Below are 230,256 nucleotides of genomic sequence, written 5' to 3'. Positions count from 1 at the left end.
GCAGCTTTTTGACATGCCCCAAGATAAACTGCCGCCCGCTAGGAAGAATTTAAAGCAACGTCCGCCCAAGCCAATTGTACAATATGCCAAAGAAATTGACGTTGGAGATACTTAATAGCATTTTGTTCCTTTCAAGAGTAGCTTCCGTGCGTTTCATATAGCTTGCGCACCAAATGGTGGAGGAAATGCAATTAAAACGGCTTCCGTCAATGTGCGCCAAATTTTATTTACACATTAACATGAAAACGGATTCGAGTGGGTGAGGGCGGGCGTTGGCCCACTTTCAACGAAGAGCTGTCGCTCAAACCGTTTACGAAAATTAAAAATAATAAAATCAAACGAGAATGTAAACAACCCCGCCGGCTGGTGCTGGACTGACCACTGCTGGACTGTGCTGTGGCGTTAAGCGAAAATATCAGATTTCTTAATAATGACCAGCCAGCCAGCCAGCCAGTCAGCCAGTCAGCCAGCTGCCTAATGTTCAATGCCGAGGAGGACAAACACAGTAGGCATTAGTCCGAAAGGGAAGTGTGCCAAAATATTTGTGTCTGCAGTACGTGTGGGGCAGGGACCCTTAGCAACCCCCGGCACGTGCAAAATTACAACAACCCCCATGACAGGATTGGCGATGGCCCCACCAACCCAAATAGCTGACTGTGTCATTCTACAGATTTGCATCAGTCACAGGCCACAAATAGACATTATCTGGCTACATCCAAGGCGGCCGGACCCTCATGGCTTGGCAAGCAGCTAACGCTGCTTTTGGCATTTGCGGAGGCCAGCCCGCCGGCCGCTTGTTGACGCCCTTGTTCGCCGGCCTTTGTTTCGAGCCCAAAGTTCAATAAACGGGGCTACGACGATACGATACGAGTACATAAGTAGCCCGGCATATTCATTTTTGCAATGCCATTTTGTGATGAACATAAAGTAAGGCCAAAGCAATGCAAGCAGCATTGTAGAACTGTTGCCAAATGAGTCAATGAGTCATCCAGCTGGCCCTTCTTCCGGCTGCTCTCTCCGCCATTCACCATTCGCGATTCGCCATTTCCGTCGACGTCATAATCCCTCGTACTCTTTTGCTTTTGCCTACTTTTTTGCGTACATTGCCAGCCGGAAGTTGTAAACTGTGAGCGCGAATTCGATTTACTTCGCTGCTCGGTCAGGCCATGGTTAGTACTTAGTGTGGAGCAGACAATCAAGTTTTAGATTCCACTGTCGACACTTTCTCCGTCGCCCCCAACTCCAGCCTAATCAAGAGATCACGTTGACCTAATCCAAGCCAGCGGCTGACCCTGCCACTTCAATCTGCACTTCAACGATCTGCAGCAGCCACAACAACAATAACTTACAATAATACATCGGTATTTCTGCCTCAAGTATCGTCCAACACACATTTACACTGAGAAAAAAGCTTGACACCTTCAACAATAATTGTGTTTAGAAAATGCAGCTTATTTTTTCAATACAAACAGAAGGCGAATATTTTATAAGCCTCTTAATATTCAGCATGTTCAGATATGCAAATTATTTGCAAACAAATTGTCGGTAGCTGGCACCACCACTAAACATTAAATTGAGGACATCCATCGCCTGCTGTCGTCTGTTTTATTTCTTTGTTAGAGACAAAATTGTTGCTTAATTCTTAACCAGTGTACGCGAATACCCTACATTTGAAACTTGCTGGTAATAGAATTCTTCTATACATTACATGTGAGAGCACGGATGTACTTGTAGTTTGTTCGATAAAGGCATCTTAAGCTTGGTGTTATGTCGATGTCAAATTTGAATTAAGTACTTAGTTAGTTTTTGTGCCAGTGTATGCATGCAGGCATTTCTATTTGTGGACATCTGGACGTAGCATTTATTGTGAGCGCCCTATTGAGTACTTTCCAGTTAAGCAAACAACACACATCTCTTGAATGTTTCTTCGACCGTCCGTCCATCTGTCCGTCTGTCTGTCTGTCTGTCTGTCTGTCTGTCCGTCCGGTTGCCTGCCATATCATGAACATGTTGAGCGCCATTTGTGTGCGTACTTTGTCTTCATATCTGGTAGATGGTATAAATTGAATAATGTGTTTTTAAGTGACGCTTAGACGCATTCTTCAGTAAATTGTGCAATTGTTGTGCTCGACAAGGCAGGGCTATGGGCTATGGACTATGGGCTATGGACTATGGGATATGGGAATGCGGGATCGGCGACGTCAGACAAATTCTGCTGGGCCGCTCGCAGTTGCACTCGCAGCCGAATGCAGCCCAAATTAGAAAACAACTTGAGGCATTCGAGAGAGTGCTCGTAAGCCCCGCCACGACACACAATCACAGGCACAGTCACACGCACAGTGAGACAAGATCTTGAGGCGTAGATTAGACCCGTCAAGCATTACAGGCAGCCGGCAGTGTCCATATGGATGGATCTGTAAGCTGGTTGCGTGAGTTCAACAATCTCTAAGTTGCGCGGCAGTGAGTGGGAAACCGGGAGACAGGGGCTGCCTGTAAGCAAGTTGGTGTAAATTATTCCCTCGACTTGTTTCAATTGAGTCTGCACTGGAATTGCAGTTTTATTTATGGTCCGCTGTGCAAACACAATATTTTATTAACAAGTGCAATTGAAAGTTTCCTCAACGAACAGCATTGTGTGTCTATTCAAATGGAAGGTGCAGTCGGCCCGCTCCGATTTTCGTCTGCGGAAAACAAGTATTGAGGTTCTACAACCTAGTACGTATGCACATACTCTATGAACTATTTGTGGGTGCACTTTAATTTTGAACAATTATACCAAGGTTTTTTTAGGTTGAAAGAGCACGTCACGAGGGGAGCAAATTGTGTTTCTGTGATGGTTCAATGGGTCCAGCAGCATATCTCTCCCATCGCTTACTCAAGGCTTTCCATACTGCCTTACCTTAAAAAGTAAGGTGGGCGCACATCTTTAATCAAATGCCAAATGCTTCCAAAAATCGAATATTATAAGCATAGTTTCTATAGCTTAACTACTATATATTGCTATAAATACTTGTATCTGCATTTAAAACTCTAACATACTATATTCCTCTATGTATACATTATTGTTTTAGTAGAGAAATCAATTTGTATTTCCCAACACGTTCAATATGCTTATTATTATCGGGTTTTTTTCTTTAAATTTTTCACACGTTTGGGGGGATGTTTTTTGAAGTGTTTCGACCCCCGTGATGAGTCCACGTCCCCTCTCCACACCCCAGCTTGAAGCTCAAACGCCAGGCTGTTGGATCTGCATTTGGGAAAAGGAATCGTCGCCTTTGTGGCTGGCCTGCCACTCGAAAACAATTTTGGATTCTGGGGAAAGAAGCGCTGCACCCACGCTCTCATTTCGGGGAAATAGCGGCAAATAAACAACGGCAGGGAGGCGGACGACAAATCGTGAAGTGTGGGTTATGGATTTTCAATAATAACAGTTGTCGACCTTTTTTTTTGTATGCTGCCTCATCGATTTGCAACGCGGCGCAGGATGCGGCCAAACACAAACAAAAGGCAGAGCTTAGTCAGGGCCCAGGACTCGTTGCCATGGGCGAACGAGCGGAAAAAATGAAAACTGGATTATGGCGCACATTCTGTGGCTGATATGCGATAGAATATGACTGGAAACGGCTTCGGCATTTGCATGAGACGGTAACTGCCGCTAAGAAAGCATTCGGAATGTGTAATTCGATGCCTCATGGCGGCTGATAAAGTTTACGAGTATCACGAAAAATTGAATGTGACTTTTTGTCTTTGGCAGGCATTTGGAGGGTTGTAGAGGAAATCTCCCTTTGATTGAAGCGCGATTTAAGCTAATGAAGTGGAGAAGGGTGCACAGACGCAGGGGCTGAGCGAATGAAGCCAATATTTCAATATAACAAACAATTGTGCTAGCATTTCCATTTATAATTTGGTGCTGAAGAATACTTGATTTTGGCAAAGAATTATAGCAACATTTAGAAGCTATTGGAAACTGCATTTGTTGTGACACAACATTTAGAAAGTTACATGACTCTGCAGCGACTCATTAGCCAATGAGATCAGAAAATGTTTAATTTAGAAATTCCACCTATTTCAAAGGAGATTTTCCTGCACTAAACCTATATACACAGCTGTTCTTTTCAACCGATTTGTACACTTTTTGTGCTTTTGAAGCGAAGGCGAGTAATTATTTTTCCTGTTGGTTTTCAGCTCATTCTTCATTAATAGGTAGTTAATAGAGATATATCTCTTGAATTTAACTGTTGCCGTTTCAAGAAATAGTTTCTATATAAAAGTTTTTCTCTTTCTCTAACTGCTCTTTTGACAGCTCCAATTGGAGTTATTTCAATCAAGGTTCTGTACAAAGTTATCTGTGAGCCTCAGCACAGACGATTGGAGACATTTTTAGACATTTCATAGGAAACATGATTACACACTCTAATTGATGGCCTGTAAATTCCTTTTTATTGCAAATCTACAAACACAGACGACGACCACAACTGGTGGTTGCTTGCCTGTGTCATTGTGTATTCTTTCAGATGTGCTGCCCCTAAGTTCTCCAGAGTGGCAAACACTTAACGCCAGCTTTGGAAATAAGTGGCTCCATGACAATTGGCTCGTTTCAAGAAGTCTTCGTCCAGTGTTTGAAAAACTTACGAACGCCATAGTCATAAATCAAGACTAAGTGTCAAGGCACTTCACTTTCCGCGGCCCATCAAGCATACAACAATTTTCCACGCTCCACGCTCAGCCTTAGCGGCAACAGATCCGAAACTTGGCTCATAGTTGCGGCCAAAGCAATCAAGCGAGGCATTCAGCGCAGCGTAGAGCCGAAATTTAATCAAATCAATGATGGGTCAACCACCAGAATTGTCCCCCAGCCCCGAGCCCCGAGCCCAAAAAAGAAGACGTATCAGGAGCAGGCAGACGCAGACAATCGGGCAACTGGACAGCTTACAGCTGGACGTCGGGACAGTCGGCAAGTCAGGCGTACAGGCGCCGACTGCAACACAAATGACAGCAAATTGAGTTTTAGTTTGGGTTTGTTCGTCAATGCGGAGGTAGAAGCGGTTCGGGGGTAGGGGAACTACAAAAGAAATTAATGCTTTATTGTGTTTTTATAACCTTCATTTGCGCTGCGGGCGTGGTAAATATTTTTGGTACATTCCATGGTCAGACCACTCGACTACTGGGCATGAAAAATGCGATAACTGAAATGCTCAATTGGACCAGTTTTATTAAAGGAACTGCGGATTGAAGGGACTGCAGGGAAGCTGTGTGTGCTACCGACTGTCCATTTCCTACTCAGTATCCGTGGCACGCTTCTATACAATCTAAGCTCGCTTTAAGACTTTATATTGAGTTCGTGCCGCGGAAAGGCAGTTCGACAATTATGAAGCCTCTTTAAGCAGTTTTTCCTCATGCTATCATTCATCTGTCTTGTACATCGTCTGTCAGATAATAATTGCTTAAATAACTAATTTAGTTAATACAAGTAAAATACCTATATTACTTTGCAATATTATTTTTCGAAATATCAGACCTAAAAGGTCTGATAGATAGGTAGACGAATCATATAATGTGATCTCCAAAAAGCTGGAAAGAGCGAAGAATAAAGTGCTGGACTTAACAGCTAAATTAATGAATAACCTGAGGAACTAAGAATGCTGTCTATTGCAGGAGAGTAGAAAGATTTTACAAATTTCTGGCACCTATAAAACATAGTGCTTAACGACCTACTAATTTAGCAGATTCTTGGTGTGGATATCTCTATAGATATTTCGCAACTCAACTCATTACACTTCAGCAAACTCTGCCGTTGACTGTGGAAAAATAATATTATGGTGCTACTTCTAAAAAATAGAAACTAGTCGTTTTTCGAAATTTTGGCAAACTTGCCACATACGAGTATGGCTTCTGCCACGGCCCTTACTCATTTAGATACATTTGACAATATAAATTTGATTACTAATGAGGCCACAGTTTCATGAAAATATCGCATCCACCACCAGCAACTTGCCTTTCAATTAATACAGTCTAAGGTTTTGGCCTCAGCACATCTGAGCAGTTTTGAAAGGAACATACACATTACCCCACTTTTCGTTCTCTTGGCCCCTCGATTGCCACAAATGGAAGGAGTGGGATGCGTGGAGGACATAAGCGATTCAGCCATGTCCCAACCGCCCACATATCGGGTAGAGAGCGCACAGCATTGGACAGCAAGTACTCTGCGAATTGCCGTGGCAGCTGGAAACCAAAAGCGAATGATACGAATGCCATCGCATCCATTATTTGCACTCTAATTAGCCTGGCAGAAAAATTTCCGCATGCATTTTTCGAAGAGGCAACATAAAAATTGCAAACATGCACCCGCCCAGAAGAGGGCGGGCGCAAGGGGGCAGGGTTTGTGGCAACTTGCACAGCTGTCCAGCAAATGCCAAAGGGCTATAAAATGCAAGTGCGGGCTGCCACTGCAGCGTCAGCATTCGCCGGATGTGCGCATAGAATGCCAGATAGATAGATAGATAGATACGGAGATGCTCAGATAGATACATACTCCACACACACACACACACATATATATATATATATATACAGATGGATAGATGTGATGCGATTCGATGTGGAGCAGGAGCGCATGGATGGGAATGCCTGCCCCAAGTGGCGATGAAATACATTTTGTGATATACACATGTTTGTATATACATTCTATATAGAGATGGAGCTCTTTCCGATGTGGGGGTGGGGGTGGGGGAGGGAGAGAGGTGGGGGTTTGCCATCAGAGCAGAATTTCACACATTCCAAGCACTCGGCGGCATACAAATGAATTTTGATGGTAAACATTTGAAGGAGCGTGCGCCCGTGAATGAATAAAAAGCGCATCCATGAGACACTCTGGTGCTCTGACTCGTCACTGACAGTTCGGCGAGGCGAGCTTCAGGCGCTTCAAGGCGTCCACTTTTCACTGCCATTTAAATTGCCTTCAAAATAAATCAAAATGCATTTTATCGATGCATCTGCCATATTTCACATAACAGCGCTGCGACTTAAATGAATAATGAATGAGTGCAGCAGGCGCCAAAAGTCTTCTGACAGCTCTATGTCTCTCTTGCTGACATCTTATTTGGCAGACAGTTCGAGCTGGAGTGAGCCAGACAGATAAATAAATGATTACTAACTAATTCGTCAACGAAAAATCGAACTAAAATATGGTTTACCGAAGGAAGAAAGTGTCTCCTAATGTGGCATTGTTAATGCTTTCTCAAAAGTTCTGAATTAGCGGCAAACATTTTGCATGTCTGACCGAGTTTAAAAATTTCCTTCTGAACGTATCACCTCAACTAACTTGTGAAAAAGTTGCGCATTTCAGGCGCTCTCCAAGTGTAATATGGATGTGGATAGAAAAATTTGCTTCTGAAATTCAACAAATTTGCTCATTTTCTTCTGATTTTTTAAGCTGGACTGAAAACTTTGCGACAAATTTTGTTTTAAAACTCAAAGGTTTTAAATATATGATTCGGAGTTTTGGAAGAAATATAAATAAGCCTTGACTTTGCCTTACGTAGCTAATGTAATTTTCGTAATAAAATTAGTCTTACAAATCCCATTCCATTCCCAATAAAGTAATTTCTTTTTATAACCTAGCACTTCATTAAGTCTATTGAGTATTGGTGATGAACTTAATAGAAAATTAAAAATAATTCAAATTACAAAAAGTTATGTGATCTATAGGACCAAAATAAATATAATCGGGCTTTTGAAAAACATTTTATACGAGTATAGTAAATGTGTTTAATAAAATAGTAATTGAAATTTGCATAATACTTGTAGAGTCTGTCACAATACTTATGTCGTTTGGTGTAAGTGTGTAAAACAATAATTTCCATTGTTTGCGCAAATCGTAATTGGTCTGCTTGTTGGCCCAAGCATCCAAGCATCCAGACCGGCATATTTGCCTAATTAATTAATTAATGTCTGGCACATGGGCTCGTCAGCATCTTAATCATCATCATTATTGTGATCAAAGTGCTATATAAACAAATTCCTAGGCCTACTTTCTATGGACGCATGTAATTTGGCAGAGGCCTTGCGTCTTCTTTGACTGACTGACGGACTGACTGACTGACTGACATTCCAATGCCCTCGGTAGAACTCACTTCATGCTTAATTTCTTGGCAATAACAATATAGATACAGATACATACTCTGTACATGCGTCAGTTTGTTTGTTTGTTTTGATTTTGCAACACTTGAGGCATTTGAATTTGCTTAGAGAGATACTTGAGCCTGCATACCACTTACCACATAGTCGTACGAGTACACATAACACATGCCTGAGGTCATCATTATTATCATCTGGTTTTTGGGTTGGAGGTCTGTGCCATTTCAGTGGCATGTGGAAGTGAGTGGAATTGAGAACTGCCCAGACCGAGTGTTTGTTACTTACTTAACGCCCAATTCAGTGGAAACACACATCGAAATCAATTAGTTACGAGTACGGAGCCCACATAATTAACAGAAATGCCGACCGTCAGACCATCGGGCCTTCAGGGGGAATAAAAATAGCCAGACCCCTCGTGACAAATCCCTTGGCGTTACGCTCGATTCACGATGCTCGTGCTATTTTTATGCCACTCTTAGTTCAACTCCACCCACCCAACTTCGCGGAGAGTCGTCATCAAAGGCCAGCAACAAGAATGTGCTGCACTCTTAGTGCACATCCCAAAAGACAGCCCCAAAGCAGAGGAGTGGCGACAATTCTTGGAAGTGGAGACGGCGACTACGAAGACCCCCAATGTGCAGCATGCCCCAGATAGGCATCAAAGACAGCTCTGCAGTGCAACACAAGTGCACAGGAAGAGGAGCTCGAACCCCCATGTCAGCAGACGACTCTACATCCACATAGATGGCTACCATATGCGCGAGCAGTCTATTTTTAAAACTACTAGGGGGGAATTGGCTCCCATTCGAACATCGGTTCCATCAGTTCCAGACCCATCCCATGTATGAGTAATGCGCTTTGAATGCGACAGTTGCCTGCACTCCTCTCCTCTCCTCCCCATCCCACCCAACCATCCACTGCACTCCACTCTCTGCCCATCTGTTTAGCGTGTGATGCGCTTCTTTTGTGTTCCAATTTGAAACATTTGTTTATGTTTATGGCATGGCTTCGCCCGCGATTTATGTGGATGGCTTCGGGCCCGGCATACTCCACATGTATTTCACACATATCTCAGGATATTTTTATCAAAACACTTTTCGAAATCGCTTTTCACGCTGCGAGTTGTGGGAATTGCAGTTGGCCCCACGAGCTTTTTCCCGCTTGTTATTGGAACAATATTTTGAGTGTCTCGAAGTGTCGGCCTATTAATGGGCCTTATGGATGTTAAAGGTGCATTCCGCCCCAGAGTGCCGTGTGTGCCGCGTTTACCTGCTGCGAGAATGATCTTGTTGGGCAATCGTTGGAAATCTATGAGCACCATTCCCGCAGATTGAAAAAGCGCTTTGGCCCATTTGAATAATTTGTTGAAATTAATTTGGTCGCATTGAAACATACTTAAGTAAATTGGAGGTGCTATTAGCTCTCAACACTCCAAATAATATTAGCATTTAAAACTCATGTACAGATGACATTTATAGGTGTTTTTTGTGTGAACGATTACCAAGATGCTTTCGCCTGTCGCTCTAAAATTCAGGTCCCCATAATACGGGGTGGACTAAAAAGATCCCGTTCTAATCTACTGTAAGCACCTCAACCATCCACTTCGTACAAAACAATTAATTTTTTCCATACAATTTTTGACGATCAGTTTCTGATCAAGCCTTGTCCGCCTTTACCCAAGCTTTCCCCGCTACAGCCAAGCAACTGAAATGATCTGTGTTGTACCAATCCGTACTATCCTTTTCATAATCCACTATGTCATATGCACCGATGCGCGCTGAGGGAGGTTCGCCAAACTAATCTCAAATACTATCTGACGAGCGACATGAATTTTCTCATTACTTGTATACTTGCACATCCTAACTCCTATATGATACAATCTTTTTGAAAAATGTCCCTTCATTCCATTAAAGGGCGCAGTGGAAACGAATTCGGAGATCTCAGTGGCGGTTGTGAACAAAGTACGAAGGACTAAGCTGTTTCAGAGCATTGGCAGCCTTCGTAGACAGAGCAAACAGACGACTAAGGGCTTCTCGATTGAGGGGTTGGTGCTGCACATATGCAGTAATATCGTATATACTTCATATATACTATATATACAATTTTTTGTTTGCGCACTCAACGGACGCGTGGCACAAGCAACACAGAGGAGGGAACTGGTAACAGACCTCCGTTGCATTCCCCATAAGTCACGCAGTCTGTCAATCTCCCTCCTCTACTCCAGCAAGTACAGTCATGGCCAGAGCCCGCATATAGTCCGGTATACGCACACAATTGCCGGGGGTAGCTTTGTGCGCAACAGTAAGTTGATTGATATTGTGGATTTTAAATTATAATTATTGCCATTACCCTCGGCCCGAACGAAATGACTTTGACACCAACCTCCAATGAGTGGCAACAGAGAAGCTGTTGTTGTTGCTGCTGCTGCTGCTGCTGCATTGTGGGACACACCACGGCATATGTGAGGTGGACAATTGCAACGGAGAATGATGGATCATCCAGTAGTCGGGCTGTCGAACATCGTCGGCGTACTCGTATTTTGAAAAACACGCAAAGGGTCGTATGCATCTCGATGGAACAGCGGGTGTGTGCACATACATACATACATATTCGTATGTGTGGGTGTGTGTGTGTGCGGGCGTGTGCGTGTGGAAGGTTGACTGGCACAGGATATGCGTGTCATCGGGCTAAGCGTAAGCGTTACTTAGCTACTTGAACGTCGGGGCGCAGAGCGCTCGTAAATAAACAAGAGGCTTGTGGAGTTTCTCTTTGCTGCTCTGTGACAGCCACCGGGGTGTGGTGTGCGGGTGTGGTGTCCGTGTGCCGTCGGTGTGAGCAGCTCCCCGAACATTCCTGTGACACGCACAGACCGCGCAGGCCACGCACATTGTTCCTTTGCTTATTTAGGTCATGTTCTTCCGTTCCGTTCAATTCAATTTCTGTCTCGTCATTCGCTCTTTTACCCTCGCATTAATGGCAAATCTCATTTAAATAAAGGTTGCTCTGCCGTACGAAAGGACATCATCAAATTGTGTTTGCCAATGTCTGTCGTTGTCTGTTTGTACTCTGTTTTGTATCTAAAATGAATTTATAATTGGCAGCAAAGCTGCTTGAAATGCCGCGATTATGGTATTAATTACTCACTGCATACACCGAGAGGGACCGGCAGTTAGTTAACAGTTAATGGAGTTTCAGAAATAAGGTTTTGACTCCCTCCCCGCCACGTTCCTGTCACTCAGCGTTTTCGGCTCGTAAATTCTTTAGCATGTCATGCGCCGGCGCACGTGCAGACTCGAGTCCCACCCATTTACACTCTCTAACACCTCCCCCACTCCCCTCCACACACACACACACACTCATGTGCCACAGCTTGTAAATAAAGAAGAACGCACATGCCACGCCCCTGTATTATCGCGCAGTCTCTCAGTTGAAAACCAAAGGCGCGTTAATTGTTTAGCCTGACAGACAAAGGATCCAGAGGGAGCAGCTCAAGTGAACAACACATGGAAAATTGATTTCCTTGTCTGCGGGAACGCTGGAAAAGTTCTTAAACACATCACCATTGCCATCCTCAACCATCTGACAAAAGAGAATATTTTAGAACGGCTGGATCAATGCAATTACAAATTGTTTGGGTGAGGCGCAGGACAAACTAATTTCATTTATTGTCAGTCTGTCAGCCTGATGAAACAATGATCTAAGATCTATAATTACCTAGTCTGGGGTTTTTTGTTGTTCTTTTAAAATATACGGTCCTGTTCTGAGCTTCATTCAAATTTCGAAAGCAAGTTTCAAAAAGTTAGCTTCAGCTAAAGCTATTTTCCAATCACTGTTTTTCGCAACAAAAGTTAAAACGACCATAGTTCGTTATTTACTAGCAATAGGTCCTTTTGTACATATATTTTCCGACTTGATAACGATTTTTTAAAATCTTTATTCTTTATTTAAGATCTTTCCTAGGTTGGACCAATTATTAAACGAAGGAACGAGCTCACTTTATTGGACTCCTGGTAGCTCGTTGAGCTATGCCAAGACCCCATTAAAGATTGAAAACATTTTGTGGAAGTCGAATCTAATAATTTTGCACATTCCAATTCGAATGAGAAACAGGGCCGGTAAGTAAGAGTTTGGACATTTACTTTTATGCGTGTTTTGAAATACATTTAGAACTATCTTTCGATTTGAGATATCAAGTATGTATATTGTTTTATTTAATTCGAAGAGTACTAATATGTTTGCAATTGTGCAATAGAATGTTCTCTAACACATTTTTTTAACAAAGCAAATATAAGAAGCCTTTTAGTTTACTTCAATTTGTTGAGAATCAAAACAGGAAAATGCAGTTCTATTCTTCACCACGTCTCACGCCGAAACGTATTTATTTCGACAGCATATTATGCCCTAGATTTTCATATTTTCTACGACATGAATCAACAAGCCACTTCACATTCCTTCGCTCAAACTATCCAACGAAAGAATCGCATAAATATTTTCTAATTACAACATTAATTATGTAGTTAAGCTATCCGAGCTGGCGAGCAGAAAGCAGCCAGACTGGACACGCACATCTTTACAAAAATGGGAGCGCGTTCCCAACAACTTTGTTAATGTTGTGGGCAGCGCCGACTGGGCCCCACAGCACCGACTATGAAGGCACACATGCGTTCGTCTGGTAATGTCCCGTAATGAAGATAAATTTGCGTGCCTTGTACGCAACATAAGCACCGCCCGCCTCACACTACTCGGCAACAATACGGACAGGAAACAGGTAGAGATTTGGTCTGTTGCTCGGACAAAGTTAATTAAATAAATGCACAGCACGACAGGCCTGAAAGAGGACAGGACGGTTGTCGCAAACAAGGACATGGCCGGCCAGCAAGTCTTTTGTTCTGCAGCACAACTGAGGGAAAGGACAAACCGCTGCGCTGCTTACGAAGAGTGTCAAGAATTGTGCGTCGTGCCTGTGCCAGTTTGCGCGGCCGTGCGACTTGTTGACGTGGCCAGAGCCGCACGCAGGAATTACTACACATTTAGTCTCTGAGCGCGTACGCAGTAATCGCCGTAATAGCTGCGAGCACCTAATTGTATATGGTCATGTCCAGTCGCCTGCACGATATCAGTGCGACATAAGCTGCCACTTCCCATTGTCCTTTTCGAGGTAATGACACGCATGGCGGGGAATGTCTTTGAAAAAATGAAATTGCAAGTGTAATGAAAAACGTGCGCATGCCCTTAAAGGCGACGGCAACGGCAACGGTGACAAAAACGGACCAAACTTCACGGTCTTGTGACCGCTGATATGCAACATGAATTGTTGGAGAAATTTCCACACAAAGTGGGATGGTTTGTAGGCTCTTTAATTTCGCATTTTAAATTCAAAATTGATTGTAGTATCTATGGCAAAAAACACATTTAAAAAAGTAAGAACTTGCCTTTATTTTGCCTTAATTGTCTATCACTTGCGTTTCTTGATCCCACCACGACCTGGGGCACCCTTCCCCCTGCCTTTGCCAGCAGCTTGTGGCTTTGGCCTTTGATTTTTTCGCGTGCTGCGCTTACGGTTTTCAGCTTTGCGCGTTGTATTTTCTTCCTGCTTTCTCTTGATGTGCTCCAAACGCATGCGTGCCTTTACAATCTGCTCGGGCCGACGCATTTCCTTGTCGTTGCCGCTCATGCGTTTTTTCAGCTCAACTTTGGCGTTGTGGCGAGCGTGTCGTCCCACTGGGTAGCGCTGAGAATGGGACAGTGGCTTAAAGTTGTCATCGTCGCTATCCGCATTCTCCCGCTGCAGCTGCTCCTCAATCTTCGATTTCTCCTTCCATTCGTTGTAGCGACCTGTCTTAAAGGAAGCGGGTATCCAGGCGCCTGATTCGGTGCGTATTTTGTTGGAACGCGGATCCTGCACTGACACCATTTTCTTTTTGATGCGATCCCATTTCTTCAGACCTGGCTTGTGTTTCATTTCCGTATTATTGCGATCTACCACTGAGAATTCAGCGTTTTGCGCCTGACGCTCAAATGAATTGATAGCCAGTCCGTCTTCCGTGTGTTTGTCAGCTGATTGATAGGGTATATAGTGCTCGTCATCCTTTGTGTTGACCTTACGCTTCTTCTTTTTCGGTTTTTCCTTATAGAGTGCGTCCATGTTTTGGCGTTTTTTCGGCGCCACGACCTTGTTAAAGGTGCTAGTAATAGTTTCTTCGTCGGCGGTTGGCATACTGGACGATTGTTTAGCGTCGACAGCTTTCTGTGCCGCGTCGACGTCCTCTTCGTCGCGTTGCTGTCGGAACTTTTCGATAACCTCTGCATGTTCTGAGCGCTTCTGCTTCATGACAACAAAAGGCACGGATTTCTGTGTACAGTTCAGCTCGAAAATGGTCTGAAAATAGCAAAATTTGTACACGTGCACTCAATGGTATGATTACAGGCTGATAATTACCCCACCAGGTCGGAAATTGCGCATTTTCACCAAAATATCATGTTTTTCCTCCTGAAGTTTACGTTCGGCGGCTGCTATATCTTCTTTAGAGCCGCCATCCTGGCCATTGACTTCAGCAGCTTGCGCTAGCACCGGCGCAGCATTAAAGAAGTCCTCCAGCGGCTTCAAAGAAAAGAACTTAATTTTCTTGACGCGTGCATTAGCATCCGTGGAAGCTACAGGTCTAGAGCTCAAGTATTTCTTGTATGCATTCTCGCTTGTGCGAAGAACGCCAGCCTATGGAAAGAAGCATTTTATGAGAAACGATTTTTGCGAAAGTACTTGGGTTGCCTTACGATGTGGTGGCTCTTTTTGATGTCGGTTACTGTCAAGTGCTCCTCCTCCAGCAGATCCTGTGGTATGGTTCCCATTACAGAGTTGTCATCAATGTTGAAGGGACGGTTGAGAAACAAGTGTAAGTCCAACAAATGCGCGGTGTCGTCGGTGGAGAATATAGAGTAGGCAGTGCCGGTGCGCCCCGCACGAGCACAACGACCAACCCGATGCACGAATAGCTTCGGCTTTCCCGGGAAATGTAGATTGACTACATAATCCAAGCTAGGTATATCTATGCCGCGCGCTGCCACATCGGTGACTATAAGCACCGATACCTTCTTGTTTACAAATTTTGCTGTGTTTATTTTTCGGGCGGAAGGATCCAAGCTGGAGTATACAGAGGTATTCGATATACCGGCTTCCGTCAGTATCTGTAATGAAATAAGGCGATTAACACGTATCCACGAATAGAAAAAAATCTTACTACTTACAAAAGAAATAAGTTCGACATGGTGCTGGGTTCCCGCAAATACCACAGTTTGTGCGGTTTGAGGTATCACATACTTGAGCAGTACCACAAGCGCCGTGTAACGATCGTCTGGTCGGCAGTACAGAAACTTTAGGGCCAGAGCATCCGGCAGCTTCGACTCCACATCCAAACGTATCAGCACGGGATCACTGAGGCCAGCACGTGCGAAATCCACGAGGAGCTTTGGCAAAGTAGCCGAAAACATAACCATTTGACGGGACGAAGGCAGACGGTGCAAAGTCTCGTTCAATTGCTCACCAAAGCCCATTTCAAACAACCGATCGGCTTCATCGAATACTACATAATCTGTGGAGAGATCGCTTAACATCAGCTAACATACTTTATAACTAATGAGACAGTTACCTATGGAATTTAGTTTCAAATCCATTTCTACACACAGATGCAGAAATCGTCCCGGCGTCGCGACAATAACATCCGGACATGTATGAATGGCTGAGAACTGTGAGTCCATGGAATCGCCGCCCAGCACCAAAATCGTTTTCAGCTCCATGAAACGGCCTAGCTCCTTGATGAATTTATAGGTTTGCACTGCCAATTCGCGCGTCGGCGACAAAATCAAGGCACGTGCTCCTTTTGTGGGCTCACGACGCTGCAACTTCTCGAAAAGAGGTATGAGGAAACATGCGGTTTTGCCCGAGCCGGTCTTGGCCATGGCCACAACATCGCGTCCTTCTAAGATCAACGGTATAGTCTTCCGCTGAATAGGCGTGGGCACCTTATAGCCACGTTTCGTTATGCCTTTTATGAGCTCGAAGCTCAGACCCATGGATTGAAAGCCACCGCTTTTCTTTGACTTGTTTTTGCTCTTGAGAATATCATCATTGCCACCACCTGTTGCCCCGGACTGTTCCAAAGAGGGGAAGCCGGGTATTTCATCACTTTGCTTTTTACGCTGTAAACAATATAGCTAGATTAAAGAAAGCGACAACAAATTAGATTTTACTTACCATCTTGTGCTTTCTAGACGGCGAAACACACGTGCGCGTCCCAGCTGATTCTGTGAAACGATGTGGCATCTCTATGATGTGAGTTTCATGCATACGAGCTATTGCGAGTACTCGTGAGGCGTCCTTTACACATTAATTAATAAATCCAGTTCTTATGTTGAAAAAGATTTTTAATTTAATTTTAAAAACATCTTTAATGGTAAAATATTCTAAAATTACTTCTATGAATTTGTTTAGCGTTTAACAAATGCGTGTCTTATGATAATCAATACATATTTATATAGAATATATAAACTTGAACATACGTTAAATTCATTTTCTCTGCTAACATTTGCGTTTAATTGTACATCACTTAATTACATTTAGCCTAATTGTTAATTTATCGATGTGTTTAAATGAAATTACTAGTTTCAAAACGGAGGCCAAAATATGGGGAAGCAGTCGAAAAGTGTTTAAATTCTAATTAATAGAGAAAATTGATATTTCGTACGTACTATGTTCCATATATACAGTCCGGCTAAGTCAAAACATGTACTAAACTACAAATTCCACATCCGGCTCGGAGTCGCGGACAATTATCAGCTGCTCTAGTTGTTCAATTCGATGCAGCATTTCCTCCTTCTCCCTCTCCACCAGATCAAAGCGACGACGCAGCTCTTCGTTTTGACGCCGCAGTTCATGCAGTTGCCGGCAGATCTCGGATGATGACAGTAGTGGCATGACATTGGGCGCCTTCATTGTGCTCGATTCGCTGCGCATATTGGTACGAAACGTTGTAGGTGTTGTTGTTTTAGTGGTAGTACCATTATTGGTAACAACGGAAACACCTGTTGAGGATAATGGCCGCAACTGCAACGTTTGCACAGTGCCCACCTGGCCGCGGGTACTCGTCGTAGCTGGACTGTTTGTGGCTGGGGTAATGGCATCATTTGACATCTGTTGCTGATCTTCAATGGCTCCGCCTTCCCCTTTCTTATGTACTGTGGGCAGTTTAAGCTGAAAGCATATGATATTATCGGGTTTCTTGTTAGATTCGGATGAATAGCAAGAAGCAATATAATTAAGATACCAAGTGACTAAAATCAAGCTAAACTTAAAGTTAAAAGCAGTTGAAACAACGCCACCACAAACCTGGCGAGACTGCACTTGCCGCATGTTGACCAGTTTCGTGCCATCGGAGAGCTGACGTATTACGCCGGAGCTACATTGGGGGTAGGGGTGGAGATATTAAGATGTAAGTGCAAAGAAATTTCTATTCGTTGTCTTACCTCGCGAGCGTTGCAGGTATTTTTTGAATGCATTTTGTTTGACTATCCCTGCGGCAAAGCTTTTTAAAATCGCTCAACGATATTATACGTATGTTCTACATTAGAAAAACAGATCATTATTTGTACTGGTATTAATTTAACATGAGGCAAACCTTATTCTTTGTCACCCCTGTCGTTGCGGTTGTTGATGCTTCGCTTCTTTTGATAACATTCATGCGTATTTTTTGAGGCGACTGATTTGAGATGGGCCGAGAGGGAACGGCTTTGCCCAAGTTGTTGTTATTTTTATTTTGGCTATTGCTGATGATGCCATTTGTACCTGGCTTCGTTTTCGTTTCGTGCAGCAGCATTCGGCCTCCCTCAGAGAGCACCAGTTGTCTTCCGTTTTGCAGCGCTGTGTTAAGCATTTCCTTTGAGGCATCATCGTCGTTGTCCTGCATCATGTCGGCAATGCCATGTGTCTTAAGCATATTCAATGCCGAATCTCCCAGCATATTTGTATCTGTGGATCATAATATATATAAATATTTACAGAGGAAATGCTGAGAGATGGTTGATGATGACTCACGTCTGCGCAAGTTTTCGAGAACATCCATCCTATCTTCTACAGACATGTCTCCTTCTTCCACGCTCTTGGCGGGCTCCGGTTCCTCCATAATCGAATTGACTGCCTCACTGGTTTCCTTCTGAAAATTGATGACCCCTTTAGTACAATAGAACTGAAATATGTTGGTTTCTATTGGATTTTTAAATTTTGTTACAACCAAAGGGCTTGAGGTTAGGCTTTTGTATCACAAATAAGTTGTTAAATTATTGATGTACATACTTTGCTCTCAAATTTCTTTCGCTGTCGATGGCGTCACGGTTGGAGCAGCAAGAAATCGTATAAGTATAAAAGATTAAATTGGAAGTAAGCGTACAATTTAAATATCTAAGTTAGTAGTGAATTCGTGCCTAATATCTAGCTCAAAATATTGTTAATTGCCGCAGAATCCAGAAACGAACTCACCTCGGTCTCCTCGTTGAGCACACGGTTCGCCTGAGCCCGGCGCGCTGCTTCCAACTCGGCCAGGATGTCTGCCTGCTCTGTGAGCACAGCGAGTCCAATTGGCGTTTTACCAAACTTTGATGCTAAAGTAACATCCGCATTAAATAACAGTAGCAACCGGACAATTTCTTTGTGCCTCTTTTCCACGGCCCAGTGCAACGGAGTCATCCGTAGCTATGTTGAAGAAGAATCAGTAAGCCAGTTAGACGAATTAGTGAGCCCGTTAGTCAGTCGCTTACCATATCACGTGTGTTCACTGCACACTTTTTGGACAAAAGCAGGACCACAATTTGTACGTTGCCATAGTAACAGGCCAAGTGCAGTGGTGTTCGATCGACCTTCGTTTTAGCATCTATGTTAATGCCACCTTTTAGCAGGATTTCGCAGATTTCCACTTGATTGTTCATGGCCGCAAAGTGAAGCGCCGACATGCCCAACTACAAGAAAACATTAATATTCCACGCCCAAGGACTCGCTCAACAAATAAAGACTCACCCAGTCCGAGGCAAAGGGCGCACCGTGACCCAATGCCGCTTTCACGCCCGCTACATCGCTGTCTCGCGCACACTGCAGCAACTGTTTTCCCAAGTCGACGACTGTGGTGGCATTAATTATGTTGCCCTTGTTCAATAGGAGTTCATTCTCGGTGCGCTAAAAACACAAGAAAAGTTTAAGCTCAGCTTCCCGTTCGCAATCTTAAAACCACCACTTGTTACTCACAATCTCGTAGCCCGTCAAATTGGAGAGCTGAGCGAACGGCGCTTGCGCTTCCGTTGGATACACATTTCCATCAGCGCGGAGCGTCGCTACAACTTTGCTGGTGCCCATGCCTAGGCCGCTGCTGCCGGTGTGCATCTTAGCCAGCCCTCAGATTTAGCAGCAGTGAATTCGGCTTAAACAAACATACCAGCACGGGATTCTCCAACAAATACTTAAAATGTTTATGTTTTCTGCACGCACACAAAACTCACAGCGATCTCACTAATATGCGGGCATGTGTGAGTGAGTACAACGACACGATCACCTGCAGCGCGCGCCGAGGGTGAGAGTAGTATGGCAACATGGGCAGTGTTGTTAAGCGTCGAATTGTAAACTTGAAAATCGGAGGTAAATTATGCAGCCGCTAACATTTTGTCACAAACGCGCATTCTAGTTCTAATTCAAAAACAAAATGTAACGCAATTTTTTGTAGCTAACACAACTTAAAGCGCTCCACTAATGATGTAGAGCTGCCAGACCAGTTAAATAATGTACATGAAACAGCTGTTTTACCTGCTCTTACTTTGCATCACTAAATGAGTTCCACACAATTTATATATTTTTTTGTGATTTCATCGTCGGACTAAATGAATTTGCCTAAAATAGGCCACACATCGTTTTATTTGTATTTAATTGAAGTCTTAAAACAATTCTCGCACTTTAAGCTACCACTTTATTACCGAAACACGCTTGCCCGTAATATGTACCACCTTAGAGCGCGAAGTGGTTATATTCCTAAATTAAAATTTTAGCGTATTTCCAATAAGCGCACAACACAATCGAGTCTCTTAAAGTTACAAACAATTCAATTAGAATGAATCCGCGTACATCTTAACAGCTGCAAATCCGTAAAAAAAGAGACACGCGAAACGTCTTGTATACTTTTGGCCAAGAAACAAGTTACTGCTGCCATATCGATGAAAATTGCTTACTTCCTGTTTTTAATAAAAGCTGGCAGCACTGTTCTAAAAAAAAATATAGCGCGTGGGCGCGAAACAAAATGACAGTTACAGCCATATTGATAAGAATTAACGGGCGAGATGGTTAATGATTTGGATAAATATATTTATTTATTTTGTATTTGGCATACAGGGCATATATTTATTGATGTTTATGTATACTAGTGTTCGAGTGTATGTTTAAATTTACATAATATGCATGTTTTGTGTTATTTTTATTGAGTAAATTGTTATTATGTATCGATCAGTTTTTACTGGTTTTTTGTTTTCAAAGCGTGCATGCTTCGCTACAAAGAATAAATTGCTCACAATCAGTCATAACTATAAACCACATTAAACGCCTTCGATGCTACGATGCTAGATGCGTACATTTTGTATACGCCGTTATTATTATCATACTTTTTTTGTTTCAAACTTGACATTTTGCGTGCTATTTAATAGTTTCACGGCTTTGTATCATTTTCAAATGCTTTTATTATCTCTTGCTTTTGTTGCCAACAAAAAATTAAAATTTCAGATGGTAGCCCCTAATTAACACTTAATCAAATCAACAAAATTATAGGTATTTCTCAACTTTACCACAAAATCTATTAAATAGTAAATTGCTTAAATAATTTTTCCATCCATACATATTATTTAATAATTTCAATTTGTTTTTCCCCACGGTTTGTATTTTTTTTTTTTTTTTAACTTATGTTGGCCAACTGCAAATGTTTAATTTTATAGTTTAGTTACTAAAGAGAAAATACACAAGTTTCTTTAGAAAAAATTAAATTCGTTCATTTGTTTTGTTGCAATTTGTTTAACGTTAACATTATACATACATACTCGTGGGTATATATTTATAGCTCCTATTTTCCCATGACCAAATTGACAAGGAACCAACTTGAATATATTTATGTTTTGCTTATTTTAGAAACACATTGAGAACTACGATTGGGATTTAAACATTGTCTACATCAAATCGTAATTGCATAACAAAGTGTTACACATATAGTTTGTATTGTGTATAGTATACGTACGATATATATGTATGTCGGAATTTGCTTTTCACTACATTTTGTGATTTTATAGTGGTCGTTTGGATCGATTTTCTATGGCTACCGGAAATGAGTGTCGTTTAGTGTGATCTTGAATTTTTTTTTTAGCGTATACGAGTACTTATGGATTTCTATTATGCTTCAATAAATTCAACAACAATAACATTAACAAATGCCATTGCACAATCTGCTAACGGCTCGGCGCTCTCGAGTTCTGCCTTTTGATGCCCCCCATGCTTATATGCTGGTTAGTGTTCAGTTTGCAAAAACTCTTCATAAAATATTAGTCATAGTTAGAAGTAATTACTTGTATATATGTAGGCAGTGGCTTAGGCGCCTATTTGAAATAAGAGTGGTTTTAGTTTAGTTTCATTCAATATACCGGCAGCAGCCACACACACACTGGCTCATATATGAGCTATATAGAGTGTACATTATATAAATATTGATAGCATACGCACATAGTACTTGTACATAGCGTACAGGCTCATTTGTGTATGTATGCATATATTTATTTGTATATATAGAGTCTACATTTTAAAATGGCTGCTATATAAAGTAAACGTTGCTATACGTATATAAAATTTTGCTTCTTTGGGTTGTTTGCTATTTAACTTGAGTGCAGTGCGAACCGTAAAAGAGCGAAAACATAATAGAAATTAATAACAAAAATACGGGTGGAGCTATAAATTAATAAAAACAAACACGTTTATTAGGGTAATTCAATAAACTTATGACGAGCATCAAACTATATTTACACACATACGAATAGGTATGCACATTTGCCGCAAATTTTTGGCTTTAAAACGCATTTAAAATATTTTGCAAACATATTAAACAGCAATGAGAAGAGTATATTTAAATAAAACTTAGACAAAACTAAAAGGAAAACAGTAAACGGAAACAAATTGAAATACGAGTACATACGTGTACACAGATTCAGCGGCTCCTAATCGTAAATGCACTTTTTACATTATTCCAACAAGTGTATAAAATAATTCATATCATGTACTGTGTATGTATTTTCTTCTATGTGCCATTCTGCATACATTTATGTACTGCAATTTTTAGTAGTTATCTTCAGTGAGGATTATCTTAAACCAGAGAGAGCTTAGGCCGAGTTCGTCTCCGTCTGCTGCTGCGCTGCCGCAGCCTCTGCCAATTCAAGGGTGGCTACACGTGCCGCCGTCAATGTGACGTCCGCATCGAAGCCCGGCTTGTGGGTGGGCGACTGACTGGGGGTGCAGTTCGTGCTCTTGGGCTTACGAAACCAGTTGCCCAGACGGCGACGTCCTAGGGAACCGGTCGATGTGGTGGACAGCGGCTGAGACTGGCTGTTGTCTGCGCTCGCAATGCCATCACGCGACTGTGACTTCTTGGGCAGCGTTTCGCTGTAACGGTACGAAGACTTGGCCGGTGACTCAGGCACTGAACTATCGCCACTGGCCGAGGTACCGCCGCCCAGGGCATGTTCGCAGTCTGGTAACTCGTAGTCCGACTGATCTGAATAGTCGCCGGCGCGCTCCTCATAGTTGTACTCAAAGCCCGTCATCTCGGATACGTAAAGAGCCTTTCCGCCAAACTGCCGCTCCAGGGCGAGCGTGTTGAGGAAGCGATGCTTGCGATTGGCCGACCGAAAACTGAAGTCGTACCATTTATCTCGGGACTCGCAATAGATTCTTAGCGAGTTCTTTATAGTGTGCCCGAACATCTTGCCATCACGCACATTCACGACACGGCAGCGATCCAGAAATATGCGACCCTTGTATATAAAGTGGCTGCGCTTGATAATATCGCGCTTGCAGTAGACCAGCTGGTTGTCGAATAAGAAGAGTGTGTAACTGCTGTTCCAAAGATTTTGCTTCTGCCGCGTGGCATCGATTTGGAGAAAGAAGCGTGTGCTGTGCAGATGCAGCGGCGGACCCTTGAAGTTCTGGAAGCTGGCCTGATGACGCGCAATCGTCTCACTGTGGCGCTTGCCCTCATTGACAGCCTCGGTGATGCCGCGCATGGCCTCCAGCGCCAGGTTGACGGTGTTGTGGGTGTCGGGTATATCCAGCTGACTCACGTCGAGCTGCTCATAGTGGGCAGGATCGGGTTTGTTCACCTCCGACCCGTCCGCCTCGTCTGTGCCGTTTGGAACATTGCCCATGGCCGTCTTGATGATCTCATTTAAATGTAAGGGATATCGGCAAATGCGCTGCACGGGCGCCAACAGATGAGCAGAAAGCGGTAGCTCGGCAAGATTTTCAGATTCGCGACAGCTGCATTAAAAGAAAGGGATTTATTCGTAACTAATTATGGGATTTAAAAATGCTGAGCTTACTTTTCCAAAATGGTGCGTGCATCCTTTACACGATCATAGGATTCGAGCTCGATCAGTGCACGTGGGTATGAGTTGCAGTAGGTGGAGTAGCAGAGGAAGCCTTTGTGCTGAAAAGGAAGGAAGAACCAATATTAACCATTTATTAACCATTTATTTAAAACAACCCCGTGTGGTCATAGAAGTAGGTAAGAACTATTTTCAGAACAATTAAGCTTGATTTTTGAATATCAACGATGATTGGAGCAAATAATGATCACCCAACCGTTCTTATAACAATACTCACCATTTTGAGGAAAACCTTGGCCACCTGGTTCTGTTCGATGCCCTTGCGCAGAGCCTCAAGAAACTTGCGCTGAAACTTATAGATCGCCGCAATGTTTGAGAATATGAGACGAATGCTGTTCGGCGAGAAGATGTCAATGCGCTTACTCATCGCAGGCAGGTAGCTGGGGGTGGGAAGAGAGATAGAATATAATTTGTGTTCAATTATTTCCCCAACACGCAACTTACCCGTCACAAATGGCGGCGAGCAGCTTCACATAATTAACTTCCGTTTCGAGCAGCTCTCGGACAGCACTTCGGCGCAGCACGTCTGCGCTATCCAGTTGAGCATTGAGGCGCGTCAAGGGGAGCAGCGGCATGGCTGGGGGCGACAGGCTGGGGGGCGACTCAATCACTATAGTCGTGATATTGCTCTGATCTACAGTCATTGTGGCATCGGCATCCTCCAGACTGTTGTTGAGCTCAGCTACTGGCACGGGCACATCCTGGCTTGGGACTGGTTGCCCCTGAGTCGCCTTGTGTGCGCTGTAAAATGCATCTTGGTCCGGACAAGGTATGATGCGAACGAACTCTTTGGGGAACCAGCCGAGCTCTGGATCGAGTATTTCTTCCACTATGCTGGCGTCCTCTTTCTTAATGCGTCCGAACCACCAGGGTCCCACCTCTTTCCGCAAGATCTCAATTAGCGCGCCACGCTCCAGTCCCAGTTCCTGCGGTCCCGCCGCCGTGAATTTGTACAGCACTTCCGCATAGATGGGGTAGTAGCTGCTGCCTGTAAGGGGAGGAAAAGAGTTGCTGTTGTAGTTGCTCTGTTGGCTTGTCTGGCCGCTCAATTGAAGCCAATTGAAGCGATTGTGCGTCTCTGCTGTGCAATGAACTTGTCGTCGTCCCCTACACAGTCATCGACTCCACTTACCTTCTTCGTGTGACGCAACGCTGTCACTGTCGCTGTCGTCCAGCTCTGTGCGCCCCATGCCATAAGTCTCCAGGCCATTGGGCTGACTCAGTGAGCGCGTGGGCAGCGATTCGGGCGCCTCGCGCTCGATATTGTTGCCGCTGCCCAGCTGCAATTGCTTGTAGATCTTCGATTTGGCACTACTACCCCCCAAGTCTGCGGATTGGTCCAAAATACTGCCGGCCTTGGCCGAGTTCGTCCGCCGGATTACCCGCGCCTTCGCCTCGGCCGTATTGGGAGTGCTGCTGGCATGGGGGGGTGTTTCATTTTGGACAGACTGTTGTCCACTCGCCGACAACACACGCGCATACTGCTCGTCCTGCTCCAGCTCGATCTGGATGCCCGAGTCACCGGAGTTGCATTTGTCGCGTCGATTGAATTTCGTTTTGCGACGCTCCTTCGAGGAGCGCCAAATGAGTGGCCCGAAGCGATATTTGCCCGAATTTGCATCTCCGATGTCCGCCTCGCTGGCTGCAGCTGCAGCTGATGCTGCTGTTGTGGGATTCGCGGCTGTTATGCAGACAGTTGGTGTGTTGTTGGGCGATGACTTGGGCTTTGTTGTGGCCGCTGCAGTTGCAACATCCCCGGCGCTAGTTGCTGTGGGCGGCAGCTGCGTAATTTGCAATTGATTTTTATTGTTGAAGTTGGTGAGTGTGCGTTTGAATTTCTGCAAAACGCCTAAGCCTCCACTCCCGCCTCCACCGCCTCCACCGCCACAACTGCCACCGCCACTGCTACCGTTGGTTGCGGCAGCGTCAAAGGAGAAGGTGGTTGTTGCTGCTGCTGCTGCTCCTGCTGTTGGTTCATCCTGCTGCTTTGGCTGTGCAGCCAAATGTTGCGTGTTGCTGTCCGTCAGTGTGGGACTTGAAACGGCCCGCATTTGCTGCGACTGCAAGGAAGAGAGAAGGGGACAGTGTAACAATTGCATAAGGCCAGTATAGATAAGCTTTTGCTATTTTAGTTGGTGTTTGTTGCTGTTTGTTGTCTGCTTGCTGCCGATGCTCGCTTACAAAATGAGTTGCTTGGAACCCCAGGCGATTCCTTCTCATGCGCAACCACAAATATCTTATCATTTTCGCGTCGGTTTCGCTTTTTTATTAACAACAATAATGAAGAGTCAACTATTGATTAGGGTGTGTGTGTAAAGGTGTGTGTGTGTGTGAGCGTGTATGTGACACCACAAGAATTTAACGAATGCGAACAACAAGTGGGCTGCTAATACAAGTATAGGCAGGGCTTTGTCGTATCTATGTATATCGAGCACATCATAATTGGTGCTAAAGTGTGCCTTTTGTTTTTGTGTACATTTTTTTTTTGTTAATGCCGAACTAAAAATTTAACGTAATGCGTACATGTCAGCGATAACAACAATAACAATAACAACTCCAACATAAGCAGCTGGGCAACAAACAGCGACAACTTCTGCCACACACCTCGCGGGTATGAGGAATTATGATGAAATTGTGTTTTATGTGGAATTTTTATTAAGTTTTTTATTTTCCCCTGTGTAGTCAGTGTGTGTGTGTATGTCTGTCTGTATGAGTGTATAGTAATATGATTTATTTAAACGAACGAACAGTTGACAGAAAGAAATTTGAAACAAAATAGCAACTGTGCTGAAAACGTCACACGATCAAAGCCCACACACGCTTATCACAAAATGTATTTCGCGAATTCATTTGGGGAGCACTTTTTGGGCCGATAAAGCTACCCTCAATAAATAGCTAAGCTGACTAAGCGTACCAGCTGGTGGGCTCTACACTTTAGCACTACGGAGGGGAGGTGAAATACCTGAAGCAAACGCGCTTGCCACTTATAGCGCCGCTCACTGGGCATTTGATCAGCCAGCGTGCTGTTGGGCAGGCCAAGATGAAGGCGATACCTGGACGAGGCCGATGGCGCCGCCGCATTCTCAGGTGTGCCGGCATCAAAGTCCCAGAACTTAATCAGACCATAGGTGTCCATCAGTGTTGGTATTATTAGCTTCTTCATGGCGTTGCGAATTATGCTGGCGTGTGGCAAATGTTGTTTACTTCACTTTGCAGTGAAAACCGCAAAATTCCATGGATATGGATATGAGGAGAAGAACGCTCTAAAGCTGCCGCTGGCAGATGTCAACGGGCCAAGCGATAAATAATAACTGATTGCATGGCGGCAGTGAGAATTTCAAATATGACGGCGACATCGACATCGACGAAACGGCAATGGCAACGGCAACGCCAACGACTCTGCCAATTTGCTTGGCATCAGGCGGCGATGTCTACGTCAAGTGTATGTAGATATGATATATACATATGTGGGTGTGTGCGCGACCTATTGTTGCTGTGTGATATATACTTACATTTATCAACACGCATTGATAAACAGAATAATGCCGTCGCCCTGCATTGCATTGGCTCTATTGGTTATTGTCTGTGCTAGCTCAAGGGCTGGTTCGTGTCTCTGCTCCGTTTAAGTGTCTTGATTAGATTAAGGCACGGAAATTGCATCGCCACTCGAATGCAAAACGTCATCGGCTCTATCTCTATCACTGGCGCTCCGATTGCGCTCCTCGTCCGACTGTCTGTGGGTCACCATCAATGTCAGCCTGCAGTCCACAATTGTGAGACGTGGCTTTGTTGTGCTTGATTAGCTTTTGGCCTCGACCATCTAGATACACCCCTGGCTGGTGGGTTATTTGTTATCCTGAGACAATGTTGGGATAACATAACGGACGAGGGAAAGTTGCATCCGAGTTAATTACTGGCGCGTTCAAACAATTAAAATAGTCGCCTCCTCCTCGTACCCATACCCCTACACATGCCCATCACAAATTCAATTAATTTACGTCACTTTTTCTATGCGATAAGCTTTGCAGTGCAGCATTACTTCCCGGCTCTATGCCCATGCTTGATTAATGCTTTCATAGGGCTACAGCCACACACGCACAGGTTCCTCCATGCCATTAATCATAGGGTGGAGAGGGGCGGCATGTAGGTGGAGGGGCGGGGTGCAGGAGACAGGGAGTCTGTGCCCGCTTAACAAATGCACCGAAATATTCGGTATGAAGTCATAAAACAATTTCGAAATGTTGGACAAAGAGAGAAATAATTTCTTTCCTTGCATTCGAATGTAACTTGCACTTTCATTGAGCCCTGCAGAAGTTTATGGCAATGCCATAAACTGTTTTAGGGTATGCATGTGTGTGTGTGTGTGTGCGTGTGCCCCATTAAAAGCCAGAAAAAGTTGTTATCGCCATTGTACTGCATGTGGCCTGAAACAGAGTTGTAAATGATTTTTAATGACACTTCATGTGCCAGCGGCCGTTGTGAGGAGACGATGGAGATGGAGACACAGAGATGCAGTTTAGTTTCGGCGGGGAAAGGCGGAAAGGGGGAAAGGGGAAGGGGCCACGCGACGGGCTCGCAACCATTATAGGAAATTGTTGTAAACTTTTAATTACAATTAGTTGGCGGCGCTTTTATGTCGGTGAACAGTGCCACAAAAGTTTGTCCACTGCCGGTTTTTTGTTTGCATAGCCTAGATCTATGGTCAGCTTATCAGGCACTTGGTAGTTATTGCCGCTCCAAATTAAACCGAGCGCCGGAAGACTAGAACTTTGGCGATTCTTGTGGGAATACTATCATGCAGCATTAACTCGAAATCAATTGACTTAGGTAGAGAGCTGGGAACCCAAACATATTGCATCTGTTTCTTATCACAAACATCATTATCCACATTCCCGCTCGCATTCAAATCCACACGTGTTGCCCAATATATGAACGAGAGGAATGAAATGTTGCGGCAACTCCCGCTGTTTAAGACGAAAACGCATTAGGCGTTTAATTTATGAGCGCATTGCACTTGGATTACGTGAAAAGTAAACAAAACATGGAAAAAGAGCGAGTTGGAAATGCGGACACGAAAAACCTCATAGACACTTACCCTCACAAGCGGAAATGCCGTGTTATCAGATACTTGTACCTTGTTTTGGCTTTGCTTCCTGGCTTCAAGTGATTTAAAAACACATTTCAACAACATTTGCATATAGAAAGCATTAAGGACATAAACAGGATTTGCTAACTAAAACATTTTCAAGTACACAAAGAAAAGGAGAAAACGCAAACAAGCCACATTGGCGATTTGCTGGAAAGCATGTGTTTGCTTTGGAAACACCCTTACAAACTGACAAGCTGAACGATTGACAAACTGTCCAACTGAGAGGTTTACGGCATGTCGAGTCGCGTCTAATGATCCGACTAATGGGTTGTCCGAAATGCAAATGAATTAATAGAAAAGAAAATAGTCGCTGCTTGTGGATCAGAGTTAGGCTTGGTCGAACACACATACAATTTCCTCATTAGCTTTTCGGTATTTTGCAATCATGTCATGAACTAAGGATATTAAAGGAATTGCAAGTCTTTACTAAAACACAATTCTCTACCACAAGTTATCTGTTTGGGGATTGACATTTGAAGGCATACGAGTACTGGGGAAGTGTACTTGTATGTATTGGTTTTGCTTCATTGTTCGAATGTTACTCTTAATTCAATATTTCTCTCAAAAGAAAATCGAATAGTACTTAGCATGTTTTATGAGCAGAGGGGACTGTAACATTCAACATGATTTAAGCTCACACGGGGTACAATTTTCCACCTGGAGTAGGAAGGATTCCTTTTTAAAACATTTGGAGTGTCCCTCGCACTGGCCAGTTAATGGCAGCTGCTTTGCATTGCAGCTGATCATCGATTGAAATTGGTCTGGAGGCCCAGATGGCTGCTGTCAATGTCTCTTTTTAGTTTGTTTTTTGTTTTTTTTTTTTTCATTTGGTTCGTCTTTGCTCAAGTTTCAGGTTCATTCACAGCAGCACCTGAATGTGTTGCAGCTTTTAGGGGCTTCTTCTCTGTGCCATTGCACTTAGGATGGTAAGTCATGCATGACTCTTGTCTTGGGTTGTGGTTGCCTCTCCATTCATTGCTCCAGAGTCTTGGACAACTGGCTGACTGAGATAGGAGTGCACGTCACAGCTAAGTATGCTGCTTGCGGTTGCTGATACTGATATCTTTGATTCGACATTTATTATACAAATATTGATTGCATTAGACTACCAGACTAATTAACTCCACTGTGACCTGGCAGCCGCAGAGTTTGAGATTCCATTCAGGGTCCATGGGTCCATGGGGAGTCGTTCAAGTGCACTTAAATGCACAAAACGTGCATTGTGCTTCAGAGAAAGAGCACTCACAAGTTTTCAAGGTGCTGCCTTATGTTTCTATTTTGGAATCGTCGTAAAATTGCATTTAAGTTTTTGTTTTCTGTGCTCCGGCTATAAAACTTTGAATAGTTCAAGTTGAATGTGAACGTTGCTTATAGCTTACATGACATTGTGCTCCACAGCACAACTGCTTCTGCAGCGCCGCAACCATAAAATAGCAGCGGGTTTAATGCCGCAGCTTTACTCGGATGTTACTTAAAAACACAGATACGATGGGGGAGAGGCGGGCTGGTGCTTTATACCGCTGTGGGTTGATGAACTACACATCGATGTGATAGTGCCAACAGACAGGCAGACAACTCCAATAAGTTGTCAAAATAATGAGGCGCATTATCTCTAGAAAACTGCTTTCCCCTCCACGTATTGCCTATGCTGCCTTTTGCTGCCACTCCATCATCTTGTGCTGCCCTTGGCCTTCGGTAAACAAACAGACACACACACATGGAGGCAAGTTCGGGAAAACTTGCCAACATAAGCCTGCGCGTGTCATTTGCTCTGACAAGCTCGGGTCCGACTCCAATATGTGACACAAACCAGACATTTGTGATTCAAATACAAATCGCAGCTGTTGCAGTCGCACACTCGAAATAAATCAACGGGATTGTGTCCAGAAAGGAAGCAGTAACGTGATACTTTCAGCTCAACCCCTCCCATGTGAGAAAAGTCAGAAATGGAAACGGACAGGCTGTAATATACAATAGGGTTTGACACTCAAAAAGCTGTTGTCCTGACGATTGGGAAACACAAGCCACCTGCTTTATTCTGAGATCTGAACTACGTATGTATTTATTGACTGACTGCCTGCATCTGATTGTAAGTGAGCCCAAATGGCATTTGCTTAGAACACTTAATAAACTCATATACGAAGAACAAAGGCTTATACAAGTATTTATTGTTAATCCCCAAATGACTCGTTAGTTTTGAGTTCCCTGCATCTAAGCTACAAGAATTAGGCGCCGGGCCCACTTACTCACTCGTATCAGACCGACCAGCCTATCAATATTTTCAATGGCGGCGTCGTTTTGAATATAAAAATATCATGATCGTCAGTGGGGCCCACTTATCAGTCTGGAAGCAGCAAAAGCAAGAGCGATAAAGAATGCTACCAAGTGGGCCAAGTTACATGAGTGCCCTTCTGGTGTGTCGTTTATTTGGGTCAAGACTGAGTGTGGGCCTCATTTCGAATGCAGCTGCCTTGGCTAATTATTTGGGCTGTCTCGGCTGACTTTCTACTTTTTAAGTGCAGTACATTCTCTCGGGCCCTTCCCCGCTTATGAGTACTTGTTCTGACCATCCAGTACAAATATTAAACTCGTGGAAATATTCAAATTTAAATTTTTGCCAATTGGTGTGCAACATATTTCTGTAGTTGTGCTTGTTGGGGAAATGCACGTTAAGACTTGAATTTGTATTTAAATATTTACGAATTGTCATTTATTTTATAGCTTGAATTCTAGATTTTAATTACAGGTACAAGTTGCCTGCAAATAAAATTAACGGAAGGGTAACGATGGGCAGGTCTTGGCTCAACTATCCTAAAAATCGCCCTAAATAGGGGGAATATAATGGTTTTTATTACCAGTGGCTCCGTCCTGGATACTACGTTTAATTACTGTGCAATCAACAGTATTGTTAATATACTACAAGAGTTTGTAATTTACGAGTTGAATGCTAAAGTCGCGTGAGTTTAAATCAACCTTCAACCCCTAAACCCACCGCCCTCCATCATCCCTTCAAATTGAATAAACTTTAGACATGGGGCTGCGATTTTAACGGATCTGTAGATCTCAGAATAGCATTTGGATACATTGTATAACACAGAACGGCATACAACTTTATCCTGTGAGCATATTCTATCGGTTCTTTTTTCAGATTTCATTCAATGACTACTGGGGGTTCCAAGAATATCTACTCTGTATTCGTATTCTACAACTCTTTAAAAAATTGTAAACACTTACCAGTCCCAGGGAAAGGCCACTCCTTATGCCGATTATGTTGACGCCATCGTTGCTGCTTCTGGGCAGACTGAAAAGAGGCAGGTAAAGTGGAAATTTCATTGTCAGTGAAATATGCAACTATAGCTGATGAGTTAAGGTATATTCCGCGAATATTTGCTAAATAGGTGTAGTTAAGACAGTAGCCGGCCGAGGGTCGCTTTTGAAGGCAGACAAAGGCAATTGAGCAAACTTTAAGCGCCGCCTTGCGCAGGATTCAGTATCGGGAACTCAATGGTGGGAAATTGCGTTACGTTTTCGGATGTCGGCAGGTACCTTGACCTTGCGTAATACGCTATAAACTTATATGGCCACCCATAAAGGCAGATAATGACGGCAGGATGCAAAGCAGTAAACAAATATTGGTGTTGCAATGTATTGCTGTCCGGTTTTATGGCTGGTCAGAATTAGCGGGCTCATAAAACTGGGATGGGTCGGCATCGGGTTGCGTGAGAAAATGTGCGGCGGGCGAGAGTGTTGAATGTTTATTGTGGAAAAAGGATGTGCAACGACAGGTACATGTGTACTTATGTGTTGCAGACAAAATTCCAATAAATCTGATTGTCAAGGATAAAGCTTGTTACCGAAAGAAAGGCTGCTCGGCCGAAATCCAATCAAATATATAAGCTTTGCAATCGAATGTGGAAGATTTCCCTGTGCTTTTACTAAGGACACTATCCTTGAAAATTCCAAGAATTGTGATGGCGGAAGAGGGAGACGAAGACGAAGACGAAGAAGGAATGTTGAATCAACAGGACATGCTGGCGCAAACACAAATACACTCGCATACACAAACATCGGTGTAAAGTAGTAACCAAAAGAGCGCACATAGTTGCCTTTGGCTATTCCTTTGCATAGCCCACACTCCTTTGCGTGCCGTCCTTTTTGGGAAGAAACATCAGACGGCAGCAGGAGCGCTCGGCATGCAGCAGAAGGCATCGTTGGCATCGCCATTGGCATGCCGTGTGCGTGCGGCTAACAAAAAACGGATTAAATCTGGCATGCGTGAAGGAATGCAATGGCCGGCCGAGCTATGCCTAGACAGTAGGCAGGCACTAGACCCAAGGCCTGCTGGATGCTGCCGAAACGATAAGACGGCATATGGCTGTGCATTTTCCGTTTTTCAGAGCTGTTGTTATTGTTGTTGCTGCTGTTGTTGTTGTTGTTGTTGTTGCCTTTGATGTACAACATACAGGTGAGTGATGCAGTGCCGAGTTGCTGCTGTCTTGTCTGATCCAGACAGGCCGGACACATGGACGGATGGACCCTGATGGATATCAAACACTGCTCTGCACAAACTCTGAGTAATTACGTAAATGCACAAATCGAAATCGAGTCAAATGTACAAGTATATGCTGTCCATTCGAATGCACACACAACAGAGTCTGTCGGCGATGTTTCGTCTGAATTGAATTCAATATGGCAGCATGCATGCATACGAGGACTCGTGTGTTGCAGCATAGGGGCTGCTTGTTTAGGGCCACACACGCTTGCCGGCTTCGGTTCCATTTATGTTGCATAGTTTGTTAGAAAGTGCATTTTATAATTGGGACTAATGATTCATATTCAATGGAACAGAATGCTATGCTGTGTTTAACCCAACCCCCATTAAATAGGGGTTTTGCAATAGGGATCTTCTTTCATTCGCCTTGTTAGGAAGCAATTTATTTCTACTCTCCATTCACTTAAAGCCACTTAGTTGGGTGATTCAATTAACACTTGTCTCACCGTTGCATGGTATTAAAACGCTTGTTTCTTGAATATCTTTTGCCCGGTGTGCTTGGCTGCGATTTGCACTTGTTTATATGGACACTGTATGCACTTTTTTGCTTCTTCATGTTCATTTTTATATCCTTTTGTGTGTTCCGAAACGAGTTGCTGCTGCTATTATTCTGAGACGCTCCAACAGGCTGCGGCACTCGAAATTGACGCAAAACGATGCGTTCACTATATGTGACCATTACTCTAAACAATTTCACAATTCAAATGCGAATTCCCTGAGGTATTCTAGAATATTTCGCACAATGCGCGACCTCTTTCCGATCCGTGCGCGCGTTTCTTTGTACAGACGCAGACTGAGCCACAGGGCTGAAGTTATGAGCCGACCGACCCGCATGCTATAGGACTTTGGTTCCTGAGCCGATGTTGAGCATTGCCAAGCAGCACTTCCTGTCAGTTGAGTTGCTCGAGTTGCTGGCTAGCTGGGCGCGCACACACACATTAGGGTAGGTATGTAAGTCGGGCAGGCCTACGATTTTGAGTGACTCTGTGAGCTGTGAGCTGCGACCTTTGGCTCTGGTTTGCTTCCCCGATACATACTTGTGTACGTATTCGCAGCTGACAGCTGCTGCTTTGAAGTTGTCTAGTTTTAATGAATTGTTGTTGTTGTTCCGCTTTTATTTTCACTGCCATGGCTTGGCAAAGTCCTTGAGCAGGCACCTAAACAATAACCACTGGAGCAACAGCTACAATAGACCGTCCTATTGCTCCCTGTCTGTTCTTGACAGCTTTCCCCGTGTTGCTGCCTCGGTCTGCCTGAGATGTAGATATAGCCAAGGACTTGTTAACCTTATGTTTTGAACTCGAAGCTGCAGCTGCTTTGGCGCGGCTGTGGCAGTGGCAGTGGCACAGGTTTAATGCATATGCTCAAGCAGTCGCACTCAAAATGTTACTCAAACGCAACTCAAATTCGAAAAGGATAATAGTAGGCACGTGTGTGTGTGTGTCTTTGTAAGAAACGGAACATCTGCCGGACTGGCATGGAAACCAGTTTGCATTGCTCAGCGAGAGCGTCGAAGCCTCCGAATTATGAGCGCACCCTGCCATGGCTCTGCTCCTTAGCGTGTGGCAGCCAAACAATAAAATATATTTTATGCTGCTATTAAGCGAAAACAGCCAACCAAACCAAGCCAAACCAAATGAAACCAAAACTGAAACGTGTTGTATCTGCTGCCAATGCTATTTAGCATCCACACGTCCACAGTTATAAGATGCAAGTACATACATACTTGTACATACATATGTGTATATATGTAAGGTTCCAACATTATGAGCTTTTCGCCATTTGAAGCACCTACACCAAAGCCATTGGCCTCCTCGGATACAGCATTGTACGGAGCCCACTTGAGTATTTATGAACTCGGCTTTCGAGGATGTGCAAATGGGTTAATAGTTTGGTGCCCATGGCAATGGCTGTTAAGAGTACATACGGGCATACATACTCGTATATGACTGCAGAGTTCCTGGAAGGCATTTAATATCCCCATAAAAGGGACAAGAGTGCCTCTTCTCTAAATGCCATTTGACACGCTCTTTCAGTCTATTCAAGTTAATTGAAAAGTTATGCTAATAGTTGTACAGTATCGATTCTTGGGAAAACGAGCGAGATCTTCAGTTCTCTCGGTTGTCAACATATGACGCTGTTATGGAGCCATCTGCCACATCATTGAGTGTTCCGAGAAAATCACTATAGAATCAAAATTGACAAATTTTTACTGTTGAAGGAGTTACTCTATTAAGGTCGTTTGGAGTCGAGGACTATTTTTAGCTCAATTTTAAATTGGTTCTTTGTTTTCTTGCCAAACTATTGCAAAAATATTGTAATCTGTACAATTCACACCCAATTAAATATTTGCTGATATCAACACATGTTTGTAACAAGTCGCTCACCAATCTATTAGTAGGTTATAATTACTAATTGCTGTACAGAGGTCCAACAGTAAGTAAATCACAATTCAATAGCTATGAAGACATTTTCTTGAGTGTAAAATATTGCATCACCTGCCAACCATCCACCACTCCTAATACACACATTTATTCCTTGGGCGGAACTTACCACAAGACACTGCAAAATGCGGAAGTGCATTTGGTGGCGGCGTTTCCATAGTTTCGTTGAAATTTGATAACCGCCCGCAAATGGAAGAGACAGGCGCCTCCCTTTTGAACGTGTGCTCTGGTGCATTACAAGAATACGGAAGACAGGATATTTGCTGAAGAAAAGTCGAGCGCAGTTGAATTATCCACATACCCACACTCATATGTATATTTATATTTGTGTCGATGCAGGTGGTGGAAGTGCATATGCTTCTAAGAGGATTCAGAATAGAATCAGAACGAAGCCGGCGACATGACGACGCCGCCATACACACCACATACAAGCACCACGGAAGTATCTAAGGCGAATGTGTTTAAAAGGAATGCAGCATAGGGCACCACTTAAGCGACACTTAAGCCAGATACGAGTATTGCGCATAGGGCTAGAGTTACAGGAGAGGCGGACGTTGGAGCTGCAGAGACATCTGTGCAAATTGATTCATAAATAACCGGCCTAAAAATGCCGCAAGGTTACAGCCACATTGTTGGCTCTGCCCAAACTTGGCCAAGGCAACTGATAAGCACCGGCGTGCTGGGCCTTTATTTCTTTTTTTACAAGGTGCTTGTTGCAATTTCAACAAAGATACTATACATAAGTATAGCCATATGTATATACATACAGTCAGAAAGTCCGCAGTTGGCGCAAAGCAAAGGGCAAGGTGAGCTCGGAAACTGGTTACCACATACATACATATATGCGAGTGTGTATATATGTATGTACATACATTTATTTTGTGAAACAGGTAGTTACCAGTCAGCTTCGGCAAGACGCCCATTGACGACTACCTGTGCCATTCTGTGTCGTTCTGGCCGAAAAGGCGCAAAAATTGCAAGCACAATAAGAAGGCAGAGTCGGTTTATTTCATGGTCCCTTCATCGGTCAACTGGCCGCAGTGTGTGGCAGCTTCGTCACAGCCACTTCCACTTTTTAGATAACCACATTCAGTGAACGTGCAGCGTATCTAAATTTGCCTAATCCTTGGGATTTGCTGCACACCGATTGCTGAAAAAACGCCTTAAATTGTGGCACAAATTGCCTTCATTTGTTGACGGCGGCAGGCAACGAAAAGTGTCGAGTGTGAAATTTTTGTTTGACAAACTGAGTCACGACCCCAGAACTGGTTGGTTGTTAAAACTCAATTTTGGGTTTTTACCCAGAGAGCAGGGTATGCGCAAATAGGCGAATAAAATGTTTCCTAATAATGTGTTTATTATTTGTTCTCGACTAGTGCCCAACGGGCTTGTACCATGGACTACGCCCACTTTTTCAATTCATTTATATCAACAAGTTGTTAAAGTTCTACTGATTGCGTCGACAACTTTTATTGCCTATTTCATACAGAAATGTTTAGCTACCCCTGAAGCGAGGTCGTAAACTTCCTTGCATTAAAGTAAAGCTCAGTCAATGGTTCGCTCCATATGCTGAGCTGCTTAAGGGTGCAGTTTAATGATCCTGTTTCTGTTTCTGTTACTGTTTCAGTGCTGTTCTGTTGTTTGTTACTGCTGCTGGGAGCTGCCCGTCTATCGCATATGGCGAAGTTGTATAAAACTTTGCCTCAAATCTCAAACGTCTCATAAAACGTTCAAGTGGCATACAAAACTTTCAACTTTGCATATTCTTGATATACACACTGTTCTTATACATATATATACAACTTAAAAAACAGTAGGCATCCAGGAAAAGCACCAACATGAAGCTGAACATTTGCTTACCCTATACCCAAAGGGTAATAGGCTGTACTAGTTCTGTCCCAATGTATGTCACACATAGAAAGAGGGATGGCAGACCCCCTTGATCTGTGTGATCTCGCATCTCGGGAAGTGTAAGAGGTAGAATAACTAATTTGCTATCTAGACTCTCCTAAGCCCGAGAGAGGACAAGTTTATGTTTCTTCTGATGGGTCTCTACTTAGATATGTATGGATTGTATATTTAAGCATGTAATTAAACAAATAAAATAAAACAAACCTTTTCATTTATTTTTTACTGGGACTATCATTTTTTTAAAATGCATCTCAGAAATTTATAAACTTTGCTTCTAAAATTATTATGGATTAATAATCATTTCATTAACAGGCTGCTGGTGAATACTAGTGTAGTGTTCTTAGGCGAATACCCCTGTATATACAGACAAATTCGTAAGTACATAACAGAGCACAGCATGTTTCGATTGCCACTTGCTTCCATATAGAAGTTTGGACCTCCGCCTTCTTTTTTATTGTTAACCAAATCAAAATACACACTCGCAAAAAGTTATGGAAGCGCATGTTGCATGCTTTTACAAAAGTTTCAAAGTGACTTCTTTTAGTTTATTCTCTTTTAAAGTTTCTGCGCAAGAACTGATTTAAAGTGCATCATTTAAATTTTGAATTAGCCAGAAGAAAGTGATATATTTGATATGGTTTGTATTCCAAGCTAAAATCAAAACCATGTTTAAGTCGTACTTTATTTTTAAATGTGTCTTGTAGCTTTACATTTTGGGGTTTTAATATTTCTTCGCTTTTTTTTCAAATGAAAAGTGTGTGTTACAATTAATTCTCGGCCATAATATTTTAATTTAATTCATCAGAAATTTCACAATTTGATTCCAATGATTTCACAATTTAATTCTCGATTTGACAGCGTACAGTACTTGGAATGACATTATAATTCTCGATTTGCGAGCGCTTAGGCACTTGGTATGAGAATCGGAAAGGAAGGCGCCCCCAATATTTTTATTCAATTTATCAGAAATTACGAAATTTAAGTTCAAAATATTTTAGTTTTTATTTTCAGAAATTAACGTACATATGTAAATAGTACGCGTATGTATTGTTCTATTTGTATGTATTGTAATATATGCCCTAGCTTTCGGAACGTCCCAAAGAAATTTGCTATTGGCAGTTCCATTAGAAGCTTTAAATAGTGTCGGAAGAGAAAAAGCATATTGTGAATAAACTTATATTTGTAAGCAAAAATACTGAGCCAATCAAAGACCTCCTAGTTTGGTATATGGGCGTATTTTTAAACCGTATTAAAGAACAGATGGGAACATAGATTAGGTTTTCTATGGAAATATTTTAATGTTTGATATAAATTCAAGTATTAATTAGTATTGTTTCCTACGATAATTGGGCGTCCTCTCTACTAGATTGGTGCACATATATTCAACGCCTACAAAGGGGCACGAGAAGATTATAAATAACGGAAAGTACTAGCCGGACAAGAGAATACTTCCATAGTAAGCGAACTATATTGCATGGATTATGGATCATATAAATATATAAACCTGAACGTTGAATTCGTTCGCACTTCGGAGAAAAGCACTTGTCTTACGGGTTCAATTGAATTTCGGATACTTTTCAAACACCCTACATACAAACCTGTATCTGAGGCATTCTGCATGCAAGCAAATTCATAACTAATGAAGCAATGGCAAACAATGCGTGCAAATGAAACGCTCAGAAGCAGAAGCAGCTGCAACATGGGGCACCCCCAAAAGCAGCAGTCCAACGCCGTTTCGCACGCGAATCTGTGCAATCAGTTGGAATGACCCCATTTCCGAGCCGGCAAACAGGCAGCCAGCTAGACCAGTTAGTAAAGCTTCTTGAATGCCATGGATTTCTGACTGATATTTGTTGCAGTTGTTCCCCTTATCGTTGTTGTTGTCGATGTTGTAACATCATATGCGGCAGAACAGAGCTAAATGCAGGAGCACTGGCAGATTGTTCACTTTACATTGACAGCAGGCGGGCTCCTTCAGTGACTGACAGTGGGGCGTATGCGTAATAATTAGAACGGACGGTATTCCAAGCGTACATACAAGTATATGCCGTGTAATATTAGGTAGATGTTTGCCAGTGTATGGGACCGTTGGGCTGTAAATAGATTCTCCGACGCACTAATTAAGCCCAGCCCAAGTCAACAACAAGATCAAGCCCACGCACTCGCACACACACACACACACGCATGTACACAGAAATAGACACAGCTGGGCCATAAATTCAATTAGGTTAAGTATATTTTGACAAATATCGCACGTCAATTTGCTATTAAAATGTCAGCTGTGGCTGTAACTGTGGCTTATGTAATGGACCGTGCGTTTAATTGTATGTTTGTGTGTGTGTTAGAATGTGTGTGTGTGTGTGTGTGTGGGCTGTAAAGAATCGACCACAAAAAATGTATAGTCTAAAATATGCAAATCAGTTAAGAGGAAGCCTGCCAACAGCTGACGCGCGGCCAACAGTTGCGCGACATGCAATCCTCGTATCGTTAACAGAGACCGGCGGCAAACATCTTGTAGGAAGTTGTATACACTTGGAGAAAAAAGTGCACCGCAGGAACAAAAAATAGTGGGAAGGAATCAATAGACCAAGTCAGGAGGCCAAACTCTATACTCTCTTAACGGTATTCAACCAAAATCTATCCTGTATTTCTTTCTTTTGTCTTGAGAATAATTTGTGCAAGTGTAATTACACTGCACACTTTGTTGGAGAGAGGAGCGGTCAACACCGGCGGCAGTTAGTAAGTAAGTTAATGGTCAGCAGGAAGTCCAACGCACGGATAAAATTAGCTCTGGGCTTGCTTAGAACTTTTAGTAGCGCATAAATCAAAGCCTTGCCTTGTTCGTTGACTCTTGGCTCTCTCTTGGCTGTTGCAATTCTTTTTATAGCCCAACTAACTGGCTGGCCAACTGGCTGCACTTTATGAGCCTCGCCAGCGCATAAACCGACTTCGGCTTTGGTTTTTATGCAATCCGCTGTGACATTTATTTGACAGCTGGCACAGAGGGTGTAGGAGTGTGGTTCGGTGGAAATAAAGCCCGCCCATCGGCCACTCGCCGTTTAGCTGCCGTTCCGAAATGAGCTTCGTTGAAATTTCACACTCTCTTCAATTTCTCTTCCACTTTTTGCTGCAACTGCGAAATCTTTTTATTCTTCAAATAGTGCATAATGTGAGCCGAGTGTTTGGGGGGAGTTTTATTTATTTATTTATCTTCACTTGTTGGCAATGAAGCACTGTAGGAAGGGAGATGATGATGAGGAGCTTCCTAGAATTTCGCATCAATTGGTACTAAAATGTTCTGTTTTCCTGGATATCCTGAATCAACGGCTATACAAGTGTAAAGTAAAACTTTCGTTGCAAATTATTCTCGAGGAAGGTTTACTTGTAATAATAAGCTCGTGTTACTTTCAAAGCAACCAATTCTTTCTCGCTTACAGTTCTTGAAAGGTACTCGTATGTTTATTTGAAATCTTGTCACGGCTCTTAAGTATCTTGTGAGTTGGTTTCACAATAATTTCTGAACGATGGCTTATTCAATCACACTATCAGCTTTTACCTCACCTGCTGCCATTGACGTTTGCCACATCAATGAATATGAGCATTCCTTTACCAAAAGTTCCCTAATATTGTCTTTCTCGTCGTCATTGTTAGCCATTGAAATGGAAAATGTAACGGAAACTACATCTCCAGCTTCAGGGGACCTCTTTGGGATTCATGTCAGGCTCCACAGTTGGCAGTGACAAGGATAGACTTACCCGGCAATCCCCAGCAAGAGCCATAAAATATGAAATACCTGCAGTTGTTGTATTGTTGTTGAATTGCTCATTCGGGGGTAATTGCCGAAATTAGTTCGTCAACGCCAGCCAACTAAATTGAATTATCTGTTGCGCATAAAAATGTGCCAGCGGTTGAACTTTAACTAACAACTAACAAAAATATGCAGGAAATCACATTTACATTGCAAATTCCATGCAAAAATGTGGGCGCAAAAACAAAGAGACTGCGAATTCGCACGTTGTGTGAAATTGAAAAAATAAATCATTACACACACATATGGAATTTGTGTCGCTTAGTGACCGTACCGACCACAATGCACTGGGAAAAAAGCGATGTGTTCAACTTTAAGCAGCTTAGGGCATTAAGACCGACACTAATTGACACTTGACAGACAGAGAAGAACTAGCAGGCGAGCAAACTGTGGCTCGGCCCCCGCGTAAATCTAGTCGTGATTGTCGTAATGAAGACATTTTCCAGGAAAGGCAAAACAAAAAGAGCGAGTCTCTCTACAATCTCGATCAGGCGGCAATTATCGAGGACTGTGAGTAAACAGGACGCACACGTAGTCGACCACTGCCATTATTATCCGAACACCAGATAGGAGAACAGGGGCTAGCCCTTGGTGGCAAACATGCCGCCAAAGTATTGTCAAACAACTGACAACCAGTCGAAAAGTACAAGCGTGAGGTGTGGCACAATTTCGATTCCGGAAAATTAGGAGGAGGAAAACTGGAAAGGACTGCATGATGGCAACTTGTTTTTCGTCTGTCAGCTACACAGCGGGTGAAACAGAAACAAAAAGCAGGGCATAGACAAAAATGAAATTAAGTGGAAATATAAGGAAAAAAAAAAACACAACATTAAAAACTCATGAAAAAAAACCCCAATGAAGAGGAAAGAAAGGAAACGTTTCCATTTATAAATCAACTCGAAAGTAGTTGCTGATGTTGTCGCTGTCTTTGAAGCGTAGCCAATCAATAGGACACTCGGCCGTCCTGTGGTGTTGCCAGGACACCAGTAATCTGCTAATCGTATTGCCCCACGCCGTTCATATATTGAATTGGGCCGATAAAAAAACGAAATTGAATCTTATTCCTACATTGCGGGAACAATGGTGGAATTTAATATAAATGCGCCATCAAAATCGATATCAATTGATGCGTCCCCCGATTACAAAAGGCCGCTGACTTATGCGTCTTTAATTTGATTTCATGTTTGTTTTTTACGACACGGCCAATGAGTCTGTTCCCCACTGACCATAAATTCCATGCACATTATGCGGGTTAGCTGGAGACGAGGGCAAAGGCAAAGCCAAAGCCAAAGCCCAACTTCGCTTGTTAGTTGCTGGGTTGCTTGCATGGTTGGTTTGCTTCCTTGGGTTCGGGCAATTAGTTTTGAATTATGGATTCGATTGGAAAATTCGGCCGTCGCTAAGGGGGCGCCAAGCTGTTTACATTTAAGATTATGCTGCCGTTTGCTTATAATTTGTTCATTTAAACTGCGCGGCGAAGAATTGAGCAGTGTGGGTTTTCTGAACACAGAATTCCTTGTACGAAACTTAAAATGAAATATCAATTTTCGGAAATTTTAAATTTTACAAAAATATGCCTAAATCAATGTAATACCATGACATGACTTCATATTTTTAAAGCTGGTTAAGGGAAACTCAATCCATGAATAAACTGTTTCAATTCATATGCAAATTAAAAATAACAATTTGTATACATATATATTTATTTATAGTGGCACACAAGTCGCTCATGAAGAAGGCGCTCTATATTCTGAATTACCGGTAGTTAGACTAGGACTCCCTAGAGGTGGTAATGGAGGGCACTTTAAAGTAAAGGAGAAAGCTAAAACTGCTTTGCCATTACTGTGCAAGACTTAATAGGTATTAATGAAGATGTTGATGCTTAACTGCAATGTATAGTTGCATTTATTTTCATAGAACTCGAAAAAAGCAAAGCAAGCTTTTCAGCCATCGGAGAGATTTCCACTACACAGAAAACTGCATGCAAATGACATTGACTAATTGAAAGGCTGTCTGAAAGGCGGACTGACAATGGCAAAGCAAGACAACAGCTACAGAAATAGCAGCAGCACAGAAATGACTGGCAATTTGAAAGACGGGCGGAATACAGGCAAGTAGTCAGTCAGGCAAGCAAACAGGCAGGCAGGCAGGGAGGGATAGATGCAGGCAACTCTCTTTTGTCGACATGCTCGTATCGAGAAAAACTCTTGCCCATCAAACGCGTTTCACATCATCGACCAAAGCCAGAGCCAAAGCCAAAGCCAAAGACAACGAATCGGCCCCAAAGAGTGGCCCACCCCTGTAAGTGAGTTCCTCCCTCCTGCAAATTAAAGTGGGGAATGGGAATGAGTTATGAATGCAAATGAAGGGTGCATCATGTACATAAGACATAAGACGACAACGAAGAGCAAACGATGCATGCACATGCATATGCATATTTATAAGGCCAGTGGTGCCGGTGAGGGAAGCGGTGAGTGGCCGTAGGAGTTGGGCAAAGTGCATAATGCAGGAGAGAAGAAAAGGGCAACACGAGATGAGGGCGCCGCCATTACAGCAATTGTGTGCCACATGTTGAAATAATGCGAAATTAATGAATGAATGAATGAATGAATGAATGCAGTCAGCAAACCCGAAGAATACAATGTTGTTGCCGTGTTGCCTTGTTGCTGTTGTGTCTGTTATTTCTGTTGTTGCAGTGGGCGCACACTTGCTGTAATTTGGCGTGTTGCAAGTGCCATCTTGCGTGGGCCGCCCGTTGACTGATGATTGAAGTTGTAAGGCTGTGTGGTAATGACAAAGATGCGATTCGGCTAAAAATAACAGCAATGAAATGATTGTTCGCCGGCGGTAGCAACAAAGTCAAACTAAAAGGCGTTGGATCTTATCAGCATTGTAGGAGTGTCGGTGGCACCAACAACAACACCAACAACAACACCAACAACAACACCAACAACAACACCAACAACAACACCAACACACAACCAACACAACAGTCACGTAGCATGGTGGCTTGGTGGCATGGTGTTGTCAACTAAGTTTTGGAGCTTAGAATTCAAGCATGCATAAATCCCAATTGCCGCAGACGACGACGACCACGATTCCGACTCCGACCGACATTGTTGATGATGACGTTGTTAATGATAATGACGAAGTGGGTTTTTGTTACGTATTTTGAATGCATAATAAACCAAGCGCAGGAAACAAAAAACTGCGTGTGCAGCTCAAGTGCAGCGAATGGCTGAGATAGAGCGAGACAGGAAGAGAGAGAGAGAGAAAGAGAGAGTGGGGGAGTGTGGGGCAGCACTCCACTTGAAATTCAAAATTAATTGGATGCAGGCATGCGCTCAACATGCAAGACCCCAAAAAGCAAGCACGCATCGCACTTGGAATGGTCATGATAGAGAGACCAAAAAGATAGAGGAACGGAGCCAAAGACAAAGCAAGCCACCAGAGACAAAGAAAGTGGCTCGTGGTTAGTTTTCTCCATCTCTTCCTCTCTCTCTTTTTCTTCAATTGTAATTAAATGCACAACACACTACGTGGTGTAGCTTTTGGTACGTGTAGATGATTCCGGGAAACACCGCCACAGCAACAACGGAGCGAAAAATTATGAAAAATTAATGAGTGTGTTGAACTCGACTGTGGATGTTGGTGCTGCTGTAACTGGCGCTGGCCAGGAGCATCTAATTAAGCACAAAAAGTCATGGCGCATTTGTGTCGCATGCAACATATGTATAAGCAAATGTTGTTGCACAAACGAAGCAACGCATCGCGACTCGACTCGATTCGACTCGACGTGTTGCTGCGTAGGAGCATTCGGCACGCTGTTGTGTCATGACTAAGTTCTAGTTGTTTTACACACACTGGAAAAATTAGGTGTACAGATCGCTAAAAGCAAATAGGTAAACAATTCAATTCTTAGCATGCGAAAGCGATTATATGCGATGGGTTGAATTTTGAGTTAAATTCTGGGTTAAATTTGACTTTGCATAAAGCACGAATCATTTAAAAATTTCAAACATTTTACTCAATAACATCTAGTCTGGTGTTTCGCAAATATAAAAAAAAATAAGCTCCTGGCCAGCGCCAGTTACAGCTATACTATAGTTATATACTTGGTCTGCCACGCCTCGTAATTTCATAGTTTTTTGTTTTAGTGTAACAGCTGTCGCTCTTGAGCGTTTCTGACTTATGCCATGTCTTGTGGTACAAAAGTCAACAGAAATCCGACATGAATAACATCATCAACAACAAGAACAACAACAAGAATAACAATATAAACAGCAGAATATATCCACAAGCCACCTAGCGGCAGCGTTTCAGCATAGTCGAGGCAGCGATGAATGAACGTGTAGAGTATGTTTGTTGTCTGTGTGCGTGTGTGCACAAGGCTATTAAACAAGACAACTTATTTATGAAGAGACACACATTCTGGTACGTGGGTGCTGCTACAAGAGCAAGCAAAGATACGAGGGAATGCAAAAATCTACAAATAAGCAGACAGAAAAGGAAACATTCACATAACAAATTAGCAGGCGAGAGTTGAAGCCGTTGGGCATTGTCTGCCTCCTAGCAACGGACAGATGCAGCTGCAGATCTGTCTTGGATGCATTTGTGGACCCCATGGTATTGAATGCAATGTTGACTTCGCGCTGAGTCAGGGCAAGGCTTAATGAGTGCGACAGCGGGTGAGAGGAGATTCTAACTCGTCGAAGTAAAATGCAGATATTTATGAGCTGCAAAGACTAAAAAATTAGCACAATTAGGCCGTAGACACGATGAGTCCCACACAGCGTCACGCTCACAAAGAAATCAATCAGTGCGACAGGCATAGAGCAGGCGGGGCAGACCTCAACAAATGACAAATACGCGTATTTGGCACAAAACCGCAAGTAATACACATTTCAATACTCTTGCCAGTCAAACTCTTGACAAGAGGCGACAATAAGTTGTCAGTGGAGAGAACTTCAGCGTGTGTGGGTTTTGTGAGAGGAGTCGGCCCTTTGATGTTTTGGCAGCGTTCAAGCGGCAAGCTTATGATAGTGCGCGGCGGTTAACCGCATTTTTAATTAAAATCACTCGTGGGCTTGCATCGCACTTTTGTCAGTTGACGGCGCATCAGCATTTGTGGCACAAAGGGGGGCAGACGCACTTGACGCGCTGCCAAGACAGCTGGCAAGAGGCACAGCACAGACAAAAGCTAAGGCCGACGTTCAGGTCAAGTTGTTATAATAATAGAGTGGAAGAAGAGGAGCATCAAAGGCTTTGTGTGGTCGCCTTATGCCTCTATCGATGTGCAGCTGACTACTAAGTATTTTTATTTTGAAGGTAACAAAAATGGGTTTCAAAATGTTCAACTCCAAAAGCATAACAAATTATAAAAACAGAGCCATTTCTTTTTGCTTTTGAAAGCAATTAATTATCAATTTAAAAAAATGGAATTAATGAATAGTAATAGGGAAAATATATAACATTTCCATATTTTATATATATATTCTTTGCATAAATACTAAGCTGTTCAAGTTGTCCCTGAACTGCTTTATACCTTTCGCAAGGTGAAAATGTCGCTTTTCACGTTTTAATTTTCTTCAGTGCGTTCGGGCTTTTTCTTTCGTCAACAAAGGTTCTTGATTGTGAAGCAAAGTTTGTAGATTGGTTATTTTTGATTTTCTACCCATTTTGAAAACATGGACTTTTTTCGCAGACATTTTGCAGCTGGCCTTTGAACTCCAACAAATAAAAAAGTTGGTTTGTCTAGACATTGTGACAATTGTTAAATGTATTCTCACTTCGAAATAAATAATAGCAGCTGAATAGACATTACAATTTTACTTTGGAAAAATACTGAGTTCGCGACAATAATAAGTACTGGCCTATTGCAGTCTTTATTGACACAAGTGTGTGCAAATTGAAAATCAAACATTAACTGGAGTGTATTATTTTTTAATTGTCAGTTGTTGTCACCAGCAGACAAATGCTTGTCAATACTGCTATTGAAGTGTGCATGAATATGTTGCGTTGTGGCAACTTTTTTGATTACACTTCCCATACGCAGCCATTAAGTAATTAGTGAAGCGGCGCTTGTGGCAAAAGCTTTTTCAAGTACTGCCACACTCTGCCATATATTTACATAAAGTGCTATCCAGATAAACGAAGAAGGGAAATGATTCTGAAAAAAACGTCGCTTAAGTGGTGCTTAACAGTAGCCGCACACAGCTGTACTGTTCTGAAGTATTTCGCGGGGCGGGGAACAAGAGGTCCAGCTTTATGTTTACTTTCCAAATTTCAATCATACTATATACTATAGATGAGATGACTGTCAAATGTGCAGCTCTAGTGGCCATGAAGTGTTGGGGGGGACTCTGCTTCTTTAAGAATCGGCCGACTGTTTGTGAAAGCATACGATTGGCAGTCAATCAATCGTTCCGCAATTATTTTCCTCACAAGCTAACCAACAAAAAAAAATCAACTGAACTAAACCAACCCATATGGAGCATACGGAAGTCGTGAGTGTGGGATGCGTGAAATCTGGCTTTAAAAAGCATATTGAATTGCAGTTGTGGAGCGTCTTAGTAATTCAAGCTTATAAAGAGGCACATTACATAATAATTAACACATTTTACTGTTTGCTGCAAGACGATTGCGGCAATGGATTCAACTTTCCAAGGCGGCAACAATTCAAATGATTGAGGCACGTCTAACATTTTCATAAATTTTCCTTGCATTTTATTTAAATTATGCAATCGAGATCAACTCTCAGCCAATGTGTGTGCCTGTGTATGCTAATGATTCAAAAAGCACAGACAACATAGCGCGAGTCATGTCAGCCAAAGTCAAAGAAATGTTTTGCTTGGCTTCAATGGACAAGCCTCGGCCAACGTGTCGTATACGCAGCGCACATTTCTTGCTGTTGCTGTTGCCATGAAATTGCTTTTGAACTTTGTGAACTTTTTCACTTGCACGCTGTTATTGTTTTTGTGTTGTTGCTGTTGCTGCTTCTGAAACGCATTTATATTTACAGCAAATTAACAAGGCAATTAAAAAATTAACTTGAACAGCTAGCAGCATACAAAAAAGTTGTGCAAGTGAAATTGTTTCGAAATAATGTGGCATATGCTCAAGAAAGCCAGACGAGATGGAAAGCAAGTGATATAAACGCGTTCACAGGCATATATGTACATATGTTTGTACCGTTTATACCCGTACATATATACGTTTTCATACAGAACTTGCATGTGGGGTTCGTTTGATTGAAAAGCTGAACGGCAAATGAACAAGCAAAACTTTTCCCGACAACGCAAATTTCATATTTTGTTATTAAGTTCTTTCAAGTTATTCTTCAAAATTTTACAATTGAAAATTTCTGCTTTTGCCAATTAAGTTGGTAATGCCATAATATTGTCACTTAAGTTTTTGGTCAGGCAAGCTTAAAACTTTGTCATGAATACGTACTTCAATTAAAGCCAATAAGAAAAGTGCAAATTATTGTACAAATTAGCGTAGCATCCTCTGATTTATTTCGACACATTACTATTACGAGTCACTGCTTTTCTGACTTGTAGAGATGTAAACTCAGCGTCTGTCGATTTGCTGATAAGCATATTCTAAAAGCAGGCGATTGTGCTCGCAGCTTGCCCCAACGTGCTCGTGAATGGAACTGATTGCGAATGTTAAGGTCAAGTATAGAAGCTGCTGAGCTGCTTAAATAATAGGGAGTCGGCGATAAGGGTGAGGCCTAATTTAGTTTCCAGCTAAGCTAAGCTCTTATAGCGGCAAACAGCAACTAGAAAATACATTAAACTGCGCAACCAGCAGCACTAAGTAGCCCAATTATTGTGCTTTCCTTCGGAAATATGTGAGCATGTTTCTGGCCGTCACTAGCCCATAACCAAAAGTGCATTCACCTGTGCGCTGTGTGTCTGGCTCAAACAGGTCTATAAGGAGAGCGAGGTACATGCGATACGAAAAGGTGCGGGCAACAAGGTCCAAAATAAGAAGAAAAAAAGATTAAGTACGCATTAAAAGACATTCAAATTGAAGGGGACCAGAAAACACAGAGTCATGAACTGTCAGAAACAGTTGGCTGCGCGTCCACTCCGAAGGCAAGGTGCTGTAATGTGATATTACGCATGGGTAAGAGCTAGAAGAAGCAGCCCACACCCCCAAAAACATGAGACTGACATAACTGCAGGCCTGAGAACAAACAACATGAGCGCAAAACTAGATACAAATTTGAAGATAACAACTGCCGGGAAGGCAGAAGATATTTCAAGCTGTTGGTAAGAAATAAAACTACAAACAGAAATCAAACACAAGACAGCAAAAGCAACAGCAACAATAACAACATCCACAACAATAACAACTACAATGCAGCAGCAACGCCAAATGTTAAGCAACATGTTAACGCATGTTGTCTGAGCAGGGCCCGGTGATTTGTTTATCAAAGGCGGCCCAGACGAGTCTCCCATTCTAATTGTTGATGTTTGGGCTTGTTGTTGCTTTTTTTGGGCAGCCTATTTGTACAACGGCAATGCGCTACAACAAAGCGACACACAAATATTTCAAACCGATATTTGTTGCTGCAATTTGTTTACTCACTGACTAGGCAGGCAGAGGCGTTACTCTTGTCTGATCTGAAAGATGGATTTTTTGACACTTACCTGCAAAGAGAAGAGAGGGAGGGAAAAAGTTAGTAAGCGTTGCAAGAGTTAGTGAAGCTTAAAATGTATCTACACACGCACACACACACATACACATATACACACAAATCACTGCGTCCACAAACCTCCCACATGCCTCCCCATGCCTCAACTGGTTCTGAGCTGCAGCGCGTGCCAAAATCAATTGCAGGCAACATCAGAAACTTTGGCGATGCGGTGCCAAAAAGCATTTGCCGAGTCTCCACACTTGGTGGTTTGGACACGCTGCGATGGATCGGTATGTGTACTTGTGTGTATTCATAGTTGGTAGCCACGACACGAAATATTTCTGTGCGGAAATTGGCGGCAAACCGAGAAAGCAAATGCTCCATGGTGTGAGTTAAATAAAGAAAACGAAACGCCCTTCGCCAGCGTTCTTCAAGGGCCATTGATGAGCTCCACTTTCCCAATTTCTTTGTAATTTTTGGGGACAAAATCATGATTATCTTGGAATAGACGCGCAGTTAGAGAAAAGTATAGAAAAGTAAATCAGTTCGTGGCAGTTGCTTTAATCGTTTGACAAGTCCACAAGGCCCTCGCACTTTCATCTAAGCTTTTAGATTTATTCTCTACGATTAGCATAGACGTACACTGCATAGCATTTGAATAGAGACAGACACTTATGCACAGTAAAGGTTTAGATAATGCTGACAGTTTAAATTGGCAGCCAGAGAGAACTATTTTTGAATACTTTTGTAATCCCAGACGAACTTTCGAACACCCAGTTGCTATTTAAATGGGCACTATATGCACTCATCGATTTACAACAAATACATACTATATTTGATATAAATGCGGTTTACTCACGAGCCACAGTCAGCGGCAATCATTGAATGCTGCTGCTCATCAGCAGTCGAAAATTCATGTTAATTCGGAAAGGAAAAGAAAAAAGTTGGTGCCGACAAAAAGCGAAAGTCTTCACAACCCACTGACTCACTCGACTTATTCTTGTTGCCACTTTGTTGATGTTGCTGTTGCTGTTGTTGTTGTTGTTGACGTGGAACTGTCTGTTAATTTGCCTCAACAGCTAATTTATAAGTTCATAGGAAATGCAGCGAGTAGGCGTGCGGCATGTAAATATTTCTGAATTAAGAAATATAGTCATAATTCGTGCGCGCCAGAGAAAATGAAAATGCTGCTGGCCGAGGTGCAGGTTGCATTTTATCGTTCGTGTTTGCAGCTGTGACTAATTAATGTCGCTTTGTTTATGAAATAGCAAAGGGAAACTCAAAGAAAGTAGCAGAAACTAATTTTAAAACTTGCCATCAGTAGCCGTCAACGACACGTGCAACACAGCTTGGAAGATGCTATGCCTGTGGATAAAATATACACTGATGGACCATCATTTATGTTTGATTTTGTATCGTTTGGCTTATTTGAGGTCGCTTAGGTCTCGTTGAATTAATTTACATACTTTTTAAATATGGAAAATCATATTTATTGTACAATCGTCAATATTTTGTCGGCTGCTTATGCAAATTGGGCGCCTTGCTTTTGATTTTTCGATTTTCGTGCAATTGAAATGTGATTGATTGTTTGTCTGTAGCTCCAACAATTTGCAATATTTTATTCAATTTACGTGCAACATTTTGACAGTTGATTTTGTAAATTTGACAGCTAAATTGGGCCTCTTTGGTTGCGGTTTGGCCAACTGTGTCAAAGGTCTGTGTGGCAACTGACCTACATCAGGGCTGCCTCGCATTTCAAAGCTGGCCTGCCAGACACATACGAGTAAGACGATTGCCAAATGATTACGCATTTTCCCTTAGATGCTCTCAGAGTTATCTGAGTCCAGCCTACCCCAACCCAAGCTCCCCATAGGCGCAATTAAGCGCCCTCCCTCTTCACTTAATGAACACTGGTAGGCTCGTGCCCCCAATCCCCGCCCATCCCATTAGTAAGACAAGTTGGTGCTCGCTTCAGATCCTCAAACACGAAAGAAACCGTTAATCTTTTGCTAATGATGTTGGACAGCCCCCGCAAATACAAATCGCTTAAAAATAACTGCAAATGCGGCAAATTAAAGCAACATGGAAACAAACAAAAATAGCAATAGCGATAAAAGCAGCAGTAATATCATTTCAGGCAACCCTGCAAACATTTTCTATAGCAGAAAATACTCGAGTCGGTTATTTGTAATGTTGCTGGAATTTCAACATTTCAAATTGTCGAATGGAAATCCCAAAAAGGGGTATATACGAAACGAGTTAATTCAGACACGGAGTACCGCCGTGCGGATAATAACTTTTCTTACGATGAACCGAACTAAGCCATACTTGTAGATTTGTCTCGTCGTGTTGATTAATTTCATACTTTATGGGTTCGGAGATGTTTGCTTATGAGTACATACTTGTACTTTGCACAAAGCTATCTATCATTTTCTACAATATAGAGATTTGTTCCATATACAACAGCAACAAATACGCGAACAAGTAAGTAGCACTTTTGAGTTCACTTCTGGCAGAGCTGCTGCAAGTATTGTCGAAAATGATTGCTAGGCAACAGCACAACCAGAGCTGCGAGTGTCATAGAAACTTAGCTTTGATTGTGTTGCTGCTGCTGGTGATGGTTATGATGATGACGATTACGATGAGGCCTTTGTAGTATGGTCTGGAATTGGATCATCGCCAAAAGCGCTGAAAATACAAAAATCACCAACAAACACAAACACGCAAAGAGCGTGGCGCGGAAAATCAAAACGAGGCATGAGAAAAACTTGCAGTCAGAGCATGAAAAATGTGGAGGCAATAACACAGCTCTGCCTCTTCTTCTTTGTAGCTGGTGCTGCTGCTCTGCATAGCAATGACTCGGCAGATACCACAACTTGGCCATAAATATAAATTTTTGCGATTGGCCGTGGCTGTGGCAGTTGCATGTCTGCTCCAGTCACCAGAGTAGTCACTCGTATCCACCTTGGCCGCTGCATACAAAAGTATCTTGTATCTCGATTTAATAGTTACAGGCCGCTGCAAGAATTGCCGCTGATTTAGCAATTAAAGTGGTTTCTATATACATATTTTTCATGTTATTATTTTTTGATTTGCCATGGCAAGCCAAGTCTTCAGCTGCAAATGTTTGGACGATGTTGCGAAGCTTTTAAAGATTTACTCGCATGTGCGCCTGCCTCTTTTGATGGCCACATGTTTTTTCGTCAAATACAATTTAAAGCGCTTGTTAGCGTCCATCGTAAGTGCCTGTTTTAAAATGCAGGCTACATTTTGAAGCCCCATATGACTGGTCGACTTGCTTGCTAAATCATAGTGGCAAAATGTAGTCAAAGATAATGCAATGACTTGAATGGACTAAGCTTGGAATTTTGTTTCAAAAGCATTGCTTGCTTTTAGCATTACTTCTCAGTGCTCTATCTGCACGAGCTCTTAGTCTGACTTCCAGCGCGTTTTATGAATCGGATCAGGAAGCTAAACAATAACGAATTTAAAGCCAAATAATTCTAACAAAAATGCTGTAATCATGGCCAGGGACACAGACACAAACAGAAATAGAAATAGAAACAACGATAATGCCCATTTGCAGCGTTTTTAGCCGGCAACCAAAAATGAAGTCATTGAGCAGTCGCTTGGCTTTCGTTTTCACAACTTGTTTTATTTATGTATTTTTTTGTTTTGTTTCGTAGTTTTATTTTGTCGCTTTATTTTGCACTTTTGCGTTTTTAATTTCCGTCCGCGAACCAAATTCCATTCCAACTAATTACAGACAACAAATAAAACTGCTAGGGGCTGGTTGGCTGGCTGGTCGACTGGCTAGGAGTTTTGTTAAAAGTTTCAAATTTATGAGTTTGACAAGAAATGTTGACATCACTGAGGCATTTGTAAATAAATGACTTCCATAAGGTATTTAATTGGACATGTTGGTGCTTCTATGTAGGAGCGAGTTGTTGTCATAAAAGGATGAGTAAAAACTAATTACATCAGAGTCGTGGCAGTAACAAAACTGATTTGATAGAACAAGAATCTTAATCAAGCATTAATTCAGCCTGTCACTTATTCGTAAAATCTTAAAGAACTATATAAACTCTTACTTATTTCATTAAAATTAATTTCCTATGATTCCTACGAAGCTCTCAAAACCATTTAATATATAGAAACAAATATTTCTGAATTTTTATTTTGTTATTTTTTTAGATTTTATTCTGGTATCAACATTTGAAACATTTTTTCGTGCGTTATGAATATTTTATTAAATGACATAGCCATAAATTAAGGACACCGAAATGAGTGTTAATAGCCACATTTCTTAGAAAAGTATAGCAAATATTATTCATATAAGTTATGTGGTTTTAGGCTGGTATATTTTTTTAAAATAAAATGATGTTAACCCGGCAGCCTTGACTCCAACATGTTAAGAACTTTGCTGTCAAGTGCTAATATTACGGCGCCACCAGCTGTCAGTGGAGAGACCAACCAATCTCAAAAAAAGGGAAAGACCTTCCGACTTTTGACAAGTTCGAAAAAAAAACAAACTTGAGATATTGCCTTGCGCTGCACAAAGCATTGATTATTTATGCGGCAAGAAGCTGCGACCGCAGCTGAAGTTGCAGCTGCCGCAGCATTTGCATTTGAACTTATAGTATTTCGATTTGTTGTTGCTTTGCTGCAAGTGAAACGCAAACAAACAACGAAATGGCCAGCAGATGTGCACAACTTTCCGTGAAAACTGTTATTTATAACACAATTAAACAAATGTTTAATCCATATGACTTTCCTTTCCCGATCAACACGACCAATGCACCATCGAACTGAACTGTCAATGAAATTTACGAGCGTTTAACACACTAAAAGCTGCCTCCGATGACCATTGGAGCGCATAGTTGTGAAATTTTCTATGCATCGACATTGGCATCGGGCAAGAAAATGTGTGATAAAGAAATTATTATTAATGGTAATGTGCGTAGTTTTTCACGCGGCCAATGAAAGCGCCGAGTTTTTTTTTTTTTGGAAAGCGAAAATGCCGAGTAAATTGATAGATAAATAGAAGCGATTTTTATGTACTTTGAATGAACAAATGCTGTACACAGTGTGTTACACTTTTCAATGTGCATTAACATGCATTTATGCGGGACATTTAAGTGTTGAGCGGAGAGACTTGAACTTGTTGGCTAAGTTGCTGCTGACCAAGCCGCAGGTGTTGCGTGTGCCTCTCTAAAAATAAGTTTATAACCCAAAACCTGGGTCATCAGCTAATGCAGAAATGACTACAATTAACACATAAACGGAAAGACGATCGCTGCTGGTTGGTCATAGACAGGATTTCCAGCCAGCAAGATGCGGCTGTTGTCGGTTTGATTACGTGTCGTGGCGATTGTGGTAACACGCCAGTGCATTACACTAACAAGCAAATTATATGACACACGCATCAAAGACATGTAATACTAAAAAATACGAGTTGCTGGGCACTACTACTCGTACTCATAATCAGACAGGCACGCAGTCGTGCAGGAAACTGTTATTATGCTTGGGGAGAAGTGAGCATACAATTACGACTGTCACTGCCAAGACGGGGCGAGGCGGGAAGCCGGCAAGTCGAGATTCGCATCTACAATACATCTTGACCAATACGTGCGAGTATACCAATGAGAGGTGCGGCCAATCTCATATAATTAGCAGCTGATTAGCCGCGCAGGGGAAATGACAGACCATAATTAAGCATTTGTCAGGCAATTGTCTTCAGATTCGAGCGAATGAAAGTAGTCAATCAGGCCGCAAAGTCCGTTTGCAAATTAGGCAGCTTTTGCCAAACGAAAGCGCTGCCTCATTCGACGGCCAATGACTGCAAGACAATTGCAGCCCAGACACACACGCACACACACACACTTGCAGGGCCTTTTACTTTACACCCAGTTAAGGGCTGGCTAATTAAAGTGGTGGCCCGAATACAAACAACGTGTTGGAAAAGCCTTTCATCAGCTTTACGCTCAGGCACATTACGAGTGACACCAAGCGAAAGAAAAAGCAATTTGAAATTCTCGTAAAGATAAAATGAAAAACCCAGTTGGGACGATTTCGTAACTCATGCTCAACAGCATATTTGTTGTCTGCCCAGGCCAGACCAGGGCGGTAGTACTATTTGTATCTCATTGATACGAAGTACAGGCAACGCCTCAACCGAAATTCGAGTCACATAGTATGACACAAAAATTGGTTAGAACATTGGGTATAGACCTCGGTATTGATAAGCGTGACAGTCACTAATCAGCGCAAAAGGTGTCTTTGTCATCACAAACTGGTACTGTTGTTTGTTTGTAGATATGTATGTCTGTATCTGTGGGTAAAGGGGTCACCAAATTGGTCGCCTACTTATATCATTGCGCAAATATTAGACACGTCTTGGTAGATTAGAGGCAGGTACGCCGTGCACATTGAACTCAACCAATTTGAATTAGTAACCGATAGTGATGATAGCAGTAACAACACCACAGCAACAGGTTGGGGCACGACAAAAACAAAAACAACAACGAAAATTTCATTAGACAAGCACCTGAAGTTGAGCCACTTGTGGAGGCATTGGTCACCCAATTGAACTGTGGATAGCAATTGTGAATTATAATTGAATACATACTATATACACATACTGCATACACAAATAAAAGGCCAGGCGGTCGGAGCGGGAAGGCGAACAAGTCGCTAGAGCTATTTGTCGAAGAATATTAGATAAGCAATAGGACTAGATGGGCAGCTTATTCAATAGAACAGTAGATATGTCAGCATGTGTAAGTTAGATATATTCGAATATTGAAGGTGGGAATTGAAATGAGGATTGACAATGGAGAGAAAGAAAATAAATGGGTCGATATCAACCATATAGTAGTAAGTGTTTGTATCAATATTGAAGAAAAATATGTATGCATAAAGATTAGTTTCCGTTTGGTTGAAAGCCATCATCAAAAAAAGCAACACAAGTGGACATTTAATATGCAAAGCTCCTATGTCGCAACATTAAGGTAAGTAAACAGAGAAGGGATCTGCCGTACCCAATCGAGGTATTACTTGCGAACCAACCTTTGACCTTTCTAATTCAATTAACCCTCCACAAAGTTGTTGGCAACGAGACAACACATAAGTAATAATATCATGTATATTGTATCGTAACTACGGACGTTAAAGCCAAATGATACGCTTGCCACAAGACGCCCAAACGTCCCTGACGCTAATGCCACAAGCAAAGGTCGTCAATGCCCCATAGACTTGTTTGGCTGATGGCTAAGACAACAAAAAACGCAGAAATCGCTTAGCTTGGTTTTTTTCGGTTCCACTCTTTTTACCTTTGCCCTAAACTTGTTGCCTTACTTGGAAGATGACAACAACAACAGCAGCAACGAGTAAGGCAGAAGCAGAAAAGAAGAAGAAGAAATGACCTACAGCTGAGAGGGCAGGCAGATATATATACTCGTAGTACGTAACAGTGAGGGTGTGCGGCATTACGCGCCCAGTATTGCTGATACTGACGATAATGACGAACTTTAATGGGGTAGTGGGCTGACTGACTGGCTGAGTGGCTTTCCCGAAGTAGGGCGACACGTTATGGCCACGGATATGGGGTGTTAGGGACTGCGACTTGCGGTCGTTATGTGCCGTTTCCTTTAAGGAAATTAGTTCAGATGTGCAAAGTTGGCAATTGCGTGGAGTTGGCAGCCGTCGCTCGGTCAAAGACGGCTTAATTAAAGGCATAAATTGTAAGTGCCATGGGCTCTGCTCTGCTCTGCTCTGCTGATGAAAGTGTTGAACGAAAGCGCTATTAAATTGGTTAACGGAGCGTGTGCCAAAGGCAAGCCAGACAAGGCAAAGTAAGAATCTCACTTCAACGCAAACAAAATGCATTGTCAAATCAGTGCCACGATGAGCGTGTAATGCGAAACTAAGCCAGGGCTGCGGGCGGATGATATCCTTAGGATATGCGCACTCAACTAGCTGGCCATTATATAACACACTCACACACACACACACACACAAATATGAAGATTTCCTTTTATGTCCTCTGCTGCTCAAGTTGCATAAGCCATGGCAGCAGCTGAAAGTAAAAGTTTTGCCACTAATTACGACGACTTGGAGAGTATGCCACAAAAAGCAGTCATTTAATTTACTTTTTTCGCGTAATATAAGAAAAGCGCCAACTTTTTTTTTTCTTATTTTTCCCAACGAATAAAAGACGGTGCAAGATGCTGCAGCGTCTGTCGCTGATTTGCTGTTGACAAGTGTCAGCCATAAATGGAGCTGCTTTTTGCTGCCAGCGCTCCAAGTTGGCTTGAAATTCCATGCACGTAGCAACATCAGGCGGCAGACGCTGTTGCAAAATGGTTGCAACGGTTTCTGTAATATTCGTTTTGCCTTAACTTACAAGTCGAATGGTTAGGTAACTCCACCAGACACGGCCGGAGGTTGATTCTATGCAGGCTACGCTGATATCTATGTCATTAGAACACAGAGACCAAATAACGCAGTCTTACTCGAGTTGTCTCAACAACTTTGCAAGGGTCAGTAATATAAAGCACTTATCATTTTTCAGCCACGAAACCACGAAATTTATTTTAGATTAATCTATCTGTACAGAATATATTTATTTCTATTGCGAGACTACAAATTGATTTTCTAAACAATCGATTTCATATCTTTCTATCTATTTTTGTTCGTAACAATAACTTAATTCAACGATTTTTCCTTTATTTAAGCCAAGTTAAAACCAAATCATATCAGCATCCGGGAAGTGAAATTATCATTAGCGTTATACAGATAGTCATAAGATAATGTGGTCATTAGTCATGAGAGGAAGTTGGTAAAACTGGTCGCTACTTTGTATTAAAAAGTGAATGAACTCGCCACTATTTGAAGTCAAAGCATTAAAGAGCTTGTGCCACAATGCAGCAACGACGAAGGTGTCCTTGCAAAATAGCACGCTCCTGGGAAATTATTGGTTGGCTAAATTTCGATGCCGTTGGCAGCAGCAAGAACACCTCTTCTTCTTGCCATGGTATGCACAAAGTTTGCTCATGTTTTATGTGATGGGTTTGACACGAATATTTAATGGGCTTTAAACAGCTGCCGCAGAAAGTTTGTGCACTGCACACAAATCTCTAGAATATCGTGTAGGTCTATTTGTATATAAGAAAAGAAGTGAGCAAACCAGAGCACAGCAAATGGCAAATGCCATAAGCGCAAAATGTCTGCGTCAAAGTGACAGAAATAAAACGTCAACCCATGAGAAATTTGCACAAATTATCTAAAAATAAACAGCAGGCGGGACGACACATTGCAGAAATCTCGGCACAAAGCGAGCCAAAGTCAAAATAAACAAATTTAATAAAAGCCGTTGGTTGATTTACAGGCAGGCAAGGAGAACAGGAAGGCGGGAAAAGCCGAAAACAAATCAATGTGTTCCACGGTCTGAGCTTCAAGAGCAGAGAATGGACGGAAGATAAACAAAGCTGATAACGAGCTAAAGCAAGAGAGAGAGAGAGAGTGAAAAAAAAGGAAAAGCAGGGGGGGAGGAGCACGTGAGCGAAATTAACAAGTGTGACCAAACTGAAGGACACAAACGAAAACTGCTGTGGGTCGCATATCGATATGGAATTATGCACAGGCGATTAAATCAATGAGCCAACAGTGGACAGACATTAACAATGGACGGAAGTTAACAAACAAAGTCAAGTGAAGAAAATTGTGTCATAAACGATGTGCGGCAGGACTGGACTGAAATGTGCAGGTCAGGAAGCAGGAATGGGAGGGTGGCACACATTATCAATGGTCCGCGAAATTGAAACAACTTGTGGTGCGGTGATGTGGACATCGTACAGAACGCGGTGGCTGGTGGTAATTGCAGTGGTAAGGCAAAACAAACACGAATAGCGAGGGGAGAAGAGCAACGAAAGATAAACAAGAATGAAATACTACAGTCGTGCGTACTCGACGCATCGAAACCCTTTACTCTGTTTTTTGTATTGTTAGTTGTTTTTTCAAAAATTGAATTTAGTTAAATACAATTAGTATAAGAGCAATGGTTAAGTATAACAGCGACGATGAGATATAGATGCATTTTATATACTTTTTCAATTGCAACGCTCTTATACCGAAATTACGTTTATGCTTATGTTTATAAAATATTTAAAAATCTATGAACTACAGGGGTTATGAATGTATATGTACATATATTTCCCCCCTCTCTGACTTTAGATAAGTGATTCTAGCTGTTTTTCTTCCTGAAAACCTTGTGTTCATAAAGTCGGATGGACATGGCTTATCAACTTGTTTCGACATACTGATCAATAATTAATGGAGTTTTTTACGGGTTGCATACGTTCGCACTAAACTCGTATACCCTTCTACCCCTTGGCTGCAGGGTATGCCAAAAACAGCAGCTGTGTCAAAATTAAAACAAACGCAACAGGGGGGAGGCATGGTGACCAGGAGCAGGGGTTGCTGTTTGCCATGTGCTTGATCTTGATAACCAACTAACAAATAAAATGAAGAAGAACAGGTCAAACAAGCAACAGTCGAAAACAATTGAAAATGCAAACCGAATGTAATGTGCACTGCTGCTGTTAACTGCTGTTAACTAACAGCTCTCACTGTTTCTGTTAACTTACATGGCACTTTTGCTAAGTTCTGTTGTTGGTGATGCTCGTTCTGTTGTTCCTTCGTCCTCGCCACCAACCATTACGGTAGTTGTTGTTGCTGCAGTTGATGTTGTCGTTGTTGTCACTACAGTTACATTATTTTCCACACACAAGGTCGTTGTTGTTACGTTTTCAGATACCTCCTCCGCGGGTTTTAAATACCATTTTGTTTGCGAGCCGCTGCTGGCATAGAATTCTTCGCTGACATCCTCCTCCACCTGCAGCACTCTTAATTGCTCTGTGGCGCCAATGGCAGCATCCTCGTTCGCACTATCAAATTCATTTGCCGAATCGCGCCCACTATCAGTGCCACCGTTGCCACTGCTGCCCAGACCAACGCCAACGTTGGCATTATCCTGCACGCCCACAATGCACACGACGAGTAGTTCCTCGCTCTGTTCTGGTTGTTGTTGTTGCTCTTCTTGCAACGCTATTTCGCTTTCGGCAGCGCTCGGCAACATTGTTGCTGTTATAGTTGCTGCTGCTGTTGTTTGTGGAACACTTATTGTTGTTGTAGACATTTTCCGTTGCTCTGACTGTTGTTTGTTGGTGTTGTATTTGTTGTTCTTGCAGGTTTGCGTAATAAATCTTTTGCTGTTTTGCTATTTTATTGATTTTCACACGCCTTCACGCCTTGCAAAATTAACTTAATTGTTGTTCTTTGTCACATTTTCGCCATTTTCTGGCAAAGTGCCGCTAAGACACAAACAAACATTCACATCAATAACAAAACCAATATAAATTTGCACTGGTGTTCAATGAATTGACCGGCACGCGTTGCGTTTCGAATTGAACTTAATTTCGATCTACGATAAATAATTGACATAAATTTCTTAATGCATTTAAATGCAATATGCAGTAATTGTACTTTGTTTTCTCTACAGATATCTAAGTATATACACAATTTGCCGATATGTACACGGTTTTACAGCAAAACGACGCATTACTGCATGCAGTTGTTGTTCTTGTTTTTTTTTTAACAACTCACACGCATACACACATTTATTAAAACATGAAGCAGCTGTGAGCGCGTACTATACACGGCGACCGCCAAATGCAAACTGAAGCGAATTGAGGCGCTCATTGCTGCTGCGACTCTCTCACGTCGTTGCTCCCCTTCAAGTGCGCAGTTGAACTGAGGCATAGAGCACAGAGCCGGCTGTAGCAACAAAAGCGTTGGAGCTCTCTCTCTCTGCGCATGTACGTCACAAACTTAGCCAGTCAGCCGCCTATGCTGCAGCAAGTGGATCGACTCTGTACAAAAAGCCGTTGGCGGCAATATTTAAAAGATCTAAACCTTGCCAGAGCAATCAGTTGGTCATGTTCATCTGCAGCTTAATAAAAACAGAAAAATTTGACTAAAACTAACATTATAAAGCTCCCATATAATTTGTTTATATAAATGTAAGAGAAGGTAGCGTGGCAGACCCCACATTAATCAGGATGACAAGACGAGTCGATATAGCGATGTCCGTTCTTCTCTGCCCAAGCTCACCCCATAACTGTTGCGGTTTTTGCTGCTTTACCACACCTCTGAACTGTACACACACACACACACACACACACACACACAAGCGCATCGACACAATGTAAATGTATGTATTTAAACTATACATAAACATACAACTCTAGCTTTACATTCTTGTTTATAGTAAACATGTTCAATACGAGTATATGATAATGCTGGAGTCCAGTCGCTCAATTCTTAAACACCCTGCACTATTTTTACTTTTATAGCCTGTACCCAAAGGGTAAAAGGGTATTAGTTTAGTGCCAATGAATATATCACACAAAGGAGGCGTGGTAGAACCCACAAAGCTGCTATCCTGACTTAAACAAAAATACTTTTTAAAAGTATAGACTGTAAATATGAATGTATAGGTATGTTCGTCTGATTATCAGTTTGAAAGAAAGTTGTATGCATGTAGTACGGGTATGCGTCACACTTGGTATACACTCCTTCTGGGAAGGTCGTTTTTCTAAGAACTGATCGACGAAAGTTGGAGGCACAGCGGAACTCATGTACAGATCCAAATCTCGTCTTAAAGTCATATGATAGCGTTTTTGTAATAAATTATGAATTCAATTTAGTACGTGTACGTGGGTACTTGTAGGTCCTGGTTATTATTAAAATAAATAAATAATTCGAACCACAAAGATGATTTAACAGAAAGTTTGTTTAATTAGATAGAATTGTCGAGAGTTAGGATACAATTCTTTGTAGTAAATTTAATAGCCTTTATTTGTGCAGTTATTTGCCATCATTGGGGAGTGGCGGAAGGCCCAAGGCCAATGCTCGTTGGAACAACAAATGGAGAGCAGGATTGCACTAACGAAAAAAACCACAGTTATTGTTGTGTAAATCATAAGGAAAAGTTCAAGGACACTGAAAAATAGCAGCATGCACACACCAAACAAAAAACCAATACCCGCCGCCACTTCTACAACATGCCACAAACTGGCAATAATTTGTGGAGCACTAAAATATAGTCAGAAAAGCAAAAAAAAAAAAAAAAAATACCGCGTAAATAATAAACATGCGGAGCTTTATTCCACAATTGTAACAAGGAGTGCAAAAATTACAATGTTTAGGATTTTAGGATTTTAAATGGAAGCACTCCAAGCCGTTGTTTAAGTTTTGGCATAAGCCGTTAAGTCCCTGCCCAACTCGCTTCTTCTCGGGCAAAACAAATAAATTGATGACTTGCTCAAGAAAACGAGGTCCCTGTTCATTGCTGTGCCCGATGTCAGGCCGACTTAAAATAAAGGACCTTCTTCTAATTGAAGTGCTCTTTGCATAATCAGCTGGCGGGCCATTTAACCCTTTGGTGTCACTCCTAAGTGACAGAATGTGCCCCAAAATGGGACCCAGGTTCGAATTATGTAAATTTCATAATATTAATTGAAAGTCTGGCGGGCCTTGTGTGCCATTGGATTGATGATGATGCCTTCTTCTTCTATCTAGCTCAGTCAAGGTTGCTTGACAACAAGAAAACGCAGTGTGCCACTAGAATAATAAATATATTTGGCTCGCAAAAATTGCAAATCGACCCGATTTTTTGCTGGCTTGCTTGCTGGGTCGTCACCTATGTATGTACGAGTACACGTGCCGTTGCATAAAATCTGATTTGCCGCCAACGACACCTTTTTAAAACTTATGCGCCGCCACCTGAACATTGCACACAGTTGATATATAAATTTCAATAAACGTGTGTGGGTGTGGGTGTGTGTCGCTGCACTTGTGGGCATGTGTGTGTTATGGCTTGCAGAGTTTCTGAGCCTTTCATTTTATGCCTGAGAGACAGCGTTGATTCGCGTCGCTTCAGGATTTCCAGTGAACCGTGAATGGGATGACTGAAAGTTTATGAAGACCTGCACAGCACTCAAATATGTGGGCACCATGATAGCGGTAACGATTTTAAAACTAACTGGAATATTTATATAAAAATACAGCCCTTCAAATAGTGTTTGCAAAATTATGAATTCTTTTCGCTTAACTCTAACTCTTAAAGTGCGTGAGCAACCGTGCGTAGGGACACAATTTAAAAGATGATTTTGGATTTTGTGCATTGCATCTGAAATATATTTCTATCCACATCGAAAGAAAAATTTGCAAATACTTTTTCCCTTCAGATTTTAAATTTGTGTGTTTTGGATGGAAACGAGCTCCTCAATGTTTTTTTTTTTTTTTTTTTTCAGCAAATGTCGAAGATATGTCAAACAATTTTTGAAAGTTTTCAACAACAACAGCAGCGGGCAGTGCTTGAGCAGCGCTGGAGTAGCGAATATATTTATGGCTATAACTTCATGTTAAATATGTCTATCATAGTGAAACTTGGCATACGGACACATAATAACTAACTGGGGTTATTTGCAAAATTAAGTTCGAAATTCCAAGAATTACGGGAGTTACGATTTGCGGTGGAGAGGGGAGAGGGAGGGAAATTCCAAAATATACATTTTCTGCGTATTCACATAAGGCATGGACTTGGTGTTCCTAGGTCTTATAGTCTCCGAGATATAGGCGATTATACGAATGGAAAATCGGGAAAACCACCATAGGGGGAAAGTGGGGCGGAAATCCAAAAAATAAAACAAACTCGTATAGAATACACACATAAGGCATCTTTGTGCAAAATTTGGTGTCTCTATCTCTTATAGTCTCTGGGATCGAGGTGTTCATACGGACGGTGAGACGGACAGACAGGGCTAGATCGACTCGCCTTGTCACGCTGATCAAGAATATATATACTTTCTATCTGTTAAACTTATTGAAGCAAACGAGTATTACTACCAGCTGACTTATTTAGGATTTTGTGTGTCTAATATCTAATGATATGCGTGTGTGTACTTGAAAATGGTTGCCTAAATAACTTTTGAGGTGGGTCATCGGGGCAACGGCCAACACAACTGATAAATGTTGTTCTCTTGCAATAGTTTGATTTGCGAGGCGTATTCGTCACAATACATGTCAGAAAAGAAAAGCATAGTTTCTGGCGCACCGATGTTGACATACTGTACTCGTATGTACGCTTTTTATCCTTTTTTCTGCTTCTGTATAATTCAAGTGAGCACAATTTGATGAGGAGGGGCAAGAAATATTGTTCTTTTAGTGCTCGACTGCCTCCGGCCTTGAGACAATTTGAAAACGTTTTCTGTGACATTTGAGGCCGCTGTCACCCTCACATCCGGCACGGTGCTATTTGTGTGTGTCACAAGTGAGCACCTTTGGAGCTCGTGTAGACCATTTTTGCAGCAAGACTAGATATAACGGTCAATCATTTTTCGAGTGTCGTGTCTGGCAACAAAGAATTACAAGCAAATTGCAGAATATTTTTATGTCATGCTGTAACATTTATCAGCAGGACGACTGCGAGCGTGCTTTTTTATGCTGTGTCATAAATCTCGCAGAAGGTGACACATAAAAAGCACACACACACTCACACACATACATGATTTAAATTGTGCTCTTGTTTGTCTTGATGTTAGAAATATGCGCAAGGTCAAGTAGCAGGAAAGGTGCAAAGGCAAGGCAGTAAAAGAAAATTTGCAATTAGCTCCAGAAAAAATAAAATAATTCAGTTATTGCACTGCTGCAGCAGCGGCCACTGACCAGCTCGCTCCCCTCCTAATTGTGAGCCAAGGGAACGCTGTGGACAGCATAGAAAATCGCCATAAACAAGACGGTTCCCAGGCACAGACTATTAAGAATAATGTGGGGCGTAATTTAAAAATAATGTCCCTGGAGGCACATGAATATGGCAACGGTAGCATTGCTAGCGCCATCGGTGTGTAGGAGGGAGCGGTAACATGGGTCGGTGGCAAGGATAAAATAAATGTAAACAAAGTGTTGGCAGCAAGTACTTCCTCATTCTGAGCAGCAACACAACCAACAGAGGAAGCGTTGCTGATACACAACATCTTCGTTTTCATACTCTAGCAAGTGTAAATAACATGCGATTCTAGGATAATTGTAGAACGTAGTTATCTCATTTATTATTAGTTAGTCGCTCGGGGTAAAATTTCATTCCATGAAACAGTTTAAAGAGTAGATAAAAATTTCTTTACATGTGAAAGTCAATCTCAATAATTTCTTTATTAATTGTTTGTCATGGAAATTCGCAAATCAGTTCCAGTGTTTGTTTTCCATATGCATACATTTTTATGATAAATACTTTGAGATATATGAGAGAATCATTTTCGAATGAATTGATGTATTTAATGAACAAATAAGGTTAAAACTTAATTGAAGACACTCTTCCAACAATTTATTTTCACCTCTTTACGAATTACAATGATAATGATTACAAATTTTCAAATATTCTCAAAAAGCTCATGACATATGCCATTCTTCTCTAAGTGTACTTTTTGTTTTCTATCTTTTATTTGCAACTCCGACCCACAAGTGTCGCCAACGATGCTGCTGTTGCAGCAACAACAAAAACGGACATTACGTATTTATGGCGACGCGCTCAAAAGTATGCCGTGAGTTTGCAGAAAACGAAACAGAAACGATGGCAGCAGCTGGTCTGCGGCTCCGGGCAATGAATAGAAATTACGTGAGAATGGCGTGGAAATGGAAAGAGCCGTAGTGGAGGCGACTTGGCTGCTGTGAAGTGCAGTCCAGCAGTGGGTCAGTGAACTGTGGGCGTCCTAGCCGAGAATGCTGCTGACGCTGTTTGTTTGTTTGCATAAAATGGAAAGTCGCAGCAAAAAATAGAAAAGCTAAGGCTTGGCCTTTGTTTAACCAAAAGGTTGCCTTAGCGATGAAAGCAACAGAAATAAAAGAGATTGTGTTAGTGGGGCCGGAGGCTGGCTGACTGGCCATTTGGCTAAAAGCCTGTCAAAAGGTGTGCCCAGCAAACTGAGCCAGCCCCAGCCACCAGGCCCAGAACACTGTTGACCAGTTCGAAGAATGTCAATTTCCTTTTTTGTGACCAACATCAAACGCACTTTTGCTTCTTTTGTGTTGGCTGCGTATGGTTGTGCGTTCGAGCGCACACTATACTACAAAGTTCAGGGCTATGGCTGCCACTCGACCGGTAAAAAAAAACCCGCGCTCTACGTGTGAGCGCGAAATGTTGTAAAAATAATTGAACATCTATTGATTTTACATCAAACTGAAGTGACACTAATGCCAAACCGCCGAACGTCGACGTAGGTGGGTCCTCATTCCAAGCCGGGAAGTGCCGACAGGCGTCTAAATGGCAGCAGTTTTAAATGCCTCAATACTTTTTGATGAGGGTGCGTATGGATGCCGGTATGCTCCAGTTAGAGGCAGCTGTGGGCACTTCTGTATTTATTTCTGTTGTAGATGCGAGCTGACGTACAGCCTTTAAGTCACTTAAACTTCTCAGCAGGACTCTAAGCTGCTCGGAGGCTAACTTCAATTTGAGCCAGTGGGTTTCTTCAGCTGGGCACAGATTTTGTCGGACTTTTATTTCGTTAAAAGGTGATGTAAGCAAATGGTTACCCTTTCTACGGGGCACTCTAGTTCCATTACATTTTTAATGCTTTTTCATTATTTTCGTGAGGCAAATACAACAACTATTGCAAACTTTAAATGAATTTTATTGTCAGTTTGTTAACTTGTATGTTCACCCACACATGCCTACACATCTGGCGGCACGCAGCTTTTCCTGTCGCCATGTTTAATGTTTACACAGGCAACAAATTACGAAACTAAAAGTTAAATAAAAACTTTACCTTTTTCATTATTTTAGTGCAAAGTTCCACGATAAATGCATTCTGTTTTGAAGTCAGTTTGTTTTTCGAGTACTGCCGAGAGCCTTGCCTACTCTCGGGTGTGTGTAGTGTCACAGATAAGAAGGCAACATATTGTCATTGTGGACGCGGGTCCCTGTTATATAACGGTATGACCCTGAACCCGATTTGAAAGTATGTCGAAAAAATTCAAAATTCTGTAATTTCACCATTTATTCATAAGAGCATTATTCAAACGCAATTTCATTGTTGTCCTGCCCAACTGTCTGCTCGTTTCCAGAAACTGGAGGATCCAAACTTTTATTCTTTCGGCTTAAAATTTATATATCATTGTTATGGCAAATGGTAGCGAACATCTATGCATATCTATATCTCCATGCATATTTTTATACGCAAGCAGTTTGACGGTATTATGTGATTTCTAACTTAATTTTCTTCTGCAGTTATAAATGAAAGTCGAATGCAAAAAATGAAATATAGTTAAACGTGAAGACAGACCTATTTATTCATTATACATTTCTTTTGGCCTGTAAGGATAAGCAAATGACGGAAATCTTGTTTGCTATTACATAGCTGCCTTGTTTCTCTTACAAAAGCTGATTGTTATAGACCTGCGGGGTGAACTGCTACATTAATGGCAATATTGCATACTTTTGGGGGCAAACAAAGCTAATCTATTCTAAAAAGGTATAATTCATTGTGGGTTATTTGGGATTCGTTAAACAGTAAAGCTTTAATTATAACCACATTCAGCAGTAAATATACGATACTACGGTACTCAAGCATAAACCAGAACAACCACAGTAAATGCGATGGCCTTAATTTTAGTAAAAGCCAACCAAATGATGCTTCCAAGAGGCCATAATGTTTGGCCCATTGAACGAGTGTGAATTTAACTGTGATGGTTGAACTACAGGCGGAAATAGCGCCTGTCTGGTGTTACCATTTGCTGCTATGGCTATTCCGTGGTTGAAAACATATAAACGTAAAACTCATCCAAATTATTGGTTTCCTTTATCTATAATGCATTACTTATCAACTAAACTTATTTCTGCAAATTCTTTATGTCTGCAACGCTCTTTTCATAGCTTGTACCCAAAGGGTAAAAGACTATATTAGTTTGGTGCGAATGTATGTAACACACAGAAGGAGGCGTGGCTGACCCCATAAAGATATATTATTGATCAGAATGTCAAGACGATATAGCCTTGTCAGTCCATCTGTTTGAATGCAACGATCTCAGAAAGTATAAGAGTTAGAATTACCAAAATTGAATCCAGCTTCTCCTGAGTCCGAGAAAAAATTAGTTTGAGTTTTTTTTCTAATCCCCCGAAATTAGTGATTTTTAATAACTTCCGTAATTCTTAGAATTTCGAACTCAAATTTGGTAGTTCCATCCAGTTAGTGATTTTAAGTTTTGCCCGCAGCTGTTGTTGTTGCCGCTTGTATGTAAATATATGTATGAACTTATTTATGGATGTGTGTTGAATATTTTATATTTTATTATAATATTTTTTATAGTTTTTGTGTTTTAATGGGGTGAGTACAGGGTATTTAAGAGTTGAGCCCGCTCAACTCTAGAGCTCACCTATTCCTTCCTTGATTTTTTTTTATTTTTAGAACGGATGACAAAATAATTCAACAAAAGCAAATATGGCTTTATTAATATTTCGATATTTCATTGGTGGAATTAAAGATAGCACAATTAAGAAAAACTGCAAGTTACTTATTGAGCGTTCGTTTAACGACGACGCTTATGTAAAGTCCTGACTAAGGGGTGATAAACTGCGTCTCTAAATATAAAAGTGAACTAGTCCATTTTCCACATTTTTTTTGTTGGCCCATTTTCAGAAAATGCGAAAGCTCTCCGCCAACTACAACGTTTTGTAGCCTGAGACAGAGGAAATATGTACTTCTAGTATCCACGCAATGGTTGATGGCAAGGGTGGTGTTGGGCATGGAAAAACACTTACCCAGTTCCCAAGTCCGCTGTGGTCGAGACCGTGTCCATAATGGGGCGCAGCATTGGGATATTTGGAAGCGAATGGCAGCGTTGCTGCTTCCGCTTGCCTTGACAGTTGTTTTTTGCACTGCTCGATGGGTTGGTGTGGGCGCAAGTGGGCGGGTCCGGTTGTTCCTGCAGCTGCTGTCCGTTGAACTTGTTTGTGGATATTTGTTTCAAGTTGCCAGTGCTGCTGCTGTTGTTTTTTCTGTTGCTATTGCTGCTGCTGCAATGAAGAGGGGCAAGCACGCAGTCAGTTGGTTAGTTAGTGATACATAGCATTGTTGCTACTAGTATTTTTGTTGTTGGTTGTGGAGTGTGTGGTGCTGCGATAGCGTGGCAAAAGTTTTGCACTGTTCGTGCCCATTGTTTTAGTTGGCTGTCCGGTCTATATTGTGATAAGTTCGTGGCATCAACATATTTTTGTTTAGTTAGAGGTTGCCCCCTTTTTATTTCGTAGAGGAACGGCACTGCCTCGTCCTGTCCTGCCCAACACAAAATATGTTCAGCCATAAATCAGTTTGTTACACTTTCCTGGTAATCTTTCAATATTTATGCATAGCCAACTTTTACTTGCCATAATTTTAAACTCGCTCCTACACAGGCTTTGATTCCTAGAACTGTTTATTGATTTGTCTGTTAATAGCAATAAAAAACCTAAGGCAAAAGCCTTACTGCACTATACACTGGTGTCCTCCTTTGGCAACCTACGGCCATTTTTCATCACAATTCAATTTAATTCAACATGGCTCATAAATTAAATGTTGAGCTTCTTAAAGCCTCCATTCCTTGCATATTATGGCCACCGGCCATATTTCCGCCCACTTCAAATTTTAACTACTGCCCGTCTATGATTTCCATTAAATTTCCTTAAAAAATTTCACCCCAAAAATAACAAACTTAGACTAGAAATTGTTGCGAAAGTTCATTAATGAGAATAAATCATTCTTTTTCAGCGAAGATGATTAATAATTGTTTAATTTAATGAGATATGTGTTGCCTTTAAAAGAAATTAAATGCAAACAATTTATGAATTGAGCGTACTCGCAATTATGCACATGTACTTATTCCAATTGACTGAACAATGAAATGAAAAATGACAAATGTACGAGACAATTGCAATTTTCGGAGATTCATTTCTAGGAAAGTTTCTGTGAATGGTACATTGGAATGAGAACATAAATGTATCAAGCATTGATATTTTTAATTGACTTTTTATTTCAAAATAAAATTCTAGCGGACAAAACTTTCAAGAACAGCACTCATATAAATCGAATACGGACAACTTATAAGCACGTATCCCTTTGCAATCACTTTTCAACTTCAACACAGCTGAATTCTTTTCTTTAAATATGGGGGATTTTATGCCAACAAAGGAGGTATTTTACAGACCAGCATCATTTTATCTATCGACTTTCGTACTCACCTGAGCGTTACGTTTATTTGCTCGGGCACCTGCTCCTGCTGCGTCTTGTCACGTGTCGCCACTGTCGATACTGCCGCGGCTGTTAGTGGCAGATCGCAATTGCCCAGGAGGACCAGTGATGTGGCAGCCAGCGGTATCACGCGCGGTCTAACAACAGCTGTGGGCTGTTGTCGCTCATCGTTGGCTGGTCGGGGGTTTTGTGGGCCGTTGCTATCAGTTGTGGCATTGACGCCACCGCTGCACAGGAATGTCCATTGTGGCGGCGCAAGGCTTTTGTTAAAGCGAGTCGTTGCTGTGCTCGCCACCGTGCTTCTATTCAAGTTAATGACATCTACATTAACGGCCACTGTAGATACATGCGATGGCTCTTGCTGTTGCTGTTTCTGCTGGTGTGGGTGCTGTAGAAGCTGAACGCTGGTTGTTGGCATTGTGGGGAGCGATTGTTGTCGCAAGATTGTTTTAGGTTGTTGTTGCTGCTGTTGTTGCGCAGCTTCGTTGCAGGCATCACAACGTGGCCAATAGCTGCACGTGTCCAAGTTTTTACTGCAACCTTTTCTGGTTGCTTTCGATGTTGATGCTGTCGTTGTTGTCGTTAATGTTGTTATTGTTGTCGCTGCTGACTGCGTGTCGAGACTGCAAAATAACAAGGCGACAATAACTCAAAGTCTTCGCGCGGATGATTATGAGAAGGGCATCTAGGCACAACAATACGAGTGTTGCGGTTGCTGTTAGATTGTTGTCGTTGATGTTAGCTGTTGTTAGTTATCGTTAGCTGGTGTTATTATTAGTTGGCTTCTATTGTACCGAAGTTAAAGATTTGTTATTTACTTCACATTACTCAATTCATTACACCATTTACTGGTTTTTAAATATTGTTGCTGGCTGTTGCAGCATGCAAGTGTTACTGTCAACTTTTCTACGGGAGTTTTATTTGGCACATACGTTTGGGGTCGGTCTCAACATTTTCCGATTGATTATTAAACATTAATGTCTCTATAATTTAATGCACATACATACAGCACTAACATTAAACATACGAATCTATATTTCCCTTTTTTGTGGAGTTCATTAAAAGTACAGTTGCTACCACTTTGGGTTAGTTTGAATACACAAGCAGTCTTTTGATACAACACATCGAGGCATACCTTTAGTGGCTTTGGATAAGAATTAATCATTAGGAGTTAGTTTTTTAGAATTTTGTTAGTGTTCTGATTGAGCCTAGAGGCCTTGGTGCTTTTAAGGTTTGTTGGGAGAGAGCGTGAGAGAGAGATAGATAGAGTTAGCCGGCATTTGTCTTATGGGCTTCCTAGCCGCTTAGTACCTGCTGCTGCGGCTGCTTGAGCCTCCACCGACGCTGCCACCACCACCGCGCGAACCACTTGATGGGCCGCCTGTGGATGTTGCCTGTCTGTATATGTAATCTCCACCCACGCCCACAGAAACCTCCAGCGTTAGATCGTCACGAGAGCCAGGACTTTGACGCAGCGATCTCTGAGGTTTCAACACCGTGGTCGGATGTTCGTAAATGCGCGTCTCATTGCTCATGAAATTCAACTCGCTGTTGCCTCCAGAGTTGATGGTCTCACGATTGCGCAGAACCATGGGAAGCTCGTAGTCGCTGCTGTCGCCGCGTCTAAAGTTCATGATGATAGGTGAACGGTCCAGCGATTTACGGAGCATGTCGTAGGTCAGCTCGTGATCACACAAGCGCGTCCCGTAGCTCTGAGGACTGCTTGTCTGGCGTGCCGGCAAATGAAGATTGTTTGATGAGGACCCCGAAGACTGCGGCGAGCGTGTGGCATTGCGTTCGTGGGTCGCATTTACGGGAGAACTGGACTTACGCAAACGCGATGAATTGGAACTAGAGCTGGCCATAATGGGTGTTGAATCGCTGTGGGCATGCAAGTACCGTAGTCCGCCCGAGCTGTTGCCCGTACTATTATTGTTATTAAGCAAAGCTTCGCGATAATCCTCGTCAAATGAGCGGCTCTTGTCAAAGTCTAGTCGTAGATTCTGATTACTACCGCTGTCGCCACCACTGCCGCTGTTATGGGCCGAGCGAGCGGCACCACTCCGATTGTAGTTGTTGTAATCAAAGTCAAAGGAACGACTCTTGTCCACGTCACTTTGCCGGAGGCGAGCGGAAGTGGATGCCCCAGAATTCAGCCCATTGGAATTATTCGGAACCTTGACTGTTCCCCCGCCACCACTAGCGCCTGTGTTGCGCATGTTTGGCACAAAACCGCCTGCATTTGAGGCTGCGAGACGTGACTGTTGATACATGGGTGCAGGTTGTGCTGTCAGCGATTGCTGCGAAAGTGGTTGCTGCTGATTGGCAGAACCACCCACACCCACACAGACAATAGACTTGTGAGCGCGATTTGGGGAGCGCTCGCTCAACTGCAAGGATCTGTGCGGATACTGGAAGTTATTGCTCCACACTAAAATGCACATTGCCCAACACTTACCTGGAGCGCCTAATGCGATGCTCCTGCTCTGCCTGCTTTGCTGCACTACGCGCTACGGCTCTTCGATGTGTGGTGGCATTCGTAGCCACAACTGCCGCTGGTGTAGCTCCAGTGCCATTGAGAGGCTCATGGCACTCCCCACCGCTGTAGCTCGAGCTCGATGAGCTGCGCGAGATGTTGGGCGGCGTCTTGTCGTCATGGCGCTGTCGTCGCTCCAGAGTGTTGTTACGCGAACTCGAGTTCTGACGCGAGCCCATCAGCGACAGCTGGGAGCCCTTTTTGCGTCGCTCTTCGGGCGTCAACGAACGCGACTCTGGAGTAAGGGAGCGCTGCTTTCGCAAGCTACTCGACGAGCTATGCGACTCGTTGCGATCGGGTGTAAGAGAGCGTTGGCGTTGCGCTTTAAATGGTGAGATGCTTACAGTCGTCGTACTGGCATTAGGATACTGATAGTTGCTAGCCGATAAAAATTCCGTTGAGCCACCATCATCGTCGTCCTCGTTGTCCAACTCATCGTTGGAAAGATCTGAGAAAAGACAAGACACATAGCAATGCTTAATACAGGCCAATTAATTGACTTGTTATGTCTGCTGCTGCCACCACTTAATTGCAAATGAGCTGGAAAACGCCCTCGCCCAATAGCCCATGCCCATGCAGATAGAATTGTCTGCACAACAAAGTTCTACATTGTCATTGCTGTTCTCTATGGCCTTGGCTTAGTTTTGGCAGCGCTTGCTCTCGTTCATTCTCGGGGCATTTGTCATTGTCCATTAGCAGCCACTTGGTGAGCGTGTAAAAGTTTTGGCAGCTCGGTTTTTTGCACACAGTCGACAAATCCCCCAAATACACGTTTTACACTGCACAGAACAACATAGTTTGTACTTTGATGATTGAACTCTTTTTCAATATGTTTGGAAAACATTGAATGGTGTGTGAAAGCAGGTAAAAGCTAGCATAGCCGACATAGAGTCTTCTTTTGCTGGGTTGATGGACTGTAAACCCAAAGTTTTTGCAGCTTAGTGTTGACGATCGCCCACTGGACTGACAAACCGAGTTGAGGTGGGCCAAGCACTGCACACAAGCTTTGTTGGCAATAAAATCTTCTTAAATATAATTTACACAACGTGCGAAGCGCAAAGCCAAAAGTGCAGACAGTGATTGGCATAAATGTGCAATTTGGCCAAAAATGTGGCTATAGGCCGCAGCAGAAGCACCCAGTGCTTGAAAACGAATTCACGCTGGCAGGCAAGCCGACTGAACGACCGACAGGCTCGACGTCCCAAACCGGACATTCCTCGACTGTTGCTGATTGCAACAACTTTTCATTTCAGCCATTGAATTTTGCATGTGCCTTCTGGCAAGGATGCGCACCAACTTGGCCAGGCGACAATTTTTCAGACCGAAAGCAAAGCAATTTATTTGCGCTGCGTGCGCAGTGAGGAGTGACAATGGCATCGGCATCATCATCGTCGTCGTCGTCGTCGTTGCTGACGAGCGCAAAAGAGTGACTTGGAGAGGGGATGGGGGGAGGGGGAAACGGGACCTGAAACTTTAACTTCCGCCGAACATTTGGCCAAATGATGAACACTGCGATGCGATTCAATGAATTCGAAATATGCGGCAGTGAAGCGATGCGATTGAAGCGATTAATATGGCAGCCATCTGTTTGAGTTGGGAAAGTAGAAAGATGGGTTTTGGATTGCTGTTGCTACCGTGGATCCCATTGGAATGGCACCAGCATTGTTATTCATTGTTATACGTGAAAATGATCAATTTAAAACATCAATCGAACAGTTTATAACGAACAATAATGAAAGTAATACTATTATTTTAAATGTTTCTACTGCTTAAAAGATGGAATAGGTCTGAATTGATTTGTGTAGGTCCACACTTTTCTACTTAACTGTGTAGTTATTGGAAGTTACTCACCAGACCGGGCACCGCTGTCACAGGAGTTGAGACGCTGGCTCATTGTTGTATCGAAGCTGCGGAAGCGGGACATGGCCAAGGAGCTGGGAGGCATTGATGCCCCTCCAGAGACACCACCACCCACGCCACTGCCCATGCGACTAAACTGAGATTTGCGGGATCTGCCGAGCACATTGTGGCTCTTAGAGCGCTCAAATGCGCGCTCGTTGCGCGCACGCGGCGAAAACTTAACGCTGGATGGCTGACCTGTACTTGCGCTGGCCACACTATAGGCAGGCGGTGCTTCTTTCACGGATGCATTCAAGTACGCCGTGGTCTGTGGGTGCAAATATTTCGGCGAGTTGTCGCGACTGCGTAACGAGCCGCTGCTGCCGCCGCCGGATTCGCGCTTTGTCAAATAGTTTGGAGAGTTACCCGTCAGCGTGCTGAAGTTGGGCGAACGCTCGCGCTGCACGGCCAGCGGCGGTAAGGGCGGACGTTCTGAAAGATTGCCGTCAAAGCTGCGCGAGAAGGTTTCCACGTAGTTGTCGGTGGGCGTAGGTCGGCGTGTATCATACTCAAAGCTGCGCGAGAAGACCATACCCTTGCCACCACCCACCACCACAGAGCCACCATTGGGAACGTGATGCTGCTGCACTGAGATGAGCTGCGAAGATGGCATGGGCTGGCTCTGGCGACTGGGCTTGCGTCTCTCTAGATGACGCGTGGATCGAGAGTTGTCCTGGAAAGCGGGTGGTGGTGAGAGTATGGGTGTGATTGGTGGCGGCGACTCCAAGTCGTTTAGGCTTTTTACAGGCAAAAAGCCCGGTCGCTCATTAAGTATGCTGGCCAGCTGGGGGTCAATGATTCGGTAGCCAGGCCGCAGCGCCGGGTCGCGTGCAGTAATCCCACCACTAAGGCGGGCCTCATTGCGTTGTATCAGCTCCTCCACCTTAGAGCCGACAAATTTGGGCGCACCATAGGTGGAGGCCGGCTCCATGATACTATGTTGATGTTGCAGACGCGGTGGACCGAAATCCGTTCGACGTGACTGATCAAGTTGCAGCACTCTCATGTTGCTGCGAAGTCCATTGTCGAGCATGGCCCCTCCATTTTGCTGTGCAAAGTGAAGGCGTCGATACCCACCTCGATTCTCATCGTTGGCGCTGCTACGTTTGGTGTTCACTTGCACCCAGCCGGACTTGTTAAGATAGATCTCCTCCTTGTTAGCGGCCGGCGAAGTCGATTTCCGTTGTGTGCCAGGCAGGCCGTAGTAGTGCTCGCCAAAGAGATAGGTTGGCACCCCACCGGTTGGCACAGAGGACGCTGCACCACCGCTACCACCACTCGCGCCGCTCCCACCGTCCATGTGGTAGTGCATTCTACGCGCCTCCAGCTTTTCGTTGAAGCTGCGCGTGGAGGCCTCTAAACTTTCGCGTCGCTTTGCGACGTACTGCTCGAAGGCTGACAAGTGTTGCTTATGTTTGGACTGTTGTTGTTGTTGCTGCTGCTGCTGTTGTTGTTGTTGTTGTTGAGTTGATGGGCTTAGCTCTGATTTGTTGGCATCCTTGATGGATTTAGACTTGCGTGTTTGCTGTTCAGCTGCTCCTCCGGCCGCTCCTGGTGCTCCTGCTGCTGCAGACTCGTTGTCAGGCTCAACGCTTTCATGTCGCTGCTGCTGTTGCCGCTGCTGTTGTTGATGGGCTTTTGAGGGACTGGCGCGGGAGCGTGTGCGTCTACGCTTTGGGGGTAAGGCTGGCAGAGGCAAGCTGCTTACATCAATCTTATCGTGGGTGGATGAGGATAGTTCGTCGTTCTGGGATTCGCGTGTCACCGAATCACGCGTCAAGTGACTATCATCCGACTGCGCCTCACTGGAGTCGAGGCAGGCGTAGTCCTGACGCGTCAGCGGCTTTGATTGAGATGAGGCCGTAGATGATGCAACTGCTGTTGTTGTCGTTGTTGTTGTTGGTATGCTGGTTGCACTGCAAAATAGAGAGGAGGAAAGAAATGTGGGATAAGTTCACTTTTGCTGCTTCGCTTCCATTTATGTAATGCATTCTCTGCCTTGCCAGCCGCCATGCCTGGGCATACCGATACAAAATATTTTGTAATTTTATAATAAAATAGTTTCCGTGCTCATATACATACATACCACATACATATAATTTATTTTCTCAATTCATATTTCAGATACTCAAATATTTTCAACAATATGCATACATAGTAAGTGGCCTTTGCATTCAATTTATAATAGCACATATAAAGCATTCATTCCATTTGCATTATTCTGTACACATTGCAAGCAGCGTATAGTACGTGAGTTTTATGTTCAACTGTGGGCTAAACACATGTACCACCTGAGGTTGGCAAAAAAAAAGAAAAACAAAAAAAAACTGAAACATATCAGAACAGTACAGAATTTCAGAGTAGTTTACCAATGAATAAAAAAGCGTTGCAACAATATCGATTAGACTTTTTTCTCGCCTTGCCATTTGCACACTGGGATATTTTACCCATCAGAATCTCCGCCTGGCTTGAAAGTTTGATATCGAGAGTATCCTAGTATTAACTTTGTGGAGCCTGAAACTTGAACTGAGCTTTTCAATAATCCTGTGTTCTAATCGATAATGGGTTAGTAATCTAATAATTACTGGCTCTTCTGCTCAACAGCACTAGTGATTACGCCATGAAAAATTCCTTTCGACTATGATTCCCTAATTATACGAGTAATACATTTTACTTCCTACTCTCATGTGAGTCCTTCCTTCCTTCCTTCATTGAAATCTTCTTTTTTCAAGTTGCCCCGGCAGAATCCGTGATCACCACTACTGTGAGTAGGAGCAGAGCTTGCCGGACTGGCCAATAAGCATTCCCACTTTTTAGCTTTTATCTACTTAACTATTTTATTTTAATTTAATTTTACTTGCTTCTGTTTTTTAATGTTTATTTCTTCATTTCTATTTCTTTTTCTCTGACTACTCAGTGCTGTGTCCATTTGGCCACCCACCGAGTCGGATTCGCTATTTATCCTTTTTATTTACTCTATAATTTTATTTATTTTAAAGTTCTCTATTGTATTGTTTTTTTTTTTTTTTGTTTTTTTTTTTTGTACATCGACATCATTGTTTGCTGATGAGTTTAACAAAATAAGCAATTGACCCATGACGATGAATTTACAGTATTCCGAAATTCAATAATTACGGAAGCTTTCATGCTTCAGATGCTGTCATTAGATGCATTCTGCAAGTGTGAAATGTGAAATAAAATTTGTGGCTACCATAGTGACAGGAGATTCTTGAAGCTCACCGTAAAGGTATTAAAGGTGCTAGTTTCCACAACGAAAACTGAACTACTCTTCTACTGTGGAATCCCAACAAAAGAGACTTCCGTGCGAAAACTACAACCCATTCAATGTTGTGCCCCAAAATCGATGTGTAACATTTGTAAACACTGCTTTTATCAAACAACGAGTATCAACAATTAAATAAATAAATGTTAAATGCTTTGTCAGCAGCAACAACAGCCAATTGCCAATGCCAATAAACTGTGAGTTGATCTCTTTCTCCTCCAATGACGGGCAATTTGCAGGCAGGCAACACAACTGAGGAGCTAGGAACTGGGGGCTCGCCCGGCACGAGCGCAACACCAAAAAGTTTCGATTGCCATTCCATGGTACACAGTTCTGCACTCCGTGTCTGTCTCAATTCTTGTTGACAGTCAATTGCAAATACATACATATAGTACTACTACCAAACATTGTGCATTTGGCTGGCCGCTTGTAGAGCAGCAAAGTTTCGAGTGCTTTGAATTGTTGCTGCCGGCACATGACAGTGAAATGGTTTCAAGAGCCCAACTTGAAGTGCAACAATATCGCAGCCTATCTGGTGCACAGCCACAGCCACAGTCACAGACACGACAATGTCGTACTATGCTGCAGGACAGAAATTTATTTTAGCACGCGACAAGCGCAACACTATCTCTGTACAGTATTGTTAGGTTTTCTTAGACATTAAACATTACGGAATAAATAAATGAGTTATCGTAAAAGTATGAACATTTGTAAAAGAAAGCGCGCATTGATTAAATTGGTCCAGAAACAATTCCTCCTGTTTGCTCTTCGTGGTTTAAACTTGGACCCAAACCCTCGTTTGCGAAACTATTCAAGCAGACTATAATATAAATAAATCTTCCTTCGCTGGCTAATCGGAGGTCTGGCCTTGGAGTTGTGTCCTCCACAAATTGATTGTCGGTAGTGTCGATTCTCCCTCCTTTTTAGGTCGTCTTAATTTCTCAATTCCTCGCAGAACAACAAGAGATTATCTTCCTCTTCTGTTGACAGATGTATAACTGATTGTGCATCGCAATGCTTTTCGGGTTTTATGTGTTTTTTTTAGTGTTTTTGAAATAAAATAAAAATAACTTGCATAGAAATAGAAACAGGCTTGGCTATATGTATTTATTCCTTTCCGTTTGTACAACATGTGGCCAACTATTCCCCTTTCTTGGTGTTAGAAGCGTACGCACCAAAATCAATGTACCTCTAATCCCTTCAGCGATGAAGGGTGGTAGGAGAGTTGAAGCAATTGCAAGGATTTAGTGTCTAGAACACAGTCCAGATTAACATAATAAATACTAAAAACATTGCATAAAATGTGCGTCACAACAACACATTTATGCACTTGACCCTGAATTCTGTCGTGCAGTTTGTCGCCCAAATATGTTACGTTCATGGCTTATGCTGTGGGTGTTTGTGTGTGTTGCGTTATTATTGTTGTTGTTTTCTGTGTGTGTGGGCAGAAAATGCCGCTCAACCGGTTCCAAGATAATGAATTTATACTCGTATGTTTCATAACTCTTATTGTGGCACGCATGACTTTTCATGGAAAATAAATAATGCAATTTTTAGTTTGGCAAGCACTTTGAAGAATTAAGCAGTTAAACGGCAAAAACTTGTTAAATAGAATAAACAATAATTTATAAAACCGAGATATTACAAACACAAGAGCCATTCTCAAAAAAGCACACGTAAATAAAAATATCTACCCATAGGTCTGAATATTTCTACCATCGGTTGTAAACATAAAATGTGCACACTAAAATATTGATTTTAAAACATATGTAAAAGAGTCAACAGTTTAATCAAAGGTGTATATTTTTAAGTCCAACAATATGTATATGCATTTTTCTTTTCTTTTAATCAAAAGCAAAATTATGCAACTCAAATATATAACGAGAAAAGGTCACTTATGTGTAAAAAGCATAATCATTTCTAGATTTTTTTCTTATCTTTCAATTTTTTCAAAACTCAAATAACTGATTGGAATAAAAACCTATATTTAATGCTCAACCAACGTGGTAGTAATGTCAATGACATTTTTACAACCCACGCCGTTCCGAAGCAAAACAAAAAAAGAAATTGTCGTCTATATTCTAGTAGGCGCACAAAAAGAGTCATGTGTTCATAGTAAGCGGCGCATAAACTTTTACTTCTGCCTCGTTGTTTTACAAAAACAACAAATAGGGCCGCCAGCAACAAAAACTACAACGAGAACAAAGTACATTTTTGCTTAAAGTTTGTTGCCACTATGTGGAAAGGGGGCCAGATGTAGGGCTGTAGTCCCACAACCGCTCATCAAACACAGTGCGTATTTGTGTGTGTGTGTGTGTGTGTGCAATTGTACACTGAACAAAATTTGTTGTTCCCAAAAGATGGGTAATGGTGGATTGTTTTCATGAATATAATTGAATTGAATATATATAAACTAAATGATCCAGAAATGAATTTGATATAACGATGAGTTTCAATTTATAATTCCCGTTTTACATTATTGCGATACAGGGAGGACGAATATCTGTTTTGTCTTGAAAATTGAAAAATTGTATGCGTTATAGGATACAACAATCGAAACTATTTAATGGCAGAATTGATGTGCTTGCAGATGTTATATTTCTCTATGAGCTAGAACGGAAAGTGTCTAAGAATTTCGTATTATATTCTTGGCCAGATTTGTAGGAAAAATGTATTCACATGAATTTTTTATTCTCTTTTGAGTGTATGTGTGTGTGTGCCTGTGCATTTACTTCCACTGGGCTGGGCAATAAGATCTACTGGAGTGGTAGACTGGCAGGCAGGCAGGCAGCCGTCAGAGGCTTGTTCTGGAAAGTTTGTTGACATGCATCTCGATTCGACTTCAACTCGCGACTTGAACTTTCTCAATGCAATTTTAAATGTGCGGCATTTACAGTTTTCTTCTACTTGTGAAGCTGTTTGATATGGCCTTTTGCAATACAATGGCATGCGGGTAGGAAGGAACCCCCACACATAAATCCACCCATTCAGCTTGAGTTGACAACCACAAGAGCCAACAGCCAAGAGCCAAGAGGTAGCAGCCATCCGTGCGCTGAGCAAATTTCTTGTCGTCTCTTGACGTTACCGCAAAAACAGAAATTATCATTTAAGAGCGTGTCGTTCCGTAAATGGTCAAAAGCCAACAAACCGCAGACAGTTCGTTGCGCTGAGCCTACGAAGATTTTTGAACGCGTGGGTGCTAACAACTTTGAGTTCAATTTGCGGCAATTTCGAAACTTGTTCTGTGCGTGTCAAAGTGGATTAGTCAGTGTCTAAAGAAGGCCATTGACAATGTGCTTAAAAAGGCGCTGCCGGAATCCAGGCAGAACGGGCTAAGAAGTTCAAAAAATGCACAAAATCATGTTAAGGATGACAAAGGCGGAAATACGAAGAGAGCAATTGTATAAATCAAAAGTTAAATTAAAGCTTCTGTCGATCAAACCAACAATGGAACTTTTCAAATACCGATCGTTTTCATTAAACAGTTTGTCAATTTAAAAGCGCTGATGAGCTGAAAGCCTCGGCAGCTAGTGTTCCAAATTTTAAGTAGGTTAGGAATTAATAGTTTAATATACTAACCTAGCTCTATGAATAAATATATTAATTAAATATTAACAAGATCTAAAACTAGCAAGTATGTCAAAGAAAGAAAAATGTAACTGTTGTGTAATTTTTTGTAAAATGAAGTCGTAAAATCAAAGGAAATAGCAAGTACTGGGAAGTAGTCGGTTTATTTAGCTTATTGTGTCATCTATGGCTGTAGGTTTAATTAAAGACAACATATAGTATATGTATGTATCTGTCTCTATAACTGTAGACCTGATATGTATCCACTTATGTAGTATTTCTATTCAGTGGCGATATGCTGGCGTTCTTGTCATTGTTTGGCCTTAGCTGCTAAGGAGGCGGCACAGTCATGAAAATCAACTGAAGCGCTCAAGTGTCAACTATGCGGTGCGCATTCATGTATGCGCGGATGTGTGGGAGTGTGTGTGCGTATCTGTGTTAATGGAAGTGGCGACATGTAGTTGCAGTGCGGCACACACATGCAGACTTACATTCATGGTATATTGATAGCCTATTTTAGACTCATGTCGCATTAACCTAACATTGTTGTCTGATGTCGGCCCAAAGCGGATTGAAGGCAAGCCGTTTGTTAACCTGCCAATCCACAATTATTCCGTTCACTATCAACACCTGCAGTGGATGTGGTTGGTTACACAATCCAGGATCTCTAATTAGGCTACGTTATTCAGCATACGTTTCCATATCAAATGAACACACCAGATTGTTATTCTTCAGTTGAATTAAAACAACTAATCAGCGACAATGAAAGCACGCGTGGTCAGCGAATGGTGCGTGGTAGTTGGGCATCTGGTCGGCTCGACTTTGTCCATATTAGGCTAGCCGGTTTGAAGTTTTTTGTGCTTTAAATTCTTATTTCTATTGCCAATGCCGATCACTTTGAGCGCCTAGTTTCCATTTTTAGTTTTGATTTTGATTTTTTATTTGATTTTGCTTATGTGCGTTCTCGTGACCTGCCGCTGTCGCTGTGGTTATTATTGCCAATTTGAAGAGACTACACAGAACTCAAGTATTTATGACTATAAAGCACTTGTGTAGGGGCATCTCGATATTGATGTGCTTGCTTAATTTCATTCACAACCGTCTTGCCAACTCACTTGTGGGCGGCGGTATTCCAGTGTGCTACTGCTGTACAAATGTTAAGTATACGCAGCGTTTCTTTTGTAGGCTTATGTCTCCGACTTCAACGCTTTAGGCGTTCACAAGGCCGTTTACTTTTTTGAGATGGAAGGTGGCACGGCTTGAGAGTGCGAAGGCCTTTCTGCCCTTTCCATAACAATTATTTGCGCAATTAAATCCAACCACGTTGCGTAATTTTTACGATGAAATCATAAAATGCCTCTTTTCCACTATCATTGTTAATATTTAATACGCACATAACCGCAATTAAATGCAACAAAATTAAAAGTTGTTCTCGATGCCGTTCTGTTCAATTTTGTGTCGTTGTTGGTTGTTGTTGTTGCCGCTGCTGCGTATGCCGCATGTGTGCGTGGAAGCTTTTACGCATTTCTTTGTAATCCGATTATGTTGTCATGTTAAATTAAATATTAAAACCTGGTTGAGTGCATGGCAGCAGTGCGAAAAAGCTGTGGGACGGGGCGCACGAGCACTATATATGCGATGGCTTATTTTACATTTAAATGCCTGTCCGCCTGTGTATGCCACACTTGGCACTTGTGTTTCAATTGAAGTTTCCCAATTTTCATTTCCAGTGACCTGTCACAGCTGCTGATACAGCAAACAAATAAAAAACAAATTTTAAGCAAAAAGAGAACAAAAGCCAAATTTCTGGCGAAGTGACCCGCAGCTAAAGGTTCCATTCGCCTACACACGCATATAAGGTATTTACTTTTGTGAGTTTCTGCGAAAACTTTTTGTGTACAACATAATTAAAAATGCAATGAGCTGAATTCTGAATGAAACAGCACCTTTTTGTTACCCAGTAACAATTCACGCTTCGCATTCATTAATAAACTCTGGGAGAATGTTCTAAAATAGAAACAAATGTATACATTATTTACTCCGACTCCAACGCTGCAGATCTTGTCTTTGCCATTTAGGGCTGAGGTAACGATTTCTATTTGTTTTTTTTTTTTTTGGCGATGGTCGGAGAAATGCTTGGAAAAGAACCTGAATGCAGGTGTGGCTGATTTGAGTTCCATGGAACTTCATGTGGGCGAAGGCAAGTGGCACAAAAATTTCAGAATATTCTCTTACAACTTTTCAAAATTGATTTTGTGCCACATGTTTGTTTAGTCACTCCAGTGCTCTGACATTTATTGATGGCCTGCAAAATACAAGCAACTCAAGACTTAGTCGTGCGCACACACACACCACTGATCAATCACTTTTGGGCTGGAAATAAACTTTTCCACATACATGTAAGTATTTGTGTGGATATTTGTGTTGGTTGTGTTGACCACACGCTGGCTGGCAGCGCATGTGGCCAACAGAACTGTGGCTAATTGCAGTTGCTTATGATTAGACTGGGCTCTAAGTATGCTTTTGATGTGGCCAACAATTTGTTGCTCTGCTTTGACAACTCGGTATGGCCTTAAAAAAGTAGCCGGTGACAGTTATAGTTGCATTTGAGGCTATAAATTTGGTTATATTTGCATAGAGCTGGACGCAGCATGGTCCCAAATACAGATCCAAACACTCAGCAGGCTGCCTGACAAATAAATGGCCGATTGCTGTTTCTGACTTGGACGGTGTTTTTTTTCTTTGTCGTCTTGTTTTGCGGCTTCTGTTTGATTTCCAAGCCTTGTTATATACATGATACATCTATGTATACATATACTGGACTGTGCGACTACTGTATGGCATTTTGTGTTTGGGGAAAACAAGCAGTGTTTGTGACAGAAGCGCATGTTTATGGGGATACTCCCATTTCTTGTTTCACAATTGCGGAAAGTTTCCCTTAAATAAATATGAAATGCTAGAAAATTAGAAATGTTCTAAACATTTTGTTGCAGTCCCATGCCACACTTAATGGCACTCGAATTTCGCGCTTGCAAAACATTTTTAATTACAATTTATACTCTAAACAATAAGTTCGAGATAAATATGAGACTCTCAAAAGAAAATTTGGTATGTAAATGGGAAACATTTAAATAACTGTGCAAGTGAATAAATGAGAGTCTTTGGTTTGTTTATAATTTGTTTTCTTTCTAAAAATCATTTTTTATGTTTTTCAATATTTTTATACACTTCTCACCTACACTTCGTGTAGGTACACATAAAGTATTATGAGCATGACAAGATCAACCCAAATAGCTGTCATACAAACTATATGGCTTAGAAAGAGTTGTTGTTAGAAAAGTTTCAAAGTGCTGATTGAGAATCTTGTTTCGCAATTCATAGGTCATGTTAAGAGATGAAAGAGCTTTTTAATGTGAAACACTGTTTGATCTTAAAATAGACTTAAATCTTCATACTAAGCGAGGCGGTGGGCTAACTATTAAACGTTGTTCGAACGACTTTAACAATACGCCCTGCGCTGAAGTGCTTGTGTTTGGTGTCAACATTTTTATCGACCTAGATTTGGAATGGGATCCTAAACTTCGGTTACCCTTATACTCTAAGTAGTAGGCTCTTTCTACCACCTTTTTCCTTGCAAGTTTCTAATCAGACTCTTCTGCACTTTTGTGTAGTTCTACTCATCTATTAATCTAATTAAGTTACAATTAACTTTATCAATACTTTTTGATTTGATTTCTATTTTCCTTTTTAACCATTGGCAAGAAAAGCTTTCACCACTTGGTTGAGATTCAGAGCTTATCGAATTGGCTGTAAAGCCGCAAAATGTTTCCCTTCTTGCTAAATTTATAAAGGAACACGCCAATTTTCGATGGAAAATAAATAGAAACATCTAAATCTATTACTTTTAGATGCATTTGATAATTATGATGAGCAGTGTTTGGCAGGAATATCTCAAACTTTTTGGCACGGAAAGGAAACTTACATGATGAATGACGCTGATCAGAAGAAAATAACAAACTGGAACAGCGCAAATAAACAAACAAGTAAGCAACATTCACTGAAAACGATGATCAATCAATTTGGTTTTGGGTAGACCAACAAATAAAGTGCGCTTGGCCTCAACTTTAACGGCAAAACTAAAGAGCGACAGTCAACCAGCTGGAAATTACACAAAAAACTGCAGGAAAATGGCAATAAAGCGCGAAGAAAGAAAACAAAACGCGGGCTTTGTTCGCAAACAAATTCAACGACAGTGCCATGACCAGCAGCGCAAATTGGTCAACAAATGGACACTAATGTTTGTCTATCTGTCTGTATGTCTGTCTGTATACGAGTATGTATGCGTTTGTTTGCATGTGCGCGCATTGAGGCTGCTGTCCATCAACACCTGCATTAAGAGGCTAAAGTAGTTGAAAGTCGTGTTCAACTTTCGACAGCAAGTGCTTAACTTTTGCCATCGACTGACTTTTCATAGCATTTCTTTGATTATACTTCGATGGTATTGCGGCTTAAAGTGCAATGCGCGCAATTTCAATTGTAATGCGAATGCAACAACCTACTGCTGAGTGTTAGTTAATCACAATTACAGCCATTTCTGATGGTCACCGTCATCGTCGGCATCAGCATCATCATCACAGCCCATGCAAATTAATGGGTTGCATGGAAAAAAAAGTTGTTTGACATATTATGGCAGCTTGTTGTTGGTGGTTTGTGGTCGGTGGCAACTTTTAATTAAATGCGTTCGTTTGCTCACACACACATTCACACATACTTGTATAATTAAATAGCCTGTGTGAAAGGCTTTCGTAGCTATGAGTCTGAAAATTGCGGAACTGTGCGAGCTTAAAGACGGGCCCCGACTAGTCTCCAAACACGCCAATGGCCTTTTGAGCCAAAACAGGAAGTCAAGGCAAGGAATGCCAAGAGGAGTCTGTGCTTGAGTGTGTGTGTGCTGTCTCTTTGAGCATGTGGCAGACCCGGCTTTATTTGCACAGGCGGCTCTTTGCTGTTTAAGTGTGTGTGTGTGTGTGTGTGTGTGCCTTAATTACTTGACTACGCATCTAAACGCGTTCGAAAGCATATATTTTCGTTTTTTGCGCCCGTACCTCAGATACACATGTGACTGAAAATTCCTTTAGTAAGTGTGTACGAGTGTGTGTCGGAGTGCTTTTATACGCAATTAGTTTAATGACAAGATGCCATATATTATAATGTAATTAAAAAGTTTTTTTTTAGAATTCTTCGTAATTTGCTTTTTATTTTGAGGCTAACGACTAAATTATGACGCTAATTTCCGTGCTAAATTGTCTGCTTGTGTAAATAATTTTGCGGATGAAATATTTTTGAATTCAATATAAGGGAATGTCAATCTGTTTAACGGAATGTTTTTCAAAAAAAAATATCCTTTTTAGGAATTTTCCCGAGGCAGCTACATATTACACAAATCAGACTTAAGGACTCTGCAAAAATGTCAGACCAAATACAGGGGAATACTAATAGAAGTAGTGTTTTGAGTAGAGTACGTTGTTTTTGGAAAAGTCAAAAATGTTTTTTCTAAATAATTTCAACGTTTATATTTATAATTATATTAATTGGTCTAAACATTTTTCCATTTGCTAATCAGAGTGAGGATTTATATCAATTCACGGTCAGAGGCATTTTTCTCACTGTCCTGCGAAAATGGATAAACCCAGACTCTAACCAAAACTAAAACACAAACACAGTCAGCCCGAAAAGCATAATAAATCAAAAAGATACCGATGCATAAATTTATCTTTACCACTTAGATTGTGGTTTGGGAGTAACGGCTACAATGGCATGCTTATCGAAGACCCAAATGCTAAATGCTGATTAATTTCTCATTTCATGAAAAATATCTTCTCGAGCCACATCAATGCTAACTAGAGAGCGCACCACCAACGATGCCCCAGTCGCCGACAGTCACGACTCTCAAGGCGCTCATTCGTTTAATGAGGCGTATACGTAATCAGGTTGAAACGGCCGGGGAATAAAATGTGCATAAGGTTTGTTGCAAATAATGGCAAAGTCAAAAAACAGGCGACATGAAAAATGGTCACAACGACACATGAATTTAAGGGCAGCTAGTACTTCCTAGGGTCAGGTACGCTCATGAGCAGCATAGTCACACATGTGTAAGGATAGATGTTAAAACCATTGAGTTGCAGGAAATTTCAACAACCTCGTCGGTCCTTAAAGTTAGCTTCGAGCAATAAATGCTCAAAGATATCAATGACACTCGACTTTACCCTTCTTGCCAAGCAACAAAACCTACAAAAATAATGTAAAAGAAGTAATGTGTGAGAAATGAAAAAGCAAAGATATGAGTTTTCCCAAAAGGACTTTTATCCGCGTATGTGCAGCTGCAGTTGTCTGCATGCTCTCGCAAACTTTTCGGGCATTTTCATCCGTTCAGTTGTTTGTTAACTTGTTTGCTCGTCCGTGGCAGCAGGCGAGCGCCATTGGCTCTTACCTTGAAGAGCGCGCGTGTTCGCCATTTTGTGTTTGTCGTCTGGCATTGCCGCCAATGGTCAGATGCGACCAGAGTTTGCTCTTAGTCTGATTAAAAGCCACGGCAAACGTGCGAAGTTGCAGCTCATTGTAATTAAAAAAGTGAACTTAAACAAATTTCGCTCAAAGCTGTGGAGCTGTTACTGCGCTGAGGTTTCATTAGCTAAGTAGAGAAACGATGCATTAAATTTAAGTTTCATAAATTTAAGGCTCGACGAACGCCTCGCACCTTCTTTCTGTGCGCCTCGGAAAGCGTTGGAGCTGCACGACTTCATAATGGGCTACGAAGCATGAAAATCCTAGTCTGGTTCTTAGCGCACGTTCCGCTCAAGCTTTGGTCCTTTTTGCGAGGCCATTGTCTAGGCAAGAAAAAGGGTTTCAGACCGGCAAGCATTTTGTGCGCAGTGCGTTGCTTAAGTGCGAATTTTCCCAAGTTTTTTGTTGGACGAAAAAAAGAACATGAATTACGTTTTTACGTTTTTAAACTTTTCACTCAAGGCCGTTGGGGGAGGCCTCTGGCGCAATGGCACGTGTTTATGCAAATGTAAGACCGCCAAAACATTTGAGACAGTATGCAACAAATTAAACGCGCGTTTTTCATATATGGGGGAGGGGACAGCAGAGCAGTTGTGATAGCTCAGCTTAATAGGCGTTCGTTTTGCTTGCGTGCCACGCGTCGTATGTGTAATTTTTATTACGTACCGGCAGACTCATTCGCCAGGGCCTTTATGTATATTTGAGTTATTATTAGTATTGCTCCCTTACTGCTGCTTCGTCGGCTAAGCATCCTAATTCAGAACACACGCTGGCAGTCATCATGGCCCGGCGTGCTTAGTAATTACATCAGTATACTTACATAAATATGTGTGCATATACGAGTATGTAGGTACAAACATACATATATTCATACATATATATATAGTATATCATATCATTTGTGCATGCTGAAGACATATCCCAATATGCGTGCCAACAGAGTCTGCTGCCTTCAGAAAGTGGCTTGACAGCACGCGTCTCTGATTGTTATCGATTTTCAATTAGTGAGCATGTTTTTCCCATATAAATATTCATTTCTGTATTATAGTATACTTGTATTTTGTTATTTATGATAATTTCCAAATATGCGTTGCTATGTCGGCTACTGTTTGAGGTCAACAAAAGGGCTTTCAATTTGGCCACTATTGTAACCCCATTGTGTGGTATTGAAGTGGGATTAGGGGTTTGTGCTGTAATAAACAGCTAAACATATACATAAATGCAATAGATTTTATATAGTTAAACCACTAATGCATTAAGTGGATTTACTTTTCAATCTGAAATGAAGTGAGGTGGAAGCAAGAGTTGTTACTTGAATTTAACAAATCTGATCATGTTGTAACTTCTTCGCCTCATTTCACTTCCCTTTTTAAAGGAAGAAATATGAAGTGTAATAAAATCAAGATACTAATGTAGTGTCCATTACATTCAAAAATAAACAGTTTTTATTGATAAATAATCCTCAACATTTGTCGTATTTGAATTTAAAAATGTAAATAAACGTGGATGGAAGTGCTTTAGATGCCACGTCAGCTAGAATCAATATGACTATATCCATCTTCTTCTACATCTTCACAGAATTTTGTCCTGAGACTTTGCACAGACACAGAGACTTGAGTGTCGAGATCGACCAGATCAGACTACAACATACTCGTATATAATTTAAAGAGAATTTCCATCGCCCTTCGCATTATCATTGCATATTTAATAGGAAAATCAAAACGGTGCACCATTTGTAGGTCGAAGAATAGGTCCTAGCCATGGGTACAAACAAATTGCTTCATAAGAGATAGTGAAAGGTGAAATACCGTTGCAGCTCGCTTGGAATAAAAAGCAGTCAGTTGCTGGTGGGTTTGTACGTACATTAATGGATGGTTAAGTGTTGCAGACCTACGCAGCGGACACTCCGCTCAGTCATAAATGACAGCAATGGCTGTTATTAAGCATCGCTTAGTACGCCCAGGCTGAAGAGAGTCTTTAGCCATGAAAATCGCGCAGTTTCGATTGCAAAACGCCATGAACAGCACTGAAATTTCCATTAAAGGTGCATAGTTCCCACATATCTCTGTTAAAGCGAAAACGGCAAGTCGCAAATCGCATGCCAACATCTTTTGCAGCGGCCGGCAGTGACGCCGTCAACAAAACTGCAAATGAACTCCACACGTTGACGACGCGCTCCGATGGCGCTCAGCATCCACATGCCGCTTCGGTGGCATGCAACAAATGAAACTGGTTTCCAATAATATTTCTTCTTCTGCAGCACTTGTCGTCTTACCATTATTGCGAGATTTGCGGCAACTTCAGCGGGGTGAGTGGGGGGGGGGGGAGTGGGGCCACAAGCAAATCGATTGCATTCGCTTGCATAGTTCCACTTGCACTTTCCACAGCGGACGGACGAAGTCAAGCCAAGGCGAGTGAGTCGGCTCGTTGCAGGTCTTTTACGAGCTCACATAGATACATATATTAATGCATACATACTTGTACTCGTATGTGGCAACTAGGCAAAAAGGCACAAAAGTTACGCGCAAAGCCAATGACCAATTGAAGTTGCGCCGCGATGCCAAAAACAAGTTTCACCTTTTTTGTAAGCTCGTACGTACATATCTGCTATATATCATTATATATGTATGCATGTATGTGAAAACTGTGGATATATGTATGTATGTAAGTATACGGCAATCAAATTTATACGCATCGCTAGTGCGCATCGATTGCATTTTGTTGCAAACTTTTCCTCAGCCGCTGCGGCTTTGAAGGTCGAACTCGCTCAAGTTTTTGTGTTAATGCAGAAATAAATGTAATGTTACACGAACAACAACTGTTGCAATAATACTACTATAACTATTGATCGCTGGTCTCTTTGTCGCTGGCCATGAATCGCTTGTTATTACCATTTTGGCAACTTGTTTTCAATTAGCAGCACATCGAATACTCGTATTTGTTCAGTTCGTTCAATTGGAAATGCGCAAAGTGACTTTTATATTTTCGAATTGGTTTGGTTTTGTGTGCGTGTGTCGTCTGCTTAATTAGCTGTTAAAATTGTATAATTAGCTTTGGCTAGCTAGCAGACGCCAAAGCATACACAATTATACGGATACGAATAAATACCAAATGCTTCATCATTGAGAGAGATTATTAAAGAAATGCTCGTACGGCTCTAACAAAAGCTGCTTGCAAATTGCGCACATCTTTCATTTATTTTCAACACTCTATATGGCGGTCTTGATAAATTAAATTGCCACACATTTGGCTTTTCATCGTATGATATTCCCCGCATCGTATAACTCCACCTGATAGATTTCCAACTGCCACGTTCTCGATTAGCCACAATAGCAAGAAGTTGTTGCCATTTCATGTGCAAATGACCGCAGCATTTCCTCAACTCAACTCAACTCGACCCGACCCGACTAATATGCCATAGCACCCAGACTGGTCGATCACACAAGACGCCCCTCAAAGAGTCACACACCTACCTACTATCTCTACCTACCGCCCCACATTATTATTCCACCTAAAAGTCCAGCTGGACGCCAGATGTTGGAACTCGCTCTCCTCGCCAGGACACTTTGTTCTACGCACGTAGAGGTTTATATATATTTTATTCATTTGATATTCCTATTTTGTGTTGCTCTTTTGCATACAGTTTTGTGTCGTTTCGCTTTCACACCACACACACACACATACACATACCTTTCGAATTAGTGGACAACCTTTCCGAAACCGCCACATTTATACGTGACCGACCAACTCGAGTTGTGCGCCGGCATTGTCCTGCTAAAATTTTGCTCATGCTTGCATAATTGTAACTTTGGACTCTCTGACGAGCACATATGCAAATGTTTAGCTAGAAATTAACTTTTGGTGGTAGGCGAGTGCAAAGTTGCGCACCAAATTAGTTGCAATATTTTTGAATTGCAAAAAGTTGGCCCAACAAATACTGGAAACCTTTGATGCTTAACAGAGCATTTTCTTTGAGCAGCTCAATAAGAAAGCCGTAATAGTCAAAGACCTTTGCTTGCCTGCAGCGCTTACAATCAATTTTGAGAGCCTTATGCAAAACTCTCAACATCCTCAACAATGCATAAGGCTAAGCACACAAAAGACGGAAAAGCAAACAAGTGACGCTGCCAGCCAAAAGGGGGACTAAGGGAATGTATACGTGCTTCGGGCCAAACATAAAAATATATGAATGTGGAAATTGAAAGCCACATACACAGCAGAACTGGCGATATCAGAAGTTGCAGCGCACTTTTCTTTTCTGCCCGCTTACTGAACACAAACGCAGAAAAAATGCTTTTAAAAATATTTTGTCCCAGCAAATTCGCACTTTATAATGCTATACAATTATGAAAGAAATACAGAAACGTTTAAATGCACAATTTTCGTTCATTATTTAGAAATGAATACCGAAAATATATTTATACAAGTATGTACGTATTTATTTTATCTTAGCATCATCTTACTGGAAAACACACCGATATTAGCTGGTTCCGCCTTACCCTATCTGGTTTACTATAGTTATCTATAACTGATATTAAAAAGAAGAGTTGCACCAAAAATTCATTTAAGCCGGAGTATTTTGACTAAGAATTGGTAAACATTATTTGAACCCATTGTTTGAAGAGCTTTCGAATATCTGTGAATATTATCGCATTTAAACAAAAATTTGTTACTTCCCCAAGCTCATGAACGACTCCAAGCCAATCCCATCTACCTTTTCTAAAAGGAGATTTCCTATTTATATATTTATCACGAAAATATTGAAAAGTATTAAATATTTACTATATAATTAAACGTTAAAGGCTAGCAGTAATTTTTCTGCATAACCACCTTTGGACGCAGAAAATTATGTAATTGGAATGCCAAAATGTGAATGCAATATATACGTATCTCTCTGACAACTACAAATACTAAATGGATATTTAAATATTTTTAAGAATGCACTGACAGCCCAGTATCTGCATTCCAACACAAACTGGTATCACCCAATACATCAAACAATCAACACAAGCACTGGATAGGAAAACTAAGAAAACAAACCACAGCATGAAAATATGAATTGTTTTGTAACATTGCAGAGTATTTTCGCATTTATGTACTAACATACATATTTATGTTATTTGCAGCTTACTGCGCCTTGGCTAACTGAAAATTGTTCAAATGATTTGCAACAACAGGAATGGCAAAGAGAAACCACAAAATGTAGCGATAAAATGGAACAGCAGGAGCAGCAATAACAATAGCTTGACTTTTTTCCTCGACTTAAAGCTATAGAATTTGTGTTTAAATGTTTACATGACTACATATTTACATTTGGGTGCTTCTGTGTATGGGAGTGTGTTTCAATGATTACAATGGAATCCAAACAAAAGGCACAATTGATTTATGCACATGTGTGTGTGTGCGTGTGTGTGTGTATGATCGAGCGTTTGTTGTGAGGTTGTGAGTGTGTGTGTGTGTGTGTGTGCTGTGGCAACATTTTACGCAAATTATTGATTACCAAAAACGTGAAGAACAAAAAAACAAAAAAGAACATGTTCATACACGGATTGCACCAAGTGGAGGCAAAGGCCGTTGCCAGACATTTGGCCATCTCTCGGGGGAGTAACGTGCACGGAAAAGTTTGTTAGTTAGCTTTTAGTTGGACTGAATCCGCCCTCAACTTTGCAACCTTAACGCATCATGGTCGTGTCTAACGACTCTGTGCTACTTTTTCGCCCCTGTTGCATTCTTTCTGTTTCTGTTTCAGTCAAGTTGACAACTTAACATTGTTGAAGTTGTTGCAAGTGGCATTTTTCGCGTATTTCGCTTTTCGTTTGCAACAAAATCTGCAACAAGCAATGCAGATGGGTGGGGGAAGATCGAGGGGCAGTAGAAAAGATGGACACGTGCCCAGCTAAAATAATAATTAAAATGCAACTAATTAATTGCTCTGCTGTCTTCTTGTTTTCTATTCTAAGAAAAACACGCGCGTACTTTTGTTTTATTAATCAGCGCAAAATGATATTCGCCAAAAAGAGGTAAATGAGAATTTTTTATGCGAGAGGTAAATGACCCAAAGGGTCGACCGCAACCACTACAGGAACGTTTTCTAACAGAAACATGTAGCAAATACACAAAGTTGTAATTAAAACCAAAACCAAGGGTCAGTTATAATTGCATTAGCAGATATGCTGCTATTCAGCAAGTGTCTAAAAATAATGTTTACAAGGGATAGAGGTGTCTGAAGGGTAGAACTGAGTGTGGATGGATGATATTTATATAATTAGAAGAAGATATTAATTTGCAAGATAATAAGGGGTAAGACATTTGGTTGGCAACCATATTCTTGATAGGATTGCATAAGAAGGTATGATTTCGAAAGCGGCTAAGTGTGGGTTAATAAAGTATTAATAAAGATATCCTTGATAAGGTGCTAGTCTTGAGCCCGTTTGCAATTCTTAAATATCTTCAATGTTCTTTCTTTTTTCATAGCCATAAATTGAATATAAATTTCGGATCCACCTACTTCTGCCAAAATGTGTGTGCAAAAATTTAAAATACGCAACGCCATGTTATCAGCTGTTTTAACACACTGGGCCCGCTCGTTTAATATTATTTGCATACTTTAATTATAATTGCGTGCTTGGCGCGCAAAGCTTTTATTTTCTGGTGCTCGCTCGCATTGTTTCACAATTTACTTTCCTGTTTCACGTTCGCTAGTGCTGTAAACGTGATTCTCCGAGCATTGTAAGCTTATCCTGCCATCCAGGACACCCTCTTTGGGGTGTTTGCTTAATCATATTTTAGTATAAATCCAACGCAGTACGCGTAATTATGTTTGTATTCGCTTAACTTTTAACCAGTTTATTTTTTCCGCACCATTTTTCCAGCGTTTCATCGCGTTTTATTGTCGCACTCGTAATTTTATTGATTTACATTCAACAGCCAGTCAGCCAGCCAGCGCTTACCTTTATCTAGCTATGGGTCCTTTGCCTGAGGCGTTGATTGGTGCAAGTTGCCCGACTCATTTATATTGCCTTTTATGTTTTGGTTATTATACATACGCATTTCGCCTTTTTTCGGATTCGTTCATTTGCTTCCGGTGCGGCACGGTGCTCTCCACATAATTATAATGCCACCTACGTCGGCATAAAAATTATCCTGACTGCCGTTGACAGGCGGTGGGGAAGCGAGAGGACGGCGGCCAATTAATCACAGCCGCAGCCTCCCGAGCCAGCCCATTATGAACGTCCTCTGAGCCATTTAATGGGCGAACTGAGCCTGCAGGCGGGCACACCAGAGCCGTCAAGATGGTCATCACTTCTCAATGTGACACACGAGTGCCAGTTTAATGTGTGTTTGATTTTCAAAGGCTCTTTTCTTATGCCTACCTTTATAAAACTTTAGCAAATGCTAAAAGGTGCGGGCGTAAATTCAAGAAATTTGTTTCATAACCTTGAGTTGAAATGATTCTTTTGTGATCGAAATATGGATGAACATTTCAAATCATTGGGAGCAATGCAGATACGAAATTTGAGGCGACTACAAATTTTATTTCCAATACAAATTTCTCAATACAAATATTTTCAATTGGTGATTGGCATGAAATAAGTACTAGTACTATTTTCTTAAGTGCCGATCAACTATGTCAAGTAATGTCCTCAAGCCGACCACAATCTAACCGTGTCAATTGCATTTAAGGTAGCCTGTCTCTCTGTGCCTTTGGACAGCTGCTGATTAATCTTTGCCTAGCTTAGCTTTTCTGTGGCCTTCTGCCTTTTTTTGCACTTCAATGCGCCCATCTATTTTGTACTAATTTCGTGTAATTGCAATTGAACACGTCAATCATCTTCCCTTCATTAACCCTAAAAACGGGCATTAATTACGGTCTGCAGCTCTGACACAAAAACTAATTTCGGGCCAAGCCAATGACCGTTTCGCACACATTTCGCAAACCTCAAAGCCGGCCATTAATTTATAAGCTTTCAAAAGAAGAGAACTACTAAACTCAACCACGTGTGCCACATATGGGCAGCTCCGTTTCATATTCCGCATATTCATGCATTTAATAAAAATTTATGTATTACCAACAAATTAAATTCAGGCCTTGCAGTGCTGCAGGGTTCCCCTTTCACGATTGGTATGCAAATGTTTTGCTGCGGCTTCACAGTTCAGTTCAGCTCGTTGAACCGCCAGTAGCCGCCAATCCACCTTGCATCCTTGTATCCTGCCTACCCGGCAGCGTGTGGTTGACCAACAAGCGCGCCGCCAATGAGAGAGTCAGTCAAGCCGCAAGAGCAGCTCAACAACAAATAACAGACAACTGGCAACCACCGACGATTTTGTGGCATTTTTATTGCTATACATTACACATCCCCATAAATATACACACACGTCCCCATAAGTGTACATACACATTGGTCGTTTTTTGGTATGATCCATTACTGAAGATGAAATCATTTAAAACAAATTGTGGCCTAAAGATAAAATACACCTTTCTGCTGGAAAAACATTTTTGGGATTTAACTTTGTAAGCGTAATTGTGAAATTCGTGAGAGAAAATTTATACACTTTATCAAAATGTGCAAATCAACTAATTGGATGATGCATTAAAGCGAAAAGTACTATTTATACTTGGAAAATATTTAATGAATTATTATTCCTAGAATTACAACAATGTCAACACAATTATGTAGCACTTGCACTGCAAATAGCTATCAAGGTCTTGCTAAAGCGGACGCATTATGGCCATCTATTGAACTGCCCCAATTGCTGGACATGTGGTCAACATTTAAACAAATGTTTTGCACTCACGACATCTGGAGGAGACAGCTTTTAAAGCGGTTACCACAGCCACAAGTTGCAGTTGTCAGCTTGCTGCAGCAACAGACACAACAAAAACCAAACATTGGTGCCGACGACGGCGATGATGTTGACATTAGATAAGCCAACTGGGGAATGATTAATTATGCACGGGTACCAACTAAGTGGAAAACTCGTGCACACGCTCACTTACTGGCTACTGGGTGAGAGAGCGCGGGAGAGGAACAAACATGCGAGATGTTTGTGCACTTGAAGTGCAGCATTGGGTTAAGGAAGAGGAGGATGATGGCGGGTGGAGGGCAAGGTAAACTAGTTTCAGGCAGCAATCGGTTATGGACACCCACCTTGGCTGATGGACGTAGTGGAGCGACGCTGTGGGCAGCAGTTGGTGTTACTCTCTTAATTGCACATTAGTTAATAATTTCACTTTCGATTAATTTCACAGGAAAAACAACAATGGCTTTGCATCGATTTTCACGGAACACTTCTCTCCGAGCTTCATATTTTGTGACATTTTTTTAAACAAAGCTTCAACGCTTAACCAATAACAAGTTTTCGGGTTTTAAATTTTGTTGTTGCGATAAGCGTTTATATGCATAATAATTAAAGGAAACTGACGCGAGAAACGCGAAAAGTGGTTTTCATCATTCGAGTAAGCGGCACAAAGCCGCACAATTACGCCTAAAATGGTGGCTAACACGCACGCACCCACACATTTACACACACACACACGCAGAGAGAGACAACCGCGAACCGTCACAGACACACACACGTTCACACGCACATACACAAATAAACAGTGCGTAAAAATAAACAACAAGTGTGTGTGCGTTTCCTATTTCCTATTTTTTTTTTTTGCTCCCCAAAGCCAAAAAACTTTCAGACTGGCCCAAACTATTATCATACGACCACACGGTAGTTGGCTAAGTAGCTGGCGTTTAAAGAAATTCGTTATTCGTTACCTGTGCGCGATCTGTGCGCTGTGCGCGTTGTCCGACTTGCAACTGAACTCCGCATTGCTGGTCGAGCACTCCAATTCCAATTCACCAACTTGAATAGCATTGGTGAGTGTTGTTGAACTGCTGTCGTCGTTGCTAGCAACATTTGGTGGTGTTGATGCCGTTGGTGCTGCTATGATTTGTTGCCCCTCCGCACATGTTGCAGCAACATTGCCGGTTGTTGGCGTTGACGCAGACGTTGGTGTTGTGGTTGTGGCGCTTTCCGGTTTTGTTTTGGTCGCTCTTTCGCTGTTTGTTTTGACTGTTGCTTCGTCACGTTCGGCCTGGAAACATGTATCGCTAGTTGCAGCAACTTTGTTGCCAGCTGTCGAGCTTCCCGTTGCAAAATCTTTCTTGGTTTTACTTTTTTTCAACTGTTTGGTATGCGACATCTCATCGTTCTTGCCATTTCGTGGCAACTTGCTGGAGTTGCCGGACGTTTTGTCGCATGGTACATCCGCCTCGATTGTGGGCGTGGCATCGGCAACATCAGTTTCCTCTTTCTGTTGTTGTTTGTGCTCCGCTACTGTGGCCTTGGGTTGCCCGTTAGCCTTGGTCATTGTCGTGGTATTGTTGGGGGCCAACGTGGCTGCTGCTGTTGTTGTTGTTGTAGTTGGTGTTGTTGCGCTTGCCACTGCTGGTGTATTTGTTGTTAGGGGTGGCTGTGACAGCTTCTGTGCATTGTGTCCATCCTGCAAATAAAAATAATTGTTAAATTGAATCCCATTTCTTATTTGTAAGTTGCTTTTGTTGCTGCCGTAAATTCATTAATATGTTTCATTTGCTTTCCATGAGCTTTTTTCAATACACACACGTAGAAGCTTTACAAATGGCTTTCTCTCACTCTCGCCATGCTGCTCTCTCGCTCTGCGGGCCATTTATTTGAAAGATAAATCGCTGTATTGTGGAGCTTTTTTGTGTTTCTGTGTAACATGGTCAATGCTTTAACAGCATTTCAATGGGATATAAATTGTATTTTTATCAATTAATTTTCTGTCACATTTCGGTGCTCAATTTCCAGTTTCTACTATTTTCTCCACTAATCTGCAGCCTATTACTGGATTTTTAAATGCGGTCGAAATGTGTGTTTGGGAAGACCCAGCAGCTTCCTGTTCTATCTTCTTAACCGAATGCGTTTTATCAATACAAACGATGCGAGCCACAAGCAAGCAACTCGATTATGTGTGGCCCCCGTCTGCTTGCGGATGTGCGCCACTACGAATTTCAGAAGCTGAACATTTATGACACAGCCGGATATAAGTTGGACACATTCTGTCGGGTGTTATGATAAGACCGAGCAGAATGCTCGACTTGGCTTTTGTCTGGCGTCGTGGCAGTGCTTCAATGACCACATGTAGTAGCATCGGCTTAGTCCGACAAGTGTGGGCGCCCTCCCAATTTGAATGCATTTGCCAAAACAATAAGTTCCATTAAAGCTGTTACATGATGGTATAAAAGGCTCTTGGATGTTGGCCCAAAGATAACTCAAATTTCTTGCATGCGCTTCACTGACTTTTGCAACTTTCAAGCCGACACCAATTCCCATTCCCTTGTGGGATGCTCTCTTGTCGGTCCGTCCTTCCGTTCGTCTTTTGTGATACAAGTCAAATGCGTTGCCAGCAAGTTGGGTAACAAATTTGCAAATTTTAAGACCGCAGACATTTTCAGGCAGAGTTGTAAGCCGACTGCCAAGGCAAATAGAAAACTAGATGCACAGTGGTTTAAGAATAATTTTTCTCCAACTCTACATTTCACTAAGTAAATTAAAACAAGTGGAAAACCTAAAGGCGTGTGCACCGACTTTCAAATAATTTGTACCTCTATGAGTTGCATTTGCATTTTAAATAAATTTACAAAATTGAAAAAAGATCACAATAAACGAAATTATAATAAAACAAATTTGTTTTAATCGATTTTTCGTCGGGATTCGAACTTACGTGAAGGGTGTATGTCTGAACATTTACATAGGAATTGTATGCATGTGTATGGTGTACCTTTTAGGCAGAGTTTACAAACCTATTAAAACATTACGTTTTTTTTAATGAGATTAGGTTTAAATTTACCAGCACACATACACCTTGACAGGAAATATAGCCATAACGCTCTCTAATATAAGTACTTTAAATCGGGACAGTCGAGTGGTATTGCAATAAATTGAGTCTGGAAACCATGGTGATATTGTGGAAAAGAATAAATTCGAGAGAGCAACATAAAAGTGCGCAATTCCATTGGGCCGCTCTTGAAAGTTGTTCAAAGGTGGGAGGCTGGTGTTGAAAACTTTTGAGCGTCGAGTGCAACTCAAACTAATTAAAATTTTATGCTTACCTTGCGTTGTTGCAGCTGACGTTGATGCGCGTCGCTTGCCTTGACACCCTCGGCTCCCGACATTGTGGCTGCAGAACCCACAATTCCGCCGGCGGAGTCCTCGCTGCGTGCATCGTAAAAGACATCGTCGTCCTCCGCATCCGTTGCCACAGTGGTTTTTGCTGTTGTTGCACTCTTGATGGCTACTCGTATGTCTGTGTGGCTGCTCACCACTTCTGTGGCTGTGGTGGTGACGGTATCATGTGTGCTCGTAGGGATGTCTGGCAGTGACTTAACAATCGTCGCATTCTGCTTGGTCTTGGCTAGATCTGCCGCGGTGGGTGTCTCGCAGGTTTCGCTCTCCAGTGAACGCGACTTGGTGTCGTCCTGCAGTCCCTCCATGTTGGCCTTAAGCTCCTGCAGATCGGAGTAAGTAGCTGGCGATGGGGGCGGCGGTGCTGGTATATCTTTACGACGTGTGCTGGGGACGGAGCCGCCCGATCCACCGCTGCCAGTCGCATGAGCTTTACTGCTGCCACTACGATGTTGGCGCTTGCTGGACGCGGATGTGTGTTCGCTAACGTTAAGGTGATGGGAGCGTCGATCTTGCGCGTCAGATTCCTTTTGCTTTGACTTAGTCTTTGGACTTTTGGGAAGCTGTGTTTGGGCATGGCTCTTGGGTATGGCGCCCGTGGTGGTTGCAACAAGGCGATCAAGTGAAGGATACTCTCGTCGCTCGCTTGGCTGAGGCTTGCGCTGACTGGGCTTTGGCATACTGCTGCTGGTGGTCACGCTGTCCTCCGTATTCTGCTGCAGGGTAGTGCGTGGTGCCGGTGTTGGTTTGACAGCAGAGGTGGCTGCCGGACGTCCCTTACTAAGTGGCAGCGTAGTAATAACTGGCGTGGATGTTGGCATTGGTTCTTGGGAGGCAGCTCGTTTAGGGCTGCCTTTGGATTGAATTGCTCGGTGAGTGCGTCGCGCCGACTCCAGGCTATTATTGCGCTGCATTTCAGATTGGTATATGCTGCGTTTTACGTCATTAACATGCTTGAAAAAATCCTGCGCGTACTTGTTCTGCTTAAGATCCATCTGGGTTTGCTGTTGCTGGCCTGCGGCTGGCTGCGACTCATAACCCTGTGGCTGAGTGCTCGAAGGCAGTGTCCCTGCTGCTGTTTTGCGTGGGATGCCACTACTACCTCCCCGAGCCAACGATCCGTACATGTCGTCAAAGTCGGAACTGAAGTAGCTGGAGGAGCAGTCGCAGTTTTGACATTCGTAGCGACAATTGTCCGAGTAGCTGCATTTCTCAGCAGCCGCTGGCGTCGGTGCTGTGTTGGCCATTGAAGTGGTGCCTCCACCCATTACACCATCTAGACTGCAACGGCGGCAATCATAGCCGAACCGACAGCTTTCCGTGCTGCCGAAATACCGGCGTTGTCCTGCATTTGAGTACGAGGAGAACAAAGAATCGCCCAGACTGGAATCGCTCACCTGTCCTCCGTACCGACCACCTCCACCACCAATACCATGACGATGCTGATAGCGAGCGTAGCGCTGTGAGTTGTCGCTGCTTCGTAATGAATACTCACTCAGGATCGAGGCCTTGGAATCGCTCTTGTACATTTGGGGCGGCTCGTATGGATCGACGAGTATTTGGGAGCCGCCGATGGGCCGACTGGCCGCGTACATTAGCGGATGCAAAGGAGCACCGGCATGGCCGATGGCATAGTAGAGGTCGCCAGTGCCTGGAGCGGTGAATACGCTCGCCTCCAGTCGTGCCATGGTGTTGTATTTGTGGTACTGCAACGAGTCGCTGGACGATGAGGACTTGGTGTTCATACGCTGCATAGGAGCTCCGCCTGCACCGTTCTGATAGTTGACAAAGTATTGCTGTTGTTGCTGTTGTTGCTGTGACGATGCTGTTGGCGCTGACTGCTGCGGTTGGGCATTCCGGTGGCGGGATATGCCGCCCACTTGTGTTAGTAACAGGCCGCCACCCACGGCATAATGATTTGTCAACGGGTAGGCCTTCGGCGGAGTCTGGTAGTAACCGCTATAGATTTGTTGCTGATGTTGTTGATGCTTTTCACTGGGCGTGGTCGTGTTCGCATTCGAGGTGGATGCGGCATTGTTGGCCGAGCTCTGTTGGAACTGCAATATGGGATTATATTCTCCCGTAATGGCCACGGGCGTAGTTTCGATTTTATACACGCCCGGATTGTTGGGATTGTAGGATTGAAACTCAAGTATGTGCGCAGCGGGCAGCATGGAGGAGCTTGTCGCCAATGCGGCCTGTTGCTCGCCACTGCTGTTGTTGTTGTCAACCAGTTGAGTCTGATTAATGAAATGTTGCTGTTGCTGCTGCTGTTGTTGTTGTCGCTGTGGCAGTTGTGGCGGGTGTTTGGCGTGTGCCTCGTTCTGCGTTAGACAATACTCGCAATTATCCTTGCTACATTGTTGCATGCACAGCTCGCAGTCCGCATAGACAGCGCCTCCTTCACTGCACTGGGAGCTCGGAGTGCCCACTAATTGATGTTGTTGCTGCTGGTCTTGTTGTTGTTGTTGTTGCTGTTGCTGCTTCTGCGGTTGGTGTTGTTTGTGCTGGACGTTTTGATTTTCCTCATCGGAGTGCACAACTATCGGCGCTGCTGATGCGGCGTCCGTCGCTGATCCTGGCGTATCCTTGAAAAAAATCTCTTCGTAAATATTCTCCTCGCTGCGTGTGTGCAATTTTTTGCTACCGCTGCGCTGCTTCTCAACGAATTTCTTAGAGCTCTTTAAGCCCTCCTTCAGCAGATAGTAATTGAAGCTTTTGATGCCGATTTCACCGCGCAGGAACCGACGACCAATGGGCATCTTTGCACCACCTCCACTACTGACCTCACTGCCCAAGACAGACATTGTAGCGACCGAGTCCTGGGCCGAGCTGCGCACCGAATACTTGTCATCATGCTCCTGGTCCAGTTGCCAGCGCTCCATGGCTTCGCTGCCCTCGCTGTATTGCTTTCGGTTGCGTTCCTTGCGACCACACGTCTCGTATTCGTTCATTTGCTTAGATGTCAGCAGCTGTTGCTGCTTATTGTTGTCCAGACTCAGGTTGCGTTTCTGCTTTGAACTGCGTTTCTGCGACGTTGTCTTTTTCTCGCTTTTCTCTGTTGCTGCCGCCATGGTGCGCTCTAAGCTGCGGCCACGACGCGTCATACTGCCCCCCTTGCTTAGCTCCAGTGGCTCATTGTCCGAGCTGCTGGAATCGAAGTCGTAGGCCAAACTGCCCCCCGCTTGACCGCTGCTGGCACTCTTCAACTTATTCTGCTTGCTGGCCGCATACTGCAGGAACTCTCTGGTCAATTTGCTTCGTTTTCCCAGTGAACTGCTGCCCGTTTGAAGCGGGGCATCTGCTCGTCCTAGGCCCCCCTTATGTTCTGCAGTTGTCGGTTTTCCAGAGCAACTGCTGCGACGCAACGGATTGGCCAGATGGCTGATGTCGTCTGTGTAGGCCGGATCATCATAGATGCGCTCGCGCACGGAGGTGGATGAACGGTCTTTTGACTGTGGCCGGACATGCAAGTAGAGAGCAGGAAAGGAAGAATCGAAAGCAGAGTTTAGACAAAGTACATGTTATGAGGGTAAGAAAATGCACATATTAAGGCTTTGACAATTGTAATAAGGCCGGAAAGTGACCACAACCTGAATTCAGTCCTCTCTCGGTATTCGAATTCACGTAAAGGGTTTATAATTGCACATTTACTTAGAAATTGCGTCTGTGTGAGTGGATGTATGCCTATGCGCATTTATTCGTGTCTGTGTAAGCATTTTCGCAGTCAACCAAACAGCAACATCAACAACAGCCGCGGGCAGCGCTTGAGCAGCGCTGCAGCAGCAAATATATTTATGGCTATAACTTCTTATTAAATCTGGGGGTATTTGCAAAAAATTAGTTCGAAATTCCAAGAATTACGGGAATTAGAGAAAATCGCATTTGCGGTGAAGAGGGGGGAGGGAGGGAAATTCCAAAATATACATTTTCTGCGTATTCACACAAGGCACCTTGGACTAAAATTTGGTGTTCTTAGGTCTTATGGTCTTCGAGATATAGGCGATTATACGAATGGAAAATCGGGAAAACCCCCATAGGGGGGAAGTGGGGGGGAAAATCAAAAAAATAAAACAAACTCGTACAGAATACACACATAACGCATCTTCGTGCAAAATTTGGTGTCTCTATCTCTTATAGTCTCTGAGATCCAGGTGTTCATACGGACGGACAGACAGACAGACAGGGCTAGATCGACTCGTCTTGTCACGCTGATCAAGAATATATATACTTTGTGGGGTCTGCCACGCCTCCTTCTGCCTGTTACATTTTTCAGCTCCCGCAAACCTAATATACTCTTGTACATTTCATGTACAGAGTATAAAAAGTAAGACTACACGATTAAAAGGTAGGATTAAAATGGGATGTTTTATAAATTAGCAGTGAAGAAGTCTAATCGTTACAATACAACAATAAATACCTTCCTACTAGTAACTAATAAGGTGAAAACATAGGGGTAGGTCATGCACACACAAAATAAATACAATTTGAAACATTATATTGAGCCGCGTTAAGTACGCGTACCTGCTAGTAGTTTTATATAAAAGAAACAATATTATTTTGGTGTCGATTTCCACTATGTAATGAAAACCGGCATAGCAGTGATCTCTTCTAACTTTAATCAAGACCATAATAAAACAAATTATCTTTGCTTATGTTATTTATCGTGTGGTCATAAGCACACAACCTTTTTAATTGTTTCGGTTTTGCTTGCATTGTTCGTCTTAGTTTACGTGCGATGCGTGTTTTTCTTTTTTGCGGTCGCTTCTCGTGAGACAGCCGTATGAAAAGATCACTGTTGTATTCTCTTTCCGGTAGGATACACGACATGAATGATTGAATTTCAAAGGAAATCTTCTTAAAACTGTTTTCTAAAAGGTCGATGCATACAAGCTCCTAAGGCTTTAATGCCGGAAGCTGTATCAGTATGTACCTATGTGTAGTTAGCATTATTGCTAGCTTTACTGATATTGTGTGCTATCAATCATAGGTAATCCTCATGACAGGCTCTTCTATTTATAACACAACAGCGTTCACTCACAGTCTTAAGCCACGTGACTTAACCACAGTCTTGTCAGGAGCTTAGCACGGCTTTGAATAGCTTTAAAGCAATTACAAGCTACTAAACTCGCACGTACGAACATACAGGGTGCGCCATCTTTTATGTCGGTATGTAAATATTGAATATCTTTGAAAATAAACAACCGATTTTCAAGTATGAGATATTTTTATTTAATTTGGTTCTGTACAATTTCTTGAACTGAGGTTTTCAACAATGGTCTACTCAAGTCAATCGGTTCACTAATGACAAAGTTATTCAACATTTACATACCGACATAAAAGATGGCGCACCCTGTACATGCGTATACGAGTATGTACATATGTATATAGTATATAGAGATATGGAGCATCTCCATAGTCGCGCGTTGCTGCTGTCGTATTTGCATTATCCCGCTACTAGTAGCTAAGTGTGTAAAAACAGGCACATCAAATATGATAAAGAAAGGCACCGACAGGATGTCGGGCTACGTGGCTGCCTGTCTGGCTTCCTGCCACATAATGCGCCATCGTGTGCCGCGCACGTTAATTAAAAATTCTACAAGGTAATTGAAGCATAATGTCAGTGCCAACAAGAAAACTGGCTCGAATGACATTCATTTTTCAACTTCGGCAGCTACACCAGCGTCGAGGGCCGCTTTGACGTTGCGTGGAGCGGAAACAGGCAAATCGTTTGCTTTCTGCCAAAAAAGCACTAGCAATGGGGCCCCTCCCGAAACTGGGTTGGGCCGTACAGGTAACACCAGAGCACCATCAGCCCATGCATGACTACAAACAACAGACAACCACCACATCACTCTGCACTACGCTGGAAACGCCTAGGACAGGCTGCAGACGTTCCCTGCAGCGAGACACAAAGCGCCGACAAAAATGCTTGAACGTATATTTGCGCTGTAGGTAAAAAAAAGAATAACAACTACAACAAACAGGACAACAGTATAAAATGCTGGCTGGCTGGATGGGTTTGACTGGGTGGAGTATGCTGCTATTTTTGACCTTTAAATGGCTTTAAAATTGTGGAATTTTAATTCTTGTTTTATGGTTTGCCACTGTTTACGATGCCTGTTTGTTCTAGAAACGCTTCCAGGCACATTTGTATACAAGGACTAGCGATGATAGATCACACTCCGTAGAGGCCATACTAATTGTATGCATTGACGCCGTTTACGTGATTGAGAGATTAGAGTTTGACTAACCTTGACTTTGGTTTTCTTCCGGCTCCGATGTGGAATAGAAACATCTGTTAACTTTAATAACTTTGGTCGAATAGGCCGCTTTGAGCCTTTAGCTCGTTCGTAGGTCGAATCCAGATAGGTCTCGGTTGTCATTTTGTTACAAGTGAGTAATTAATAACTGCCGTTTCTGAAAGTAGCACAAACAAAATAAAAGGGTTATAAAATATTTGAAGACTGCAATTAGGCTTTATTCAGATGCAAGAACTTAAAGCTAAGCCCATAAAGCAGGAGGCACAACAATGACTTTAAAACGCTGCGCTTGCCTTTTCATTCAACAGCACTTAACATGTTAACCCAGATTCGGCAGACTCGTATACTCGTACATACAGTAATTGAGCCAGCGATATGAATCCATTTTATCACAAGAGTCAAAAGTCAACATCAAGAATAACAAGAGAGAACGCTACAGTCGAGCAAGCCCGACAGTGAAATACCCTGTACCCAGGTAAACTTCCGTCATTGAGTTATATGTGCATTATAGCATCAGCAAAAAGAGGAAGAAGAAGAGCGAACTTGTTGCTGTAGTTTGGGGGGGTTTTACTGGCGAGAATTTGTTTCACTAATAACTTTTATTAGAATTGACCGAATTGAGTAAAATTTTAAACAACAGTAGATAATTATATATAAATTATATGTGCTAAGTTTGGTTTAGGTAGCATTTGAAATGTGGACGGGGAAGGGGGGGAAATTAAAAAAAATAAATAAATAAACTCGACCTTTCTCGGACCTTTGCCAACTTTGGTTATTCTAGCTTTTATAGTTTCTGAGATCCTTGCGTTCATCCAGACGGACAGACGGACGGACGGACATATCTAGATCGATTTCTCTCGTTATGCTGATTCAGAATATATATACTTTATGGGGTCGGAGATGCTTCCTTCTGCATGTTACATACTTTGCACAGACCTAATATACCCTTTTTATAAAAATGTATAAAAATGACGCGAGCATTTCCAAAACAGCAAACGCTACAACTTTTAGCCCCCACGAGCAGCGTCTCCATCAGAAGCACACATACACACCTAGGAGCACAAAGATACACAAAATCTGAAACTGTCGGACGTGCAAAACGCAAGATGAAAAGTCTCGTCCTATTAACTGCCTTTAACATTAAGCGGCTCAAGTGTAGGAAACAAAGCAAAAACATAAGAGGGCAGAGAGACCGCTGGGGCGGGGCAAGGGATCGGGGACGGCTGTCACGCAGGAGGCGCAAAAAGACAAGAAAAATGACAAGGAAATGCTGCAGAAATAAACACAAAAGTGCCCCAAAGAGACACTTACAATGACCTCGAAATGCGCGCTTGCAGGGTGTTTGTTATGTCTGTGAAGCCATGCTTGTCGGTGCCTGTATATGCGGCTGTATCTGTGTTATGGGTTGTGCCACTCCTTAAGTGGCAGAAAGTGACAAATAAAACTCGCTTTCATCTGCACGTGTGCCTGCATGAAGCACGTAAGAAGCCCATTTTCCATTCATGGTAAGGAAATTAGTAATGTCAGTGCGTGTGTATGTGTGTGCGTTTAGGCCATACCGCAACACCCCGAATTGATCCCAAAATATGCTATACTTAAAGTTCATATCTGTACTCACATGCTTGGTTTAACTTCTACTGTGTTCGAATATGGCAAGCAAAATAAGTATAAAATGTATTTTGAAATTAATAACAATTTTTATTGACGAATTTAGATAATAAATGATTTGTAGCATTTACTTATGATGTTACAAGTTTTAAATACAGTAATAATTTGGAAATAAATGTAGGTATGAACTGCTACAATATTCATTAAAAACATATAGAATTCCAAAATTATGCGGTGAAGTTTATTTAATATTCAAATGAATAACTGAACTAAGTAATCCACTGGCTACAGTTTCTTTAATTTCAATTCAAAACAAGGGCACCTGGCATATCTCAACGAGCTAGCAGGACAAGCATGATTACACAAATGTCAAAATCGAACAATTGTCCAAAATAGGACAGATCTTAAATAAAGATTAAAAATAATCAAAACAAGAATGGAATGCTACTTGTAGAATCGGACGCAATCCACTCTTAAATACCTCAACAAAAAAAGGTATGCTGTAGTCGAGCGGGCTCAACTCTTAAATACTATTTTTATACTCTGTACATGAAATGTACTAGGGTATATTAGGTTTGCGGGATGTGAAAAATCTAACAGACAGAAGGAGGCGTGGCAGATCCCGTAATCACTGATTTCCATAACTCCCGTAGCATCAGTTGTGACTAGTCTTGTCATATGATAAGGAATATAAATACTTTTGGGTGTCAGCCACGCCTGCTTCTGAGTTTTCATACATTTACATTAAAATAGTATACCATGTGACGCTTCAAGTTACAAAACTATTCAAAACTAGGATAATGAAGACTATTACAAAATTTCTGTTTTACCGAATATGAAAAAGTATAAAAATATTTTATACATATTCAAACCGCCTCTATTATGAGTGCTCCATTTTAATTCACACAACAATTGTTGTAGGCCGAACTGGATAATATATTTTTATACAGTATATATATACATATATATAAAAGAATTGTTGCTGTCACGCATCCATACATAAAAAGGACGGCTTTAAGATCCGGCTTTGAGCTCAACAAAGGCAGCAGCACCAGGGAAGTGGCCTTAAAACAAAGCCGACCACAGTTTTGTCCTCCCTCGTTCTGTTGTGTAGTCCCCATTTGGCATTGTGTTTGGAAAGCCTTCGTGTTACGCATACTTAATTAGAGCCCGAGGAAATAAAGCGTGGCGCCATGAAAGGGCAATGTTAACAGAGAACAAGTCACTTTAATTGACTAGTGCGGTGAAACCGACCCTGCTGTCTTATCTTTTTGGTTGCTTAAATGTTCTGAAATTTAACATAGTTGCACTAATGAATTTATGACGCCTTCAGAGCTGTGGCTGACCAGTTTTCCGTTTCCCACTCCCATTTGCCCATTTACCACACGGACCACGCGCCATGCTCCACATAAATAACCACTCGCTGAAGGTCAATTCAAACGGCAGTTTGCTTGCATCTTAATTGTCTTTCGTTAATTATTGCTATTCCTGCCTGTCTTCTACGAATAGTATTTTCTCAATTGCTGATAAGTTACTCAAAAGGAAAAGCCGAGCTCGCTGCCGGCCAATTCGCACCGCATTTTATTTGATTTGATTTTCAACTTATTTGCTGAGGCCAAGGGCATTCATTAGCCTAATTAATAGTTTGACAAAAGATGCCACAATCAACTAAACAAGTTGAAATCTGTTCAGGAAGGCATGACTAATGGAGAGGCAGTTAGATAGGCAAGATGACTAGACTCTTGATGGTCCTTCGCTTGGCCTCAATACAAATTTAGCAGAAAATTGCTTTGTAAACAAACAAACAAACAAATGAATGAATATTTGTTTCGGCATTTCCTTGATTTCTTACTCGCCTTGGCAATTTCAATTTTCTATTTTCCCTTCACTTATTGAAGTTCGATTATGGATCTGGCTGTTGCTGCTATTGCTGTTGTCATTGCGGCTGTTAACTTTCAGGTCCCTTCGTTTTGTTTATAAATAAAAGATTTTTATTGACACAAAAATGCTCCAGAAGAAGAATAAAATGCTTTAAAAACGACAGACACACACACACGCACTACACACGCTACCAGGATAGGTGGCAGCAACAGCTGCCGTTTATTTTGATTATCCGCCAACACATGCCACCCAAAATATGAAAATACAATAACAACAACAACAAAGCCCTCCCATCTCAGGTATTCATTTGATTTTTATTGACATATGAATTTTTAGTGCTGGATTCCGCCCGACCGCCCGACTGCCTACCCTCTTGCCCATATGGAGATTTACTCGTAAGTTGATTGAATTTCGTTTGTTATTACTGCCTGTGTTCAAACAGAATTCCGAGCACTGCTCTTCTACAAAGGAGCGAGGAAGTGCTCAGGCATTTCCAGTATTGAGATTGTGTCGCTGGGCCGCAAAGGCACGCGAGCCATTTTTCGATATTTTCCTAAAGCATCTTTAACTTACATAACTTTAGAAATACATATTGTACAATGGGTCCAAACTAAGCGCACAACTTGGCGCATACTCAATGCTCACCATTAACTTGCTCGTCACGTTGCTCTTGTAGAAGCGGGACGCTGCAGAGCGGACTGAAGCAGTCTCCTCCTAATTCATTCAACATGCTTGTCACTCATGCATCCATGTGTAAGTAAACGCGTATACAAATTTAAAAGTTCATTTCCAGATAACTAAATAGGAGCTCAAAAGGCAATTCCTGGGCAGCTCGCTCAACGAATTAAAGCACACTCTGTACACTATGTACCTGAAAATGTTACTAACCCCACAAAGTATGTTTATGTATATATTCTTGATCGGTAGGACAAGTAGGACATGAGTCGACTTAGCTCTGTCTATCTGTCTGTCCGGATGAACAGAGACTATAATATCTAGAGACACCAAAATGTAGCCTCCGCCCAATCTCTGCCAGCAGCTGTTGTTATTGCTGCTTTGGCTCAACTCTGCAAAGCACACATGCTTACATCATAGACACAATTCCGATGTAAATGTGCAGAAACATACCCTTTACATGAGCTCCTATATCCAAAGAGGTATAATCGCGATCAATAAAATGTGTTTATTATTACAATTTCGTAAATTTTTTTTCATTTCGCTTAATTTTTTGTTAAATATCTTAAATTATTGATACATATGTACGGAGTATTTCAAATTCAGGGCACCCGACTTAAACTTTTCCATTCAAATATAATTTAGGAATATAAAACATTAACTAAGCCATATTACATGTGTTGGGTACAAGGCACAAGTATTTTTTTGAACGAAATTCTAAAATAATGTGATTACAATTCAAAAATTTTGGGATTCTGAGATCATTCTATACTCCCTGTGGTTGCTACAATTGCGACATAGCTTTTAGTTTGTGATTCGTTCTGGCAATTGTGCTATATCTTTACGAAACGTGGTTTGTAAATTGTAACTTCAAAGTGTGAATTTCCTTCATTTCCAATTTGGCAAGAATCGTGGAATTGAAAAATAAATAAATACGAGGCCTAAGTGATTAGTTGTTTGTACCTAAAAAGATTTAAAAGGGCTGACTTGGAGGTAGTTACAAATTGAATAATTTAAGGGCATTCGGTATATGTGAATTAAGAAATCGATTGGAGTCGGTTATTCCACAGTTTTAGATCACACTAATTGAATGGTGTTACTCCCCTTTATTGTTTTCAACTTTTTAAAAACTTAAACTGTCCTACTTGGCTTAACAGTAGTGTGTGTGCATTTGTTTGTGCTGTGTGTGTATGTGGTGTGTGTGTGTTTGTGTGTGTGTTTGTGTGTGTGTGTGCGTGTCTGACTGCCATTTGTCTGCATTGTGGGTAACGCCGGCATCGCTGACTGTCGCCATGCTTCGTTATCTGTGTCGCCACAGTGTTGCCATTTTAAAATGGCTGATGCTGCTCACACAACCACTCGCAGCACTCAACTCGCAGGCTCTCGGTGCCGCCCCACTCCACATCCACGCGTATCTATGGACAGGCTTATTTGTTCATCGTTTGTACATTTTTCAAATGACTTTGCTGCTACAGCTACTGCTGCTGATGCTATTGCTATTGCTTTTGTCTTCGTTTTGCTGTACATAGCTGCTGGTAACTGTTGTTGTATCTTTTCAATTCGCTTGCAACTAATTTTTCATTTGCGCCACTCGTTCTGGCTCGTAACTGCTCTCTATGCATGCCCATTTATTTCAGTTTCAGTTGCTCCGACTGTCGGCGTATTGTTGCCATATCATTCCTTGGGTTTGGCTCTGAACATGCTAAACAAAATATATGGTGGCTGTCGCAAACGCTCCGTAACTGTAAACACTATCATGCATTCAAGTATTACTGTGTGTGTCTAGGCCATTGTTGGCTCTTTGGCAGACATTTTGAATTATCACAACAATAAGTTGTCTTCAATGAAGTTCAAACTAACCCCCGACACACATCCTGACAGTGACTCTGTGCTTAATGCTCGCCGTAATGTTTTCATACCCTGTACATTAACGGTATAAGGGTAAAATAGTTTTGTGCCAATGTATGTAAATCATAGAAGGAGGCGTGGCAGACCTCACAAAGTAGAAACATTCTCCATCACGATGTCAGTCTGCCTATATAAGCGCTAGAATCTCAGAAAAATTGACCAAACTTGGTATCGAGATTCTCCTAAGACCGTTGCTTCGCTATAAATGATATCCATAACTCCTGTAATTTTTTACACACATTCGACAATCACATCCAGTGGGTGCTAATCTGCCATCATGTTAGCCTTAAAAGCTCTCTGCCCAAGCTCTGCCCGATGCTGTTTCTGTTGTTGTTGCTTTGTCTGCTCTCTGTACTGCACACATACACACACACAAGTGCAAAGACACGCATAGGCACACTTAAGTTAATAAATTTAATTTTAAAAATGCTCTAAAATGATTTCAAAAATATTTTAATTTTAAGGAGTGGGTATAAAGGGTATATAAGAATTTGGCTTGCTCAACTCTAGCTTTCATTACTTGTTAACAACTTTTGCTTGTATGTGGCCTTAGCTCAACTTTATTTGTGGCTTGGCATATAAATTTGCATAGATTGATAGACAAGTCTTTCTCTGGGTGACGGAATAATTCCGCCGAGAGAGAGGCACATAAAATAATTTGCGAAATTCGTTTTTTATGTTTGAACACTTGTACATACATGTACCTATTTAAATATATGCAAATCCATCTGTGTAAGCTAAATAAAACGAAGAGCGAACGTCCGTTTTTTTATTCAACCACAAACCCCAGGGCACACAAACTTTTCATTTCCTGTTCCGGTCTAGCTTTGCTTGCGTTCGCTCCTTCAGCTCTGCTACTGTTTTGGTACACTTGGTATATATTTGTTCCTTCGTCTCCGCCATAGCGCATTTGTCAATTTCCTTCATGGCCGCAAATTTCTCGAGACGCAGCTGCTTATCACTTTGGCACTTTTGCTTTTAGCTATCGCCTTTTTCCATTTCCGTTGCTGGCGACGCTCTGTCGTCGACGGCATCGTCAACAATAACAGGACCAAGTAAGTCACTGGCGATGCTCTCGTCAGTCGCTTTGCCGCTCTTGCTGATTTATTTATCCTTTCTACTCTGTCCTCGCATCTTGTTTGGGGCACCGCAAATATTTGCCTTAACATCTTGAGCCATGCCCCCGGGCCTTGTTAGTCCGGAGGCCATGAACTGTCTACTTTCTATCTCTGTGCGCTCTTCTTATCTTCGCTGGCACTTCAACTAGTTCGGAATTTATTTGCTGTCTTGCTGGCCACTTCACATACATTTCTGCATATTTACAAAGCACTTGAGGTAGTCAGAAGACAGCCGGCCACACATTAAAGCGCCTTATTATGACCCGCTCTGGCAGCTCCTTAAAAGTAATTTACTATTTAGCGAGCCTTTCCATTTCACCTGCCAATTGCTTGCCTTCTGTGATTAATTGTCGGGCCACTCACAACTGCCTGCATTAGCGAGCACGCATACATCATCAATTTGGCTCACAAAGTAATTGATTTCCTGCCCGACGTGCTGGCACTTGCCTCGCATTGGCCGCCTTTCCGATTGTTGTGCGCATGGTGCGAAGTCTGATCGAAAAACTTAGTTAAGCCTTTTCAAATACCATTTAGGGACGCGCCATGGTTTTGTTTGTACATATACATATATGTATTATTTTCGTACACACACAACCGCACACTTCGCCCTAAGCATACGCATTCGCTTTTGTTTTGTGTATCCATTTTTATTTATTGAAGCAGCCACTTTGGAACTATTTTTGCCTTTGTCCAGCCGAACAATGGAACACATCACCACTTAGCAAATAGTTTTACAAAAATAAATAGTTTTAAAGAAAAAGTCCAGAAATAATATAAAACAATTCAGCTTTTCTGCGGTTTTCGCTCAGCCGAACAATGGAACACATAACCACTTAGTAACAAGTTTACTATTAGGAATAGATAGATAAAGGAAAAATGACAGAAATAAAAAAAAATTAAAGAAATATTCAAAGCCTTTACGATAATTCGCGAGTTTTTCAAATGTTTAATTATTTAAAAGTCCAAACCTCTAATCTTGTCCGCTTTTATATAAAACTAATTCTCCGAATTTCTCCATTGGGCACTCAAGACGTGTTTTTTTTTCGCATAGTTTGTCGATAAAAGGTTTTTTGGCAAATCAAATATTTACTTAACGAGCATGAGGCTGCTTTTTTTTCTTCAATTGCTCGCTTTAGAACTTTCGCTAAAATTACTTTAACAGGAAAAATATTGAGTGTGCGCAGTTTAATAATGGAGCAGAAATCTGTGCCAGCGGAAGTTAGCCTGCAAGTATGTCATAAAACATGCATCCCATAGTTACATCAATATCCAAATATTTTGATAGGCGCGGCTGAACATCGTGGGCCGTAAAATGCTTTTGGCGCCATAAAAATAACTCAGCACTTAGCTTGATGATGGCCAAAAGAGAAAACTATCTACATATAAGTATATATATGAATGCTGAGTGAGGTCGGGGTTTCTTGTCAGACGTTTGCAATACACCAAGACTAAGAATTGACTGAGTGTGTGTGTGCACGTGTGTTTGCGTGTATATGGAAGTATTAACACAATGCAAAGTCAAATGCCATGACAAACGTCGTAAAACTTTCGCCACACACGCAACATGCGACATTCTTTGATACCAAGGCCCACCACAGCTCTCTCCGATCTACGTGATGAAGCATTTAAACGCCTTTTCTTATTGACAGCCGCCACAGAGAACGAAATAAAAATCTCTTGACAATAATTCTTGTTGGCAATGAAAGGAAGAAAAATCGATAAACGAATTTCTTGATGGCCGTTGTTGAGCGAATTTTTTTATGTCCGTATACGCTGATGAATGACTGAATGACAAAATTGGTTGTAAAGTGCCGCATGTGTTGACCGTGGAGTGGCAAGGAATGATTTCGTGATGCGCATTGTCCAGGGAAAGGCACAAGGTTAAAATGCGGATCGATGCCAGGAAATGAGCGGGCTTGTGCTAGACAGGACAACGTACATAAAAGCCGAACTATATAGCGCCTTGACATTTGCAAAATAAATTGAATGATATTTTTCCAGGCGTTGTCTGCAAGTCTGTCAGCGGACGCAATTGAATACCAATCAATACGTATTAAATTATATTGCATGCCATAAAACCTTCTATGTACACATGAACATATAGTATCTGCGAGTGTATGGTGCCCGTATGTACATATGTAAAGTGTCGGATCTGTATGCATTTATTCATACTTATATGCATACATACATATATACGAGTAGTGTATATGCAGCGTATGGCAACAGCACATGCTGCTTATATTGGCTGTCAAGCTGCACGCTACAGCTGCATTCAATTTTACATTGCGCATACGACATGTGGCATTTGAATTGCAAACGAACAGACGCTCCTGATAATGCTGCACTCGACTAAATGGAGGGAAAATCGTAGAAAATGTCGAATTGGAACTTCAGCTAGAGTTGCTTGCAAGCTGTTGCCATCGGAAATATTCTTGTTTATTTGCTGAGCAGCAGCAAGCGCCGTTTTATACTCAAGAGCGTAATAAATGATTCATATTAGCAGAGTCTGAAATACTACCTGGATATCATTTGTGATGGGCAGGCCACAGATTTGCATATTTATATAATTCTGGCTACTATACATAAGGGGTTTATAGACAGAAAATAATATACAACCAAATGTCGCAAATTATTCATTTTTAAAAGTCCTATCCGTCAGACAGCCTACAAGTAGTAGAGTCATATTTTAGACGGAGAACAGTGTGTATAGAGAACTTTAGAATTGTGTACTTATGCATAATGGTAATGTTCTTCAGCTCATGTTCATTACTTTACTTGAATAACTTTGAAAACTTGTTCATTTTTGTAATAATAATTCTGTTACTTCATATTCTAATAAGGGAAGGGTCTGCTTTGGAACATACTTCATGACGTTTAACATTTGCGACCCAACTTGTACACCGCATACCCAGTCACACAGAAAATACGTGCAATCACAAAATGTGCAGATGCCTGCCCGCGTGATGCTCTAATTAACCTGGTTTCAGCGTGATCTTAAAGCACAAGCCTACCAGGACCTTTTCAGTCGTACCTGAACGTACATAAAAGCCATGCACAAACTTAACGTCCTACAATGCGCTTCAAGGACAGGACAGATTAAAAGCGAGCGCGTTAAAAACAAACACACACACTCAAATTTGCATATGCATTAAAGACCTGCACGAATGCATCGTACCCAGTGATGCAGTCAATCCAATCACTAATGAGTAACCGAATGAATGGTGACCAATATTTTAAATTAAATTAGATTAAAAGATTCATAAATGTTTGCTTGTAAATTAATTAAAATGAAATAAATTTAAAAAGGATACTTCAGTCATGAGGATGACAGTGAACTATAGCTGTATCCATGCAGCTCTCTAATATGCATACTTTTTCCTTTTTTTCGTGACAAAGCACTGAACGTGCCACGCGCAATGACATTTACTTGGCAACGCCATTAGATTATGAGACGGGGGGGAAATATCGTCATGCGTTATATGTTAATGAAGAGAGTGCGGACAGAAACCCAAACAAATACAAACACATACACATCCACATGTTAATGTGTACTTACATTTTCAGTGAATAATACATACATATTCAAGGACTACTATGTCGGTTCCTGAACACAAATTAGATATACATGCGCGCCCTGTAATGAGATAAAGCAATACTTGCTAAAATACAGAGTCTGTCTGTAAACTATTTAAGAAGCTTTCGCTATTTCTATGAACAGCATACCTAATAATAGAATTAAAAGCAAAACTAACTGCTTAACAGTGTTCATTGTAAAGCAATCAGAACAGATTTACAATCTTCTTTCACACGATTATTCGAATTTGAATTTATTGCTTTGCGTATACATACACGGCGAAAATTGTCTCTGAATAGCTTTCATCTGGTATAACGCATACGCACCGTTAACTGTTGTCGGTAGCTTCGGGGTTTGCAACTCGTCTTTGGCTGTTTGACCTTAATGCTTTGCTGTTAATTAGCAAACACAAGCGCTGCTTAGTTTTCCAATTAAAGCAATTGAGATCAAAGCCAAGCACTTGAAGTACCAAGTACCTCCTTCTTTAAAAAGGGAGCAATAAATTAGGCACGTGCCGTCTGAATAACAATTCCAAAGAATCTGATTTCCACTGTTATCAATACTCAATTAAAAATCTTTGCAATACAATATCTCATTCTAAGTTTACCTTTCTAGCATCGAGAGAAGCTTTTCTTTAAGGGGCATTGTTATGATGACGCGGGAAAATTACAATTAATGCCAAAAATCTGTCAACATGTGTCGCAGAACGTCGTTGCGGAATGGCTTAGGTGTGTGACATCCAGCAGGCAAGGACAAGGCGCCCAAGTTGCGACAGCCTTATCATTACGTTGTCAATGTCGGCTGTTCTTGAAGGCATTCTTTTTGCTGTCATATTAAAAAAATGGTAAAGAAAACTCTGTTGCCTTTGGCATTAAAAACGAAAATGGAAACTGTCGGGACGTAAGAATCGATGTCGTAATTGAAAGGTTCGGACTTGGGGCTGCTCGTCAGGGGCAAGAAGAAAAGCGGCTTAAGCTCAATTTGACAAGTTTAGGTCCTTGCTTAATAACGAAGTTTGTTTCGTTTTTGCGTTCCTGTCTCTAGCTCTCGTTCCTTCTTAATTATTTATTTGCCCTTCAAGTTTATTGATGAGATTAATATGCTGGAAACAGTTTCTTGGAATCGGGACACACGCGCTTTCTGCCCCCAAGATTTTTAATTTAAAAACGGTTGCCAAGAGCTACAAAATGGGAAAATGCTATTAGAACACATTATTACACATCATATTCATATGCTAATTCGCATGCGTGTCGCAGTTTGTCTTCTCGTGTGTAGCACGTTTTCAACACGGTCATAAATTTCCTCATCCAGACTTTTCATTACACACATACATCGATGTGGCCACAGTATTTGTGATTCTGTGTCGTCGAAACTTTTCGCAATTACTTGAGAAACTTTTCTTATTTGTGCCTAATTTACATATTTGTTATAATTTTTAGCTTACGCGGCTCTAGTTTTCCGTGACAAGCCCTTCCCAAAATGGCTCACTCATTGATTGTTGCTGTTAAGCGCTTAAGCAGATTACCGAAGATGCCAGAAACTGCTCGCCTTATTCTGTAGCAGGGGAACGCCGAAAGGGCGTACCCACCTGAAGCTGTAATTAATGAGCATTGTGAGCTCGTTTGCGGCGAGCTGGCTGTGCTGGGTTCTTGTTGGCCTATTTGTAAGCTAAAACCGAAGGATTAGTTAGCAAAGGTTGTGCTTGGCAAAGTGCAGTTTGTATGCCATGCTATGTTTTGGCTTCCGATTGTGCTGGCGATTTGCCTAATTGTTATACTGTTTCGGTGATTTTGTCTATTTGTTGAAAGCATCATAATTAATTATTCCTTTGAAAAGTTGTTATGTATTTTTGTAGCTTTATACACAGAACGATGGTTGTTAGCATAGTTTCAATATATTTCAAGGTACCCCCTTTCTTGTGAGAACTTTCTATATTGCAATTGAGATTTTATCTGTGCCAAAAAACCATTCACCATTAACCTGGTTACAATCAACAAGATACGGATATGTGTGACATTCAGTACAAATAGTTCTGTGGCTCGGTTTATGGCCAATTTACATGTTATGAGGAACACATAAATCTTGTCCCAGCGCAGACAGTTTACCATAAAATTATAAAGCTACGCGCCTGTAACGTGTGCAGCAGCAATTTTTGGCATTTCCGTTTTAGCTGCCGAGGGCAAGGTCATGTGTGCGTGTGCGTGTGTTTGTGTGTGTATTTGAGTATACAAGCATTGAAGCTGTCAGACAGTCTTTCAGTCAGTCTGTCAGTCAGTCAGTAAGAGAGTCACTGCGCACGCAGTCACATGAAACAAACTTCATTAAAAAGTTTGCGACTTTTTCGCTTGCAATTTTTACGCTGTCTCGTTACTCTGGCTCGGATGCGTGGGCAACAATTTACGCTAAATTTTGGTGGATGTTCTGCATAAACTTTATAATTATTATATTGTTTGTTTTTTTGCAACAGAGTCTGACCCTTTTTTATTTGGTCTAGTACTTTGGGTCTAAAAGAGCCTGCCGTAGACAAAAAATTGGTGGAAGCACACAGTATCTATCATTTTGGGAATTTGTTTTGTCGTTTCTCCACCTACTTTGGCTTCCGTTTGTCAGCATTGTCGTTATAATAATTACCTCGGTTTGCCTTTGCTGCCAAAGTTGGAGTTGAGAAGAAATGTCAACACCAAAGAGGCGACTGAACTGCTGTTATTGTTGTTGTTGTTGCACAATTGTGAGCTTCATCGCTGGGCAATCCCCCTGCGGGTGCTCCAAAAAGTATGCTACGTTTTGTTGATGTTCTTCGTGTGAATTGTTGTGCGTGAATATTTTACGCAATTTAGATCGGAATCGTCTTCACTTCACTTTGCTTCACTTCTCGCTTCCCTTCCTTTCCTTACACACATGAATGTTTTTACACTTGCGCGCCTTTGGTGGCTTTTGATGTGCTTTATTAATGCTGTTATTTTTATTGTTTTTTTTTTGTGAATTTCGTCGCCTGCTCATTGTATTGCTTTGTTTTCATTGCTTTCTCACGCATTGTGCACTCTTCCCTTTCCCTCTTTTCTGATTTCGTGCTTTATCACTTTATTATTTCTATTTCGGTTTCATATTTTGCGTTTTTCATTTTTTATTTTCGAACTTTCGGTTCCCCTGGGCTATGCTTTAACATTTATGCTGCGGTAACTGGTGTTGGTGTTGCTATTGTAGTCGGTGTTGTTGGTGCTGCTTCATATACCACTGCAATGCAACGTTTTGTGTGCTGTCTGTGTAAACTTGCGTGTGTGTGTGTGTGTTGACTGTGCTTGAGCCCGAATGTTGTTTTGGGTGTGGCAGTGTTGGGGGTGCGATGCGATGTGAGTGTGTGATTGCGGTTACTGCCATCAAGGCAGGAGGCATTTGCTTTTCGGCTATGCGAATTGTTTGTGCTTTAAAACCATTTGGTCTGAAATATGTTTGCTTCTATCTAGGGCAATGGAATCTATTTAATATGATATAATTAGCTATTAAATTGACGTGCTATATATACTTTCTGTATTTCTAAAAAAAAGTTCACAAAAGGAAGTCTGCCACTCTTTGAAGCACTCCTATAAACAATATGGAAATGCAGTTGGGTCTTACATCTTTCGTTGCGCGCTTTTAGGGGCCACATTGAAGCTTTATCACCTATCTTGATCATGTTTGGACAACGAAGACTCCCAGTGGTTGTTGTTGTTGTTGGCTTTTGATGCTGCGGTCATGCTAATGACAAAAGTTTTGATTGCTCTTTATTAAGCGCATACTTAATGAGATCGAAAGTTTGTGGAACGCGCACGTGTTTGTGTGTATTTTCTGTAGGCGTGTGCTTGATGGGAACGCCTGCTGTTTCCTAAAATGCTAATGAGTGCATGTGGGACTCATGATTAAGGCTAATTTGCATACATTTCCCATTTGCAAAGGAAACTCGGGATAGCTGCACAAAATTTAAGCAGATCTACGACACACGCACACACATAAAGTATCACATATGCATGTCCCGGGGGATCGGCAGAAAAACTACAAATGGCCAGCCCTAAGTCCTTAAATTATTTTAATTTCATTACAAGCGCAAATCTATTCAGAGGACAGATGAGGTTCGTGCTTGTATTTTAATTCGTGTTTCACTGCGCCCTGCTAAGTGTATTAGCCGCCACTATAGAACGCAGCTGAAAAAAAAACACTTCATACATACACATGCAGAAGCACACAACAGACAGGGGTGTTTGCGTATGTATGTGTGTGTGTGTGTGTGTGCGTGTGTGTGTGTGGGTAAGAGCATGCCCAACATTGCAGCAGCAGCAGCAGCTGCGGCAACAACAACTATTAGTACAACTAAAACAGCACACACCCACAACGGGCAGCTTCCGGCTCTTGGCGCATTTCAGGGAGCGGCTTTTAATTCTTGCCAAGTTTCTCGTTTACGCTATATACTTTTTTCCCTTGTTTTTTAGCTTGCCCGTAATGCACACACAATTTTGCCTCCTTTTTTTGTGGTATTCCTCTTTCGAATATTTTTTGCGTTACATTCCGCAACCACTGCGAGACGCGACACACAAACGCGACGTTCGTTCCGTCAAAACTAAACTGAATTCGCGCTGCGACGCTGCCGAAAGCTTTGGCCATCCTAACGAAGCTTTTCTCAGTCCGTCCGAGCGCCTCCCAGCCTCCCTGTCTGCCTGGCTATTGATGCTGTGCAGCATTCGCCGCTTTTGACGTTTGCCAAAGTGAAAGTGAGCGTGTTGGCTAGAAAAGGTGTGCGCATGCGTCGGCTTTGCGCAGTCTTGACGTTTCCACGCCTGTTCGTTCTCGGCAGACACGGCAGAAGTGTCCCGTTACTCATACGCCGCGTGTACCTCATTACTTGTTGAAGGCGCTGCCATAAACATGCGTTGATTGAAATTTAATTATTTATGTAATTTATGCAGCGAATCGAGGCAATTATGCAGTCAGCTGTTGGATAATATTGCTGCTTCAAGTTAAAAGACAGCTTTTAACTTTATTCTGGGCATCGTAGCTTCTTAGTTGGACCACACATTTCACTCCAATTCATTGGCAAAACGTTGTGCGAATGTTCCCCTAATTTCCTCCATTCATAATTTATATGGTAAGTATACTCTTGGGGTGTCACAAAGGCCAATTCAAGCAAACAACCTTTTTCTATGTTTATTTTTTTCTTTTTCCGGACTAGAAAACCATTTAAAATTAATTGCGTTGAAGTAAGCTCAAATAGACCTTAAAAGACCAGTGCCAAACAAACCTAATGCAACACAAACAGCCAATCAGAACAGCCAAATTACATCCATTAGTCCCTACCTCCTCCCCTTTTACTATTAAAAAATAAGCACAATTCTAGGACACAATATTTTGCATTCGTACTCTAGAATCAATACAAAATATTGCTCTCTCTCTCTCTCTCTCTGTCTCAATTGTTACTAAATTATTTAGTAGTTGCTAAAAATAAGCATCAATTTGTCGATAATAATTTTAGCTGGACAACAACAATTATTGTAATATTAAGCAGATTCCTTCTAAATATAGGTATTTTCTATTTTATTAGCATTCCACATAAACAATGTTGTTTATTGAACTGAGCTCGTTTTAGCCCGTAGCTGCCTATATTGTGTAATTTAGCGTGTTTCGTTATTTAAACGAACAATCAGAGTAAATTAAATGTAAATAAGAAATCGATGCACATGGTCTGGGACACATGTGTTTGTGAGTGTCCTTACTATTTATTCAGGTTGCTGCTGCTACGGCCACGCACCGCACACAGTTTCAACATGTTGATTAACAAACATAATTACGCATGCAACTAGAAACTGGCGTACACTGATTAGCAAGTCGAGGTCAGATTGCTGCCGGGCCCGCATTCAAGCTACATATATAATAAGTTTGTTGAGAGGAAGCTGCATTGACAAGGACAGCAATTGCCCGTAACAACCAAAATGTTGCCCAAACATGTACATACAAGCAATTTATGTAATTCAAACGACTAGCTGCCGCGAGTACTCTGGACTCAACTTGTTCATAAAACCATTGAAGATGAAGGAACAGAAGCTTAAGGAAGTCAATAAGTCATTCAATATTTAGAAATATTCCTAGATTCTAGAGGAAAAGCTTATGTCGGGTGCACCGACTAATATACTCTGAACGTTTCAAGTATACGAAATATACACGATTACTAGTATTAGAAAGCTATGAGTACCTTTTTAAAAGCATGCAGAAACTAATTGAAGTTAAATAAATAAGCCTTCCAAATTACACCATGAGAGTTGAGTTGCAGTTAAAATGCAAAGCCAATTAAGAACTTCATGTCTTTGTTAAAAATAAAATAAAATTCATTAAGCTGCCACAGCTGACCCAGCAGATTTCAGAAAAACGAAGAGAGAGAGAGAAAAGAAGGTCTGAACTAATAATAAAATCACTTTGCTTACATTTTTGTTGTACGTTTTCGGGCCCGTAACTTTCCACATAAAGTTGACAACTTGCAGGGTTTCGTTTGCTTTTTATTTGTTTCTCGTTATTTATTTACTGAAACGACTGCCTTTGGGTGTATGGCTGCTGCTATAAACAAGCACAACAGAATCAGCATCAGGTGAAACGAGATTATGGTGGCATGCTGGTCGCTATACGTTTGTCGAAGGACACCTGAACAGAGTAACGAAAAGGTTACACTTACCGCAAGCCGTGGCACACATGAACCTCCCACAAGAAGTGCCACACACACAATCCCTAATCAGCTACAATAAAATACTCTGGGTTTCGAAGGGGTAATGTAACAAATGCAATCAATTGGTATTCTGCTATATCTTTAGATGTAAAATATTCATAAAAAATTTATATGAATTTATAAGAAAATTGCTGTTGAAGTTGCTGTAAAGTTGCAAACGAACTCATAAGCATTTGTTGCAGGAACATGTTGCCAACACAAAGAAACATTTCCCCTGCATATGGTGCGCATGACAAGATTGTGGAATTGTTGAATTGTTGAAAATGCAAGAAGGGTTTTGTTTTTTTTTTTGTTGTTGTGTTTTGCCACGTGTTCACTCACACAGACGTGCGTACGCACACCCTGACCTTAACAGCAACATGTTGCTGAGTTTGCGTGGGCGAGCAATTGTTGCTCCGGGTGCCTTCATACGTATATACATACATTCATGTATGTATGCGTGAGCCTTTTTGTTGCCCACATTTGTTTTGCTTATAACACGCAATCAAGGAATTTTACGACACACTTCATCTGTTCCCGACTATGCTCATTACATCATCATAGCGACCTTGTCACCTTTTGAGCTGAATGTTGAGTGGATTCCTGATTTGAGCTGTTAATGTGAACCACCAAGGTCTATCGACAGCACAATTTAGAAATCATGCAAGTTTTTAATCGTTGTATGACAGCCTGGAGAAAAAGAATGGCTCCATCTCACCTCGACTGCTACTCCAATTTCATATATGAGCGCAAAGATTGAAAACGAGAGTCTGACGAGACAATACAGAATTGTATTTTCAATTTCAGCAGCATGGACAATAAATGAGGACACCCATAATACCGGATGCACTGTGGGGAGGCCTGATGGAGATGGAGAAGCTCGCCAGAGCAAAGAGTCAAAGAGCAGCTTAATAACATAATAGAATGAATTTTCACAGTGAGTTGTTCTTTTTTTTTTTCATTCAGCTTGCAGTGTCCGCGCAGCAATCGAACAGCAACAAAAGCAACATCATGCCATCAGACTACATACGGGCTCCTACTGCGGTCAACATCAACCCAGTTAAGAGCTAAATAATGAAATTTGTGCACAGGCACGGCACACAGAAAATACCGTTGCTACTGCCGTCGCCGTCGCCGTTGGCTTGGATTGAGTTTAATTGAATGGATGGCCAACTGGCTGGATGGTTGGATCGACAACCGGCTCAGAAGCTGACTGACTGGCTGACTGCCTGGCTGACATTGATTCTCATCTCGACGATGACAAAAATATTGCACAGAAAAGAAAAAATTGCAATGCTGCGGAGTGGCGAAGCATTCTCTTATTGGGTTTATATTGCGGGTACACACGTAGTCGCATGTGTGTGTGCACGTGTGTATGTGTGTTTGTGTGATGTGTGTAGGTGTGTTCGAGGGCCAGGCATTCATTGTTTGCTTTTGCGCTTTTGTTGAAATGTATTTAAAGAATGTTTGCGAGAAATGTTTGCAATATTTTTATGACAGCTGCCTGGCATTCAAGCCAATGAGCAAAATTCACAGCAGAGTCGCAAATATTTTGATATGCGAGTAAGTACGGGGTAGGGATTTGGTGCGGGCAAAAGTACGCTCAAAGCATTATAAATTATTGAAGGCAGTGCTCCATAGATTTAATGCCTTTCAAATAGGAAACCACTTAGACGTGCCCCTGAAGAACTGCCTAATCCAATACCCTTACCCAACAGAGAACCAATCATAAAGAATTAAGCAAATGATGACATTTTGCGAGTTCTCCCCGTGTACAGAATTAAACCGCGTACGCAAGTTATGTCTTTTTTAAGTGCTTTACCACAAAAAACGCGATTATTCGCATTAAAGTGTTTGAATGTCTGTCTGTGTATGTGTGTGTCAGTGTGATTGTTTGAGTGAACGTTCCTGTAAATGTGCTTTTGATGAGCAGGTGTGAGCCCCGAAGCCGCAACGTTTTGCTCGGAGCCACCGCAAAAATGTCGCTTTATCCGCACAACCGTGCTTGTCTGTCTTTTCTATTTGAATAAGACTTCGCTTGACTTCCAGCAGGCACGTGGCATCCCAAATGTAAAATGCTGGAAAGAATTACGACAAGAACGAAATAGACGAGATTGCACTTGCTTTTTTCTGTAATTTTTATGGCATGAACGATGAGTTACGACAAGAGCTTGTTGCAGAGTCCCTCATAGCGTACACGATGTATAAAACAGAGTCCTGAACGTTGTCGATAAAGCGGTTCCAATGCGAACCATTAACGAGCCTACCATTGAGTTCATTCGCAGGAAAAGGCGAAGGGTGGTTTAAAAAATAAATCTATCATGTTTATGTCAAAAGCAGGTATAAACAGGTGGAAAAGCTAAATTCGACTTTGAAATACTCTAGGCAAATGTATAGATGAAATTGCAGTAACAAAGAAGTGGAAAAGCTACTGTCGGGTGCCATGACTTAGAAAACACTCTGTACCTATTATGTACAAAAATTATAAAAATTAAAAAAACTACCAAAATTGCAATTGTATAATTGTGGGTGTCTGGGTGTGTCTACGAGTGAGTATGTGTGCAGTACAGAGTTGAGCGAAAGCCCCAAAAAACAATGACAGCTGCTATAAATTCCTTTCAAATTGACTAAAGAAACTTTTCACACGACCACAAAATCGCTAACTGGAGGTTTTTGAGATAAAAATTCAAGGAATTGCGGGAGTTATTGAAAATCCCAAATGGTGGAGGAGTGCGGCCGGACATGCTGATAAGAAATAAATATTATTTGTCAGGTCTGCTATGCCTCCTGCCAGTTGCAATTTTCACTTTGCAGCTGAATTTAAAAGTATGGTACCAGAAACACGCATCAACATAATAGTTATTGTAGATTCCGAAATCATAATAAAAAGGAATATGTAGTCTCGAAACAAAACTATAAAAAGTTAGTCGGTTGGTATCCACTTAACGGTTCAAGAAAATGTAAGACACAACAATCTGCAGAATGCGTAGCATTGTGATAATTCACATTTAATATTTAAAGTCCGTTGAAGCGAACTGTTGGAGTGAAAGGCAGGATGAAATAGCAACTGTGGGCACAGAGACCGTGTGGAATCTGTCACTGTCACTGACAGAGATATGCGCCGACTAGCAGACACTGGAACAGGCAGACAGACATAGCGACAGCCCAGATACTAGTACACAATGCAAATCCCTTGACGGCTCACACATACGTTATGTTGAATGGCGGCAACTACTCCAAGGAACAGGATCAGACGCAACGTCTGCGAGGCGTCAGGCAGCCAAAGTAATGACGAAAAAGTTTCGACTGAGTATACATACGAATACGAGTACGCCCCAAGCGAGCCGGCCGAGACGGGACGGGGCATAAGACGCGACACTTGGCAACCCTGTTCCTCCTGCCCTCGGCGAGGGGAATAAAGCATCAATCTCGGTGGGGGCATTCCTGCCGGTCATGGCCCCAACGTTTGTCGACGCATATGTTCCGGCCCCGCCAGACTCGCATACAGTCGGTTAACATGTGACACGAAATATGCCAACATGCAATTGTCGTGATAATTGAGCTTGTTGCTGTTGGGATGCATGGGGATATTGCCGTTGGATGTGAACGCTGCACTTGTTGTTATGATTTACACACTTGGGACTTGGGCTGTAGTCGCAAACTTGTGCATAGTTGCTGAAAACAGATTAGATTCTGTGCAAACCAAGCATCTGCTGAATGCGTCTTGAGGCAGCACAAGTGCCAGGAAATATTACTATATTGTCTTCGTGATTTGCATGTTTGTTTGCCCAACAAATACTTTGGAACTTCTAGTTCAGATGTAGTTTGTAACAAAACTATGCACACGAAGTAATAAATTTCGAGCTATATAAACAAATTGTGTTTTCAAGGACACACTGGTATCGGACATACTGATATTGCTTAATACACACACAAATAATTACTCATTCCAAGGTCGTACAATAAAAAAACATTGTAAGCCAGGGCGACTCGCGATAGAAGTGAAACATAGTGGTTATATTGAAGTAATTTAATTTGAATTATTGGCTTGAACAAATTGGATTGAAACACAATTATAAGTAGGTAGCAAATGGCTAGAAAATCGTCTAAAAATCACTGAAACCCCGCTGGAAAAGCCGCTATATATAGAAAGGAAGTCCACTAAAAAAGGCTAGAAAACTCACTATAAATGGGTAGAATATGCTAGGAAAGGATACAAAACCGCTATATATATAAATATAAAATCCACTAGAAATTGCTAGAAACTGGCTAAAGAATGGTTAGAAACACCGCTTTAAATAGTTAAAAATACATCGGACAACTTGTGTGTGACCAAGGATAGTGTGCTCTTAAGAGGATAGATAGAATTTTTTAATTTTTTTACTTATCTTAATTGTTTTTCTAAGGCGATTGAAATAAATTAAAGATTCAGTTATGATTTATGTAAGAACTTATGTACTACAATCAAAAGTTAAAATAGAAATAGAGAAAATTTATTCAATAGCTATACACTATAAAAACATGGTTCGAATGTGTCCCTGCACTTAAATCAGGCAGCACTGCTCTCAGCTGTTTTAATGATTAAATTTTGTATTCCGTACGTTATTAAGATGCCTTCATTTAAAAAAGAGTTCTATGCGTTGTGGCTTTTCATTGCAAAGTTTTCATTTTCATTGTAAAAACAGTTACAGTGCAAAAGTTGTTCGGGATACCCCATTTAGTAGCATCTACGCATACAGCAGAGGGGGAATTTAAACGCAGCGTAGTTGCAAAGCATAATACGGCCCGTAGGCCCCATATATTTAAGAAGCTGCAAACAATGCGCCAAGACATAATCCAATTAGATATACAGAACTCGCTCCTCTATTTTTCCTCGGCGCAGCAAAATGCACAATGTGCACAATAATGATTTTATAGCATACTTTTCTGCGCGCGGAACTTTTTATCTCGCGCTTTTGACAGGCACACTGCACATTTGCATACACGAGTTAGATTCCTGAGGAAAACTTTTGTACTTTTGTGCATGCCAAATCAATTTGCGCCAGCAATGACAGCTGGCAGTTGATTACGGGCATCGGAGTAATGTTTGCCATGCAGCTAAAGGTACAACACAGTAACTACTTCCGACAACTGTTGTCGGCAACGTTCTTGTCGTCGCTGTCATTGTCGTTGACTTTGCATTTAAATGACACATTTTAAATAATTCGCAAATTAAATAGATGCGCGGAAGTGAAGGCAGTGAACAGGAGCGGCAGTCGCAGTCGCAGTCACAGTCACAGCCACGACCACAGCCTGGTCGAAAATCAAGCGACAACAAACAAATTCATATTTTATTCATGATCGGCAGCGTCGCCAAAATGTTTTTTCGCCGCCGACGTTCTTTTTCTCTTTTGCATAATTTTATACACACACACACACACAATGGACGACAGAAGTAAAGCCATGCTTTTTTCTTGCAATTTATTATCGCAAAAAATATGCTTAACGTTTTCACCCCTCCCCTCGTCTTCCAGGACTTCTAAGCCTTATGCTCTGAGGCGTTGCGTGCATTTAAGTGATTTACATAATAAAGCGCTTAACAAAAAGCAACAGCCCTCGAGCATTTCGAATTCATCACAATGCCGAAAGCAACCAAAATGCTCACGCGATTTCTTCGCAGTCTTCCTCTCCGCCTCCTCCTCCAAGCACACATAGGAGCCATTAAATTAATTCGCAATCGATTTCATGAATTAGACCTAACAAACAAGCCTTCGCACTAAATGCAAACGACAATCGAAACCTATCTTTTCCGGTATGCGTGGGAATACGATTTAATTGAATGCCTTTTGCGGTTTATCGATTTCCGAGTCCTCAAATAAAGCAACAAGAGAAAACAATAGTTAAGTAGCCACAAGTGTTGTATTTGGCTTTGCACAAAAACTTTTGCCAGGCTTTGTTGGCACAACTAAAGACCAACACGCCACGCATACTTAATATATTTTAATTAATTACATCTGACAAAGATTGAAGGTGCGGAAAGCAGATTCATTTTGCCTAAACATTCTCTCGCCTTTGCTGTCACGCTAATTGTTAACAAATTTGGCGCTAATGAGCGACGCAACAATGAAACAACTTTGTGTGTAAATAAGTTAATGGAGTCAAGCGATATTCAAGTGAATAATTTCGTAACTTCTGGTCAGTTTTCAACAAAATGTGTGCCGTTTTTATACAATAATGATATATTTTCGTAGTATATTATTAATGCATTCTTAAGCAAGCTCATTAAACAGGCCATAAATTTAAGTGGCAATATAATTTTAACGAGCGATATTATCTGCAAAATTTAATAAACAAAAATATATGAAACATTTTAATATTTGTGTTCATTTATTTAACAACGCACTCCTTTCCTTTCTTTTTAGCTCGGAGTGAACAATAACACAATTTCAATTACTCTACTGTAATTTGTATTTATTTTTCTATACTGTAGTGCTCTGTCACGTTTAATTGATTTTTTCTGCATTAAATAATTTGCATATACAAACATATGTATAATAAATATAGTTGCATTGATTTATTTATTGTTGATGCCAATGAATAATTGAGTTTTTTGTTCCGCCGATGCATTTTAAATATTTTAATTAATTTTAATTAGAGCGCGAAATTCAATAAATAAAAGCTGGCACGAAAATACAAATATACGAGTACTCGCATATCAAATCAATGTCGCTTCGTCTACTTTAGTCTCAGTTGACAGAACTAGTTGATGGCTTTCTGTGGGCCAATGGATTTGCAAATATTCGGAGTCGTGAGACATTTGCGGTAACATGAAAGTGCTTTTAGAAATCGCCCTCCCTCCACTCCCGTAGGTACAGCGCATGGCCGGCAGGTAGTTAACAATGCTTGCATTTCGTCTGTCTTCTGCTCACTGCTGTTAATTTTCCCGGTCATACGAATGCCGCAGCATAAATTAGTTCCTGGGGTAGACAACATTCCTGCCTATGCACTCAAGGAGTGCCCTAGCTCCCTAATCCAACTACTGCATACCCTCTTCAATCTGTCGCTTGTTTCTTCAATCTTTCCGATTAGTTGAAGAGAATCCTATTACACTCCTATAGATAAAACGGATGGTGTGACATTTCGAGTTACAGAGGTAATGCAAAGTTGTCAGCTATACCAAGAAAATTTAAATAAAATAGCCACATCTACGTTGCGACACCTCTGTAAATCTGCCATACGAGAATGTCCTGCTCAAAAGGGTCTTAAAAATAGAGAGGCTAACTACAAAAAATTTGCTTGTCCTCTCCTCTACCTGGTTACACTCTCGCATATTAATGTATTCTGATTATGTTAAACTTATTCTCTCTTGTACAAACACCCTCTTCTGTATGCGTAGTTAACCACTTGCTCGTCAATTCGACAGAACCCTCTATTCTATAAAAACTGTTGTATAAATGGACATCATTATACATTTAATTTTGAGGCTTTCTTATCTCCTAAGTTGAAATTATTATTTGTTATCTATATCGACAACCCATTTTTGTTTATTAAATAAAATCAAAACAAAATGCTGAATCACCTAAACATATAATGAGATGATAAATTAACCCACAAATCAGAAGTTCGTCAATGTACGCGTATATTGTATCATATAACAAGTCGATCCATTCCATACACCCAAAAACTTCAGAAACACATGAATTTAATCAATAACAATATTTACAAAATTGCTTTGCTTTTTCAACAACAAATGATTGATTGAGTGGTCCAGTCCTCCCAGACATGTCCATAGGTTCATACACAGATCTCTGTCGTACTTTTGTTATGATTATTTTTCCCGAAAATGTTGTTGGTTAAGACGCTTGCAAGATTGTGAATAGAACTGAATTATGCGAAATAGACAGGCGAAATGGGAAGCAAAGTTTAACCGAAATCAATAGCAACGATTCCTGAAGCTGCCTGAACGAAGAGCCAGCTGGAACTCAGTTCGAGTGAAGAGCCTTTGCGGAAGTCGCACAAAATAAACATCTACTATGTATACAAGTATGTGCTTGTATTTAAGCATGGAGTATATGCGTGTGTTTATGCTTCCGTACGTACAAATGCTAGTCTGTGCCAGTCTACGTTCGAAAGCACATGAAGCCAATGTAAATAGCAATAAATTGCGTTACACATACGCAACGTAGTACGGCCCCAATGCCAACGGCCATTTATTTAGCTTCTGTTCGTGCGTGTATAATTACGCACATATGCAAGTCTGTGGGAAAGCCTAGTTTGCTATGCATGTAAGGATGTTTCTTTATTAAAGCTGAACAAACCGTTTAGCAATGCCAGTTAACTGTACCGTCTCCATGAGTGTTTCGATATTCGCCTCCATATTGTTTTATTTCTTCTCGAGCGACATATTGAAAATCACTTTTCATTGAGCACCGCCCGAATCCAGAATTTTGTTTGGATCCCAATAAATGTAATGACAACCACATTTAAAACATTTAACAATTCAATGTCTCATGGCATTCTTTTCGATTAATTATATATTCTGTGGCTTCGACCATAGTGGATTTTTGTATGGGACCAAAAAATTCGGAACATAAAAACAATTTTTTGCATTCCATTTTACTTATAAACATACGGTATACATGTATGGGCCCTTTACTATATTTTTTTCTGCCCCGCGCAGGTGACATTATCAAAAATCTATACAATTTATTGTTGCATGGCAATTGTTCCAGAAGCTGCGCAGATTTTTTTTGCGCCACTCATTTTGTTGCTACAGTTCCCCAATGTGAACGATTTCAGCGCGCTGGTAAAATTGCCATTCTCGCAACAAGCAGCCAAATGTGAATATTTTAATTATGTGGAAATAAAGCAATTCTCTAAAAGCGCCACCGGGAATAAACTGCTATTGTAACCACACAAATAACAAATTCATAGAATGCACCATTTTCTGTTTTTGAATACTTCATTGTTCTATTTTGATAAGCGAATGGAAAAGTTCCATTCAGAAAGTTAAATAAGTGGCACCTGTTTTGACATACTATGTATATCCAAATGCTATTTCATGTTGATTGTCTGCTGTAAGGTACGAGTATCGCCTCTATGGCGTTTTTCCATTCATTCAGCATTCTCTCCACCCATTTGGAGCGCATTCAACTTATAAGAAACGCGACGCCGTTCCATGCACATAAATGAAATTATGAAATTATGCAAAATGCAAGCTGCTTAGCTTTCTCACTTGGCTTCGGTTCGCTTCACATCGGTCGCATGCTTAAGATCCGACGACCCATATTCGTGGCCGTTGTACAAATAACACTTCAGACGATGACAGCCACTTCCTACTCGGTGAAAAGCGGAGGGCATGACATACACACACACACACACACAAACAGATTTGTCGCAGCTTAAATAGGTGCGCATTTTTCTCCGTGCTCCATTAAGTTGGCGCCCCGATTTGGCCCATACGACGTCGGTCGTTGGCCGTCTGCCGTCCGCAGTCCGGAGTCGGGTGTGCTGTCTGTCCTGTCTGTCTTCAAAGCGTTTTACGTGATGAAGTGCCCTCTTGTTTACCACACGCAATCACACCTCGCAACAAGCTTCGAGCCTCGTGCTCCAGCTCGACTTGTCTTGTCTCTTTATAATTTCATTATAGTCAGCGTATTGGATTTTTATCGCAAGTGTAATTTGTTTTGCCTCCCATTGACTTGTGTTCAGGTTAATGTTCCGTTGATTGGAAAGACTTTTTCCCCAATGGCCACACATCTATATATATGCACACACACATTTTTTGTAGTTTATTGGGAAAAGTCGCTACGTGTCTGTGGAGGGACCAATTAATTCCTAATGTGTGTGTAAATGGCTTTAGACGAGCTAATAAGATGACGGAAATTGTCATGCACGCAAATCAATCTGTTAAGCAGAAAAAACAAACAGACCGACGGACATACCTATCCAATTCGTCTCGAATATGAGGCCCCACCCCGCCTTTCCACTGACAAACATTAGATATTAACGGCAGATATGCTCCGCAACATGTTGCTGAGCATGGCGACACATAGCAACATTTTTAGTTTCTGGAGAATCCTTGATTTCGATTTTCATTTTGATTGGAGGCTAGTACTATTTTCAAAATGTAACAGCCTTACATCATTAGCTATTGGAGTTGAGAGAATGCAGATGTTGAACTGCCGGAGCGATGAAAATAACATGGAAACGGATAAAATTCTTGATTCTTGATCGTGCCGTTCATAGAGTTATAAGTTCCTTTCCCATTGTAATAATCCAAATTGGTGGCATTTTATTATTCAGTTTACTTTTTACAAGGTTGAGTTCAGATGCTGATTGTGTTCGGACACCTATTCTTTCCACATTCGAGTGGGCATGTCGAATTCCAGACCCATTTAAGGTTGGCCATGTGTAGATTTGATTTTAATCCAAGTGTGCCTGGATTATCGGTTCAACAGTTCTCAGTTTTCCCAACTGTCGCATAAATTCAGTGGACTTTACAACACTCGCACAATGTCTAATTTAAGTGAAGTAATAGATTTGGCCTCGCATGCAGTCCATGCTATACACAAAGGGTCCATGAACATTCGGAATCCGTGTGGCTTCGCTTTGGTGATCATAATCTGGCTGCTGCTCATTGTGTACACATGTAAACGTCAGTCCTACTATGCCAGACGCCATCGCCAGAGCTTGACCATCCAGAACATGCAGCTCGAGATACGAAAGATGCTGAAACAGGAGCAGGAAGCCGTCAACATGATTAAGCGGAAGCTGCACGAGAACATGACGGACAGCGACCAGGAAAGAATGACCAGCCAAGCCCCTGAGCTCCAGCAGCTGTCCACCATTGTGAAGAAGATGAACTCGCAACTGATGGAGCTGGAGTTATGCCTAAAGGAGTACGATATCGAGACTTAGCAGCTGTGTCCTTTCTATTTTATCCCAACATGATACCACAAACAATTTGTTGCAATAAATTTCAAGTTATAATTTAGCGTTCAAACGTTAAAAACCGAACGCAAGCAATTTATAAATGAGTTAACGGGTAATTGTGGAGAAAATTGAACCAATTATAAGCTACAAGAACGCCTAACACTGAGCAAAGCCTCTTCATTGTCGTATGAAGCTGCGCGACCAATTCTTCACCATGGGCCGCGACTTGCTCTTCTGCTCCAGCTCGTCGGCCTGCATCTGTTCGAGCAGCCTGCGCTGATTCTCGCGAAACTGTGCGATGGGCTCCTTGAACTGGTTGTAGTACTGCAGTACTTCGCGGACATCATCCACATCGCTGCTGCCCAAAATACTTAGAAACGAGACCAGATCGAAGAGGGTCGTGTCGTCGTCATTGCCCAGCCAGCGTGGGATCGTAAACGAGTTTCCAGGATGCATCTTGGTGGAATTCTTGTCCCAGTCTATTACGACCACGCGCTTCAGATCGCGATTCAACTTGTCCAGGTTCTTAACATGGTGGCCGCCCATAAAGTGCGTTGAATCGCGCACCAGACGATACATAATGTAGCCATTTGGATCAAGGGCGTCCAAAAGCGGAAACACCGTAATACCCTGCTCCGCCGTATAAACAACAATCTCAAAGTATTTGGAGCACTCGCGCAGAAATATGTCTACACCTGGCCGCTTTTTAAAGCGCCAGCCAGTCTCGTACGTCCAGTCAGGATGTATAAGCAGATCTTTCATTTCGAGCACCAGCGTATAAGGCGGCTGCACATAAGGCGCCGTCAGCGGATCGGGAAGCAATTTCTGACTCGATGGCTCCTGTATGAAGCGCTGAAAGCGATTCAGCGATTTCCAGGTACGAGCCATATACTGTTTGGCCAAAGGCAGCGCGCTGAACTCATCGATCACCTCCTCGCCCTTTTCATCGATGGCTGGCTGGCCAAAGAAATAAACAGCCCACATGGAGAATATGACGCCGCCTATGCCGAAGAACACAAATCCAAATTTCATGCGCTTCCACGCTCGTTCCATCTCCTTCAGCTCCTCCTCCTCTTCGCGCTTGCGACGCTCGCGACTCTGCTCGTCAGTAAGCTCTATGGATGTTTGCGGAAAGAGCTTTGACAATATCTGCGTTGATGTCGTCTTGTCGTAGGTGGAGTAGCGGCGATACCCCAAATAAACCAAGGACACTGGTTGACACTCCAATCCTCTCGTGCATGGGCAGTACACTGATTCGGACGCTCGCATGGCCTGTGCCACCTCCTTCCTTTCCTTATACTGAGACTGCTCCGCCATTGCCTTCATGTTCATCCACAGTGCCGAGGTCAGCGCCCGCGAGGTGTTGATGAGCTTTCGAAATGCGCGAAAGGCACACACATCATGGTACAGCAGACGCGTGAGGGCTCCTGAAGTCATTTGCAACTTATTTACTATGCTCTGCGAATTTTTAGAAAAATCTTTTTTTCTCTCTTATTGTTTTCACAGTTTTCGGATCTCAAAACTTACGAAATGGCCACTATTAAATTTGACATTTTTGGTATAACCAGCCGAAGGATACTAAATTTTTTGGTGCTTTGCTCAAATCGTTTGCGATTAAATACGAAAGGAATTATGATAAAATATTAACGTTGACAACAATTTCATGGCTTTTGTCAAATATAAAAAGATAGTTTTCATATTTGGAAGCAAAACTGGCCGAAACGGTAGAGAACAAAGATGGAATGGGCCTAAACACTTAACTCATTACTACAAATACTCGATGAATCAGCTTGTTGTCTGTTTCAGAAAATTTTAGAATGATCATATGCATAATTCCTATTATCCCCTATTACACATTAAAATTTCAATTGATTACCCAATAGATGGTTTGAAAAGCAATTTTACCACGGATTCAGTCAGTAGGTACAAATTACAAGAAGAAAGTAATAAGTAGATTATAATTTAAAGTCGAGGTTTCGAGTTTTGATTGAAAGCTGGCAGAAACGGTAGAGAACAATGATGAATGGACGTCAACACCTAAATCATTATTACAAATACTTGACGAATCAGCATCTTGTCTGTTTCAGAAAATTTGAGAAAGATCATATGCATACTTTCATTATCCATAAAATTTAAATTGATTACCCAATATATGAAAACCATAGCGTGCCCAGGCCACAGTGATAAAATAGTTCAATTCAATTACAATAATTGGAGTATAATTCAAAGTCGACGTGTTGAGTATTGATTGTTTGTTTTCAAAAAATAAATCCCTATAATTGTTATTCAGTTAATGACGCAATTCACTAGTTATCAGTATCTTCTGAATAACTAATACGAGCACATCTCTATATCGAAATGCAACCGAGTGTTAAATGAAACAGCAAAAAATATACCGTTCATTTTGCTTCCCATGTCATACCGATATTTTATGTTTTTTATTAAATAGAAAGCCCCGGGTAGAATAGTGAAATATTTAAGAGCAATAAGTAAGTATTTTAATATTTATTTGACTAAGTCTGAGCAAATGTTTTTCATTTTTGCTCTCTTAAACATAGGAAATGTTTCTTGAATTTAATTTTTTAAAATGGAAGTCTGTACCAACATTTTTTTAATGCATTCAACCACCAATGAGTTCGTTCATTACTTAATAATTTGTCTGAGCACTAATACCACAAATCAAAGACCACATGCTTATAATGAAAATAAAATTACCTTTTATGGGGGTATACTGTATCAAAAATGGCCACTCAGGCGAAGTCGATAGCCTATTACGTACAGAGCGGAGATTCACGTCTCTTCATCCATAACCACATCGTGACCGATGTGCTCGAAGCGTTCGTTCATCAATTGGTCCGCGAGGCAATCACCGCATAGATTTATATAACAATAGCAACTGTTGCAGCGCCAGCGCTTGCTAGTTACACTCGACTCTTCGCAGGCGGCACATCTGGGTGCTAGAGGATCAGGATTATAGCCCTCAGGGTTGGCTATCTTTTCATCGTATATCGTGGTGAGTATGTCAACAGTGAGCTGCCGTCGCCGCCGATCTTCTTTCTCATCATCAACGGTAGGCTCGGCTTTCACTTCAGTTTTGATTTTGACAGGAGGCGGTGGGGGAGCAACAGGCTGTAAATCATCGAGCACAAAATCATCTTCTGGCATTTGCATTGATATATTATGTGCGGGAAAAAACGTGGATCGGCGAATACTGTTCTTTGGCTTGCTCAGACCTGGTCTGCGATGCTTGGGTATACGGCCAGGCACTGGCATGCCAGCATCGTGCAGTTTCTGAAAGTATTTCTGGACCCGGCTGAACACCTGTTGAGGTGTCCGATCACCCAATGCCTTGGCTATCTTCGCAAAGCGTCGCATTTCTATTTCTTCAGGTGGATATTCAATGAGTAGCGCTTCAAGGCGACGTTGTTCTTCATTAGTCCATAAGCGATTGAAACTATCAGACCTCCTGTTGCTGTCATTGTCTTGCAGGTGTGGTTGAGTGGGCGATTGTGGCGCCGGCTTGCGTTCCATAAAGGTGTTTGCGGCATTGGAACCTTTTTAAATTACGATCATTTGAAGGATAGCCAATATAAAATGCTGCTTTCATACTCACTAGCATTGCCATCCGTTCCGGCTGCCATCTTTTGAGACAGCGTGGGCAGCTCAGGCAACTGAAAATGAACAATTTGAGATAATAGCTGGACATTTGCAGCACATTTTACTCACATTAATAGTTGTTATGTAGTTGGGTCCAATCAAGGGCTCGTTATTCCGGATTTTGTCAATCAGCACCTGAGGGTTCCCCAAATAGAAATTACGCGCCTGTTCTACCTCGTCGATTTGCTGATGCACGCGGATGCGCTGCGCCTGCAGAATGGCAATGGTGCGCAGAAGATCGGAGTAGCACTGGTTGCCACGCAGCGCCAAGTGCTCTGATTCAAAATAAAATACATCCTCGTTATCCGTGGATGCGGATTCCTCCAATTCGTCCATTTCCATTTACGCGCTGCAATCTGTCCGCGACACTCACGGCGAAACGGCGTCATTTTTAGCGCCTGAGGAATTTACTGAACACTGAACAGTGTTGTTTGCAATACTTCAATGATTAGTGTTGCCAGATGAAAAGAAATTGGTGTGTGGCAGGATATTTCAGCAATCGATTTTGTGATGTGCCACCTCCAACGACAGTAAAGAAGAAGAAGCATTTAGTGAGAAGAAAAATACAATTAACAACAAAGTCGTTGAAACTTTAACGTTAGAAAGTAAACAAAACGCGCAGATCTGAAGGCTTGCCGACAAGTGCCAAAAGTATAGCGCAAAACATTTTGCAGATTATAGACTAGAACATGGCGCCCCCGCACCGTAGCGGCAACATTGGATTTGGTGGCGGATACGGGCAGCGCGATGGTAATCGAGACCGGGACAGTCGTGGTTTCGGTGGTGGCGGTGGTAAGTGCTTCATTAAAAATCCAATGAAGTACAGAACTACTTACATACTTCAGAAGACTAAGCAGGACAATTATTAATATCTTTGTCGATCTAGCAAAATTCTTGAAGCTGCTTAAATGTTGAATGGGTGTGTTTAAATGGACTATATCACCTATTTTCCAATTGATTATACTACTACTACTACTACACCAAGTAGTGCATTGATCGGCTGGTAAAACAGGGCAAATATTCTTTAAACTAATCCAATGGGACAATTGCCATCTTTCCACCCCCGCGTAAATGAAGATTTGCCACAACTATATTGTTGCTCACCACTATACGTTTTGTTTTTTTTCAGTGAGGTCCGGTCGAGTTGATAGACGACGCAGCAGTCCGAGGCGCATGGGCGGTGGGCTCAACCGAGGAGCAGGTGCTGTAAACGACGACTTCGGAAGTAAGTTGAGATTTTGAATGTTGGTGGAATTCTCTAATGCCCGAATTATCTTGTTGGATAGATTTACACAATGTAAACTGGACAGACATGCGTTTGCAGCCGTTTCAGAAGAACTTCTATCAGGAGCATCCGCAAACGCGTAACAGACCACCCCACGAAGTGGAGCGCTTTCGCAGTCAACATCAGATTACAGTGCGCGGCCCGGCCCCGAATCCCATACAGTACTTTGATGAGGCATGCTTCCCCGATTACTGCATGAATGAAATTCGCCGCCAACGGTATACAGAGCCAACCCCAATACAAGCACAGGCCTGGCCCATAGCCATGTCAGGTAGCAACCTCGTGGGCATTGCAAAGACGGGCTCAGGCAAGACGCTCGCGTTCATACTGCCCGCCATTGTTCACATCAATGGCCAGCAGCCACTACAACGCGGCGATGGACCCATTGCCCTAGTACTGGCACCAACACGTGAGCTCGCCCAACAGATTCAATCGGTGGCCAATGATTTCGGATCGAGCGCATATGTACGCAACACATGCATCTTCGGTGGTGCACCACGCTCTAAGCAATCCAATGATTTGGAGCGTGGCGTGGAGATTGTTATTGCAACGCCCGGCCGCTTGCTGGACTTCTTGCAAGGTGGCACCACCAATTTGCGACGATGCACATATCTGGTGCTGGACGAGGCGGATCGCATGTTGGATATGGGTTTTGAGCCACAGATACGCAAAATTTTAGGTCAAATACGGCCCGACCGTCAGATACTTATGTGGAGTGCCACCTGGCCCAAGGAGGTGCGACAGCTGGCTGAAGATTTTCTGGGCAGCTACATTCAGGTGAGTAAACAACCAGACATGCATTCTATTGATTCTTCACGCTAAAGCCCTTTACTCAACAATGTAGATCAACATTGGATCCCTGGAGTTGTCAGCCAATCACAATATACGCCAGTACGTGGAGGTTTGCGGCGAGCACGAAAAGGGCACCAAGCTCAAGGATTTGCTCTCTCACATATATGACCAGTCCAACTCACCCGGCAAAATCATCATATTTGTGGCCACCAAAAAGAAAGTAGATGAGCTATCACGCTTCATCAACGCATTCGGTGTGCGCGTAGGCTCAATTCACGGCGATAAGTCGCAAATGGATCGCGACAATGTGCTCAATGACTTCCGTAGCGGACGCGCCAACATTTTGGTCGCCACTGATGTGGCCGCTCGTGGGCTGGACGTGGATGGCATCAAGTATGTCATAAATTTTGATTTTCCACAATCCTCGGAGGATTACATACATCGCATTGGACGCACAGGACGTAAACATTCCACGGGCACATCCTACGCGTTCTTCACCCGCAAGAATGCCAAGTGCGCACGCGCCCTTATTGACATACTCCGTGAAGCAAATCAGAATGTGAATCCGGAGCTGGAGTACATTGCACGAGATTCTGGCGGCGGTGGTGGACGGAATCGCGGCGGTCGCGGCTCTGGCAGACACAATGGTGGTGGCGGAGGAAGTGGTGGTGGTGGCTACAATGGCTTCAATGGCGGTGGCAGTCACAGCGGTGGTGGTGGCGGCGGCGGTGGCAACCGCTTTGGCTCATCTAGTATTGGCAGCAGCTTCGGATCCGGAATGGGTGGAAGTAGTTTCTCTGGCTTGGGTTCAAGCTCCTCAGGTGGAGGTTTCGGCAATGGCTTCGGTAGTGGCGGTGGAGGTGGCAGTGGCGGTGGCGGTGGTCATGGCTTTGGTGGCAATGCATTTTCCGGAGGCAGCGGGGGCTACTCCAATGCAAATGGACGATATGGACGACACTAAGTTTTTGGAATTGTTCGCTGAACATTTATTTTTAATTGCAAACAAATTACACATTTGATATTTATTCATATTCGCATTCAGTCAAAAGGATCTACGCCCCCTTCACCCATTCTTCCCGTTCATTTCTTATTTATTTTCATACCGAAAGAAAAATGTCATCTGGAATTTGAGACAGTTCGTGCGATATTACAATATATAGTAATAACGTACAGTTTTAACTTCTTGCAAATGCAAATGTAAGCAACAAATTACGAATAAAACGTAAAATTTTATAAAAGCCCAAGGTGAAAAGACGATCGATTTTCCCATATCGGATCTTACAAAACTTCGACGATATTTACTTTTGAGCTTGAAAAAACAATTCTAAAATTAATACTAAAATTGTGGTTCTGGTTGTTTGTGTGTGTTGTTTTTGTGGCTGTGGTTGCTTTATATTTTACTTAAATACTTTTTGTTGTCGCACTGTTTGGCAAGCACTGTGCGTGGGTTTGTGAATCACGAAGAGCCTCAGGCCTGTGGCGTAACGCGACGCGAGCCTGCAATCATAAGGACAAATATTGGAATATACCTTCATACATGTGTTAAATGTCATGCTTACCCTTCTCCTTGTGTTTACGGTCCTTAGAGCGACCACCATTACCACCTTGCTTGTTGCCGGCGCTGCCAGGATTGCATTTTCTGTTAGTGATACGGATGGGTTCGCAGCTCTGCTCGTTGTTGTTGTTGGTGGCGTCCGAGACCTTTAGTTTGTCCTCACGTGTCATTTGGCCAGCCTTGCACTCCGACCAAGCTCCCTTCTCATAGCGACAGGCTAAAAGCATACGAAAAACAATTGCGTGTCTCATAAAGATGATCTAGTTTTCGAATTTACTATACGAGTATGTAAATATGTGTTTAGCTAAGCAGAATCAGAAATCAGTTTTCTAAATGCCTATAATGGCTATAAAGGAGATAAGAAGAAGATATTCCAAAAGCTTGTGGAAAGGCGCTCGCCCATTGCACGATTCTAGCCGAAGCGGGAACGGCGACTTCTATTGTAGATGTAAGTATGAGAGTATAACAAGTATATTCATTCAATAGACGGATTGATGTGCATTTATTTCTTATGTAATTAATAATACAACAAACCCTGCCGGAAATATGATGATTTGGAATAAAGTTATAATTTAATCTATACTTGTATTTATATTGGATGCCTTTCATATCGAAACACTCCAGTCGCCATCGTCTTCACATTAAACAATACATTAGTTCCCTAAATGTAATACTAATTTAAGCTCTTTATTGGTAAGTCGGAGTCTCTCTCAGTCATGAGGTACTTTCAATCTCCTCGTATTGGAGTAGGATGCAACTTAAACTAATTGCTTTTATCCACTTTGTATGTTGTGGTTGTGCACTTCCCTTAAGTAGTAGGCTTTTGCATACAGTTAGTTAAAACGCGAAAAGAATATACGAGTATGTACATATATATGTACAAGTATGTTATCCTATATAAATATTTTTTTGTAAAAATCTCATGTTGTACTCTCCAGTTGAGAGCGCACACAAGTTATTCATGCTGTGGAAGCACCATCGAAATTACAACGTTGGCTGCAAGGCCATGGTGGTGCGATGAATTCGCGTGGCATCGGAGCATAATCGACAAAGCAAGCATCTGGCAAAAATGAAAATGTTAAAAAACGGGAAATCGTTTCAAATATGCGCGAATAGCTATTAAGAACACGCGCTACCGCTGCTGTTGCCATACACAGAGGGCTCTAGGAGAATGCACAGTGTGACATTTTTGTATGAGGGTAAGCAGACTTTCGTTACTTTTTAAAATTCCTATTGGTAAGGTAGGTGTTACCGCAAAGTGCTTATTTATTCAAACTAAACAATTATTATCTCTTTACCTCTCTGATATAGCATCAAAATTGAGACGAAAAAAGAAGATATATGTAATACTTGTATATCGAAATTTTAAATCAGACAACACAAGTAATAGTACATTGAAGGAAGTCTTATCGCCCGCATCCTTAATCTACAACAATCAAGAGTTCGTTTGCCGCTCTTCCAGCTTCGTTTACTCTAATAAAATTTCCCGTTTTGGCACCAGAATGTTGTTTTTTGGGCAAAAGATCCCACTGTCTGATGGCACGGCGGCAACTTGCTAACAACCGCAACAACTTGCAGCGGCAGCTGTAATGCTGTAATGCAAGCCAGAATAAACTTTTTCTCTTCCCGCTTTGCCAACCAAATCCTTTTGTGTGTACATATGTCTATATATTCGTATATAGGTACATATACGAGTATGTATGTATGGTATTAAGAGTGTGCATGATGGTTCTTGCATGGGTTTGCTTCCTTTGAAAACTGAACGAGTATGAGGGCGACGAGGGCAATTGCACTCCCATTCGCCAGTCGTCTGTCGTCTTTCGTTGTCGCTGGCTGCTGCTTTCGGCAGGAAATGCGCCATTTTGACAGGAAGCAAATTGAATGCAACATTGTTCGTAAAACACCCACGCGCCCTTAGTAACCTATCTCCCCCTCCTCCACCCTCATCATCATCATCCATGCGCACACTTTTGGCTGTCACTGTGAAGGCAAAAAGTACTGTCGCTGTGGCTGCCAGCCTGCCTGCCTGCTTAATTAAAACGTTCCACCACCAAGTAACGCCAACAACTGCAGCAACAACAATGCAGGCATCTGATTTTTATTTTCTAATTGGAGGAAATGCGCCTGTCACACACATCTACAGCCACAGAAAAAGCCGTATGTGAACGTGAACGCACATATGGGTCGACGTCGACAGCGACTGTGACGGCGACGGCGACGCCGATTCCGATGCCAACGCTGTTACCCCAAATGTGCAGCAAAGTGCTGTTGCAGTGGCCGCATGGCCGCTTTAATTAGAAGGCGATTACAACAATGCTGCTAGCACAGGTGAATTGCAATGAGTTTTTACTTTAAAAGCGACCTCCCTAACTGCCTTTGGCTAACGGGGCGTGATTTTATGTTAACGAATAGCTGACTTTTTATCTACGTAGCTGCAAAATAGCATACTTATGGGGGCATCACACAAATTATCAAAGTTGAACATGCCATGCAGCAAGTTTGAGGCAAACAGAAGCAGTTAGGGCCATTCTCCTAACAATCAATGGACATTGCACACTGATGCGAACCTATATTTTATTCAATATTATATCGCAACGGGACGATGTGGATAGGTTTGTGCAAATTAAAAAAAGAAATATGCAGAAGAAGGATCTTGATCAGCATGCTAGGATGAGTCAAACTGGCCCTTTTTGTCTCTCTGTCTCTCCGCCCGTATGGGCACCTACATCTCAGGGACTGTACGAGCAAGACACACCATGCCCGCTGTGCACCCCCTACTCTCCCCTATGAATATCAATTAGCTCATCAGAGTCACGAGCTCCGTTGCTAAGTAAAAAATATTTCCAAATAATACAATAAATAATGATATGTTCACATTGTGAGAAAATGATTGTTTTTTTTTTTTGTTTCTTATATTCTAATCGGAACAACTTTTAAGGCGTCTAAAGAATGGTTTTAAGATAGTGAAAAATACGGTGTATGAGATATAACTTCGGTTAAGTGGGCAATTGTTCAAGGAATTGGACAACATTTTCAAGAAATTCAAATGATTTATTCAAGATAAGAATATTTGTAATACCTATATTTTCGAGCGATTAGGAGGTTAATTAATTATTTTAAATCGCTTTCATACCAGCGTGCGCCCCTCACAAGTCCTCTGCAGTTGTTGCTTCTGCCCAAACAGATTTTTAATTACATCTCCAGGCCATTGACTACGAGAACGAGTTCAGGCGCTTTTATTTACTGAGCTCAAGCTGTCATAATTCCAATCGCCGTAATTCGTCTTCCATGTGAACTTTCTTTCAGACACGCACACGCACGCACGTTTTGTCCATCTCTTCGGTGGGTGTGTGTGTGTGTGTGTGAGCTATTGTTTGTCAACGCGGAAGTTAACTCGGAACAATGAACGCGCCCGCACAGCCTGACATCCCTTCCACTACGAACTTACAGCTGCAGCTTTGACGCATGAGCATAGTTGAGATTTATGTTCGAATTCTGCTGATGTATGCGAGCCATGACTTTAACTAATTGTTGTTTTGACCCACGGGCCGAAATAGCAACACACTTTTGCTCGCATCGTTTGCATATTTCAACTTGATTAGTTTGTTACAATTATGCTGATGCTGCTCATACACATACACACACATATGTATGTGTGTGTAGGTAGATACATATCCTCCACTCACCTTTCTTGCACTTCTTTTGCATGGTCCGTGTGGGCAGGCAATTGGACTCGCCCTTCTTCAGAGTCAGAGTGCGCGTGCGCAGATTTGTTTTGGCATCGCAGTCCGACCAGGCGCTCTTCGCATAGCGACAGGTGGATGCTGTCGAATAGAAACAAATATGTGGGTACATATATTAAAACTCGCCAACTAAGCATATTAAGTATGCAAAAAAAAGGAAAAATTTAATAAATTTTCTTCATTTGCATAAACGACTTCTCGGAGGCACAAAATTAAAATTAGGAGCACTGCCCGGCCGCTAATGTACCTCGATTCTAGTCGAGCTTTATAAAATCGAGCAAGCTTTGTGGCCTGCAGACGAAGCGAAAATTTAAGCTGGCTTAATGCCTTTAATATACAAAAATGTGCAAGGACATACAGAGCCATCAACTTAAAATCTCATTTAAATTTGTGCGCAGCACGTTTCGTTGAAAATCTCTGACGTGGTAATTAATTAAATGTCCCGCGGGAATATACAATACGTAGACCATTGTCATAATGAGGTTGCGCGCATTTATAAGCAACTGTGTAATTTCAATAAAAAATTAAAAAGACGCCATCGGAATTAAAAATCTAGAAAAATAATTTCATTTCAAACAGAAAACTATCGTCTAACAGTTGAGTAGAATATAAGGCGATGAAATAAGTTATGTTGAATTAAAACTCTCAAAAATTGGGCAGATTAAAGACACACACAAGAAAGTCCATCACCAAACAAAAAGGGAACTAGAAAAAGGAGTAAACATATAATATGCGGCAAAGGGATTATTTTAAAATGTCAGTCATTTTATTTCGCATTTTGCTTCGACCTTTGACCGTTCCGCCCACCCATTTCGCCTGATGCCAAATTGCCTGGCAAAAGCATAGTTGTTTGTGGTGCTGTCTTTGCTGTCTACTGGCTGCTGCTGCTGCCTGCTGGCTATAGACCTCAGCATAAATAGGCATATAAGTGCTTTTATGGGCAACTCAAATCGTCTGTGCAGACAACCCAAGTGGTGGACAACCCTTTTATACGCATACTCGTATACTCCGAAATGCAACAAAATTACCCGGCTATTCATTCGACGGAATACGGACGGATGCGTGTGCGGCTCCCTTCCCTCATCTTCCCATTACCAACTATTGCCGGGCAATTCTGTGCTGTACGTTGGTCATTCCGAGCTGTCCAGACACCTAATTCTAATTTAATATGCTGCCCAGCCCTGTTAATGTTACGCTAATGTTAAAAGCTCTGTTAACGCGCTCGTTTGTATGCGTGAGATGCCGTCCGCATTTCACATTTCTCTGAGCCACACTGCACGTGGGCCTACTTACATATTTTATAATATGAGTATCAAACTCAATCAAATTTTATTGCCAAAGGTATTGCCGGCAGTCCGAAATTTATTTATGTGTTGTCTTCCCTGTTGGCATTTTTTCTACATTATTTACGCATAAGAATCGCATAGGCCCGAATCGCCAGCTTCCTGCCGGCTACGAGGCAGTAGCTACTCGAATTGTTGTTGCTGAGCCATGGTTTGCGATTTAGACGCATGGTTGCGTTTGTTTTCATCTGTAAAATATGAAGTTGTTGCTGCTTCTGCTGCTTCCACTGCTATGGCCCAAGGCGGCAAAACGTCTTGTTTATTTTCCATCATCATCATCATCATCATCATCTGCATCTTCATCTCCATGGGCATGAGCTTCAGCTGCGGCCAAAGCCGGCAAATGAAATTTTAGTGCTTATGCCCTGTACCCGAATGGTAAAAGGGTATTGTGGCATAATTCTGTTCAATGTAACAACTGGCAGACCAAACAAATTATACAGATTATTGATTAATCTGATAAGGCGATTAAAGCTAGAATGTTCGACCACTGTTTAGTGAGTAGAGGCAAAAGCTTGCCGAACTGACAAATAAATCTTCCCGCATCGGGTCAGAAACTGGTACAAAAATTATATATGTTAAGGTTGAAGCTTTATGGGCTTTTTGTATCATTTTTCCCACTGTTCTCTCTTAATTGTTGTCTTAATTGTAATATTTCTCAATTTCGTATAATTAAGAAGAAACGGCTAAATAGCAATACGATATCTGTACATCAGTTGTAAATATACAATATTAGAAGTGAATGAAATTGATAAAGATATCTTAAAATGTAAAAAAATGTGTGTTTCATTTAATTTCGCTTTTTCTTTATGATCCTATTTATTTTTGGTAAAAATAATAATGGCTCTCCACATTGTGTTGCTGGCCGTTGAGCGAATGAATTTGAATTCGTTATAAGATATTATTGAAATAATTTGGCTACATCGACAGCCTTGTCTCTCTATCAAGGGGTATTAAGCAAATAGTTACTCTTTCGAATTCATGCAGTATAATTGGTACTTGTTTGCTTCAAGTTATTTTTGAGCGTGACAGAGTATAGAGAAGTCGAGTACGCGCGGCTCCTGAACTCTGCTTTTAAGTTTTTCAGGAATATTGTTGTAAACATTGTGTGAGACTAGACAGTTGAAGCAACAAGCTTCTTCCACGAATGACTGACTTTTATGCGCGTTTTTGTGCCACACGCGTATACATTCATATGAACTGAAGCACCCATTAAATTTAACGATGTCCTGAAAATCGGGAGCGCAAAAGTATGCAATGCAACACCCCATCATTGCAACTGCGATATGGTGCGATTCATAGTTTCTACTCGAAAAGACATACTAGTTAAATGTAAAAAGAGGTTCTTATTAGCAAGATCTGCATGTCCTTTAATTGATTAACTATTTGAAACCTAATTGTTTCAACAAATACATGGTACATTATAGATAAATATATTTTATAAACGAAAGGATTTTCATACAGCTTTAAACAGCTCAGATATGATGACATTTTTGGGTCTATTATTTATTTGATTATCTGTCAGCTATTCCTCAGAGTTAAAGGGTAAAAGAGAAAATCTGGGAACATTGGTAAATAGAAAGTTTGGGAAAATGTCAGATTTCGGATATATTATGTCTTATACTCGTTTTTCAACTACGCCACACACCTTATTTGGGAAGCATCTTATGCAACAATCAAAAAAGACTTACGTGACTTTTTGCCATTTGCGGCTTCTTCTTCTTCTTTTTGCTCACCATTTTCCGATTGCTTGGCCTTTTGACCGCCCGTCCTTTTGCTTGCGTTCTGATGATGGGCATGGTGTCCTGGTTGGTGCTGTTGTTGCTTAAGCATTTGCCGCTTGTTGGCTTTGTGGCCCTGCTGATGCGTCTGCTGCTGTTGCTGGTGGTGTTGTTGGTGTGCTTGTGGCTGTGCGCCATCGCCGGGCTGTTTCTTATATCCCGATTTGCGGCCGCCCGCATGCTGCACATGATCTGACGATTTATTCGATTTCTTATTATTGTTTTTCACACGCTTATGGCCCGTTGCAGCATTATCCACTGAAGTGGGCGTCAGCTCGGCTGAGCCAGCGCCCCGTGCTGCACGCACCAACACATCACCGGACTGGGTCTCCATTACCAAGTGGGCGCCACCCGTAAGCTGCGCCAGCGCTGCCGCATGCTTTCTACCATTGCCTGGGTGGGCGTGGCCATAAATCAAACTCGGCAACAGGGACAGGGCGAGGAGAGCAAACTGGAGCAGCACCAGAGAGGATGAGGATGTTATTACGAGATTCATTTCTGCTGTCCTGGGCGACTTGGGCTGCAGAAATCAGTGCGTGGTTCTGAAATCACAATAAGCATAAATGAGTTGGTGGCCACAAGCAAATAAAGCAGCGATAACGCCAACAAATGTTGACTAGTGGGTCGTCTTTAAGGGCATGTTTGAATACCATTTGAAGCAACTGAAAGTGTTTGCAAATACATTTAATTGTGTTCTGAGTGCTTTGTGCGTCTGCGTGTGAATGTGTGTAATTATTTGTGCTTGCTCGCTCAAAGCCATAGAGTTAAGCAAATACGCAATTGCGACTCGACTCAACTCAACTCGGGTGTGTGCCTTAGACTATAGTATACCTGTTGTGTTTGAAGCGGATGTGTTTGCTTTTCAACCCCAAGTGCCCGCATCAAACAAATTACATTAATCATTCGCCCTGTAAAACAGTTCTCATTATAAGGGGCCATTAACAAATTAAATATATCAAGAATTTCGGAAATACCTACTAACTACTAACTAACTTATATAAATACATAATTTCCATATTAATATTTATGAAACATCAACATCACCTTAGCACAGTACCTTAAATGCTGATTATTAAGCTATCGCCACAAAAATGCGGTGTATGGTATAAAAAGTATTAAGTACAGCATTGGAAAAATAATTACTACAAAAAAAGGAGAAATAATAGCAAATCGTTTTGCATATTAACTGCCACTTGTGTGCATTTACATATATTACAATTTTGATTTATGTTCGGGTATTAAGCCATCGGGCAGCGTCAGTGTAAACGACATTTGTTCAACATTTATGTAATTTAAATTAATGCTCAGCAAATTATGTATGCATTCAAATGTCAGTGTAGCCTTTAAGTGTATGTTTGTACTCTTGTGTGTGAGTGTGTGTGTGAGTGTGTGTGTGAGTGTGTGTGCGACACATGTCCATGCGCAGCATTTCCTCTTTTTGCTGTTGTCACTTCCGCTCAACATGCAACAAACAAATAAACAAAAACAATAACAACAAAAAATGACACTCACACACGTACAGTCACGGATGCTAATAGAGTTGCCAAATGAACTTAATTAAACGTGTGTTTTTACATGCATCCATTCAGATGTGCACGGTCCACTGTCCACTGTCCACTGTCCACCGAGAATGTAAATGGATTTAAATAAATTTTAAAGTTTAAATGCAATTTTGTAGCGAATTTTCAGCTGTCAGAACGTCAGATGGACAACAATTCCGAGCTGTCTGGATTCTGGGCCTGCCAATGTCCCCACCACTTTCAGAGGCCGCAGCAACCGCAAAAGGTGTGCAGCAGGGTATGAGCGAGTGTGCTGTCTGACTGAACTATGTATACGAGTATGTATACTTATGTATGCATGTGAATGTGTGTGTGTGCGTGTGTTTGTGTGTGTGTGTTGGACAGAAATTGCTTTATGAGACCACAAACACACAATAACCACAATTTTACAAAGTCTGACGTGTCAATAGGGCCGGCCAGCGACAAAAATAAATAATGCTGGCTCAATCTATAAGCGAGTAATTGCGGTTGGGATTACGTAAGAGTTTGAGTTCGAGTGGAAGGAAGTGTGAGTACACAACAGCTGTGAGTTGACAAAAACTGTTAAATTAGCTAATGCACGTTGCTCGTCGGTTTGTTTTGCCAACCCAAGCCGCTTCAAGTGGCGCCCAGTGACAAGAGCTGTGCACAAAAAGCTATTAAACAACTTGACAGCCACTTTGCTGCACCTTACATGTGCACCATCACAGTGCCTCACATACAAACATACGAGGTACAAGCAATACTGCAACTTGAATTGCCATTTAAAAGTTCTTCCCTCTTGGCACTCGAATCTTTAAAAATACATCAGCACACGCAACTCCGCTCCGACAGTCGGAAACTCATTTTGCTTTCTTTTACAAACACAAAAGTTCTACAGCTACAACAACTGGAGCGGCAGTGGCCCCAACAGTGGCAGACGCAGAGGCAAAGGCAGTAGCAGCGGCAAAGTAAACAAAACGACAGCTGAAGTTGCTGCAGAACTTCAATGGAAAGTTTTGAATCAAATGCATGCAATAGATTGCACACTCATACACGCACACATACGAAGCCTCCGACCTAACGCTCTTCCCGGCATTGGCAGTTCGAAACTCTCGAACACTGTCATTCGCCCGACATGTTGGATGCTTTTGTCAGCGCTCCGTACTTCTGACCGTTGCCTGAGCCCCAATCCTAAATCAAAAAGCCAACTGTGGGAAGCACAAAACCCGTGTGGGAGACTGACTGTATGTGGACGGTTGGAAAATATTATAAAATGTAGATAAAAACAGAATACAATTTTAATCTAATAATATGAAATATACACATTTACATACATATATAAGAAGTAATTGCACAAAAGCGATGCGTGTTTGAGGCAAATACAGAGCACTATTCCATTAAATATTTGTTGAATGGACGCTTTTATTCCTAAATTGCTGTTAGGTTTTGGTTCAACTAAAATTTAATTTATACCTATGTAGCACAATGTGTTTGCTCTCTGCAAAATTGTTGCTTGATAGACCAAAAGCAAGCAAGAAACTAGATGCAATAAATATTTTAGAATTCATAAACTATTCTTATAAGGAGTCGATACTTAACTTTTGCTTTCACTAAAAATTCGTTCAACCTACTATAAAGAGAATTCCACAGCACGTTAGAACCGCCTTTAAAAGCAATTTTTCTCACAAGATTAATCGATTTTGAATGATCACTGATGAATGTCTGAGAGTGTTCGAAGCCTAACTTAGTTGCGCGTCTACGCAACCCACTGACAAACTCAATTACAGATGCCTACACAATTCCGATACCGACAGCCCCCATATCCGCTAGGAGAGGGACGGAGGAGCGAGAGACTCCCAGGACAATCACAGTTGACATGGCCATTTTGGCAAAGAGCTAAAAGCTTTTTTGCGCTCCCCTTTAAACTGTACGAATGTGTAAGCAAAGTGCTGGGGAAGATGGTTACGAATTGGGAGCTTCAAGTCGACCAACAACAAGTCCCTCCACCCATGGCTTGCCCGCGCAAACAAACGCAAAGTTTTATATTGCTTTCTGGCCATTTCATGTAATTGCCACTCGCTCCAAAATGAAGCGGCAATTTGGGCGCAACGACTTCAACTGCTGGTCCTTCTGCCCGCCCGCTTGCCTGCCTGCCCGCTCGTTATTCGTGTTTGTAAGATTGTGTGTCTGTCTGTGTGTTGTCTGTGCCTTGTCTCATGCATTCGTCGCATAATTAAGGCATGCAAATTTCACTTTATCAGAGGCGGCTGCCTGCCGGCAATTGCACCAACTGCACGCCAGCGTGCCATAAATTTGTTCATTTTTTACGCTGTTATATCCGCAAAATGAAACTCACTCCCCTCTCCACGCCCCATACTAACTGTGTACGTGTGTATGAATGTCACAGTCTGACAACGAAAGCAACAACAACAACAACGAAAATGAAGTTAAATTTCAATTACCCAAAATTGTATTACCCTGCGAAATTGAACTTTCAGCCAACCAAATACATTACCGACTCACAAGCATAATATGATTTCGGATAGATAGAACACAAATCATCATATAGGAGAGGAAACAATTTGACAAATTGCCAAATATAGTATACGATCATTTGTGATCGTGATTCTAAAGTTATTTTGAGATGAAACATAATTATAATCGGGATGTGTGGATTTTCAAAGCAATGATTGAATGAATCGATGCGATCCATACGAAACCAAATTAGTTTACAGAATATGGTCTGTGTATTATAAATTCCAATCAAAATATTCTTTACATTTGCTTCTCTTTTTAAAAAGAACTTCAATTTTAAATTAGTGGTACACATAAATTATGAAAGCGTTTTGATGTATCCATAAAGTAAACAAAAACTATGACGAGTACACATTACATGTTATATCTGAACTCGATGTAAAGAGTACATCTTGCCTTACAAAATATATAGACTCTTTTTTGTGTATTGGCACGTTTGGCATTTTGTTTTTGGGTTCAGGCATTTAAAATGCAAGTATATTGCCGCGCTATGACTTCCTATCCAAGTTATCCCGAGCCTGCTGCCCTGGCCTTCTACCTACATAAGTGTTTGTCGTTGTGTATGGTAGCGTGTGTGTGTGTGTGTATGTGCATCCTGTTTGCCGCATTTCCGCTGACCACAGTTTGTTTACACTTACATGCAGATAGATAGAGAGAACGAGGAACGAAAGGGAGGAAAGAACATATTGTGCAAAGTCTTATAAATGAAAATTGCAAAATCTAATTATATCAAATTGCTTCTGGTTGCTTTGTTGCTGCTCCGGCTCCGGCTCTGGATCTGGCTGTCCCTGTTCAACAACTTGCCTGTCCATTGCTTACAGAGTCAGCGTTGGGCTTTCAAACTTCCACTGGTTGGCCTGTACTTTGCTTTGCTCTTGTCTGGCCTCGTCTTGGCTTGTCGTATCTTGTCTTCTGATGCCGTCTTGTTACTATTTCTTGCATTTAATTGTCATGAATTGCAATTCCAGCTGCTGTTTCAACTGCCAGCCACTGCATCCCCGGATGATTATAGTACGTTTGTCTGCCAGTCATGTTGTATTATGCGCTTTACGTGCTCACCACTCGGCCAACTCGCTTTGCATTCTATTGCACTTACTTATGCAATTTTTAGTTTATTCATAGAGACACGTACAAGTGCCCAGATGTACATATCTGTATAGAAAATAAACATGATCAGCTTTTGTATATATTAATTGTAAACACGTATCTGCCGTTTCCTCGTCCCATAAAGGTGTGGCTGCTGCTCCTTTGTCTTTATATTCCCACGCTCTCTAAGTATGTCAGTCAATCACTTAGCATTTTATGGAGCGTCTCACAAATGTCTCACCTACGCACAAGCTAAAGTTTCGCGCTCTTTATATAATAAAGTACATACACGCATTTTACGATTGAAGTCGTCGCATCTCGGAATTCTAGTATATATATACTATATATACATACGTGTGTGTGCGTGGAAATTGTTTACTTGAAAATTTTATGCTGCATACTTTACAGCGCATTTGGATGTGTGTCTATTTGTCTGTTTATTGTGGTTTTGCTACTTTTGTGGCTTATTTTGATGCCGTCTGTCTGCCTGTCATAACATTTTATCGCAGCAGAGTCGTAAAAATTGCCGAGTAGACAAATTTATGCCGACGGTAGATGAAACAACTAATAAGAAATGGAACCCACAGCAACGATGCGACGGCAACTTTCCCAAAGAGTTGACCAAGATTTATGGCAGCGCAAAACTTTACCGTGCAGACAACTGGTAAGGCCTGGTCTTGCTGCAACCCATTTGACAAACAAACAAATGCAGTTTGTTCATTGGTAAATGGCAAAGGACTCACATGAGAGTGCTAGGGATGGACGCATGAAAAATGCTTCCAAGAAATTACTTTCGAGAGTGGATTTCAATACAGTTTATCCATTCACAAATTTGTAAATTAATTATTTATTATTATATCGAAGTCTTCCGAATTCAAATCAGAAAGTTGTTCTCATTATAAATAGAAATTATATTTTATTGGCAAGAGTAATTTTTTATTTATTCAAGCGTAATACGCTGGTTCAGAATTGGTATTGAAAACTCATTTTTGGGTTAATGATATTTAATATTAAAATTGAGTGAAATTCCGAGAGTAAAATATTATAAATCTAGGTCAAATAATAAAACTTTCCAATATGTAAGTAGTGCACAATAAAAAAAATAAAACATAATTTCAACAAGATGAATATTTTCTCTATTTTTTCGCATTTATGTACAGCAAATATTTTCGGCAAGGGTACCTTCATTACAACTTTAACAAAAAAATTTCCACATCAGCTGTGTAACGATTTTCGAAATGTGTGAAAGGACCCATCTCTAGTCTGATTGTTGGCACAGTTTTGGCATAACTCAATACATTGCAACAACTATAACCCTGTCCAGGCACAATGCTTGGCTTTTATGTGTCCATTTCAATTGCAGACAACATTTTTCCTGGCACAGTGAGGGCAGCAATAAACTGGAAGTGCAATTGCTGCCAGAATGAGAAGCTGCCGTCTGAAAATGGGGCAGCAGAGCGGGCAGGATATTGTGTTGGACTGGCAGAGCATTGCCATGCAATTAGTTCGTACCGCTTGTGTGTATATATATATATGTGTGTGTGTGTGTGTGTGTGTGTACTGTATGTGAGGGTATGAATGCGTGCCGTGCAACGTGCAGCGCATAAATTTGTCGTTCCTATTGTACGGCACTTGACTGGCCGATGGACGGAAAGACGCCAGTTCGGATACTTTTATTGTTTGATTGCTTTTGGTAAGGCTTTAGTTTGATGCGACAGCCGGCAAGCAGGCTGACTGGCTAGCAGGCAGGCAGGCCATTCTTGTTGGCTAGAGCTCCACTTCATTTGCATGTTTTGTGTTGCCATTTTCAGTGCCGAAGAGTTTTGCATAACAAAAGGCACGCAAATGCATGACAGAGGGGAAGGGGAGCATTCCAGCAATATCCCGCATTATGATTTGCCGCCTCTCTTGCACTTAATTGGTTTTTGTATTGCCTCGTTTGTGTGTGCCGGCTAATGCAAGTGTCTACACACACTCCCCATCCAGCACACATACGAGTATATATGCATGTGCATGTCCTTTACTTGTCTTTGCCCTGCTGTTTGTGGCACTATCTAGTCATTGAGGAGAGCGAGGCCCGCACGCAGAAACCGTCAGTCGCATGGAAAATGGTTCTGTGTTTGAGTTTAGCAAAGTTGTTGCAGCCTCTCTGTGAGCCTTTGTCTGTATGTCTTCCCTTGTACGAGTGTATGTAAGTATGTAGGAATGTAGGAACTCTGTGTGCTTGCTTTGTGTGCTTTGTGACTTTTTGACAAAAAGTTACTCGAGCGCGCACTTACATGAAATTGAATTTTGCTTTGGGTTTGGCTCAACTTTTTCAATTTCTTTTTGCAAATTTAATATTTTAAAGCAGCTTCGTATGGAATGTGTATCGCCTAAAGCAAACGTCGCTTTCTTTTGAGTGCCATAAGCTGCAATTAAAATTTTTCATCTCTTTGCTTTAACTTTAACACTCTCTCTCTCTAATATTGTTTCATTACTGAATGAACATGCTTATTATTTTTTCCAGCCAGAGCTTCAGTTGTGTATTATGTAGTTTTAAATACCTTTTATCTTTCAGGTACAGCGTATAAAAATGACATTCCCTAAACGAAATTCACTTTTGAATTTGCGATCTACTCGCATCCCCATCCCTTGGCGCATGTACTAAATAAACAAGGGCAGCAGCGCTATAATAAATAAAAAGCATCCCCAAATATTGTGCAAAAATGAAATATTTATCTGAAGCAAAAACAAACACAACAATGGCGTCAGCAGAAACTACAATAACAACAACAATGAACCACACACGTCCGCCACTGCACCCACATACACATGAAAGCAATTAAAATTTGGTATTTTAAATATATAAATTTTTAGCGTACGTTATGTTTTATGTGTGTTTTCATAAAAATATTTAGTAGTTGAGGTAAACAACAAATTGGCACAGAACCATGAGAAGTACAATAGCATATACACGTACATAAAAAACGTACATGAAAAATATGGAATAATTTGAAAAATGTGTAAAAGAGTGAAAATAAGTTAAACAAGGTATGAAAATTCAAAGCTAAAATGCAGTTATTTCAGTGAAACATTTCGATTTACTCTCATAATGTGAACAATTTGTGTATAGATTTTATTGGAAATATGAATGTTTTAATAGCACACTTATTTCTATTATAATTCAGTTTTATGTATGAGAAAAAAAGGTACTCGTAAAATTCTTAAGTTTGACAAACAAATCTTATTAACTATTGATGACTATCATAGCTTGCAAATCAAAATTCATCACTTGTTTTGCCGAACAAAAAAGATTGCTAAATGTAAAGTTAAGTAAAGATATACATTGACATTTATGAACATTTTAATGTTATGTTACCGAACCATAGATGCTTACGGTATTATTAACTAAATTGTTGAGTACAATTCCACAAACTAGCCAACAAACAAATCGTTGATATTTTTCGGAGCCGTGGTTGCTAGTTTTTAAAACTGCGAGCAGTTCACAGTAAGGTTTAGGGTTGAATATTCGGTGCAAAACTTCTTACAAGCGCCACTCAAAAAGTTGTTGAAAAATGTTAAAATGTCGTCCACTTTAGGGAAAACAGAGAGAATGCTGCAGTAACAAAAAACGGCAAGAGCAGGGCACAAAAAGGATCGCAACCAAAAAGCGAAAACTTAAAACAAACTCCGAAAACAAAATTTGCTGTTAGGCAATGCTTAACACGCTCTCGACTACTCGGAAAACTAAGCAACGATTTAAGTTGGTGAGAGAAAGGAAGGGAGCGATACATATACACCCACTCAGAGCCAAAAAATTGTTCCAACACTATAATCAAAAACAAGAAAAACTCGACAGCATCAAGCCAAACTAGCAAGCATGCATTTCACCTTAAAGTGGAAAACTTTTGAAAAGCGACACGGGCGGCGAACGTTGGCCGACGGGCGTGCGCTCCATAACAACACGAATAAGTTTTTAATAAACAAGTCGAAAGTTCTCCATTTTTAAGCATCTGCGGCTTGCGGCATTTGGCGACAAGAGACATTTTCATGCTGTAAAAATCAGAGCATAGTCGACGATGCCGCAACAGGACGCATGGATATGCCAGCATCGAGCTGGCAGGCATCTTCATTTGTGGCACCCGACAGCTGCAAGTATTTGCTGTGTGTGCCACGCTGTCTCGTCAAGCTACCTACTCTGTCTGTCACAGCTTGTGGAACACGTAGTTACTCAAATGATTTGTCGGGTTGATGCTCGTAAATATGCTATGAAAACATACAAGGCAGCTGTACAAGCATTTACCTGAGACTGATGTTATTTTCGAAAGAGTACCTAGGCATTCACACACCATGTTTTAGTACTTACTAGTATAAGAAAATACAATAATTATATCGATGGGTAAGCAAATCATCTAAGAATAATTTGTTTTTTTAATTTTTACAAAATATAGCAAACGATTGAAACGATAGAGTCGCAAATGTTTTCAAGCATTCATCGTGTGCAACCGCATAATTTCCAGCATTTCGCTAAATCAACACATTAACTAAAAATGATTGATTTGAAAAAATAAGAATTTCCAGCATTTAACATTTTTTTTATGAATTACTAAATCAACACATAGGCTAAAAATTATTGATTTGAAAACACATTACACATCTATTTCGCAAAAAAAAACAAGTAAAAAAGCTAAAGTCGGGTGTCCCGACTTTGAAATACTCTGTTTACAATAATTAAAGAAAATAAAAAAAATTAAGAAAATTAAAACAAAAATTGATCGATTTTACCTCTCTCGGTATTCGAACTCACGTAAAGGGTGTATAATTGCACATGTAAATGTGCGTCTGTGTGAGGGTATGTATGCCTATGTGCATCTATTCGTGTCTGTGTAAACATGTTAGCAGTCAACCAAACAGCAACATCAGCAAAAGCCGCGGGCAGCGCTTGAGCAGCTCTGCAGCAGCAAATATATTTATGGCTATAACTTCTTGGTAAATCGGTCTATCATAGTGAAACTTGGCATACGGACACATAATAACTAACTGGGGTATTTCCAAAATTTTAGTTCGAAATTCCAAGAATTACGGGAGTTACGATTTGCTTGGGAGAGGGAGGAGGGAGGGAAATTCCAAAATACACATTTTCTGCGTATTCACATAAGACATCTTGGACAATTTTGTGTCCCTAGGTCTTATAGTCTCCGAGATATAGGCGATTATACGAATGGAAAATCGGGAAAATCCCCATAGGGGGGGGGGGGGGGGTAAGGGATAAAAAAATAAAACAAACTCGTTTAGCTTACACATATAAGGCATATTTGTGCAAAATTTGGTGTCTCTATCTCTTATAGTCTCTGAGATCCAGGTGTTCATACGGACGGACAGACGGACAGACAGACAGGTAGGGCTAGATCGACTCGTCTCGTCCTGCTGATCAAGAATATATGTATATACTTTGTGGGGTCTGCCTGTTACATTTTTGAGCACCCGCAAACGTAATATGCTCTAGTACATTTCATGTACAGAGTATAAAAACGATATGAAATTTAGGTAAAACTTTATTAAATTACCTCGACGTTCGCTTTATATTTGGACGTTATTTAACAACTTTCGTCGTTAGCCATTAAGGAAACACTGGTTTAACGTGATTAAGTATGATGCCTTTTCAGAATTTAAACACTTCCCTCTGTCTGGAATGCTGTTGCTTCAGCTGTATTTAGTTAACAAGCACCACGTGTGCGAACACACACAGACACACACATACACCCTTATAAAGCGGCACCCTCTCGAGCATTTAAGGAAAGCACTCTAACACTAAACCAAGCGGCACAGTCAAACACATTAGCATATCAACATTGCATGCTCAGCGAAGTAAACATGTTTAATCTTGTCTGAAACGGTCGTGCAGCTCAGTCTTACACACATGCACACCCACATCCATACACACACACACACCATTTACGTTGAATGTGCTCCATGACAAGTACAACAACAATAACGAAACACGACAAAAAAAATAAAAGAGTAGTTAAGGCAAGCTTAAGACAACGTCGTCGTCTACAGCGCCATCGCATCATCTTCGAATACAAAGTTCCCCCTCCTCAGTCTTCATGTGCTGCTCCACTGCAGTACCAGCCTCCATTCCTTGTCGTGAGTGAAGTCGTATCACGTTACGAATTCAAAAAAAAAAAAAAAACCGCTGCAAATGAACCAACTGATATACCAAAAGACCGAGCGACCTACTTCGTCTGCCCGCATCCTCGGCTACATTTTAACTGTTTCCCATGCCATTAAACACATGCACACACACACACACACGACCGTACAAACGAACAAAAATGGAACTGGGTGTGTGTGTTCATAAATGACAACCGATAGCTTTGTGTATGTGCGGTTGTTGCTGTTGGCATTGTAATTATTGCCTTTTTGTTTCATTCAGGCGGCTGTCATTTTGTGTTTGCCACTTCCTCCAGCTTCAATAGGCCCAAATTTTAGGCTGTGGGTTCGGTTTGTTCAACATCCTAAATTGTTCTTGGCAGATACAGTTCTCATACATACACACATACGTACTTTTTGTTGCTGCCATTCCTGTACTGTTGTTTTTCTTGCAGCTGTAGTTCATGCTGCTGTTTATGCTACTTGTATTGTGCAATCGTGTGGCAAAGTGCAAACCACTTTATTTAATTGCAAAGCCGACGGCGCGACCATTATATAGGAGCGACCATTTTGTCTGTTCTGTCCGCCTTTTGTGTTTCCAATTAACGCTTTTCAGATTAGTGCCCGTGCAGTGATTGCTAATTGTATGTACTTGACATTTCACTTTTACTGGGAAATCTGCTGAAAATTGTGTGAAAATTACTTGGCAAACTATACCCCAACTTCTGGCCGAGTCGAGTTGTTGGCAAACTCCTCTTAAGTTCTAAGATGATAAAAGCATTTGTAATTCAATATGAAAACATCAATAATGTAAGCTAAAGCGTGGCCATTATAACAAATTTGTAGCTCAAACACAAGCATTATAGACACACTCACACACACACACACACACACACACGCACATACCCTTCATTGGCCATCATTCCGAACAGACTGAACATAAATATGCATATCGCAGTACATCAATAAACATAAAATCTTATAACACATGCACGACCTTCGTCCCGTCTGAATGTGTTGCCTTAAAAAAGGATTCCAGCAAATATTAGCCAGCAAACACACACACACACACAACACTTCCTACTATTCGATTTGCTTGTGTTTGTACAGAAGGGTCATACAAAGCCGCGCCTCATAAAAAACGAGAGCGTATCGTGCACATAAAGTATGCCTACATCTACATATGTATCAGTTACATTGGCCGCAAAACTAATGCTCAACAACATGCAAAAGGCAAATGGGAAATGGCGAATGGTGAATGGCGAATGGCGAATGGAGAACGGCGAACGGGAAGTGGCAGGCGAAAAGGCTGTCAGCTCGCACGCTCCTCAAAAGTAATTTGATGCTCTTATGAAGCCACGTAAGCCGTAAGTAATATACAGTTTGTGCCTCTTTGGCCGCATTTAATGTTAATTGAGTTGTTGTGTAAATTGGATTCGTTAGATGCGTATACGTAATATATACACTTACCTAGCTATTGGCAAATTGCTGAAAAGCTGCAAGGAAACCGAGTATGTGGCATTAAATTTTAATGTACAAATTGAAAAATTACAATATCACAAAAAGGGTTAGTACACATGTGATGAAAATTGTTTTTGGGCTGGGTCTTAATTTATAAGAGCATAGTGCGAGAAAGCTTAGACCCGGCTAAGTGGATAGACACATATGTAATTTAATAATGTTCGGTAAATGATTATAGCACACATCATGAATGATGATTTTTATATTTTTTTCTTTGCTATCTTTAAGCAATAATGGAATGTTACTGTCGAGCAGGCTCACCTCTGTCCTGAACCCAATTCAACAATAAGAATAAAATCTAAAATAAAACGAACAACTATTTTTTCTAAATTTTAATAAAAATAACATGACTATGTGAGTTCATTTGTGTGTGTAAACAAGTATATGCAGTGCAGACGAAGCAACAATGAAAATAGCTGCGGTCTGAACTTGGGCAGAGATTACATTAATGACTATGAGGTCCTCACGATGAAACCATGATATAATGACACACAAGTACCATGAGTACGTGACAAAATTCCAACAATTACAGGAGTTACAGAAAATTATGAGATGCATCAAAAAAAAGCTAAACTGGATCTGGCTAGGGCTTAGAGGATCCGGTTATTCTAGCTCTTTTACTTCCTGAGACCCTTCTGTTCAAACAGACAGAGCGAGTTTGTTGAGATCCATGAAAAGAAACAAATTACTTTATATTTATTTATAAGGACATTCATTATATTTACTCCATAATTTTGCATTTTGATTAAAAACCGAATACTTAGTTCAAAAGTAAATTGTCCTCAGAATCGATTTGTTTGTCACATTCTTGCGTTACATTCTTTTTCGAGTCCGCTCCCTTTTTCAACATATAGTACATAGATAGCGGCAAACTCATTTGATGAGCTCGGCATGGCTGGAATCATCTAAAGCTGATGTTTCTGGCCGTATAATTGTATCGGAGTATATGGAATGAATTGAGCGCGGAACATATATACGGGATAACGGACATCTGGGGTATTTCTGCATAAATGGATGGAAATTGCGCTTTGTATTCTTTCGAAATAATTTAGGATTTGTCAGTACATAACGAGGGGATGGCAGTGTCGGTGTACTTGAACAATCTGAAGAGCGTTTTTTATTGGAACCAAGATTTTTTTTACTTTTCTTGACAACATCAGGGCGGGCTTTTTCGATGCTAGAAATGGAATTAACTTTATCTATAGGAGGAATTCTGTTCCCAGTGTTGGAAACACCACCTAATGTTCTTTGAATGTTTGAGGAAAACTCAGTGTCGGTAACAGGAGAAAGCGTCGTGGTACTCGAATATAGACTTTTGTCTGCGCAGGAACATATGTCCGTTTCTGTGCTGCTACAAACTTCAGTTGGGGGCTCGTTGCTTGACTGCTCCGAACATTCCCGATTTCTTTCACATAGCAACTGTTTAAGCAAGTGGTTCCTTTCAAAGTTTTCGTTATACTCGCGCACCAAATTTTTCTTTTCTGCCGCACGCTGAACTTTCTTTTTATTTTTCTTTCCACTCACTCTGTCGACAATTTTCTGCAAAAGGTCCAGGCTCCTGTAAGAAGCTTCGTGTTGCCGAAGCAAGCGGCTTGGGTTGCCATCTTCGCGCTGTATATCCTTGATATACTTCTTCTCAGCTTTGCGCTCGTAATGCTTTACCTTAAGTTTATCTTGCTGCTGCAGTGAAACAACGCCGTGTTGTTTCTTCTTCAAATGCATTTTGTCCCTACCTCTATCGTTTATATTGCTCAGTTTTCCGATGCGTTCTTTCTTTTTGAGCTCCCCTTCCGACATCTCGCCACTGGCAGCCATACGCACAGCAATGTGGAAACCAGCGCGCGTCTCGAAAATTTGTGAGAGCTCTCCTTTCGGAAGGCGCAGCACCTCGCGCTCGAATTCGCAATGGGTTTGGTCCAGTTTAAAATTTCCCAAGTCTCCGCCATGGCGAGCCGAACAACAGTCGGATATGACGCGCGCAAGCTCATCGAATTCCATTTTCCCAGCCACAATTTTCTGGCGTCCGTTCTCCAGCAAAGCTCGTGCCTCAGACCGGCTTCTTGTTATGATTTTTTCACGCCACGAGGTGGGTCGCTGGCTGTCTCTGTGCTTGACCAGTATATGACTGCAGCGAAAACGAGTCCATGGGTAAACTAAATCATCTGTTACACAGGCTGTCGGGCCGCCATGCCTGCCGATCGGAAAGCGCAAGTATTCTGTCTGCGTATGGGTGTTAAAGTAGTAGGTCTCGCAAGTAATGGGCTTAGTGCGCTCTTCCCAGCCTTCGGGCAAGCAAATGGCTCGTTTTTTGAGCCACCGATCGTTCCACTCACTGTCTTCTGACGAATACCCCATGCCGAAGCCACACACTTGATCTTCGCCTTCTGAGTGCTCACTCCAATCCACCTGATCTGTGTCGATGGAAGTAGTCGACCCAAACGGCCTAATAACAGACTCTTCATCTTTACGCGTCGGATCATCGATGCCGTAAATGTCGAACACCTCTGGCGGATCAACTTGTAATATTTTGGACTCATTACAAATGCTGACACTACAGTCGCTTTCACTTTGTGCCATTATGAGCAAACACTTTTGTTGTACAATTTATGAATCTTTCTTCGTCTTTGTGTGTTTCTACAACATGAACTTATTATCTATATTTAAACCAACACTGTTCACAGGTTATTCAAGCAATGATTTTGAGGCGGCTTAATCTATTAAGTGTGAAGAATTTTTTCAGACTGTATGAAATATTTTGGGACTATAATCTGCTATAACTTTTTAGTGAATGCACTAAGGCTGGTAAACAAAAGCCTACTAAATATATCATTTTTTAGTAACTACACACACAACCATTAATTCGATGACAAACGCTTAACACTTTTCTGTTCCTTTTAATGTTATAGCCAACAGCCAGTAGCTAAGGTCATGATACCGGCTTGTGTATAGTATATCTATAATTTTATATTCAATTTAGACATAAGTTTATCAAATGATTTTATGCTACATGTACAAAACAAATTGACAAGGCGATGATGAGGAAAGCTCGAACTCCCAAATAATTGACGTAATATGCAAATAGATCCGAAAATATGTTCATATCGCGGGAAAAAAACTTCTTTGGATATCAAATTCAAATTTAGTCTTCTCATATATTTTAAATGCCTAATAAAAATATGTCTCATTGACTCAATATATCAAATGGGGTAAGAACACACAAAACTTTAACAGGTACAGGAACACAGGGACATAAAAACAAGTGTAAATAAAATAACCAATATTCCAATTAAGGAAATAGCGCAATCAGTCCTTGGCCAGTGGATGTTGCGAAAAAATGTATAAATTTATGGCATTAATTTCACGCACTTAAACAGGACAACATGTGCGGCCCGTAAAAACTGTTGCGTGCAAACAGGAGCCAAGTGCCAGCGGGCAGGCATCCAGCCAGTCAGCCAGCCAGACAGACAGACTACGAGTATCGAGTACAATGACAACAACAACAGCAGCAATGCCAACAAGGACAGCGAAGGCACGGGTAAATGAGCCAAGTTTAAATGTGACGTGGCATTGCCAGCGAAATGTAAAATGAAATTAATGCGCGGTGCACAATTTCAATTAAAATCGCCAGCAGCTACACACATACATACAAACATACGCATGAAGACAAACAGACGCCGAAGCCGAAGCCGATGCCAACGATAACGACGCTGGATAGGCAACGGAAAAACCAACAGCAACAACAACAACGGCCACCCACCATGAATGACGTTAATTGTAATTATGCGCTGCATGGCTCGTTCGCTGTGCACACAGAGATACATACGCCTATGCACACTCACACACACACACACACACACAGATACATTTTAAGCACACATGCACATAAAAGGCAAAAAGACCCTTGAATCGCAGCAGAACGCAAAATGAAATTAAAAATGCTCTTGGCGATGGCAATGCAACGGTAACGTTAACGCCAACGCCACCGACGACGTCAACGGTGGCCGTAACGCATTAATAGGCACCATCAGCACACACACTCCTACAAACCCATACCGTTATATACATGTATGCATGTCTATGCAACCAGAAGGTTGAGCTGATTACAGCTTGCAGGCTACTGCTGCTACTGCTGCTATTGCAGTTGTAGTTGTAAGTATGTGGTTGTTTCTTTTTAATGTAATTAATGTTTGCTTAATAAAAAGAGTTAACAGATTGTGCATATCAGTAACCAAGGGTAGCAGATTGAGCTGTGAGTGGTGCTAATGAAACGGATTTCATTAGCAACGCTTTGAAGAGTGAAAAAAGTCTCTAAACCGCAAATGTTCTTTGGTAAAATAGTCTGCTTGTCCCATATTTGTTTCGCTTTCACAGTACTTTCATATTGCGCCATCAAACAAAATTTAAAGTTAAGTCTAATGTGAATCGTAAGTGAAACGATATTAAGTTTAAATATTTTAAAATTTTCTTTATGAACAATTTAAATAGATGCTCTCTCTAAAAATGAAGCCTCTATGCATCTTGTCATGGAAAATAAAAATTAAGCTCTACCTCATAATAGTAATAGTCTCGAGTAAATTTATCTTACTAAAAAATCTTTAATTGATCGAGAAAAAAAATAAGATTTCCATTTGAATGTGGATTTGATCCAAAGTCATCTTTTCGTCTACCCTTTCCTCTATTACTTTTTATACTCTGTACATGAAATGTACAAGAGTATATTAGGTTTGCGGGAGCTGAAAAATGTAACAGGCAGAAGGAGGCGTGGCAGACCCCACAAAGTATATATATTCTTGATCAGCATGACGAGACGAGTCGATCTAGCCCTGTCTGTCTGTCTGTCCGTCTGTCCGTCTGTCCGTCTGTCCGTCTGTCCGTCCGTATGAACACCTGGATCTCAGAGACTATAAGAGATAGAGACACCAAATTTTGCACAAAGATGCGTTATGTGTGTATTCTATACGAGTTTGTTTTATTTTTTTGATTTTCCCCCCCACTTCCCCCCTATGGGGGTTTTCCCGATTTTCCATTCGTATAATCGCCTATATCTCGGAGACTATAAGACCTAGGAACACCAAATTTTAGTCCCAGATGCCTTATGTGAATACGCAGAAAATGTATATTTTGGAATTCCCCTCCCTCCCCCCTCTACCCCGCAAATCGTAACTCCCGTAATTCTTGGAATTTCGAACTAAAATTTTGGAAATACCCCCAGTTGGTTATTATGTGTCCGTATGCCAAATTTCATTATGATAGACCGATTTAACAAGAAGTTATAGCCATAAATATATTTGCTGATGCAGCGCTGCTGCAGCGCTGCTCAAGCGCTGCCCGCGGCTGTTGTTGATGTTGCTGTTGTGTTGACTGCGAAAATGCTTACACAGACACGAATAGATGCGCATAGGCATACATACACTCACACAGACGCAATTGCTATGTAAATGTGCAATTATACACCCTTTACGTGAGTTCGAATACCGAGAGAGGTAAAATCGATCAAATTTTTTTTTTTATTTTCTTAATTTTTTTATTTTCTATAATTATTGTAAACATATGTACAGAGTATTTCAAAGTCGGGACACCCGACTTTAGCTTTTTTACTTGTTTAATTAAAAATATTTGTATTATTTGCTTTCATTTTGACGATAATTATAATTAATTATTAAATACATAACTGTTCAATAAAGTGGAGCACAGAAATAAGGCGTTTACGAGACTAAAGACGGATAGTACCGGCTCCATAGGATTTTTGAAGCAAATGTATCTCATATCGTGGGTTTTCAGTCAGGATAATGCGCAATACCCCTAAGTCTACAAACTGTTTTTCATTTCAAGTTTATTCTTAAAGGTTAAAGGATTAAGCAATATAAAAGCAAGACTAAATAAATAATAGCGGATATATATTCAGAATTAAAAGTGTAGGTACTATGTATTGTTGGTAGTTAGATAATGCATAACCAATCTCTCGAAATTAAGATTTCGTCTATCACCCCAAATTCTGTATAAGATAAACATACAAATGAATAATAATTACTATTCAATAATTGATCAGTTTTCTTAACGTCAAAATATATTGGTGTCTTTAGGAACATATATTATCTGATTTGAATGACCAAACCAATATGTTATATATGCGAGTATTTTTCTCACCAATTATTCAACAACAAAAAAATTGTTGTTTTGTTTTGGTTTTTTTTTTATATATATTTAGCAAAGAAATAATAATGGATCACGATTCTATAAGTTTTTGGATTTACATATGTTTAGCAACGGCACAAGTTCAAGTAATTCATTGCTCGAAATAATCCAGAGATGATGTGTACAGATAAATAGGTGGCCATGTGTGCGCATTAATTCTCGAATAATTTGAAACAATTCATTTTAGGCGCGGCCAGAAAAAGAAGCGCAGGAAAGACATGTAAAAATCTGAACAAAGTCTGACAAATCTGACAATCAAAGTGAAAATGAACAGAGAACCAGCATTGCTTTCATGGCTGATGTGGCACATCTGGTGAGCATGTGAGCAGCGATTCGGTGGAATGGGGCGGGGAGGTGGGCCCTAAATTGAGGCAATTTAATGGTGCAGTGTGTAAAGTTTTATAAAATATACGCAACGGACTGCAACATCATGTGCCAGCAACAGCGGCAACTACTTCAACAGCAATTCGACTTAATTAATTATGGCAGCGAGTTGCACTTGGCAGCTGAAGACACCAAAGAGCAGCGCACGCGAAGGGAAACGATATTCGTTTTATCAAGTTTTGAGAAATGTGTGAAGTTTGGGAGCATTCGGCTTCAACAATAGCTGGGATACAGGGCTGTCTGCTCTGAATCAATTCGATGCCAAGTGGACAAGACGAGCGGAAATGCGCGTGACAACAGCAATTTGTGCTTTAGCTTCTGCTGGAGGAGGCCTTCGAGGTTTACATTAACTTGAAGATCTGGGCATGCAATTGTCACAATGATTATAAATTCAAAGAAATTGAAAAATTACGCAACGACCGGTAGGGGAACTTAAATTATTGTACATTTTTTGTATCTTGAAAGAACGAACACATTTAACTTGCCAGGATCAAGTTTCAGAAGCGACAACAACAAATTGCACTTAAGCCATTTGTGCGAAAGAAATGTCGAAGCAAAAGGCACATAACAAATAAATAATTCAGTATTTATAACAGTAAACAACATAGGGCGCCCATACCGACCGATTCACGCCAACGAACACACACCCGAAAGTATAACATGTGGTGTGCGTTGGCTTGCACCTTTCCTAGAAACGTCTGGGGAGGGGCGTGGCGAGGCGGGACGTGGTGTGGTGTGGCATGGCGTGGTCTTCTTTGGCCTGGTCTAGTCTGGTATGGTCATGCAAGGGTCTCACTACTGTCACGTAGCAACTTTGCTTGCACAAATTGTATAAAAATGTGTGCTTTGATTTACACAAAAAAAAAAAAAGAAAAAAAAACTTCCATACAAACACCCAACGCCAGCAAACATACACACCCACTTACATATGTTGACCAAACATTGGGGTAATTTCAATGAAGGACTGATTGGGATGTGGGATAAGAAGATGGTAAGGTTGGATAATTTACAACAGAACAGCACCTTTATTTATGCTTCTACCTTTTGGTCGCCACTCGTTATGTTCGGCGCTATTCGTTATTGAAAGCGGACGAAGTGGCACAAATGGCGCATTCACGCACACAGACACACATACACACTGACACACAGCCACACATGCTAATAAAAATAAATGCCCCTTTTACTGATAGTTTCACATTTGATTTGCGCCCGTCGATAGACAACAAACTTGCACATGTGTGGGTGTATTTTTATCTGACAGCTACGTTTGTATCTGACAAGCATTATATTGCTCTAAGCTTTTGTTGTGTGCGCTTTTAAATTTCATTCTGATATGGACAAGCATCTGAGCTAGGGTGGTCTTTAGTCTTCAAACACTCTCTCGTCTGTTTATTTTTCTATCCATACGTCCCCAGTACTCTTAGTAAATCATTCTCTTTTGCCTGCCTGCCTGCCTGCCTGCCTTATTTACACACGATTTTTTCACCTTATGCGCCAGTGATTGCTATGCAAATTTCTGTTCAAGGATCAATAAACAGACACCTCAAACGCAGGCAATGTCATAAAAAGACTGGGCCTTTAACTCAACGCAAGTCAAGCTGGTCGCGCTGTAAAATGAAATGAATTCTAATGCTTGTCGAGCCGGCGTTAGTAAAAATCAAATAAAAGTGTCGAAACTCAGCAAAATAAAGATGAGGCGAGACAAGAATGTCAACTTGGCTTTACAAATATTTGCATAAATTTGAATTTTAAGCGCGAGACCGGAAATGAAACACGAAAAAACACTCCAATTGGATCAATAGCTCGTTGAGTGACAAAGCCAATACACGCTTAAAGCACAATATGCTAAGAACAATACTATATTTCAGGCCAACAGTTAAACTTGTCTCTAAATGGTGGGGATAGGAATTCGCGAGATTATTACTCCGCACTCCAAATAACTATCTCTCTTTTGTGCCTTTTCTTTATAACGATCACATATACAAGAAGTGAATATATGAATTCAATCTGTTTACTATAATATCAAATTGTGGGCAACGATCGTAAATGTTGACAAAGATTTCAACCTAATCAATAAAAACATCTTTGACAATCTGCAAATAATTGCGAAATAAGCGTAAACACACGAACGCACAGACTCACATATTTTCGAACAGTATATACCGTGCATGCTGACAGAGCGTGCTCATCATCAGTAGTTGCCTCCGCCAACCCACACAATGGCAGTTCCTTTCACAACAGCCAACAAGGACATGGTCGCAGAAACAATAAAACTTTTTCATAAACAAGCACCAATGGCAAAGACAACAACAAATAACCGATACTAGTCAGTTAGAGTGTCGGTGTCTGTGTGTGTGCGTAAATGTATGTGTGTGCGTTATTAGGCGCAATTGATGTGCCACAAAACGGCCCAACATCAACAACAACAGCATCATCATCATTCAACCGGCTTTGCCATCCGCGCACATTGCTGACGATTGTTTTTTCATTTTATTTTTATTTTTGCAATGGTTGCTTTTTGTATTTCAGCAGTTTGTTTGTTGGTTTGTTTGTTTGTTTGTTGGTCGACAGCTCGCAGCCATATGCGCCGAAACTATTTGTGGTCGGTCAGAGGGCGCGGGCACCGTAGTCGAGGACAATTGAAAAGTCACAAAGCATTAGCTACAGTCTCGCGCTTCTGAGTATGCGTGTATATGGGGCATGATATCCTTTGTGTGCTGGTAATATCCTGCTCGAATACACACTTTCGCACATACACACAGACATATATACCCGTATATACTTGCGTACACTCATCGCCTCGCATGTCCTTTAGCGACAATATAAAACGGCGCATATTTTGTGTTATTGCGTTTGGGGTTTTGAGCTTTCGCGTTCTGTTTTCCAGGCGCCTGCTGCCTGCCGCCTGCCTGGTTTCTGCCTCCATTTTATTATGTTTTTGCGTCGCAGACCACATGATATCCTTATTGCTGCCACCATCGCCATCACAACTACAACACATGGAAATATGAGAAATATGTTTTGTCCAAAGCGAAACCCCAAAACACACAAAAGGAACAACGCAGCACAAAAAGTTGTGCTAAAAAGGATATTAAATTTGCGTGCCCGTTTTTATAATAGATTCTCCATTGTAGCTCTAGCATGTATTTCACCCATACATACATACATACATGTTTACGGAAACAAAACAAACGTACATTTTACACATAAAAATAATGCACAATATTATTATGCATTGGAGCGTAAGCGATGCGGGTTGGCTTCTGCCCACTTTCACCTGCCAACAGAGCCAGCATCCTGCGAGTACACTCCCCACACATACTCGTACATTACAAGGCCTATGTATTCTGACAAATCAACATGTGTTTTCTGGCAGAATGATAATCCAGTTATCAAACAAATCATTTGCGTTTTACTTTTCAAAACGCAAAATTCGTGTAAACGGCAAATATCGTGGCAATAATTTACTTTTCACATTATACTCGAAAAACCACATTCATAAAATATTTAAACAGCACGTTTTACCTCAGAGTTCATTAGGTGGCGATTTTTTAAATTCCCCTATCAAAACCACACGGTATTTTTATCATTTTTAAATTGAATTTCAACAGACATTACGGGATACAGAAACAAAGCTGTTAGTTCGTGGAGATGGTAGTTATCATTTCAAAAATTCACGACGCACATTCGTACTCTGCCTTAAACTATATAAAGTTTCTAAAAATGATGCTGATTTATTAAAACAAGAAAGAAAAGAAAAGCTACCCGATTTATAGCAGATGGGATCCAAGAATAAAAGAAAAACCATTTTTCCAAATGTGCATAACGGTTTTCATAAATATTTCAATATTGTAAGGGGGAAAATGTAAATTAAATTGAACAACATTAGCAAAACTTGTATCTACAGATCTTAAATTGTCAATGTACTAATGGCGAATGGTGTGCATGGATATGGACTATATATATGTCAGATTTCACACCCACGCTTCGCTGCATGGTGAAGACAGGCAATCGGGGATGGAGAAGCTTGTGGAATCGGGCCACACTTTCGCCCCTTTTGCTTACTTTGTGAAATGCGCGCTCAATACGCACGCGACATAGAAATTCGTTGAAGCGCAAACCATGTTGGCGACAAGCTTCGACTCGCACCCTCGCCCCTCCCCAAGCCCCCAACAACGCCCTCTCTCTGGCTTTGTACAAAATCAAATCAGTGCACGAGTGTGGCTGTCGACGTTGCTGTTGTTTTTGTCGCCGCTGTTGTTGTTGTTGTTGTTGCTGTTCGCACTGCCGTCACACGCTTCATGCATACAATTTTCCCCTTCGAGTTTTTCTTGGCTTTTCACGCGCTGCTTTTAGCCTTTTCCGCTCCCCAGCGCGAGTCGCCATTGTTGACGCCACTGCTGCCCATTTCTGGCACTTATTTTTTGTAGTTGTATTCCTGTTCTAGTTGTCTTTTTTAACGCTACTGGTTCCCATATTTTATTCGATTTGAAGCTACCTCTGCTTTGCAACAGCCAGGTCGCCAACTCACGTGCCACTATTCAAAGGCATACTAACATGCAAACTTCTCGCAAATATAACGCTAACACAGTTGGTATTTGAATAGAGATCACAACGAACACACTATGCTCTTTTGTCAGCTCCTGTTCTAAAGTTGCTCCCATTTCCATCACACGCCAAAATGTGCTTTCAAAATTGTTGACTTTCATAAATCAAATGAGTTGGAAAGCTTTAAAATAATGTTGTCTATGTTGATAGTGTCGCAGAATTCATTACGCCCTCATCAAATAAAAATTCAAACTCAGCTCGCCGTCAAATACCAGACTTTAAATATTTATTTCCTTGATTGTTTTTTGATGATTTAAGTCCCGTTTGTGTCGCAGTAAAGCATCAAACCTTTGATGACGACCAATTGACGGCCTACCGCTTGATTATCGCCCCCATAAGAAGTGAAGACTTGCATCAATTATGGCAGCGTTTCCTTAGCTCTGATGCGTGAATTTACCTCCATGACGACCTCTTCCCTGTGAAATGTGCTAGTGTTCAATCCTGTTAGTATAGAGTATCGACTTTGCAAGCAAATTTGCCAACCATTTTATGCTCACATTGCAACACCAATCAAGTCAAAAATTGGTTGTCAAGTAAATTGCTGTTTTATAAACAACGGAGTCATCAATGAGGCAATGGACCAGCAGCCTATGGACCAGTCGGTCACCACTAACAGCCCAATAGTCGACACAAAAATATCGAGTTTATATAAATTTTGCATCGACACCGCAACTGGGGACGTGGATTTTTGCATAGTGATCGCTTGATGTTTTGGTTGCTTTCTGGGTCGGTGCCTGGTTGGGGCCATTAGAGTCAGCATCCTGCCTGGGCAACCATTTTAATAAATTTAAGCAGGCGTGCGTTTTTCATACTGCACCCTCACAGCTTTCGGTTCTTCATACCGACTGTGGCGCATACCCGTACATGCATATAATATTTTCATTTCGAGGCAATAACAGTCAGCAAAGTGTCGCCTGGCAGTGATTTATTAGGAAGAAGGCAGCACCAAAGCAATGAGGCGCTTGCAACGCTGATAGGCAGCAGCGGAGGGGCGGATGGAAATGAGGAGGGTGAGGCAGGCAGGAAGATGTAACATAAAGCGTGCCAGGCAATAAGCTGCTGGCTAACGGGCTGCTGAATGACAAACTGACTATGTATGGAGACCATCCGACTCGCGCCATAAAGCAAAGTAAAAACGTATTGCTATTTATTTGGGCCTAGCCCATGCAACGCCTTCACGTTGCCAAATGCAAATTGAGTTTGGCTCTTTCCTGTTCACAGTGTTCGCGACACAAAAACAACAATTACAACAATATGTCTTTGCCTCGAAGTATGCAACAACTTTTTGTATGGTGCATTTTGTGGGTCAGGGCACTAACTCGATGTGCTTTTGTACCCTGTACCCAAAGGGTTAAAGGGTATACTAGTTAAGTGCAGAAAACAGGACCCATCCAAGATTCCATATATATTTTCTTGATCAGGATGACAAGGCGAGTCCGTCCGTCTGTCCAAACAAGAGCTAGAATAACCAAGCTACGTATTCAGATTCGCCTTAGGCCTTCAAGCTCGTATTATTTTTTCCTGATGCGCCTAATTCTTGGAATTTGTAACTCAAATTTGCGTATGTCCGTATGTTTCATCTTAATACGTCAACTTTGAAGCATGTTATAGCAATAAATGTAGTTAAATTAAATTAATTAATTAAAAAATTTACAAATATTAAAGAAACATTTTTGTTTGTAAGTGCAGTTACAGGGTATTTAAGAGTTGAGCCCGCTCCACTCTAACATTTTTTTGTTGTTTTTTTCCTCATTTTTGGGTGTGGTTGTGGCTGAAGCTTTTGTTCTATTTTAATAGTTTGGTTTTTGGTCAGGTGCGCACATAAAGGCACACAAAAATATACAAAGTAGGGGAAAAACGCACTTACAAACAAAAGGCCACAAGCATGTCAAAAACTTAACCAAAGTATTACACATACAACAAAAGCATAGAGTGCAGAAAGTGAAAGGCAGTGGCAAATACCCAGTGCCACACTTAAGCAAATTTCTAGTGGATTTTCCTCAACCCTTCCCCCACCCGTTCAACCCTGTGGCCACACTGAGCTGCTCTTAGTATTGTACTGTTACTTTCATAGCATTGTGCTTTGAGTCACCTTTGAGCTTCGGTTCTGGAACTACAGTATATCCGCCAACTCTTGGACTTGTTTCCATTGAGGCTGCTCAAGGCACACGCTTCTTATTTATGTAGAAGAGGGAAACTTTTCCTGCTCCCAAATACTTTAAATACTGTATAAGCAACTCGCCATAATCATATCTATGGAACTAAGCTTAGGCTTTTAACAGTGTTGCTTAGAAAATCTGAAGAACACTGTCAGTCTTTACTGTATTAATGTGACCTTACAAAGAGGCCATCTCCAGAGAATAGTACATTTTCTCCTTAACATCACCCAAAGAAAAAAGGGCTTATTCAATTTTTTTTTAATACTAAAAAGATGTCCACATTGAATTTTTGTGAACCTATAATGCAGTGTGCCAATTGACCACTTCATGGTTTTATGAAACATGAACCCAAGCAACAACAATATCAAGAACAAATTTCAGTTGCTGCGCAGTACATTTTTGATAGTCCGTCGGACCATATTATTTTTCTTGTTGTTGTTTTTGTGCGGCTTATCTGCGTGGCGCTAAGTTTTCTATTGCGGCGAAAACAAAATACTTTGTATATACATACATACTCGTATATACAAAAAAAAATCTCCGGTAATTTGCGCGCACTCGCTGACAATAAACAAAGCTAATAACAATTAATTTTTATTTCATGAGCTGCAAAGCGCGCCAGATTAGAGCCCAAAAAAAGGAAAAACAGAATTCGAGGCGCAAATGGCGTGCAGCTTTTTCTCCATTCCTTTTGAATGCTGAGCCGAAGACGCCATGACGACGGAGTCAAGCTAGAGCTAAGCCTATTCCTTCGTTTATGTATGTGTGTAAGTGCGCATAAATTTGTGAAAGACAGAGTTAATGCGCAAAAAAAATTTGGGAAAGGGGAACGACAACGGCGGAAAACCATAAGCAAAATTTATGTTTTCATATTCCGGGACGGACGAGCGAAGTGCGCAGCAGCAGCAACAACAACAACAACAGCTACAACTGAAACATTCACATGAGTGGAGCGCCGTGCACCTACGCCCACACACATGCACACACACACACACACACATCCATGCTCACACATGCACAAAGGAAATTGTTGAAACACGGCTGGCAAGTGCAAAACAAAAAAGAAAATGTTATAAGAATTGAGGTTAAGTAACAGACATAAAAATGAGTTCATGAACAGCACGCGCACAATGTGTGCACAATGTTGTTGTTGTTGCTGTTGATGCTGCTGTTGTTGTTGCTCGCAACGCAGCGGCACGTAGCGTAGCATACTTTCAGGCTCTTTGGCCGCCTGCTCAACGCTTTTCATATTGGCAGCAAAAACTTCTACGCAACTTGGCCCGCAGAAGTTGTGGCGCTACACAGTGGGCCAGCGGATCTCGAATTTCTGCTAAAGTTCACCAACTAATAGCGAATGGAGCTTATCTTAATCAACAATAAACTACCTACTATTGAAGCTAAGATTATTTGTTTAATTATATTTTTAGTTTTTATTTTACTATTTTTATGAGCTCTCAACTATTTACTCAAGTTTCAGTGCTATAATTGATCATATTTTTACTCAAAACGGCATTTAAATCACTCTTTTCAATATTACAAGCATTTGTTTATTATATAAAGTATTAATTGAAATAATTACCCTGCACCCGTGAGATTTTTCACTCCAGTAACATAGGGGTGAACTCTGTTGAGATCGTTTTACAATAACTTTTAGCTACCATATGATAATAGATAGAGCTGTCAGCCAAAGAACTTCGTGGAGATACCTTTTTCTTTCTTTCATTCATCTGATAGTTTTTTATTTGTTACTTATCTAATACCAATTTTTTGACATCATACCTTTTTCATGCATCAGAGAAACATTTACATTTCCTTTAATTTTGAGGGCTATTCTTTCGGTTAAAAATATGAGTTCCGCTGTCCCACTGTGCAACATGAGCTCTTTGATGTACACATGTACATGCGTGATTGTGTGTGTGTTCATGTAGCTTGATAGCTTTAACATTGTCTGCGTATGTGTATACGTGTGTACACCGTAGGTGCAAAGCTTATTAAAATAGTTGTGAAAATTGCTCAAATTTTCGTTTGCGACATGTTTCTGGATGTGCGACTGCGAGTGCAAATGCGTGTACGAGTGTCTATCAGTTGGCAAGTTATGAGTGTGTGTGTGCGTGTGTGTACGTGTGTGTGCGTGTCGGAAGTGTTCGCTAACTTTTGCCATTTCGGTGGCTTCATCAAAGTTGTGCGCCGAGAGTGTTGACGTTTATTTAATAGAAAATAGTTTTATTTTTGCCAACTTAAATGCCGCATTAATTGCATGGCAAGAGCCAGCTATGTAGTCGTATGTTTTTATGGGAATGTGTACTGATAATGCATTCGTGAATATTTTCAACATGTATACGCACACATGAGGGTGTGTTCTACACCGCCATAAATTTCAATTTGCCTGCACATAACACCGCGCGAAAATGAAATTAATTAAAAACATTGCAGAAGCCACACAAAGTCCCCGAGGCCAGATAAAAAAAAACGTTTGCTCAAATGTGCGCCGCTTAAAAAATGTTATAAAAATAATTTGATTAAATTTAAATTTCAGCCAAAATAACAAATACTCGTATAAAGAGATCAAAACGTAACTTTGTTTTTAAATGGAAAAAAAAGTATAGATGTCTAAAAATCCCCGCCGTGACAAAAAATTAAAGAAGAATGCAAAGTGCAGGCGAAGCATCAAAAGGCATAAAAGGAAAACTGGCACGTAACAAATACGAAAAACTTTCGCAGCGTGAACAGCACGAGTATACATGTACAAATAAATAAAAATAACAAAATTGCAACGTTGTTAGTCGTGTTTTTTTGCAACTTAGAAAAAAGACAGGAACAATGTTGCCAGCGGTGCCTGTCGTTAAAAGAAAAACCTGTTCTGCAAAATTCCCGCGTTTGCGAATCGCAATCTGGTGAAGAATCAGCAACAGAAATACAAATGCTGGATAAAGAAGAATAAGGGAATGAAAGAAAGAACGCGCCACTGCACTTTTTGCCGTGGCAGTTGTCTTTGCGGCCTGGGTGAAGGCGGCGTTTGTACCACGATTGGAGAAGACATTAAAAAAAGATGGTAACACATTAAGAGCAACCGCATAACCAACATCATCAACAACAACAACAACAACAGACAATGTTGCATATCACGACTTACAATTGCTTGCTGCAACATATTTGCGATTGCAGCCACAGTGTCTTGATGTTGGTCGTCAAAGAAAAGGTGAAGGATTGCGACATCCGTTGCATTGTTGCTGTCGTTCGATAGCATACTACAGGTATTACAACAACATGTTAATTAAGCTCACACACTCGCACACAAACAATAAAGTCTATTGTCAGCATTTGATAAGCGATTAAGCACATACAAAAGCTGTTGCTCTTGCAACATGCAATACTCGTACGAGTGATGCTTGCAGCGCTTGCCTACCACAACTTTCCCACACGTGTGTGATTTTAGCACAATTGCAGACGCTGTGCTATTCCATTTTACTGTAATGCAATTACATTGCAGCTGACAACGGAGACGACGCCTGCCGAAACCGCACCAATTGTTGTTGCTGTTGTTGCTGTTGATTCAGCTGCCATTACTCCTTGCGTGTTGTTGCATGCTTATCACACACTCTACGAGTAGGACAGGCTGCCCGCTCGGCCGGGTTGGTTGGCCGGTCTGCCGGTCTGCCGGTCTGCCTGTCTGCCTGCCTGTTACGAGGTGTTGATTACATGTTTTCCATTCAGGCTGTTGTTGTTACTTGCATGGTTGTTCGTTGCATGCCTAGTTAAATTGCACGCTGCAACGCCTCTGCCCACCGCACGGGGCTGGCAACTTGACAGTTCAATAACATTCAATTTAGCGCGAAATTACTTTAATCTCAAGTCCAGTGGACTGAAATTTTCTTTCTCTCCTGGCAATTAAAAAACCAAGGGTACTTTTTTCAGTAAAAACATAAACGTAAATTTGATAGAAGGTCATATATTTTTCAAAAAAGCCAGGTTCCCACTTCAAGGTAACAAAAGACCATCAAAATAGAGAACTGGCGATTTGATGAGGTTAATATTCCTGAGATAATTATGATCATTTGCATACCTTAGCTTCGAACACAGACAACGTTAAATCACAAACAATTGAAAATCGGAATACAATTGCCACAATGTAACAGTTACATTGGGAGGTAAAAATAGTGGCAGAGGAAAGAAAAACGAGGAAATGCCGCAAGTTTAAAATCATCCCATATTTTGACGACAAAATATCTTGGTGACGAACATTTTTCGAACAGCGTAATGATCATTTTTTTTCTATTACAGTCAATGAATCTTATATATATTAGAAGAATTTTTAAATTGCAAGGAAAGTACTTTTCCTCTGTGTTACAGTTTTTGGGAAATAATCAAAAGCTGGCTCACTTCTCTAGACTCAAATGCTTGATCAAAAGTAAACTGAACCAATGAAGGTAATCTTTTGTGTTATAAAAATACAAACTGCTACTGAGAATTAACTCCTGACGCCTTGATTTCACTAGGTCCGAGAAATAAATGCCAAAGCAGGTGCCCTTAAGAAAGGGTGTAGTGACCAATCCAGCAAGTGCATTCAGTTGAAAAATTATTAAAATTGCAAACACATGTACATATGTATGTACGGGCAATACATACATATACACACATATCGAAAAATGTTGAATAGTGCTTGATCCGAAGCTCAATAACTTTGCTGCTGAGATTCAAGCAAAGTCAAGATTCGGGCCAGCGGAAACTTTTCAGCTTGGCTGCTTACATGCAGCTATAAGGAATTCAATGTGTTATTGGTATGCAGCGAAGAGTTAACGCTGATTTGCTGTGGCCACTTCCCAAATGCCACAATCTCCAATCGTAGTGCAGATTCCTGTTCCTGCTTGCTTCCTGTTTCAAGTTTCCATTTGCATGAGTGGACCAATAGTCAAGCAAGCTTAAGCGATTAGTGAGGCAGACATAATCCTATTGAAAATGCATTCTATTGTAAATTGTATTCATTGCTTTAAGCAATTTTAATTTTAATAAGCATTGTGTTGGTAATACACATCATGGGGTAAATATTGTACAAGTATATAAGATTAGGTACTCTCTGACTATTTCTTTAACTCCGGAACTTTTGTCATTCTATGCTTATTTTAAAATATCATATTTGGGCTATATTGGCTCAGTCTTCTTGCTCCACTACTCATCAAAACCACACTTAACATACTTTAAGTTTTATTTGTCTGCTCATTAATTTGATTGGATTCATTGGTTTTATGACTTTTCCCATCAGCACTCGTATCCAAGCCAACCCACTACTCCCTGGAACACGAGAGTCATAAATTTAATCACTACAAGCTTAACTGAATCCGAAACATAAAAACAATTTTTGTGCGCCGTACTGGAATGTCATTGTACTCCAAGTGCTTCAAGTACTCCTACATCAGCAGCGTCAGCCACTGAAGCCACTAAGTTCAGCTTTAAGAGATTAATAGAGTTTGACACTGCCTCTGAAATTTTTATGCCACTTAATGCATACTAAATGTATGCGTCTAGGTCTCCTGTAACTGGAGTGTAGTACTTCTTCGCCCATAAATTGGGTCACGCATTCGTGCGGTTTGAGTTGAATCTGCGCGCACCCATAGCTATGGGGTGAGAAATCAATGTGTGTACATTGTATTGATTGAGAACATATTTATATGCACCATAATGAATACATATAATAGATTGCCCATCAAAAGTGCCTAATTTTGTAAATAGTCAAATTAAATTTAAGAAGAGTTACTTCATTTTCCAGCATATTTTCAAAACATTTAACTTCCATCTTTTTCTCCTCATTGTCTTATTGCGTATATGGAAACATAGTTGGGGGAACAATATATTTGGTCCAGTGTGTTGTTCGGGAGAAAATGGATGCCTGTGTTAAGCGACGGCAATACATATCAATAAAATGTACAGAAATCCCGCTGCTACACAATGTTCAGTGAAAATAATTTGACTTAATGGACTTGTGCGTTGTCTTTGTAAGATTTCGTGCGCTTTTGTTTGCTTAAGGGGAAGTGCTTCAAAACACAATACTGCCCATTGTTTATCACTTGTCCCAACGCCTGTGATTTACATACGAGAAGATGCGAGTGCGGGCAATGCCTGAGGCAAAACGGTGTTGATGGTGCTTGCGATGGAGTTGCCCCAAAGATTCAATGAACCCCATTGCGTTAAATAACAATCTCAGACATTGCGAAAATTTCAGCTGCTGATTGTATCTAATATTTTTCATAAAACTGTACATACATTTGTTTTCTAGCAACAAAAACAGCAACATTTACCGACTATGATGTAGGTAGTAGGGAAATAAAGAAAAATGCTCAACTGTTTCTTTAGCAATCCGAACCAAAATAACTGTGAGTTGATCTATTATATTCTCTTCGATGGTTGTGTTTAGGTTAAAATTTACCTGATGTCTTGTTACGCTTGCCGTTATGTTAGCTCCTTAGAGAGGAAGGGTCGTAAGCGTTGGTGAGTAAATATTTGTGACTTTTGTACTCAATTTTCTGTTATTATTGGCCACTCTTTTCTGTCGCTTCTTTCAGAATTTCTGCGCGCGCACTCGTCTCGCAGGATAACACAAGCACACTCACAGCTACGAGAAAGATATTTTGAGAGTCACTCAAACACGTTCAGGCGTTTGCACTCGAGGATGCTGTGTTCATCAAAAATCACTCCAGGCTCAATTATAGACACTGTCCATCCAATTTTTCACTTAAACAATCTTTTTCGGTTCGCCTGCGTGCGATCGACACATTCAACAGTCAAGCGAGCTGCAACTAAACTGAGTGGCTCGGCCAGCGAGAAAATGCCGCAAAGCAGCACCAGCAGCAGCAACAGCCACAGCCGCAGCCAGAGCCAAAACAACACATATGGAACGAGAGCAGCAACAGCAAAAAAGCGCTCAATACACTGTGCGAAATGGAACACGCATGGAATCTGAGAGCTCGCACACTATTTACATGGCATTATATATCAGCATCAACGCAGCCGTTTCTTATGTTTATTAATATACTTATATGTATTGCATTACACATATGTTTAAGTATGTGATACACATATGTACATTTCAGTCAGTGTATGCGAGTGTTATCAGTTAGCAATACTTTTTGTTGTTATGGCTATTGCCATTGTCGTTCACGTTGCCGCTGCTGTTGTTGTTGTTGTTGTTGCTGGTGTTCCTGTTGTGGGGCAGCAGCAGCAACAGCAGGCGCGTCTGTTTTGCCACATGATTGATGGTTGGAGGAATGAATGCATGTCAATTCTGATAAGCGTCGGCTGTAAAGGCAGGAGAAGGCAATGGAAAGGGCTTATCGCACAGCTGTACATGATAGGGGGACCTAGCTTAGAACGTGCCATAGTCGAAACATGTTCATGAACGTAGCAAGGGGGGTCAGGCGGGAAATTCCTTCTTTAGAATCTGAGCAAACACAAACACTCACTTCTCAGGAATGGCTCGTGTCAAACTTATTTCGAAACTCAAGAAATATATTTTTTTGTTTTGTTTTTGTTGCCGCCATTTTACAACCATTAGGCAACTTATTGCACTAATTTCAATTAAAAGGGTGTTTGTGAGTGTGTTGTTCACGGCAGATAAAAAATCTGTCTCTAGCTTTTATATTCTCTGAGTGCTAGGTGTGTATACGAACGGAGTTATGGAAAATCACTTATAGGGCGAAAATGTGGATGATGAATCAACAAAATACAAGAAATTTGCAAAGCGTATGTGTAGATATCTGAGGTCTAGGTTTTTATACGGACAGAGTTCAATTGATTCGTTTTGACGTGCTGATTAAGAATATATACATATATACATGATCCTGTCAGGTAGAGAGTATACAAGTCGCAGGCCCCCTTAGTTAGATTCTGGCGACGCCTATGAGCATGTGTATTTTTGTTTGCTTTCATGTATTTTCAATTTTGGGTTTTCATAGTTTCATAGCCATACCTACACACATACATATGTGCATAAGATACATACTATATGTACTGGGATTTGAAGGTTGCAAACATTCGAGCCTAACAAAGAATTATAGTACATTCCATAATTAAACCCCAAAACCTTGACTTAGCGCACCTTGAAAGAGAGTAAGTCAACGACAAATATACATTTGAATGATTTCGCTATTTAGTACTTATAAGTGTTTACATGCGGCTTGCAGTTCTTTCCGTACTGATTGCAACTACGACTATAAAATTAAATCGTTTATGTGTATATAAGAACAGCGCCATTGTACAAGCATGCGAGCTTATCGCGTCAAAAGCAATTGATAAGCGTGTAATTTATTTTTGGTATTTATGTAAACAATCTCCAACGAATTGTGTAACATTCCAAGAGTACTGCAATGGCCAGATCAATGCGCACATGCATGTGTGAGTGTGTTTGTGTGTGTGAGTATAGGTATACATACATATGTGTATATGTAGCATGAATGTCACTCATTTCTCCATTCCATTTCGTTCCCAGGCACTCAAACAAGTTTTGAGTGAGTTGTGCCCGATTGAGCGTACTAGAAATCACAACATTAAATTGGAAGACATCGGGCAATGGACGGGTCGAAATACACCTAAATTCGTCGTTCAAGTGGACGGCTGGCAGGCAGGCCGGCAGTGCCAAGTGTTGGCAAGCGGGCAGCAGGCACAAGAACTTTAGCAGCTGCAGCAACAACAACATCAGTCGTGAATGCGAGCTGTGGCAAAGTGTAATCAGAGAAGCAGATACCAAAGAAGTGGACGCTGACGCTGCTAAAGTCGTCCAAATACTTTACCAACTTGGACAACAACGTTCGGCTATGTTATTGTGCTTGTTATTGTTGTTGTTGTGGCTGGTGCTGTTGCTGTTGTGGTTATGGGTCGGCTGTGCGACGCCGCGACGGCATCGTGCTCGAAGCTGTACGCTATATGTATAAACAACAAACAAGTAGAACGTTAAAGTTATGCGAGTACGATTCTTAAATACCCTTTACCTGTCGCTTTCTCCGCCACAGTCCTTTATGGGAAATAGACTTTGTTGTCGCACCTATCATTCTGTGGCAGCTATACGATATTGTATGCCGAGGCATTAAAAAAAACCAATGCGGAACTGGTAGGGACACTTTGTCACCGATAAGTCCAGGCTTATCTAGTTATCTAGTGCCAGTTACAGATAGGTTCATATCGATTCGTCTCGATATGACTATCAAATGAATATTGATATACAAGTATGTATGAATGTACATCATAAGAGTCTGCAACGCCTCCTTCTGCCACTTAAAGGTGTCTTTTTGAAATTCTGGTATAGGGTATAAACATATACAGACATTCAAAAGACCAGAGCATTGTTTTTGTTTGTTTATATCTTGATTGCTGATTTCTGTTGATCTTCCAGTTTTTCTCATATGCCTATACACATACATATAGAATGTATGTATATTTGTACATGCATATGTACATATAGTTTATGCAGATCAGTGCACGCGCATCTACAGCACATGCATATCGACATATGTACATGTTTACATATGTATGCACATATGTATGCATACTATATGTATTTTTTCATATGAATGGATATACCTGGCGCAGTTATGTTTTGGCTGCTACTGCTACACACCAAGTTTCTTCCAAAATAAATACCAAAACAACAAACAATTTGATTTCAGACGATTAAAGATGTTGTCATAAATGAATTCGATTCGCTTATCATTTCATCGCATGTCCCATTCTTTTGAGGTGCAGGCTTTCCCACTGTCATTGCCGCTCTCGGACGCTTCCTTCGCTCACTCCGTGCGCACGCGTTAAATACACACTTCTCCCAGCTCTCACGCTCTCATGCTGTCGCTCGGGCTGCGAAAATGTTCTTTCTGGGCTGGCATTTGCATTTATGAGTTCCTTTTCGCCATTCACAATGACAGGAATCGTTTTCAACGGGTCTTTTCAGGCTTCGGTTCTGGGATTTTTTGCATCTCTCTCTCAGTATTGACAAGGAATTTTTATGAAGTAAAGAAGCTGCATTGCTCACAATTTTACCGTAAATACGGCAAATGTATGTATGTCGGTACATTTTATGTACACTGGCCAAAAATGCTAAAGGTTAAGAAGCGTTAAGACAATCTGTGTATGTACTACACTGCACATAGATAAAGAAATGCAATGACCTGTGAGAATATCATGTAAACAATACACATGAAATATACATATATACAAGTATGTACATACATATATAACACATATATTTTTGTGTATAAAAGCATTTCAAGTTAACTGTTTTTTATGAAATGTGTGAATTGCAGTATCCTGCCAAGAAGTGTAATATTATAGTATAACCAGAGAATGGAACAAAAACAAGTTGTTAACACAACACCTCCAACACTCCAAACTGTGCACTTTCCAGTGAATGTAAGAAGTGCACACTCATTTAAATATTTACATTCACCGCCACTCGTTAGCAGTTTTTCCCGTCATGAGTCCAACTTGAGCATACTCCTACAGTTATACATATGTACATATATTGTACATATTCGTATGTACAAGCAAACGTCTAACAGTTGCAAGCTGAACACCACAGGAAAAATGTAGAGAAAATTCAATAATATCTCAGATAACAGCAGTTGGCATTGCAATTTTTCAGAAAGCAATTGCATGACCGTCGTGGCTGCTGTTGATGGAGACGACTCTGATATGTGCACAACTCCACTTCATTCTCCAATGCTGAGCCACATGGCACCACCAAAGCCAAAGTCAACGCCAACGCCAACACCATCATCACAGTCATTGCAATTGCCAGCGCCATAGCCAGAGTGTCTAATAGCGTCACACACAACGCCGGCGTCATATAAATTTTCTCCGAGAAACAATCAAATTCAATTGTAACTTGATATTGCGAGTGTGTGTGATTATTGTTTTTCCGTTTTTCCTCAACACATTTTTCTTGGGCGGCAGTAACGACGCCGGCGACCAAGTTTCATATTCCCAGTTACTTTGCATGCAAATTTTGTGCGCCCACCGACTGCGCATATGTCACATGAAACCGTTCTGTCTGAAGCTCGCTGCACAAATGCAATCATCGGTGATGCATGGACCACCTGCATGCCACATTGGCATGTGGAGGCAGAGGCATCAACCAGAGGAGTGCGCGAGGCACCAGCACCAGCACCAGCTTGTGACGTTCATGCTGTTGCCGGCGCTTGCCATCATGTCAATTATTTGCGAATTTGTTAGTGCTACTGACAGCTTCAGTACTTATTTTTCACTCAAACGACAACGATATTGATGTTTGATGATGTTTTGATACATTTTCTACATCATCCTGCACGCTTGCCAATATGGAATATGGAATGACATAAACAGCAAACAATTCATATATTCAGGTACATAAAAAGATAACAACTCACAGACAGCTAGTCGAAAGTCCAATTACCTACAGAAATTACAGACTATACTTATACGAGTATGCATAGAACAGAGAGAACACTATTGTTCAACATTAGATAAGTTTAAGTTAGGCAATAAGTTGTTAGTCCATGGTGGACTGAGTTCCTCTTCAATCTATGTATAAAGTCTGAAAGAAAAATAATTGGGCTTAAGAGCTCAAACTCAAGCTTAGATAATTTTTATAAATAGTATCCAACGACCTGATCTATTATCCAACAGCAAGTCCTGCTTAGTCGATATACTTGTATAAATCAAGATGGAGTAATTTTCAGTAAAAGTATGAATTTTATAAAGAAATACATTTTTTATACCTCGTAAGTAGGGTAAAAAGGCAAAGTTAGGTTTGTACGAGGTATGTAACTACAGCATATATACTCGTATATATATGGAATTTGTGGTGCACATAATAGATGCGAAATTTTCTATTTAAAAAAGGCGTGTGTTTTAATGTGAGAATGTGCATTGTTTGCCCAATTGCAATATTTTGTGAGCTATCAAAATGGCGAACTCATTCCCACTTATCTGTTCATGTGTGTGGGTGTCTGTGTCTGTGTGTTTATATAACTGCAATAATCCAGCTGCACACACGCACGCCAATGTATCAATAAACACACACTCCAACATAAGCATATAGAAATATCCGCATGCTCGGCTTCGCCACTTTTCCATTACAAGTGCCCTTTTTGTAAGCCGTGTCTATATACCCGACCACGTGTACGAATGTGTGTCTGTGTGTGTGCAACTCATTTCATCCACTTATGGTTATTGCATGCATAGCCCGGCACACACACACACACTGGTCTGCCTCTCTGGCTGACTGCTTGACTGCCACTTCAGCTGTAATAACGTGAGATTCACCTGCATTCAGCCTGCTGTTGCAAATGTTTTCAATGCGGCGATTTAATACGAAATGGCGGCTGTTTGCACATTCGCAACTCTTTTCAATGCACACACACACACACACACACACACACGCCCATCCACTGTATATTTATATTATAGATATGTGACCATAAACCATACCCCGTTGCCTTCTTTTTACAGGATGGCATTTGTATGATTTACCAATGGTTCCCCGGGCCCTCCTTTAATTAGGTGGGATACAACAAAAATTAATATGTATGCAATTATAGTTGCAATGATAGTTGAGGCTATTGCAACAAATTTTATACACATACAGTTTACGTAACCATAAGTTCTAATTATTAGAGTCGAGATCTCTTGCTATGGAAATTGATGTTTCATGCTAAGTGCTAGTTTATGAGCAACGTGCAACTGTCGAACACATTATTTTTAGTCAATTACTTCTGAATACATTCAATCCCACCATTCTCAAAACGTATAGAAAGGGATGACAACTTGAGAAGCTGCAATAAATAGAAACATATATACATAGGTGAATTGTTTTAGGAATCATTCCAAAATAGATCCATATTTCAAACACAGAATACCGGGTTTTTATTGAAATTTATATTTGAAATATGAATGAAACACTTCATATATTTTAAAGAAGAAGGATTTATGAAGTGTAATGAATTTCCTGCCGTGTTTTACAAATATACGTCTCTATCCAACATGAATATAAAAAAATGTGTGTACGATTTTCAATGCAATATTTACACCTGCTCCTAGTTTTTCTTGCGTTGGCGCGGCACCGCACCGCACCCCACTCATAAATCATATTTCAACGGCATCATGGCCTCACCCATGCCTTTTGACACTTGCTGTAAAAGGCGTGGGTGTCAATATGTTTAAAAGAAGCAGAAGCAGTGAGCCTTCAGCAAGGAAGAGCTGCGAGGAGCTGAAAGCTCTACCATCCATACAAACAAGCTCAAAGCGAAACTACGACGGCAATTAAGTGACATAATTTATCGTTTGTGTGAAAATCGAAAGAATGCTCAACCCTTACATGCAGGACATGCAGGGACACATACCCATACAAGAGCACACACATGCACACATACTCCGGCAAGAGTTATGGCATGCTATTATTTTCTAATTAGTGCCAACTTTTGCCGGGCGTTTTCGTCAAAGGTACACACACACACGCACAGGCCAGTATATGGGGCGTATGCGTAATGTGGCCACATCAGCCTTTTTGTCACCAACTCTTTCGACGTGTTAATTTAATTATGATTAAGTTGAATTTTCGCTCGGTTTCAACTCCAACTTGCTCATACTTTGTCATTTTGTTTTACACTCTTTCTTACGTTTTTTTTTTCATCATTTTGTTTGCTTTGTCGCACACATGTCCTAGCACTTTGTCAGGACTTAAGCAAGGATTTACAGCGGTTTAATTTGCTGCCATCGTGCTTTACCTTTTTCCAGTGAAGCCCCATACACACGCAAACCCACTTTTCTCTTTTATTTTTCTATGCGCTTCCGCTCACTTCTAACTTTTCCATCTCCCCTTTCCTCCCCCATGTGTTCTCTAAATGTATGTGGGCTGCTTCTCTTTTCTCCTGGCGAAATTATAATTGGATTTTCGTGACAAGTTTTCGTTACGTTTTATGCTTTATGCTATCCTTTTTTTGCTGCTCGTATTGAAAGTTTTCGCACCTTTCGCTCTTGCCTTTTAGAGCTGATTGAGCGTATGTGAGGCCCTTTGGCACACCCTGCCATCGTAATTATGTTACCTTGGCCACTGCTGCCAGTCGCTTGTCCGTGTGCATTATGTTAATGACAACAACTACAACAATACACTTCCAAGCTGTGCCAGTCCATTGGACGCCGGTGGTAAAGGTTCAGCTAAGCGGCATCAGCACCACAGCAAAAGCTGACGGCCGCAGCGCAGACTGTAAACCTTTTGTGTTTTGTTTGAATATCCCTTTCCGGTGCTCCAGTGAGTTATTTCTTTCCGCCGCGCATTTCCGCGCCCCAACCATAACACACACACACACGTCCAGCACACATGAACACACACATAGTAGAAGGCCACGTGTCTCAGTTCGTCCGCTTGTTAAAGCTTCCTTTTTTGATGTTGGTATGCTTTTTTGATATTCGCTCCCTAAGCGCCGTACGGCGTCCCGCCCCCTTCATCAGCATAATGCAAACATCTGGCTACATGCGTACAGTATAGTTGCCTAGCAAGGATTTTCTAGGCTTTCGCCATGAAATAGATATGACATCTTGTCCAATCCTAGCAATACGGCCGGTCTTGCCTGCTAACAAATACTCCCATTGTTTATAATGTAATACATTTATTATGGTCGCATTGAAGTTCAAGTTGAGTGCCTTACATATGTTATCCCTTTTTTGCCAAATTCCTTCTGTTCGACTTCTGTTTTCTGAGCTTGTGTGTATTTACTAAGCAAGCTATCATATTACGTTTTATACATATGTATGTATTTGAATTGCTAGTAAGTATGTATCTAAATACTGCTACAGAAGGGATTTTTATATTAGTCAGATCATTAGGCAAAATCGATTTCAAGTCAATTGCAATTTTTTCTTTCATTTAACATTCGGCATTTTCTGTTGGAGAGATTCTCCACAAATTTCTACTAACAATTTTCAATTACTTAATTTGCACAGCAAACGAGCAACCACTCGAACCCCACACTGCTGATGATGCCTCACGCAGTCAGCTAAACTTTTTGTCTGGCCGTGCTAGCCTCAATATTTTTGCCCCATCCACCGCCTTTCTCTCCCATCCAGCGTTTATTGCGTACTCAATCGCGCGCCGCTTTGCAAATTACTTCTGAGCATACTTTAAAAACTTTGGCCCCGAATTTGATTAACGAAAAAAGAAGAGAAAACAATTTATAAATGATTTTGTTTTCATTTTGAATTGCTTTATAAGCTGTGCGCTCCTCATCCTCAAGAATATCGATTATCGACTAACGTACGCACAAATGATGACCCCGACATGGTCAGCTTAGGGGCTTCTTCCCTCCTCGTCAAATGTAAATTGATGACTTTTCAAGTACACAGTACGTCATGAAAATATGTTGACTAATCTGTCGTCGACACAGAAATGTTCTATGATCCGATACTTTAGTACCGTTCCTTTCTAATTAATAGCGGTATCAGACGTTATGCAGTGAAATAGGGAGAGCGTAGAATACTTATATGTATAATAATTATTTGTATGTATATACACATTCACATAGTTTATACAATCGACATATGGTTTTAATGGCATAGGCCATCACATTTTCGCAACTGTAATTTTAAGCCATTTTCTGGCCTGATTTGTTTTACAAGTGCAACGCAAGTGGTACTATTATAATAATTTCACAATAGCATGTTTTTGTGTTCGGGGTTAGTTAGCTTCCATTTAACAAACACATATTAGCATCAATAATGAGCCATACAGCTAGTAATTTTACTTTCCACTCAGTGTCTGCCTGGCACTACATACGTTCCTTCACACAACAAGCTATTACATCATGTTAGGCGCACGTCATTCAGAGTTCAATAACGAACAATTACTCCTATGTGTTAGAGTTGCCACTTCATTTAATGCAATGCGCCGCTCAAAGGATAGCCAGGACGATGGCTGCCCTCTATTTACTGCTTAGTGCGCTGCATACGCCGCTACATGTGTGCCTGTTGTGCTAGAAAATGAAAAAACAACAGCGTCAACTCTCCGTCATGCTTAGCTTTGCCACAACAATGAGCACATGGGCATGATAATAATGACTAGCCAAGCGTTTGCACAGCAGCAACAATAAACCAGGACTCTGTTCTGCTCTACACTGAAAATAACAAGCCACATACACAACCTTGTGCCAACACAGTGACAGGCGCAGCTATCACTGTACTTGGGTGCACTTAGTGCCTATGCGACCATTAGTTCAGGATTAGTTCTTAGCACCCATAAAATGTAAACCAAAAAATTTGAGAAATTTTTTCGTTATTTGAGAAATTTTTTCATTAAATATAATTTAAAAGCAAACTTAAAATATAATTATAATTCTTGCAATATTTTTAGCTTAACTATAAGATTAATCAACCTTAATCTGTTACCACTACTACTAATTAGATTTCTTGCAGTGTATTTTTCCCTGTGCGTACATATATGCATTGGTATGTGTATTGTCTAGTGGCCACGTCCTTTGTGATTTATGGCATGAATAATGCTCCACTCTTTCAATGCACAAGACTTGCTGCCATTGACTTTGCTTTAACTCCAATTGTGCAGTGCCCAGAACATGGCAGCCATTGCTGTCTTTATACTTATAAATAATATAAATAGGTCTGCATGACATTTATGTGGGTAGCTATATATGCCGTGACCATGTTGAAGGGTTATGCTTTTGCCGTTTGCTGGGTAATGTGCTATTTGCTATGGACAATGGGTACAACTCTGGACTATGCAACAGTTGCTGCAGCGACCTAGCTTTAAAATGAGCATATAATTTGCTTTTATCGCTGCCTTCTTTACATATCAATTATGTTCACTGGATGCTTCAGCAATTATTCGTTAAAGTTATTGCACTCAGCTGCTCGCGTTATCGCTGATTGCATTATGTATGCGACCAACCAGTAGGCGGAACTCCCCCAACCGGCTGGTAGAGAGGTGCCTGAACACAATTTAAACATAAGCTTCTGGCAGCTGCGTGACATTTGCATGAAGATGCGGATTTAACATTTTATCACATGCCATATTTTTCATCGTACTGCTTACTGTTGTTGCTCGCACACTCCCACTTTCTTCTTTGACAGAACTTTTACCTATCGCCGCGCTTAAACGGCGGTTTTATCCCTTATCATGCGCGCAGCAAACAAAAAAGGTTAAGCTGATAGCAGTTGAAAGAAAGTAGACAAGAAACAAAAGCGCAAAAGTAAGAGAAGAGTTTACCAGAAATGCGAACTTTCGTCGAAAAGCCAGGGGGCCAAGATTCTGACAAGCAATCCCACTGATGCACTGTGACCAGAAAAGAATGAAAACTAATTCCATCACAGGCAAAATCATTTATTCAGTTTAAGTACTATAACAAATTCAATTCAGCATTTTGAGGCACCAAACTTTAGCTACTCATAAAAATTAAAAACGTAATCCTTTGTAAATTTAAGTACGGTTGTTGCAAATATTAAGGCTAATATTTGAAATTTTGTCAATGCATTTCAATTTATTTATGCTTTGCATATTTATACTATCAAAAATTTGTCACCAATTAAATCTATTTACTCACAGTTCTAGCCTTCAATTCTGCCTTGATTTTTGATTCATTGATTTAATTGAGCCCAGTACGAACAATGTTAAGTGCATCAACTCGGTTGTTCATTTAATTATTCCTGAAGTGTATTAAAAAATTGCACTTGCAAAGTGTATCAGAAAAATGAAAACTGGTATTCCAAGTCACACCAATAAAATGTTTTGTTATTTTCCAAGGGCCTGCCCCACTGTGCTTGGCCCAACCCAACGTATTCCATGTTGTTTTTCACGAATTATTTTCCGCCACCCTGCGCTTGATAATCTAATGTCGTGCGTCTAGAGAATGTCAGCCAGCTATCGATCCAGCCGCCGGGCCGTTGTCACTTTACCCGTTGCGTCGCGTCAAGCGGAAATGATATTTCAGCCATTTGCATACATTGGCATTGGCATCGCCATCGCCAACGCCATTGCTCGCTGTGCTCGTTGTGCTCGTCAACGTCACTTCTGCGATTTCCCTTACAATTCAATATCCACACCAGTGGGTTTTATTTGAACGAAATATTATTTGGCATGCTGGCAACCGAACTCAAACTCGAATTCAAACCCCAATCCAAACCCAAAATTCAAACAGAGCCAAAGTTGCCAATGTCGCTGATGCTTGAGCTGATGCCGATGCTGATGCTGATGTTGTACCCGCGCTCAAGTGCCCTGAATAAATGATTGAATGCTGAAGTGAAAATAAACAATTTTTAGATGTGCTCATTGGGAATACACTGCTTCTGGCTGCCAACGGCAGGTTGGCCGGAGGATGGCGGATGGCAGATGACGGGTGGCAGAACGATAAAACGGAAAAACGACGAGACTACGTCCATGGCAAGTATTACGATTTGCGGCATCATCTTCGATTGGTTTTCCCTCCGCTACTCCTGCACGGAGCAGTGGCATCACTATGCAAATTTTAACTCAATCAAAATTGCAAACGATATAGGACGTGCAATTTTTTTCCGATTCACAATCGCAATTTACGGTTGATTTCGATTTGCTGGCTTACAAGTTCTCCTACGCTTATAGTTTAAGTTTAAGACGGGTCTCGGGGTTGATGACTTAGCTGTTGGTGTTGCTGTTGCTGGTATCGGCTTGTGTCTGAGCTCGAGTCTTTTTGGTTAATAATGGGAAAGGGCGTGCTTGTTGAGCCAACGCAATCGACTGTGGCAGGTAATTTAGATAATACTTTAGCAGCTTTCAAAATTGGATTGCTGGCAGGAGGCGTTGCAATGTCGTTCCCAATTGGGCTAATCAAACATTAGGATTTTGGTGCAAATCAATAAAGTTCTTGAGTTCGAACTATTCGAAATTTTTGGAAAACTGAGCTAACTAATAGCTAACTAAGAGCTAAATAATACGAAATTCAAATGTATAAGATATTGTAGTACAGAATCATCCCTATATGAATCGCTTCCAAAAGAAATATCAAATCTCCCAAAAATACAAGTGTTTGGCCTAATAAGTTTGTAAGAAAAACCACAATCAACTTTGTATACTCTGCAGCTAAAGGGTAATTTTTGAGAACTGATGAATCTATGATGTAGGGCCAAAAAATCTTGTTCTTATAAGGCAACTGAATAGAACAAATTCTTAAAGGTGAATCATTCCCACAGCATCAACATTTGTTGCAATGCATATACATGTGTATGTTTGTATGAATTGAATTAAAAATAAAAGTAAAAACATGCACATTTTATGGCAGGCATCCAGCCACCCAACGAGTTCTTTTGTGTGTAACCGCAGGCGTCAACAGGGCCGAGCCCAATCTCTGGTCGGGCACGTTGTGGCACGCAATGGCTGTGACTGTGACTGTGGCTGTGGCAGTGGCAGTGGCCACTTAAAGTGCACACAGCAAACGTAGTTCTAGCCATTGTTGTCGCAACACTAGCATGCCAGCATAAACACAAACACACACACTAACAGACGCGCACACAGACACACACACTGACTTACATACGGCGGCTGACCCGTGCCTACAAAGCAAACAAACATGGCGGCTTCCGCTGACGCTGCGCTCGCCATTGTTCGATGACCATGCCAACAATTCCGCTCTGAAAATGAAATACTGTCGTTGTTTCCTCGTTTATTTTTGCTGCTACCCGATACGTTGTTGCTTGTCTTGTTATTGTTAGTGTTGCTGTTGTTATTGCTGTACTACCGTTCTGGCTGCGCCTCTTTTTATTTTATTGTATTTCTTTCCCTTTTTGCACAGTCGTTATTATTTTCCAAAAATATTTCTTTCACAAATTGGCCGCATTGCCAAAAATGCAACGAGGCGATGCGGCCACAGACCGAGCGGTGAAAAAATTCCAACACGAATAGTTGTCCTTCTCCTGATAAGTTGAGAGCATACTGGTTCTCAGGGTCTCAGGCTCTTGGGCTGTCGCCGCACCCTTCCCTCGACCAACTTGTCATTGTTGTGCACTAACTGTGCTTGACATTATGCTAATTTGCGGTTGATGAATGATTCTCGCGCCTTCCTGACTTACCGCCTTGCTTTCGCAGCGCAGCTTAAGTTTATGTGAGCCTTTTTGTCGCTTGTACGAGTACGAGTACGGATATCTCAGATATGCAGCTGCTTTTGTTTTTATGGTCTCGTTGTGCTATCCTGTTTGTTGTTGTCATCTTGCCTGCCAACGTATCTCTGTCTGTCCCTGTCCCAGTCCTAGTGCCTGCGCTTGTGCTGGTTTCCGTGCCTGCCCCGTGATTTACGTGCAGTAGCTGGTAACGCGTGACTGCGGCTGACCCGTTTGGCAAGGAATTCATTCGCATTCGCATTCGCCTTCGCCTCCACCACTGCCGACGTCACGACCTCCGCCATGACAAAAGCCATGGCGCTGCGGCTTCTCCATAGATTTATGCATTCAAGTCTTGCGGCGCTTTTGTTAGTTTATTGGCGGTTGCTTAATTTATTTATGCTGTGCATGCAGCTGGCGGCGCATATTAATTGTTGTCTTAAGCAAATTGCGTGCATAAATTACGCATTTGTTCGGAGTAAACTTTGAGCCAACAACAAATAAAAGCAATATGTCTGTGCGCCGAACTGCAAGCGCATCGAACAATTAAAATGAAGTTTGAATTTAAAGAAATTTACCTATGTATGTATTGATGAAATTCTTAAACCTTTAATGGTTTCGCTAGTGAACCTGTAGGGTGTTATTCAAAAGTTGTTGAGCCCAAATAAAATTGTTAGCCACCCAGAAATTCTGAAGCTTGTTTTTTTGTCGATAGTTTTTGTTTCATTTATTAATAATATTTATTTTTATTAAAGTTCAGTTACTTTGTTTTTTTTCTTATTATTATATATAAATGTTTTCACTTAATTTTCTTCTTGCTCTTGTTCTGTTTTCATGTTGGGTTCTGTCATGTGTTCATGAGTTCGTTTAGCTTTAAATCTGTTGTTTAGTGTATGTGCCACAGTCTGAAATTGGAAGCGGATTTAATGGCCGCGTTTCTCCTGTTCTTTTCATCTTGTTTCTTGCTTCAAAAACTGGGGTAGTATGTTTGTTTGTTTGTATATAAATAAGTATGCATTGGTATGTGGTTGTTTTCGGTCTGGCTGTTTGTAAGTATATACTTGTATATGTTCGGTTATGTTGTTTACGCTGCTTATAGACGAAGACATTTAGTCATCATTAATTTATGAACATTATAAATTTGAATTATATTTTTCATTTCATTTAGAAAGCCACAAAACATGGCCTCCATTTGTGTTGTCATATTTATAATTAAAATGTATTTTTAGGCGCCGTGTGCATTTTGAGTTTTTCCTACATGCTACACCGGCCTACTAACATGATGTGTGTATTTATTTGTATTGTATGTGGATCTGAGCCTTTCCCTCACTTTCATTCACAGAATTAAGATAACACATCGTACAATAAATACATAAATATCAATGTGTTTGTTTGTGACTGTGTGTGTGTGTGTGTTGTATGTTTTGAGAAGTATGCTTTACTATAACTATCAATATCAATCCATATCCAAAGAAGTTCTATATATTGTGTATATATGTATGTATAGTAAATGATTTATTTTAATTTTAAAAATGTCTATTGCATTTCACGCGACCTCCGTACTCTGGCGTATTTGGCTTAAACTTCGCACTCACCACCAATAGCCCGTCTGCAATGTCGTACATACTTGATTTGGTATTATTTTTACAATATTTACACTAAGTGTCTCATTAAATGGTTTGTCTGCCTAAGTCTGCTGTATGCTTTACTTTACTTTACTTTAATTTACTTCACTTGCTTGCCTTTTACTCCACACCGTTAGTATTTCTGTACTGTTCTCTGCTTTTATTGAGATCAAATGGAGAAGCTGATAATTCCTTCGAAAATTGTACATCAATTTTCAATTTAATTCGTTTTTTTTTAATATTTATAATTTGTTGTATATTTCTCCTTTTATTAGATTTAGATTTTATTTATTACCTTTCTTTATTTTCTTGTAAAATTCAATTGAAGATCAACATGCTGCTAATTAAATGGAAAGTCTTCCAGTTTAAATTGTTAAACAATTTCTCGGTTTCTTCGGATTGTGTGTCTATGTCTTTGTCTTTGCCCCGAAACTTTCAGCTGTGTAGTATTTATTGATATTGGCTTATTCATTATACGTTTAGTTTTAATGGATTTCTGTAAGCAAGCTAAATAAATATGTATGCAGCTTTCTGCTATCAAATTACAGTTTCGTTTTCTTCTTCCTTTTACTTTTTTATTTACTTGTACATATTTTGCTTTCCATAAACTTTTTAATACGATTTGTTTAATTATTTGAATTACTGTCTTTTGTTTTCTTGGTATTCCCTTTGTGTGTATATGCAAACAAAACTACAACATTTAATAATTATGTATATTCATCAATTAATTTTAATGCTTTACGGTTATACATATATTATATCTGTCTGCAAGTGTTTTTCTTTTTCTCACACTCTGTGATAATTCTTTTGTTTTATTTTGTTCTGTTTCTGTTTAATTTTGCAAATAGTGGGGTCTCCAAAAAATTAGTGTGGGCTAGCAGAAAAATATAAAAACTAACGTTGGGCATTACAAATTATTGAGATTTTAGTAATTGGTGTGTAAAATACTTAAGCGCGTCCTTTGCGAGCAGCTGCATGTAATAAATGGAAACAAACATATATGAATACAAATATAAGTTTTTTGGATACCAACACGGGTTCTCGAACAAAACATAAAATGAAGTTTCGCTCTACCACGAACAATAAATAATAATATATCATAGTTTCACTGGCCACACCTTTTTCAATTTACAGTTGACCAACAAAACAAAAAAACTTGGCAAACACCACACTTCCTGCCTCAAGCCTTGCTACCAGGAACTTCCTTTTCTTCAATGGACGCCCACACCCATACCCACCATGCAGACGACAACGATGAACTCCCATGGGCAAGTCACCGTCATAGACAAAGACAACATGACTAATAGTTGGCTGTCGAAAAGCAAACAAATGGTCAGCATTTCGGAACAACGAAAACAAGGCATTGAACTTTTGGGAAAACAAGCGAATAAAGTGACCGAATCATGTCTGTCTGTCCGTCCCAGTGTCTCCATCCGTCTCTCTGAACTGTCGGTCTTCCTCTCTGTCAGCCGCACAGTAATCGGAGCCAGGTTACAATCCCCCATTCCGCTCTCCTTCTGACTCTAGTTAAATTGTTTGCAATAGCTATTTCGCTTTATAGACTTTGTCGCGCTGCTCCTTTCATATTAATTACGCTAATCAATTTAGTTTTTCCCCGTCCCCACCACCCATCCAACTGTCTAGCCAAATAGCTTTTGCTACAGCCCAAATGAAAATTAACAAAGGTAAATAAAATAGAAATAAACATGGTAGATAATGATAGAATGTGAAAGACTGGCAATTCAATTACCCACTCACCTTTGTCCTTGTTCTTGCGCTGTTCCTTAGCACTCTTATCCTTGGACTTGCCTGGCTTGCAATTCTTCTTGATGACACGTGTTGCTTCGCATGAGGGATCGCTGGTTGCCTTTAGTTTATCCGCCCGTGTCATTTGTCCAGTTGCGCACTCAGACCAAGAACCCTTTTCATAACGACAGGCTGCAAGTCACAAATAAATAATTAATAAGAAAATAATATTGTATTTTGTGTCACGAAGTTCAACAGTTATCGCATATAGTCATCAACTGCATTCTTTTTCGACCTCCTTCTGGTCGCTTTCATTCGCAACAGCAGCCATCACAGCCACAACATCCATTATGAACAAATAACAAAAGCCTTTCACGTTGCACAAATGCAATCATTTGCGACCACCATGTCGACCCGTAGCGGACGAGTGTTCAATATAAAATGTATGTACAATATATATAAATATACAAAGCCCGCACGTTGCACGCCATTTGCATTTTATAGTAAGTACATGGCGAGCTTTCAGCGCCAACCCGAAAACTGTCGCAAAATGTATGCAAATACTTGGGTAACTTGAAATATAATGAGCTTTATTATAACATTTCCAATTATAATAAAGCGTCAGAAAAAAGCAATGTGTTTTGGCATTCTGTTGGGTAAGTAACTGGAGGGATCTTGGAACACAAATTAGTGTTCACCTCCGAGCTAACAATCAGCATATTTTAAATTACTTGTCTTCAACACTAATATCAAGTACTCTTCTAGTAAAATGTACATTTCAAAATATTTGTAACAAACTGTTTCTCACTTACCTTTTTTGCATTTCTTTTGTATGGTGCGGGTCTGATCGCAAGCCGGGTCCCCCTTTTTGAGTGTCAACGTTCGCGAACGCGTATTAGTTTTGGTATCGCACTCAGTCCATGGATTTTTGCCATAACGGCAAGAAAGACCTTCAATGAAATAGATGTGAGGAGTAAATGCAAACATATAGTATAAGATCAGTGTTTTCATATTCCCAAGAAATTTCATTTTGATTGATAATAAATAGTATATAAGAAAGAATAAAGTATTTTTACTCACCATCGCTCTTCGTTCCACGTTCGTTACGTATTAACACCTCGTGCTCATCTTCCTGCCAGACCTCACCCTGTAGGATTGTCCTGGGCTGAGTCTGTTCGGCAACGGGCAGTGCTAGGGGCGTCTCTTGAACCTCTGTGGTGGCGCTCACTGTGCAGGAGACTACCGCCGACCATGACATGAGCACTGCCAGCAGCAGCTTGGTGGAATTAGGTCTCATTTTGTAACTGTTGTAGTCGCCCTTTACTCGTTGGTGCTTGCTGGAAATTACAAACAAACAATCCACAATCATCATCAATTTTTATCCAAATAATAATGATTAGGGCAAAGCATCTCTTCAAGTTCTTGCCATGAACTTGGGCCTTTGAGTGATTAACTAAGGCTTACATTAAATTTGAAATGAAATTGGCATAATTGTGTTCGCGGCGCACATAATATTACATCTAATACCCTCAACATCATAATTGTTTTTATTGATTTTTGTCTCAGTCGCCACCTAAAGACTTAGCTCGTTCAGCTTGTTGGCTTTGCTTGGATTTTTTCCCAAAAGCCTATATATATATTTATATATAGACCTAATGTCAGGTCTAGACAACTTGAGCCGCTTAAGTGGCACCTTAAGATTTTGCAATTAGCCTCTTCAGACTAATGCAACCAACGGGGGTATCTGCAAACTTAAAGCGACTATGCAAAGTTTCAAAAAGAACATAACACACGGTACGGCAATAAAAGCTCTTGAAAAACTTTAAATGCTACTTTGGGGTGTGCCATCAAAGGGGGATACATTAAATTGGCACACACACATACTCTTATGCACATGTACGAGTATTCATGTGGTAGTATGTCGAAGTGGATGCCACCGCAATTCTTGGCGCTTTTGACGGAGGCGGAAGTGCTGCAAGCAATGTGCTTTATTTTTGTTTAGCAAACGCACACATACGAGAACACACACATGTACACAAATGTGCTTACAGCGCTGTCGACACACATAAGTAGGAAGACAAAAGTTAGGCACACAAAAACTAACAGTCAAGAAAAGTTTCAACAAGCGCCTACAGAGCAGTAACAAAAGCAGCAACGAGCAGGCGCATTGCCGCAAAAACACAGACTTGTCTTGTATTTAAACTCTACATATAAGTATATACGTGCACATGACAGACACACACACAAACAGAAATGCAGGAGCACATTCGCCAGCAAATTCGCTGCCATTTTTTAATGGTTGCCGCCGCACCAGCCACAAAAAACAACATGAACGTGCATCCAGGCAAGATAAAGTCTGTCCCTCTGTCTGCTGCCTGCTGTTTGCTGCATGCTCTGCCCCCTCATGGCCCCTCCTGCATAACAAGCCGTTTGTTAGCTGTGTTTATTTTCCATTGCATACTTTAGGGCTTAAGTGTTTATGTGTGTTAGTTTATTTATGCAACACGCCGTTACGCAACCGTGCGAGTAAGACAACTGCATTTGTATAAACACGCGCATGCATGTTTGTATGTGTATATCTGCATGTTTGCTTGTCTGCTTATGTGCATGCAGATTTTAGTTAACTATGTATTTGCATACCGGAAATCTTGATGCATCTTATTCACAAGCATACACACGCACACCCACACACACACAAACATACATATTTGCGCACATAAGCCGCCATGTTTATTTGTATCCTCTGCATTTCGTTTCATTCTCTCTTTTTCTGCTTTAGTTTTGTGCCTCAAAGCGCTTGTGTGTGTGTGTGTGTGCACAGGAAATGAGAAATTTATAAGATTAGCGTCGTGCGCTGCTGTTGTTGTGTTTTGTGTTTCTTTCTGTGTCTGCTTGGATCAGGCGAATAGCACTGCCTTGTGAACCTACGTAGTCCGGGAGGTATACAGTGAATGAAAAGGCAAGCTGTATCGAATATTTGTGTTACTTCTTATGATATTCTGTTGCAGCCATCAGAGAACATGTTTACGTCGTAACACTAACAAGCCCGTGGAGCTAGCACTTTTATAAATAATTGTCTAAAGCCGAGAAACTGTTATGACTGAAAAGGTTTATACATACGATTTCAATTATACTTTCATAAATGTTTTCTAGAAATACGAATGACTCACAAAAATGAAAAAGTATTGTGAAATTTATGTTCAATCTATATATATACAAATGGACATATCTATATATATATATATATATATATATATATGTATGTATATATATACTTCAAAGCCGCTCAACCGATTTTGATGAAATTTTGCGGCAATATTCAAAATAGATCCGTTGGTAAACCTGTGAAAACATCTTTTGGTAAAAAAAAAACATAAAATCAAAAAATATAAGCAAAAAAGAGCAGCTGAAAATGCCAATGAAAGCGAATCACGAAATTGCATCCACAGCTGATCAAAGAAACACAGACAGGACGCGAATACAGACGAATAAATGTATACGGCGGTGGGTACTCAACTATAATCAAGGATCTAATAGAAACCATAACGTCGGAAAGCTTACAAAGCACTACAATTCAGTGGCGCAGCAACGCAAGCCGAATACGCTAGTTGACAAAGAAGAATAATATGTAAAGGTGAAAAATTGTATCTCCTGCATCCAATTTATGTAATAGGTTTATTCTAAGCTTGGCAACTTGGTACAACAAAAATTAATTCCTTAATATGAGTATTTAATAGTTCTTCATAGTCTAACAGAAGATCCGTATATTATAAAAATACCCATTGAAAAACAATAAATGATATTAGAATGCAATGAATTCATTTCGGCAATCAATCTCAGTCTTATTCTCTTCATATATGTATTCCCGTTTGCCAGGGCACTTCGGCATGCTGGGAAGAGGCGCAATACAGAGAGCCGAAAAACGCCAAAAACATGGCATCCTGTACTCAAGCAGTTATTTGATTCAGTGGCGCGTTTCGTTTGCTGCCTTGTTTACAGCGATATCCTGTTCCATTTATGTTTGGCTTTATTCTATGATGTTTCTTTTCAGACGTGCAACTTTACCTCAACGGCAACAGCATTGAATTTCAATTTTCCTCAGATGCCTATGGGTGCCCGTGCTGCGTTTCGCCTCGTTGGTACTGCTACCTACCCAAGCACCCCCACAATTTCAAATTTAATTTTAATCTTATTGCTCAACGAAATCAAATATTGAAATTAAGTATCGTATCCACTTCCTCTCGCAATGACGGCGTATTTTCCAATTCCGTGTGCCGCCAATTCGTTGCTCAGCACATAACAAGACCAACAACCGAAGTGGCCTGGCCTTGATTCGGCAGCCTGTAATGGGAAGCCTTAAAACGTCGTATTTGCCGCCGCCGTACATGGTACATGGTTGCCAAGACATACTATATGATTGATTTTTAATTGCAATGTATTTTTCCCAATTACTGCGTTGCCTTGACCACTTTCTGCTGCGCAATCTGTGCATCAGATCTCCCATCATACCACTACTGAGTTTGGGGTAAACTCCTTCCTTTTGCTTAACTTTTGGCACTCAGCCAGATTTCAGCGCTGTTTTCCACATTCTTTTTTTTTTTTGTATACTTTGAAATATGATGCCATTCTTCTCGACCATCACAGTTGATGAATTTTCACTCCCTGTCCCTTAGCATGTACATTTCACACTAATAGGATGCCGTGCACACAAATATATCGGCTTTCTTTATTTTGTATCCTAATTGTGGAAATTGTGGCACTTGACTCGCGTTACCTTGCCTTCACTCATTACAATGCTCTGATATTAATCAAAACTGACAGAAACTGCGTGCCAATTAGGGGAACTCTTCGCATATGTGTCTATATATCTAATGAAGTGCGCTTTCCCAAGGGTATGCTCATTCGGTTACTTGTCTGTGTGGCTTGAGGCTCTGTGAGTCCTTTGGGACTTGAAATGTTCGTTTGATTTATTAAAACCGGTTAATATGCATTATTTGCGAGATAAATAGCTACGCCTATATGCATTTTCAACGAAATTTTGTATGATATTGCGAATTTCCTTAACTGTTTCATAAATTAACTTATAAGAATGAAGAATGTTAATTTTAAGAGTTGGAAAAATTAAACTATATTGGACAAATTCCTTTAAAGTTTAAGGTAAAAACAATTTAATTTAAGTTATTTTTGGGCCATTTTACTTGACTACATGACAATAAATGAAATATTACACAACAAAGAAAATTTCTGTAGCTTGTCAACTTTATTTCTTAAAATGATTCGTTCTATACTAAGCCTACAATTTTTCTAAATACCACAACCGAAATTCGTTGTTCAATTTTTCCCCAAATGAGAGAATTTGATATGCGATTCAAAGTGCTTACAGAATAAGTTGTTGTGAGCAACAATTTACATATTTTTCTCCCACTATAGTTAGTGGTACATTTTCCCCTTAAAGTAGGCAATACATTTTTAGACTAAAACTATAGTAAAAGCATGCCCGCACATTTATTTCTTGAAGCGTATTCCCCATGCAGCTTGTGCATTTTACCCTAATTTGCCTTATTTCCCACACTAATTATCGTGCATAGATGTGCACGAGTATATCTGTGCACAGTCGTGGCGGGCTGCGTGTATGCCAACTGATTTGTGGTTAATTAAGTTTTATGTCCATTTGCCATCGCATTTCATTGCGATTCGTCTCGCCTCGCCTCGCACTGCCTTGCCTTAACGCCACGCAACGCATTTGGAGCATTAATCTATGCGCCCGCAATTCCATTTCCATTTTCGTATTCGCACACTGCGCCAGCACTGCTTTAATGGCGTTCTTTTGCATGTTGTGTGTCTGTCTGTCTGTCTTCGTTCCTGTCTGTATCGGTGTCATGTTTGTTTATGTGAGAACATACGCTCAAACACACACATGCGTGTGCATTACGAGTCCTTTTGCATTTAATTACTGAACATTTCATGTTGTAGTGTGATGCGACTGACACAGATATGTTGAGTGTATTGAGGTTGCCCAAACAGGAATGCAAATTCGCGTTAATTGAATGCGTGTTTGTGTGTGCGTGACAGGCGCAAGCATTGAATACAGCTAGCAGTAGATCGAATCAGTTTATGGTCCTCTATACAGCAGAGCCTACAGCTTATGTTTTTAATAAAGCTAAGTGCTGTACCAAGCCACACGCACAGTACAGTGACAAGTGGGGCCAGTGGGACAAGCGTTGCTAAAATTCAGAGACAAATGTTTTTGCTTACCCTCAGCTAATGGAGCAAGAAGCCAATGAAGCTAGTGCTTTTATCCTTTCTGTCTAAACGCAGGCACATTCAAGTAAACACAAAGAACAAAACACACAAATAATTAGAAATATTGCTTAACAACTCCACCATGTCTGCGAATCGCAAATAAATTATTATTAGTGGTCGAAAGTTTTTTCAAAATTTGTATTTCAAGCTACGTTTCATGCTATGTTCACCACCAACGCAAATTGGAAACTAACCGTTATACACACACAGTGCGCACACAGGACACACACACACAAACACAACTGAGCAGTTGGTAAAGTTTCAGATTGAACACTTGGCTGCTGGCCTAGCGAATGTTGGCAGATTTTAATCAACTGTTCACGAAGCGCGTCACTTTAGAACTGGCTGGCATGTTGAGCGAGCGGCAGCATAAAAGGCCAACACATAAAATCCTACAGGACATTATGCTCACAGCGCGAGTGCACTCGCTCACAACGCGCTTTCAAGCGCATCCCTCTCTCTCTTCTTCTCTCTCTCGCTCTGCCTTTCTCTCTTTTGTTCTGGTACAGCTCGGGCCATTTTATCAATGAGCTGCGCATGTTCCAAAAATAAATAAATTCACGTTTTATTTTTATCCATGACGGTGTTCCACTCAGTTGCTGGTCCTTGTTTTAGCTTTGAGTGTGAGTGCATGGCAGTTAATCCTGTTCTGTTTTTTTTTTTGCGTTTTTGTGGATAAGTCATTTTGCATCAAAGTATACGCAGCATTAAAACTGCACTCAAAGGACAACAGTCGTCCCGTATTTTTCAATGTTTTTGATGTAAGATATAGACGATCATCTGATCTTGCATCCACTTTATTTGTTGCTAGTGTTTTAAAATAAAGTAAAAAGATAAAGGCATGACTTCCAATTCCAACCTCTATTTCGGTACGGAATAAAATGTGAAGTCTTTTCCAACCGCCCTTCCAAAGTTTCTAGAGACATTTGAAGAGTACAAAAATACACAAACTAACGGAAAAGGAGTTTCGAACATCGTTTTACTAACAAAATAAAACATAAAGATTTTCATCAATACGATCTAAGACATGGAAATATGGGAAGCTTGGGTAAATGTTATTTCAAAATTGCTGGGTCAGATCATTATTATCAAAATTGCTAATGGTATACAAAAAACGACTAATCGCTCAATCTATTAACGTCCTTTACGAAATACCAAATATCATGCTCGCAAGACGCTGCAACCGGGCGCTTTCATCCCAAACACAAACACCGACATCCTTGAACTTTGGGGGCAACATGTTAGCTCCCACGGCACGCAACTATGTAATGTGGAATGATAAACGTTTTGCAGTGCATGGACGTTTGCACGGTTCGCCAGTCTCCTTTTATACTTTGCCCAGTGCTTTGCCTCATGCGAGTATGCTGCCAGTTTTTAGTTGCTGCCTTGGTTGGCTATGGGGAAATTGCATTTTTTTTATAACCGGTTGCATCGCATTTGTATTGGCGCATTCATCATACGTGCGGTGTGCCGGCAGGCAGAAATAATGATTTCGGGAAATGATAGCACACACGAGGCATGTGCTCCGAAATGTTCACAGTCGTGCGTATTAAATTCTGTAGCCATAGCAATTTCCTTGCTCGCTTAGTTTATGTGCAAATTTGTGCATGCGCCACTAAGTTGCGGAGCAGTTCAAATGCAGATGTATGTGTGTATCCCACATAATGTATGCAAGCATTGTGCTTCCGCTCTAGCGTTCGTATCTTGGTAAGAGTTGTCTCTCCCCAATATTTTGTAGCGGGAATCTATGCGTCAATGAAAATCAGCCGGAAAGCGAATGTCGGATTACAAAAAAATTATCAGTATTTTTTGAGCTTGTATGAAAACTATCAAGTCATACAATGACAGATAATCCTTGAAATGTCTTTCGAAGTTTGACATTTTCGAAGAGCATATTTCATTATATTTCTTGCAATTTCTTGTGTCTGCATCGTTGATTGTCATTCATATTTTCAAGCGCCTAAAATGTGCCCCACAATAAGCCTGCATATATAATGTACTTGTGTGATATACTCGTGTATGTATACAAACACGCACACAAGTACTTTGGCATTGCCTTTTGGTATTACTTCAGCTTAACTCGTTATCCGGTTGGCAGTGCACCCAAGATAGACTGACTGACTGCCTTCCTGCCTTCTTGCCTACTTGCATCGCGTTTACCTACTGCTGCCGACCGCCTGGTCGTCTAGCATGAACAGAGCGTATACTACGTGTATAATCACTCGACAGCGCGACCTCTAGGCTTCGTAATGAACCATCGTTGCTACAGCTCTTCCTGTTGGTTTTAACCACCGTCATGTCGCACGTTCTCACATCCTGCCGGTGCTGTTTCGTGCCCATAATGCCAGCTCATCATCCAAGCGCCCGCGACGACCCTGCGCGCTTTTTCTGCTCGTTAAGTTTCCGTGTGTGCAAAGTTTAAAAACTGGCTAAAGTCGCTTCTGCCGCAACACAACTAACGCTCTTTCTGTATGGGGTGTCCCCCGTCTGCCCCCTCTGACTCACTACACGCTTTTAACGTGCTTCATTTCGATCTACACCAGCGGGTTTTAGCGTCAGTCAAGCGTTGCTTGCCTCGTCTGCATGCGGCGCCTTTTTGCGGTTAAATTAAATTCTATGCACTAGTCTACAGCTGTCGTTGGACCCAAAACAATCCAGGCCCAGCTCCTCATCCTAGGCGTAAATTAAAATTTTAATGAAAAGCTGTAGCTTAATTGCGAAAGCAGAAATAAGAAGATTTCATATGGGAAGCAGAGGCCAGTTGCCTGTACACATTATTGTAATCAATGCTCGTGCCTTCTCTGGGAAGAGATTCCTACCGACTAAATGGCAGCCATGATGCCGGTATTGCAGTGCTGCGTCATCATCAGCGCCAGCGCCAGCGTCAACGCCATTGACAGCACAAATAATAACAAAGGAAATTAAAAATCACGTGATAAATCGTCCACAAACGGGAGAGAGCGGCGTTGGGAAGAGAAGTGGTAAAGTGATTGTGACAACCAAAACAAAATCAAAGCTTCAGAAAACTCGCAAAAGTAAATCAATCTTGTGATGCGTCAGTCGACAGAAAGGAGACTGAAAAGGATGAGAGCGAAGCATTTTGAGCACTTTTCTTTGGAAAGAAAGCAACGCAAAATGCGCAAATAAATAGTATTTAACGTAAAATGCGGAGTCATTGTATTTACTTGGCACGCCTCCAAACACCTCAAAAATGTTATTAAAATAATTGTAGTGGAAAAAGTAAACAAAAGCCGGAAAGGACGACAACAGAAATAACAGTGGGAACTGAGGTCGATTGATGAGCATGTCCAGAAAAATGGGCAGCGTCATTATTGATTGTACGCCTGCCTATTAATATCAAATGATGTGCAAGTACTATTAAATTTTACTTATACGAAGTATATCCAGTCACTTCAACATATATGAGCGAAATTTAGTAAATCGATTTATTTATTGAGCAGGCGATCAGATAGACTCGTATGGATCGATGCATTCCACCACTGACGTTCCTACGATATTCCCGGCACTATTTCCTTTTACTTGTTTTTTTGTCAAGAATGTAATAAATGACCAGCAATAGTTGAGTAGCGACAAACAAAACACAAAAGATATACGAGCCGGCAGCGAACAGTAGGTAATAGTTGGGCGGCAAGCAAAAGTGGGACAGGACAATCGTGTGGCAATTGATTGATGAGTGCCACTTGTAGAACGTGATAAAAATGTGCGTCGGCTGTAACGAGGGGGTGTCTATGCGATGGGAACTGCGAATGTTACTGTGACGCGTTTAAATTTATCGTGCCTGTACTACATATTTTTTTCGAAGTGAAATAAATTGCTCGGCATTAAGTCATATCAAATAACAAGCACGCATACACAGATTTAGCTATCCCGTGTTAAACTGTAATACTGATATTGGTTTTATTGGCAGAGATCATCAGCAAATTTGCCCTCCGCAAAGAGTTAAAATAAACGTTTGCGTACTTTTAAGCGTTCAAAACTAGAATGGTCCGGAGTGTTGGCTGTAACTATTATGGAAGTTACATTTATCTTACCTGCAATCCCAGCTCACATATTAAATCCATTGTTGGGCTAAACAAGAATTAGAGGACTTTTGATTTTATATCCCACACACAAATCCAAAAATGGCATAGAGACCATTTGAAAACAAATAACGAGAGCTACATCAAATGGATATGCCAATTTGTGTAATCAAAATGGCCAGAATCGAAAACCACACAAGTGTTATTTTATTTTAGCCCTGACCAACAAGCCGCAATTCCGACTACCACCTGCCCATCTAACTACCTAACTGTGTAACTACACAGACATTGGTGTAATGTATGTTTGCAGACTATGTGTTTGTTTGCGCAATGCAATCGAATTGAAATCTATTTAAATAGTTTAGCTAAATGAGTGCGCAGTTGCAGCTGCCAACCATGTTTACGATATTTGCCCAGCTCAAATATTTATGGAAACGATTTCAACTCGAATGCCTATAAAGTTCCAGAAAGCGTACACATGGGCAGACGCAGGGTTTCATTTGCTCGTTGGCACACATGCAATTGCATAATGCACCACTTTTCCAGTACGAGAATGTGCTTCAAATTTGCACGCTCCGCGGTCTAAAGCAGAGCAAAAAGAATGTAGAGAGCACTGGGACCCTGATGCTAGACAAAAATCTACATGATGAGCTAGATGCACTGCACAAATTAAAAAACAAAGTAACATTTTCAAATCACGACCATTGAATATTTCATCTAACTGGCTTGGCCTTTTTATTAAACTTCCTTTTGTGTGGTGTTGGAAGTTAATATATTGTTTCCGTTTCGATATTTATTCCAACCCTTTTTCTCTGTGTGCGGTGTATATCGTACTATAGTATAGTGGGTTGTGTTGATGGCCATGTGTGCATCAGCGGCCAGGTAGCTGCAATGCGTTGGCGCCAAGTGCGCCATAAAGAAAATTCCACTTGAACAAATGACATAAAGTTTGGTCATTTGGTTGTGCTGGCTACGTGACGCGGCTGCGTTTTAATTGCATTGCGTCCAACACATGCGGGGACGGCAGTGACGGTGATGGCCACAAATTTAGACACGTATGCATGTGTGGGTGAGCAGACGCCTCGTTATTGAGACCAACAGCTGTCATAAAATTTAATAATGTAAATGTAATTAAGTCGGCTGACTGGGCCAAGCGTTGCACACAATTCACATGGCCACAGGCGATGGACATCAGCTCGACAAGCCGCAACACAAAACGGGAAATTAGTGTTGTCATCGGACAGCACCTGCCACCCAGCTGCCACCCACCTGAGCTGCCACTGCCACGCCAGCAGCTGAGAATGGTTGCTATTTGATTGTATGGCCCAGCCGCTGATTTACTCGCGTCTGTTGTATGTGCCGTTTAATATCCTTACGCTACATCGGCTTGAATTAATAATTAATTAGTTGCAGCTCCCAAATGTATGCAACAATATTTGTGCGCAACACACTGTACGATAAGCATATGTGCGTGTGTGTGCGTGAGTATACACAGCCATTATTGTCAACGTGTTTTATTCAGGAATATTTTCTGCATGTTAGGAGATTTTAATGGGGACGAAATGCTTTTGTCTGACTTTCTGGTAGCCATATCTACAATTTCCGTAAAATATTGTTTATTTTAGTTTAAATAGGCCTAATTTCATATATACAAATAATAATAAATAATTAATCCTCCAATTTCAAAAAATCAGAATTGCAAATGGCGTGAGGTATCATTTTTCTGTTCTGCCAACTTAATTAATTCACATAAACGAGTAAAATAAGAAATAAAAAGCTATAGCTGCATTCATCTGACCCATATAGCTGCGCACATATTTCCACATTTTCGCATTTTCACTTACATACTTCAATCACAAAAGCGCAAACGTGGCACGCAAACTTGAGAAAAACCTTTCGAAAATCTGCTCAAGTGTGAATGGCAGGGGCGACAAGTATCATTAGTAGAGCAACGAAATGCTGAAAAATTTAACTGCCAGCAAATAGTTTTTACTCCGACTGCGTCTTCACACGGCAAATGGTAAGACCGAGTGCAAAATTAGTGAGAGAAGAGGTGGCAGCCACGGCAGGCAACCAACTTAAGCAAAGTGCACTGACTGCAAATGCTTGAGGCAGGTTGTTATACTCGTATAAGTGAGGGGGAAGTAGTACGAGTATGCTGCATATTCCTTTCAGTTTAGCTCCTCTGAATGCGATTGCGTGACCGAAATACGAAAAATTCAATTTTGTTGAGTTGTTCGATGTCCGTTCATATGGCAATGAAACGCTGCTTCGAGTAGCAACAACTACAACAACAATATTAAAAAAAACCTTCCTCCGAAAGATAAAGAAGACAAGTAAATTAGGACAAAAGATGCCACTTTATGGAATATTACCCTTAAAATGCGAGAATACAAGATATAAGTGCACATTTTATATTCACAAGCAAATGTACACATAAACTAATAATTGGTTCTAACAAAGAAAGGAATCTTGCTCCACCTTCAATAAATTGATCATTTTTATTTACAATAAAATTATTTGAATAACAGTTGTAACCAAAGAAACCAGCTAATCAATCATTCAAAGAAAAATTACATATAAAGGCGTTGTTTCTGGAGCCCTACCTTTCAAAAGCTGCTGGCCGTGCATTTAATAGAATTTAATGGACGAGCTATGCTCGCAGCACTCTGCCCCCCAATTCTGTGTTCTGTGCGCAGTCAAGTCGAAAGCCGTAATTTAGTGGGACCACAATGCCAGTGCGAATGCTATGCGAATGCCCTCCAGCCACAGTGCATTTTTGGCACTGGCCATAGCCTGCCGCTTAACAGAAATGCAGATGCAGTCGAGCAAGAGATCACGTGCGCGGCATTCATTTGTAATTTAATGCCGTGTGGTGTTCTCCGTGCCGAGAATCTGCACGCCCACCATGCCCTGCCCCTTCTTAATTGAGCCACAATTCAGGCGGTCACATCCAATGCACATTTAGGCTAAAAGTCGAAAACGCGACCAGATAAAGGATATTATTCATTTGGAATGCTTGTTCCATATGGAAAAGAATAAAATCGACATTATGTGCTCATTAATTTAAATTCAATTATCTGTGGTGCACAGCTCACAAGCAAGAGTACAAACAACATTATTTTTAAATACATACATATTATTTGCATAAAGAATTTCATAAAAATATTGCAAATCATCGCGCACAGATTTTATTTGCAGCTGTTTGCATTTGCACAACAAATATTAATATTTTATTAATAAAAAGGCGATTTTTTTTGTTTTTTTTTAGCTGATATTATATTCTGTATATTAGGTTTGCGATAAAGCTTAACCGACCTCTCAGAGTATACTCTCCCCTCTCCCCCCTATTAGTGATTTTCAATAACTCTCGAAATTCTTGGAATTAGTAATAGGCCTATTTTAAAGGAAGTTAAAGCAATATATGTGATTTCTGCCCAAGATCCGCCCGCAGCTGTTGTTGGATGTGCTGCTTTGGCTCAACTCTATACCTCACACATGCTCACCCACAGACACACATAGACACAATTCTGATAATGGATATGTGTAGACGTACACGCATCACGTGAGTTCGACTCACATTGCGCTTGTATTGATTTACTTTAAGTGGAGCTTTTTATTGCAAATATGAAAACAAACTTTGACAGCTGCCATTGATAATGTTTATGCATAAGCTACGAATATTCTCTCATCATGCAAGCTTTAAGAGTAAAAAGAAGACACAAGTTAAATACTACTTCTGTGGCTACAGTTTTTTCAACAATTGACTCTGAAATCTCCATGCGCGCAAAAACCACCTATGAATGGTTCTAAACGTAGATTGTCGCATCCGTATGAATTCGCAGCTCAATCCGCGCAGCCACTATGTTCCTATATTCAACGAGTTTACGAATTTGTGGCCAAGTCACGTATTAAGTGGAAGATAAACTTGCTACTCGCTACCTAACCCGCTGGCAATCGCCACCTCAATGACGGAGCAGAGGGCAGGCATCTGCCAAATAGGGAAAGCTGGGAGTGGCGATGGGCAAGTTAAAATGCTTTAACTGTTTGTGCAAATACATTTTCTGGAGCTTATTTAAAGTATACTTTAAGCTCCTCTTTGTCTTATTTTTGCAACATTAGACCATAGAACACAAAACATAAATATATTGAGGTGCTGTGCTCAGGTGCACTTTCATGTTTATTATGTTTGCTTCATTCATTTCAGCTAACTGGATGCACATACACATATACTATACTATGGTATATATCTGTCTACCCTCGATATCAGCATATCCCTTGGTGTGACGTACCAAGCCGTCCACAAACTTCACGTCATGTCAAAAATGTCAAAATGTTGTGCACACAAACTTCAAGCGCTACAAAGCCAATGGCTTAAACAAAAACAGCAACAACAACAACAGCAATAACAATAACAGCACAACAACAATGACGAAAACAACACACACTAGCAAATGGATTCAGGGCATGAAAAAACATGCTCGGCCATAGCCCGCCTAACTTACTGCCTGACATCAATCTTCATGCAATGTCTGTTTAAGGGGGCGCCCGCGCGCCCGCCTGCCTGTCTAGCTTCTAGCTTTCCTGCCCTTCTCACCCTCCTTAGTTCCTCGCTTACCTGTCTCCAGGCCATTGTCTAAAAATAAAGCGTTATCTATTTAAACTGAAAGTGTCCATTCATGGAAACATGCTCATGGTCTGGCCAACTCGCACGATGCCACAAGCTCCGCAACTGCTCACCTGCTGCTCTTGCTTTTGCATTTGCTGTTGTTTTCTCTCTATTTATCCGTCCTGCCACGCTGAGCTCAAATTCCGTTGTTGGCTGCCAGTTTTGAAGCTTTTTTTGTGTACATTAGCTTGTCTTTGCAAGAATTAGTTACATTTCCATACATACATATGTATGTATCTTGTTCTGTAATATTCTGGATACTCGTATACTGTGGAGCATGAGGATCATCTGATGGGATTGTACTTAAGTTCGCCTACTGGAAGTCCAGCATCTGACATCTTAAACATTCCCTCCGTCAAAAACCCTATAAGTATTCTTTACCTTTCTCTGAAGTGTATGGGTATATTGGTGTCTAATACCTAGAAGGAAGAGTATACGAGAGAACACGATATATACTTGTAATAAACTATAGTATACTATATGAGCAACATGAGGAGAGACCGAGAATCGCGACGAAACTTTGTCCTATAACTTCTTTTTGTCGGGTACAGATATATAAGGATCGACCATTTCAGATCACCATATCGTATAGCAGTCATGCTTGGAAACGATATGAATGCATAGCTCTTATATTAAACACTTTTTCAGCTTTTATGTTATGGGAAATCGCATATTGTTGTCATACTATGTATATTCGCCCGCGAACGATGACCCTTGTCCTAAATAAGTTATAAATGCTTTCTAAAAAGAGATGAAGGTATTTGCTGTAAAGCGGTGGGTTATACGGGCGGGGTATATACATAGATTCTTCAGCGCAGGCGAACATAACTTTATAATTTAAATATATATATTTTTTGTCAATTTGTATTCTCTATTTCAAAATATTAAGATATTAAGCAAATAAATAAGCATTAACGATGTGACTTCAATTCGTTGCAAATCTCTGGTACCTCAACTCACCACGAAAATTTCAAAACACAATTGTTGTCTGAAAAACACGGCATAAGTTTACTTTATTATTTATTGTGCGCTTGTCAAAACAACTAAAATAACAACAACAATATCAAACTTTAAAACAACTTGAAAGCTAGTCAACAACAAACGCTAGCAAAGCGAATGCGCAAAGTTTTTGCATTACTATCCAAAAAGATATTAAAAATAAACAGCTAAATTGTTTTGACCTGTCGCGGAAGAAAGCAGAAAAATATATGCCCCGCGCTGCCATCGTGCAACCATAATTAAAAACCTTGGCCGGCTCGGAAAGTTGTGAAAAATCGGGCGAAGCAAAACGAGTAAGCTACAAAAAGTAAGTTGAGTTTTGCCTTTTTTAACTAACGACCAACAACTTTGGCGCAAAAGTTTCGGCAGTAAATTGTAGTGAGAAGTGCAGTTAAGTTCCAGCTAGTGTAGCAGACAGTGAAGCCGGCACAGGAGGCAGCCGGCAACCTGCAGCTGGTCATTGCAGGCGTCATCAAATCAGCAGCGGCGTTTCCTAAAGTACAGCTGCACCGCCGAGACGTCGCGACAAGAGTCAGCACAAGGCACCATTGGGTTGGTGCGCCCTGGGATATGCAATGAAAATTGTTGAATGTGTTTTATTGATGCGAAAACTTTATTGGCTTCTTGCGAGCGAACCAATTTGTAAAAATTAAAGAAACGATAGCCAATTGAGCACTTTGTATCTAAAAGCTTTTTTCGAACCCGCTCGCATTGCAACTTATGACATTATATTCGCGAAATCAATAATAAAGCTAATAAGCCTTTTTCCCATCGAATCAGAAGTTAGCCAATTTATAGCTATGTCCGTGAACTGCATATGAAAGTTCATATTTTTATGCATTCCTTTTGTGGGCATTAAAGGCGTCTCCCATTACATTCAAGACACGAGCCAGATTTGTTATTGTTAAATTTTAGAGTAACCAGAAAAGTTGAAATCATTTCAAGTAAATATCATAAATCAAATGCCGCCAATATTTATGGCTACTGTCATTGAATTGGCTAATAAATGACTATATGCATATTATATTTCAATAAATTGTGCTTCCCCAGCTGGAAAGAAAAAACGCAGACACAGCTAAATAAACATCAAATGACACGTACACGTACACCCTTCCCCCCACGGCCTAGTCATGCCTTGATTAATGGTCATTATAGTTTTTATCGCATGTAGTGTGTTGATAAAATTAAATTTTAATCATTATTTCACATTTTAATTAAACGGAGCGAACACAGAAAACGTTGCATATACCGCATATGCCGCGTCAAAGTGCAAATTAGGCTTTGGGCATTTTCTGTGTCTGTTTGTTGTTTTTATCGCTGATGGGATTTTGCAATTATGTAAACGTAATTAAAATTTGGTTGCACAAGTTTATTCCTATTACTGTTTTAATTCACAATTATATATTTAATAATGCACGAATATGTGTAAATTGTAGATAGGGCTTCTGCAACTGTAAAATAGTATAGTATAGCCGCAACTTAATATTTTAACATAATTAATTTATAAATATTGCCAGTTCAATGCATTTAAACGTATGATTTGTTTCAAATCACCTAGAGGCAAATTCTATACATATACAAGTATATAGAACAGTTTGTCCTTTGACTCACTGACTGACTGATTGGTGATCAATGCACAGCCCAAACCATAAAAGCTAGAAAACTGAAATACCCACTCAAGTACATATTCAACATAACAAGATCTAGAACTTCGCATTCAGCGATTATTAATATATAGGAAAAATTCACTCTGCACAAGCAGCAACAACAAACCAGACAAAATATTAAACAGTTGGAGACAGTACTTACACACACTCACAGACACAAACAAGTTAGATAATGGCACATAGATGCACTGCGTGGTGACGCGGTTTAAAAATAAGGAACAAAAACAGATAAATAAAAATAAAAAAATAATAATTATTCACAATTAGTATATGCACATGTATTTTATCATTAAAAAGAGAAACTGATTTTGTTGGAAAACAATGTTGATTAATGTAAGCCATATAACAAATGCATAAAATAAATTAATATTTTTCGAAGCACTATTGCACTTTGCATTATTACTTATTATTACCTATTTGAATTTAACTACCATATACGTACATACGTATGTATACATATATAAATAACGTTTCCACTTTTTGCTAATAATTCGAATTAAAAAGCATAAGTAAATCAAGGGTTCTCAACTATGCGTTGCTGGGCAGGTAATAATAATTGTCCAACTCCGGACAGACTTTTCAGAAATGAATAAAACTAAATTAAGCATCACGAAGTAGATATGGCAATAAATCTATTGCGATCCCCTCTAGCCTGGAATGCAAAGCGGTAAACTTCTCAAAATCGTTTTTCAAGTGATTTTCCGAGCATTGCTTGTAGATAAAAGACAGTAGCTTTCATTATTGCCACAATTTAATGTGCATTTGTCATTTGGTCCTCTGTGTATAATAGGAAATTTCAGTTTTTGGCTTACTTTTGGTTTGGTGTTTCTTTTATCTTTAACTGCCGATGCCAATTTTGTACAGACACACACACACATCCGCAGGAGAGTTGCTTTTTATGCCGGACCACACCCAGCCACTTATTGGAGCAGCCAACCAACCATCGATATTTGTGCACATTGGAGCACTTTTTCAATAATAATAATAACAGCCGCGGTGCGCCGTCAATTTTCGTGCACAAAAAGAGGTCCTATGCGTCGGCATGCTTTCATCCTTAGCTGGTTGTGCGCCATGTGGACTATTAGCATGGTTTGTTTGTTTGTTTTATTTGTGCCGCCTATACTATAGCCAACGTTGTTGTTGTTGTTGTTATTATAGTTGGCCTGAATCGTTTTCATATTGCATGCAAAAAGTACCACAGGAACACATACAGTCTTATAGCGGCTCATGCATCGGTGATTATTTATTTCACACTGATACTATTTGTGTGTGTTGGTCTGTATGTCGTATATAACATGCGTATGTACCAGTATATAGCCAGATTCAGCCACATTTGCCGCACATTTCCATATCCTGGCTCAGTGTTTGCAGTTTATTGCTGCTGCGGGCATTTCAATCTAAATGAAAATTCATACAAAATACCAAGCTTGCCACTCATTGGTCTTGGAACAACGGTCGATTACTTGGCCAGCTGGCCTTTGGCGTCGCACGTTTGCGTAGGTTCCCCCTTTTCCAATTTTCGATAACCCGTAAACTTTACGGTTGCACTGGCTGGGCCAGCACGAGCCATTAATTGAAAATAGTTTATGGTTCGTTTGAGCCAAAGGCATTTAACTCTTGACATGGTTAGCCCGAGTACAAACACAAACACACTCTAATGTTTGTGGTAATGTGTTTGATGTTTCGGCTATAAGCTGTTTGCGCATTCGTGTGGCTTTACCAGAAACTTTGAGCCATTTTTTACGCAACACACGCAGGACAGCAAAAGGCACACCACTTTGTTGCTGCACTGCAAAGCTTTTTGTGTTTTATGGGCACCCGTTAAGTGAAAATAAATGTCGGTCTCGGTCTTTCCCTTGCTCGTTAGTGCAAGCTATCCTTAAGTTCTAGTTCAAGTTCCTTCTGCATGTCCGAACTCCACACAGACATACACTTCCATACACATATATAGTATATATGCACTACACTGCACTAAAGGATGTACTTGGCTGGCTGACCGCTGGCGGTAAGCACAAGTTATTTGACTTGAAGTTTACATGCAATTAACCTTTGACCAGCACCACTTGGGAATAGTTGCGAACGGTGGCAGGTAAAACTGAAATTAAAAGGCACAGGTGGGGGGTTACCCGCTCTTCCACAATAAATATGTATATCTAGTGAACGAGTATGGTTAAAATTAAAATTTAAATCTAGAATCAAAGCTAGAAGTGCTGTGCTTCTACAAGGGACTAATACGTAAACGTATCTATTTAACACCAAAAAGTTTTACTTTATTTTGTAGGTAAGTAAACGAGTTGATAGCCAACCCACTATATATTCATAAATAACATGCACTTCAGATTCTCCTAAAGCCGAGAAAAGACTATAAACTTGTACTTTTTCTGATGCACTCCCCAATTCGAAACTTTCACATTTAGTTAGTGCTTATGTGTCCTCGTGTTAAGTTTCATCATGATTGCTCAAATAAAAAGGAAGTTATAGCCCATTCTGTTATATGCACAGCTGCTTTTGTTGTTGCTACTTTGGCTCAACTCTCTACTACACACATACACGAACACATAGTCGCCCAATATTGAGGTAAATGTATTCTATTGAAGATGTGCGACTCTATGTCCGTGTTATAGATTTTTTTATACATAAATTTTGTTTACTTACCTTCATTTTTAAACAAATTTATTCAAAGAATATTAAAAAAAATGTTTGGATTTTTGGGGGACTGCGTGCAGGGTATTCAAGAGTTGAGCCCGCTCTACTCTAGCATTCCTTTCTTTCACTGTAATCAGTTCCATAGATCGCTACAGGGTACACATAAATACAACAAAAATAACACAAACAGCAGCTTGTTCCACAGGTGCTTGGACAAGTTTCCTATTCTTTGAATTTTTACAAAAGCTGATCCAGAGAAGACTACTGCTGCCGTACACACGCCTCTGTTCTATTTTACGATGGCATGTCCTGTCATTTTTTATGGGGCGTGTCCGTATATCTACTTATGCTTGTATTTATTTGCCCACGGCAACAAATCTCCGTCGCTTCTCATGTACTAAGTGTATGTATGTGTGGGAGAGCTTTCGTGTTTTCCTGCCTCACCCAAGGCCAAAATGGGCGCCACTTTTTCAAAAGTTGCTGCCCAAATCCCAGGGGCTGGCTAAATTTGCATCAGTCATCGTAAGTCTTTTGTAAGCAAATCGGCTACTGAATGTGTATTGTGCCTGACATTAGCAACATTTTCTAAATTTAATGGGCTCTGATTTGACGCCCTATTGTGATCCCGGACCGGATACCCTTCGACTTTCCCACTCCAAGTCAATTAATTATTCTAATGCCGCTGTGCGTTTCAAGCACCCTCCAGCCGCTGCAATCCTTTTAACCATGTTTGCTGCCGCAACACTTGGCGAGCAAGTCTTATTTACATTTGAAGTTGGTTTTAGACAACACAACCAGCGCAAAACTGTCCTTCTCTTTCTACCCTTTTATTCGCAGCTTTTAATGCACAACACAAACAAAAACTGCAAACAAACTGCGCACTCCAAGCACAAAGCAAAACACGGACAATGGAGAAGAGCGGACGGATGCCAAATGGAAGATGTTGGTATTAGCGCGCAAAACCGCTTAAAATATTTTTTCCGCAGCACGTATACCCTTGCCGTTTTATGTACACGTATATGGAATTGCAACATAGTTATGATACTTGTAACAGAGAAACCAACGTTACGATTACTGGATATTCATATGTTCTCGTACATATGAAAATTACTATAAAACGTATTACTCATTAGATTACAATATTTCCGTGTATCCAGCCACACTGCTCAAGGAATATATTTTTTATGAGAATTCTTCAAAATCACAGTCCGCAGCCTGGTCGTTTACTTGTAGGTATAAAATAAAGCCTTCTAATTTGAAAGACGGGAATTGATAGGGCAAGTGCTGTCGGACAGACGCGACAGTAAATTGTCTTCCTGTCGGCACCGGATTCGCAGCCATTACAGCCACCATGGCGCAACATCAATGAGCTGATTCCAGGATCTTATGTCGCTGAGAGCTTTGCGTTGTTTACCAGTGCGTCGACACTGACTGTCAATGCCGGATGAAACTTTTGCCGATTTTACAATTTTTCGCATCATATTTCAATTGTGTGCATTGTCATTTCGTTTTAGTTTAAAGCAATTTTAAAGCGGCCTTAGCAATTAGACGTTTAGTTGGTTGAACTTTGAGCTCTCAACTAAAAAGCTGATTAAAATTGCATTCACACACAAACACGCACACACAGCCCTATTCATTACTCAAATGTCAATAACAGACAGTTTGAAGTTTCTACCCGCCTGCCCAACCGACCGCCTGTCTACCACGGCAATTACGTAAACGCAAAGGCAGCAAAAGATTTGACATTTCATGGTAAATTCCAATTGAGGCAGCCGACCAGCGACAAAAGCAACAAATAGGCAAACGAACAGTAGTTGACAGCAGCATATTTGACATGTAGTGCTCAAAAGGCGCAGCCAGGAGCAGCAAATCGACACCCACAAACACAGACTAGAGGTGTGTATAGGACATGCTTCTAATCTTGAATCCAACAATTAAAGGAAGTTCGACCAAAATAGCTATGCTATATTTTAGATCTTCACGTTTAGACATAAGTGGTCAGAAAAATTATTCATATGTGCATAAGTTATACATAGATATTAATTTTAAGTTGTCATTATAGAAATCGAAAATAAATAAAATGCTTTTTATTTTTTTCTCATGTTGATGAAATACTGCATTTGATTTGTGCTTTTTAATACAAATACTCAAAAGCAAATGCTTTGTCTATTTTATAAGTGGATCCGGTAAACATTTTGCTCTTTCTTTTCATCGAATCGAAACTGCCCGATATGTTCAATATGATTTCATAGGAACTATCGGTCTAAATGTAAACTTAGAAGCCCCAAGTTTCGAATAATTTTAGTGCATAGCAATATTATTTTGATTCAGATCAAGATATATTAATTTTGCCTCTTTTTTTTTATGTCGAAATGTTATGTGCTGCCCATCTCTAGCACAGATAATACAAAACCAAAATTAAACCAAAAATGCAAGAAATTCGGCGACTGCTGCTGCTGCTCCTGGTCCTGGTCCTAGTCCTAGTCCTACGACCGAGCACAGGTTACAAGGCTACAGCCAACTTTCGGCTCAACAAACAACCGCAATGCGAAATGGTCCATGGCTGCCGCTTCTGGTGCCTTTGCTGCTTCCACTGGCAGTCTGCAAACTTTAGCTTGCCACTTTGTGTGTGGTTGGCATGGTAATCAACTTCATCAGCAGTAGCTAGTCAGTCAGGCCCCCAACACACTGCACCAGGTGCAACAGGGCGTATGTGTGTTGTGTGTTGTGAGATGAGTGTGGGCCTGAGTTAAAAGTTTCGTGGATGGTCAGCAGCTGAAACTTTTTGCGGTGAAAGCTATTCCAAATGTTAAACGGCGAGCCCCGAACTCTGAATATGGCTTTCATTCATACCCGTAGTTCTTCCTGTCGCAGCTGTTGCTTGAAATTTAAAGCAAATTATGTGCAAAACGCTGCAAATTCCTATAGCAAATTGTTCTTGTATAGTACACTGTGCAAAATGAATATGATTCATTTATGCATTAATCAAATGATACATGTTTGTCTTAATGAAGGTAACATCTACCAATGCCCTTCACTTCAAATAATATTTGGTGTCGGCGCCAAAACAATTTCCAACAATATTTTGATTCGCAGTGCGTTTTGTGCGAGTGTACTCCCAAAGATAGCGAATAAACACAAGACACATGCTGCACATGGGTCCGCATGCCCAAATTGGCGTTGACAGGCAAACAGATGAAGCAAAGTCCTTGGTCAGCTTCTGCCTCCCCTCTTGCTTTCACAGATCACTCAGCAGCCTGTCCTTCTCTTTTCCTCAATGTCGATTAGTCGTTTGTCTGTCTGTCTGTCTGTCTGTCTTCCTGTTGCAAACTAAAATTGCATTTTGTGGTTGCTTTTGTAATTTGGGTTTATCTTTAGCCGCATCAGGCAGATACATAGACAGCTCTGCTTCTGTGGCCAGCGCATAGCCCAGCAAACAATTTGCACTGATATTTTCTGCTAATTACAGTGCAACGTACGCCCGATGCTGCCCACGACGTGCTGGTTCCTTCAACAATCCCATTCCAAACAATTCACGCTAAATTTAATTAAAATTGCAAACAGTCAATTACACACACACATACATACACATTTGAACCCGGACCAGACCGCAAAGCGCAGTGCGTAAAAAGGCCAACATTTTAGATCTTAAAATGTGCGTACCGGCAATGCTGATTGCACGAATTGGCGCCGAATGGTTTTCAACTTCTGCACAAACCTTGGGTTCCTTGACGTACTCCTATATTTAGTTTTCAAACGCATATGTATTTAACTATGAATGCCAATTCAGAGATACGAATAAGTAAGTACACACGTGCTTTCTAATCCAAAGTTGTATATACTATGACTTGGTAATAATTTTTTTAATCATTTAATTTAACATGACATAATTCATTGCTAGAGTTTTCTTTATAGTACTCAGCACTTTTGAATTTTGTGCTGTACTGTGTACTGTGCTTTGTGCCTGATTCTGTAGCTTTTTTGTTGTCTACCAAAATCGATTGCTCAAATACGACAACAGACAGTCAGTTTGTATTTTCGCTTGCTTAGTTATCTTAGCTCAACATTTAGAAGCATGACCATCTTTTGGCTTCATGCAAGAGAAAAAAAATAGTCACAGCATTGGATAGCTGCAGTTTGTAGAAGACATGCGTAAAATTAACATTCGCTTTTCTCTCCTTAAATACTGATTAATTTTAAAAATATAATCACAATTAAAAACAAATTTTTAAATGTTCAATATAATTTGCAGCAACATTAGGTTGCAATCAACTATAGTATATGACTACTTGTTACTTATACAAAAAAAAAAAAAACAAAAACAAAACTAAAATACTTTCATTTAAAAAACTATGTGGAACTAAATAAACACTTTTCTAACTGAGAAACATAAAGTTTCCTCTTGCGATATTTTCTATCATCCTACTAATTTATTATATTTCATTTTTTAATCTATGGAAATCCCACAGCAACCACTAAAAAACAAACAACACGGGCAATGGCAACAATAGACACTGACATCTGGAACGTGACCATTGACCATAATGGCCTGCAAAAACTCAGCGCCAATTGTTGTGGCAACTTTTTCGCGTCGCACTTCTTCTTTTTGAATGTTTCTGTGGCGGAACCCAAAAAATTACGAAAAATTCGAAAGCTTCAAAAAAGCATTGCACTTTGGCGAAGCCATAATAGTGAGCTGCAACCGAGTAAAGAGTTGCAAGCAAGTTTAGCGCATGTAAGACTTTAACGGGCGCATGTTCGTTAAGCGCATGTAACAACAGATTATGAATCCCTAAATTGTGCAAGTTGCAAAGCAACACAAGTACAAGCTCAAGCATGAGCTCAAGCATTTGCTTCGTTGGCGCCATTGTTTTAAATACGCTGATACGAGTAGAATGGGAAGACGTTGATGCTGATGCTGATGCTGATGCTAAAGCTGTTGTCGTTCCTGTCTCTGTCTGTTGGTGTTGCGTTGGCGGCTGCCGGAAATGCAGCCATCTTGGCTTTGCCTAATGCGCTGCATTTTAGAGTGCACACATATATGCTCTCGCACATGCTCGCACACCCACACCTGCACATTCGCATTGTTTGGTGCCAACTTTTGCATCTCTTTCTGCACATCTGGCTGCTGCTGCTATTGCCGTTTCCGTTGTTCTGAGCCATTTAACATTTTTAATTGCAGCACAGCAGAGAAACATCAGCTGCAGCTAAATATCGCTGCTTAAGACAGTAGTTGTCATTAATGTTGGATAATAGGCCCGAGCAATGCGAGCATTTTGGAGCAGGTCTATATGAAGCAAGAGTTTTATGATAAGACAGAGTATTTTCAGTTTATCACATATGCTGCAATTATTTGTTTAGACCAAGTACTTGCAAGGTAACTCCACAAAACGGTGGCATACGTATACATATGCATAAAAGAACACGTCCATGGCATACAATTAAAGCACATCTTGTCATCATTCCAGAGGGATTCTTTGACATTGTCTGCGCTTGGTGCCACGAGCTTAAATATTAATGCTGTGTTGGAAACACAAACTTGCAAAAACACAAAGGAATATGCAGACATATTTAAGTCTATAAAGCCAAATGCTCCATTAAGAAATCTTTTTTCTCTATTAGTAATTCAAGAGCTTTCTGCGCCGCATTCACATACTCAGATAGTTACACACATACATGTGTCTGTATGAATGGGATATACCCATAGGTACATAAGTAAATACATACATATACGGGTAGTATATAAAGCAGTAGACAGCCGACTTAGTCGGGGCTGGCACTTGTAGCATTTCTGATGTTTCTGCGTCCGTTTTGCTGGCGCTGCCAAAAGTGCTTTTGCATATTCAAGTTGTTTTGTTTCAACCGCCACCACCACTAACGCGCTATCGCCCCCAGTCCTTCTTTCTGATTTTTTCCTCATATCAAATGAATTTTTCAACAGCGCACGCCGTAAATTCTTCATTTCTCCGCCCGGTTTGTTTACGTTGCCGGCTTCCTGATGCCCGCTTTTGAAGTTGGCGCACAGGAAAGCAAGGCAGAAAAAAAAAAACAAATTATATGTATATAAAATAAATACGCGCTTATTCACAAAAAGGTATTCTTAGGGGAGAAGCTTTGAATTTCGGTGTTTAAAGCTGAGCGCAACATTGAATTTATACAGAGGACTCACAACTATGTAAATGTTTCTATGTATATAATGTACATATGTATATATAAATTTTGTCATTTGAGTCTTGCACATTAAGGCCAAGTGCCTTAGTTCTCTAGTGCCAAAAAAAAAAACGCTTAATTTGTTTTACCAGTTGGATGTGGTTTTCAGATTAATCATGCCGGCAATAATATCAACTAAATAACAATTCACCTCCGGAATCCTGTCCACACACGGCTGTGCGACACGGCATACCCTATCGGGCTGTCTTACAAATATTTCCTCGCCGGATCAGAGATTCCTTTTCTTTATTTATTTTTATTTTCACTTAAGTCTCTGATCAGTTTTCATTTCAAATTTGTATTTTTAAAAATTTGTCTTGTAGGTCTATAAACGCCTCTGACTACAATTGGCTGTGAATCGGGGCATCGGGGCTGGAAGATTGGCAAAAAAAAAATTTGGGCCACCAATCCGGAGGCGTTTATTGGATATTATTGTGATTTGATTATATTTTCATACCCTGAATATAACATTCAGAAGGAGGCGTGGCATACCCCCCAAAGTATATATATTTTTGATCAGTATGACAAGACAAAATTTGTGAAATTACAACTATAGCCACTATATTGACGTAAATGTATTTTATTAAAACTGTACGACTTTTAATTTAATTAATGTAATTGTAATAGCTTAATTTTTTTTAAATGTACTAAAAACATTGAAAGAATAGCATTCCTCTCTTGTTCCTACTTTAGCTTTCCTACATAGCTGAAAGGGCTCTATTATATCGTTTGTACTGATCAACCTATGTCGACAAATTGTGTTTCTTGACGGAAAATAAAATAAAATAAAAAATTAATGATTTCATTTTTCAAATTCCATATGTTTAAAGCACATAGTAGTTATGTTATTCAAAATTTACAATTTTTTTTAAATAGGAGATGAATATCGAATTTAAATCCCATTCCCCATGGGAGTCAATGATTTGTGTATAAAAATCACTTCCAGCTACTAAATAAACTGAAGGGTTGGATATTGCTGCACCGCTAACAGGGATTTTTTTAAGATTTTTCAATTACGTTTAATCTTGCGCAACACCGTCCCGCCTCGAATGCACAACAAATTTTGCCGCGCGCCTCTAAGCAGGCAATTAAAATCTCGAAATCACTTTCCGCCCCGAGCTGACTTCCAATCTAAAGCGCAACTAAAGCAACCAAACTTCGGGGCAGTCAGTGCTTCAGTGCTCCAGTGCTTGAGTGTTTGAGCGTTTGTCGCGTGGCGCACACACCGGAGCAATTATTTTTCCTTTCTAATGGATTACGTGAGGTAATCTTCAACCGCAAAGACCCATGGCTGCTTTTTAAAAGCAGGCACTGCGACCAGGTGACGACGCTTCCCATCGGCCGCGAACGGTCGCGGTGGCCGCAGGGCGCAACTTTGGAGCCGCATTACTCACTGTCACCCGTTAAGTGTTGTTGGTATTGGTAGCCGCGTCGGCCTCGGGGCCAAGCGACATGCACCCGAGAATACAGGCGCAGTCGCCCCAATGTTCTAATTGCCTGGACGTCCTCACAAATCTTTCGTATCAATTATGGCCGCCGACGATGTCGACGCAACCGTGCAAAATTCTGTTTCGCAAATGCTTCCAATTTGCTGCGGCTGCTGCTGTTGACACTTTTTGCGACAAGATGCTTAATGGCCGTCGGGCATTATATGCGCCACATGTGCCATCGACTTTTACGCTCGTGTGGATTTTTTTAATGGCTAATTTCTGTGGCTAATGGTCGCGCATGATGTAAGCGTAGGCGAAATAATATTTTCTTGGGTTCGGCTCAGCTTAAAGCTTCATGTCTGAGAAAAGTGCGATGCATAATTCATATATCGCTCTTCCTGGAACACTTGTAAAGGATAACTGCATTATTACAGTATGTTTCAGGGAAAACGTCATACGTACATACTTATATGTGTTTAAAAAGCCATACACAAATGAAAATGTGCCTTTTTGGGCAAGTGGGTATTTTAAAAAGTTTGCTTTGTTCTAACTGATTAATATGCAAATGGAATAATTGCATGTTTCTCCTTCTGGGGTCGCGTGGTAGATTAAAGAATTAAAATCTTGGAGACCGAAGAAAATACTGTAAGATGTCGAAAACGAAACATCAATCAGAAATATGTATAATTCTTGAAATTGTAGTCTTTCAACTTGTGGTCAAACGATAGCCAAGATATTGTGCTGTAGCTAAAGAACCTACTGTTCAAACCAAGTTTTTCACTTTAACAATTTTTCGCCACGAAAATGACAAATAAAGAGCCAAAATATTCATATTTAAAAATGCATGCATACAGTAATGGAATCCCACATCCGCGCAATCCCTAATATGTGCGATGCGAAGCACAACAGAACCAACAGCAACGACAACAAATATGCATTAATAAGTAATTCTTGTCGCAAAACACAACGTTGCCATCAGCCGAAACGCGTTCATCGCCCACACACGTTCAGACCCCACACAAGACCCAAAATATCCTTTCTCCTGGTCGGGTTTGGTTTGGTTGGTTGTGTTGGTGTGTTTATGTGAGTTTCATCTAACTCATAAATAAAATATTTTTAATTACAGGCAAATTGTTGCGTTTCTTCTTTTTGCATTAACACAAACGCAACAAAAGTGACTTTCCCAGAGGACGTGTGTCTGTATTCGGGTATTTAAGGCGGCTTCGTAATGCTGTTCTAAGCAAAAAGGACCGTCACGGAGACTACGCGTTTTAACGTTTGTACGTTTGTGTACCGCACTACCTATTCATATGAATTTAAGTATCACCTGTGTGGAAGACTTGGGTTGGCCAACTACTGCACAAAATGATTACATTTTTAAAAGGCCAATTTGTGGGTTAAGTTTCTTAATGCCTATTAATGTTATGTTCAAATCGCCAATTTTCACAACTTCCTTTTGTTTATTGGCGTGTAAATTAAAGAGAAATGGTTTACATATGTATATAGAATGAAATCCAAAATTGTCAGTTGACCAACATTACTTTAAGCGTATATTATTAATTCATATTGAGATATTATGGAGCGTGGAAACATGACCATGAAAATATGTAGGGCCATCTATTTACTATGCTCAACAAAATGCTCAGGTTCAGAAAGATAAAAGCATTTAAATTAATTTTAATTAAATGTTTTCCCATTTAAAAAATTTAAGTACAAAATAAACTTTTAAACTTTTTGGCTCCAATTTAAAGATGCACTGAATTCCTACATCTGGTCGTTATGGATTTGTTCGCCCTACTTTTCGCTGAGTGTATGGTCTGCTAGATTAATAAAAACTGGCGAGATCTCTGATAGAACAGTTATTATAAGTTTTCATGAATCATTTGTCATTTGACTGCACTCGCTGCTAACTTCGCGCTGCACCTGCGCGCTGGCGCTTCCGCCCAGTGATACTGGGCGCTACGCTATCCGCCTCCGGACCAGCAACAACGCTAGTAACTGTTCCAGTTAGCTGAGCAACTGTATTCACAACAGATCGCAGACAATAGAACACGCTTAAAGCTCTGGTGGGGCCGAAGCACCTGCGTCAGCATTGCCCACAAAAACGTCAACGTTTATCATTG

At 41.0% G+C, this 230,256-nt stretch overlaps 10 protein-coding genes across 21 annotated transcripts; 1 reads left to right on the top strand and 9 right to left on the bottom strand.

Annotated features, from left to right (window-relative positions):
• Nucleotides 1-13,475: 13,475 nt before the first annotated feature.
• Nucleotides 13,476-16,430, bottom strand: LOC115632306 (ATP-dependent RNA helicase DDX54). The gene is made up of 6 exons (XM_030529408.1): nucleotides 16,388-16,430; nucleotides 15,783-16,332; nucleotides 15,382-15,725; nucleotides 14,911-15,321; nucleotides 14,576-14,851; nucleotides 13,476-14,515 (listed from the first exon to the last, which is right to left on the bottom strand). Exons 1-6 carry the CDS (start codon nucleotides 16,388-16,390, stop codon nucleotides 13,592-13,594), a joined length of 2,508 nt encoding a protein of 835 aa, XP_030385268.1. The 5' UTR covers nucleotides 16,391-16,430; the 3' UTR covers nucleotides 13,476-13,591.
• Nucleotides 16,431-16,698: 268 nt separating this feature from the next.
• On the bottom strand, nucleotides 16,699-20,289 carry LOC115632452 (inversin). 2 transcript variants are annotated; one of them, XM_030529603.1, is made up of 10 exons: nucleotides 19,424-20,289; nucleotides 19,199-19,354; nucleotides 18,943-19,140; nucleotides 18,665-18,877; nucleotides 18,482-18,502; nucleotides 18,224-18,341; nucleotides 17,808-18,157; nucleotides 17,656-17,750; nucleotides 17,519-17,588; nucleotides 16,699-17,383 (listed from the first exon to the last, which is right to left on the bottom strand). In XM_030529603.1, the coding sequence occupies exons 1-10, from the start codon at nucleotides 19,556-19,558 to the stop codon at nucleotides 16,922-16,924; spliced, it is 1,818 nt and encodes a 605-aa protein (XP_030385463.1). In that variant the 5' UTR covers nucleotides 19,559-20,289; the 3' UTR covers nucleotides 16,699-16,921. The 2 variants fall into 2 exon arrangements, with proteins under 2 accessions (XP_030385463.1, XP_030385464.1); XM_030529604.1 differs by lacking the exon at nucleotides 18,482-18,502 and having other exon boundaries at nucleotides 19,424-20,287.
• Nucleotides 20,290-22,147: 1,858 nt separating this feature from the next.
• LOC115633127 lies at nucleotides 22,148-72,997 on the bottom strand. 6 transcript variants are annotated; one of them, XM_030530523.1, is made up of 8 exons: nucleotides 71,693-72,997; nucleotides 70,238-70,492; nucleotides 32,237-32,303; nucleotides 24,986-25,913; nucleotides 24,298-24,841; nucleotides 24,071-24,233; nucleotides 23,788-23,894; nucleotides 22,148-23,725 (listed from the first exon to the last, which is right to left on the bottom strand). In XM_030530523.1, exons 1-8 carry the CDS (start codon nucleotides 72,118-72,120, stop codon nucleotides 22,573-22,575), a joined length of 3,645 nt encoding a protein of 1,214 aa, XP_030386383.1. In that variant the 5' UTR covers nucleotides 72,121-72,997; the 3' UTR covers nucleotides 22,148-22,572. The 6 variants fall into 6 exon arrangements, with proteins under 6 accessions (XP_030386383.1, XP_030386384.1, XP_030386387.1 ...); XM_030530524.1 differs by lacking the exons at nucleotides 70,238-70,492; nucleotides 71,693-72,997 and adding an exon at nucleotides 61,011-62,071; XM_030530527.1 differs by lacking the exons at nucleotides 32,237-32,303; nucleotides 70,238-70,492; nucleotides 71,693-72,997 and adding an exon at nucleotides 27,366-27,386.
• Nucleotides 72,998-73,006: 9 nt separating this feature from the next.
• On the bottom strand, nucleotides 73,007-121,725 carry LOC115632606 (pneumococcal serine-rich repeat protein). The gene is made up of 10 exons (XM_030529833.1): nucleotides 121,411-121,725; nucleotides 108,007-108,172; nucleotides 104,243-105,207; nucleotides 104,016-104,170; nucleotides 103,633-103,829; nucleotides 101,680-103,566; nucleotides 99,319-100,046; nucleotides 76,090-78,053; nucleotides 74,161-74,686; nucleotides 73,007-74,102 (listed from the first exon to the last, which is right to left on the bottom strand). The coding sequence occupies exons 2-10, from the start codon at nucleotides 108,136-108,138 to the stop codon at nucleotides 73,007-73,009; spliced, it is 7,650 nt and encodes a 2,549-aa protein (XP_030385693.1). The 5' UTR covers nucleotides 108,139-108,172; nucleotides 121,411-121,725.
• A 14,719-nt stretch (nucleotides 121,726-136,444) lies between these two features.
• LOC115632655 (mitochondrial import inner membrane translocase subunit TIM50-B) lies at nucleotides 136,445-137,980 on the bottom strand. The gene is made up of 2 exons (XM_030529886.1): nucleotides 137,942-137,980; nucleotides 136,445-137,872 (listed from the first exon to the last, which is right to left on the bottom strand). Exon 2 carries the CDS (start codon nucleotides 137,849-137,851, stop codon nucleotides 136,592-136,594), a length of 1,260 nt encoding a protein of 419 aa, XP_030385746.1. The 5' UTR covers nucleotides 137,852-137,872; nucleotides 137,942-137,980; the 3' UTR covers nucleotides 136,445-136,591.
• Nucleotides 137,981-139,010: 1,030 nt separating this feature from the next.
• On the bottom strand, nucleotides 139,011-140,439 carry LOC115632721 (ZZ-type zinc finger-containing protein 3). The gene is made up of 3 exons (XM_030529967.1): nucleotides 140,141-140,439; nucleotides 140,028-140,085; nucleotides 139,011-139,968 (listed from the first exon to the last, which is right to left on the bottom strand). The coding sequence occupies exons 1-3, from the start codon at nucleotides 140,411-140,413 to the stop codon at nucleotides 139,205-139,207; spliced, it is 1,095 nt and encodes a 364-aa protein (XP_030385827.1). The 5' UTR covers nucleotides 140,414-140,439; the 3' UTR covers nucleotides 139,011-139,204.
• Nucleotides 140,440-140,612: 173 nt separating this feature from the next.
• On the top strand, nucleotides 140,613-143,392 carry LOC115632206 (ATP-dependent RNA helicase p62-like). Of its 2 annotated transcripts, XM_030529259.1 has the most exons (5): nucleotides 140,616-140,676; nucleotides 140,746-140,863; nucleotides 141,201-141,296; nucleotides 141,358-142,133; nucleotides 142,201-143,392. In XM_030529259.1, exons 2-5 carry the CDS (start codon nucleotides 140,761-140,763, stop codon nucleotides 143,107-143,109), a joined length of 1,884 nt encoding a protein of 627 aa, XP_030385119.1. In that variant the 5' UTR covers nucleotides 140,616-140,676; nucleotides 140,746-140,760; the 3' UTR covers nucleotides 143,110-143,392. The 2 variants fall into 2 exon arrangements, with proteins under 2 accessions (XP_030385118.1, XP_030385119.1); XM_030529258.1 differs by having other exon boundaries at nucleotides 140,613-140,863.
• A 16-nt stretch (nucleotides 143,393-143,408) lies between these two features.
• On the bottom strand, nucleotides 143,409-183,558 carry LOC115632208 (homeobox protein 13). Of its 3 annotated transcripts, XM_030529260.1 has the most exons (6): nucleotides 183,132-183,547; nucleotides 163,317-163,342; nucleotides 150,526-151,112; nucleotides 147,390-147,527; nucleotides 143,708-143,920; nucleotides 143,409-143,645 (listed from the first exon to the last, which is right to left on the bottom strand). In XM_030529260.1, exons 3-6 carry the CDS (start codon nucleotides 151,064-151,066, stop codon nucleotides 143,617-143,619), a joined length of 921 nt encoding a protein of 306 aa, XP_030385120.1. In that variant the 5' UTR covers nucleotides 151,067-151,112; nucleotides 163,317-163,342; nucleotides 183,132-183,547; the 3' UTR covers nucleotides 143,409-143,616. The 3 variants fall into 3 exon arrangements, with proteins under 3 accessions (XP_030385120.1, XP_030385122.1, XP_030385121.1); XM_030529262.1 differs by lacking the exon at nucleotides 147,390-147,527 and having other exon boundaries at nucleotides 183,132-183,558; XM_030529261.1 differs by lacking the exon at nucleotides 163,317-163,342.
• LOC115632601 lies at nucleotides 164,057-165,944 on the bottom strand. The gene has a single exon (XM_030529826.1). It carries the CDS (start codon nucleotides 165,942-165,944, stop codon nucleotides 164,241-164,243), a length of 1,704 nt encoding a protein of 567 aa, XP_030385686.1. The 3' UTR covers nucleotides 164,057-164,240.
• A 15,706-nt stretch (nucleotides 183,559-199,264) lies between the features above and the next one.
• LOC115632380 lies at nucleotides 199,265-206,798 on the bottom strand. 3 transcript variants are annotated; one of them, XM_030529506.1, is made up of 6 exons: nucleotides 206,667-206,786; nucleotides 206,425-206,477; nucleotides 201,250-201,506; nucleotides 200,982-201,119; nucleotides 200,182-200,361; nucleotides 199,265-199,394 (listed from the first exon to the last, which is right to left on the bottom strand). In XM_030529506.1, exons 3-6 carry the CDS (start codon nucleotides 201,464-201,466, stop codon nucleotides 199,372-199,374), a joined length of 558 nt encoding a protein of 185 aa, XP_030385366.1. In that variant the 5' UTR covers nucleotides 201,467-201,506; nucleotides 206,425-206,477; nucleotides 206,667-206,786; the 3' UTR covers nucleotides 199,265-199,371. The 3 variants fall into 3 exon arrangements, with proteins under 3 accessions (XP_030385366.1, XP_030385367.1, XP_030385368.1); XM_030529507.1 differs by having other exon boundaries at nucleotides 206,425-206,473; nucleotides 206,667-206,767; XM_030529508.1 differs by lacking the exon at nucleotides 206,425-206,477 and having other exon boundaries at nucleotides 206,667-206,798.
• Nucleotides 206,799-230,256: the final 23,458 nt, after the last annotated feature.

The sequence above is a fragment of the Scaptodrosophila lebanonensis genome, unplaced genomic scaffold (genome assembly GCF_003285725.1).
Source record: "Scaptodrosophila lebanonensis strain 11010-0011.00,11010-0021.00 unplaced genomic scaffold, SlebRS2 tig00001415-arrow-pilon, whole genome shotgun sequence".
NCBI classification, from domain to species: domain Eukaryota; kingdom Metazoa; phylum Arthropoda; class Insecta; order Diptera; family Drosophilidae; genus Scaptodrosophila; species Scaptodrosophila lebanonensis.
Note: the sequence above shows the minus strand (reverse complement) of the source record. Positions and strands in the feature narration are given on the sequence as shown.

Coding starts and splice junctions, on each gene's coding strand:
- LOC115632306 (XM_030529408.1), bottom strand. Junction 15,726..15,782: donor TTTGAAACTAAATTCCATAG/GTAACTGTCTCA, acceptor ATCTCTCCACAG/ATTATGTAGTATTCGATGAA. Junction 15,322..15,381: donor ATGTCGAACTTATTTCTTTT/GTAAGTAGTAAG, acceptor ATTTCATTACAG/ATACTGACGGAAGCCGGTAT.
- LOC115632452 (XM_030529603.1), bottom strand. CDS start 19,558: ATGCACACCGGCAGCAGCGGCCTAGGCATGGGCACCAGCAAAGTTGTA. Junction 18,342..18,481: donor GAAAGAAATTTGAGAGCAAA/GTATGTACATCA, acceptor ATCAATTTTCAG/AAGGAAACCAGTGAGGCAGT. Junction 17,589..17,655: donor ATACCTGCAACGCTCGCGAG/GTAAGACAACGA, acceptor CCCCCAATGTAG/CTCCGGCGTAATACGTCAGC.
- LOC115633127 (XM_030530523.1), bottom strand. CDS start 72,120: ATGCCAACAACCAGCGTTCAGCTTCTACAGCACCCACACCAGCAGAAA. Junction 32,304..70,237: donor ACAGCGGACTTGGGAACTGG/GTAAGTGTTTTT, acceptor GCCTCTTTTCAG/TCTGCCCAGAAGCAGCAACG. Junction 24,234..24,297: donor CTCGCCGCCATTTGTGACGG/GTAAGTTGCGTG, acceptor TCCCACCCCCAG/CTACCTGCCTGCGATGAGTA.
- LOC115632606 (XM_030529833.1), bottom strand. CDS start 108,138: ATGACAACCGAGACCTATCTGGATTCGACCTACGAACGAGCTAAAGGC. Junction 103,830..104,015: donor ACAACAACAACAGCAGCAGC/AACAGCAACATT, acceptor CCATTACGGGAG/AATATAATCCCATATTGCAG. Junction 100,047..101,679: donor GTCAGCTGCAACAACGCAAG/GTAAGCATAAAA, acceptor TTTTATTTGCAG/GATGGACACAATGCACAGAA.
- LOC115632655 (XM_030529886.1), bottom strand. CDS start 137,851: ATGACTTCAGGAGCCCTCACGCGTCTGCTGTACCATGATGTGTGTGCC.
- LOC115632721 (XM_030529967.1), bottom strand. CDS start 140,413: ATGGAAATGGACGAATTGGAGGAATCCGCATCCACGGATAACGAGGAT. Junction 140,086..140,140: donor ACTACATAACAACTATTAAT/GTGAGTAAAATG, acceptor GTTCATTTTCAG/TTGCCTGAGCTGCCCACGCT. Junction 139,969..140,027: donor CGGAACGGATGGCAATGCTA/GTGAGTATGAAA, acceptor TAATTTAAAAAG/GTTCCAATGCCGCAAACACC.
- LOC115632206 (XM_030529258.1), top strand. CDS start 140,761: ATGGCGCCCCCGCACCGTAGCGGCAACATTGGATTTGGTGGCGGATAC. Junction 140,864..141,200: donor TGGTTTCGGTGGTGGCGGTG/GTAAGTGCTTCA, acceptor GTTTTTTTTCAG/TGAGGTCCGGTCGAGTTGAT. Junction 141,297..141,357: donor TGTAAACGACGACTTCGGAA/GTAAGTTGAGAT, acceptor CTTGTTGGATAG/ATTTACACAATGTAAACTGG.
- LOC115632208 (XM_030529260.1), bottom strand. CDS start 151,066: ATGAATCTCGTAATAACATCCTCATCCTCTCTGGTGCTGCTCCAGTTT. Junction 143,921..147,389: donor GCAAAAGAAGTGCAAGAAAG/GTGAGTGGAGGA, acceptor GTATGCTTTTAG/CCTGTCGCTATGAGAAGGGA. Junction 143,646..143,707: donor CCGTAAACACAAGGAGAAGG/GTAAGCATGACA, acceptor TTATGATTGCAG/GCTCGCGTCGCGTTACGCCA.
- LOC115632601 (XM_030529826.1), bottom strand. CDS start 165,944: ATGGCACAAAGTGAAAGCGACTGTAGTGTCAGCATTTGTAATGAGTCC.
- LOC115632380 (XM_030529508.1), bottom strand. CDS start 201,466: ATGAGACCTAATTCCACCAAGCTGCTGCTGGCAGTGCTCATGTCATGG. Junction 201,120..201,249: donor ACGTGGAACGAAGAGCGATG/GTGAGTAAAAAT, acceptor ATTTCATTGAAG/GTCTTTCTTGCCGTTATGGC. Junction 199,395..200,181: donor GCGCAAGAACAAGGACAAAG/GTGAGTGGGTAA, acceptor TATTACATGCAG/CTGCTCGCAAAGGACGCGCT.